Source organism: Vespa mandarinia, chromosome 1 (assembly GCF_050613455.1).
Source record: "Vespa mandarinia isolate Hongniang chromosome 1, ASM5061345v1, whole genome shotgun sequence".
NCBI classification, from domain to species: domain Eukaryota; kingdom Metazoa; phylum Arthropoda; class Insecta; order Hymenoptera; family Vespidae; genus Vespa; species Vespa mandarinia.
In genome coordinates this window covers 9,385,001-9,595,000 of record NC_140810.1, presented here as the reverse complement: position 1 = coordinate 9,595,000, position 210,000 = coordinate 9,385,001, and the positions used below count along the sequence as shown (strand labels likewise).

The window sequence follows — 210,000 nt, the reverse complement described above, 5'->3', positions numbered from 1 at the left end:
AGAAGATAAAAATAATGTTAAATGCAATGAAAATAAAATTTCTAAAACTCTTATAATACACGAAAATTGATATATTATTTATGTTTATAATACCTACATAGTATATATATAGTAATAAAGACATTTCATATATGTACAGTATAAAAATGTATATTATTCACGTCAATATAATATAGGACAACTAAATTAGAGTTTATTATATACTCAGTTTTCATATCAATAAATTTAGACACAATTTCTTCAATTAAAAAGAATCTTAATATAAATAAATAAAATAATACTTACGTCATGAAAACTTCCCAGGAAAAACATACTAAATGAAAAATAAGTGGACTGCATATGGATTTTTCCTGGAAAACATTATTAATTTTTCGAGTTTGTTATATCATTAAAAAAATTAAATTTATAGTATTTTATACCATTTTATTAATATCAAACATAATTCAATTCGAATTTGTGATGTCGAATTGTTCTCGATGAGGATTTTCGTTTTTCATCAAGTTCGACATCCTTGGTTTTTTCTTCTACATAAGATCTTTCAGAACGACTCAGTACTTTTTCATGAAAAATATTAATTATGTTTATAATCCGTCATTTTCTGTGAAACACATTACTTCATAAACTATATTAAAATAATATTATTATATAAAATTATTAAATTAAAATTATATTATTATATAAAATTAACAAAATTTTCCTTTTGATTAGAATTATAAACAATAAAATACACACATATATAAGTGTGTGTTGTGTGCAATACAAATTGTTTTTAAAAGAGAATGTAGATATAAATAATGTTTAAAAGATTAATATCAAATACAATAAAAATAACTTTTCTGATACTTCCATTTATTTAGTCAGTATTTCTATTTATCAGTTAAGTGTCTTTGAAAAAATAGTCAATGTATTAGGTGGACCGGAAAGTAATGTCGTTTCTGCGCATGTCGATATTTGATTGTGATTAAAAATAAAAATTTGTTAAAAATTTATTCCTTTGAATTTAATTTAAGAAAGCGACATTATTTTCCGGTCTCCCTAATATATGAACATTTTGGTCAGTATAAATAATTAAGCAAGACGACGTCATTTATATTATGTACTGATATTTTATTATATGCATTTATGAATTCGTTAAATGTTTAAAATTAATGAACCAATAAATTGCAGTCCTCTCATATTCTTATGATTTATAAAAACAAGCGTGTATGTATGTGTTATGTATACCTACAATATATATAATATATATATATTATTCAAAAGAATATTATTATTTAATATAAAAATACGTACATCTACTAATATAGGTATATTATTGTCATTACTGAATACATAAATAAACTATATTATATTTTAGTATATACTTAATTTGGCTTAAATAATAAGTAAAAATCAAGTTAAAGATCAACTAATGAAAAATAAATAAAAAATAAATAAAATACATACAGTACATGCAAACCTCGCAAACATTATGAAATATTTCCTAATAAATATTAAATATTTTTAGTTTCGTTTAAAATTTTATTTTATTATAAAATTAGATTTTACAATTAATATTATTTACTAATAATTAAGATATTAATTAATTATTTTAAAATAAAATAGAATAACATTAAAATGGTTATAATACGAAAAAATTATTACTTACCGATTCGATAGGATAACATAGTATGTCGTAAGCAGTACTTAACGTGTTATTTTGAAAGAACACACTTTCATCATGATTTCCGTAAGCTGAACTTGACTCTGAAGGCGGCTCTGTCTTTCATACATTCTCGCACGAAAATAAGTTTCCTGAAACATATTATCTAAACTAGAACAATAGAAAGAACATCCGTCTTATAATATGTTCTAATACCAGAATGACCTTAAAATATTTTAATAATAGACTTTATTTGCTTCACTTATTATTGTGCAAAGATAGAAAGAAAACCAACCGAATGGCATAAAAACTATGCAAACAGTTTGATGTTCAATTCGTGACTCAAATTACGAATTTTTAGATTTTTTAGAATTTTAGAATTTTTAGAAAACATAAGAAGCATATACTTCGCGGAAATAAGAGAAGAAAATTAAAGAAAAAATATAATGTAATGGCCTCCAGTGAACACAATTATGCATGAATTTTATTGTCACGCAATCATTTGAACGCAAAATTCTTTCGACTTATGAACATTATACCTTAGAAAGCGCATATTCAAATATCGATTGGTATATTGAAAGAATCTCCAATTTAAATAAAAAAATGTCATAGATACCTGTGATTATAAAAATGACGAAGCTTTGATAAAAATTATTTTAGAATATTCGAATACAAAGGCCTTGCCGACATCAGCAACGAGAGATAAACTAAAATACATTGCACAAATTTGCGTATATCTCTCACCAATAAATAAATAAATAATTACTACTGAGACAGTCAATAATTTGTTAATTGCGTCTAGAAATCGTCCCTTCCATCAACCATCCTCATCTTTCTACTTACGAAAACTGACGGCAATTGTTGATCGTACTGCCCAAAAATCCTTCTTGATTCTTGGAACTCTACATATAGACAAACAATGAAAAGAAACAAAGCATAATTTGATCGGTTGCATTGCACCGAACAAATCGAGACATAGATGTAGTATTCGTTGGATGCGTACCTAACTTCAAATAAATTTATACATCGTAATGTTATATTTCCGAATACTTTTCAATCAATCTATAGTGTATCCTCAAAATATTCGTTCTGTTACGTCAATGGGCTTAAAATTCTAAGAACTTCTTTTAAACAAGAGAATTTCATTATTGTCACAGAAGATCGATAATCATATTTAAAATAAAGAAAGTAGAAAAAAAAAGATAATTATTACGATAAAAAAAAATATGCACATATTTATAAAATATTACGATTCGTAGAGAATTTCAAATGTAATTAAAAAATTTCTATAACTAAACAACGCGTTGTCTAGTCTTATAAGACACGCAGCAGTAGTGCTTTCTGCAAGGAAACAAAACAACAAGATGGCAGTGAAAAATAAAAGGTAGACATTACATAGACCGATTCTTTCAAAGTTATTCTTTAATATTCCGTTAAATTACAAAATATTATACGAAAAATTTTGCAAGGGAGATACCGAAAGTTCGGCCAGCTTTTATCTCTCATAATCAATCTAATCGCCCAGAGATATATATGTAGATATATATGTAGATATAACACGGATGTCGCACATCTTATCGTTTGCATAAATCAACGATCTCGAAAACTTCTTCATCTTCTTCGTCTTTCTATATTACTTTCGCTTCCTTAAAATATGTTGCTCTTTTATCTTCGTCTAACATTTTTGGTTATCCTTTTCATGCACAATCTTTTCCTTTCGTGAACGAAGAAACACACGATAATGGAAGTTTCTTAAAAATGACTACCATTCATTTGATACATCTTCGAACGATTTTTTTCCTCTTGTTCTTTTATCTCTAACTCTTATTTTTGCTCGAAGATATACCAAACTTTCATTAACTATTGATTTGACCGAAGAATAAATTGTTTTTGTGCAGTTAAAAATAATAAAGAAATTATTATATTTGAACATTTTCTTTTATTTCTCGACGACGTATTACTTTGCACAAAGTTATTCTATTAACATCATTTTTGAATTCCAAAATAAATAAATATATATATGATTGTATATATATTATTATATATATAGTAAATATTGATAATATTCTTAAAATTCGTTTAATAATATTGACTACTGAATCCAAAACATTTCTACATTCTATAAAATCTCAACAATTCATATATTTTTATATTCTTCACTACATTATTTATCTTAGTAAACATAAAATACGAGCACACAAACGTTGGAGAAAAAAACATTCGTATTCCTAGATAAGACGACAAAGTCATCGACAAAGCATAAAGGAAAGTAATGGATGATAAATGAGAGACGACAAAGAGGAATAATTCAACTCAGTTTACAAAGAACAGCTGTAAGACACATATATTTCTATTCGGTTATTTAAAGATGATCTTTCAAACAATCGACCAAACCATGTTCTCTCGTAAAATTGACTCACATCTATACATTTCCCTTCGTCTCTTTTATTTTTTTTCTAATTCTCTTTAATGCCTTTTTCATCGTGATAATCGATCATGTTCAGAAAGTGAGGAAATATAAATTTTTAATGTGCTCTCCTTTCATTTTTAATTCGTTCTTTCGCTTTTATTATGATCAATAATACTGTCTGTACTTGAAATTCATGGAAATAACGTCATTGAAAAAAGTTCGAGTTTACAGCAACATATATTGTTTTCATTTCATGTATGTATGTATTTACATTTAACGTAGCATCGCATTATTGGGTATAAGATTAATTTAATTTATGTTCATTACATAAAAATAGATAGTTTCAATATTTATTAATTTGCATTTTCATTGATCTGAATTAATACTTACCATTATTACTATCACTATTACTATTGTCACGATTATTCAAACGATTTTTTATGAGATTTATCGTAAATGTTGGAAAAAATTTGCGAAAATTTATAGGACATTTTTTAATGAAGGGAAAATAGGAACAATAATATTATAATCTTTATATAGAACAGAAACATATATATATATTGGGTTGGCAACTAAGTGATTGCAGATTTTATCAATAGATGGTCTTAACACATTCTTTTGTTTGTCAATGTGTTTAAAGCACCTAACTTATATTGTTTTCTTATTGTTTGGACTTCCGCCTTTAATTTAGTCAAAAAATTGTATTGATTAGTTTGATTTTTATCCCAATTTAAAAATGGAAGAACAAGACGCGCATTTCAGACATATTTTATTGTATTATTTCCGAAAAGGCAAGAACGCATCGCAAGCACACAAGAAGTTATGTGCTGTATATGGGAATGAAGCCTTGAAAGAAAAGCAGTGTCAAAATTGGTTTGCCAAATTTCGTTCTGGTGGTTTTTCACTGAAAAATGCGCAACGATCTGGCCGTCCAGTTGAAGTTGATGAGACCCATATCAAGGCCATTATCGATTCAAATTGTCATAGCACAACAGAGTCATAGCACAAACAGTGAGATTGCAGAGAAGCTCAATGTATCGCATATATGCATTCAAAAAAAATTAAAACAACTTGGCTATGTCAAGAAACTCAATTTATGGATCATTAGCTTAAGGAAATTCATTTGATGCAACGCATTAGCATTTGCGATTTGCTTCTGAAACACAATGAAATTAATTCATTTCTGTAACGACTGATAACTGGCGACGAAAAGTAGATAGTTTATAATAACGTTAATCAGAAAAGATCATAAGTGATGCAAGATAAACCAGCCCAGATGATACCAAAAGCTGAAATTCACTAAAAAAAGATTATGCTGTCAGTTTCGTGAGATTATAAAGGAATTCTGCATTTTGAACTTTTACCAAAAAACCAAACGATTAATTCAAACGTTCAATAACTCGCCAAACTGAGCGATGCAATTCAAGAAAAGCGGCCGGAATTGACAAATCGTAAGGGTGTTGTTTTCCAGCATGATAATGCAAAACCCCACACATCTTTAAAAATTATTTTTAACACTCGCTAAAAATTATTGGAACTTGGGATGTGTTGTCACATCCATCATATAGCCCTGACCTTGCGCCTTCAAATTACCATTTATTTCGTTCCATGCAGAACTCCTTAAACGGTAAAATTTTTAATGACGCTGGTGGTGTAACATTTAATTCAGTTTATTGCTGGCAAAAATCAGAAGTTTTATGAACATGGAATTATGACACTGCCTGAAAGATGGCAAAATGTCATCACAAAAACGGACAATACATAATTGAATAAAGTTATATATTTAAGCAAAAATTTTGCATTTTCCTACTTATTTAAAGTCCGCAATCACTTAGTTGCCAATCATTAGCTATATATATATATTTTTTTTTTAGGATTCGCGATCGCTATAAATAAAAAAAAAGATTTCGAAAGCCGGTATCGTTTATCCCTTACAATACTACTTGTAAAAATACATTGAACGAGAAATTCTTATCGAATGTATTCTCAGCATTTCTCTCTCTTTCTCTCTCTCTCTCTCTTTCTGTATAAATATTAATGAAATATTATATATTATATATGTATATTGTAATTGGAAGCTTCCAAAGCTTGCTAGTCGTGTGTGTGTGTGTAAGTATAAAATAAACCGATCGACAGTTAAACGGCAGAAATTGAATTGAAGAAATGGAAGTTTATAGGATTAATTAGTTGTGTACGTGTGTGTATGAGACAAATTGGTATACTAATTTGTCTTTTGCGAAGTGAGTATATTTATGGAAAGAAAAGTGGAGCTGAGATATTGGGAGAAAGATAGTGATAAAAAGCGGCAAAGAGTGTGTGAGAATCTGAATAAAATAAGCGAGTGAGTTAGTAATTTCTTGCTAAAGAAGAGTCGTAGTATTTTCGCGTTCGAAAAGACTAATGTTCTGTATATGTATTATATTATTATTCTTTTGTTATTTTCCATAATAAATATCTATTGTTTTATTTCTTTGTTAATCTCGTCTATCAATGAATAGAAACGCTCACAATCTATGTTTTTTTCATATCGTTATAATGTTGTTAATTAATATTATATATTAGTAGAATTAATTGTACATTATCATATTATATTAATAATTAAATACATACACATATAAATTCTATTTCATTGTTTAATAAAACTATATATAGAGAATTAATTGTACATTATCATATTATATTAATAATTAAATACATACACATATAAATTCTATTTCATTGTTTAATAAAACTATATATAGATCTACCTATATATACTATAAAGTAATATATTTACAAAAGTAATGTATATACGTTATATATTTTACATACATATACTCCTACACTATATATACATTATATAATATATGTATTTATTATATGTGCATTCTTGACTTCTTCTTGACTAACGTGTGTGTGTGTGTGTGTGTATATACATAATATATTACATAATATATATTCTTGTTAATTTAACAAAAAAACTTTGTTACCGACAGAGTTTTCAAAAATAAATAAGAGAAATATCATCAAAGTTAATGATACTAGTAAAAATTTTTCCATTCAATATTGTTTATTTTTTTTTATTATCTCTTTTTTTTTGTTTTCCTTTTTATTCGTCTTATTTCACTCTCTATTAAAAATAAATTTTATCTCTTTTTTTTTTCGATTAAATTTTTGTTCAACATTTGTATACGAACGAATGATAAACGAAAGTGAATTAATCCAAGCTAACGACCGACAACTTTAAACGTCAAAAATGCTATCATTTTAGTTCTTATATAGAGATACAATTTGCCCTGAAGGAATAGGAAATAACATTCCTTTATAATAAAGTATCCCTTTTGATAAGAGAGGGAGAGAAAGACAAAGAGAAAGAGAGAGAGAGAGAGAGAGAGAGAAAGAGAGAAAGAGAAAGAGAGAGACCTAACGAGATGGAACAGGATAATTTGATTTTCCTAAAGCATTCTCTCCCTCTTTCTCTCTCTCTTTCCCTCCCTCTCTCTCCTTTTCCCCCCTCTCCTCTTCTTCCCTCTCTCTCTCCTTCCCCCTCTCTTTCTTCCCTCTTTCTCCTTCCCTCTTTCTCCTTCTCACTCTTACCTTCTCTCTTTCTCTACCGTGTGACACTGCTGCTGTTGGCAACTTTTATGGTGATCAAGACGATAAGGCAGAAATTTATAAGGACAAATAAATTTCTTGAGGATTGAGAAGCATATATGTAGGCAGTGTAAAAAAGATAAAGTCTCAGCTGTTTAGTTATATAACCTGTGGGAAAATTTTTGAGTTGTTTTTATGCAACTGCACCTTGAATTAGAAGGTACTTGAATTCAACTTGAATTCAACTTGAATTCATCAACTTGAATTAGAAGGAGCAACAAGACTTTATATTAATAATTGTTATCTTTGTGATCCCTAAAATTTTGCAATAGATTCTGCATTAGCAAACAGATTGTGATATGTTTTTCATGATTTGATCATAAATGTTATAAAAAAAGATAAACTGTGGCAAAAATTAGCATTAAAATAATTTGATAAAGTATTCCATGATGAAATATATTTTTATTTTATTAATATATATTTTAAATGATTTAATATAAGGTTAAACATATTTTTATATTCATTAAGTATACAATATTTTAACTAGCATAACATTCTTTCTAATGTTCTACCTTTGGTTTGAAAATTGTTTTATCTACAAGACTTATAACCAACGTGTTTCAAGGTCATGAAATAACTGTCGTAAATTTTTATACTCTGTTAATATTTCTTAATCAGTTTTGGGAGTATACAACTATATGTTTAAGATAATATTAAACGTTCTAAAGAATTTTTTTTAGGGTCTGCCAAATATTCTCTTGACGCAGCATTTGAATAATATTCTAAACAATCTGCAGGTGGTAATAATCTGCGGGATATTATAGATATATAGATATATAAATCACACAAATATTTCATTAGTAAACATATTGTTAATAAAATAAATTATATTATTTATAAAATAATATAAATATAAAAATATTTGTTTGATTTTTATATTACCTATATAGCCAAAACATGATTAAATAATCAAAAATAAACATACCTCTTCGAAGACATTGTTTAGTATTATTTTAAGCATAATAAGCTATAGTAATAACATTTCTTTCAATTGCAGCAATTATAGGTTCACTTGTCCAATGTACTTCTATATTGATTTTTGCTTTGAATAAATCTGCAGCCTTAAAAGATGATTTTGAATATCCAATGATAATAATTCTACCTTAAATACCTTAAATACCTTAAATACAAGTTTAATTGGCTAATCTGTTAAATGAAATTTAGCATGTTTCCAATTAATATGAAAGTTATAAATTCTTTATTTATAATTGCAAGACCAATTCGTTTACTTGTATCTATGCTATTCGTACCTATAAACATTTCTAGCTGATGTCAAGAAAGTGATGGATACTGCCTTTTTAATCTGCAATGGACAAACGCATGATACAAACTGCTACAAATATATAATCAGAATAAAAATAATCTAAAATATTCCTATAATAAGAAATGTTATACTTACTGATGTCCTTTATAATACGGTTTATAAATCATATAATTTTGTCTTTGATTAGAATTTTTATTTTCTGCGTCATGCTTATCCTCTTCGTGTCGACCTCTACTTCTTCGTGACTAATTATAACATAAAAATGAAACTATCTTTCAATTCTATTAATTACATATAAAACTATTTTTAATGAATGTTTTCCAAAATTAATAAAATATAACAATTAAAGGTTATATATGTTTCTAATTAATTTTCAACATATATATAATTTCAATAATAACACAACAATATCCAGAATCGTAAAAATCTTAATTTGATTTAACTATATATTTAATGGATCTAATACATGCATAAATACTGAATTAAAAAAAATTTTCTTACACCCTTTTTGGATCAGAATTAGGTCGAAAATTTAACAATACTACTCAAGATAAACTTCTTAACATGGATAATGCTAAATCTCTATAATTTTTTGTTATTTTCGATTTAAAAAATTGTTTTCTTCGTAACAATTATTACTCAGAGTGTATTATTCACTTTGAAAAATACACTATCAGCACTACATTTTACATGCCTAAATATATGTTTGTATATTCCTTATGGTGGAGCTACCCTCTTCATTTTGTACTGATTAGCATATATTTAATGTAAATGTATATATATGTATGCATATATTACAGGATTTCTGTGTATAATATGAAAAGAATAGATATTGTTAATAGATGCAGTATATAAGTGCAAAGTTTAATCCTAGTTGTGCACATGGAGTGTAAGACATCCCAGACCAACTTTGAGCTCAATTTAAAACAAGTAAATGTTTGTAAGTAGGATTTGTATCACCATTTATCTATAGTTGAGATATGTATCTTTATATGCTAACTGTCAGAATAATCGGCGTTTTGTCAGTTGCTGAGTTGTGATCGAGTAAAGTTGAAGTTTGTAAAATCTGGCGTGTGCCACATTCCGTGTGCACAGGAAGTTATTTTTGTATTAATTTTTGATTCTTTATTATTGAAAATTTTTAATCTATTCATGTTTTAAATAATGTGATTTTATATACAAGTATAGTAAAAATTATTTTCTAATCATATCTTGTTTATACTCAAAATCAAATGCTATCAATTAGAATGGAAAACCAATTATTATACAGTACTATAATGAAAATAAAGGAGGAGTCGTCTCTTTCGATCAGTTATATTATTTATTCACTGTTAATAGAAAAACTAATCGGTGGCCTATAAAAATTTTTTTTGGGATGTTGGATATGGCTGGTATAAATGCCAGAATATTATAGAAATTTAAAAATGCTGGATAAAAAACCGCGATCTTATCTGAAAGAACTCTATAAGTATCTTTGTAAAGAACTCTATAAGTAAGAACTATTCTAGTGCATTTCAATATATCATTCCTTCGAAATGATTTAAAATTAAGAGCATAATCAGACTTGATGCTGAGCAAGATGTAGATAAATTATCTGAAGTTATAATATATAAAAAGCAACGCCTATATATGATTTGTTTACGTTTGAAAAATAGAAAAACTAAAATTGGATTTTCCTCATATAGACGTCCAATTTATGATAAGTACCGCGTTGACTTATACGTTCAGTGTTTCGGTCATGAGTAAATATTTAGTTATATTTTTATTATATTTTGTACTTTTATAAAAAACAGAAAATAATAGAAATTGATGGAATAATTGTGTACTTTTTCCTTCACAAAATAAGCTACATCTGTACTTCAAAATAACTATACTTTTTTATCTATCATTTCAATATTTTTTTCTGAAAGAAACTCGTCTCAAGATGATTATACTACTAGATTTTTTCGAAATATTGAAAATTAAAAAAGATATTCGGTTTTTAACAAAAAAAGTCAATTTTTGCACATTGAATGATTCAATTAAAATTGGAAATGCATTTCCAAACCTACTAATTATTATTTCCAATGCATTAAATAATATATAGAATTTTTTTGGTGTAAAAATTATTCATTTTGTATAATTGACAGCTGTTCAAAAAGCCTGGGGTATAGTATATCCTAAGTGCACAATTAGAAACTATTTTGTGGTGTGTACAACTAGGGTTTAACAATAAGGTTAGAAAAAATATTTTAAAAAGTATGAAAATATAACTTGCATATAAACATACACAATATTATGCTTTTATTTAATAAAATTAAATATTTTACTTTATAGATTCTCAGAACATTTCTTTAAAATAATTTATTCTTAAATTATATATACCAATATATACCAATGACTGTATTTCTCTGAGCAAAATTTGAATCATATGCTAAAAGTGCAAGAATTAATGATGAAAAAGCAAATAGAAAAGTATATGAAACTTAGTTATAAAGAAAAACCAATCAGGCTTTAAAAAACAGTACTTGTGTGAAACGGTAATTTAAACTGTTGTTGTCGAATGGAAATTATTAGTTAGCGAGGGAAAAATAGAGGGAGTAATCTTTATGGATCTTAAACGAGCATTTGAAATAGTAGATAGAAAAAGGCTAATAGAAAAACTGTATGAATATGGAATTAGAGGGACTGTTTTAGAATGGTTTAGATCATATCTAAATATGGAATACAGCAGATTCGTTTCAACGATTAAAGGTGGTTACAATTAATTAACATTGAGTATTGGACCACAAGAATCTAAAGTACTGGATATTGGGATTCTTATTATTTATTATATACATAAATGATATAATTGAAATATGTCCCAGAGGATGCAAAATAAAAATGTTTACAGATGATACATTAATTTATGTCACTGGAGAAATTAATGCGCAATTAAAGTTTGAAATAAATAAGACATTTAATATAGTAAAAGAATGGATGAATATGAATAAATTGAAAATGAATGCAAAAAAGGCGAAAAATGTGGTAGCTAGGAGCGTAAAAAAAGAGTTAAAAAGAAACACTGTATTGAAATGCTTAAATGGAATTAAGATAGAACGTGTAAAGATAATAAAATACTTAGGAGAACTTATAGAAGATAATCTCAGATTTAAAGATCATTATAATTATATGTTAAAAAAATAGGTAAGAAAATAAATTTTGTAATTAGAATAATAAATTATATTTATAAAATATAAATTATATATCTGCTATTTTTATTATAAATTATATATATACTAGATATATTATATATACAAAGAATATAGCACTGCATTTTAAGTATTGTGCAACATTGTTACTAGATATGGGAGAGACATAGCTCGACAAGTTGCAAGTAGGGCATAATCAGGCGAGTTGTATTGCGATGCAATAGGTACACTAATGTGGAACATATACTGCAAGCATTGCTATTTATGTCTATTAGACAGAAGCTATAATATAATGTGAGTATATTTATTTTTAAAGTTATAAGGAATTTACTAACTAGACAATTAAGTAAAGGGTTTGAAATAGTAGGTAATGAAAACAGAAGATAAACATAACAAACCAGAGATATTGTAATACAATTTTGTCAAACAAGGAGTGTGTAAGAGAGATTGTTTTACTAAGGAATAAAACTGTATAACGCCTTACCACACGAAATAAGATAGTGTGAGAGGATAGACACGTTCAAAAGAATAATATGAGATTAAAAACACTGTAATTTTTAATGTAATAACTGAAATAGCTAAAGAAGTTTGATTTCTTTCACCCTCCCATTCTCGCTCACTCTCTCTCTCTCTACTGTACATAGAATTATTCATTGAGAAAATTCATAGTTAAAATCTTTAAAACTGGATCGATGAAATAATGGATCGATGATTTGATGAATCGATGGATGGATAGATGGATTGATCGATAGATCGATGGATAGAACGATACATGGATAAATGGATGAATGGATAGAAAGATAGATCTATGGATAAACGGATGGATGGATGGGACTATGGATGGTTGGATAGATAAGTGGATGATTCGATGGATTTATCATTGGATGGATCGATATATGGATAAATGGATAGAACAATGGATGGTTTGATGGATGGATGGATAGATGGAAAGATCGATAAATAGATGGGTAGATCGATAGATAGTTAGATGTTTGTACCGGTGATAGATCGACGGATGTATCGAAGAACAAATTGATCTATATATTGATGGATAGATAGATCAATGGATGGATAGATAGATGGATGGATGGATGGATGGATCGATCGATGTATCGATGGATGAAAAGTTGAATTGATGTATGGATCGATGGAGAATGGTAGGATCGGTGGATGAAATGATCAATAAATGATCAGATGAATGAATGGATGATTCAATAGATGAATAAGTAGAAGAATGTATGAATGGATACATGAAAGGATGGATTGATGAATAGATGAATGAATGGATTTATCGATGGGTGAATCGATGGATGGATAGATGGTACGATAGGATCCATCGATGGATAGACGGATGAAAGAATGTATGGATGAATGGATAAATGGATGAATAGTTTATTCGATGGGTTGATCGATCAATGAATGAAAGGATGATGGATGGATGGAACGATTGATGGAAATTGTCGGATGAAGGATAAATCGATGAGTGAATGGATCCTTCGATAGATGAATAAATAGTTGTATTTGTACTTGATTCGATGAAAAGATAAATTACCAATGGATTGATCGATGGAGATATAGATTAGCGATGGATGGGTCGATGGATAGATTGATCAATGGATCGATGGATAGATAAATCTACAGATGGATGCTTTAATGGATAGATAAATTAATAGATCGATGGATGGATGGATCGATGAATTGTAGGATCATATAATGTATAAATGGAAGGATGGATGGATTAATCGATGGATAAATGGATAAATCGGTATATGAACAGAAGAATGAATTCATGAATTAATGGATAGATCGCTGTAACGATGGATGAAAAGAAATAGGAATAAATGTATCGAAGGATGGATGGACCAATGTATAGATGGATGGATGTTGGAATGAATGAAATACTCGATGGATTGTTGGATGGTAGGATGTATGGATGGATGGATTGAGAGATGGCTGGTTGCATGGATAAATCGATAAATGGATGGATCGATAAATCTATGAAGCGATGGATGGATGGTTTTATGGTTGGATAAAAAGATGGATGAATGATTGGATGAATGCAGTGAATGATGAATGGATGTGTCGATGAATGGAAGAATAGGTGGATGGTTCGATGTATGGATCGATCGACGAATGGTTAGATCTAAGAATGGAAAGATGGTTGGATGGATGGGTAGATAGTTGAATGTATGGATGGTTAGATGGATGGATGGATGGATAGTTGGTTTAATAGATAAATCAACAAAAGGTTGGATTAATGGATGGATGGAACGATGAATGTTTTGAAAGTTGGATGATTAGATGTATATACGATTGAATGAATAGATAGTTAATTTTATGGATAGATGGATGGAGGATGAATGTATTGATGGATAGATGGATGATTGGATTGATGGAAGAATCGATAGATGGATAAAAAATGAATGGATGGAACGATTGAAGAATCGATAGATGAATGGATAACTGGAAGGATGGATGGATAATTGGAAGGATGAATGGATGGATGGATAATTGGAAGGATGAATGTATCCATGAATGCATCCATGATTAAATTAATCGATAGATTGTTTGTCGGATTGAAGAATGAATTGATGGATAGTTGTATGGTTGGACGAATGATTGTCTGTATAGATCAGATAAGTAACAATGGAAATAACTGCTTCAAAAGTTGTGCAATAGTTGTAGAAATGTTACGAATCGATAGGACGAATTCAACTAGATAAGAAACGAGTCTTGGTTGAAACAAATTTAAGGTATTTCATAAGCTTTTTTAAATTTTACGTTGATTCTCGCTTAAATGGTCGTCGTCAAAGCATGAAAAATTGAAATCTCGTCAGATTCCTCCGAAAACCGATTCTATCAACGTTACTTAATCAGATCAACAAGAATATAATATGCATGCAAAAATACTATTCGACCTGCAATAAAGAATTTGCCAAATGTCCGAGAAAATTTCGATTTTTGTCTCAAATAGATAAAAATCGAAATAACTTCATTAGAAGTTATGCTACGGTTCTGTAAATATTATCAATCGATAGGGCGAACTCAATTATAAAAGAAACAAATCATGATTGAAACGAATTTGAAGTATTTCATATACTCTCGTCAAGTTTTACGTTGATTCTCGCTTAAGCGACGCCATCAAAATATGAAAAAATCTCGTTTGATTGAACTACACGGGATTCTTTGAAAGAATTTGCGTTCTCTTATTAATTTGTGGAAATATGGCGACCGGTACTTTCCTGATAGCCTTCAACAGAATCCTAGCCTTATGCCGCCCTTATACAGTATAAACAGTGGATCTTTAACTCTAACTATTAGGAAGAGACGAGGGAAGTTTCCCCGTGCAAATCGACTATCATTGCTGGTCCGTAAGCGTATTTGGAAACGCTTTCGTAGTTGCTCACCCACAACGCAACATAATTTTAGTTCTTCGAGCCGGATTCTGGCGATACTGATCCTGTAAATAGCTTAAGAAGAAGCCAATCATCTCTTAAGGGAACAAAGCAGCCGAACCACGGTATAGCGCATCCCATACTACCCAATACATCCCCAAAATACCAGGGAATCAACGAACCGTCGGAAGTTGCAGTGACAAAGCTTACAGGCACCAGACACTGTCAATTGCGCAAAGATTAATAAAACAAGCGAAACCGCAGACGGCAACATGTGTTCAATCGGAAACAGAATCTACAACGTGAGTATCACCCATTAATTTAAACGGTAATCAAACTACTGCAGATTACACTGCCTACCTTCAGTGGTCAACACGAAGATTGGTCTTTTTTCACAAATCAATTCAAATCGTCCATTCAAGACAATCAAACTCTAGAAGACCGTAGACAATTAAACTACCTAAAATGGCATACAGGACGAAGCCGCGTTACTCACCTTATCTACAGACATTACCGCGTTCAATTATGCTCTCACTTGGTCAATGTTGGATGAGTATTACAATTTGACATACCTAATAGTAGAGAAGCATTTAAAGACGATTTGCTACTTGCCAAAAATACAGAGCTTCATACTCTGAGGTAGCTCACTTCGTAAACACTGCAAAAACGAATTCTAGATCAGGTCATTAGAATAAGCGTTTTATGATACGCTACTTATTTATCTCTTAACTTTGCGTATTGACACAAACACACATGCAAAATAGTGTGATGATGCCCGATTAATTCCACTAAGGATTAATTCTTTAAATTCTTACATGAAAAGAGAAACTCATTCCTACAGACGCACTTAAGCTCACCACCGGTTAACGTATAAAAATAGGTCACTACGGTTACAAAAAATTTTCCGACGTTCAATAAGTGTCAAAAGCATAGACTATTCCGCTCTTTGAAAAACGCACTCGAGCTATCAACATCGCAGAAATGAGCGCGAAACTCGCGCATAACCTCAACAAGCCTCCATGTCCGTAAACGTAGTTTGCACCATTTGCAGGTCAACTCATCCTGCATACCGGTGCGCCGAGTTGATCAAAATAACAATCGAGCAACATCGCGAGATCGTCGAAAAGGTAAAACTTTGCCAAAATTGCCTTTACGCGAATCACGACGCGGGTAAATATAAGTTTGGTCTTGCCAGCGATATAAGTTCCCACATCACACGTTGCTCCATGACGAAGCCGCAACTAGAATCCCTATAGCATCTTGTACGAGTCTTCCTGCGTCCGCGCATTATTATGAACTGTTATTCACGACTGTAGTACAGCTTAGGAATGGAAAGCTTACCCACAATTGTTAGGATAATCTTATTGGATACCAGATCACACTTTATGTGAGAAGATGGCCAACCAATTAAATCTTCCATGTAAACTCGTTGTCATTTCGGTCAGCAGAATTCACAATGATAATAAGGCGATTCGCGAGTCAGTAAAGATACAGCTTAAATCATTGAGAACTAGATTCTTTGAGGAGTAAAAAAGGAGTGCTTGGTGTTGTCAACGTTGCAGCAAATTGTCAATTCCACAGACCATCAAATTACAAGACGAGGCGTTACATTTTCAGCCTGCCATTCAAGAATGATAAACCATATTTAGAGAATTCATACACTCTTGCGCTCAAAAGTTTCATTTTCTTGGAACGCGCCTGTAGAAAAAACAGCTCTGCGAGAACAATACTTTCATGAAGGAATATCGCGATTTAGGACACATATCCGAAGCCTCACAAACCAATAAGGATGAGGGTTATTATCTACCATATCATGGTGTAACAAAGCAGTCCAACCTTACGACGAAACTCATGATTTGTTGCTTCAGTCCATACCGCCATAGGGAACATATCAATGATAGCCCTATGGCTATCCCGTAAGTCCGATCATTCAGAACGACCTCTTTTCTGTATTAATTCAGTTCCACATGCGCGCGTACATATTTAACCGTGGCCAAAATGTATAAACAGATCATCTTGCAACAAGATGATCGCAAGTATCATAAGATACTAGATGTAAGAATCTTTCAGCACACATTAGAACTTTCGAATTAAACACTGTAACATACGGAACCTCATCGGCGTTATTCTTGGTAATCCGAGCGTTACAACAATTGGCTGTCGACGAAAATGTAATCTGTCCCGAAGCCGCCGATATTATTAAGCGCGATTTCTATTAGGTTATCCGCAAAGTTCGTGCCGACTTTGAAGGAAAATTGAAACGCAGATTTAAATTTTAGTATACTAAATTATATATATTTAGTATATTAAATTATACAAGTGCCATTCTGTTCTACAAACTTTCTCCATCTTTCAGGCAACTTGAAAATTTCATCCTTCTAGAATCTTTCAGATTTTTCAGCGAAGAACTTTTCTACGTGATTTTTTATCTTGACCAAAGAGTTGAAGTTTTTTTCATTAAGGGAATTTTGTAATGATCGAAATAGGTAGAAATCAGAGGACGCGAGATCTGGTGAATATAGTGGACGTTTCATTGTCCTGATGAAACACGACTTCCGATTTGCTATTTCTTGACATTTTTGTTCAATTACTGTCTTTAATTCGTCTAATTGAGAACAATACTTCTCTGAATTTATCGTCTCGTTGTTTGGTAAAATCTCATAATACAAGATCCCTTTCCAATCCCACCAGACACAGAGCATGACCTTCTTTGGATGAAAACCAGCTTTTGGGATGGCTAAAAGTGGTTTATTCCGCTTTCTCCAAGATCTTTTTCACTCAACATTATTATAAATGGTCCTTTTTTCATCTCCGATCACTACTTGTTTCAAAAATGGTGTCTCCTCGTTGTGTTTATAGAGCGAATCAGAAATGGAAATGTGATCCATCAGATTTTTCTCCGTTAAATCGTGGGGAACCCAAACATCAAAACGGTTTATGTAGCCAAGCTTCACAAAATGCTCGTGGATGGAGAATTTTTACATATTTAATATTTCTACTAATTTACATTTACTATTCAGTAGACAACAATCTAAAAGAATGCGTAACAAAGTGTACCATCCTTTCACGCATCGCAAAGCTATTTGACTCGCTCGATTTTCTTGATCCAGTCATCGTTATGGCCAAGATATTAATGCAATAACTGTGGCTGAATGGTATTGAATGAAACAACTCGGGTCCTATCGAAATCTACACGACATAGATCGCGTATTGGGATTAGATATCTCTATTGAATGAGCTACGCATTCCACGGAGAACCATGGCCGACTACACGAATCTTCAGCTCCATGGATTTTGCGATGCGAGCGGAAGAGTATACGACGTGTGCATTTAAATCCGTTCTTAACGGACGGCGGACGGAGGTGTACAAATATTCCTTTTATGGGCGAAATTGCAAATATGGTATATATACCATAAGGTATACTGGTAAAACGATCTTCTGGTCGGACTCGACCACCTGTCAAACCTGGATTGACAGGTGATCTCCTCACTTGCTCAAAACTTTCGTGCCAAACCGAGTCGCAGAAATTAGAGGCATAAAAGGCTCTTTGGATCCGGCAGATTTCATATCTCGCGGATTATCCCTCTCGAAAATCAAAATCAATGCCCTATGATATAACGGAGCTGCTTGACTACATGACCCTGAATAGCCCGTATCGTGAGTAAACCAAAAAGCCTTTAATAACGCTCGGCGTATCGATCGAAAGATGTTCTATATTAAGAAAATTTTCATCAATCACGAAATTAAAGCGGACAGTGTCATACTGTTTTTGCTTTATACATTAAGAGCAAACAAAATGGCAAACCACGACTGAGCGGAGTACTAACCATCCAGGAATTAGATCAAGCAATGAGCATTGTTATGAATGACATAAAGAGAAATCTTTGCCAATCTAAGCAATTGAAGGAATATCGAAGGCCAGGAGTCGATTGGCGAACAGAGCATGTGATGGCACTTCATTCCTTCAAGATCACACTTTCGGAGTCTTTGGAAAGGCGCTGTTAAGTCATTCAAGCGGCACTTTGTACGTATGATCGGCGAAACCCTTTTGACTTACGAGGCATTCCACACATACACAAAGAAGTTGAAGCTATCCTGAATTCACGCCCTCTTGCTCCTATTTCCATTGATCTTGACGATTACTACTGCCCACTTCTTAATTAGAAGATCATTGAGAAATACATTCAAAGCGGATTGAGCACAGATACCAGTATCGTGACTTTCAGTTTGGCAGCATTTCGAAAAACTGATATACTTTCGGTACGTGTTACGTTCGTTCAGGCGAAAGAGGTCGTTAAAACATGAAAAGTTGAAAACATGAAAGGTTGAAATCTCAGCTGATTTCTCCGAAACCGGATTCTATCGACGCGACTTAGCAAGAGTAAGTAGAGTGCTTACGAAGATACTATTTACAATGCAACTGAATTACATAAGAAACATGGCTATATCGAAAAGGATTCGAAGTTTTTTATATCCTTTCGTTTAATTTTACGTCGATTCTCGCATAAGGGTCGGTTGTCAAAACATGAAAAATTGAAATCTCTTCCGATTCCTCCGAAATCAGATTCAATCGATATGGCTTTATGAGATTAACAAGATTATAAGGTGCTTGCATAGATACCATTAGAATTATGCAAAATATTGACGTAATGTCGAAGAAACGTTCGATTCTGGATTCAGATAGATAAGAATCGAAATATATCTAACAGATGTTGTGCCACAATTCTGAAGATGTCACCAATTGAATGAGCTGACTAAATTACATAAGAAGCATGTCTTGGTTGAAACAGATTCGAAATTTTTTATATCCATTCGTTTTGATTTACTTCGTTTCTCGCGTAACCGGCCGTCGATAAAACATGAAAAGTTGAAATCTCGTCCGGTTCCGGGTTCACGAGAGTAACTGGACTGAAAACGTCTTAACGAGAGTAACTGGAATGAAATCTATTTGCGAAAATACTATTTTAACTGCAACAGAGAATCGGTGTAATTTGGAAAAACGTGCAATTCAGATAAGTAAGATACGAAATAAGTCCGATAGAAGTTGTGACATGCTGCTGGTAATATTATCAATCGATTGGTAGACTGAATTATATAAAAAAGAATTTTTGGTTGAAACGGTTTATTATATTCTTTCGTTTTATTTTACGTCGATTAACGCGTAAACGACCGTCGTCAAAATATGAAAAGTCGAAATCTCATCCGATTTCTCCGAGACCGGATTCTATCGACGCGTATTAAAGAGAGTAAGATAACTAGTGATTGCGAGGATATTATTCATATTGTAAAAGAAAATTGGCGATGTATCGGAGAAACGTTTCATTTTTAACTCAAATAGGTAAGATTCGAAATAACTCCAATAGAAGTTGTGCCACAGTTCTGGAAATAGTACGAATCAATCAGAATTATATTAGAAAAATGTTTTGCATGTAAATGATTCAAGGTTTTTTTTATATCCTTCGTGTCGTTTTACGTCTATTTACACGTATGCGGCCAACATGAAAAGTTGAAATCTAGTCCAACTCCTCCAAAATTGGATTCTATCGGCACGGCATGATGTGAGTAATAAAAATATGACGTGCTTGCGAGGATATTATTCACACTGCAACGAAGAATTAATGCAATGTCCAGAAAACGTTCCATTCTGGACTCAAATAGGTAAGATTCAAAATAACTCTGACATAAATTATGTCACAGTTCTGGAAATGTTACTAATCGATTGGTAGACTGAATCACATAAAAAAAAATTTTTGGTTCAAACAGATTTAAGGTTTATTATACCCTTTCATTTCGTTTTAAATCGATTAATGCGTAAGCGGCCGTTGTCAAAACATGAAAAGTTGAAATCACGTCCTATCGCTCCGAAACCGTATTCCATCAACGCTGTTTAACAAGTGTAATAAAAATATAACGTTCTTGCGAGAATATGTATTGAATTACAACGAATAATTGGTGTAATTTCGTAGGTATGAATAATTCTGGATTTAGCACTTAAAGATCGAAATAACTCCGACAGAAATTGTGCCATAGTTAATGATATGTTAATAGTCGATTTGGCGGACAAAATTACTGAAAAAAGTCTTTGTTGAAGCAGATTTGACTTGTTAAAAATCCTTTCATTTCGATTTACGTCGATTGTAGGATTCGCGGTCGTTCGTCTAAATATGAGAAGTTAAAATCACGTCCGATTGTTCCGAAACCTGATTTAATTGATTAACAATAATAACAGGAATATAACGTTCTTGCGAGGTTATTAACTGAATTGCAACGGATACTTGGTGTCAACTAGAAGGTACGAACGATTCTGGATTCCGCAATTAGAGATAGAAATAAATACTATTGTTAGGCCACAGTTCTGTAAATGTCATCTAACGATTCGGCAAACTGAATTACTTAAGAAATAATTCTTAGTTGAAAAAAATTTGACTTGTTAAAAATCTTTTCGTTTCGATTTACGTCGTTTCTAGCGTACACGGTCCTTCTTCAAAACCACGGTTGTTTCTTCATGAAAACTTGAATATTTGATTGTTCCGAATCCGGATTCTAACGCCGCGGCATATCAAATGTAATAAGAATATAATATTCTCTCGAGGATATAAACTGAATTGTAAAGGTTTATTGACATTCGCTTAGCGTTCACGAGAGATTCTGGATTCAACAAGTAAGAATTTAAATATCTCCGACATAAGTTGTATCACAGATCTGGAAATGTCACCAATTGATTCGGCAGAAGGAATTACTTAAAAAACAAATGTTGGTTAAGGTGGAAAATATTTTCGTTATGATTTACGTCAATTCTAGGGAACGCGGTTTTTCGTCTAAACATGAAAAAAAAATTGAATCACAACCAATCACTCCGAAACCGGAATCTATCGACGCGGTTCATCGAAAATTAGAGGAACATAACGTTATGTGAGGATATTAATTGAATCGTAACGCAGAATTGACGTCAATTCACAAATATTAATAATTATGGATTTTGCAGTTAAGAATCGAAATATCGCCGACAGCAATTGTGTCACCGTTCTGGCAATGTCACCAATCGATTCGTCGAACAGGTTTACATAAGAAACATATATTGGTTGAAATAAATTCGACTTATTGAGAATTCTCATATACGTGACATTCGTCAAAACATGAAAATTAAAATCACTACTGATCTCTCCAAAACCGGACTCTATCAATGCAGCTTAACGATAGTAAAAAGAATATAACATTCTTACGAGGATATTACTTGAATTATTTCTGTGAATTGGTGTTATTTCGCAGAAGAAGCGATTCTGCATCCAGCAAAAATAGATCGAAATAACTCCGACAAAAGTTGTGTCATAGTTCTGGAAATGTTACCAATCAATTCGACAGACTGAATCTCATAACAAGTCTATGTTGAAACAGATTCAAGATATTGAAAATTCTTTCGTTTCAAATTACATCGATTCTAGCAAACGCGATAGTTGGGCAAAAGATAAAACGTTGAATTATTATTATACGATCTCTCCTAACCGGATTTTATCGATGCAACTTAACGAGAATTACAATGATATGACGTCCTTGCGAAGATATTTGAATTTCTTCGGCAAATTGGAATCAATTTAGAGGCAGGAGCGATTCTGCATTCAGAAACAAAAGGTCGAAATAAATCTGAGATAACTTGTAACAAATGTCAAAATGTTACCAATCAAGTCGGCGGACTGAATTATATAAGAAACATGTCTTGGTCGAAACGGATTCGTGATGTTGAAAACTTTTTTAAATTGATTTATGTTGATTATTACGTACGCAGTCATTGAGCAAAACATGAAACGTTAACATATTGTCCGATCCCTCCGAAAGCGGATTCTATCGATGCGGCATTACGAGAATAAAATGAATATGACGTCCTTTTAAGGATATTATTTGAAATGCTTCGGAAAATTGGCCTCATTTCGCAAACAGCAACGATTCTGGATTCAGAAATTAAGGATCAAAATAACTTCGAGAGAAGTTGCATTACAGTCCTGGATATGTCACCAATTTACTCGGCAGGTTGAATTACATAAGAAATAAATCTTGGTTAAAATGAATCCGAAGTTTTGAGAATTCTTTCATTTCACTGCATGTCGATTTTCGTGTACGCGGCCAACAGTCAAATCGTGAAAAGATAAGACCTCTTCCGATTTCTTGGCAACCGGATTTTATCGATAAGTTTTATCAAAAATAACATAAATATAACGTTATTGTGAGAATAATCTTTAAATTACTTATCTTTAAATTATTATGAAGAATTAACGTCGTTTAGCATACTTGCGCGATTTTATTGCTAAAAATAACAATTACTCCGACAAGTTGTGGAAATGTTACCAATCAATTCAGAGGACCGAATGATATAAGAAACAAGTCTTGATTGAAGTTGATTCAAGGTTTTAAGAATTCTTTCATTTGGCTCTTCGTCCATTTTCGCACATGTGGCAAATGGTCAAAATGTAAAAAATTGAAACCTCGTCCGATTCCTTCGAAATCGGATTCGACCGACGTGGTTTATCGAAGTAAAATGAACATATCATTCTTGCGAGATTAGTTTTTTAATAGCGAAGTAAAACTAATATAATTTCGCAAATCATTGCAATTTTTGATTTAGTCGCTAAAAATCGCAATGATTCGGACAAAAGTTGTGCTGCGATTCTAGAAATGTTACTAAACGATTCAGCGTCCGTATTACATAAGAAAGTAGTCTTGGTTGAAACAGATTCGAAATACTGAGAATTCTTTTACTTCTCATTAAGACGATTTTCACATACGCTGCCTTCAGTCAAAACAAGAGAAAATGAAATTTCGTCTGATTCCGTCGAAACTGGGTTCTATTGACACGATCTAATGAAAGTAAGAAGAATATAACATTGATGCAAAGATATTATTTGTATTGCGCCAAAGAATTGGCGTCAATTCGCAGACAAGAGTTATTCTGGATTCAATAGATAATGATTAAAATAACTCCTACAAAAGTCATGGTACAATTCTAGTAATTATCAATCGATTCGTAGGACCGAAATACATAAAAAACAATTTTTTGAATAAAACAAATTCAAGGTTTTGAATGTTCTTTTGTTTCGCTTTACATCGATTTTCGTGTACGCGACCGTCGATTAATAAATGGAATGTCGAAAATTTATCCGATTTCTTGGAAACTGGCTTCCTATTAACGCCGTTTAACGAAATTAATAAAACTAGAACATTCTTGCGAAGATATGTTTTGAATTATAACGAAGAATTTGCGACGTTTGCAAATCCACAAGTTACTGCATCCAGTTGCTCATAATCAGTATAATGTCGTCAGAGATAGTGCTAATCTTCTGGAAATGTTACCATTCGATTCGGTAGATCGTATAACATATGAAAAAAATCTTGGCCAGAATATATTCGAGGTTCTGCAAATTCTTTCATTTCTATTTACCAGCCTCGCGTATGCTACCGGTGATACAATATTTTAAAGTTGAAAGCTCTTCCGATTCTATTAAAACCGTTTTTTATCAATGCGGTTTGACGAAGGAATATTACTTACTTCTAAGGATATTCTATGAATTACAACAAGAAACTAGCGGCCTTTCGCAGATCCATGAAACTCTGGATATTGTCGCTAAAGATCAGAATAACCCTATCAGAGATTGTGCTACTATTCCAAAAATGTTACTAATCAATTAAGCGAGTCAAATTACATAAGTATACAGTCTTGACTGAAACAGATTCGGAGTTTTGCAGATTCTTTTGTTTCACTTTACGACTTTCGCATATACTGCCAGCGATCGACCACATTAAAAGTTGAAATCACGTCTAATTCTATTGAAAACGTTCCCTACCAAACCATTTGAACAAGTGTAACTAGAATATAACGTTGTTGTAAGCATATTTTTTCAATTTTCAATTGCAACGGGAAATTGGTGTCGTTTCGCAGACTCACTCGAATCTGGATCCAGATTCCAGATTCCTCCCTGATCTCTAGACAACGCGGAATACAAAAATCGGTTGGCGGAAAAATGAAGGACGGCATCAACCTTTTAAATGAAAGAACGGTTGTAAAGCGATAAGAAAATAATTTCTCTCTGATCTGTAAATATCGTGGAGTTCAAGAGTCTGCTGGTGGAAGAGTGAAGGGTAGTATCCACTTCTTAAAAAGAGTAATAGGAGTAAGACGATACGGCCTCTCGACGAGTTCTGCTAATTTATTTTCTATCGCAGGCTCCACTCTTAAGACGACGCGAAAAATTTTCTGTGGATTGTATAACGCTGTGATAATACGGCGGAGTTGATTTTTTCTGTCCGCGCTTCGTAACTTTGGCATAGGAATAGAAAAAAACCTTATCGTAACATTAAGTGAAAAGCATTGAATTAAAATAAAATATTGAAAGTGTCACTCGTACAGTCATTCCTCACTGAAGTGAATTTCTTTGCAACATCTCTGAAATGACCGTTGATGTGGGTGTACTTTGAACGTGCGGACAGTCCTCACTGAACAAAGTAATTACACGCATAAACATACTTAAGTACGGGCAGTCTTCATTGATGCGTATAAAATAAGCTGAATTCATAGATTTACTTATAAGTAAATAGTATTAGGATTATTGTATAACGAAGTTTTCATGAAAAAGATACTAGATTAAATAATAATATATTAGGTGTACCAGACAGTTCTGTCCGTTCCGGTTACAACAAGTTTCAACAAGTATGCGCATATTCATTTGATGCATATTTAGCTTTTTCTTTTTATTATTGAATGTATACATACTGATCTAGCAAATGAACTAAAACGAAGATGATTCATGTTAGTATTAAGTAAGACGCGATCGTGTATCCATGACTACTGATAAAATTCATTTACGTCACTGTATTTTGTACGAATTTCAACAAGGAAAAAATGCTACAGAAGCGTATAGAAATTTATTGAAAGTGTTTGGTGAAAATACAGTTTCTGATAGAACATGCAGAAGATGATTCTAAAAATTTGAAATAGGTGATTTCGACCTTTCTGATAAGCCACGCTCTGGACGACCATCTTGGATCGACGACGATACTGTCAAGATCATATTAGAGCAAAATCCTTTTTTGACAACATCGGAGATTGTGGAAAGACTTGATTCAGCTGAACAAACCATTTAGGGTCATATTCGAAAACTAATATTGGTGTGGAAATATTCGAGATGGGTGCCACATGAGTTAAGTGAGAAGAATTTAAATGATCGAGTCATCAAATGCACATCTCAGCTTGCACGAAACAAAATGGAACCCTTCTTGGACAGGTTGATAACTGGGGATGAAAAGTGGATTACCTACGAAAACATCATAAGGAAAAGGGCATATTGTGAACCCGGAAAACCTTCACCTCTAAACCGAAATTGAGCCTGAGTAAGAGAATATTGTGTATATGGTGGGACATTCGAGGACCAATACGTTTAGAGCTATTGAAACCGAACGAAAAGCTAAATTTGGAGAGGTACTGTCAACAATTGGATAATTTAAAAACAGCACTCCAAGAAAAGTGACCGGCGATATTCAATAGGAAGGACATCAGACTGCTTCATGATAATGCCAGGCTACATACTGCTTTAGGGACTCGTCAGAAACTCGCAGAGCTAGGCTGGGAAATTCTGTTGCATCCACCATACTCCTCGGACCTAGCATCCTCCATTCATCATTTATTTCTGTCCTTATAAAATTTTTTACAGGGCAAAAAATTCAAAAACGAAGCAGATATCAGACAAACACTGGTTCAATTTTTTGCCTCTGAGGATAAGGCATTTTTTAAAAATGGGATATACAAATTGCCATTACGTCGGCAAGAAGTCATAAATAATTATGACAATTATATTATTCAATAAAGTTTATTCAAGGTATGAAAAATTTATTATTTTGTTTTATTCTAAAAACGGGCAGAACTTTCCGGTACGCCAATTCTATAATAATTTCTATACAAGTGAGCTACATGAAGGTATCTTAAAATACAAAGTTAGATTTAATATTAATAATAACATATTTTAGAGAACTCAGTGCTTCTTGATTTGAGGCTATCGCGACTGAATTAAAAACTAGGCGTGTATTAGATTCGATTTGACGACTAAATTAACTGTAGTTGATAAACTGTCTATAACTGTCTATAATTGCCACTATAACTGACTGTTAGTAGGACTGTAACTATCTATAATGGCCACTGATTTGACTGATACTGCACTGTACCAGTTGTGCTGGTACTTATAAAGGACTCGTTCTTAGTCTAGTCTATGTGGAGAGATTGGTTGTAGCGTTGAATCGCCATCTACTAAGTGACGTTTGAACTCTGCGCTTTGATGATCTCACGTAGTGACATAAGTGATTCATAATATGTTATAAAGGATGGGTCTCTCGCTGAAGCGGTATCTGGATTCCAAATGTACACAAGGCCTACGTAATTTGCCGCAGAGCTTCGTAAGAGTCTGCAAATCACGTATGTCCCATGAGTACGTACTACATGTCGTAGAATGTCGTAAATTTCTACGTACAACGTACGTCTGTGGTGTGTGTTGTCGGCGTTATGGGCAGATAATCGTTTCGTCGACGCTATTTCCTCATATTATACTTATATTTTACATACAATATTGTAAAGAAAAATATATATATATATGTTCTTTTTAATTACAATAATACTTTTTTACGTACATATATAATAAAAGACAACTCCCCATATAATGGGCACGAAGTTAACGTATAATAGTATTAGTTTGTAAGAAATGACTCCGTATAGGATGGACACGGGATACATATTTTATAATATTATTTATATATTCATAATACCTCAATTTGTACTATCCAATCAATATTCTGTTCACACCAATCTCGTGCCATAACTGTGCATAACAGGTAAGGATCAAAATTGGTACAAATCGCGTAAGACGCTCCTTGTGAGATAATATGTATATATGTAGCGTTCCGTACCATGTTGGATGAACATAAATTTTATGACAACAGTAGGATACAAGAAATATCTTCAGATAAAATAATCCAATCTATAAATGATAAAAAAATGGAAACTCTAGTAATGTCAGGTGACCTACCGACACTCTATTAGAGGAATAGTCATTCACCTCATGGCCACTATATACAAGAAGTTGTCCTTTACTACATGTTAACAATGTAGAAAGATATTATTGTAATTCTACTTTAAGGCACTATACTTAGAATCTAAATTTTCTAATATTATTATTAGAAAGTAACATCGCCGACACCAAACCTCATATCACGCCACACCCATACATATACGACACTCCACGCTATACTACGAGTCACTTACGCACAAACACGTGTACCACGCCTACGCATGTAACATTCCATGTTGCATATGGACCGCTCCAGTGAGAGATCTACATACAAGTTACGAAAGTCACTACGTGATATCACACAACACAGCAGAGTCAACCTCCACATCGACGTGGAGACAACCATTGTATAAGCAGCAGCACGATTCTCTTCGAGTCAGTTACAGTGAAGAATCAACTAAGTTACAGTCACGGATGGAGACAATTACATTTGCAACACAGTTGCACAATAAGATAGTCAGTCAATCAGTCAGTTCGAATTCTAGCATTTGCAGTTAGAGTAGCAGTCACACGCATAATTTCTAATTCAATCGTGATAGTTTTAAAACAAAAACCACTGCATTCTCTTAAATTAACTATTCGCGATTCTATACCTAACTTCTGTGCAATTCAAGATACAGCACTATAACTCATACTGCAACCTTTCTAACAAACATGTATCGTAATTCTGTAATAATCCTAAAGTCAACTTAAGCAGATCTGTGAATCAAGCTATTAGATATATTTCGGTGAGGACGGACCACACAAAATGTACGATATTAGTGGTTCACAATGATTAACCGTTATGATTATCATTGCTTCGTCCGGTGAGGACCGCCTGCATAGTTGAAGTATACTCTCACCAAATGTAGTTTATTAGAAACGCTGAAAAAAATTCACTTCGGTAAGGACCATTCGCACGAATGACATTTCTCAACGATACTCTTTCAATTCATACATCTTTCATTTCCTAAATTACAATATAATACATGTATCTTGTTCATTCCATACTGTCGCACAGTTAGAAAGTATCAATTACGTCGAATTATCGCAACTTTGTACTACCCAAATAGAATTCTTCGAGACGTCTTAGAAAGGAAACCTGTGATAAAAGAAGAACTCGCAGAACAAGTTGAGAAATCGTTCAAACATCTATTCCTCCATTTAAATTGTGAATACCACCCTCTACTTTCTGCCAGCCGACTTTCGTACTCCAAGGTATCTAAAGATCAGGAAGGAGTTATTTCATCTGTTTTGGGACGCACAAATTCCTGAGTACAAAAGGAAGAAAAAAATGTTACGATAAATCAAAGGTAAAGGAGTCAAATCCGCTTTGCATTATTCAATCGATATTCTGCCCATATCAATATCGAGCTATAATCACACGTAGTAGATAAATATATATTTTTTTGAAGAACGCATCGACCGGGATGTAACAATATATGACCAACAGTAGAAAACATGATAAGTTAAAATGTCGTCCAATTACCATGAAACCAGATAATATCGATTTAACGCAAGAAATAAACATATAACTTCCTTAGAGGATCTCGTTAAATTACAACGGGAAATTGGCAGCGTTTCGCATATTTACGCTATTTTGGATTGAATCGGTAAAAATAGCAAGAACTCCTTAAGAAGTTATTCTATAGTTCTGAAAGTATTGCATGTTATCTCAAAGGGACCAAAAAATAGATAGATTAGGACCAAAAAAAAGCAATATATAAGAATCAAATTCTGATTGGCACGAATTACATATGCAACTCAAATACAGCCGAAACAGGCGTGATTTTGGAACAAGTCGATGAAGATTTCAATAACTCAACCAGAAGTTGTGGAATAGTTCTGAAAATATTATTCATCAACTCGGAGGATCATTTTATTTGACACACATTTTATTTGATACTAATCAGAGGTTTAACTCTTTAAGGCACACGATTTTAAAGAAAATAAAAACCTAAGTTGCACAGAATTTTCGAAAAAAAAGTAAATAAAATATTACACTATATGACTATGAATAACTTCAACTTTTCAAGATAGGTTAAAATATATCCCATATATGCATAAAAAGCTAAAAAAAAAATAGGACAGTTTTTAACCCACCTAACCCCAAAGAGACAAGATTCTTTCGTTTCACTTTACGACGAATACCGTGTACGCAGTCATCGATTGGCTGTACTGCTAACATGAAGACCTTCATTTCGATTGTATATAAAAATTCGGGAATGTTTTATGCGAAATATGTTTAATTAATTAATCTAATTTAATTTATTTATTCTAACTATATAGAAGGTTTAAGGTACAACTTAGGAATAAAAAACTATGACTCGTTAGTTGGATGCACTTTGCACTAAAGAGTCGATTCACATTTATATCTCCGTCTATTATTTAGTATACGGTAAATAACTTGACATATTAATCACAGTTACTGTGGAATCCAAAACTATAAGAGTCATGAGGAAAAATAAGTTTACTAGTTTTAGAGGTTTTGGATGTCAATGCACATGACTTCCTGATTGTTCAGGCGATTTGTCCACCAATCACCGTACAGGCACATCCAATAGAAAGGGACTTGGATAGGATAAGCAGCTTGAAAATGGCCGAACTGTTAAGACAGAAATTCACTTAGAATGTATATAAAAATTTGGGATTATTGCGTGCGAAACAAAGATTTAATAATTTTAATTATATAGAAACTCTCGAAATAAATTGAGACTTACGAATAGGAAATTACAAATATAAATACAACAAATATAATAAGTAAAATATTCATACACGCGCGCGCGTGTGTATGTGTGTGGCTGGTCCCTACTTTTAGGTGGGACTGGATACCATTTTCTTTTCAAATAAATTTTCTTCAGATGTCTTCTTTTCTTACTTTCGATAAAGAAAATTCCATTCAAATTCCATGATGGTTGCCCGTGAAAAAAAATATTCTGGAGGTAAAATAACCTCCAGTTCAGATCTCTCAGGATTAAGGACGGTCAATGTGATGAGAAAAAATACACTTACGATGAAAGACAGTGTAGGGACTCAGTCCGTCATCAGATGGGTGCAATCTCGTTACTTAAGGCTTTTCACCGGGTGATTTCTAGTTGCCCTTTACGATCCGAAGTGAATCCGAACAAAGTCAACCTTTCTGCTACGAGAATTACTTTAAAAAGGTGTGATAGGAAGTGCCGATACCATCTTCAAAAGCAGGGCATGCAGATATAGGAAATTCCGCGATTAATGTCAGATCTGTCACAAATATACCCGCAATAAGCAGATCCGAAAAAATTCTGGCGAGAACTCCCTCGAACTCGAAAAAGGAAATTTATAGTTATCAATCGAACTCCAAATTGATGACCTCGCAACCGCGTACTCGTGCATTCGTACGACAGAGCTCGAGGCAGGGATAATCGAACGATTATCTCTGCTGATAAAAGTCACAATACTAGTGCTGCTCGCGTAGTCTTAGTTAGGTGCGATAAGATAGTGCAAAAGTGACCGTTCTAGGCGGAACACACGATATCTAGATTAGGACCAAACAAAAGCAAAATCAAGGATAAAACCGCAAAGCAAATCGTAGTTCCGCAACAACTCTCACGAGGCCACTGCAAACAAGAAATTAGGGAAACCAAGTAAAAATAATCCTGGAAGAGAAGAAATGCGTCCGTATACCCACATTCGTTCATTCGCAAGAATTCATTGCAAAACTCGGTGGAGACAGCAGCGAGTTTCATTACAGAATCGCGGTCAAAAACTCACGAATCGGCGCAGCGAGAATCATCACAAGTCTCTCTCATTGAAGCTTATATCCCGACCTCGAAGAAAGAAACGAATTCAAAAGAGAGCTCCATCTCTGACAAGATCCTCGCGACCTCGAAAGTTACGATATTGTGGCAGGATATGGAACGTTCAGCTGTAGTAACGGGGAAGATTCGTCAGCTTGTTAACCAAAAATAAGTGGATATTCCGCTATTGCAGGAACTGTATATCTAGAAGTATTACCGTTTTAGGATTCGAAGCGAGAATTGCAGCCATCCAGGACCAAAAATCTTGGTCAGCAGTCGCGGTGACCAATCTGACGCTTCACATACTGTTTATCTCACAACAATCACCATTATATTTGTACAGAAGTTGAGACATTTAACTTCTCCTTCTACGTCGGCTCGCACTATTTTAAGTACAACGACGAAATAGAGGAGCGTCTTAAACATTTGGAATCGGTGGTTCGATCTCTAAGGGGAAGAGATTAATTATATCACTGGATGCTAACACGCTATCATCACTCTGAAGCTTTCAAAGAATAGAAGAAAGAGGCTCAAAGTTATAAGACCTCATTTACGCGTCTGACATGAATCGTACCGGCCAGCCACCCACCTTTTGAACGATAATTTCGCACATATATGTGCCAATACATCGGCGATTGGTGAGTGAGAACGGAATGGATCTCCAGAAATAACAACTCGGTTGATATTGTGTTGCGTACACCAAAAGTTGCACGAAAGGGGGTGGGTGATGGGAGGGGGAGAGGAGAACGGAGAACAGCAGATTCGAGTTAGGAGAGCCTATTGGGATCTGTTTCCGAACGAATATTTATTGTCCCTGAAGCAAATCTAAAAGGGGCAACATAGGATCAGCCCTAGAGGTAGAGAATCGGACTAAAGAACTCATAAAAGTTATTCAGTCTTTTGTATCAGTGCTTCAAAAAAAGTTATTTAAAATGTCGAAATAGTGATGAATGATCGCGCTAACTAATAAAAAAAAAGCCTATGTTAAGGCGCGCGTACCAAAAGAAGAAAGATAACCAGGCGCGCTTCCGTTTACTGCAGAAAAACCGCTCTTCTTTGCGAGTATACAGCAAGGAAGTCCGTCGAACAAACCTCGAAAGCTGGAGGAAATATATTACGTCGCATGATAATTTGGAGCACTGGAGCTTTGTCTATAAGCAGCAGTCTAATGAACATCGAGTTGAAAGAGTTATTAGCACTCCAGGCGGAGCGATACTAGCACGAGGAGTATGGAAAAAACTGCCAGTTTATTCTTTAGCACGCGAACATATCCTAGACAACGAATTGGAGAAACCCCGAAGCAACGGTTAATAAAACAGTTCGCGTACTACGCCTGAGACACTGGATGCCCATTTTTTTCATGAAGGAGGAGGTAGCATGAATAATTAATCACTCTAGAACGATAAAATATGAATCTAATAGAAGTATATTTGTTCAAAAGAGCCTTCGCCGGGTTATTTCATAGAACTATTTAATGGATGCCTTCCTGTTTATCTTGAAAGAGGGCTCCTTAAAAGTATTCCAGAAAGGACGCGAAAGATCCAAAATCGTATCGCCCAATATTAAATATAAATTCTCTTCATTATAAGGAAAGTATTCGAGGTGTTGTTGAAGTTACATCTCGCCGATACTTTGTTCGCGCTAGAAAAAATCTTAAATAAACAGTTTAGTTTCATCCCGGAACGCTCGATAAACGATGCAATAGTAGATATACGATGAATCGTTTTTACCTCTCCGAAGAAATATATCATCGCGTTATTATTTGTTATCTCGGATACCTTTAACAACGTATGGTGGCCTGTAGTTCTTAAGGCACTTAGGAAAAGAGACTGCCCGAAGAACGAGTTCGAGATAATGAAGAGTTACTTCGAAGATCAGAATATTAAGACTTCTCTGAAAGAGCAGGAAGTATCAAAGCGGGCTTGGAAAGGTTGTCCTCAAAGATTAATCTTCGGTCCTTCTTACTGGAACCTAATATCATTGATGACTCGGTAAAAGTCAATGTAGTGACGTACTTGAATGATCTATTAGTTGTAATAAATAGGGACTGACGAAACAAGTTCAAATTTAAAGGAAATCACATGGTAGAAAAGATCTCCAGCTGGTGCTCTTCAGCCAAACGTAATATCCGAGCGTAAAACGGAAACTATTATTCTAGAAACCAACAGGATTAAAAGGGAATTTATTAGTAAAAGGGAGTGATAGTATACCGATAGAAAACGCAAGAAAACCGATTTCGTCAGTAGGACACTTATCATTAGAATAGTATAAGATTTAAGGACTCGGTTAGATATCTCTAGGTGCATTTCGATAAGGGCATGGAAGTGAGAACACACTGCCAATATTTAAGAGACAAGGTAAGGTTGCTTTTCGTAAGATTAGAGAGATTAGCGCGTAGGGAGTAAGGACTTCTCTACGGCACTTTCCGAACAATTTATCGTGATATGTTCACACCGATGGTTACGTACGTGTCAACAGAGTGGTTCGATCTATGCAGAAAAGGAGATCATAGAAAACCGATTGCGTTACAACAATGAGTTCTCATATCTTTGACATCCGCATAACGCACGGCATCGACGGAGTCCCTATGTGTTGTTACCGACAAACCTCCGATCGATTTCCAACTTTACAAGCATCAGGAACTTTATAGTATCAGAAAAAATGAAACACCGAGATGGAAAAAGAAACGATATATCGCGACGTGATAGTTAGAAGAGGAAAAGCATATTAGAAAATCGAGTTAGGCAGGAAGTTATAGGGTTTTGGCAATCGAGATGGGAGGAAACTTGTAAGGGTGGAATGATGTTCGCCTCCTTCCCGGACGTTTGAGAGAAAATGAATGCCCGTTTCGTCTCTTCAGATTATTACCCTACGTAAACTTTCACGGGGGACGGACATTTCAAAGCCAAACTTATGTTATTTAAAATCGCGAAAATTTGCGTCGTTTCGTAGACTTGTACATTTCTGGAACGATTTGCAGAAGATAGCAATAATATGTTAATGTTGGAGATGTTGGACATGTTAATGACAGAAGTTGTACTACAGTTCAAAAATATAACTAATTCTTTCACCAGACCGAAATACATAAAAGTCAAGTCTTGCTTGACACAGACTCCAGACACAACTCGAACAACCAAGACACAAACCAGACCCAACCCATTTTTTTTTGTTTCGTCAGGAGGAAAAACCTTCATAGGCCCCCTGAGCCTGGTACTCAGGAGAGTGTCAAATTCAATCCACCTGAACATACTCTCAGGTTCGGATCGTCTACCGACTAAAAAATCTTTCGATGCTTAATACTAACTCGCTGAGGAGAAAGGGGATGGGCGGTATCGCGCATAAACGTAGTACATATTCGCACAGTATGCCCCCTCGGTGAGCCAGGCCGGCATTCGCATTGCTCTCATTCATTCATCCACACTCATACCACAACTATTTACAATTATGGCGCACTCGACAGGGGCCCACGAGCCCCCGGAGACGCAATTACTCCCTACATATATACATATATATATATATATATACATATACATACATATTGGACTGATCATTACCCCAAGGTGCGCTGATCAGACCCATTCACATCCGTATACACATACTGTATACACTCACACTTAATGGGAAGCGACGCGTGAGCCAGGCGCCGCCTGAGTCGTTCGGAGCCTTGCCCGAGGGGACCGCACTGGAACTACTCTCCTATGCTGCCTATCATTCACCCTTCTGTCCGCATACACACTCGTACGCTCACTCCTACGTCCTTCTTGATGGAACAGGATTATGCACATGGGATATTAATTAAACAAATCTGTATCGTTCTGTGTTTTCTCGTGTGAGACAAGAAGAAGTGTGTGTTTTGTTTTCGACAGGAATCGATACATTGAATTGATACATCGATCAAGATGGCCGAAGCTGGCCTTGACTATAAAAGGAGCGGGAACTTATTTCTGTTCAAATTAAGTTTACAGTTTCTCAACACTTCTTCTTGCGTCCGTTCCATGCGCCTCTCAACATCCCTCCTTTTCTCGCATGATCCGTCCTGCGAAGGTCTGGAAGGACGCCTATCCCCCCAGGACAGTCAGGGAGACCCTGACTATCAAGGGAAGGATTAGCTGTCCTCCCCCCATCGCACCGATCAGCTCATTCCTAGCATCCACGCCGGGCAGTCTACCAGGGTGTGTTCCGCCGTATCCTCATTCCCCTCGCAGTGGAAACAACGTGGGAAAGGAATCTTTCTTATCTTGTATAGGTACGCTGAGAAACAGTCATGGCCGGTCATCAGCTGTGTGGAGTGAAAGGTCGTTCCGATAGAGAACGGCCTCCCAATCCACTCAACTAACCATTCGGCAATAGCCGCCCTCGCACCCACCCCCGTTGCTGTTGGAGATTCTACGAGCCCAAGTTTCCACGCTTCTATTGCTCTCCTTCTGGCAAGAGCATCCAATACAGCCTTAGTACACGGGGGAACAGGTTTCTCTGTGTCCCTAACAGCCGCATACGTCTCCGCCAGCTGGGGTGCTAAATGAGCGAGAGGAGTAATCCCCGCAATCATCATAGCCGCATGGAAGGAGACCATCCTATAGGCACAACACACCCGGATCGCCACCTTCCTTTGAAGGCTCCGAACAGCCCGCCCGATCCTCATGTCCTCCACGACGGCGCGCCACCACACCGGCGCCCCATATAAGAGCACCGAGTGGATCACGCCGCCGTAGAGGCGCCGCTTCCTCTCCCCCTGTCCGTGAAGGTTCGAAAGGAGCCTTCTAAGGTACCGGAGGATATCCTCGGCTTTAGGGATTACGGCCTCAAAGTGGGGCCTGAACGACATCCTTGAGTCTATCACTATGCCCAGGTATTTAACACTGGTTCTGATCTCTACGCAAACCCCTCTAAGGCAAATCTTAGGGGGTGGGACATTCCTGCGTCTGCAAAAGCGAGGAAAATTGGCGACGTATCGCAGATCCGCGTGTTGCGATTTGCTAAAGATCGTAAAACTCCGAAATTGTATTACAGAAATTGTACTACAGAAATTGTACTACAGTTCTAAAAATATTACTAATTTTTTCAACGGACCGCAATATATAAGAATTACATTTTGATTGAGACGAAATCGAAAATTTTAAAAATTCTCTCGTATAACTTTATGACGTGAGTTGGCCATAGATCAAAATCCTGAAAATTAGAGATTCCTATAATTCTATCAAAAGTTCTAGTAATATTATCAACATCTTTTCTAGTAATATTACCAAAAGTTTCGGCGGACTAAATACGTAATAATCAAGTCTCTAAGTCCTACAGATTTGAGATTTTCAAAATTCTTTGGTTTCACTTTACTACAACTGTTGCATACGCCAAAAACGTAAAAAGTTTAAATCTCGTCAGATTCTGGAACAGGATTCTATCAACGCAATTTAAGGTTGTTCATTACCCCTGATTTTTTAAAGGTTTATGCTATCAATGAGAACAGGCATAATTCTTGATCGATTTTAATGAACAAGGTTTCATGTTAAAATATCATTTTTTAACACGATTTTTTTCAAATAAAATAAAACTTTTTCAATAATAATATACGGTATATTAAACCTTCGTTTTTAAAATGAGACGTTGTTCATCAAAACTGGTTAAGAATTACATCTGTTTCATTGATGGTATAAATGGTGTTTCCAACATTTTTCGTGAAGAAAAAGTTTTATAGTTGGTGTCTCTCGAAATTTGCGATAGAAGAGAAGTTCGTACCTGAGTTACTGATTTTCATATACATGCTTAGATGGTATATGTTTTGTTTCTATGAGATAACGATTGCCTTTTTGTTTGTGTGCTAATTCCCAGATTTTTTGAACATTTTCAAACGCAAAGAAATACGTTTCATGATGCTCGCACGAAAAAACTAAGGTAACTTACTCGGTCATTTTAGTGAGTTTTGGACAGATAATTCTATGACAAAAATAAGGAAATATTTATTAAGAAAATGATTATTGCATCTAATCGTTTATGTTAATGGATCTGAGTTTCTAAAATATTGTTCAATTTTGGGAAATGTATAGTTCTTTTCAGATTTTATAGATTAAAAGGTAGAGATTTTATAAGCAATGTGTAGCATATTGGAAAGCATTTAGATTCGTAATACAAGAAATTGCAAGTTCTCGAGGTTAAACGATTTTGGTTTTTTTTTATTGTATCGATGTAAACAAAAATAATAAACTAATTTGATCTTTTTTCCTTATTTTTGATATTTATTGATTTGATATTTATGATAATTTAGTAAGATGTTACTATCTAATATCTTATATTTATTTCCTCCACTCTTGGTTGACATGAATTTCACGATAATCTGTGCTAGATAGGACACAGCAGCAGTATAATTTTATTCGATAACATGCATATAAAGTATATACACTTGTTGATTATTTTTTCAAAATTAATAATTAGTGAATATATATATTATATATTATTTTTAATAAAGATCAGAACATGAATCCACATCATTTACGAGATTTTTTTCCCAGTGCTATTTTGTTATGGTTTCCTCTGTAGGAATTCACTTTGTATTATTATATTTACTATAATAATACGTAATGTAATAATATAATAATAAAAAAAACAGAAGAATATACTTATATTGTATACATCATGACATATATAATGATGATAATTTATGATAATAAAAGAAGGAAAAATGTATCAATTTACGTGACGTTTTATGGACGAACTCTCAACAAATCGTGTCCTTGATAATTTCGACACATGACTGCCCATCAATAGATACGTCTAAAAAAACGCGAAATATGAAGAAAAGTATGAAACGTTTCTTTTATTTTCGTCCGCTATCATTTCTTGTCTTACTATCTTATGATCGATTGCATTGTTTCCACTCATTTCACTGTTTCTTACTCATGACCAGTCGAAGCTAATTATCTTTACTATTATAATATAAAATCAACATTAAATAATATCTATATATATAATTAAATTTTATGTACATTTTTATTATTATTATTATATTATATTATATTATTATTATTATTATCAGGAGTAGTAGTAATGTTAGTAGTAGTAATAGTCAAAGTCGTATAGAGTAGACTAGTCCTACAAGGGCAACCACGTAAGAAAAAAAGCGCTAGGAGTTCTACTTCATAGGTTATGAACTCATGTTTTAATTTGGATTAAAATAATATAATATATAATTATTCACTAATTATTTTTAAGTAAATATTGGACAAATTTTTATTTTTTTCGCAAATCTATATACTAATTCTTATATATGTCAATTATATTTATTATTTTCTATGCATTTATTGTATAACAAATGCATACAGATGTTGTATCTAGCATGTATCATTGCGAGATGCACGCTACTATCAAAGAAAGACATACATATGAGAGATTAGTAAGTGTGCGCTCACAGTCATTAACATTACTTACTCTACTTAACGAAACCAATTGTTATGTACGCTTAGAGGGGAATAACCAACAAGCTTGTACGCCGATATGATAGAGGTCTGATGGGGACAGCGTACTTTTGTAGTTCTAAAAAGATAGTGAAATTTTTTTTTACATAACTTACGATCCCTGTATTACGAATCTAGATGCTTCCCGATATGTTATACATTTCTTATAGAACTTTTATCTTTTTAATGTATAAAATATAAAATTTGAGCTCAGAAAATCTGAACATCAGCTATTTACACACATAACCAAACAGGCAAGCGTGTCGAAAACAGCATTTATGCCATCAGTGAGAATAGGAGTAATTCTTCATCAATTTTTATATACAAGTTCTCATTTAAAATACAAAGGTTTATTCTAAAACCCTATTTTTTCGAACTTTTGAAAAAGTTTTTTATTTGTGCATAAACTATTCTAGAAAAAATATTTTTAACACGATTTTTTTCAAAGTAAAGGTTTTTCAAAAATTCGAAAAAGATGTATTCTAAATAAAACCTTCGTTTTTAAAATGAGATTGTTTATCAAAATCAATGAAGAATTACGCCTGTTCTTATTGATGCAGTAAATCATTGTAAAACTAGGAGTGATGAACAGCTTTATGATAAGATTCAGTTAATCTTGAAGTCTAGAAATTATGTTTTTAGATTTCCAAGATGCCAAAAGTACAGCAGTGTAATTGGCAAACAAAGTTAGATGAGGCTGGGGATACGTGAGGATAACATTTATATAAATATTGAACAAAACTGACTAAGATAAAACCTTAGCAGACACCAGCTAGAACGAAATGAGAGATTGAAAAATTTATTTTATGGAAAACATGGAAAAATCTATTTTTATAATAGGATTTAATGAAACTCTATGTTACACTAAGTTGTCTTAATTTAAAGAATAAAGCGTCGTGTCAAACTGTACCGAAAGCTTTAGACAGATTTAATAAAATCATGGCAACGATGAGTCACAAATTTATCGCGTTAAATGAAACACATCGAGCGATACGAATGATTTGATGTAAGGTCGAATAGGCCCGCATAAAGCTGATCGATAACAATTTTATTGTCGTCCAGAAAATTGAGTAACTTAATATGGATGCACATTTCAAAAACCCTGCCAAGAACTGAGACTGATGGAGTTGTAACTAGCAACCAAATATTGTTGACTTGTAAGATGGCAATTAATCTATTTTCCAAGAGTTTAGAAAATAACTAAGAGTTAAACAAGTCATAAATATATAATGTAAAAGAAAAATATTCTGAAGCATGTTCTAATATGAACAAGGATATTTTTTCATTTCCAGCAGCCCTACGATTACTCAGGCGGCGAATGATGAACGAAATGAAGGAGTGATGAAAGTCTTACTGAATTCAAATCTCATCAAAATTGAGCTGATAAATAAAACCATAATGGAATATAAATATCTAATATTTAACATAGAGATGTTAATGTCGATGTCAGCAAAATTTTTATGCAAAACATTCACTTTAGGTTAACCGAAGCTACAACGACGCTACAAATAATGCTACAATACCAATCTGGATTAAATTGTTCTAAATTTGGCCAAAAGAACGTTCCTTAAAGGACTTAAAATGCTCAGTCCCGTTTTTATTCATAAGCTCAGGTATACGAAAGCATATCTAAACAGAAATATCTCGTAATATCAAGTAATGTCTACCTTCGAACAGAAGTCAATTACATTTAAGCCTTCTATGGTAGTGAATATACTGCAGTGATTGATTATTCTTTGATAAAATTTCATGTTTTCGATGCAAAGAGATACTGGTGGTAGTGGCCCTTTTCACGCATGTATAGATAAATAAAGCAATAAAAGTGATTTGTTAATCACTTATATCACAGCTGGGAAAAAAGGTAATGATATTTATCTTCTCCATGAGAGAATGATAAATCTGTGTTTTTAATCATACTCAGAAGGTTACTGAGTAAAAAAGTAACGATATTATTGAAATAATATTTTTTCATCGTAAATCTTAAAATAACGTTAAAATAACTTTTTACACTTACAAAAATTGCAACACGCGTCTGAAGGAGTGCGCCAATCTCAGACTAGAAGCAATGACCAATCGTGAACAAACTTCCAACAAGAGTACTTTGATGACGTATATTTTCGCCATTTTGTGACGTCACACACGATGACTGTCGAAAACATGCCTGGTGATTTTTGTGTATTCTAATATATATTACTTTAATAAAATTATTAGAAAGAAGAAAAAACAAAATCAATTGAAACAAATTACGAAATTTTTCGAATCAATTAAAGATGAATGAAGAATCGTCCGATATCAACTTATCCCATTAAACGCAGGAAAAAGAATCCTTTAATTATTTTTTTGGTACTCTAAAGCTAAAGCAAAAATATTTCGATAATTTTTACATTGAAATTCAAAGCAGAATGTATCAATGATCGTTATTCAAAGGTAAAGACTATGGATCTTATTACTAAACATTGTATAATAATGTTTTATTTTCTGTTATACGTAGTTTTATTATCAAAAATCTTACTGCTTTTTTATCTAAAATCATTTTTGATCCTTAAATTAACTATATAGATCATAATATAATATAATGTTAGATTTAACTTTTAAATTATGAATAATCAATACTTAGATGATTATTACAATTTTATATATTACATAGGCCATTAGATTAGTAAAGTTAATTACTATTGATGATTAATTTATAATGTGTGATATAACAATGAATAATTTATGTCAATGTCATTTGAATTATATAAAAATTTAATCTAGTTCTAATAATTTTTAGATAGTACAAAATTATATAAAAGACGAAAGTAAGAAAATAATATCTTAAGTAATTATATTATTAAGAACTAAAGAAGGATATAATGGCTATCGCGATAGCATATTGTCCTCCAAATATCAGTTTTACTGAAATTTGGATTAACCATGGTATGTCAAAATGTTTTATGGATACAGTAAGCATAACTATAATTTTTTTGTATCTAATGATATTTGGGACAATCCAGTTATGGATGTATCGCAAGTATGGAACAGAAATTAATACAAATGTATTACCAAGAAGTAAGCTATACAATTTACAAAAATTTTTTCTTTATTTGGTTCCATTACTTAGTGTATTAAGAATAATTTTACAAGCAGCTGTTTTGAATGATAAGAAAATTTATGGATACATGGTGAGTTATAACCTATCACATTCCTACTCCATATATATATAGGCATTAGAAATATATATATTATATTACCACGCTAAACCATTGAATTTGTAGATACTAACAACAGTATTGACAGTGATTATTTATCCATATTCTGTTCATATACTAAGTATAGAAAGACACAAATTATTACCAAGTGTACCACCTCGTGGTCATGGCCTTGTTTTATTGGGATTTTGGACCTTATCATTAGTTGCTGAAAATCTTGTTTTTGTTAATATTGGAAAACTTGAATGGTGGTTTCATTTAAATTCGTAAGTATAGTAATAAAAAAACGTTTATAAGTCCTAACTCTACTAGATATTTCATATCAAATTTCTAAATTTATTTATATACCATGCTATTTCCAGACTGACAGATCAAATTGAAATGGCCCTATTTGTGTTACGATACTTTAGTAACTTAATGATCTTTGCTATAGGTCTAAGAGCACCAGGAATATCTTCTAATACAGATCCTGAATATTTTACACTTGACAATGATACAACTCCATGGTCAAGATATCACAATGTAAGTTATTCTCTTTTACATTAATATTATATACAAAGAAAGAAAGAATTACTTTTTTATTAAATAAATGAATGCATAAATAAATATGAATGTTTTCTTCTTTTTTTTAATAATTAGATTTTTTTTCATGTACATTCATAGAGAACTGAGGATAATTCTTCAGCATGGAAAAATGCATGGTATAAAATTAAAACTTTAGCTCCATTTTTATGGCCAAAAACAAGTATTTTACTTCAATTGAGAGTTATATTTTGCTTTGGATTAGTTATATTAGGACGTTTAATAAACTTATATGTACCTATTTATAATGGAAAAATTGTGGACAGCATAAAGGTTGCACCTACAGAGTTTCGGTGTGAAATATAATTATATTATAATATACACAATATAATATCTCCTTATAATCTAATATATTCATATATTTTATAGATGGGATCTGATCTTGATATATGTTGCATTTAAATTTTTACAAGGTGGTGGAACTGGTGGAATGGGATTATTAAATAATTTAAGATCATTTTTATGGATTCGTATTCAACAATTTACTACTCAAGAAATCGAGGTTGAATTATTTAAGTATATATCCCTTTTTTATTTTACATAAAAAAATAAATAAAACAACCGATCTTTAAAATAATTTATTGCTTTTAGACATTTACATGGATTAAGCTTACGTTGGCATCTTGGTAGAAAAACTGGAGAAGTATTAAGAGTCATGGATCGTGGTACTGATTCTATAAATAATCTTTTAAATTATATTTTATTTTCAATTATACCAACAATCGTTGATATTATTGTGGCTATTGTTTTTTTTATAAGTACCTTTAATAAATGGTTTGGTCTAATCGTATTTATAACAATGAGTCTCTACATAGGTAAGATCTTATAAATTTTTTGTAATATATTATAATGACAGTATAAATATTATTTTGTAATCATATAAAAAGAATTTTATTATCCATTTTAATGTTATTAGCTGCTACCATAATGGTCACTGAATGGCGTGTTAAATTTCAAAGAAGGATGAATTTAGCAGATAATGCACAAAAAGCACGCAGTGTGGATAGTTTACTAAATTTCGAAACAGTTAAATATTATAGTGCAGAATCTTATGAAGTAGATTGTTATAAAAAAGCTATTTTAGATTTCCAAATTGAAGAATGGAAGTCTATGGTCACATTAAATATCTTAAATATTTTACAAAATATAATTGTTTGTTGTGGTTTATTAACTGGTTCTTTACTTTGTCTTCATATGGTTAGTATGGTACTATTTATTTAATAGATTTATAGTCTAGCTTCTCTGTAGAGATTAATTTATTAATCATAAATAAAAAATTATTTTTGAGTTTATTTTTCTTGTAGGTTGTAACTGATACAGGATTAACAATTGGTGATTACATTTTGTTTACAAGTTATATAATACAACTTTATGTTCCACTTAATTGGTTTGGTACTTACTATAGGTAAATTATTTTTATCTATTTTTCTCAATATTAACTGAATTAGTTATTATAATATTATATATTTTCTATCTTCATTTTTTCTTATCAACAGAGCTATTCAAAAAAATTTTGTTGATATGGAAAATATGTTTGATCTTCTTAAAGAAGAACAAGAAATAATAGATCCTCCTGGTGCTGGAAAATTAGAAGTTAAACGGGGACAAGTAGAATTTTCGAATGTCTCTTTTAGCTATACTCCAGATAGAATAGTATTACGAAATATTAGTTTCATTGCACCTGCAGGAAAAACAATTGCTTTTGTTGGTCCCTCTGGTGCTGGAAAATCAACTATACTGCGATTACTCTTTCGTTTTTATGATATAGAAGAAGGCTCTATATTAATAGATGGTCAAAATGTAAAAACTGTCAAACAAAGCTCATTGAGAAATGCTATAGGTAATATCAGATTACTATATAAATGTTAATTTAGATATCTTTATAAAATATTTTCTATAATATAGGTGTTGTACCTCAAGATACAGTTCTTTTTAATAATACAATTAAATATAATATCCAGTATGGTCGCATAGATGCTCCAGAAGCAGATATAATAGAAGCAGCAAAGAATGCAGACATTCATGAAAGAATTTTAACATTTCCAAATAGCTATGAAACACAGGTTTCACATAATCTTTAATTATTATGAAAAAAGAATTATACTATTTAATAAATTACTGATATTAATCATGCATTGAATTCATTTAGGTTGGTGAACGCGGTCTTCGTCTAAGCGGAGGAGAAAAGCAACGAGTTGCTATAGCACGAACAATATTAAAGGCGCCTAAAATAATTCTTCTAGATGAAGCGACAAGTTCATTAGATACTCATACCGAGCGTAATATTCAACTAGCATTATATAGAGTTTGTACAAATCGTACCACCATCATCATAGCACATAGATTATCTACTATAATACATGCGGATGAAATTTTAGTTTTAAAAAATGGTGAAATAGTTGAAAGAGGTAGACATGAAGAATTAATATCGCATGATGGAATTTATCATGCAATGTGGCAAGAACAATTACAAAATGACACAGAGGTGAATCAAGGTGAGACTGTACCTGCTTCATCTGAAGCAGAACTGAAAGCTTCTTAGCAAATATAAAAAGAATTTACTTTTCTGTGTATAAACTTTTGTTAATTATTTATAATAGAGAATTCTTATCTTAAAAGTAAATGCATTATATTATATGAAAGATGAAGAATAAAAATGTAAACAAAAAAAGAGATGATTAAATAGTATAAATTTATAATTTTTTATTTGTTTACTATTTATCTAGTATATAATCCTGAATTTCTACAATATTATTCGTATGTTATGTAATGTAATGAATACAAATGTGTTTATTATTTTATTAAATTGATATTGTTGCAGTTGCACATATTTCTAAAATATTAATATATATTTTAAAAATTGATGATTTGATCTATTTTATTCTTCGGGTGATGGAGATTTTTCTGTCATAATTTGAGCGTAAGTTCCATCTGAAACCCAACCAGATTCATCTACATAATTTGTTGGATGTGCTGTTTCATCTCCTCTCCATACAAAATAATAACTGGCAATAAAAGCCCATGCCAATATATATCCTATCTATTAATAAGAAATATAATCAGAAAAATAATTATAAATAATATGTAATTGCTTATTATTAATATAAGATTAGTATAGTAATCCTATGAGAAAATGTTATTACTTTAATGGCTACTGTTGTATCTTCAATAACCATTTTGACAAATGTATCCAAATATTAATTATTTAGTATAGTTCATGTGTACAAGAAATATTTTTTCTGTTAATTTTATTTTATTTTCTAACCATTTTCTCTTTCTTCAATTTTGACAGATCATTTTAAGGATCATTATTCGTTTGTTACAAATTCAAAGCTGCGTTTAATAGATTAAATATAATAACAAGTGGTATAAAATAATATTATCTGTTTTATTTCATATGAACATCAATTTAATAAGTACTTTTAAAATTAAAATCTTTCAAGTATTTTTAAATAATATAAAGTATTATATAGTGTGTATATATATATATATATATATATATATATATATATATATATATATATATATAAATAATATATACATATGTATATCTCCAATATATGCAATTTTTGTATGAAACTAAATCATAAAAAGAATAGAAAACAAGAATTTCAGTAAATGTAAATTATCATTTTACTTATAATTTGTATATAAACTAAAATTTATAATCTATGTAATATATTATTTTTATATTTAACTCAAATAATCTTAGTAGTTAGATTATAATATTAGTTATTACTTATACCCGGACATTCTAATATTGTTTGAAATATTTCTATATTTATCACATTTATTCCAATGTTCAGCTTGTTTTACTTTGTTAAGAATAAATTGTGACCATCCATTTTCATTAATTGTATCCTCTGGATTTTCAGGTGGTGAAATAATATCTCTGCAAACAGCGTAAACTGCAGCAAATACCCAGATGCCAGTAAGAAATAACTATTAAAAAAGATAGTAAAATAGTTACGACTTGATCAAGATGATATATTAATAAAGAACTTACATTTACAAATAAATCGGTAGTCATGTATATAACATGTTATAATTCAAACAAAATTATAATTTTGTTTTGTAAATTAATAGAAGAAGTAATAGTATTAGGCATATTATTATTTTATATAATAATATTTCAATTTAGAAGTATTGATGCAATAGATATGTCATTTTTTTATTTAATATTTACATCACATCTTTCTTAATCAATTCGACATTTTATAAATTTGTTTTTTTTTCATTGCCAATTCGTTTAAGTTTTCTTGTCCATACTAGATATGATAGAAATATTAATAGCCTACTCGATTATTTACACTTTATGCAAACTACCAATTAATTTTATAATTTGTCACTAAATAATTGCAAATTATACATGTACGTGTGTATATATGCATACGCATAAATAAGAATCTATCAGAATTTTTCCGGAAATCATAAGCGACACCAAACGACAATCGTTAAAAGTTTAAGACGAGAATGCCTATTTGTAAGATGGATACTTTTTCTAGAAAAATCACTTCAAATTGATAGAATACGGTAATATTCTGATCATATTTTTTACTATTCAAGTAGAAAAAAATAAGAAAAATATAATCATATTTTTCTCTATACAATAAATATAACTGAAGAAAAAACCAAACGAAAAATGTAAACGAATAAAAGAATAGTTAAATAATATAAAGACTGTAAATGAATTTTCATTTGTTTTCGATCAACGTTCAATGTAATTAGAAAATATCGGAAGACAATATTTCCTTCAAAGTTGGTCGTATTAAATATTCATACATAACAATTATTTTGTGTATCCATACATAGTCCTAAGAGAAGTCTCTTAAAGGTCTTATCTTTCTAATAATAAAATACATACAGATGAAGATTTTACTATACATAAAGAAATGAAAAGTCAATATATCTTATACATATATGTACATAAAGTATGTAATAATAAAAATTGATTATTTTTATTTGGAACAATACCATCAATACTTGTAATATTTTCTACAAAAAATTGGTTTTATGTAATATTTCTATTTAGGGAACTTTTGTCAAAATGAATTTAAATAAAAAAATTCCCTTTTTTCCTTTTTTTCAAAATGTTTTTTACATGGATCCATCTTACGAAACAATTCTGACCGAAAAAAATTCCTTAAAAGTAACATTAGAAAGTGCTTCGATCAACTTAGACTTGTTTGAGTAGAAGATGCAATCTTCTATCAAAAATTTGTTAAATTTGGAAATATATAAAATACTTAAAGGAAAGAAGTATTACAATACAACTTTAGGCACACACATAATTGGCAAAATACTTGAGTTTCCTCTTTCTGCTGTATGTAGTTGGTAATTTTTATGTAATGTGCAAAATAACATGGGAATACAATTTTTGATTTTACACCTCCATCTTCTAGTTTTTTACAGTGAAATATTAAATTATTATAATATTATTCTAGGCACGTACTATAAATAATTACTTCTGAAATTTGTAAGAACAAGTTCCGTGCGCGATAGCAGTTAAAATAATAAAAGAGATGCCATCCTCTGTCCATACAATGACTTTAACAAGCACTATTGACTTATTGAACTAGCAACTAACTAGAAACAATAATCCTTATATAGCACCATTTTTATAATACAGTATTTTGAAGATAAAATTATATCTAAGGTTACCAATTGGTAGTTGAAGGAACATGTGTGCTCACCGTAAAATCTTTATACAGAGAGAAAACACAAACCTGAAAAATAAAAAAAAACGAAAACTATGAGAATTCATTGTACAATGAATGACACAATTTTGTACAATCAGACCTTATCTTTCAGACGTTGACAAAGTTGTAATGCTATGGTTAAAAGTACCAATGCATCATTTAACCATGGTACACTACATTCTGCTTGTTGAGTCTCATGTTTAACACTACCATGTGCATTTTCTAATTGATAGACTGCTAAAACCAGTTTATAGCTTTGAATGTAAAAGCTAATAGCTAAATTTTCCGGAAGATTAGGACTTAAAGACTTCTGAAAATGAAATAAATCATAATTTAGATCATATTTACTAAACACATGAATAAGCAAATATAAAAATTTGTCCAAATTTTTATTTACCATATTACGACTTTTGATGAGATCATCAATGGTTTTCTTTCTAGGAACAATTAAACTAGTTCTACTCCGTTGAAGACTACCTAATATATTACCTAGTACATGCATAACTTCGTCTGATGTTTTGAAAAGATAATGCCGATCAACATTATCAATATGTGCAATAGCTTGTTGTAAATGATTAGCGGCATCTTGTATTTGTTGTAATTTCCAGGGATGTTCATTTACTATACTTGTTCTCATGCTAACATTTGGTTGACGTTGTACTTTGAAATTAACTTCCTAAGAAAAAATATATAATTAACAACACATTTTGGAATTTGATTATTAAATCTTAGTATAAACTTGACAATATAAAATTAATATAACTTTGCTAAAATATTGCTTACTGCATTTGTGATACTATCACCAGTAAGTACTGCGACACACTTTACTTGATCATGTGGAGCTGCAAATACAAATCTGTCTGTCTTATTGAGTTGATCATTACCAAAAACGGCCAATGGAAATCGCTGTGCACATTCCTATAAAATTATATGACATATTTTATATTTTTCAACTTTTCAAAATTTTCCATACATATATTATTACATCTATAATCTTTTATACAAATTTATAATAGTAAACTGTAACAATTATCTATTATAATGCACAAACCATTAAGATATTGCGAAGTTGGAATAATGAAGAATGAACTTCTTCATGTAGGAGCCATTCAAATTCCATTTGCTAAAATGAAAATTGATTATCAATTATTATAATCGAATGAGATATAAAAATGAAAAAAAAGAAGAAGATAAAAGAAGCAAAAAACCCCAAAAATGACAAACATCGAATTGAACAACATAACCTTCGAACCGTCATTCATCGATTAGGTAAACTACGTGCAATCAGTAAACGATAGATAAGGTTGATTATCGTTGAAATGAGAGATAGCGAAGTACTTAAGTGATTAGATAAACGTTAGGCAGGCTAATAGCTTACGAGATTATGAGCCTCCTCTTTCTCACAGTCCGCCATTTTTTCACTGGTGATAGTGTCTCCCTCAGTTTTCAAATTTTCTCGCTTTTCTCTAAATTATTTCTGTGTTATATGACTCTTCGGCGAACTTAATTTTTTTATGCGTTTTCATAACGGAGCATAGCAATTTATGCTTATAGACCTCTTGCACAATTGTGTATGTACTACCAAAAATGTAAAATGTAAAATGTATTACCGAAATAAGGTTAAGCGAGATATGGTAGTAAACTTTTAATTTATTCTACACATCTTTGTATCGTTAGAAAAAAATATTATATCGAATTATGCACTTATTCTGCCTTATATCCATTTGGAAAGTGCTCCAGCTCTCTCTCTCTCTCTCTCTCTCTCTCTCTCTCTCTCTCTCTCTCTCTCTCTCTCTCTCTCTCTCTCTCTCTCTCTCTCTCTCTCTCTCTCTCTCTCCCTCTCTCTCTCTCTCTCTCTCTCTCTCTCTCTCTCTCTCTCTCTCTCTCTCTCTCTCTCTGTCTGTCTGTCTGTCTGTCTCTCTCTCTCTCTGCCTGTCTGTCTGCCTGTCTGTCTGTCTATTTGACTTTTTATTAAACAGAATGTTGTTGCATAAAATGCAAGTAGATCTATAGTACGGACTCGATTTATTTGATAACAGTATTTTTTCAATGAACATCTTTAGGAAGTCAGTTTTTTCTTGAAAGAATTAATTTCTTTAGTTTGTCTAATCTTGATAGATGTTTAGTATGATCAAAAATTCTTATAATAAGTCACAAATTTTTACGAAATAATAATTTTCCTTATTTTTATTTTGAGTAAAATAATTTCCATTATTGTAAACAACAATCAGTATATTATGATTTATTTTTACAATCATTAAAGGCACTGTAAATTATTCTAAGTCATTGGTATATTCTTTTAAGCAAAATAAAGATAATTAAGTTTAAGTATATTATTTCCGAAATCCATTTAAAAAAGTTTCAATTATAGAATATAATGATTTTAAATAGATTTTTGATTGAATAATTTATTTTATCAGATAATATATATTGACGAATATTTTTATATAATATTACAATTGTGAGTTACTTGTATAAAGAATATAAAATACCCCAACGTTGGTATTATTCATCAAAAACACACGTTAAAATTGATGAGTATTTAGAATAGCAACATTTAAATACTAGAATAAATTGTTCATTATACTTAGCAATAATAATAATAATAATATCAATAAATTAAAATTTTGAATTCATGAAAAATTTCAAATAATATAATATAATGAACATTTTTGAATCTTATTTTTTACTTCTTGTTTTTTTAAGCCTGTTCATCATCCCTGGTTTTTTAATGGTTTACGCCATTAATGAGAACAGACGTAATTCTTAACCGATTTTAACGACCAAGGTCTCATTTTAAAAATGAAGGTTTCTACAGCACCCTTTCGGAAGACTGAAAAAGCTTTATTTTCTTTAAAAAAAGTTGTATTAAAAAATGGTATTTTTCAAAAATAGCTTATGCACAAATAAAAAACTTTTTCAAAAGTCCGCTGAAAGGGCGCCGTAGATTAAACCTTCGTTTTTAAAATGAGACGTTGTTCATCAAAACTGGTTAAGAATTACATCTGTTTCATTGATGGTATAAATGGTGTTTCCAACATTTTTCGTGAAGAAAAAGTTTTATAGTTGGTGTCTCTCGAAATTTGCGATAGAAGAGAAGTTCGTACCTGAATTACTGATTTTCATATACATGCTTAGATGGTATATGTTTTGTTTCTATGAGATAACGATTGCCTTTTTGTTTGTGTGCTAATTCCCAGATTTTTTGAACATTTTCAAATGCAAAGAAATACGTTTCATGATGCTCGCACGAAAAAACTAAGGTAACTTACTCGGTCATTTTAGTGAGTTTTGGACAGATAATTCTATGACAAAAATAAGGAAATATTTATTAAGAAAATGATTATTGCATCTAATCGTTTATGTTAATGGATCTGAGTTTCTAAAATATTGTTCAATTTTGGGAAATGTATAGTTCTTTTCAGATTTTATAGATTAAAAGGTAGAGATTTTATAAGCAATGTGTAGCATATTGGAAAGCATTTAGATTCGTAATACAAGAAATTGTAAGTTCTCGAGGTTAAACGATTTTGGTTTTTTTTTATTGTATCGATGTAAACAAAAATAATAAACTAATTTGATCTTTTTTCCTTATTTTTGATATTTATTGATTTGATATTTATGATAATTTAGTAAGATGTTACTATCTAATATCTTATATTTATTTCCTCCACTCTTGGTTGACATGAATTTCACGATAATCTGTGCTAGATAGGACACAGCAGCAGTATAATTTTATTCGATAACATGCATATAAAGTATATACACTTGTTGATTATTTTTTCAAAATTAATAATTAGTGAATATATATATTATATATTATTTTTAATAAAGATCAGAACATGAATCCACATCATTTACGAGATTTTTTTCCCAGTGCTATTTTGTTATGGTTTCCTCTGTAGGAATTCACTTTGTATTATTATATTTACTATAATAATACGTAATGTAATAATATAATAATAAAAAAAACAGAAGAATATACTTATATTGTATACATCATGACATATATAATGATGATAATTTATGATAATAAAAGAAGGAAAAATGTATCAATTTACGTGACGTTTTATGGACGAACTCTCAACAAATCGTGTCCTTGATAATTTCGACACATGACTGCCCATCAATAGATACGTCTAAAAAAACGCGAAATATGAAGAAAAGTATGAAACGTTTCTTTTATTTTCGTCCGCTATCATTTCTTGTCTTACTATCTTATGATCGATTGCATTGTTTCCACTCATTTCACTGTTTCTTACTCATGACCAGTCGAAGCTAATTATCTTTACTATTATAATATAAAATCAACATTAAATAATATCTATATATATAATTAAATTTTATGTACATTTTTATTATTATTATTATATTATATTATATTATTATTATTATTATCAGGAGTAGTAGTAATGTTAGTAGTAGTAATAGTCAAAGTCGTATAGAGTAGACTAGTCCTACAAGGGCAACCACGTAAGAAAAAAAGCGCTAGGAGTTCTACTTCATAGGTTATGAACTCATGTTTTAATTTGGATTAAAATAATATAATATATAATTATTCACTAATTATTTTTAAGTAAATATTGGACAAATTTTTATTTTTTTCGCAAATCTATATACTAATTCTTATATATGTCAATTATATTTATTATTTTCTATGCATTTATTGTATAACAAATGCATACAGATGTTGTATCTAGCATGTATCATTGCGAGATGCACGCTACTATCAAAGAAAGACATACATATGAGAGATTAGTAAGTGTGCGCTCACAGTCATTAACACTACTTACTCTACTTAACGAAACCAATTGTTATGTACGCTTAGAGGGGAATAACCAACAAGCTTGTACGCCGATATGATAGAGGTCTGATGAGGACAACGGTACCCTCTTGTATTCGTAGTTCATATTTTGTCCATATCTGTTGCTGAAATCATACACACTTTGAACAAAAGGTGGTGAACAGCCTTAATTTTTTGCAGACAGGAAAGTTATATAAATCTTCAAATAGAAAAGTATAAAGTACAAATGCTGAATTGTCTTGATTTTATAGAAAACATCTGGTTAAAAAGAAATTATTTCTTATAAGCAATAAAACTAGTATAAGTCTTATTTGGAGCTTATCGACTGAAGCAATTATGTGAGTTTATAAGTAATCTATATTTTTATGTTTTTCGTTACACAACTTTTTTACATTTGTATTATTATAATTCTGTTATTTAAAATAGATATATTACAATAAATATTATATATTAAACTCTAGATTTAGTTAAATATGGTCCACATGCAGAATAGCCTCATATAAACGCTTGGTTGTAAAGAGTATAACAGGAAATTAAACCTTATTATGACAAAGCTCTCAAACTATTCAATAACATTGTAAACCATCAGAACTAGACAACCATTAAGGCATAATTAGTGTATCAATTAAAACATAAATGTTCTTGCAATTTTATATTTTCTGTAATCATGATTATTTTTATTATTATTATATAGATAATGAATACTAAATTGATTATTAATTGTAAGTAAGAAAATTTATATATAAAGATCAAGTAATATATATATATATTATTTATAATATATGTTTTATAAATAAATAAATAAATAAATATATATATATATATATTACTTATATATATTTTATAAATATATATATATATATATATATATATATATATATATATATATTTATAAAATAACATTTGATGGGTTAAATATAAATGCTTTTGCTGTTATTAATAATTGACTAGAGCATATTGATATTCGAGTATTGTTAAGCGCATTGTTTTCTGTTTTGTACTTTCAAAAAGGAATTATTTTCTCTTATATACTGTTTTTAGAAAATTGTTCAAAATACATAATATACATACAACAATATACATAAATGTGCATGTGCGAGTGTATGCGTATTTGTGTATATGCATATATGTAATATATGCAAGGATGACACGCAATAATATTTAAATTTATAGCTTCAAGCGTAATTTGAGAAACTAAAAATCCTATTTTAGAAAAACGACACCTACATAATACTATTTCTTGTATATTCAAAGATTAAAAGTAAGGTTAATTTAAACACATAAGGAAAATCAGCGTAATGATATGCATGCCCGTTTATAGATTAGCAAACATATTGACTAAAAATTACAGTACATGAGATTTACGGAAAAATATATTTAATATACAATTTATGCTACTTTTTTCAGTTTTGGCATTTTTTTTGGACACCTTTCGACATGAATACTCCAATGTCGAGTTTGGCATCTTTCGTTACAGTAAAAAGCTACCTCACATCCAAGACATTTGAACATTGATCCACCTACACCACAATTAGAACATTTAAGATTACTTAATGTATCGGGGCTCCTATTTACTTTACCGAGATGTGGCGTTTCACAGTCTCTTTCGATGCTTCTAGAAACCTTTTTTGATATTTGCGGAAAAGAAACTGTTGATATAGATGGTGAATCTTGAATATTATTACAAAGTGTAGAAGTTGTAGGAAAATTGTGTTCTGTTCTAACGAAAGGTAATTTTTCTAGAAGTAAATTCGGTATAGAGTGATATCCAGCACTATTCCATTGTGGCTCTTTCATTCCAACATCAATTGATTGTCCTTGATTAGACAAAAGATGTTCTCGAGTATGATTATTGGTAGTATTCGAAGTTAGCCGAGTAGGATCCACTTCCATGACGGCATTAATGCCTGTGCTTGCAGATTTATTATAAGAAGGTAAAGAGGCACGTTGTCTTCCGATAGAAGCTGCTGCAACTACTGCAGCAGCTGCAGCTGCAGCTACAACATCCGGTATTATTCTGCTGCGTCCATATTGATTATTGCTAGCCGAATATCCGCTAAGAGATGTACGTGGTAAAGTTTGTTGTGTCCCTGATGACAGAGATGAAGATGCCAGCAATAGCGATGAGAGACAGTTCGCTTCGCTATTATGACTGCTCGTAGATGTTCTGAGTCGATCGAAACCAAAATCATTTGGTGACTGAAATCTAGCGGCGGGAAGTGATCCGGAGTATTTTAAAATATCAGAAGTAAAATTTCTGTTTGGATTTTGCAAAGAGGATAAGTGCTTGTCAACATGTGACAATGGACGTAAAGGTGAATTAAGAGGATCTTGCATAGGTATATGGTAACTTGTCAAAGGTGTTCCTGGATGTAAACGGGAATGATATGGGTAACCATTGTAAACAGGATATAGTGCAGAATGATAACCAAACGTTGCTCCACTGTACGGATTAATCTGTAAAAGAGAATCCAATTAATTTTTTTACTATTCTTTATTGTTCTTTTTTGTTATTTATCATCACTTACATTATAATTACTTGGATAAAATTGAGTTGTTGAGAGTGGCGTGCAAATTCCTGAATTCAGAGTCGTAGTAGATGGAAGGGACAGAGGAGTTGTGCCAGTAGACATGTGTTGAAATAATTGCTGTTGCTGATGTTGTTGATGATGTTGACGATGCCATCTCTCCTTATTCCATTGTGAAGTTATATTTAACACGTTGTTACCATTGGCAGTATTTGTTTCATTCAGTGATAATTTGTGTGTATCGAACTTTGAAGTCTGATGAAATAAAATACAAATAAAAGAGGATACTATTATTTGATAAAAATTGAATATTCTATTAAGTAAAAATGGAACATTCTTCAACTTACACGCGTTGGTTCTTCCATTGAAATGGTACTAATAGTATTTTCCACAGTATGTAATTTAGATTTCTGTTTAGAAACTTGCTTCTTCGACATTTTGGCCACCCAGTTACCAAGTGTAGGAAATTGTTCGGTTATGATACGATTATCATTACTACTTTGAGTAGGAAAATGTTGATCTGTAAAAGGATATTCTACTTGGTTGAAAGTCGAAGCTATCGAGTCATAATTGGTCTTCCTTGATTGTGTCGTACTTGATGGTACCTAAGATTTTGAATTAATTAGAATAGTTGATCACAATCGAAATACTTAAACATAATTATCTACAGTGTGTACCTTCTGTATTTTTTTCGAGTCTTCCATTTTACTAGTTTCTGAAACATTTTTCTTCAAAAGCGTAGAATCATAATTCGATCCTAATTGCAAGATATTCATCATATCGATCGAAGATGACATTTGTGTTTTCGTTATAGATGGCGTTGGCAAAGTTGTGTCTATTTGATCATATCTCACGTTGTGTGGTACCTCGGAGCCTCCAGTGATGGAACTTATTATAGGATTTTTGATATTAATTTGAATTGCTCTATCGGCATCGTGTATGTCTTGTTTTCTTATCTCTTTCATTTCTTCAATAATCGAGTGATTCGATGATACAACTTCTATTGTCTTGGAAAATTCTTTCATGGTTTCCTTTTTCCCATGCATTATTTTAATTTTATCTTTTTCTACAATTTCTCCATTATTATTGAAAAATACTTCCCCATTTTTAATATTTTCAACATTTTCTGAAGAACACGGGTCGATAGAAGTTGACGAAAGAATTGGAGATGTTGTCAATCGATGACCTGCGTTGGTATTATTATTAGACTCCCATTCATGATTTGTTGTTTCTTCACAAAAGGTATCTGTCATTGACGAAATTTCTGCCGCATTATTCTCACACGTAATCCAGGTTGATTCGTTTGTCAATTGTACAGTCTGCAAAGTAGAAAATTATTATCCGAGTATTTTAACAATGTTCAAAATTATTCACGACAAACCTCTGCGTCATCCAGTATATCCAGGTTCGATGAAATATTTAAAGAAACTTTGGGCAATACAGGTGGACTACTTCGAACGCTATCCGGTGACTTATAGTGATAGCCTATTGGGGAACGTGGTGACAGTTTCGGTGGTTCTGGTGAGGAAATTGGAGAGAAGTTTGGAACGAATTCGTCGTCCCATTGATGCTCTCTCTTATTTTCATCAATATCAACAAACTTATTTGTTAGCGGATTCTCATTGTATAATTTATTAAGTAACTTTGAAACATTTTCTATTTGCTTCTCGTAGCAGTTCATCATTTGTCTAAGTCTTGTATTTCGTTGTGGACTAGAATTCATAATGTTGGGCGCGTTCGCTATTTCCTGAGATAGATTTAAGGCTTTGTCCTGTAATTCCTTGAGCTTTCGTTTCAGTCTATTGCGTCTATATTTCAATTTGTAATTGTCACTCTTGACAGAAGATCGATGGACGACATTATGAGTGGTCGAACTTGTCAATGCGACGTCGAAGTTATCATCATTATCGAAATTTTCTCTGGTCCAATATTCACAAATTGTCGGAGTAGACTGTGACTCTGGACGAGGTGTAGCACCCGTGACTATTCTATAATTGGTCTCCTTATCTCCGTTCAATGGTACTTCTGGATTGCCACGATCGCCATCTTTTCCTAAAAACAATAACGCTAATGAAACATAATGGTATAATGGAATAATAAAATAAATATTTAATGATTAAATAATTAGTTTTTGTTCTTTTTCAGTTACCTTCCTGAACGACTTTCTTTAATCGAAGCGGTGGTACAATCTTCTCTTTTCCAAAATTAATCTCTGTTGTTGATCCCACGATCGACATTGTACACTTTTTATCATTACAGAGCTCTGTCTTTCCTTCTTTATCAATGTTAGCTGTAGAATTTGTAAATAATTCGTTGAATCCACCATCTGAGTTAATGTCAGAAGATTTTCTTCTTTTCTTCAGAGAATCCTTCGTAAGATCTTTTCCACGTTCCTTAGATTTCTCATCAGTGATCTTCCGTTTAAGACGATCTACGATTTTAATGGAACAAGAGTTACGATTCGTTTGCAATACTGAGTTTGTTTTTTCTGAAGAAGTCTTTTGTTCTCGATTTCGTTCGAGAAAAAAAGTAGCGCTCTTGTCCTCCGGACAGCCGTTAGCTTCCAAAATCGTTGATTTGGCAGGTTCCACGTTGACCACGTCTAAAATCGAAGCCCTCACGAGTTTCAATACCGGAGAACGAGATTTTCGAGATTTTAGTATAGGTACAGCTCGAGTTGGAACCGGTGGTGCTGGATGTATAGGAAGGCAATGATTCGGTTGAACCGGGATCACACATGATCCGCGATCGCGTAATGCCGTAGCTATAACATTGTTGCTATTATTATCGCGATGAAACCTGCTCGAACTGTCAGCTATCATATCGTAATCTTCTGCAACAGATGAATTAATATTTCTTTCGTTATTTAGTTACGTAAACAGCAAGAATTCCCTTATGCTATATAAAATATATATATAACTCAAGCTACACTTTACGAAGAAGGTCAATGAATAATTTTGGTTCAATTTTTTTATCGGTTCGAAAATAGCATTAAATTAAAATAAAAATTTAAAAATTCTGCAAAAATATTTAAATTAATGTTAATTATATTATTATTATTATTATTATTATTATTATTATTATTATTATTATTATTATTATTATTATTTAATATCTTACAGAAAAATACTGTTTTTTTTTGTATTACAGCTATTTCATACCTGAACTACTTGCACTTGTTTCTCTTTCTTTCCGCGTTAGTTTAGCTTCATCGTTAGTCAAATCCACGACGATTGGTTGCTCGTGTACAATCTCTCCTCTCGAGCCTAATCCAGTCGAATAACAAGACGATTTCGAGAATTCACAAGAGTCACGAGGAATTTTGGAAAAACAAGACCGTTTTTTTGATATGTTCTTTCTGTATCTCCTCTCCGCGCCAGGCATTTCAAAAAATTCGCGCATTTAAGCTCACCAAGTTTCGATCGAAGAACGTCGCTCGATCTCGGTAAAAAGGAAAGTATAGAAACTAAATTCTGATAGGAACTTTTTGAATAGTTAATATCAAAAAGCGAAGAACGATAACGGACGCGTCTCTCCTCTCGTTTTCTGTCGATAGCCTGATAATAAATGCACCAATTCGATCGAAAGTAGTAATCGAATAAGGTATCACATGCAAGCCCTCTTAGTCGAATTGCAGGTAATTTTGACGAATTTCGAAAAAAAGAAGGGAAAAGAAAAGGAAATAATTCAAAGAACCGATTTCTCGCTTTTCATCACGTGCTACAAAATTTTTTATATTCTATATTTTCATTATAAACCTTGTGTAAATTTTTATTATATTATGACTATAACAGACTCCATTTATATGTTAGGAATAAAAAAAAAAAAAAAGAAAGAAAATGAAAATTATTTTTCCTTATTTAACAATGAGAACCAAATATTAGTGACAAAATCCTGGTGCGTATCCGATGATAAAGTAAAGAATCTACTAAGACTTTTTTAACTCCCACTTTTTAACGCTCCGTAATGCCAACCTGGCATATGGAACCCCTTCATATGCAACAGGCGATTTTAATTGGCCAACAGCAAACGCTCTATCGTTGGCGCAGGCGGGAATGGTGTCAACTGGAAGGGCAATGCGTGCTGGAAGGGTTATAACTTCCCTCTTCTTCATCGAATAATCAAATAATCGAATAATTAAACAATAATTGATAAATGTTCGATAAATATTTAATCTTTTTTTACTCGATTAATATATCAAATAATGATTACATTGCATCTAGTAACTAGATTAATTGTAAATTTTAAAGGATACAGGAAAAATAGTTTGCATTCGTTTTCAGTTTAAAAACGCCGTTCGGTTAGCAAACGAAAAGCAAAATGATAATCGTTTGAAAATTTCTTAAACTTTCCTATCCTTATCGAGGGCGATTGGTGAGGAGTTGTAGGTGACCTACGCAAAGGGGGAAATCGTCTTGTGAGGGACACTCCGCTTTTGACTTATTCATTCGCACGAAACAACACGAGCAATCCGGAGAGTAGACTTGGATGCAAAACGACACATAGTACGATCGTATGCATGTAAATGTATACACTTCGATGTTGTACAAGTAGAAAGTGGGAAACTGACAAGTGGTATGATAAATTATAAAGGAGAACTATCCTCTCTTTCAAAGGGCTCGCCTCTGATTAGATCACTTGCCGATATTATCCAAAGAATGCACGAGGGATATTACACAGTGCATGATATACCTACATCGATTCGAGAATAGGTATCGAGCTTTTTTTTTGATGATCCTAAAAATAGACATCGTTCTACATATATATACGTGCAATATCAACGATAAATAAGCCTTGCTATTTCTCATTATATTCTATTACGTTTAATTCCCATTACGATTCCTTTTCTGCCTCTCCTCTTTTTCGCGTATATATAAAGTGTATGCGTCTATACCGAATACGTCACCTCGACTAGTTTTCTAATATTCAAGTTCTTTGTTCCTTAGATATTAAATTATGCATTGGTTTGCCGACCAATCGCACGTTTGCACTAACTTTCCACCATTCATAAAAGTTTTCAAAATGCATGGAAAATTTCGATTTTGAAAGAGAAATCGAATTCTACTACATCATTTACAGAATACTGCAAGTAATATATTTTATAAAATAAGCTGCATATTTCAATAACTAAGATAACGACAAGTTATAAGAGCAAAGTGAAAGTCAATGAACTTATAACAATGACAATCATTTCTGTTTTTTCACTTTTAATGTTTTTCTTATTTTTTCCGTATTCTTGATAGAGTGATCATTTAAAGTAATTTTAGATTTTACATTTAGAATGCAATAATAAAATGTGCATTCTTACAACATCATTTTTACCATATTGTGTAAGATGCATTTTAAATAACAGCTAGACGGTTATCGATTGCCGCCTTCCCATCGAGCTCGTACTGTCATTAATAAATACCGAGCTAAGAGACGACAAACTACTTGTTTATCCTTTCATAGTCAATAGAACGCAATGAAAAAAAATAGTTCCTACTGTTAATGTTACAAATATATTGCTACTACAATAAGAAGGTGTAATTACCATTCGTTTTATGTACTTCCATTTGTAAGTTTGAGAAAAACTGGGAAAATGAAATAACATTACATATCCTTTTTAATAATATTTATATATACGTTTCTCGAATCAAAATACAAACTAATAGAAATTTATCAAACCGTACGTTAAGTATAACGGATAAGACTTTTAATTGTACAATGATGTTTGAAAACTTCCAACTGCGAATAGCTAGATATGTTCAGTTTATCCATGTATAGCATAAACGTAATAACACTTTCTATGACGCTGTGTAAGGGTCACCGAATTCGTTCAGTCAGATATCGAACATGAAGCGTGAAACTTCGCTATCCTATTCGTCATTAAAGTGTGATTAAAATACACGGCGTATTTTAATATATTCAATAATATGTAATCAAATTTATTCTTAATCTAGTATACTTGAGAGAATAAGAGAGAGGGGGAGAAAAAAAGAGAGACGATATAAAAAATTCAAATATAAGATAAATTTTGTCCTTTTTATATTTACTCTTATCGATATAATATTATATTGTTTCCTTTAGAAAATAATTTGTAAGAAACAAGGAGAAGAATAAAACGAAACTTCGAAGGAATACGTATTCTGATAATGTTCGTCTTCATGAAAGAATATAAAAACATCCTTTACAGTACGACAAAAAATTTGCACGCGATTTCGAACAACATTAATATCCATCAATACAAGAGATACAATGTTATCGCATTAAATATGCAATCGAATGTTGTTTTGAAAAGTTTCTTTGTACCAACTTTCAGATCCGCCCATAGACTGTTATTAATTTTTTATCGAATACGGTGCCGTCACGCCATCGCATATTAGCCGACCTTACTCATCGCTGATCTAGAAGAAACATTTCTTGCAACTCTTTTATGTTTTTTCCATTGATCTTCGATTTATCTAAAATTCAAATCTATCATCCATGTAGAAGATCGTATGATCTAATATTTTCTTTTCTCTACGATAAAGAACTTCGCTAAAAGATGTACAAATAGATCGATGATTATTATCTTTCAAATTTTTCCTACCGAAACAATTGCTACCTTATCGACCAAACGTGAATCATATTACGAATTAATAAATTCTACGCAATAATATTATCGTAATCTTCAGAAGATAATTGTCAAGTTTTTAAATTACTCACAATGATAACGATTCAAGTAGGCTCCTTGTTGCGGGGCAGTAACCACAAATATAGTTCCTCCATGGATAATTATTAAGTAAATCCTCTTAGGTTGTATGAAGCACGCGGTTTATGCGATAGGTACACGTGTTCCGCCTACCACATATCGAAAGAACACAATGTCTCTATGAATCCACTCGATCGTAGACGCTTATCTTGCTCTCTCTCTATCCCTTTCTTTCTTTCTATTTCTCTTTTTTTTTCTCTCTCTTTCTTTCTCTCTCTCTCTTTCATTTTTTTGTGTAAAAACAAATAGAAAATCGGGTGCAAATCCAAAGAAAAAAACTAACGTATTATCTAAAAATATTAAAACGGCTGAACTTGGTAGTAATACTTGACAAACAATGCAATAGAAATGGCGCGCGAAGAATGAATGTGACAAGTATGATCAACAGCGCCGCGTAATGACGTCACGTAGTAGCGCCACCAGTAATCGTTATCGATTAAGCTCATTGGTCGAGGAGCTTACATTTTTTAATCTGAATTTTCTTTTTTGATTAACGCAAAGATGTATTTTTCTTACGTATTACGAAACAATAATGTTTTTTATTTTTAACAATTTTATATTAAGAATAAATATTTTATTTCCTAACATTAAGAATTCTTGAATATATTAAAATACAGTAATACATTACTTGTCGTTTGAAAAATGTACATGTTATTTCAATGATATGGTAAAATATAATTTTTATATCTGTTAAATGCATAGTTAATGAATAGATGAGTGTTTGATCTGTTACTTTGCATTCATGAAATCTACTTGCTTTCTTTCTATCTGTTCTTTTGATTGAAGTATTTCCCATTTTCTATTGCTTATCTATATATATTCGAAATTATGATATTTTTTTGTCCTCTTAATATAGAAAAAATACGGTATAGTGTACTACAAATGTATAATATTCACCCGTAGTGACGTATATTTTTCTACACTTGTAACAAATCGTCTATACAACTAGAATCGAAGTTTAATATATCGATACTATAATTCGAAATTGAAGCATTGCATTTATGATAATAAATATTATTTGTGTTCGCGTACCAATAATCAGTTTTATAATAAAAATGTTAGATTTATACCATGATGAGAATTTATAACGTCTACCTAATAATAATTACTTCTTTTATTTGGTATTTAAATATTATATTAATTTTACAAAAATCGCTGATTAATCTTCAGGTAACACCATGTATTTATATGTAGCTATCGAACAAACGAACGTGACATTCTATGATGTAACTATTTTTCAATAGTATTTCATTTTGGATAACAGCAGCAATTCGTGCCAGATGCACATATGAATTTGGAATTATTTGTAACATTATATGAATTAAAAATTGATGAATCTCATTGACATTAAAAAAATTGAATGAAAATGTATGTTTAATGCGGGAGTGAATTGATTAATGCATAGCGCGGTAATTCAGAAGCATCTTAAATCATGTCAAAAACTTTGAACATCTTAAATGCTACAGATATTCCTTTACAAAAACAAACGTCCTCCTGCGGCAAATTAAAATATCGTGACAATGAAAAATGTACATCAGGTGTAATTTCAGCAAATTTAAAATCTAATATATTAGGAGAATGGGGGGTAAGAAACATTAAATATTTATAAATATTTTTTTCTTTTCAAGTTATCCATAAAATACAAAATTTTAAACTCTTTACAAATTTCAGACAGAGAAAACTCGAATTGAAAATGGAAAGCAAAAACATCTTACTGTTTCTATTGGATCAAAAAAACCAATTATTATTACAAAAAAAGAGTATGAGGAGTTTAAAAAGCGTGGTCACTATGTCACTAAAGAAGAGAAACAAGCAACTATTGCAACAACAGAAGAGGAAAGATATAGACTTACCAAGGACAGTATGATACGCAAAGAAGCTATTCGTAGGATGGACTTAACAAAGATACGCGAAAAAGACAAAATGTTAAATGAAGTCGAAGAAGAAGCCAAGAAAAGGACAATGCATTTACTCGAAAGAGCTTACAATTTAAAGCTCGAACAAGAAGAGGAAATTCAAAAATTTAATCGGTTTATCTTAGAAACTAAATGTAGAGCTATAAGAGATATGCAGGTATTATATCGCATTAAAGAATCAGATTTTATTTCAATATACAATAAATTAAGAAAAAGTTGGTCTTTTGTAGATAGCTGAAAAGAAATTAATCAAACAAGAATTGGCAGAAGAAGAAAAACGTTTAAATGACATGATGGAAAATGAAAGAAGATGGGCAATTGAGGAAGATTTAAAGAAAGAAGAAGAGGAAATTTCTAGAAAACAAATATTCTCAAAAATTTTAAAGGATCAAATTACAGAGAATGAAGAGCAACGAATACTTGAATTTGAAAGAAAGCAAGAGGAGAGCCAGCTAATTAATATGAATAATATAACTTGGCAGTTAGCAGAAATAGAAAAGTTACGCCACAAGGAAGCTGAAAGTGCTAAAATCCGTCGAGATCTAGCAGAAGTAAATGAACAATTGAAGCATTTTAAAGTTATGGAACAAGAGGAGAATAGAATAATAGATTTAAGGTAACATCTACAATTTGTTGTATTAAATAAATAAACCAATTAAATTCATGTAACTTTCTTAGGATAAAACAATATAAAAAATATAAAGAAGAAAGAGAAACTCAATTAGATGAAAAGCAAAGATTGGAGAATTTATATAAAGAACAGGAAAAAGAAAGATTGGCTGTACAGGCAAAGCATACACAAGATCTTCAAGTAAACATTTGTTTACTATAACAATGAAATCAAATGATACAGGAATATTATATAAACATTGAAATTTCAGGCACAAATTGATGCAATAAATGCAGACCGTATACAAGAAGAAGTAGAGAGAGAATGGAGACGGAAAGAAAAAGAAGAAGCAATGAAAAAAATTGGAACTATACAGGATCTTCGGAAAGGAAGAGAAGAACAAATAAAAAATAAAAGATTAATACAAGCAATTGAAATTAATAGAGAAAAACGTGAATTTGAAAGAATTCTACGTGTACAGAAAGAAGCATTTTGCTGCGATAAGAAGAATCGTGAAAAGAAACAACAAGAAGCTCTTGTTCATCGTAGTGAGATATTAAGACAGGTCCATCTACATGATAGTTAAAAATATTTTGGGTGTTTGTGCAATTTCTATACTTATATTATAAATTCATCCAATTTTCCCTTTTTTTTCATTAGGTAAATGAAAAGGAAAGAGAACGTATTCAAGCAAGACAAAAGATGTTTGAGGAAGGATTGGCAATTCGTACACAAGTTGCTATGCGCAAGAAGAAGTTACAGGAGGCTATGAACCAAAAATGTAAAGAAATGAGAGAGAGCAAGGTACCCGAAATATATATTAATGAAGTTAAACGCCTAATCGAAAATATTGAATAATACATATATACATCTTGTAAAAATTCTTATTTGATAATAAATACTATGTTTATGTATATTTAACCCTTTGCACTCGGTGCCTTTTCGAACGTTATTTATCAGCAACTCGACGCCACCTCCTCGCGAAAAAGTGCATCCAGGAATCGTCATATTATACAGTATAGTTTCGGAACCAAATAAGATATTGTAATGATATTTGGTTTATATGAATTTGTAGACGCTAAAGAACATATATTTGCAAAAAAATCAAAATTTATTTTTTATAATTTTCTACAGTGTGACTACATCATTGAGCCATAATCGCGTACTTTTGTACCACAAATCCTTTTTATCGCTCTTTTTAACATGTTGACTGACACGCGAGCTGCTATACCATGCGCACTTTTAAGATTAAATACTCGATGCAGGTGTGTAAACATAATGAGCCCATTGTTTCTTATCGTAGTAGAAGATAATCATGTTTAGAATGAAATGCTTAAGAATTTCCATAGAGTTGAAAATCTATATTGGAAATCGTACTGGGCCCATTGTTTCTTATCGCAGTAGAAGATTATCACACTTAGAACGAAATGTGTATATACGAATAAACGTCGTGAACGCACTTCACATGTTCTCTTCAAAATAAAACCGGCTGATATATTTTTCATATATTTTGGTAATTGTATGAAATTCTGATTTGCTATCTTGTGCCATTTCAATAAAAAACTACAGGGAAACATGCGTTTCTCTGTTGCGGTAAAATAAGTTCATTCTCCTAATCACTAATAAACTTTGATGTCCCCTCAGAGGGGACATATCCGAGTGTAAAGGGTTAACATTTTATATCTATTATAATAAAATGATTTTTTGTTTCATTATCTATTCACATTTATATTATACAAAATCTTAATACTGTATATATACAAATATACTTATATAATTTGTACAACTGAATTACTTCCATAACATAACAATATTTGGATCACGTTCAACGATTTCTTCTATTTGTGCCACACTCTGACCTGTATTACAACAAATTTCATCCAAATTATATGTTCCCGTAAAATACTTATAAATAGGATTATTCCGTGTTTCTTCATTATACGGTATACCTGGCAAAAGTATAGGGTACTGAAATATGTATATGTGAGTATGCATATGCTGTTAAACAATAACTATATAAAAGAACATTTCTCAAATGCAAGAACAGACCTTATAGACCCTTCGAATAAGACCTTCAATCAGACCAAATTGAACTAATCTTCTTTCATTAATTCTTAAATTTTGTGGATTTAAACGTTGACACAAGTCCCTCATACTACAGCTATGAGTCATGCTTGCATACATACGATATATATCTCTGAGATATGCTGGTTGTCTTGCTGCAAAAAATAATAATGATTTCTTCTTGAAAACTAGGTTATAACATACTAATGTATTAGATAGTAGTGCTTACGGGATTTAGATGCATATGTAATACATCTTTCTTGTAATTTGATATCTTCTGCTAATTGTTTTAGTTTTGGCGTTGCTGCATAGACATTACTATATTGAAATATTGGAATTAAAGTTACAATGCTATAATACCTAGAAAATGATAAAATATACTTTATAATATTTATTGATTAAATTTATTGATTAAAGAATTTCTTTAATATAAACTTACGCTAAATTTTGTACACAGCTTTTAACTAAATTGTTTTCAACATCTGCTTCTGCCGCTATGCGAGCAACATGGTTAAAGCCATCTATATATGGTAATACTTGCTGAGTTGTTAAATCCCATTGATCACTGTGAAATGCTTCCTTACCTTCTAAGAATATTGGTACTTGATGATCAAGAACTGGCTTAGGTTCTGGTGCTAGTTTTACTACTTTCAAATGTGATGTCATTGTTCCCTCTTAAAAATAAATTTATTAACACAGAAGTATGTTTATTATGATAAGATACTAAATATATACAATTTTTACCCGTTAGTGTGCACATTTTATGCAAATTTAATTCTTGCATAACATGTCCCAACATTTCAGCCAATCTAGTTTTATCATCGGAAGCAGATAAGAAACAATTCTCAATTTCTAAAGCCATCTAACGTGTACAAAATATAGAAATCTATTTAAGTATATTGTATTGTCAACTATGCTATTTTATATTATTATACCTATAAATTGATTAAGGTAAATGAGTACCAAAAAATCAGACATCTTCTTAACTACTGGCTCATAATGAACTGTGCGAGCTTCTGAATCACACACAAAACATAAATTAAAATAAAAAGCATTTCTTGCATATTTTTTATCGTCTATTTTCACGGGAAATCCTAAGATTTTATAGTCTTTCAATGTTCTAAAATAATTAATCTTGTTTATTTATTAATATTGAATATTAAATGTTAATAAATATTTTTAACTTACACAGTAATTGTACTTCTTTGTAATTGTGCCTTTGGTATAATATAAACATTGACGTTATCAAATATATCTTTCGATACAAAATTATCAGGTACCTGTAAAAAATAAAAAAATAAATGTTCTAGATTTAATAAATGAAATTTTTAATATAATCTCTTAACTTAACCTGACAAGTGATCTTTGGGCCAGCTATATGATGAAATTCGGAAAAGAATATACATCGTATTGGTCCTTCCTGAACTTTATCCTTTGCAGTTTCCAAAAGTGATATCATTTTTTTCTTTATTAAAAAATAAAGAGTAAATTACATTGATTTTATGTTCAAAGTGAGAATACGTTCCTTCTATTTATGAGTATAGTTTATATATTTATGTATTTACCAAAGAATGATACAGTTGAATTTCAAAATGTTGAAATGTTGTTTTCTGAAATTTTATTTACCTGCAATTACACAGAATCTATTCAATTTGTAAAAAAAAAAATACTATAATAGCGAATTTAAATCTAACGAAAAACGTTATCGCCAGGGGAGGGTATATATACGATAGCGACGAGAGCGACGAGAGCGACGATAGTGACAATAGTGACAATAACGACAATGACAGGTATTGTGACTTGCGAATAAGAGAATAGTTGGAAGCCATTATATAAGGCCAATAATAAGTAAGAGAGTTGTGTGAGTTGAATGAAGTAATTGCCAGTGTATTGAATTTTCGCGTATCTGTTTTATAATTTATATAAGAAATATATTTAATTAATAAATAAATAATATGGCAGCGTTTGAAGGTATGATAAGACATTTTTTTAAAATAAAATTTAACTACGTACACTTGTCAAATTTGCTACTTACGTATAATTTATTAGGTTAAACGATCATACTTTGACATTTATTAACATTAATACTTATAAAATAGAAATTAGTTAATTTTCACATTAAACTTTAATTTAATTTCTTTTTTCTTTCTTAGAAATGGGTGTACTGTCTGAAATAGCACAAGCTGTTGAAGAAATAGATTGGATGTGAGTTATATTGTTAACATTTTTTTCGTTTGTGTAGTCACGATAGAGTATATTTTCAAAAGATAATGTAGTTAAATTTGCTATAATAATTTTATCTACAATATTTTGACATTTTGATAAATTGCAGGTTACCGACAGATGTGCAGGCAGAGGCTATTCCTTTAATTTTGGGTGGAGGTGATGTATTAATGGCTGCAGAAACTGGAAGTGGAAAAACTGGAGCATTTTGTTTACCAATTTTGCAAATTGTATGGGAAACCTTAAAAGATATGGAATCTGGAAAAATTAACAACTCTACAAAAGAATTATCACATTGTATTATGCCCATTTTTATTATTTATGAAATAGAGTATAATAGACACATACAATTTTTCTCTTCCTTTTAGATCTTTTAATATTGTAACAATAAATATGTAATTATTTTTAGCTATACATTGGGGATTGAGCCTATTTGATAGAGATCATGCTCTGGCTGTGACGCCAGATAGTTTAAGATGTCAGAGTCGTGAGCCAAAGGAATGGCATGGATGCCGTGCCAATAAAGGAGTACAAGGAGATGGGAAATTTTTTTTTGAATGCGTACCCACGGATGAGGGTTTATGTCGCGTGGGGTGGTCTACGTCTCAGGTAACTAATTATATTCTATATACAATGGACAGGAAAATTGATGTTTTGGTACTTGGAATAATTTTAACAAATCATTATAATTTAAACAGGCTTCTTTAGATTTAGGAACAGATAGATTTGGCTATGGCTTTGGAGGTACTGGTAAAAAGTCCAATGCAAAGCAATTTGATAATTATGGTGAACCTTTTGGAATGCATTGTATAATTGGATGTTTACTTGATTTATCAAACGGCATAATAAGATTCACAAAAAATGGTGTAGATTTGGGTGTAGCTTTTACATTGAATCCCCAACAGAAATCGCAAATTTTTTTCCCAGCTGTTGTACTGAAAAATGCAGAAATGTCATTTAATTTTGGTGCTCAACCATTTAAGTATCCTCCACCAAATGATTATATTGCTATATCTTCAGCTCCAAAAGATTATGTGAAACTTAATCCTATTAACAGTAGCCATAGTCAAAGCATAGGAAGTAATAAACCTATAAACAATGCACCACAGGCTATAATTATTGAACCTTCTCGGGAATTAGCTGAACAAACCTATAATCAGATACAAAAAGTAAGTTTGTATTTTTGATATGACTGTTTTAATTTCTAAAGAAATATATGGTTGTATTTATACTTATTAATTTTTAGTTTAAAACACATTTAAACAATCCTACAGTTCGAGAATTATTAGTTATTGGAGGAGTAAGCGTAAAGGAACAGATTTCAATGTTAAATTCAGGTGTTGATATAGTAGTTGGCACACCAGGTCGTTTGGAAGATCTAATACAAGGAGGATACATGTCATTGACACATTGCAGGTAATTTTCTTTAAAACTGAAAAAATAATATCAAAAAGATTGGTTATTACAAGGTTATTATATTTATAATATAATATATATATACACACACACAGATTTTTTGTATTGGACGAAGCTGATGGATTATTAAAGCAAGGATATACAGAACTTATTGATCGTCTACATAGACAAATTCCTAAGATTACATCAGATGGAAAAAGATTGCAGATGATTGTATGTTCAGCAACTTTACATTCATTTGAAGTAAAAAAGATGGCTGTAAGTTTTAAATACATCATAATATTATTTAATATTGCTTTATATAATCTAATAATAGTATATTGTAACTTTTACTGGTGCATTTAGGAACGTTTAATGCATTTTCCAACGTGGGTTGATTTAAAGGGAGAAGATATAGTTCCTGAAACTGTTCATCATGTTGTAGTAATAGTAGATCCCCAGAAAGACAAATTATGGCAAAACTTAAGAAGAAATATTGAAACAGATGGAGTGCATAGTAGGGATAATATAAAACCTGGAAATAACACAGCTGGTATAATAGTTAGTTTTGTCCTCTCAATGCTGTTACCATATTGTTTGTTTAATTGTTGAAATCTGCTTACAGAAGTATTGTCAGAGGCTGTTAAAATATTAAAAGGAGAGTACTGTATCCGTGCTATAAGGGAACATAAAATGGATAGAGCATTACTTTTTTGCAGAACAAAACTTGACTGTGATAATTTGGAACGTTATTTGAAGCAAGTAGGAGGAAGTGAACTTTCATGTGTTTGTTTGCATGGTGATAGAAAACCACAGGAACGTAAAGCGAATTTAGAGAAATTCAAAAAAAAAGAAGTAAAGTTCTTAATTTGCACAGATGTAGCAGCAAGAGGTCTAGATATAACCGGTTTGCCGTTCAGTAAGTATCATATGAAAAAAAATTATTTAAAATGGAGATTAATTATTTGATTTGTCTAGTGATCAATATTACTTTGCCCGATGAAAAATCAAATTACGTGCACAGAATTGGAAGAGTCGGTAGAGCTGAACGAATGGGTTTGGCTATTTCTTTAGTTAGCAATGTACCAGAGAAAGTATGGTATCATGGTGAATGGTGTCATTCTCGCGGTAGAAATTGTCATAATACTAATCTCACTGATCAAGGTGGATGTTGTACTTGGTATAATGAACCTAGAGTAAGGTCAAAAACATTTTCTTTACATTTATAACTGCCTGGCATAGTTCAGGGTCTGATACAAATCAAGGATTGCTATAATAATTTATTTAAACTGTAAATAAGTAAAAAGCTTTATTCGTTTACAGTATCTGGCAGACATTGAAGATCATTTGAATGTAACAATTGAACAAGTTGGTTCAGATATAAAGATTCCAATAAATGAATTTGATGGGAAAGTTAGTTATGGAGAAAAAAGAGCAGCTATGGGTGAGTAATTTTATATGTTTCCGAGTATACAAGGTTTATAATTATAAAAACGTATTGTTCTTAGGAACCAATTATGAAAATCACGTACATCAAATGGCACCCATCGTTGCTGAATTGACTGCACTAGAATCAAAAGCACAACTGATATATCTAAATAGACATCTAATAGTATACTAAATTGAAAATTAAAAGTTTCTTTGATAGCTTACCTGTGCATCTAAATATTTCATTATATCTTTGAATTTAATATGTGAAAAAGTTGTATTATGAAAAATATAACAGCAAAGAACTTATTTTTGTGTGCATACTGTAAATGCTCTTTCAGTAGCCGTTCGTTTATATACGATTTGAAAGGATTGATAAAGTGTAAGTAACTATCATCGAAACAGAATTCGAAAGTTAACTAGTCGATTGCCATAAAAGCATTTGCAATTTATATAAGACATACGGTAAGTATTTATTGTATTGTTATAATTTTCCATAATCGCATCGTTACTATTTTAGTTACACAAATGTATTATACAGTGGCTTTGCAGCATTTGTTTTGTATTCTTTTCACACACATACATACACACACACACACCGTATATATCGTATATATATGTGCGCTATATACACACACATATACACCCTTAAAATTTACCAAACGATTTTTTCTGTTTAATCATTTATATACATAACTTTTATATATTTTTAAAATCAATGGTAAAAGACCTTAACTTATTATATAGTATATAAATCATACTGTTTCTCTTTTGCACTGAGATAGTGTGTCCAGACTTAATGCGTATGTGTTCGTATTTTTCAGTAGCGCATACGCAAGGCAGCCAACGTGTCCACTTGTTTTCGTGCACATGCAAACAGACAAGACAAGTGTGGTCACTAGTTTAACAGATTGCTTACGAAGTTGATATAACGACTTTTAATTAAACCTTTATTAGCTAATTTAATCGATTAATCATTAGTTTATATTTATGTAAAATTTTCTTATTTTCTTTCTTCATATTCGGACAGTCATCACAGAATGAGAATGAAATATTTTCTTTTAATCTAGAAACATGATTCCAGTTACATACATACGTACATAAATCTTTTATTTATATTTTACTACTTACATACGCACGCACACAAGTATTCATTCAACCACAATTGATTTAAATAATTGTATTTATATATTTATATAATACTTATACCGGGTATACCACTGAACTTTATCATCTAAAATATTTCTGTTATTTTCAATTTTATGAAAAAAATGTTTAGGATAAAGTCACATTTTTTCAAAAGGCACATTTAATGAAAGAAAGAATTTTTTCAGTCATTTTTTGAGATTTTAAGGTAATCAGTATTTTTTAAATCGAGACAATTTGTTTTACGTGAATTGATTTCTCGTGCCATTTTGAATAAAAAAGTATTATAGTACAATGTCAAAAAATGATTAGTTCGCAAAGTATTTTGAAAAAATGTTTGAAGATTTATACAACTGTAACAAATTGTATTTTTTTGATTGGTTAGAAAGAAATGTTAAAGGAAAAATGCATTATTCAAGGTAGATAACATATTCACGATCATATTTTTTTCGAAAGTGCAATAATGCATTTGTATTATTTACACTAGCAAATATAACAAATTATGCGGTTCCATTTAAAAAAAATATCGATGACCTTGAAATCTCATAAAAAAATAACCTCAAGAAAAAATATTTTCTATCGTTTGATGTGCTTCTTGAAATAGTATAACTTTGTTTTGAGCATTTTTTCCATAAAATCAAAAATAACGAAAATATTATAGATAATAAAGTTAGGTGATCCATCTAGTATATATAGTGTTTCGTTCAAAACAAGTTACCTAAATATCTTTTTCATCTGTGACAATATGAAAAATATTTCTTACATAATTTTAATGGTTACGAAGATGAATCAGACGAAAAAAAATTTGTTGTACAATGTTATTTTTTAATAATTCTGTCAATGTTTTTTTTTTATTATTACATATACATATATTTTTCTCTATTGTATGTTATAGTTAACATTATTGTGCATTCATCCATGTATAATAGTATGAACTTGAAATTTTTGGACTAAAATTTTAAAATAAAAATTTTAAAATTAGTATGGAACTTACTTTCAGGTTTCAACAATAACAGAAGATCGATCATCCATTAGAAATAGTAAATAAATATATTTATTATCTCTGTAAAGAACATTAAAGCGTATGATTTAGGAGGAACAACTCACAACTTCAGAAAATATGAAGGAATAAATTATTGGTGCTTTTACTAATAATAAACCTGAAAATATCGAAAATGTTGTGCAATCAGTTCACGGATTATATCACAGCAAAAGGATATCATGTTGAACATTTATTATAATAATAAATGTATTTATTTACGATTTTAAGTAAATAGCTGATCTTCTGTTATTATTAAAATCTGATATTTCGCTGAAAATAAATTCCATACTAATTTAAACATTTTAGAGTCCAAGGTATACTATTATACATGGATGAATGCACAATAATGTTAGCTATAACATACAATAGAAAAAATGTGTGTATATAAAAAAAAATGAATGATTTTAAAAGTCATTAAAAAATGACATAGGACAAATCTTCCATCAGATTCGTGTATTGAAACCATTTGAATTACGTAAGAAATATTTTTCGTATTATCATAAATGGAGGAGATATTTAGGTGATTTGTTTTAAGCGAATATCCTGTATATATATATATATACACACACACACATATCTTTATTTTTATTTATCTATTATATTTACTACATATCCACCTCACGATTCGTACTAATATGGCACCAAGTTTCGTTTCTGAATCATTTATGGAAATGCAATCCTAATGCTTCGTGTTTAATTTGTATAATAATGTTAGGTTTTTATCTTTATCTCTCTCTTTCTCTCTCTCCTTTCTTTCTCTCTCTCTCCTCTCTCTCCTCTCTCTCGTCTCTCTCTCTCTCTCTCTCTCTCTCTCTCTCTCTCTCTCTCTCTCTCTCTCTCTCTCTCTCTCTCCCCTTCCCTTTTATTACTTTTTCGTTTATGCTTCTATTGAATAGTCATTGGTTTAAGTTATTTAAAAATTATACGAATTTCTAGAAGCACGTGCTAATGAGTTTCGAAAATACGAGAATTGTAAGGTGGACAACATTAATTTGATTCCTTACATAATTTCACGAATTTAATCATTCATTCAGATCGTATCTACGTTTTGAGTGAGATTTGCTCTTTTCCTGCATAACTTCTTTTAAAATATTACTATTAATGTTTTTTCCTCTCATTTTTCCTTTCATTCTTTCTCTTTCTCTTCCTTTACGTTGTGATAATAATCCATTTTAAGTCTTTAGCTAAACATCTTCTCTAAGAGACACGTAACAATGAATTAATTAAAAGTACAGGAGAAGGAAATGATTTAAGAGATGTAGTATTGACGAGCTGGTAACTCCATTTTGGTTTCATTTCTCGCTCACATTTGACACATTATGTACACATTTACGTACGAACAATTAAGTGATTCGTTCGCCTTCGTGTTATTGCCAGAACGGAAAGTGAATCCTTTTCTTTTGCGGGATATATTTGTATAATATGTATATATTTTTTCTTTTTTTTTTTTACTTTTAAATCTTTTCTTTTTTTTTCTTTTTAAGATCTTCCATATTCATCTTGACTGTCTACTCATTAATTGTCAGATAGAACGCGAATTGTACTATGAATTTTGTAGACAGACGGATTAATCCTTATTACGAAACACACAGGTATGTAAACGGTTGAAATATTATACTCTTTTATAAATAATCACGTCGTCTTGTTCGTTTTGTCACTTTACTATCTTTGAATTTGCACATTTTACAAACTTTTATATGATTTTTTCTAAACATCGACGCTTTCTTTCTTGCATTTTACATGAACAGCAATCGGAAGATTCAAAAAGAAAATCACTTTTCGAACAGCACCGACGATTGATCACTGCACACATATATTCTCTATTAAAAATTATACCATCATATTTATCTACAATGATGCGAGACACTCGCGGTCGATTTTGATTACTTAATATATATTTTATAGGATAGAGTTGGCGCGCTCGAGGCACAAGTAGCTTTCTCTCATTCTTCTCACATTTGAATGGTCTTAGATAGCAAGAATTGCAAATAGATTAAAAGAAATAAATAAAAATTTTTCTTCTCTAAGCTTTATGAGCAAAAAATTAATTTAGAAAACGAAATGTTCAAATATATATATATATATATATGTTTATATATATATACGAATCAAATTACAGAAGAATAGAAGGAAATGATTGCAAATAATAGAGACAAAGACTCAATGATTAAGAAATTCTTAAGAACGGAAGAATCTTTGTCTCTAGAACTGTAATAATGATGATAATAATGATAATAATGATAATAATGATAATGACAATAATAATAATAATAATAATAATAATAATAATAATAATAATAATAATAATAATAATAATAATAATAATAATAATAATAATAATAATAATAATAATAATAATAATAATAATAATAATAATAATAATAATAATAATAGTAATAATAATAATAATAATAATAATAATAATAATAATAATAATAATAATAATAATAATAATAATAATAATAATAATAATAATAATAATAATAATAATAATAACAATAATAATAATAAAAATAATAATAATAATAATAATAATAATAGTAGTAGTAATACTATTAATAATAGTAATAATAATAATAAGGATAATAATGATAATTATAATAATAATAATGATAATAATGATAATAATGATAATAATGATAATAATAATAATAATAATGATAATAATAATAATAATAATAATAATATTAATAATAATAATAAAAATAATAATAATAATACTAGTAGTATAGATGTTTTGTGTGAAGTGACGTTGAAGAAAAAGCTACGATATATTGCCTGATCCCATTCTCGTGTCCGAATTATATAATTGAACACAGTTACACCTTCTATAACGACACATCACAAGACACATTAAATTGCTATATACAGCTCTCACTTCGCACTGCAATTATGTCCAATCAGCCTATATCTTTACTTTCGTTCTTCAAGGCTAATATAAATCATCAACGAGGCTTGCAAAGCAAATTGATAGCAATGCCTAAAAAACGAAGAAAAATACCTTGCGAATGATACTAAAAGTAACCGTTTTACAATTTGCCTTTGACATGACAAGCATATTCGCAAACAACAAGTTACACATTTTACCTAAGGAGATAATCGTTCCTATCACATTTTTGAGATCAAGTGGCTGATTCTCTTCATAAACACAGCCCTGACGCAAATTCATTTTGATGCTATTTCTTTTAAATATTTTTTTATATTTGTGTGACATGTGCGCATGCGTGTAGAATCGTATAGACATGTAACATGTCTTTCTCTAAGTTTTTACAAGTGTCCGAAGTATGCATTTGTTTGGTATGCCTGCGAATGATATATAAACAATCATTATCGGTACACTTCATACACGCATAGTATACAATAATCTTAGAATTACAGGAGACAGCCTTTTCTTTTTCTCCCTTACTCTGTTTGCTTCTTCGGAGCAAACGAATGTGTATGCATATGTTGTATATATTAATATTATTCGTTAGATATCTTGTACGAATCCGTGATTTGTGTATTTACAAATAAAAACTGCTTGCACCACGATAAACATATAGATACATATTCACATAACCATTTCACTGTACGTACACGACGGTAGTAGAAGAAAAGAAAAAACTTGTGCGATCGGCGTATATATAATATATATTAGTCTCGAGACCATATACCTAAATAAGCTGCTAATTTGGTATTTGTCGGATTCGCTTACGTACACATACACAACCATAATTACATTTAATAATTTTTTTCTTTTTTCTTTATTAGTTTGTAAAGCAATATCAAGTATCTTTGTGTGGCATAACATAGCGGCCGGATATTCCAGACGACTGATTAATATTCGATTACACATTGTTAAAGTTCTTCGATCCTCTCCTTTCTTTTTTTCTTTTTTTCTCTCTATACATCTGTACTAATATTCCTATGAAGGGTTATACTTAAGAAGAGAAAAAGTGTTTGTCTCCTCATTTTTCGAAGTAGGTTTGAAAAAATTTATCGTTTTTTAAACGGTATATATTTGTTTTCTTCTTCTTTAAAAAGCATCCAAGAGAGAGAGAGAGAAAGAAAAAGAGAGAAAGAGAAAGAGAGAGAGAAAAAAAGAACGAAAGAGAAACAGAAAGAGAGAAAAAAAGAACGAAAGAGAAACAGAAAGAGAGAAAGAGAAAACGAAAGAGAAAGAGAGAGAAAGAACCACGACTAAATGAAACGAACTTATACACTTCTTTTCTTACTCGCATTCAATTACTTTATATGGAGATCAGTCATCCTCTTATCTAAAAAAAACAGGGAGATTTCTTTTCAACGTCTATAAACAATGAATCAAGTAATTCTCTTGTGACGATACTACTAACGTACAATAGATATACATAAAATACAGATTCTTTTGAATTTATTTGTTATTTGAATTGATTATATATATATATATATATATATATATATATATATATATATATATATATCTCGAGGAAGTTTATGGAATATATATAGTCGCAAATCAAGCTCTTCTCTCTTTTCCTCTTTGATAACGAACTCACATATTCTTTTGCACGTTTTTATCACTATGTACCTTAACGAATATAATAAAAATAATACTTCACAGAAATATAAATAAAAGTACGGATTATGGCTTGTTTCTTAATGTAATTAGTATGATAGGTACTCATAAATATGTATGAGCGCACCCATCAATATCGATACACAAAAATACATTTAATGCGGATATATGTATATATGTATGTAAACACATATACATATATAGAGTATCCTTTTTAACGCTCTAACATTTTTTCATTTACCGACAAATTTCCTTTACTTTCCTTTCCTTCTTTTTTTAAATCTTTCTCTTCTGTATTCTATTAGTCTTGAGTCTAAAGAGAGGCTTGGAACGGTCATTCAGAGGCGAGTGAAAGTATTATGGAAAACGAAGGAATTTAAAAACGAAATAAAACTACTTAAAGTACTCGCGAGAATACGAATATTAGTCTTCATATTTAGATCCCTATTGTACACGACTGTCTGAGACGTTTATTCTTTTGTTGTTTACATTTTATTGCGTAATAAAAAAGGACTAGGACGAATTGATTAAAAACAATACTTGATACGGCATAGTGAAGGCTTTTAGGCTTTTACATTAAAAAGAAGAATATTTTATGAATATTCTAAAAGATTAAAAATGAATTATAATTATATAAGAAAAACTATTTGTATAAATATTGGACATATTACTCTTTTCTATTCTTTTGTAAAGATGTGATATTTTTGAAAACTCATTGATATAAAAAATTATAGTCAATAAAGTAAAATATAAAATACAGAATGTCGCATTGTGCCCAATCCAGAAAGAAACGGAGAAACATAAGAAGAAGAAGAAGAAGAAGAAGAAGAAGAAGAAGAAGAAGAAGAAGAAGAAGAAGAAGAAGAAGAAGAAGAAGAAGAAGAAGAAGAAGAAGAAGAAGAAGAAGAAGAAGAAGAAGAAGAAGAAGAAGAAGAAGAAGAAGAAGAAGAAGAAGAAGAAGAAGAAGAAGAAGAAGAAGAAGAAGAAGAAGAAGAAGAAGAAGAAGAAGAAGAAGAAGAAGAAGAAGAAGAAGAAGAAGAAGAAGAAGAGCAGCTAGAGAACTGTGCCAATTCGCGTTTTTAGTGTTAGCCGCCTGTCTTTAATCGTAAGAAATATCAACATTTTCGAACGTGTCAAATCACTGATTTACGTATAATGTTCTCTCATATCGTGCACGATCTTTGTAACAGCCCAGAAACCCGTTTGTCGTCTCGTTATGTAATATTTAAAGAAAAAATACATAGCCGGAATCACTGAGAAAAGTAGGATAATTTTTTTCATATACAGGGTGTCCCAAATGTCAAAAAGAAGAGCACAAATTTCGTCACATTTCATAAGAGAGGATACTTGGCTCGAACTCTCGTACTCTTTCAAAGTTAGTAGGAGGAAAAGATAAACGCATAAACAAAAGAGAAATTATCTTTAAAAAGCTACGCCGGGCGATAACGAACATATTCTCTCCTGACAATTTAATTTAGAACGAAACTTATTCTTCTCATAATTAAATTTACGTATGTTATTATCTATCAACGTATTCTCATTCTAAGTTCAAAGAGAGAACGTAATATTAGTATAACAAGAAACTTAAACGTGGTGCACTTGCTCCATTAATTTGGATACACGCGTAATAGCTATATTAGTATCGTTATGTATCTAGGTACACATTATAAAATTATCTTTTGACGGAAACCAGTAGAAAATGACATATAACGAGGAATCCTTGTCGTAGGAAATATAGATAAAAAAGATAAATTCATGGACGGTCACCCTGTACATATTCGATACATAGTTTATAGATATAATTAAAACGCTCTTCGAAATACTGTAAAATTTCATAAAATACTCTTCTCGTAAAAAGGTGCAGATGAGACTCCTATGGGGTCGGACTGATGCGATTAAAAGTTGAGATTCAGAAGTAGAAAATCAATTACCAGAAATATGGGGAGATTCTGATAAAATCGTAAGATACGACACAATGACAAATAAACAAAGAAAAAGAAAAAGAAAAAGAAAAAGAAAAAAAAAAGAAAAAGAAACAGAGATTCGAAACCGAGGGAAGATTTCGGCGGTCCTAGGGATTCGATTGTTTTTTCTTTCTAAGAAAGATATGAAAGAATATATACCTTAAAACGAGGGAGGGAGAGAAAGAGGAAAAGAGAGGAAGAAATGGCCAAAGTCCTAAAGAATATTCTTACCAGTTAAATTGAGCCGCAACGTTTAGATAAAGAGTGTATTGAAAGAAGAACATACGTTTTCCAGAGGAGGACGCATGCAATTTGTGATAAATATTAATAATCTAGGGGATATATATCACGGTCCTCGCTTATCTTCCCTTTGCTCTTATCAACGAATTGATATGTAATAAAAATAATATTAACAAGATAATAATTAGAATTGCACAAGTTATCAGCGGCCGGTGTAAAGACGACCGCTCAGCCATTCAGACTCTCCACGAATCTAAAAAAGAAGAAAAAAGAGAAAAAAACAGAAAAAAGGAAAAAAATTAGCCAAATATATCAAAGTACGTGTCAAAATATATCTATATTGCAAAAGATAGCAAGATCGGAGTTGGAGAGCAGGACGTGATACACGCGTTGTGTCAGGGCTCGTACAACGATCTCACAGAGAGAGAAAAATTCTTTCCTCCGTACTCTTCGTCAGCATAGATCCGTTATTTTTTCCCATGAATCGTGAAAATTCCATTTGGGGAAAACTAACGAAGCATAAGTTCCATAGCGGAGAAAAAAGTATTTCTTACTCGATGAGAGGGCTTACTCCTTTTTCTCTTGACGTTGTGTGTATACTTTTTCGCGTGCGACGAGGTCGTTCCGTTCGCGTTCTATCGATACGATTTGCCATATTTTGCGGCACGAGAATATATTCTTAGCGATACGAGACGTAATGGCAATACAGCTTCTCTCGTATGGCTTGAAACGGCTCGTGGTGGTGGAACAACAGGAGCATAATAGTAAGACGAATGCTCGACAGGACAATACGTCGGCGGGAATGAAGTCACAAGAGCTCGTACTGGCGTAAGTGCATTCGCTGAATGATGTCCCGACAATCGTTGAACACTCTCTTGATATTTTCTGTGTCAACGGCGCAGGTGAAGTGTGGGTAGCAATAGTGTTTACCATCTCCGCTGGCTGTGCTTATACGCTGCAAATAGTAACGTTTTATTGTTAGTCACGATCTTTGAATTAACATTAACGTGACCGGCTGTAATTCTACTCACAAAACGTTTCGCTATTATGAGATAAAGAACGACAATAAATAATAATAATAATTAAGTTATATAATAATATGTATAGATATATATTTTTATGGCGCGGGGAAGAATAAAGGAGACCTAAGAACCGAACAGTACATTCCTTTCATACTAACGAGAAATTCATCTCTGATAAAGTACTTGGCCCTTAAGACGTCAGGAGGTTCCGAGGGATCTGTGACTACACCAGGTTCGACTGGCGTTTGATAACGAGAGAACTCAGGAAAATAATCCTCCAATTTATGCTTTCCTGCCTTTATCTTCTCCGCCAAGAGATCTTGCTTATTTAGAAATAAAATCACGGAAATTGTGCGGAGCCACCTAAAAAATCAAATAGAAAGATATAAGATCGAAAGAATTTTATTCCAGATACCGAACATAACAGGTTGGCCGATCAATTTTTCCTTTATAATACATATCGTGTACGTTACCGATTGTTCCAAATACTTTTGAAGAGATCGAGACTTTCCCGGAGTCTCAATTTCGTCGGATCTTCCCTGAGTACCATATTATAACTACTACATGCTGTTACAAATATGATCGCCGTTACGTCATTGAAACATTGTATCCATTTTCTCCTTTCGTCCCGTTGTCCGCCAACATCAAACATGCTGCAATAATGAAATCATTAATAAGTCACCTTATTTCAACGTCAATTCTTATTTTAACGACCATCATTCCTTTTTATTTTTTATTTTAATCAATACAACGATATTTTCGACTTATCTAATGACGATCTTAAATCTTGAGAAAAAAGAAATCGATTCGTTTCTATTGTTTTTCTTTTGTCACTTTTCACGCGATATACATATCTAATAGCAAGTGCGCGCGCGATCATGAGGGGGCAAAACCGAGAGAAAGGGACTGAAAATCTGGAGCGTCGTAGATACAATCTGACACCGGCGAGTGAACGCAAAAAGGGAAAATATTATAGAGTTTTGAAGGCATTAGCGCGTGTAACGGATTTCGCTGTACGTTTAGCGTAACGTCGACATTGTATAAACGGCGCCGTCACTATGACGATGCCGATGCTACTTTGCGTTATATTTACCGTCAGCCGATGTTACTGTAATACTCGGCTATATATAGTTAAACAACACTGGAGTAAAGCGAGAAGGTATTGCATATAACTTACTGAAAGTTTACTTTGTCCACCTGAAACCGGGTTTCGAAGATACCGGACGTAAGGACTCGACACCTCAGGATATCCTAAAACAAGAAGAGAAAGAAAATTACTGGTATATTTTGTTAGATGAAAATTATTTCTCATATTACGTTTGATTTTAAATTATTTGAAAAAAAAAAAGAAATAAATGAATATATATATATATATATAGTGTATATATTACCTGCTCCGTTGGCGTGTAGTCCGGTTGTTTTACAATAGCTACTTTGTCTAGAAAACTGAAATAAAAAAGAGAAAATATTTTAACATTTAGCGTTGTTCACGAAGTTAAGATTTATCAGAACTCAATATTAATCTGTTTGTATGTTTTAACATATCAACAAATTCTTTGTCATCGTGAACATCACTTGCTCAGGCATATCGTGATACGCTCGACCAAAATCAAGTTGAAGTGTTATTGATCCATACTGCTTTTCCGTGATGACAATCATCGGTAATCAACCACATCGTTATCCTGAGAGGCCACTTCATACGTATATATGTGGTCAAATCACAATGCGGATCTCTATATTCTACCTAGTGAAAGTTGGTCAAACTCTGTACAAACATCATAAATACGGAAGTCTTTTATTTCCGATTTTATCGGAAAAATAAACAGAAATGAACCAATCAAAAACACAAAATCATAAATATATCTAAACCCTTCTAATTTAATCAGACATGCGTCAAATATGTGGAATAATTCGGGACTAATGACCACCCGTTAAGCAATGCCACATATTTACTTCATTTGTCTTACTGCATTCGACATCGTTGATTTAAGAAGCGAAAATGAAAAATTGAGGATCGATTCTGCTGCTATATTCAACTATATTTAAACAACGATTTGAAGACAAAAAAGAAAGAAAAAAAACAAAAAACACGTATGGCAAAAAAGGAATAGTAAAAAATGAAAGGTAGTCGTTCATTGGAAAAAGGTGGAATTTAGGAGTTTGAAGAAAAAGGAAGAGAGAACGCTCGCGCGCACAAACAATACACATGTGCGCGCGCGCGTACGCTAAATCTTTGTCTCTTTTTCCAACCTCTCACTCTTCCTCTTTCTCTCATATCTTCCGTACCGAGGGCAGAGGAAGCGCACGAAGAGGGAAAATCGATCCTCAGTGGTGTCCTACCCTAACCCCAACCCTTACCGTCGGCCTCGTCGAGCGTGCACATACGCCTCTTTGGTATCCACTTTTCAATCCAGGTCATGGGTCACTGCCATCGCTTCTCGTCATCAATCGTACATACAAACTTAGCTTCACTCTCTCCTTCCCACACACACAAACATTAACACGAAACATTTCGTCCCTGATGCTGCCTTTATAAGGATTTCTATCATTGTATGTATATATGTGCGAAAGAAAATATGGTAGAGAATTTTTCGGAGATAATACGATGTTCTACTGCTTCTGCTACTACTATCACGAAGGAATAATTTGCCAGAAATATTTCTTCTTTCGTGAAGTATCTTATGAATAATATTTTATCATAGATCAATTCCATTTGAAATAATTACAAAAGCCAATTTAATGCGATCTTAATAGTCGGTCATTATGATGGAAGATATAAAGATGAATTGTTTTGAACAAATTGTTTTTTTAATTTCCCTTCTCTCGCGCTTTCTCTCTCTCTCTCTCTCTCTCTCTCTCTCTCTCCCTCTTTCTCCCTCTTTCTCTCTCTCTCTCTCTCTCTCTCTCTCTCTCTCTCTGTCTCTCTCTCTCTCTCTCTACATCTACATCTACAATGCCATTTTCCTCTCTTTCAAACACTATACCATGAGACAAAGAGTAAGAGAGCTCTGTGATCCTCTTTATCGAAGAGGTTTCATTCTAAACGCTTTTCGGTGTCTTTTGAAGCTTTGATGTTATTTGTACCGATCGAATAACTTTGAACACTGTATACACTCGACACTGTGTATATACCTATGTGCAAGCTTCATACAGATTCACGAAACAGGTATCTTTACCACACCATATACCACAGACTTCTCTAATCGGTCCATGAATACTTTACGGAGAGACACGAGCGGTGAATCTTTCGTATACGATAACTTCATAAAGATAGCATAAGTTGAAGCATTCTTTTATTGATATCAAAAATTTATAACATTGGATATTGATAACAGAAAATCATTTTATACAAATTGTAGAATTTCAATTCTGGAATAGATTTGAAATTGAAAACAATTTCAAGGGATTCGTCCACTTCATTTATTATACAAAGTGTTATACAAGTGTTCTAATTAAAAAGCTCTACGCACTGTGCATTCTTTCTTCAAAAAAATTTCTATTATTTGTGATAATCCTTGCAATTCTAGTCGTCGTTCGTTAGACTTTAAAGGTTAATACGAAGAAAATAAGAACAAATATTCAGAAGAGGATAATTAAATGCGCGTAGAAGATTTTTTCAACTGTTTCTACTTGGAAAAGGTACAAGTATACGTAAGAAGTCTATTATGAAACATAGATCATGGTATTGACGCGTTTCGAAAGAAATAAGATCGTTAATCTTTTTTTAAGGTCGTTGATCGGTTTTTCGTATATAGTGCATGTTCCAAAGTGCCTATTTAGTAGCAGCTTCTCTTTACTTGCGAGGAATAAAGATAGGTAGAGAGAAAAGAGCAATAAACGTGGTTGCTATCATCGATTCGTATCCAGGTCGTAAAACCGAGCACGAGCTTGACACAAATGCGACCATCTTCGCATATATGTCACAGACTCTCTTTAGAGTCCTATCTTCTTGTTCCTTTACAAAGCAAGTGGTTTTGATTGAGATTCTTAATATTGAAAAGATTAAGAATGATTATTAAAATGTAAGCTCCAAATAAAAGATTCCGATAATGACTATTCTTTTGGGAGAAAAAATAAATTATTTTAAGATAATATTTATTATCTTATAAGATAATTTTATTATGTTACATGCAATCGTTGGCCGTGCAAATTATAGCATCTAGGTATATATAGATGATATATATATATATATATATATATATATATATATATATATATATATGAGAGAGAGAGCAAGAGAAAGAGAGAGAGCATATTGCATGCAGTGATGACACAATTAATGTGCTTTTTTCTTTTCTGTCCTTATTTTAACGTCATAAAATACATCATTTGTTCAACAATCAATAATAATCAGATTCGATAGATATCTTAAAATAGTGGTTATTATTTGTTTTATTGTTGGTCTTATATGTTCGTTACAATAATTGCAAGAAAGAACGAGAAGAATCTTTGGTCAACAAAATGAACTGATTTCACAAATTGGAGAATGAGGAAGATATCATTGCGCGGGTGTAATTATGGCCAATAAATATGATCGGAAGTCTGAAAGCATGCGCTCTTCCTTCATCGAGCAACATTCCTTCGAAATATTTGAAGCAGCGCTTCCTAAAAATACGATTCGCTATTTATAACGAGGCGTTCCTCGCGATATGAGGATAGAAATTGAAAAAGAAGACCACTAACAGTCACATGACTTTTTACTTTCAGATTTGTAAAATTCTTTACTGTATTTATACGCAGAGAAGACAGCGTACAACTTTGTTTCGATATGTCAAAAAGAATGATGTATAAGTCGAGACAGAATTACAGCTATCGTTATGTAAAGGTAATAATTTCAAAGAAAATGATACGTTTCCATATATACATACATATGCCTACACTTAGACGTTATATTCACTTCTCTCAATGTACGGATATCTCGAATACGATTCCAAAGACTTATAGGTAATATTATTGACATAAATTATGAACGGATCTCATGGAATTTTAGCCAAATATAGTTTGCATTCTCTAACTATGTACATCGTGTTTAATGTTTGGTTAGGCGTAAAATGAAATCACATGCGCCGATTTGCTATCAAGTCTTCATTTACATAGGAGAGCCGTATCAGTCTTCATTTACATAGGAGATTTGTGCTTTTTCCCTCGTTGTGCGTGTACAGTAGATACATGGTGCAACAACCTATCTATCTCAAAAGAACGATTCCTTAGCGATATTTAAACTCCTATTTTATCGCTTAACGAATTTTACTTACTTATTTATACTAGAATAAAACTAATATGCGACATAACTACCCTCAACATAAGCGACAAATTACCTTCGAAAAAATTCGATGTTGATTGTGAGCAGATTTGCTGAGAACCTTAGATAAGCCAGTGGCCCCTATTAAAGTGATTGTCTCGTTAAAACATTGTCTCCATTGACATTAGATCGATGTTACAAACCTATGTATATACACGTCCTACGTATTGTACGCGGTATAATATTCTTTAAATATCCTACATCCTTCCGAAAAGAATTTAAATCCAACAGGAAGAAAACAAAGAAGCGTTAAATAAAATATAGTGCTTCGAATTAAAATATATTGATTCTATAAACTGTTACATAATGATTTACATTAAAACATTTAATGTCGCTCTTTTGTAATTATTGTTTCTCGTGCGTAATATATCGCAAGCAAATATATTATTTTCTTTATAATAATGGACCGAGCGAAACGATAAGAGTTATGAATTAACTTTACTATTGAAACACCGTAAACACTTTGAGAATCATAAAAATTCAATACTTTTTAAAGAATAGTCTATATATGTGTGTGTGTGTGTATAATGGGAGTAATAATGATATGAAAATTTGCTGGTTCATCTATCTAAGCTTCTCCGCATGTGTTGCGTAAGTTATTTGTTTTGTCAAATCTCTCATGTCGTGTTTTCGAAGGACACAAAACTTGGACGTTCACTTCCGTCGGTTCTATTTTAGCGATACCTTTTCACTATCCATTCGACACATCATTGAGAATAATCTATCGAAGGATTTGTCTTCGAATTTTCCCGGAAAAAGAAGAGAGAGAGAGAAAAAGAGGGGATGAAGAAGAGTGGGATAAGAGGGGGAAGAGTGGGATAAGAGGGGGATGAGAGAGAAAGGGGGGATGAGAAAAAGCAGGAAAAGAGGGGGAGAGTGAGTGAGCGAGAAGGGGAGAGAGAGAGAGATATCTTACACAGTACTTCTATTATCAAATCGTGAACGTTATCGTTCGAGTTTCTTATCATAATCGTGATATCACCGTATAGGGTAGATTACAAAAATTGTACCCTAAGTAAAGGACGATTCCAATATGATGAAGATAAGAAATAATTTACCCTTTCTCATCTTTCACTGATTTTTCATGTAAAAAAAAAGATAGAAGAGTGAAAGAAAACGAGGAGAAAAAGAAAGAGAGAGAAAGAGAGAGAGAAAGAGAGATAGAGAGAGAGAAAGAGAGAGAGAGAGAGAGAGAGAGAGAGAGACAGAGAGAGAGAGGAAAAAGAGGAAGCACGTTAGTATCCGTATTTTCCTCGGAACATTTCTCGTCGACGAGCAAACAATCGTATTAAACGTGACTCACTATTTGGCGCAGTCGATGAGCTGGTACTCGTTACTCCTCTCGAAGCTTTGCTGAACGCCTCGATCTTTCCATAATGTTTCGACGATTTCGTAGAACTCCTGAAAAGCAGGAAATGATATAGCGTTAATAAAAGAATAAAAAATAGAGAAGTGCCAGGTGTAATACTCTCGAGAACCAGAGAAATTGGCAAGTCTACGTAGCAATGCCGTAGGAATATCTAGAAATTAGAGATCTTCATCGAACGAAATTAAATCCACATGGTCAACAACGCAAAAAATTTGGGATAAAAACAATTTGAGGTTTATTTATACTATCTTTATTACAGTCTTTTATTATAACGAGTTCTTTGAATTATTATTGCACATCCGAGTTATTGCCGAAAGGTTGTCCTATTTGTTTGTTTTTCCATCTTTCTATATCATTCTGGTATCTATCTTTGTCTCGAAAAAAAATAATAATAGAAGAACAATTCGATATCTTACCATCGAATTTTATCTTTAATAAAAAACAATCTCTTTCGGCGCAATACATTTTCTTGAAGATGCAGTGGCATTGTAAAAACAAACACGTACGATAATATGCGAGGAACTAAAAATAAATATTTATTTGTCTGAATACCGGAATGATTCATATATACCTATTTTTTACCATATGTGACTAATAATGAAAGAAAGAAAGAAAGAAAGAAAGAAAGAAAGAAAGAAAGAAAGAAAGAAAGAAAGAAAGAAAGAAAGAGAGAGAGAGAGAGAATGAGCATATACTTTGGAACTGTCCTACAACTTTCGTCATTTATCGTCGAGCCATGTAGTATCTCATGTTGCTAATAAGATATGTCGGGCTTAAAAGTTTTTAAGTAATTATTCTCTTGTATGTTTGAAGGCGGTTTTCAAGAAAAGACAGACATTGGCACGGCTTTCCGCAACAACTTGCTGCTAGTACCAAAATACACTGAGATGTGACGAAAGGTTACTTTTGTTCGTTTATTAAAAGCACATTATAACGCAAAATACCTAGAGTATCGTCTGGTCTACATTTATTAGATTTATTCATCGCTTATCATTAATTAACATCCATCAGGCATTGTTATTGAATAATCACTGGCGCAAAATACCAATAGAAAAATCGAGAAAAACAAGAAAGATAAATCATTAAGTTACGTGCGGCAGGGCACCAAAGTGTGCAACAAATTACTTTCACGCTTTTCATTCTGACTGTTCGTACGTATTTACCTACCTATTATAGGAATAAGAAGAAGAAAAAGAAGATATATGAACGATCATTTAATGACTTGACGATCTGGTTTGGATGATCTCATTTTTCTTCGCATTAGGTTATTATGATACAAATTTTAATTACGATAGGCTATTAAGATAACTCTTTGATAAGCAAGCAAACCAGTTCTACACATAAATTTTTATCTAGAAACCGGGAAAAGGAAAAATCAATTGGCGAGGGAGAAATATAAAAGTGAGAAGAAATAATTTGTTGTACTTATCTTTAGATCTAGCATTTATTTACTTCTGACGATTTGGACTTCCATACGTAATATTATTTTATGCAATGGATATGCGTTAGATATATGAAGATGCATTCGTAAGCGTTCATGTTCATAGTTTCCAAATATATGCCTGTATTGGTGTGTGTATGTGTGTCAGGATTGCATATCACCGTAGTATAAGTATGTTTTAAATCGACCTGTCATGAAAAATAGAGAGGGAGAAAGAGAGATTCGACTTGGTTACTACCTAATATAAACTTTCGTATCCTTGATAGAATCTCTTCTAATCTTTCTAGAATCTCTTCTGGAAGATCAGTCAACAGTGATAAATTAAAAAAAAAAATCATCCATGGCAAGGACGGATAAAGGGAAAGCGCTGTTACATGCATGATAAATTTAATTATTAGAATTACGAATATATCCTCGGATTGTTCCAAGTTTGCTTGTGTTTATAGCGATATATGTATAACATGTATTTAAAATATTCCGATCCAGTTTCATTTATTAAATCCTCCTTTTTCATCGGTTGACGGCAATTTAATCGCATCAAAAAAAAGACTGCAAACACAAAAGCAAGTAAGTACTACTTCTACGAGAACTATTACCGCCTGTTGCTGTTCCTAAATGTACCATTGAAAATAACGCAATTATATCTTTAACATTTGAACATAAAACATTTTATTTTTAATAACGACCAAAGAAAAGTCGGTAAACAGAGACATTTCCATTAAATAGACTTCTGCCAAGTCCAATAAGCTCACTGTCTTTTTACGACTGCTTGTGTGTATGTATACCTACTGTTTCTACCTCACATACACAAGTATACGATGTATAAAATAAGTAAGTTATATATCAACGTATAAGAGCGCATCATTTAAAATTTACCTAAAATGTGAAGAAAGACAAATACGTTATTATAGAATGTTATTTAATCCGCATGAATCGTTGGTTCAGATATTTCTTTGTTTCGCTGGTGATTTTCTAAGATGATGATATTGAAAGGTAGCAATACATTCGTTAAATTAAAAATAAACATAGGATCATCAAATATAGGATCATCATAAATACAAAATACATATGTTCGAAGAGTTTCTGAGAATATAATCGAATCGAGTATAATTCGTTTCTTTTTCACTTTTATGTAAATAATTTTTTTAAGTTTACGTAAAAAATGTTTTTCGATAAAAAAGATTGCTACCGCCACTCCGTTACTAGACGGTGTGAACTCGATAGGACATTCGAAAAATTCATTTCGCGCGAATCCTGTATCCTGATAGGCAAAGCCCTATCATCGTCGACGACGACGACGACAGCACAAAAACATGCGGGTGAACGTAAAGCACGCTATCGGTGAAAAGATTTAATTTAATTAATTTGAGTGTTTCGTTTACAATAGGGCACGGACATATACAAACATTGTACAACCATAAATAATAGTGTATGCTAATGCACATGTATATGCACTCATGTGCATACCTTTTTATGAAAACTCATGTATATATTACGTAAGGTCATATACGAAATCGGCGGCCAACCGCTCATCTACAACTTTGTATATAAGAGTATATATATGTATATTCGAATACGTACCTTACATGTATAGGTAGGTATTATAGGTATGTGTCACAACTCGTGGAGTGAATGACGCAAAATACGCGAATTATTTTGTAGCGACTTTATTTTAAGAGACATGTCGCATGGAATTCGTATTCGCTTTTGTTTTTAAATCCATAAAATCTATGCAAATTCTCTCTCTCTCTCTCTTTCTTGGACAAAAAAGAAAGAAAAAAAAATGCAAGAGATATTGATTTACCGCGAACTGGAAGTTTCCGTATCTCATGATTGAACGTTAATGCATAAAGAGAAACATAAGAATAGACTTGCATTCCAGCATTATTCTAATCAATCATCCTTTCCATAAGATCTATGTCTGCCTGCTATCGAGAGAGAGAGAGAGAGAGAGAGAGAGAGAGAGAGAGAGAGAGAGAGGGGGGGGGGGGAGAGAGAGAGAGAGGAGGCTTAACAAACACACGCATGCACACACTCACTAAACTCAAAAAACTACGAATTTTTTTCATGCTTTCGGTCAAATATCACATAAATGAAAATTGTGTACTGTGAGTCGATAGTTCACACACGTATGTTTCAGTGCATGTTTTTCCAAAGAGGTGCGAAACACTTGTCCTGAATACGAAATGACCAAATGGACTAAATAAGCGCCCTCGTTACAATGAGGGCATAATAAGTCTTGTAACACGTTTTTCGATAACAATTTAAACTAATCCCACCTACAAATTAGTTTTATTATTGTCCTAATACTTTTCTATAGATTCCTGTCTAAAGTTACGCAATTCAATGTGATAAAACCAGCGTATAAGATATTACTTTCGAAACGATTATGTGATCTTATTGTAAGTTTATGAAATAACAACAATTATAAATATTTTTGTTTAAATATCACTTTAAATAACTTTTGTGTGATACTTCTGAATATTTTCTATTTTTATTATTTATATATGTTAATTATCTTGTTAAGTGTAGAAAACATTGATACGTGACAAATTATGTTTTGAAAGTGACATTACAAATGCAACGCTAAATGAAACACATATAAAATCGTAGCTATCGAAGAATTTTCACAAGATATTTGTTGGTCTATTCAGAAACGCATAGATATATTTTACATTTAATATAAGAGAACGTAATCGACGTTAAGTATTATATGCAAATACGTGTAGAATATAGTGTAACATATCCTAATGTGGCATTCTATACAAGTCATCAACATATGTGTTGCTGTGTAAACATTGTAAACATTAATCATGCCACGTAGTAGTTCTCAACGACTGCATACGTTCATTACCACACATGCGCGCGTATATTTGTATATGGTCAAAATGTTCAAGAGAATTTATTATCAAGCTCAGACATCGTATCAAGCACGTGTTTTCTGTTTCGTTCGATGACATCGAGAAAGCCTTTTCCACTCTTTTTCATCATTAAGAATGCTAATTGTCAATTAAATTTTTCATTAACTCACTCACCGCAGGATAATTAAAGTCTGGGGAAGACGAGACGTCCAGGATATAGTCGACTCTACTCTGATTTGCAGGATCCTCCAACGTCACGGGCGGCGTTAACGTGCTCATAGCACTGGTTATCGTCTGAAAAAATAAAAAAAACGGAAACAGTCTTCTTGATTTCATTTTCTAATCCCTTCGAAGCTCACTGAAATAAGTGGAGAAAAGATGCTTGTTAATGTAGTTATAGTAAATGATTTAATTCGATTCAAATCATATAAAAAGGCAGGTTTGTTAGCTTGAATAGGGCATAAATTAATATCATCGTTTACTCCGATCACGACAAAATTTTGATGATAATTCGAGACGATGTAAGTTACTCGTATCATGAGACTCTAGATTGCCTTTCGTTATGAAAAAAAAATCGTCAGCTGAACTCACGTGTAATTAATAGAAGGCAAAAATAAAAAAGAAAATAAAGCTAAAAGACTAAAATTAAATGATCACACGCAATTTTAAGCTTTTCATCAACAGTTGAATGTAAGTAATAAAAAAAAAAAATATTTAATATATAAGTAACTGACAAAATAAAATTCTTCAAGGAAGGAAACTTCGTGGGAAGTACGCTAGATGAGGTACTTGTATTTGTCCAGCGAATTACTGCTAATATTAGCTGTGAGCAACGTGTGGTCTTTTAACTCGTCTTTGACAAATACACTTTGAAGCTGGCATGTCACCTATATGTACAATCTCGCCCACGATGAACGACACACACAACGATACATCCGTATTTAAGGACGTATATGTGATTTTTGAGCAGAAAAAACTCTTTTTTTTATAAACATTATTTATAAGATCTTTTATTTCATTATTTATAAATCTTTCTTTATATGGTAGAATGTACTTTAAATATAAAATTAAAAATGTTTTTAATCAAAAATAATAAAAAATGGCGGAGAAAGAGACATTGGTGTAAACATATGTAAAAATGCGGTATCACGAAAATTTCTATTAATATCTATGTGGGTGTGTAAAACAAAGAAACACAATTTAATCTTAAAATATAAGAAAAAAATATGAGCTTCTTTCAAACCAGATCAATTAAAATCTTATTTCTATACAAAATAGCAGACTTTTTTATGCTTTTAAGGAGAAAGTCGCTGTCATCCTTATTAAAAAAAAAAAAAAGTAAACATTTTAAAAAAAGCCAACTGGAGTGGATTCTTTAAATTTAATACAGATAATACTTTGCAAAATTCAAATCAATCAGTTTAGTAGTTTCTAGAAGAAATTGTACGAACCGATATCAAATTCACTATTTCGAGAAAAACGTATTTAAAATTGTATTTATAATTATATAAAATAATTTAGTAAATCTTGTACAATAATTATATATAATAAAATAATAATATAAAATGAATTGCATTTTATAAGGATGTAACAATTATTTTTGGATACTTATAATGAATCATTGATTTCAGAACCATATAATGAACCTTCATTTGCCAAAATGAAAGTCTCTTTTGTAACGTTCAGTGCAATTTTCATTGTCTTTATTACTCAATTGATATTTTTTGGAGCCGAAGTTCACACAAGATAATGAAAACTTTCACTAGTAGCTGTGTATTTTGATGTAAATGCACCAAGACAACAAGGCAACAAAATATCTTTACTTAGATCCTCAAAGAGTGACCTTACTTTCTCCAAGACGTTTTTAAAGCTTCATATTCGTTCTTAATATTGTTTAATTGACCTTTAGCATTCGCGCGCTACTAACTGCACCATGATTCTGGGCCATGTAAATAGTAATGATGTTCATTAAACACAATAAATCTTCATTCGTGGAACTATAACGGTAAAAAGTTAATTAACGTGGTATTATTTCATCTTCTTTTATTTTATCAGAAAATTCTTTATAATTTATTATACATGAATTTTTATGCTCTACTGTCCATTCTTCATGCCCGACAGTTATTTTCAATTTTCCAATACTCACAAATTTTATATATACATATGCACATATAATTGCTACAGTATTACAATTAAATAAAACGGTTCGAAACATTTCGAAATGGAAAAAAAAATTGGGGGATGAAATAATCTTCCGATTTGAAAGCGCTAACTATACTATTACTATTATCACTGTAACTTAGCTAATTTTTCTTTTTTTTTTAATTTGTACATGAATATTTAGTTGAATATTTTTGAAACTAGGTTCTTTCAGAAAATATAAAAAAAAGAAATTGATCTTTTTTCAGTCGAAAAGAATACACCCTTAAAGAAAGTCAAAATTTGAAAACTACGAGCACGAGATTGGTGCATTTTTTAACATTTCCATCCGATATGTACCAAATTAATTAGGAATTTGTTATCACATCAATATTTTATATAAGCTCTAACTGCATGTTTCTCTACACTATTAATACTATATCCGCGAGCATATAATGTCATTTATATATATTTGGTTGATATACGAAAGTGGAAACAAGGTTACGTTTAACTATATGCTTCTAAATACGGACACGAAAGACAAATTAATGATAAAATGTTATGTGTTCGTTCGCGGATATTGCATTACGTAACGTTAATACAGAATCAAAAGTTCCTAAGTGATTTTTAAAATCAGTTACATTTTTTCGAGATTTAGGCTAATTTTTTCAAATTGTAAAACTACAAGCCTAAGAACTTGTGCTCCATCTTGTATAAGGCATGATATTCAATAGATAAATTCGTGCTTTGCATATCTATGCTTCGAAATGTTTGATACCTATATAATGAAAAAAAATGAAAAAACAGGAAAAATCTGTTGCTCTAAATAGTTTACTAAAATGGTACTACATATATTTTGTTATTCGAAAGAATTGACATACGCAATGTTCATTAAATTAGGTATATCCCAAAACACAAAATATCATGATCCTAAAATTAAGATAAATATCACTGATTAACGTGTCAATACTTCCCGTAAAGCGACTAAACCAATCGAAAGTATAAGCTATGCGATACATGAGTACTTTTTATATGGCAAATTAATACGAATGAATATTTTTTTTTAGTGTGTAATAATAATATTTGTATATATTTTTATACCCTTTTAATTAATGTTTTTATAATATTGTAAGTTTTATAACAACTGTACGCTTTGCAGGATGCATGATCCATGTCCACTGTCGAGCTTAAAAGTAAAAAAGAAATCGGATTGTGAAAGAATAAGAGAAATGCAAAAAAAATCGAACAAACAGATTCTTACCAGTATTGCGTCCCTGATGTTCTTCTTTATGTCCTCGATTTTCTGCTGCTTCTCTCTGGAAAAAATAAAGGAAATGGATTATGAAGAAATTGATCAAAATATCAAAATATCAGAGGATAATATCAATAAAAACATAATCAAATTGAAGTAGCGAACTATCGTCATTAAGATACTCCATAGTTTTATCATGCGTGTTCTTCGATAAAGTATATACGTACGTATACGTAAGTATACGACAGTTGATTTGACACAGCAATCTACTTTGCTTCGCTTACTTATTCACTGTAAGCACATACTAACAAAATTCTAATATACATCTCTTTTTTTCTTTCTTTCTAAGTTTTTTGCAGTATAAATACAACGTAACTTTTTACCAAATTATACCAATCTTCTTTGAGTCGAAAACGTAATTCGATTTATTTCACCGTTATATTATCGCATGTTTCGTGGTGACTTCTTTTTTCACTGTACAAGATTTAATACGATACAATATTTATCGTACGTGTATACATACATGCATACATACGTATAATCTCCATCGAAGACTCTTTGAAACATGATAAACCATAGGGAAAGACGAATAACGAATAAATTTTGTCTTTGATTAATACGAAAGATAATAAAGTTATAATTCCTACGACGATCGATCGCTTAATATTGCTAAAAAAGAAAAAGAAGAAAGGAAGGAAAGCAATGAGGCGCCTTTCAGACACAACGTTATCAGTTCCCCAAGCAGACAGAATTTACGACACACACGAGGCGGACCGTTTGTTTGCACGTCGTTTTCATCCTATCTAGTTGCTCTTGATTTTTTACGTACGTACATACGTATATATGTAATAAGAACCTCATTAGCGATAACGGTATTCGTTTCTTCTTTCTTTGACCTCCATATTTATTTTTATATCGCTATTCTGAAACGGAAATTGTTTCAAAAATCTTCGCAACGGGGAATACAAAAAGTAACATTTTTTCTCCTCATTTGTTCGCTACATTAATATAAAAATGAAAGAGAGAGAGAGAGAGAGAGAGAGAGAGAGAGAAAGAGAGAGAGAGAGAGAAAGAGAGAGAGACAGATCAAGCCAACAAAGAAAATCGTCGAAAATCGAGACAAAGAGAAACGTGAAAGATTAACGATTCGAATTCGTATCGACCACGTGTTGATATTAGATTGACATTGTGGTTCAAACTGATTGCCGGAATGATTCATTTCGTATGAATGCGTATTAATGAAAAGACAAGTGAAAACAAAAAAAAAAAAGAAAATAAAAAAGAGTTAATCGAAAAAGCAACTCGTTACATTGCACATGCAAGACCACCTTGAAATAATGGTCTTTCGATCATTGGCATTAAGTCCGAGAAAACTTACGCTTCGCTGAAACCGTTGACATGCAATATCCTCATCTGTTTGACGATTGTACTTTTCCCAGATTCTCCCGCTCCTGAAAAAAAAGCAACAATAACGAGATTTATCCGAAAAAAGAAAGAGAAAAAGAGAAAGAGAAGGAGAGAAAGAGCAAGACATTTTATACAGTTCTTGCAGAATCTTTTTTGATCGATTACGAAAATAGAAATGTCGTGCATGCTTTCGAAATAAAATTATCGAACAAGAAGTAACAGCAATAAAGCTGAGTTTTCGATTACAGTGGTCTTTTTCCACCGGAATACAGTATCAACAGTAATTATATGCACGCGCTAGAAAAAACAATGGATTAACAGCTGTTGCTTTTCGGCCGCCAGCCATACACGGATACACAATTCACTCACGTCGAATTAGAGTGACAATCTACATAAGTGAAGAATAGGAGGTAACGCCGACGTGTCGGTATTCTTAAATATCGCGATCAGTAGACACATTGGAAAGTGTCCGTGCACACGTACGCCTTTATGTTTTATGCATTTATTTTTCTACACGTGCCTATGACAGATGAGTTTGAAAGAGAAAAAAAAAACAAGTGAGAAAGAGGGGGAGAGGGGGAGGGAGACAAAAAGATAGACAACAAAAAAGGTTAAGAACGATAGAGAAAGAAAATGGGATATACACGAAAGAGGTAGAAAAGTGAGTGAAACAGAAAGGAGAATGTGGAAGTTAATGAAAGCGTGAGTAAGAGAGATAGAGAAAGGTAGAAAAGTGGAGAGAGAAAGGTAGATGTAGGTAGGTAGGTAGGTAGGTAGGTAGGTAGGTAGGTAGGTGGGTGGGTGGATGAATGGGTGGGTGGGAGGGTGAGTAGTAGGTAGGTAGGTAGGTAGGTAGGTAGGTAGGTAGGTAGGTAGGTAGGTAGGTAGGTAGGTAGGTAGGTAGGTAGGTAGGTAGGTAGGTAGGTAGGTAGGTAGGTAGGTAGGTAGGTAGGTAGGTAGGTATGGGGGGAAGGGAAGTAGGGGTGGGTGGGAGGGTAAGTAGGTAGGTGTGTGGGTGGGCGAGTAGGTAGGTAGGTAGGTAGGTAGAGAACATGAAAAAGGTACGACAGAAGCAGCGGTTGGGATATTCGTGGGTGCCGGCTTGTACGATAATCGATAAAATCGAATAACGCGCCGATGAACATTACGATAATGTTCGGCCTGTCTTCAATGAACGCGCGTCTTTGTCCAAAAGCAATTGCCGACCGTTCGGATTAATATTTTAAGTTATCTCGACAAATTTTCTCACATAAAGGATTCATAGTTTTAAAAAAATGTCTTGTAATTAGCAAGTAGAAGCTTTTGTAAATCGATATTTATATCTAAGTACACTCGCCGTTGAAATAGATACCCTTTTCAAAGACGCAAGACATTTTTATTTAAATCTGATTCAATTCCGAATATCCCGCCTTTTTTACAAGCTCATAGTGGAAGTAAACTGTTTTGTAGAAACGTGTCCCAAGTACATCCTCGAAAATATTTGTTATTTATTTTATATATTTTTCGCAATTAATTTCTGTTATCGTATTCTCCACGTTGTTGAGATGATCGAAAATCGGTGTTATGTCGATAATGTACAATATTTCTTGATCATAAAAATGGCGCCATTTTTTACCACATCTTGCACAAGTTTGTTCTCTCTTACGTGCATAGCGTTCAGATGTGAATCATTCGTTAATACGTAAGCATAAATAAAATGTGCAAAAAAGCAACATATCATGAAAGACATAGACTTCGTCAAATTTATAAACGCTTTCACGAATAAATTTAATTAGGCAGATGTCACGAATATCTCGACACAAAACTTCGAGATCGAAATAGACAAAAATAAACAAAGAAAAAATAAAAAGAGAATGCTTACCGAGTAAGAGGAGCCTGTGAGTAGCTCGATAGACTTGCTTGTCCTTCTGCAGTTGCCTGGTAATGGCATCCGAGCGTCTTTTCTGGTTCTTACTATCATCCTGACTGGCCTTACTGCTTTGGCTGCCGAAGCACCCCATGACACACCACGAGAAAGACACACGTGACTCGCCCTTCTCGTTATTCCTTGCCACTTCTGCCGATCTTCCTTTTTTTCTTCTTATCGACAAGGAAAAGATCGACGCCACCCCTCCACCGAATAAAAAGAGTGCGCGCGCGCGCGTACTTCTACAGGACCGCTAGAACACACACGAGAATATGGCTACACCGGAGACGACGATACAACGGCGACCACAATGACGACCACGACGATAGCGGCGGCGGTGGCGGCGACGGCGATGGTGACAGCGACGACGACGGCGACGACGACGACGACGACGACGACGGCGACGACGACGACGGCGACGACGACGACGACGACGACGACGACGGCGACGACGACGACGACGACGACGACGGCGACGACGACGACGACGACGACGACGACGACGACGACGACGACGACGACGACGACGACGACGACGACGACGACGACGACGACGACGACGACGACGACGACGACGACGACAACGGCAACGGCAACGACATCGACGACGTGAGGATGTTCGAAAAGCGCACCCTCTCCCGCCGTTCGTTAAGGCACGTTCCTTTTCCACGAATTCCTACGTACAATTTCTCCGTTCCGTTCGTCAGTGATGGATCGCGCTTTATCGCCAATTTGCTTGTATCTCCAAATTTACACTCCGTTTCTCTTGCACTTCGTCGGATACAAGGGCTTTGCAACGATCACCGTTAGTCACACCTTTGCTCACTCACTCACTCACTCACTCACTCACTCACTCACTCACACACACTCTCTCTCTCTCTCTCTCTCTCTCTCTCTCTCTCTCTCTCTCTCTCTCTCTCTCTCTCTCTCTCTACCTCGGAAGAGTATCCTTCTGCTTTTTGTCTTTCTCTCTTTATCACCTTTCCACTTGATATATATGTGCGTACGTCGACGAATATCTCACACTATACTCACTTCATATTTTCTTTAACCACAGCTTCCACTGGTCCATAACTGAAAGCGAAAGCATAACTACCAGCATTACTATCGTCGATGAATTGATGAGTCAATGAACATTTCTGAGCAACCGCTTGGGCTAGCCGGTTGGCTGGTCAACAACAGCAACGACGACGACAACGAGAATAGTCTATTCCTCTTTCACCGACCAGTCCTTCGATCGTGAGGGGTGCCAAAAAAACAGAAACAGCACCTGGGTAGAAAGGCTGACAATGACGACGTCTCGCGCGAATCCGTTCCAGGAGAGGAAGGAAGGGACACAGCGCGTATACGCGACCTCGCCACCTCCCAGACTCTACCACCTCCACTGCCACAACCACCACCCTCTTTACTTCTCCCCCCTTGACGACGGCCGTCACGAAACACTGAGACGTTAAAATAGATCGGCTCTCGACACACTTGCTCTCGCTTCCTCGCGATTTCGAATCAAGTCGGAATAATCATTCGTCTTCGTCTACAGAAAAGGAAGTCAATGTGCTAGAAATCCAACGATGAACCTTCTCTTCTTTCTACTCTTTTTCCACCTTCCCTTTCTACACCTGCTTGTTACCAGTCCTCTCCTCGTCTTTCCATCCTTTTCTTCTAACTTTTTTTCCTTCTCTTCTCACTTTCATTCGTGACCACGAGCTATCATTTCATTTGTGCTTTGAACCACTCGAACGAGAATCCTTCCTGAATACCCGCTGTTTTGGGGGCACGTTCGAACCCCTTCTCGTCATTTAATGCCGTCTGCTTTGCCGCCGCCACCGTCACCGTCGCCTTCCTCTGCCTCCTTAAAATCCCTTTAAAATCCCACGGACACAATCACCGCCACTATATCAGCACTATTAATTGAACCCAATACCACGATCTAGTCACTTCTCAATCCACCTCGTTTTTACCGATCCTGTTTACTCTCCTCTCATTTAAAAATTTTCAAGGAAACTTGCGATCGAAACGTCCGAGACGAGATGTTCCCTACAGCCAACATGTCGTCTGCTAGGCGTACTAGCGCGCCGGCTCATCGCGCTTGCGAGCAGTTCACCTCCGTCCCGTGGTATTCCGAAACCCTTACTACGATACTTTTTTTTCGTTTTTTCTTTTATTTGCTTCCTAAAACGATCAGGCTAATCGAATAAGCACATCGATGAAAATTCACTATTTTATTTGATCTTTTTTATGTCTCTTATAAATATAAAATTTCTTTTATTTTATCAATAGTAAAGATTAATACCTCGCTTATACACTTTCCTACGTTTTTTAGGAAACCATATAAACAATCAAGAAAATATTTAATTCGTGACGAATTCGACGTATGAATTGAAATGCAATAAGATCAATGATAGAAAAAATCATTTTATAAAAAAGATAAATTGTTGATCGCGCTTTGAAATACAGTGTAGGGTACGCGAATTCAACGCGACGATATTGGCTTTCCCGAACGAAGACCGAAGATTGATCGGATCTTTTCGGTCAAGTGGATATCGAAGCATACAGGTGTCGCTAATGTTTTTCTAGCATTCATTGTAATCTTGTGTATTTAAAGATTATTTTTTTTAATGAAGTGAATCGTTCTATAAAAATGCATATATTTAGCGAAAATAAATAATGAATATAGCCTTAATAAAATAATCATTGAATGTATACATGTTTTTTATATTTACACTTGTCTTTTGAATTTACAAAAAACATATTTGTCTCCCGCCTTTCTAATAGTTATTCAACACACAGTGGCAATTGAATGGAAATTGCATATCTTCGAAATATGAATATATTTATGAATAATTTAAATAATCTCACGAACTTGTACAATTTTTTGTTAATTCGAATGATTTAATTTTTTGATTATGATGCTTTATTATTGTTTCTAAAATAATAAAAAATACATCAATTTCTATTCTTTTTATTTTTCATCATCCTACTTCAAAAAATAGATTTTCTTAAAAAACTTTTTAACACAGCATCTTTAGTATTCATAGTTTGAATACAATTAGGTCATTTTTTTTATTATTTTAAAAAAATGAACAATAAATGATATCTAATTTGTTAAATCTCTCTCTCTCTCTCTCTCTCTCTCTCTCTCTCTCTCTCTCTCTCTCTTTCTCTCTCACTATTACAAATTAGCATATGAAACATATAAGGTAAAATTTGTTATTATTGATGAGTTACATATTGATTTGTTCCATTTGCATTCTATTTTAATAAATGAAAGTGTTTACAGAACACTTCCTCAAAATTTCTGTAAATAAAAAATTATAAAAGGCATGTTCATGCCTTATTATTGGAATGTTCATTTATGTTTTATTTTATTTTATTTTTTCATGAATCTAACGATTTTACAAAATTCAAAATATAAAATCGTTAGAATTTATTCGAACGAAATAATTGGAAATACTTTTTCGTTATTCGCTCTATCTTTTCATTACACTCTTTTAAAAATTTATCCAATAATCTATTTTGTATACGAGATTTGTCTAGAAAGTATCCGACCTATGGGCACATTTTTGCATCTAAATATGCTATTACGAGTATTCGTCATTTAGGGGAAACGTTTGTAAGTGAACCTGTGTATAATTTGTATTCATACAAATACATATATAAATACAAAAATATACTCATAGATCAGATACTTTTCAGAAAAATCTCGTACATAACTTTTAAAGCACATGTTTAATCATGGCCACTATTACAATTATTATATCTTCTCCGAGAAATTGTTGAGAAAATACTTTCTCCATCAATCGAGTTTTATGTAATCAAATTTGATCTGTATATGTCGATCTTAAAATATCAACTTTGCATTCATCCTTGTTGTTATATGATGCCATTTATCGTGCTTAATTCTTCTTACATTTTAATCAACATTTATTTGATATCATTTATCTAATCTTCTTAATGATGCTGCTTAATAGTCAACATAGAAGTTGTCCAGCTCTTATAATTTTTTGAATGGACTCGAAGTTGGCATCCTTCCAAGATGTCCAACTTGGGACTTGAAGTATACGAGCTAAAGTACGTTTTGCTTCAAATTCTATCAAATCCACGTTACTTCTTTCACGTGGCAAAAAATTTGAATTAAAGCTCAGCAGTTGTTTTAGGCAATTCTAGAGGTTTTGTATCTTCTGCTAGAAGAGCATTCAGGTCTATATCTTGAAAATTCATAGAATGTTGACTGGAACCTGTAAATCATTTTGGATTATTGCAATAGGAAAATATATTTCTGATTGGCAGGCAAAAGAGTATAAGTCAAATTTTTGCCAAAACAGGAATAGTATGCTAACGTATTTTACATTGCTATTCTTTGCTTATAGTTTTAATACTACAAGTTAATTTCATTTCTTTTCCATTTTTTATGCGCGATTTTAATAATATATATCAAAAATACAGTATAATAATGGCAAAAAAGCAGTATAAGTTGAGTTATTCTATTTTATCCCTATTTTTTTAATTTACTCATATAGTACAAATACACTTATATTATTTAAACTATTAAACATTTTGTGACTTATAATATTGTGTACAGTATAACCACAAAGTTTAACTATCAAATATTCATATTTCACGTGCAAGTATATTGTTTATATGACTTTAGTCAAAAGACTGAAAATTTTGGTCGAAATAATATATCTTCATTTTCAAAAGAATATTTTAAAATTTAGTTTAATGTATATTATATAAATCCAACGGGGCAAGAAAAGTTGTATATCAATTATCACATCCAAAATCTAACATTTTACTTACATTGCATTTTAAACATTATCATATATATTTTCTGGAAAACTAATAATTTTGATTTATAATCTTTGCATCTACTAAAGACACACAACACAAACACACTAATAAATATGATAATAGACTATTTTTTGAATTATGCTTTGTAGAAAATATTTTTCAATTTGAACTGGATTCAATCTTACCAGCATGGGCAAGGAAAAGGTCCTTAAGGAAGCCTAATTCTTTTGTAAGCATTTTTATCTTTTCCTCCAATAACTCATTTTCTCTTTTAAGTTGGTTTACACGTTCCAGAGTTTGTTGTGTACGTAATTTGCTTTTTACTCTTGATCGTTTTACAGCCTACAATGATATAAATGAAATTTATATTGTAATAGTATCAAAGAGAATAATTTTACTTTGAAAATGAGAAATTACTTATTTCTATATTATAAAATATAGAAATAAGTAAAAATAATTCTACCTGATTATTTCTATCACGGCGCCTTCTATAATCTTCATCATCTTCTTCTTCAGAAACTTGTCTTTTTTTCTTGTTACCAGAGTTGTTTTCTTTATTTTTCGGCGCCATCTAAAATATATATTTGAAGATGTTATTTCTGAAATGACGACTCTTTAAGTTGATAATTAATTACATATAACCATTAAAATTATTATGATGCTTGGTATTTACGCAATTACTTTACATGGTTCGATTTGTTGGTCGATGAATAATAAATTAATCTAATTGTAATACTAATCTAATTGTAATCTAATTGTAAATACAGTTTTGAAGATGACATTTGGAAAATGATAGTAAACTTTCAAACTTTTCAAAAAACTTAGAAATTGACCCTGATTTCTTTATACGATTTGAGTTAAGGGTAAATAATATCTCAAGTCGAAATCCATAGTGACAAAGCGCTACCTAGTAGTAAATTTTTAAAGTTTTGTTATTTAGAGCAAATCCAAATAAGATACGATGTAAGAATAATAGCAGTCACATAATCTCAGTAAAATCTTAAAATTTGGAAATTATATTTTTTCGTTAGACAGACGATAGGAATCTAAGAAATATTTATGATATTTATGTTTTTGTAATATATATTTTAGTACTTTATACTATATATAGTACTTTATATTATAGTAGTTTATAGTAGTTTATATTCTTTAGTAGTATAATTATTGTAGTTTAGTATATTATAATAATTATATATATTTATTTAATATAACTATAAATTATATCAAACAAATAATATAACTATAAGTTTAGAAATTTTATTACACATATTTTAATACTTTAATTTTTTGAAATTGGCATTTTCGTTTTATACCAGATCGGTATAAACTCCTCCATATGAAAGAAAAAGTTTAAAACTATGATTTTGTACTATTTATGTACTATCTCAACAGAATACGTTGGGTATTATTGTTCCCCCTTAAATATTGCGACACAACTTTAAATGCAGTAGAGACATTATTACGATGACACGATAGTAAGATCGTGAGATTAATCGTAAACCATGTACAAAATTATACTGTTCCCAAAAATATAATATTTATATTTTATGTTGCTATATAATATATTTTATACAATTAATTATTGCAGATATATATTATTTAATACATGTAATCACGTCATTAGTTATTACATTTAACAAGATGGTATGGTTTGATCATACTACAATTATGCTTGTAGTTTTTTGTTGCATGAATTATAATCAATATTTTAAATTTAGTGTAATTAAATAAATACTGAAAATAATAAACAGATCATATTAAAAATCTTTAAATCTGTTATACGAAATATCGAAGTACATGAAATTTTATTTATTATTATAATCTTTTTATGGGTGAGCTATAATAATTTAAAACCGATACCGCTTCTACTTTTAAACCTTTTAACTCGTATGTCACGCTGGAAAAAAAGATAAGACAATACAAATTTGCTATAAAACTTGTATGTTACCTTTGAAGTGACAATAATTATCATTCGCTATAGTGACATATTTTTCAGTCGATTATTTTTATTTATTAGTTTAGTATCATTATTCCAATGCAAACAACAAATAATTATCTTTTCGTTTCTCTTTCATATGCCAAACACGCTAGTAGACATACAAAATTGAAAAAAATCGACTTCAAAGAATTAATATATACTTGAAACATATATATATATTTGTACTTTATCTTTTCCAAAGTAGACAATCAAATATATGAATATGCATAAATAAAATTCTATATGAAATCCGCACAAATATTATCCTGCGAATAATGTCATCAATCATTTTTCATATATCACATATTCTTTATTCATTTTTGTGTTGTTTATTTCGTATTTTCCACAACAACATTTTAAGATGCATTGTTTTCTTATCAGGGTCAATGTTTTTGAAACACGCAATAGATTTCAAAAATTCAATAGACAAAAACGAAAATCACACATTGTAAATATTGCTATAATTTCACTTACCTTTTTATTATTTTTTTCTATGATTTAAAAGTCCCTTATATTCAATATGATATCAACGCATATATTAAAAATTTAAACTATTAATCGCATATTGCACGTTACATTACGAGACATCCCACGATACCATTCAGTTGGATAGGTCAAAGATGACGCAATGCAAGTTGCAGGTGATCCACAAATAGAATACACTGCCCTCTGACAAGAATTATTGGAGTTACGAAAACATAAAAATAAAAACAAAATAAGAAAAAAAATAGAAAACTACCATACATCTTTACTTATTAATGAACACAATTCGATGGTCAAAAAAGTATTGTGTACGTATATATATATATTTCTTCTATGCAGGAACAATATAAATTGATCTTTATAAAAATAAAATTCTCCAATTTTTTAGATATTGTTATCCTATAAAAATTATAATTACATCGTCACTATTTTTTACATGTTTCTTTGTTAATTTATATATAAATTGCAATTTTATATATGTTAGGAAATGTGTTGAAAGTTAAACCTTCTACAAAAATATTTCATAAAATAATTTATATAAACTTTTTGATGTACTGCTATAAATATTATTCTGAAAGCATCTGAAATAGGATATTGCAAATATAAACAAAAATACTGATACAGGTGTAGAAAATAATTATACATATACATATACATACAAAAAATTATATATATATATATATATATATATATATATATATATGTATGTATATATATATACAATATTACTTAATCGTTTTCGAAACTACTTTCTGCACTATCGTTAACAGAAGAACTGCTACTTCCACTCCGAGACCTTGAACTTGAACGAGATTATAATTGTAATTTGGCAGGAGAACCAGATTTTGATCGAGATTTCAACTTAGACAAATTTCTCTATTGAATTGGTTCAAATCTTGATCTAGATCTATTGTGTGATTTAGATGGAGAGTGTGACATCGATAGAGAAGGAGAATGAAATGAAGATTTAGATACTGAATGGGAGTGTGATGTGAATTTCGACGGTATCGAAAAATGAAGATGAAATCTTATGCTGGAACCACGAGAGATTGCTCTAGATGATGTACGCGAACCATTTTCATTTTTAGAACCAGATAAAAAAGCATAATAATAATGATCAGATAAAAATTGTAAAGTTAAAAATATATATAACCTTTCTCTTTTGCTTTTTCAATTTTTTGTTACATTTCTTTTTCCTTCTCCTCTTCTTCTTCTTCTTCGTCCTGCTATACCGGTGGTTCTAATTGTTTTTTGCTGTATCTTTGCTTTTTGAATTCATTGACATTTTATGATCGATAATGCATAAATTGGGATCATTAATCGTATATTATTTGACTTTTGATCAGCTTTCTGTCTGCGTTTACTAAGTTGTATACGAGTTTCTAATTCATTATAGTACATCTGAAATTATGAATAGAGTAATTAAATAAGTACTTTAACAATTTCAACAGAAATACTTCATCTTTGATGTACCCTATCTTATTGTATAACAAGGAAATAATTTTTCTCATATACCTTAAGAACTTTGCTTTTAATATTCCAATTATATTCTGTAGCTATTTTATATTCCTCTTCATCAGCATAATTAATACAAGCAATAAAATCACTTCTCCGCTTTTCTAATGTTTCTTCTAAAAGTAATAAATATACTATAAATATACTATAAATATACTAGTAATAAATTGTCCACTACTCTCATCCATGATATTCCTATTCCTATGAAATTATATATTACAAAGATTTATTATTAATAAAATATGCACACGAGAAGTAAATTAAATTAAATAATGATAGATACAAAATCACTTACTGAATCATTGCTTGAGACATCTCTTCTATTTGAACAGTAGTTTGAATGATAGAATGTCTTGTTAGTGCAGGATCGAAATCAAATATTATTTGACTATAAGGATATTTACATATCTATGAAAAAGAAATGACATAATTATATTCCAATTTAATAAAATTTATTAAAAATCATTTTTATACTAGTAGATATATCTTAAAATCAGAATATATACATGTACAAGATATCAACAGATACAACAATTGGTTTGCTAATGTTTACTAATTGGTTTTTTATTATCCTCAAATGTTTTTTTAATTGCTTTTATTTGACTTTTTATGTCCATATATAACATTTCTTTCTGTAAATCACACAAAAAATTAACATAAAAGATTATAGATATATAAACATAAATAAACTACTTATTACATTTATATATAACCTTGAATTCTTCTTAATATTGTAACTAACTTTATTAGTTCTTTGTGGTTGAAATCTAATCTGCTCTGTAGAAATATATTCGGTACATTTAAACTAAGAAACATTTCTGGCATGACGTATAGACTTTTTTGAATCTCGTGGCTTAAAAAAATCTTCCAAAATTATTTCATCAACAGGTTCTAACTGAGCATTAACATATCTGGCATAGGTATCTTTATTTATAAGATCTATTTCAATATCTAAATTATGTTCTATCAAAATTTCATATTTGTAGTTATTATTTAATATAATCCCACATCACTGAAACAGTTGAATTAAACAGTAGAATTATAGTTGTTATATGATTGTCATAAATGCATAAAATTTATATGTGATAAACTTTGAATCAAATAAAATATCAGGAAGTGTATTACAATATTTAATTCTACATATTAATTCAGATCTATAAACAAAAATAGTGTAACTGATACTAGTATGTGATTTGAAAAATAAACATTTGTGATTAATTCCTCCACTTGACCTGGTCTTTTTTGTGTTGGTCTCGCTATTATTTATCTCTTTCAAATATATTTCTATTAATCTGAATTGTCTGTACTATATTATCGAAATAAATAATACTTAAAGAAATTCGTTTTTTTTTTTAATGTTAAATTAGAAAACGAGAAGATGTAAAGAAGTGTTGTGTTTCTGTTAAGACATTAGATAATTTGATGTTGTAACTCAATGAAATCAAGTCGTCGTTGGTTCATACTTATTAATCCAAATTCTTGTCTAAAGTGTTTGGATTTCATAAAATGTGTAATAAGTAGAGAATAGATTAATTTTTGTTTTCCTACTTTTTATTTTTTGTACTTATTCTACATTTTTTATCAGTTATTTTATTAGTTAAACTTGTCACATTTTTTAAAGTCACTTCTAATTTTAATCAAGAAGAATAACACAAACTTTTTCTTAACAAAACGATAAATATATTTGGTATCTATACAGGATTCAATAAAACAAAGTGTATAACTAAACTCATACAACTCAACAAGGAGACAAAAAAGTGTTTCCTATGTTGCTAGCAACCATAGGAACAAGAATTGCTGAAACGAGATCGTTGGACGAAATTCATCGCACGATTGGCAATTAGCTCACGTTGGTTACACGACAGTGGTTACACTCTCCGCCAATCGCATTATCTCCGGCTGGCGCATAAATTTAACAGACGTTTAGCTGGATAAGATTTTAAAGTTGTCCTTATTGCATTTGACTCTCCTCAATCCATTAAAATGACTTCTATAAAGGCCTGTCAGTGGAGATATTCACTGGCTATTTTTTGTACAAGATTCTGAAAATAGAGTTTGACTTTCTATTTAACATTTTGAATGGATCTTCATACAATTGATCAAGTGATTTCCTAAAGCAATCAAACGCATGCGAGCTTATATGCAATGTTTTATGCACAAAGTCTTCTTTCACAGTGATGAGTTGTGAATTTTGACTTGACATTTTATATATATGATTTTATAATGAGTTTCTTCATTAATGAAATATTCTGGTAATCCGAGTGTTTTTCTGAAAGTCATCTCAGCCACAAAAACTTAAATTCTCTCCTTAAAACTTTATGAAATCCAAAAATGATTGTCGGGAAGATTTCGCACCAGTTTTTATTGTTATGATATCTAATAGCAGCTTTAAAAGATCTATGCCATTTCTCAATGATGCCCTTGAATTTAGAATGATAAGCTGCTATGCGTATATTTTTACTTCTGGTATTTCGACAAGAAATTCGAAATGCTATGATTTAAATTGAGCGCCTCTATCAGTGATTAACGCCCGAGCTTCAAATTTTGCGGTTCAGGTATAAAAAATGCATGCACTATTGTGTCCGCTGATGTATCGGTGATTGGTCTTGTTAATTATGATTATTATTGTTTAATTAATTATGATTGTTTATTATGATTAAATAATATTTGTTATCTTTAGATGAATAAAATGGATCAATAACATTAATGTGTATATGTTGAAAATGGATACTTGGAATATGTCAATATGTATTAGAACTTTATGATTACATTTATTGATCTTTAGTTTCTATTTGGCCATATAAAATTGCAATTGATCATCTTCCGAGTTGCACATTCTCTGAGATGTGACAAGAAATGTATAAAGTTAAATGGAGGATGATATTTGCAGAATGTTCATGAGTTGTCGTTCATGAGTTTTTCTGAAACTTAAATTTCTGAATTGTTACAATCACGGCATATTTATTGCCTCTACTCTTGAAAGAGTATCTATTATAATATAATCGTGGTCTGCAATGTACTATATACGACTTGTAAACTGGCTGTTAAAATCAAACTGTCAGAATAACCTTGGCCATGCCTTCGAAGATTTTTGTAAAAATGCGTTCATATAACAGTCGTAGATACTGTATTTAATTTAATTAGAATTGATGAAAAAAATCATAATGATTGTCTGCTTGAAACATTAATCTGTTCGAGTGTTGCAATAATGAATACATCTAATGCATTCTTTTAAGCGGATGCAAGAAAAAGATCGCTTTTGTCAATTGCTTCTTGCAGCATTCGAAAGTTGTCTCAGCATCTGAGATCCAAATGATCGACCTATTATCGTCTTCTTGACATCCACTAAAAAAGCGTTTAACGACACTTGCGCTTAGACTGTTTTGGGAATGAAACATCTGCGAAAATTTATCATACCGAGAAATCTACGAAGTCCTTTAATAGATCTCTCAAAGTATTTAATTGTTTCAACTATGGTTTCCATAGACATGGTTTAATCCGAAATATTTTAAAAAAGCTTAATTTTCTTTGAAAAAAATCTTGTAAAAATAATATTTTCCTGACAATAGTTCATGCATAAAAATAAAGCTTTTTCAAAAATTCGCGGAAGTTATGTCGCTTATATCTTAATCTTTAAAATGAGACCTTGTTCATTAAAATCCTAACTCAACAGCCTAGATTCGCTGTTGGCATAAACGTTGTTGTCATCTTTCATGAAAAAAAATCCGTATAATAACGCCCGTTGAATTTCGCGACAAAAAAGAAGCTGTTACCATCACTACTAATTTATATATAAATGCTTGAGTAAATTCTGTTTTTCGTAAAGTAGACAAGTACTTCCTGTTTTGTGTGCATAAACTTACGCTTATATATTTTTTGATTCATTTTAAACGCAAGGGAAAGCGTTTCGATAACATGAAGCAGCTATTTTAATGAGCTTTCGATGAATTATTCTATTATTTTCTTAGGAATAATATATAATTTCTGAATAACTTAATAACTATTTAAATAATATACATATAATATATATAGAATACAATAAACTAATATTTAGACAATACATTCGCTGTAGACAGTATATTAGTATATTTTCTTTACCTAGCTCGTAACATGCGTTAAATACAAAATAATTTGACTGATTTCGATTGTTATCGAACCAGTTTCGGTTCCTCTTTCTTGGGGTAGGATAGTCGTTGCATAACAACTATGAAGACTTAAGGTAAGTATATTTTAATATCCAATATTTTTTCCATATTTTCCATAATTTCTTATAAAAATAATACTAATCATTTTATGTTTATTTTTCTGTTTCAGAATTCCACTACAATTGTGCGTGGAACGTGGAGAGATTCATTGTTCTGTACAGGTAAAATAGGAAGAACACCCATGTACCTGTCAGTGGACACAGGCGTATGTGTTCGCGGGCACTCTATTATGGATTAAGTCCTACTGTAGACTTCGTTTTAATGTTCGAAATTTCGAAAATACTACCGGCCGTAGTCGATAGAGATGACTTAAACTTCCGATGTGGGATGGTGGAGTCCATAAGTCAAGTTTCATCACCCCGTTGTTAGTCGAGAATCCTGAATCTCCAGAAGCGGCATGTTAACCCAGCTTTTAAAGTAGAGTCCGTGAATCTCCATATGCAGCAACTTCCTCAACTTCATGGTGAGATCTGGTTCAGTATTACTTGCAATATATCGAAATCTAAATCTAGATTATATAACACAAGTACTACCGGATAAATGGCTGCATATTTCAGTGCGTTTCTAAAATTTTTTCTTTCTATTTTTAACTAAACTTAAAAGTATATTTATTATACATTACTAGTTACGCTTGTGTAGATAAGTTGATTAGATAGAATTATATTAGTAAAATAATTTCTTAGGGAAACACTTAAATTTGAAACAATTTCAAATTTTTTTATTATTCTTATTTATTAATGATGATATATACATAATTATTAATAACTATTTAGATAGGTATAAGTTTTTAATAAGAGAAAACAAATTTCTTTTCTCTATTAAGAATTTAGATTTTCCTTTGATTTTGCTTTCATTTTTAAATAATAATAATAGTAATAATATATAAGAGTAGAGTCATTGTTGTTGCTATTATTTTTTATATGTTATATTTTATATATCATGTATTCTGTCGCAAATAATACAGGCTAATGTCTGTTTAAATACGCTTTAAGATTGTTCATCATACCTGGTTTTATAATGATCTACGCCATTAATAAGAACAATTGTAATTCTTGATCGATTTTGATGAACAAGGTTTCATTTTAAAAATGAAGGTTTAATCCAGGACCCTACTTTTTTGATTTTTTGAAAAAGCTTTATTTTCTTTGAAAAAAAAAAATCGTATTAAATAATGGTATTTTACCGAGAATAGTTTATGCACAAATAAAATGCTTTCTCAAAAATTCGAAGAAAACAGGAGTCTAAATTAAATCTTCGTCTTTAAAATGAGATCTTGTTCATCAAAATTGGTCAAGAATTACTCCTGTTCTCATTGATGGCGTAAATGGTGTTTTCGACATTTTTCGCGAAGAAAATGTTTTGTACTTTGGCGCTCCTCGAAATTTTTTATTTTTGTAATACATATATGTATATCCGCCATATTGGATCCGTCATTTTGTTTGTCATAATTTTAACTTTTGATTCGTAATCAACGACTTTGAAAATCTTAATATACAAAGTCTCAATTAAACTAACAAATCCTTTCATATATTGGTCAAGTTTTTGAGATTTCGTACCACTATGGAATGCTTGAGAATCTATTCTATACTTTATTCGCAATGTTATGTACGCGTATGATTCAAATATTGAAAATGCACATGTGTTTCTGACACGGTATTTTTACATATAAATATATAGTTTCGTAATTGATATACCCTCTCTGTTGTACTGATTTACTTTTATCGAGTAAAAAGAATAAATAAAAAAGATATATAACGTATATGAATTAAAAAAATTCTGTACCGTATTTGATTACAATTTTATTGAATAAAAGAATTAATAAAATTGAAGGGCAAAGTGTTTTTATTGTAAAATTTATATAATTTTCTTATTAGCACGCACACACATAAGATGTGTATTGTGATTTATAATGCGTAGGTTATAAATTTGTAAGAAAATATTTGTTATATTTTTAATACAATATAGGTTTGTAATTAATGCCTTTCCTTTTTTTCTGAAAATAAATAAAGATATTGAAACGGAAAAACAGTGCAATATTTTTCGTTTCGGTTTATCATACATTTATTACGAATTATTATAAACATTTATAGCATAACCTTACAATGTTCTGTATTATTGGTATATACACAAGCACGGAAACAGGAACGTATCGGAAGTACACTGAGATTACTAGGAAAAGTATGAAAATAGATACAGTTTCACAGAATTGTCGTATAATGAAATTAAATATTTATAATATTGGATTGTATTGTAGCATTTAATAAGCTGCACATTTAACGAACATATATAATTTGTTAAATATATAAATGTAAGTATAAATATATTATATAATAACATTCATTTGTTTGTTGTATGAATTTAATCATCGAATCAAAGCATACCAAAGTACAATAGCCAGAAAAGGAAGAACAAGTAACCAGCAAACGGAAGTAGAGCCTTCAAATTAGATGTCGCTCTCAAGTGACGGTTCATTAAACTATTTTACAAGCCTCCATAACTTTACAATATCTATGAAATTGTAAATTAGTCATTTCGCTGTAGTTAGTGTTTCATTATATAGGCAATATATTTTTAGTATTTTAAATACTAACAATAAGTAAACTTATAAAAAATATAGTGTAGTATATTAATTAAATACTAAGAATATAAACTAAAATATATAAAAAACTTTGAATTTACCACTAAAAATTGTAATTGGTTACAAGAATTCATGCGCCATGCTTTCTTGATTTTATAGTGTCAACAAATCTGTTTCACGTTCAATCTTCAATTAAGATATTTTGTACATTTATATTGTATTAAATATATTTTGAAATAAGATGTCTTATCAGTTATATAGAAACACAACGTTAGGAAATACGTTACAAGAAAGTCTTGATGAATTGATTCAGGTATGTATACGTAAGAGATTCTTTATATTTAAGGTTAGGTATAATAAAATATTTTGTTACATCTTTGATATTGTTTTTTTTTATGTATATTTTCATAATAAAAATATAAATAAAGTATAAATTAGGTTAGAAGTTAACAGCAATTGTAATAATAAAAATATTATTTTAGTATGGACAAATTACACCACAACTTGCCATAAAGGTATTATTGCAATTTGACAAAGCTATCAACCAAGCACTTGCTACTAGAGTTAAATCACGACTTACATTTAAGGTAGTAATAATTGTTGTGATAATTACTATATTTTTTATAAGTATGTAATACTATAAATAAAGAATTTTTTTATTTATATTTTAGGCAGGAAAATTAAATACTTACAGATTTTGTGATAATGTTTGGACATTTATGCTTAATGATGTTGAATTTCGAGAGGTTCAAGAGATTGCTGTAGTGGATAAAGTAAAAATAGTTGCTTGTGATGGTAAAAGTAAGTAGGTTAATAATTTAACTAATTTTTTCAAATTCTTTTTACTAAAACGTATTTCAAATTTTTTCAGCATTAGATGCAGATGCAGCAGCAAAACGATAGCGATTATTAGATTATCTCATATTTATAAGAAACGTTTGCTATTGCTTTCTAAATACTACAAATAATATATATATATATATAATTTTAAATATTTTATATATATATAAATATATATATATATAAAATTTTTACAATAGCAAATATTTGAAGAAAATACAATGCAAATGCAAAATATGCATAAACTTCTCTTACTTCCTTACCGCCAACATTATAAAAAGATTAAATTGTTACAAATTACAATAATTTATTAATAAGTAAATACACTATATTTATGCTAAGAAGTATGGTACCTATACTTGTTATTGTAAGAGTTAACGCTTCTCTAATATTTCTATTATATGGTATTATATCCGATACATAAAGAGCAAGTATATTTATAATGTACTGACCATCTGAAAAGAAACAAGGTACCACATTAATAACAGCCAATCCAGCTGAAAACATTGTGATATATTTACAAAGTAGGACTAGAGATTCAGGAATGCTAGGATTTAAAAAACTGTATTTAGGAACCCAATCTGATACATCGACTGTTCTGTAAATATCAGCTGGATGCCCAAAAAATAACACATCTTTTCCCATCTTACGTTTTATGTGTACGATCTGTAAAAGCATTGTAAAAACATTAAAGTATAGAATATTTTTTAAAAAACTTATAATAAACTAAATATTACATACCTTAGTTACATTATCTAAAGAAGGTTTTATACAATGTGTATCTTGAGAGGAACACTCATGGCTTGCTTGGCAATAGTTTTGAGACTGATTGATCATGGTTCTTGCTGGAAGACAGGAATGTGGTGGTAAATGAAGAGGTGCACCCTGTGGCCCTTCTATATATTCAAAGCATAGACTTCCAGTTGTCTCGCTATCTAAAGTACAACAATTTACTACTCCATTATTTCTTTGTATAGATGGTACTGATTCGTCATATTCCTAAATGAAATCAAAGTTATTAGTAAACAGAAATTAAATTTTTTATATTGTTGAATATTCTTGTAGTACCTGAATAAAAGATTGTTTAACACAATATCCAGGAGCAGGCTGATGAATAATATTTAATATACATTGGTACCAGTCTTCATTATGTTTAATGGGACAATTATTTACTTTATATATTATATCATGTTCTAAAAGACCTGTTTGACCTCTTACAGGTGAATTCTACAAATTAAATAATTATTTGTGTAAAAGTGTAACATTTCTATATTTATCATTTTATTTTTTTTAACTTACAGGTAAAATGTTTTTTACATAGACTCCACTATAAAGATTATAAAGAGGAGCCCAGAACCATGTTGAAAGCACAAGAATTATTGCAGCTAAAGCTGCAAGAATTATGTTGTGCCAAACTCCTGCACATGTAATTCTCAATTGATTACGTAATGGCAATGATATAAATTGTTCATTATTTATGTTGACATAAGCTATTGGTATAGTAAAAGCTAATAATATTCCTATGCCATATAACTGTACATCTTCTCTGACTGCAGCTAATGCATGACCAAGTTCATGAACTATGGTACAGATTACCAGTGTTACTGTATAATATCCAATTTCATTAAATGGCATATCAATTCCAGGCAACTGTAATTGATAAAAAAATAAAATTGCAATTATGTATAAATACAAGTAATAGTATCAAATGAAAATAAGCAATAAGTTAATTATATTTTTGTAATACCATTGGTTCCAGTAATATAGCTGTATTTTTATTATCTGTAAACGGTCCAGCAACCCATATATTAAATGTTACTCTTAAAATTGCAATCATTACAACTGGTAAAATAATAATACTTATTATGGCTCCAACATTGAACCATGTTGTCCAAAATTTGGAGCGATCCATGCCCCATTTGATTATTTTGCGATTGAATACAGTAGTAAACCATTTTATTCGCATTAACTGAACTTCTAATCCAGTATTTTTTAAAAAATATATGTATGGAAAATGTGAACAGGTCTAAACAAATATATGAATTATGTATCAATTTTGTTAAAATATTTCATAATGATATTTATACATTTTACCTTGAAAATTGTGTCGAAAAAAAATAACGAACAATGTATAAGACCAATTACGATCAATACATTTAAAATATCCATTCTTTAATTTATTAAATGTTTCGATTTTCAATATCAAAGTATAAATCTTATTTCAAGGCGCTTTAAAAGAATTACATCTTTTTACTTGCTGAAATTCATAGCGTTTTATGCAACTTTATATGAAAGGTTTACTAGCCTGATAAGTAACGTCAACACAATGTTCAGACATGTTCAGAAGTTATTGTTGTTGTTCTATGATGTGTTTTGCCTATGCCTAATTCATATAGGGAATTTTTCTTCTAAACTAATAAGTCAGGAATTTACAGAACTTGTATCATATCCTTATCTGTCATCTTTCACTTTGTTTACAACCTTAAAAAAGTAAAACAATGGCACCGAGGATTTGTTAGAATTAATAATTTTTACTTATCGTAGTTACCAATCATTGTATTTGTTATAAATATATTTAAATCGTTACCAAATAAATAAGATGTCAGAAGAACTTGACGAACAAATTCGATTATTATTTGCGGGACAAAATTTAAATAATGACACGTATATTGCACATACCGTTCAACATGAAGAGGATGGTTAGTATGCAATATTCAAAAGATTTATCAATACCAATTTAGAAATATCTAATCATTAAATAACATTATTTATTGATATTAGTTTCATTAATATACTGGTTGTATAAAAATATAAAAATAAAGTAAATTATTTTCTGTAATACATGTACTAGAGATGTTTCTATAATACATGTACTTTATTATTCTATTCAATTATAAATTTCATTAAAAGTCATGTAAACATGATTTTCTTATTATAAGTAAATTATGTTATGAATTATTGTACAAAATGTTTATTTGAATGTATATATTGTAGGTACAAAAAGTGTCTATACTACTACAGATACAAATTATATACCAATTTGTCAAAAAACTGTGACATATATTGTAGCTGCTGTAGTTATAAATGATCAAAATGAAATATTAATGATGCAAGAAGCAAAGGCTTCCTGTAGTGGCAAATGGTATTTACCTGCTGGTCGAGTTGAACGTAATGAAAATTTATTAGATGCTGTGAAAAGAGAAGTTTTAGAGGAAACTGGACTTATAATAGAACCTAAAACATTAATATTAGTGGAATGTGCAAGCGGTTCGTGGTTTCGCTTTGTCTTTATAGGTGATATATCTGGTGGTAATATAAAAACATCGGATCAAGCAAATGAAGAATCATTACAAGCACGTTGGGTACATAATATAGAAGATTTACCACTTAGATCTAATGATATTATTCCACTAATAGAAAGAGGCAAAAATTATATTCTGAATAAGCCTGACCGACAACATCCACATTTAATGCCATTATCAAAACCACTTTCCAAATTATTATTACAAATAATTATTACTGCCAAAAAAAGAGCAACGTAAGTTTATTATTATTGAATAAGTTCAACAAATTTAAAAGTTACTCATTTATAAATATATCACTGCTATGCTTTTTTTTCCATTTAGTATTCACACTTTCAGTTTAAGTAGAATCAATGGTGATAGTTTTTTTAACACGAAGAAGATATTCCAATTATGACTGTGAATGTGGACAATGGATTAATTGGATTGAACGTGATATACACATATGTATATACATCTGCACTTAGGTTAAGAATGTTTTTATCTTAATCTGCAATTACTAAATGGTACACATGATTTGCATGGCACTTTCTTACTTTTATCTATTTCATATTTATTTAAATTATTTCTATTCTACTTAAATTATTCTTTATTGCTAATGCGATGTTTTGTTTGCATGTTCTTTGTTGAATCTTCATTATTAATTTTTTAATTATATTAATCATTACATCGTCATATGCTTTTATCTATATAGAGCTTAACTTTCAGTATTAATAAATTAGTCATAAATATTTGTGCTACCTGCAAATACTAATTAAAAACTATATGATTAAACAAAACATTATTTGGAAACTATTACAATTTTATAGAAATATTCTTGTAACTAGATCTTTTACAAATGCTGAAAGACATCCTTGACACTTATAATATATGTAATTACTCTTAAAAATTGATATGTATTTAGTATTTTTCTAAAATATTGTTCAACAATTACACTATATGTTATATAAGACTAATGTCAAATATTTTGTACATTTTAAAATTAATATTATTCACAGGAACAAATTACATGTAGTTATATTGGATACAGAATTGCTTCATTTGCCTGTTTGTGAAATCAACCCTAATCGTAGTCTTCTTTCCACCTTGCACAACTTTATGACTGTAAGTACTGAATTTAAATATATATCTATAATAAATATTGTTTTAATTTGCTTTATCTGTATTAATGGAATTTTTATTATTTGTATAAACGCAATAATATATAATATAATAAAAGTACACATACACACAAACGTATCTAATTTTTCATTTACACAATAGATTTATTTCTGAAAAATCTGTGTAAATGAAAAGTGTGTGAAAAAAAAATCAGTGTATATGGAAAAATAGAAGAATAGTTCCAGATGTGAGAATCTTATACAAACAATAAATTACTTTTAAACAAAAAATATGCAAACGATAAATAAAACTCTTTAATTTTAATGAAATACTTTATTTTAATGATGACTTTTATTCTAAAGTGTTTTCTCTTCAGAAACTGAGTAACGATTATTTATCATTCTTTCTTTTGAGCTTATCCCTTTTTAACTTAAATCCTTACAGTATAACATAAAAACGGACAAAAGATTAAATCATCAAGAGAGTTCTCCAAAAATCAAATTTAAATAATTTAAATACATATGCACCGTTCTAGAAAATAATAACTATAATGGAAATATTTTATTTAACTGAATAAAAACAAAATTTTAAAAATAAACACTATTTAAAACGTCTTGAATCAGAATATACTATGTAAAAATTCTTTGTTTTCTAAACTGTGTTATTTCGAAATTATATATAAAATAGTCATGTAAAAAAAATTAGGTATATATATACTCTGCTTATATATAACAAAGAATCATTAATTATGTATGTAGGAAATCTTTGGGACAGAAGTGGCACCACATAAACCACATGGATTGTTATTGGTTGAGTTTAGTGGAAATCATGATGGAGATGGTCTTTGTTTGTCATTATTAGTGTCTTTTAAGTTACCAGTAGAAGAAGTACCCATTATTGGAAAATACTTTTGGTACCAAGCCTCAGAAAATACAGCAGAAGCTATTACAACTCGTTTACCACGAAATATGACCGTGCCATTAAATGTGGTACGTTAATTTCCACATTTTATACTACCAAATAATAACATTCATCTTCAGTAAATGCATTATAATTTATGAAAAATTGTTTATTTACATTATACCTAGTCTATACCAATGATTTTATTGACAATTTAACGTTATAGGCCAACAATTATTAAGGAAGTTATATACCATAATTTTGCTAACACAGATTACAAGTATTTTACTTTCTAATTGTATTATTTATATTCAGTACTTAATTCTTGTATTAATTTTTTAATCCTATTTAAACATCTTTAGTAAATTTGTCCAAATTGAAAATATAATTCTTAATCAAAATGATTATTTATTTCAAGAATATATCTAATGTGAAAATTGAAATCTTACATACAGATCGCATGCTATAGTATTTATTAAATTGGTTTGTTTTATAAGTGCAAACATATGAAATTACAATTCTTGTTAACTTATATACATATGTTAGGCAAAGCATTACTTATATCTTTTATAAGCAATTTTGTGAATGTTATATTTAATATAAATAAATATTTTATAAAAGAAATGCTTTATAAAAGTTTATTTTTAGACAATAAGAGATATATACTATTATATATTTGCAATTAGTAATATAAGTTAAAATTAGATAAAACAAAAATTCATAGAATAGTATGTTGAGGTTTTCATTAATTATCAATGTCATAAATATACATTTTAAAAAAGATTTCATATTACAATAGGTTTCAAATATTTATAAAAATGTATGTTTATAATAATATAAAAGATCTTTGTGTTAAAATCATATATACAAGGTGTGTCTAAAAAATAATGAGATCTCGGTTCTTCGGAATTGGCAACACTATAAATATTGCAACATTATTGTGAGATGTATGTCTTCTTTCTGTATCAGTTTCAACTTGATTTAGCTAACACGAATGATTTCGCAGAAATCGATTAAATTTTACATGTTGTGTTAAACAATACAACAGAAACGTTTATAAAATAAATTGAAATTAGCTTACAAAAATGAAGTTTTATTCAAGGCACAAGTTTTAGGTAGCACAAAGATAGTCTCGAGACTGTAAAAGATGAAGCTCGTTCTGGAAAACCTTGGACTTCAAAAATTAAGAGAAATGTTGCAAAAGTAAAGACTCTCAAAGATCTGATCATCGTTTGACAGTTAGAATGATTAATGACGAGTTAAATTTAAATTTAAATTACTGAATTGTTGACTTTTTGATTTAGAATTTGTGCATGCAAAAGATTTGTGCCAAATTGGTTCCAAAACATCTCTGCTATAAATGAGTTTTTGGCCAATAAAAATATTTCTGTGGTTCCACAACCTCCATACTTTTCTGATTTGAGTTCGTGACTTTTTTTTTTCAAGAAAATCAAAAGCCATCCCAAGGGATATCACTTTGGAACTGTGGACAACATTCAAAAGATTATAACTGACTAACTGAAAGTAGTTTTAGTAGAAGTGTTTCAGCACTATTTTCAGGAGTGGAAGCAATGCCTCTGGCATTGTATAACTTTTCAAGGGAACTATTTTGAAGGAGATAATGTACATTTTTAATTAAATGACATATAAACATTTTTACAGAACCAGTCTCATTCCTTTTTAGATACATCTCATATTGAGCTTTCTGTTATATAAATCATATATATAGACACACACACACACACACACACACACACACACACACACACACACACACACACACACACACACACACACACACACACACACTGAAAGAGAATTCTTATATATAGATATAATATTATTAAAATTTAAATTTTATACATAATATAGTTTTCTTTTTTTCTTTAAGAATTTATGTAGTCGTTGGTTTTGATATTAAAGTATTATCTGATCTAGGCTCATCAATACATTCATTTTTTACAGGAACCACATTAACTGTATGGTGTATTATTTCAATATCACTTATCTGTGAAGTCAGTGTTACATTATTTAGTGAATTTGAATGAGGAACATCATCATGATCTTTTGTATTTTGCATTTGCTTTGTACCATTATCACAAATTTCCACATTCGTATTTATGTTTACTGTATGTTTTTTCATATGAGTTGTTAAGTTTCCACTATGATAAAAATCTTTGCCACAGACTTTACATTGAAATGGTTTAATTCCAGAATGTATTCTTTCATGTATTGATAAATTCCCACTATGTCTGAATTCTTTACCACATACAGAACATTTATAAGGTTTTACCCCTGAATGAGTACGCAAGTGTGTAGATAAATTTCCACTGTGACTAAACATTTTACCACATATTTGACAACCATATGGTCTTTCGCCTGAATGAGTCCTCATATGTATCGCTAAATTTCCACTATGTGTAAAGCATTTCTCACACTGATTACATTTATATGGTCTTTCCCCATTATGAGTTCTCATATGAATAAATAAATTACTCTTGTGTCCAAATTCTTTGAAACAAATTTCACACTGACACTTTAATTTCTTTGTCACTGTAGTTTCAGAAGAACTCTTTGGAGGTCTTCCTGGACGATTATGTTTCATAGATGGAATTGGTTGTACAGTTGTTGTAGTTTGATTAACACTTTTAGACTGTTGCGAATATTGTAATCCTTGTGTTGATTGCGTTTCATCTGATAAATTCTGTTGGCTCTGATCAGAAAATTGAGTTTGTGTAGCAGCTTCCTCTTGATGTTGGTTAAGTTGAAATAATATGCCATGATGGAAGTAATCTTTCACATATGTTAAAGAACCAGTTTCCTAAAATAATATCATGTTTTTTTTTTGTAGTTTTTCTTGTAATATCAACATAACAACCAGCTGATTCAAGAATCATTGAAAAATAAATGTTGATATGTTGACATGATGTTAATGAGTTGTACTTGATGTAACATAAATTATATATCTGTTTCCAAGTCAAAGAAATTTTTTTATCTTATGATATAAGTACAGTCAAATTCTTATTTTTAGAAGAAAAAAATAGTCATTATTATATATTGCGTAATATAATAGTTATATTATAATAGGTATCCTTTACAATTATAATGATTATTTACTTGTACTTGAAGCAGATCCTGACAGTTGTAAGTTTCATCTTTTTGAGGAAGATTTACAGATGATTGTGCATAATCCCAAAATTGTGGTAACTGACGATATCTACACTCAGGATCTTGATTGATAAACAAAGGATATTTAGAATTATCTGAAGTATCAATCCTACCATTTCTACTGACATCTTCTCCTCCTACATATTCGTACTTTATTGGTATAGGACTAAACATCTGTAAATACATATTTCTAAAATATATTTTTTGACATCTGAAATTGATAGCAAATTTATCATAGCTATGCACATAAAAATTAATATTTCTGGGACTTTAAATGAAAAAGATTTAAACATCAACAACAAGGTGTTATTAAGTAAAATATAAGTCTAAAAAAAACATACATGAAAAATACTCACACTTTCACTTAATAAATGTTCCTTGAAGTTCAAAACCAATACTGCACAGTATTTCAGCACTTACTTATTCAAACATTAATAACTAATTAAATATGACAGATTCGATGGATAGAGTGAATATGGTAATAATCTTCCATTCTTAATTTTTATCATAAAATAATTGTGACTACTGTTACCAGTCACTGTAAGGTTCATCCATGGATCCATTACAAGGTATATCCAATCTCTTTGTCTGCTTTCTTAATATCAATAAGTATATATATTATAAGATTTCCAATGTACTCATTCTGGCAGCAACATGAACTTGCTATTAGATTTCAGCGACCTCTAACAATACTTGAACGATTTGAAATTTTATATGAAAACATACAAATTTTATAGGTGTATCTATATTATATTTACTTTGTGGTTAGTACTTTTAGTTATTTTCGTGTTAAATATTCGATGATCAGTGTAAATAATAAAGTAGATGACGTTAAATAATAAGTTTAAAATGGACATTTAATAAAATCCAAGTTTTGGCAAAATAGTTTAATTAAACAACACATATTGAAAAATACATAAAAATAGTAAGAAAATTCTGTTTATATTTATAGTGTTCTTAATGTTTATGTATATTTAATATATAACAATATAGATCCAATGTTTAAATAAATATAATAAGAAAGTTTAATGTTTGTGTAATTATTCTTTCAGATATAAAGTATTGGATATGTGATTTTTTGTATTATGCCTAGTGGACGTCGTAATGCTAGTGGTCGGAGTGCTCCGACTAGTAAATCACAATTTAGTCTTGCTTCACCCACTGGAAGAAGTAATAGCGGAGATAGAATATTTGGAAGTGGAGGAGATGAAAAAAAACTAGATGATAATTATGGAAAGTTATTAGCACCAAAACATGTACCTATTCCAATAGTACCAGTAGACGGACCATTAACATTTGAAGCCTTATCATTAGTTGTGTCAATTGTTGCTGCATGTTTACAATTATTAAATCTGTATAGGACTGTCTGGTGGTTATCTCATTCATATAATTCATATAGTATGGTATGCTATTTTGATTAAATATTTTTAATTCTTTCATAATGCAATGAATATATTACTCAGAATATTATAGTGTATTAATATATAATCTTATTATAGTTACAATTATGCATACTTTGTTTCAGAATTTTTATCTTATAGATCCTTATCTTCTTACATTTATTATTACTATGGTAACACGAAGATTTGTTTATACATTGTTACGACGATTTGTTGATGTTTCATCTCCAACTCGTTGGTTCCACATTGCTCAAAAATTAATGAGGTATAATAGAGTAAATTAAATTAATTTAATTTTTGTAAGGTTGAATATATAATGAATACTTTATATTTTAGGATAACTTTGTTATCTATAGTTCTGAGCATATTACTTTGGTGTTTATATCATATGGCAGAAAGGCACAATATAATGAAAATTTTTTATTTATGTTATCCGTTAGTATTTTTTGTAACTTTATTTTTAGTAACTTATTATGGCATTTTGTGTGTGTATATAATACATTATATATTATTTTATATATATATAATATATAATATATAATATATATTCTATATTATTTTATATATATATATATATAATATATAATATACACACACATGTGTGCGCGCACATACACATAATTATTTATTTTCAGAAGTGTATTTGTATATTTTTTAATGTTTGGTGTCAGTATATCACCTTTCTTCGATATGTCAGCAGCACCTCGACATGTAAAAGAAGATAAAAGAATGAAATATTTGTTGGGTATGTTATTTGATACTTTAAATTTATAATTTTCTTGATAAGATAGTAAAATTTTAAAGCTTTTATACAGATACACCTTTACATAACTGTTCATTAAGCGCATCAGCAATCAGAGCTGAAGTTTCCACCTTTAGTACAGACTTTAATCGTCGGTTGAAAAGAGCATTATTTGCGTCAAGTAGTACCGCTTATGTCTGTGGTATCGCTCCTATCATATTTGTACCACAATCTCTACATTTCAATGTGCCATGGGTAGTACAATATGTTGTGCTGTTTTGGCTTGGAAGAATAAGTGCTCACTTCGCACAAGCTTATCCAGTAAGGTATATAAAATAACAATGAATTTTTTTTTAATAGACTTGTACTAATCTTTTGATGTTACGACTGATTATAAAATCTAGGTATTGCGATGTACTACATAGAGCAGCCCTACATTTAGGGCGTTGGATAAAAATTGAGAATCATAATAACCATACATATGCGCAAGTATGGAATGATGCGGTTCTATGGCCCCATGGATCGGTTGTAAAATATAATAAAGAAATATATCGCTCGGATGGTCTTTGTACTGCTGCGGAACCAGGAAATCGAAATCATTGTAGGTTTCATGTAAGTAGCAGTTGTTTTCATTGCTTTTTATTAAGTTATTTAGAAAATATACAGAATTATTTCAAATATATTTGTAATTTACCTTTCACATAGACCTTATTTAGCAATCCTACAATACTTCTATGTTCTTTGTTGGGTCTTCAACTTCTACTCGTGGGGGCACAATTATTTATTTTAATACGCATAACAGAATGGTATCAAGTACTATCAATGACGTTGCTACTTGTAATCAATTATTACACCTTATTTAAAGTAACCAGAGATTACCTTGTTTGCTGGAAGGTGTATCGTGCTGAACAAATCATACAAGAGAAATGTCAGATGGTAATTAATTCTAATACTCAATAAACGAATGCGAAACTAATGTTTAATTTTTATTAACATTAAGAAAATTAAGAAAAGGAATTATTAATATTTGGAAAAAGAATTAAGAAAACTTGACGATTATAAATAAATTATTATTTATATAGTTTTATCGACAATAATTGTCATTAACAAAATATGTTGATGATAATTAACATTAATAATATATATATGTAAATATACAAAGGTGATCGAACTGGTTTAATGAATTTAAAAAATAACATTTTATCGGGATTTGATTTATTGATTTATTAATAAAATAAAACGTACAATACCTTTATACTTGAAACTTGAAATGGGAAATTTTTAATGCAAGAGTTAAGTGTCTCTTAAGACAAGGAATATTAGATTAGCTATCAACGGACGTTCTGATAGATCTTTCTAATTCACTAATCACTTAATCACTTATTTGCAGTACACTTAACGTATCGTTGATATTACTTACTTCGTATTTATTTTGAAAAACCATCAAGATTCGGCTTTTTAGTTTGTATCTTGTATCTTTATTTAGTTCTTCATAATACTTAATAAATAACTTTTATTATAAATATAAAAATATAAAGAATGTAAATAAATATGTTTTGTAAATTTTGAGTAATTATTCAATAAAGAAGTATTTTAATTAGTAATAGTAAACAAAAGATCAACAGGTATAAGAAAATAAAATACTGACTGTTATTGAAAGTGGATGTATTAACAAATGTTTGCTTTTTATTAATAATAATTAACATTTTCTTTTTCCTAATAAATAATTATTATTTCATAATAATAATGACCATCATTTTTCATAGAATCATATTTTTTTCATTTAATAAATAATGATATATTTGTATTACGATTATTAGTAAGTAATGGCGAAAAAAATTAATATATATACAAGGTGTTTAAGAAAAAGTATTTAATATTTATACAATACATATAACACATTATACTGAGTAAAAAAGTCTTAGTAAACACAGGTAGAAAAGTTAACCGTTTATGAGATATAAACATTTTTGTATGTTAGTATCATGATTGACTTACTACGAAGTTTTCCTTAGTATCTATACACCGTGTTCTAAATGTCCTCATTCAATTTCTAAAATTACAACGACAATTAGTCAGTTGTTAGTAACTTGATATCTTTGGACTTTTTGATGGAAAAGTTTCCTAATCGGAGAATTCCCCTTCATGTGCTGTTTCAAAATATTTACCAAAGTCTACGAATCAGGCTCATTTTAATTAAAGGTGGATTGGATGTCGTGGACCAGTTGTGTGACCCTTGATTTCCCAATTTTAATTCTTTGGGTTTCTTTTTATGGAGATATTTGAAAAACAAAATGTATTCTTCACCAATAAAGAACTTAGAAGAATTATGAAGTCGAATTTGCAATGTTTATGAAATTATCCAACAGAGATGTAAAATTTTCGAGAGAATTCACAACTCTTTGAGATGTTAAACGTGTATGGAAATGGAAGGACATGTAGAATAACTTTTGTAAATCAAAAACCCAGTAAGTCAATCATAATAATAACATATAAAAATGTTTAAATCTCAGGAAGGTTGACCTTTCGATTTATGTTTACTAAGACTTTTTCTCTATAGTATGTTCTATGCACTGTATAAATATTGAATGTTTTCTTTGAACATTTTGTATATGTATATATAATAACAATATTTAAAATTATATTTAAGAAATATAGCAATTGTAGGTGAAACGTTTCAAATTTTACAAGCTGAGTTCATCGAAATTAATGAATGTGACAACTTAAATATATTTTTACATCGAATAAGATGAAAGCACTAATATCTTTATTTATAATATATATTTTTAGATGTTATTTTCGTAAACTTTGTCTTTCCTCTCATTGACCTTCTCATTGAACAGTGTCTTATTGATATCATTGTAAGTCTGTCTGATATAAAAGAACATACTGATTACAGATTATATGGACAATTTTTGTTGATTTCGATCGATTATCGAAAATTAAGGATTGTCTAAAGAAATGTTTAGAAATGTTCAAGTTCCAATGCTATATTCGTACGTTGTTACTTGTTGATAATGCTAGTCCTCATTATCATTGACAAAAATATTTATCTCACGGAAAAGATCAATATGAAAACAATAGAAGTTTATTAAGGTAAAATGTTGCTTTAAATTACATCATTATATTTCATTTTGTCGTTACAAAGATATTAAAATAGTAAATTAAGATGGAATGAACGTGAAGATAAGGATTAAATCGAAATAAGACTTTATTTCTTATGAAGTACCATAAGTCGTCATTTTATTTAACAGTAACAAAAGATAATTAGAACATTGTTTATAATTGATCTTCGTTTATAATTGGTTTTCCTGAATCCAATCAAGGAAAGAATAGACTCTGGTGAAGACATCTGGGGATCCAACGGCGCATGGATATCCGTAAGATACAATACCAATTTGGACACCATTGGCTACAAGTGGACCACCGGAGTCACCCTGTACAGATAGATTAAATAAATGATTTTTATTTTTCATTATTTTCGAAAAAGAATAATGATGTGTGATGGAATCGAAAAGTCAATCTGAACGTTATATTTACATGGCAAGCTCCTTCACCCCGTTTGGTAAAAGTACAAATTTGGCTGTCGGTTAATCTCCAGTGTTTTAATTTGCAATTTTGTTGTTTTTCAATGGACAAAGTAATTTGTTGGAGGTTGTTAGGGATAGGTCCATTCAGCTATAATGGAGAAAAAAATTAGATCATGCCTTGATGAAATAGAAGTAAGAAATTATTATCTTATTGATTACTCACATATATTCTTCCCCAGCCGGTCAAAACAACTGGATCTCCAGCTTTAATAATATTACTGACTGGTAATTTTACTGGTTGCACTAATTGAGTGAATAAAATGTCTTTCGACACACGTATTAGACCAATATCATTGATAATTTTAAAAGAGTTGTAGTTCTTATTGACAATCAATTCCTCTGCATTGTAAACTGCTTCTTCTTTGTTCAAAAGTACGCTACCTACATGGACAGTAACTTGCTGGTTCGATTTTCTGTAAAAATAAAAGTATTAATATTGTAAATTACTGTTGACACACAGTCATCATTTATATTTCTTCTACAGATTTATGCTTTCATTACGTTATTAGATGATTCAAACAAATTGAATAAACGTACCCAACAAGACAGTGAGCCGCAGTAAGAACGTAACGTTTGCTTATGATGGAACCTCCACAGAAATGTTTGGGAGCTCTCAATGATACTTGGTATGGGTATTTACCCTGTGGTGCATCAGTACCACCGACGATACGGCCAGTTGGTACACCTTAGAGAATTATATAGAAAATTATATATAAATTACATTATAAATTAATGAGAATAATTGTTGCTTGACAAGAACGTTTTTCTCTATTTTAAAGGCATTTTGTAATTGTAAAAATTATGTAAAATGTAAAAAAGCAATAATATATATACTTATTTATTGTACTTACTGTAAGCGGCAGTTGCCAGAAAAAGAATTAACAAAGTAGTTAAAGCCTGCATGGTGATGCGGTTATTGATGATCGTCAGTGTTTTCTTCAGTATATATACACGTTTTTCAAGTAGCTATTGCTAAGAAACATAAATTTAATTAATCCATTCTGAAATCAGTTCAGATTTCTTGAGATTAATTATATCGACAAGTAGCTGTGTGACAATGGGTACAATGACGTTGGACTTGGAAAGTACGGAAGTTATCCCATCCTTGAGGGATTCCAGAGATAAAAAGTATTAAATATATCAATTGATCGACAAGTACTCATACATCAGATCGATAATTTTTATCACGTGAATAAAAATTAAGACAACAATGATATCAATCAAAAGTCTTGATTTACTTTCGCATGAAAGAGGATTTACGAATGAATTAATTAAATTCTATTTTCTAATTTATAATTTCTATGTTATAATTTTATTTTATTGGAATAAAATAAATTCGTATTTATATCTTAATTCTATGATGTTTATTGTACATCATTTTTATTTTCAATCTAGGTAGCTGTCATTCTCTTGTAACACGATTTCGATTTTGAAATATTTTATTTTTAATATCGTCTAATAAAAGAATTATAAAAAAAATTGTGAATAAAAAATTTATATTTATTTCAGGCAATGCAACCTTAACGTACATTTGCATTTGACAATTTATATTGACCTTTTAATTGGATTTGTATTTCTGGTAAACAATACTCAAAAGCTTATACGTTACGATTTATATATGTTATTCATATTGATGTCTATCTTTCACAAAGATGGATTTATTCATTCCTTGAAAAATCAAGATATTGACTTAGATATGAACTCTTTAACGCAGCAAGATAAAATTAATTAAAATCATAGCTGCTATCATTATATCTTGTCATTGAGTGTAGGCGATTTTTAACAATAAGATTATTATTTAAGTTATTAGAATTATGATTAATGAATAAAAATTTTAAAAATATTTCATTATTTTTTATCATTATTTATTTAATATTTTTCATATATTATTTGTTATTAATGTAGTTCTTATTTAAAAGACAAGATCGTGCTTTTTCTTTACGATCAATGCCTATGAATGTTTTTTAAAAAGTTAAGATCGATTTATTTTTTATCGTTAAAAATTAAAAAAAAGAAAAACAATTAGAAATTTATACGATCGTACCTACAATTGATACTGTGGTTTTTTATTTTTATCAAGATTTTATCTATAGATAATTGAGTTTTTATATCGGAATGACTTGTCGATATATAAATAAATTATTTTTTTTTTAGATAGTATGATATTTTTGTTTGATATTAATAAGATTTTTTATAAATATAAATATTGTACTTAGTATGTAAGATCAATCGATCGATATTCTTAATGGATCTCGTTGAAATTTATTAAATGAATACTTTTGATAACTTAGATCTCTATTTATCTGAACAAGTTTTTTATTTATTTCCTGTTTTTTTTTTTACTATTTGGTATTTTAATAATTAATTTTAATAAATTAATAGATATTAATATTATAGAAAATTAGTGAAAATAAGTGTATAAGTAAGTTCTCTTCTTATATAAGTATAGCAAAATGAAGTTTTCCTATCTTATTTTGTGCACTCGTTTCATCAAATTTAATTACACATAGGCTATTATATCAATATTTTAATTTCTTGAATATATATGATACGTAAAATTAAAAGTTACAGAAAGTTAAAGAAAACAACAAAATATAATTTGTTTGATTAATAATTTTTCCAATTTTGACGACTGAAATATGAAATACAAATTATTCTTCATTTTGTTGATCACTAGATGGCACAATGTTCGTTTTTCTCTCTTCATTATTTAAATTAAAAATATTTTTGGTCATACAAAAGAACAATGATCTTTATTTAAATTTAAGAAAATTTAATCTTTTAATGTATACAACGTATTGATAATAAGGAATTATGCATATTCTTTCGTTTATATTTTTATATCTTTCATTTATATAAATCTTATTTATATTAATTATTTATTGTGAAGACGAACAGGTAGTTTTTCCTTGATAAGAGTCTCCTTTATTTTCATTTTTTTCGACCTCCTTAAAGTGACTGACCTTGTTCTCGTATAACGTGCCTAGCAAAAACTTTGTTATGAATGAAACAAGTTGAGAGACGATGTTTGCAAATCATTAAGTCGACGGTAAAAGAGAAAGAAATATTAACTTTTTTCTATATCTTACAAGTGAAAAACAAACTAGGATATGTATGTATTATAAAGAATCATTTTGTTTGTCATTAGTACTCAGTTATCGATATTACCATGCGAAGTCATTAAAAGCTCATTAAAGTTATATTGCTATACTTCAAATGTATAATATAAATACTATGAAATATTAATTTCAATCTCTAAAGTATATACTTCAAAGAGCGAACATTTGTAATTAATTATTTTACGTCTCATGCGTGGCAATTTTAATTAAATGTTTCCCGTTGACATATCATATGCGTACACGAGTATAAAATAAATCGCCAATCGTTAGCCATTTTAGTGGGGAGGGGGAAGCAAAATATTCAACAAAAAAAGAAGTTCGAGATAAGAAATAATTTATTTCGTTGATTATTCCACAAATAAACGAGTTTAAATTATGGGAGCATCGCGTTTCGCTGACTATGTGAGGGATCAAGTTCCCTGAGGATCAAGAGAGGAAACAATCGCGAATAACAAGAACCCTTCGACTAGCGTAAGTCTTGATCCTGTTAACAGGATCATCCTACTCTCCGACGCATCGATGGAAGCTTTACTAACCGGTCGTGAGATAGAATCGGATGCGTTTGGATTATTCTCCGACGTGCCATGACATATTCCACTATATTCAAGCACATTCTACCGTATTCTTTCGTACCCATCTCGAATAAGAATTCATGTCGTACATTTCCATTGTTTGCTTACATGAATACGAGGCAAATATGGCAAACGATGAGGATTCTCTTAACAAAAAAAGAATACCTACATACATATATATATGTATCTATATCATTTTCAGCGTCGAATTTAAAACTTCTCATTTAATATATTGCAAAAGGTAAATATCTTGGAAATCATTGCGTTAAATCAAACGTAACGCACACGCTCGATTTATTTCAGCAACACGAACGATTTGTTATCGATAAGCGCGAATAGACATAGATAGTATATATATCTACGCAATTCGTTTAAAGCAGAAACTTTACGGTAACGTAATACGGATGAGAACACAGATAATAATTAGGTCATAACAATATCGTGAGCACGAAACGATGCGTGCGTTTCTAATTAAGTACGTGCTTTCGATAGACGCACGCGATCGCTTTGCTCGCTTTCATCGACGAAATTAAAACATTTTACTCGTGACTATGAATTACGTTGGTTTGCTATACGAATCCGTGAATGTAGTATCGTTAGATCAGTGAAACTTTTTGCTGGGAAAAATTCTCACAAACTTTCGCGATTAACTGTATTTTCTACGGATTTAAATCCGATTATGCACGGTCACCGTGTATTTACATATGCATATCATTTGTTCTATCACACTAGGGAATAGACTCTTCATCATCGGTACTATCCCACCAGACATATACTCTCTCTTTCTCTTTCTATCTTTCCTTTTGCTCTTTTTTTCTCTCTTTCCATCTCTTATTTTGCTCTTCTTTTCTCTCTCTCTTTCTGTTTCCACATACACAAATCGCATTATCTCGTGGCTAAAAATGAACCATGCTCGGAACGATTTGATATGCGCCAGGCATAACCGAATTAGAGTCTCGATACGACAGATGCTGATTCCAATGTAATAATAACAACGCTCGATCAAGTATGTCGATTTTTCTCGGATTTGAGAAATTGCCTTATGAAATTAGAGGTCGTAGGAAAGACACAAAAATTCGTTTCATGTATCGTGTGAAATCGTAAAAAAAAAAAACGTGTATATCGTGTAAATTTCAAACAGATCGAGAAAAAAAGAATATAGAATTTAAGCAGATAGAAGAAAGAATCGGGACGAAGAGAAGTCGCGAACGTGAATGTTATGATTTTTTGAAACGAAAAGAAAGAAATAGAGAGAGGGAGAGAGAGAGAGAGAAAGAGAGAGAGAGAGAGAGAGAGAGAGAGAGAGAGAGAGAAAGAGAGAGAGAGAGAAAGAGAAAGAGACGTAAAGTTTTTTTATTTATTGTGCATCAAATTTTTTTTGATAATCGTTCTTGAAAAAATTACTGAACGATTCTTTACTGAGGTCAAAAGACTCTCTTTCTCTCTTTTTCTTTCTCGAGAAATCGATGGGAATCTTCCTGGATGCCGAGTCGTGGGTGCGCCGAGCAACGGCAAAACTCAGCACGAGTTCATGCTTTGCGTCGAGTGGGCCCGATGCTTTACTTTTATGCCCCGTAATTATACATTCTTCCATTCGTTTCCTCTCGAAGTTTTAGGGTTACACTTAGAGTGTCCAAATCGGCAGCTTACGTTTTTCGAATGCGTAACTCTCCCACGACTCACAATGCGATGTCTTCGAGCATTTTTTTCAAAAGATTCTTTTTCTCGTTAACTTTTTAAGGAACAAAGAAACGCAGTTGATATCAGTGTAGATTCGAAGGAAAATTGGAGAAATCAAATTGATCAAGTGTTCGTTTTGAGAGAAAATATTGGTAAAAAAAACTATACTATTTCTATTCATGATCTTATCAAGTACGTATTATATTCTAATAAATATTTAAAGTATTGATTATCAAACATGTCTAGATTCCAAATATATTGATAAATAAAATGCATAAAATTTTATTTGCTTTCATATTTTTAATAAAACATTGTGAATTTGAAAATAGAATGATTTGCCGTCTATATTATTTTTAAATGAAAAACATATTTAAATTAACAACTCTCTTACAGTTTTATTTCAGGCTGTACAATATTTTCAGAATATCAAGACGTATTTTGTGAATCATCTAGATGGTGAATTTTCTTGAAGATACATAGATCGTGATTAATAGGATCGACATAGATTGGCGCTATGCCGACGAATCGAGGATCGCTTAGCGTGAAGTTTACCTGATGAATTGTTCTCACAATTATCATGATCTACGGGTTCTCGGAGGTATCCCGAGAAACACGAAAGTCTCGAGAGCGGTCCGTTAATTTCTCCTCTCTTTCAACGAACCCTTTACTTTGGGTAAATCTAGAGTCCACCTCCTTCCTTTCTTCCTCTCTCACTTCGTGCTCGTTTCTCGCTCTTAACGCCGACAACCACCCACAATTTCGACTTTCCGTTCTTCTTCTTTCTCCCTCCCTCTCTCTCTCTCTCTCTCTCTCTCTCTTTCTTCCTTTCTTCCTCTGTTGTTAACATAGAAAAGCACGCAGATATTCAGCACACAAAAATCTCGGAAATTCTTGCTTTGATGGAGAAACTATAATTATCTTTTGGGCTATGAGGTATGCAGCGAGAATAGGTACGCAAGAGTGATTTCGAGTTTCGCATCATCGAAAAAGAAAGAATTATTTTTTTTCCCACGTTCGTATATGAGCAGGATTTCTCGTAGATATTGAAGATCACAATGACTTTTTTCTTCGTCTCCTTTAATTTCTTGAGTTTGTTCCGAGAGCACATTCAATTACGGAAGATACTTTTTAAGAGAGTATCCACGCGAAATAATTTATGGAATGACTTTCGACCGCGATAGGAATGACTTTTCAGTGCGCTTTACGCACTGAAGGTTACAATGAGTTAATCTAATCGAAAGCGTGCTATTATGTGTTGAATTAATGAAAATCACGAGTATTATCGAGTGAGTGATGATCGGACCGCGAAGAGAAGGCATTCTTGGATGGAAACGTTGCGCGATTTCTCTCTTTTTGGGATCCTTCCAACAAAGGTTCATTTAATGATTGTGTCTTGAACCTTTGATAATGTATCAGACTTGTGATTAATAACGGCATTATATCGAAAATGATCTTTATTATCATCGAATGTATATTATTTTATTTTTTGTCGAAATACTTTTATTTTTTATTACAATTATTTTATATAAAAATTATATATTCACTTATTTTATTTTTTATTATTCGATGATTATTCTAATTACTTTTAGATTCTTTTTATCTAAACCGATGATACTCGAATATCCCTCCACGGAGCTCGAATTGATAATTGTCCCATCGTAGGGAGAGAGACACGATGGTTCACGTTCCGTTTAAAGTGCAGTGTCATGCGGATAGCCAAAATTAGGGTTATAATCCCTCGTGCCATCTGATAGACCATTCACCCCTCACATCGACGTCGCTATTTACCGATAGTATTTTAACCCTCGATTTGTCGTCAACAGCTTCTAAGCCCATTGGGAATCTCACTGCTAGGTTTTTGTCTGCCAGTTACGGGAACGACATGTGCTGATTAGCATCAAGAAGAATAATGATAGAAAGTAAAGGGAGATCGTTTCGTACCTGAGACTAGAAAGTGTCTGTCCATTAACTCTATTAGGAATTATATCGAACCGATAGAGAAGATTTTGAAGCAGAAGATGAAACAATATAATACGTTGTATTTTTCATGTAAATGTGTTTATTTTATCTAAATATATCTTTTCATATATATCTGTACATGTGTACAGATTTACAGACATAAATGTAAATATTAAGTAAACAGGTGTATTAACAAACTTTGCATATTTTTGTTTTAAGAGAGTTCTATATTAATAAAATTTAATAAAATTCGAAATAGAAGTCTACGAAAAGATCGATATAGAGGATATGCAAACAGCTATCGATCACAATGTTAGTTTAGGAAATGAACACCGAGCAGCAGAATATTTTGATAATTCCCCATTTTTATGTGCGATACTCGGGAGCGTGTAACGCGGAAGAGATCAAAGGCGTCAGTAGCACCTGTCCTCTAACCCCGCCTTGTCATCTAGCAGAATTTCGCCAGGAGGCAGGGGATTCTGGCTTTCTCTCTCTCGGTCTTTTTCCCTCTTGCTCGGTCTTTTCCTCTGTGCACAGTACGTGGGTCTGATCAGACTCTCTAGATGTGAGAGATTGTCTTCCTTCGCCTTACTTTGTACTCTCGGACCAGAGATGCTGGGATTAAATTGCAATTACCTTTATTGCGAGTACGAAACCTCTTTACGTCAGGAACATAGTAACAAAAAGAGGATTTCGGATTAAAACAATAAGAACCCAAGCGACGAGGCTTTTAGCTTCAAGCCGTGCCCGTGGAATGGGTGCTTTTGATAATGAATCATTTATTGAGCTATCTATTTGGAAAAACTCGGTTGATTAGTATTAAATGAAAAATTGACGTCATCGATTATATCTTCGATTGATTATTACTCGAATGCATCGAAAGTCGAAATAATTCTGATAAGCATACATAAGTCATCCGTCCTGGCCTGGAGGGATCCGGTCAAAGTACCCTAGAATTATCGCTAAACGTTATTGCCTAGACTCTATAGATCTTTCGTATAAAATATTAGGTTATTCTTATATATAAGTTTGTACCGCTTATATGTTGTTAGAAGTGAGGGTGGACCAGTCGAGCCTAGAATTTCGCTGAAATGTAGAGTTAAACCTCCGGCTCTTGTAGTATCCACTAGACTTAACGTCTCTTTTTGACCTTTCTTCTTCTCTCTCTCTCTCTCTCTCTCTCTCTCTTTCTTGCTTTCTGGAATTAGGACCTCCATACTCGTGCACGCACGGCACCGAAACATTCCTTTCCAGCGATATTCACGATCGTGAAACAATTCTACGTATAAAAGGCGACCTGAGTTAGCTTTTAACAAATCGTCCTACCATTGAAATGTTGCTTTCATCAACGAGACCGCTTCGTTTACAAACGCTCGTGTTCACTCGCGACAGTTTCGTCCTCTTTTTTTTAACCTTCTCCAAAGGGCTGGCCGAGGGTGAGTGCCGAGTGATATAGCCACAGACGAAGCATAGTAGTGGGTAAACGAAACTGACCGCTTTGTTGTTGTTGCACGACAGTGGTCGAGGGATATAATTCAGCGTTGTAACATACCGCAAGAGAACAGGTATAAAGCTCAAAGCCGGCTCGAACGTTTCTGCTGTCGCAACAATCGTAACAACAACGGCAGCCAACAGAGGCAGCAGCCGTTCTACCGTCATGATATTTTGAATAACATGCATGACGCGCATGTTATTCTCCGTGCCGTATGTCAATATCAGACGATGTCAGTCCCGATGATATCGGCATTGATGGGTGCTGTTCATTAAAATTGGGAGAATACGTTTTGCCGTTCTAATTGTTTACCGAGTGTTCCATTCCGTTGCTTTATTTATAATTAAAGAAAGAAAAATAAATTAATAATAATGTATAGCTACTTAATTTATATTACAAGTTCTTTAATTATTAAGTCTTCGGATTATTCACTACAGAGTTAAAAATAATATTTTTATAATTTAATCTTTGATTAGATATGAAAAAAGAGATAGATAAATAGATAAATAGATAAATAGATAGATAGATAGATAGATAGATAGATAGATAGATAGATAGAAAGAGAGAGAGAGAGAGAGAGAGAGAGAGAGAGAGAGAGACATTTTACGAGCGTGGTTTCGAAATACTTAAGTCCGAATTGTTAATCAATTATACTCTTCGGTCCCATAATCCGGCCATGAGGAGAAAAGAAAAGGGATTTCTCATAGGACGTATGAGGACTGTAAGCGAGGTGGACACCGTGACTGATTGTGGTTGCGACGATCTTGACGTCTTCTGGGAATTCTCGTTTCTACTCCATCTAGATTTGTTTAAAAGAATGGTATTATCTTCTCTGCCCTATCGAAATTATAGAATTCTAATTGATATTTTATAGAAAAGTTTTGATAAATAATTTATTTTAAATTTTCATTAAAATATTAAACCATCTATCTTTTAAGAGAGGTTTTTTTAAGATTATTACAATCATAGATGGTCTTCTTACATTTACGTACATATCTTATATATTACACACACACAAACACACACACACACGCACGCACGCATGCACGCACACACACAGATAGACAGACAGACAGACAGACAGACAAAAGCATTCTAATTCAATAACGTAATAAAGATTTCTTATCATTTCGTGAAATGATGAGTCTTTCGTGAAAGACTGTAAATAAAACTTAGGAAAGTAAGAAAGGATATTTTCTCCTTTTTTCTATCTCTTTTCTCTCTTTCTCTCTCTCTCTCTCTCTCTTTCTCTCTCTTTCTATTTCTATTTCTCTCTTAATTTATTGTTTCAATGTTTATCAAATAACCGCCTTCCGCGAAGTGGAGATTACGGCACGTAGATTTACTTTGTGGTGCACCGGACCGTGTGATTACCGAAGTTCGGAGGCCATAGTGCCTCAGACATTTCGTGGGCGCCATTCGCTTGAATGGACAAAGCTATGCGCGAACTCGAGTCGTGTAGTTGATAATGGTGCCGGTAACAGATATTTCAAACCTAAATTATGTTTTGCGCGAAAACTATTGTGATTTCGTTGGCGTTCGCGTGCAAGATATTAACCCCTCTATATATACTCATCTTTTCAATACATACGTACCTTTCCTACATGTGTAATGGAAACGATGCGAATTTGAGACGCTTTGACGATCTTCGGATTCTGATAGCCGTTTATCTTGCGCTTCAGACGTTGAAGTAACGATCTCTGTACACTACAAGTTCAATTCTTTGTTCAAGCCAAGCGGATTACCAAAACTTACTTTACAACGTTTGCGTAAGTGTTCGATGAGTTATCGGAGAAGTTAATGTTTGTATTTCTTTTTCTAATCGTATACGGAAATATTTAGAGATTTCAATACAAAATAGAATTGCGAAAAATATTATTTTATATTTTGTTTTATTTGTAGCAAACAATTGTCGATTGCGAAAGCATGTAGGAATATTTTTTAAATCTGGATAAAATTATAATATATCATTGATATATGAATCAAGAATTCGAATTTAATCATGTTAGCGCAATTTAGCATAGTGCATATATGTATTTATTCGTCCATTTGCTAGCATACTACACGATTATTTTCAAAATCTGCCGAAAATATCCGATGTATATCATTAGGCGATATATTTTTTAGTATATTCTTTCATATGTATTTTAAGATAAAAATAAGTTAATAATAAATTCTATTTGTATAATAAATTAACATTTTTATCATCTTATAAGATTTTATTTTTATAGGTGTTGCACTTTAAACATTTATTTTCATAGTAGAACAATAAAATATTTGTTGTTAATGGTTTTTACTTTTGTACGTTTGTATTTTTTTAAGATCATGAAAGAAAATATTTTCAAGATGTATGTACATGTTTAAGGTAGCACTCTATAGATGGCGAGAATCATCAACTTTCTCGCGAAGTTCAAATGACGTTATGTTTACTGTTGATCATGTTCCAGGAAATCATGTTGAAAACATCGTGACTACAAAATATTTGCGACAAAACATTGACGTCAGTACTATCGTCCTTTTCTTCATGTTTTAGGATCTTATTTTCATATGTATCGTATTAAGATGACTTACATAGTTTGATGATTTATATGTTTGTTTATCATATTTTTTTTATAAAGTTTCTATACTTTTAAATATTATTATAGATAGAAGAAATAAGTATTTTCTAGGTAGCCATAAGGTGGATCAGATCGTTTAACTGTTTGGCATTTCACATAGGCGTCATCCTGAATTTTCAGATGCTACTAAAGAAAGTGACAAAAGAATTTATACCTCTTCATATTTTCGCGGGACAGTGTTCATTAATCAGGTCATATTCGTGAAAATACAAAATTGATATTCTTGATGTTTCTTAGAGAGGATGGAAGAAAAAAGTAGCATTATGCTTTTTCTCAAATTTTTGAGACTTATTATCATTATATTATATAAATGTATTACTATTATATTGCTGGTTAGGGGCAGGAAATATTGAAAATATTACGGTATCGACAAGTTGTTTAAAAACATGTTATTTGGAGATTAATGCAATAAGAAATGTATTAATTGAATATATTTTAAAAAATTTAAGACTTTCAACTTTTGTATCCTATTATTAAAATTTATTAGATATAGTTTTTTTTTTTATATAAATATTTAAATTGTACTATCTGTGTGACTGAAAAGTATAAAAAAACAGAGAACATTTCATTACTTAATACATTTTTCCTAATAAATGACAGTAATGTCTAATCAATTTCAATTTTTCAAAGGATATGATTGTATGCCAAATGTTCGTAAATTAAACTTAAACAATGATGTATTATATATTTAATAATCAATAATTATTATAGATTATTAATAATTATTATTGACCATCGTTGTGAAATTTATTGTTATTTTTGTATTACGTTTTGTATGCATTTTATTAATAAAATGTTAATTATGTTTTATAATCTCAAAATCTTTTGTTTTATTGTTATATCTATAGTTAATGTCTGTATAATACATTCTTATGAAGAAATACAATTTTTATTTTTAATTTTATATTATGTTAATATTAGTATTTACTATTTTTATTAAATTACTTTACTATTATTACTTATTATTAACAAATTATTTCAAAGATACAGTTTTTGTATTTAATATATTTGTTGATCATAGAAAAATATTTGTGAATGAATGCAATTTATAATTTTATTTATATGTTATATTCTACAAATGTTTTTATAATTCAGTTTCATAGTTAAAGTGCTTGTACACAACTGCTTGCGCAACAAATAAAATATTGGGTCGTTCGGAAAGTCATTTCGTTTTTTTTTTTGTAAAAATGAAAGACAATTTTCGTATAATGAACAAATATTTTATTAAATTATATATTGGCCATTCTGGTCCAATACCTTTTGCCATCCTTCTGGTAATAGCATGATTCTACGCTCATAAAATTTTTGGTTTTTGCTGGCAAAAAACTGATCGAGGTGGTTTTTAACTTCCTCATTTGAAGTGAAGGTTTTACCGTCTAAAAAATTTTGTAGTGACCGGAACAAATAATAATCCGAAGGTGCCAGATCTGGTGGATGTGGCATTGTATCCCATTCAAGCTGTAAAAGCTTTTGGCGAGAGACCAAACTTGTATGAAGTCTCGCATTATCTTGGTAAAACACTACACCTTTTCTGTTGATTAATTCCGGCCTTTTCTGTTGAAGTACATCATTCAGTTTGCCCAGCTGATGACAGTAGACTTTCGAATTAATTGCTGTGTTATACGGTAAAATCTCAAAAAAAACGATTCCTTTAAAATCCCACCAAACAGACAGCATCACTTTTTTTTAATGGATATTGGCTTTGGAAATGCTTCGAGCCGGTTGATCTTTTTTGCTTCATGATCTCTTGCGTTTGACATTGTTATATACAACCCATTTTTCGTCCTCAGTAATGATGCGCTTCAAAAATGGATCATTTTCGTGACGTTTGAGAAGCGAATCACAGACGTCAACGCGACGACACAAATTTCTCTTCATGAGAACATGGGGAACCCGTATATCGAGCTTCAGTATTAATCCCAGGACTTTCAAAGGGTCATAAACAGTTGAATTTGATAAATTTAACCTCTCACCGATCTCAAGTGTTGTTATTCGCCGGTTTGTATCAACTAATACCTTTATCGTGTCTTTATCAGCTTCAACCGGCCTTCCAGAACGTGGTGCATCTTCGACATCAAAATTGCCGGATCGAAATTTTGCAAACCAGTTCTGGCACTGGCGTACTGTCAACACATCTCCTCCATACATATCGGTTAATTTCTTTCTGGCTAGAACAGCATTTTTACCTTTTCTATAGTAAAAAAGTAAAATATGACGAAAATGCTGCTTATTGCTTTCCATATTTAAAAGGACACCAACCAAAAACTACTGCGTAGAATCAATTGAATTTTTTCACACACAAGCCTTGCTATATCAGCTCTCAAAGCATATAATGATTATGCGGCTTAAGTGTGAAGTTAGGTGCAAAAAATACAATTAAATCCTCTGTCGGGAAAAAACGAAATGACTTTCCGAACGACCCAATATATTCTTCTGTCTCATTTTATTGGTGATCCTTTCACTGACGGGGATTGGCAATATAGTGGTATTATATAAATATATGTGAATTAATATTTTTCGCATAATAATCGCATTTTAACGATTCATGTTTAAATCATAATCAATCGATTTTCGTTTATAACACATACACATACACATACACACAGGTACACACATTTCTAATAGATATATACATATATACATAAATATATATAATGCAGAAATAATATATATAGGTATAATATACAGATATGTATACATATGTATATATATTCTAATGTGTTACTTTTGGGTAAAAACATCGATTGAGACTTTTTTTTAAAATAGATACGTTTCTAATGTTGTATTGTATTAATATACAGAGATAAACATAAGTCAGTTTACCGAAAATGCAAATTATTTTATTTTATCTGAAATACAAAAAAGATATAATTTACCTGTTATGAGAAGTGGAGGAAATAACAGTTATCGTTTCCGATCCACGTTAATATAATGAATACATTTATTTGATACAGATCTGTTTATAGAATTCTTGGCATAGACAGAACGAATTAAGTATTCTATGAATATTGATAACACACACACACACAAAAACAAACACACAAATAATTAATTATAGAAATTTATTTACTGTTTAGGAAATAACTAGTGCAGTCTGCTGGTTTCAATGTAGTTATTTACTATTTATAGTAGATATAGTAGTAATTTAACTATTTATTCTTTTGGTTATGTTTTTAATGGTATAATATTAAATTTTTAATGTTATATTGCTAATTGGCTACATGATAAAAGTAAATATTTATTTTTTAATAATTACAGTTAATAACACTTAATTATATAATTTCTTTCTTAAAATAGTATTAATCATTTTATAAGTAGTATTAATTATATTATAATTATGGGAATTCTTCTATCCTTGAAGATAATTTATTAATAGATATTTTTTGTTACATAGTTCTTTGCCAGTTTTTGTTTTATAGTTAGTTAATAAGTTTTAAGAAATGAAACTTGAACACATGTAAGACCTGTATCCTGGAACCGATGGCTTGTGTGAGAATTTATAAAAATTCAAGTAAGTAAATTTTTGAATATTTAAATTGAGTTTCTTTATCTTTCTGGATTACTATTATCATTGCTTAATAGATGAAGCAATTTTTATATTGCAATAAAAGAAGAATCGCATAATAGAGTCAGTGCTTGTTTGATAAATTAGATTCTTATGCATTTTGGGAATTAACTAATTTTCTTAAATATACACATTAGTTTATTGTGCGCAAAATATTCATAAAGTCAGCGTTTGCTCGCATCGTTAGCAGTTATATAGAATGTACAAATTTTGCAAAGTAAATTCAGTGTCTGCCCGAAACTAATAAATAACTATCTCGTATTTGAATCAGTCCATCAGAGAAAACAATGGAAATAAATATACTTTAAGATCATAATTTCTTTCTTGGGAGATAAGTAAATTTCCAAATTTTATATTTTATAATTTTTCAAATATCTGTTAAAAGATACACATTTTTTTTGTTTTCTTTAGATCATTATTATAGTCATCCTTTGTTCTTTTATATTTTTAACCTTTTGTACTTCGATGTTGATCGAAGCGCAGATCAAGATATTGTAGAACAAGTAGTAAGTTAAGAAAGTAAAATTTCTTCAGTATTCATCATGTAGAGGATGAAAGGTTCAAATCAGAAAGAGTTATTGGGTTGAAGTAAAATATTTTTGTATGATGTTATTATATGAATTATGTTAGAGCGAGAGAGAGAGAGAGAGAGAGAGAGATTTGTACATTTTTACAATTCTTTTAATGTCTCGCGAGATTAGTGAAAAAATTGAATAAAAGAGGGTGTAATCCTTATCATGTTTTACATTGTATTATATAATAGATCACAGATGTAAATGAGATTTATCAAGATGTATTGATACATGTATACTTACGAAATAGACAAGAAAACATACACAACAAGTAGACTCTGGATTTGAAGTGACTAAATATGATCACATTAATTAATTAGAAGTCGCTTGAAGTAAGTCCCTCGAGAATTTTTTATGTAAAAATAAATTATTAATGTTTTAAATATATATCTTATATATCTTATATCGTTTCTTTTTCTCAAAATAAAATAGTTATTTGAATATATATTTATAAAGGTAATATCGCAATATACAATATTATGAAAAAACAAAAACAAAAATTAACCCGTAAGTCTAGATTATATATTAATTTTAGCAATTAATATATGAAGGCAATGTGAAAAATTGGTTTAAGCATAAAAATACCATTTTGAGTTTTAAATCACTTTTATTTTTCAACATTATTTTTCTCAACTTCAATGCACTTCATCCAGCAATGTTCTAGTACTTTTATACTATTTAGGAAATCTATTTTTGGTGTTCTTCAAAATAGCTAATTAATGTAGATATCAATTCATCATCTGACGAAAAGCGTCGACCATTAAGAAATTTTTTCAATTTTAGGAACAAATAGAAATCAGAAGAAATCAATAAATGGGATGGAGAAGCAAATCGAACTTTAAATTAACGATTCTTATCGTAGTTACAAAGCTGCATAGGGATGCGTATTATCCTAATGAAGAATGATCTTTTTATTTTCGATAAGCCAGGCATTCTCTAGCGAATTATTTGATTTAGTCGATCTAAAAAATTAGGATAATACTCTCCAGTAATCGTATGACCTTTATGAAGATCAGCCAATTAGTAGTATTTTTTTAGTATTCCAAAAAACAGCCATAATTTTTCAGGCAGACTCAAGTGTTACTTGTATTAACGAAACTTTATTATTACGGATTTAATTTCAGGATTCTTGTTTTCAGCGACTGTCAATGTGATGCGTACAAAATCATAACGTGTAAAATCGTTCGGAATATTAAAATGAATATTTATAATAAATTACAAAAATATTCATTTGTTCATATACAAATATATTAGTATTTCCTTACATTAATTATGTAATAGTCATTAATCTTAGTAGTCGATTGCAGCAATTTGGTACGTAAGTATCTCAACTAATATAGTAATATATATATAACTTATATATATATATATAATTTAACATATATATATATATATATATATATATATATATATATATATATATGTTAAATTACTGTATTAGAGTGTTAGGATGATATTAGATATTCAGAAATAGATAGTCTTTAATATATATATATATATGTTAAATTACTCCCTGGAGTAAGTTTTTCCATCCTTGTGATACGTGTGAGAGTAATGTGTATGAGCCGATGTGGTTGTTTTGTTATTTTTTAAAAATAGGAATAATTAGGCGGATAGCATATCTTTTTTACGAATATGATTTTAATTTCAATTGGATAAGATCAAGATTTCCTTATAATTATATCTATAATTATAATTTACATTGAGTGGGAAATCTCATTTACGGTATTTGTAGAGCGGTTGCAAATTAGACAATTTTAAGCATATGTACTTTCTTATATTTTGTGAAAATTCTGTAATCTTATATCTTCTAACTAAAATCAAATTGTTTAAAACACTTAAAATTTTTTAATGAATTAAATTCTACCAAATTTGTGATGTCTTTTAAATATGTTCGTAATTTTTGTCGAATTTGTTCGAATATTGTATTAAGTAACGCTTTGAATATTCGCGATTTATGAAATATATTGTTTATTATATGTTAAACAAGAGACAAAAGTTAGACCTTTGTGAAATTTTTATCTCATATCTATTGCTTTGTTTCTTTTAAGTATTAGGTCATCTAGAAGAAAAGAAGCTACAGTGTCATTGGTCGTGGATTACTTATCGCTAAAATTAACAATAACAATGTGGTTTAAACTTAAAATTAACAATGACTGTTGTGTGTACGTGTGGAGTAGTAATGGTCGAAAAAAGAAAAAAAAGCTATGAGTAGAAAGACGTTGAAAGAAGCGCATCAGAGAAGCGTCAGAATAATGTAATCATGATGTTTAAGAAAATCTTACTGTTTTGTTACTTATGCAACCGTTTGTTTTATTAAATATAATATTTTTATATTTTTTTCATCAATGAATTATTCGTCTTAAATTCTTCTTTCTTTTTTCTACATATATGTAGATCTAATTAAAATCATAATGTTACAAAATGTATCTTTTTCTTTAATTCTAGTTTTTGAATCTCTGACTTCAACATCAATGAGTTATTTCTAGTTTTAATAGATCAATCGATTAGAATGAATATCAGCTGGAGAGTAAACATATTTTAATCGTAAATGTATTTTTACATTTAAGTAAACGTATCTGTATAAATATACACGATTAATAGATTTTTTGAGTCCCTTGATTGTTCACAGGTTAGGATAGATAATAAAATTTTTATTTTTTATTTTTATTTTCTTTATAATAATGAATAACAGAGAAAAAATATATTACAATATGCAGTTAATAATACATATGTGTCAAATCATCGTTTGAACAGTCATGCTTGTTTTTGTATATTATAATGGTCATGTCATTTGATTAGAAATAAAAATTTATATAAAAAGTTTTATTTTCCTATCAAGAGGGAGAATTTCTTACGTGAGAAAGAAAAGGGATTTTGTATTAGAGTGTTAGGATGATATTAGATATTCAGAAATAGATAGTCTTTATTATATATAATAATTAGGAAGATTGTGTTAATTACAAAATTTGAACGATAAACGTACCTCGGCGCATTAATTTGTGCATTGCATGTAAGTGAAGATTTTAGCAGTGGTTAGAGCAGGAAGCAAAGAAGTTGGTTATATTTTTAAGAATATTATAATATATTCTAATTGTCTGAGAAAATATTCATAATATTATTATTTTATATTTTATCGTGTGGTTATTTTTAAATTTATTAGTAGTATAATATATTACTATTATTATTATCAGAGGTGTATCATTTCTTCTTGTTTTGATACTTAAAAGACGTACTTGCATCATGGAAAAAATGCACATATAATCAGTTAGTTATAGAATATTTATAATTAAAAGCTTATTTTAATAGGACGTTCTTTTATTTATTTTAGAGTCCTGCATAGTATTGTTGATCTGTATAATATCTACTAATATATTAAAATGTAATTGCATTTTTACTCTTTTTATTGTGATATATTATACTTATTTTTATAGAATATAGTTTATAAAATTATTTCGAACAATTTCTTTCTTAAAATTTTGTTTAGACAATATTAGTTGCTTTACAATTTATTGATTTATTTTATAATGACAAAGTTAATTTAATTAAACGTTAATTCGTTGACAGGAAAAAAATACGAAACAGAATAAATAGAGGAATTAGATAAGTTTATGTGCTGATAAATGTCAAATGATGTATAATATTAATTTTTTCGTATATTTATATATATATATATATATATATATATATATATATATATATATACATGTAGTAATGTATAACTAATATATTTTTTTTTATGTTTTAAAGGAACATAATGGGAGTTAACATGGCAAGATAATCGATTTTCGCGTATAAAACGTTTAAATTGGATGTTACAAAAAAGTTTTATTTTCGATCATACATATTATACGAGCTGTTTATTTCAAAAATTATTTTTATAAAATCATGTTAACGTTTATAATAGTCATAGTCTTACGTAATATTTTCATTTTTAAACACTTTACAATTAAAAAAATAGACTTAAGTCACTTTAAAAATAAACGGCTGGTACGTACTTTTAAAGTCAGCTTCACTGTCTACATTCAATTGGATTTCGAATGACAAATAGCAAATTCGTTAGATTTAATTTTCATTGTACAATAATTTTTTATATAATTTAAAAATGCGCGGGGAAATGAAAAAGTCATATACTTAATATTCTTATACTTTTACTTTAAAATAACAATTTAATTATTATTAAATATTCATTTATTATTTAATTACATTGAATTCAACTATTAATTAGAGAGACAAATTCAATATTTATTCGTATTAAAAAGTTAATTTATTTCTTAAAATATTGGATTTGTTACTATGGTGATATTTATGCGGTGAATATTTATTCATTGATATTATACTGTTACGGATTATGATGGTATCAATTTTTGTATGAATTTGGTTTATTTTATGTTTCCCATGTTAATAGGCATAAAACAAAATTATATTTTTTTCGCAGAAATGCAATTTTATTCAGTATGTTTTTACAATTTATTTTATATAAACTGTTTTTAATTTTTCAAAAGTTTTGTAATATAAATATGTACATGTTCATGTGAAATAACATTCATAACATAAAATATAAAATCTGAACATTTACAAAATAATGAAAAGATTTATAATCAATTAGGAAAATATAAATATTATTATTAAAATTAGTAAAATATATCAGTAAATATTCCGATGTTTATAATTAATTAATTGTATTGACCATTATTTAATCATTCGAAGAACATCTTACTTTATAACGCCTGTCAGGGATTAAGCTTTCTGGAATTCTTTGTTTGTTATTGCAATATGCTTATTTTAAGCTTGTTATTAAGACTTAAGGTTTTGCATGATTTGAAGATCAATTATTTATCTGTCTTAGTGTAAAACATATCAATACATTTTTTACACGTTTTCAATGGATTAATTCATTAATAAATATCATTTTATTGTAATAAACTTTTTAATTGTACACTTATTTATGAATTAATCCGATAGTAGAAAATATATCAATTGTTATATTAGATATAAAGGAATAGTGATATATTATATATAAAAAATATTTTGTAAAATTTGCAAATTATATTTTACAAGTATATGAAGAAATTATTTGAAAATAAAAATTACATTTTAAAAGAGATGTTTCAGGATGTTTATTAAAAAAGATATTAAAGTCCACACTTTTTCTTACGCGTAGGATACAGCTTTGTCAAGGATGATGTATTATTCGTTCAATTTTAATCAGGTTGAAAGATTGTTCAATATACGCTGTGGATCTTTACATGCAGCAATCTTCAAGTGGTAAAACCTGGGAAATTGATATTACTTACGATATATTTAATCTTAGCGCAAATATTACATTTGGACATAGTTTAGGACACATTTGGGACAACAATTATTATTCTGCTAATTATATCCTAATATTATATGCTGTATATTTTTAATAAACATGTCAAACATTTAATTATTGATATTTGACAAGTTTCGGAAAACTTGTATGGCTAATTCGGACGATAGTTAGTTCTTGTTATATCGATTGCTTTTTCGAAATAAAATATGTTTTGAATTATTCTAAAGGTTATAATTTGTTATTTTCGATACTTCATCTTAGGAATCATTTTAGGAATAGCTATTGGATATTAAGGATTATAACATATTTGATTTTGAGAAAAAAATCAGTAATTTTATTGTGAAAAAATGGTTGTTTTCATATGAATTAACGTTACAGGTAATGTCTACCTATCCAGATCGCGATTTACTTACCGAGAAAAGAAAAGTAAAATGTAAAATATCAGGATTTTCGACAGATGGCTGGAATCTCAGACCTCAGGCCGCGACTGCGTCATGGCAACGGGGACTGAAGGGATGCTTCGACCTCACGATTTTACATCCTCCGGCTAACTGCCGATGGAAAAGTTGCGCTGTGAGTGCTCCACTTTGTTTTTTTTTTCTCCTCGATGGTCTCTCTGAGACATCGTAGACGACGGCGACTCGAAATTTCTCTAACATTTTTGCTAACGTTTCTTTTTTCACGTCGTTGAAAGATTGTCTTCGATGTTGAAACCTTTCTTGAGTATTTTCCATTCGAACAATTCGACGGTGCAAATACATTGTACTACTGATCAACAAACTCGTATATACATCTTCAAAAAGCATTCGTAAAATACTTTATGAGTGGGAAGTTTGAAAAATCTTTCCGTTTCACGTTAATGCAATAGGAAGAAAAATTTACAATTCTATAATACGTACTTCTGCAAAATTTTCGTTCAATTAACGTACAAAGGGATGTCTCAATTACCAGCAAACTTTTACAGATTCAACCTGCTGCGGGAGACAAAAGACGGCGGTCTCTACTGTATTTACCCGGCATTAAAAGAAAAGCATTTTTCTTACGCTCCCACAGTTTAAAACTTTTTCCCTTTAAAACCGCCCGTCTCTCTGTCTTTCTCTTTCTTGCTTTTTCTGCCTTAGTTCCTCTCGTTTTCTCTCTTCTTTCGGTCTTCTTTCCTTAGTCCGAGAAATAAAAGTCCGCATCTCGAGAAAAATACTGGTTATTCAAGCTTCGAAAAAAGTTTACAATCCAAACAACGGAGGGTAATCTCTTTATGTTCTAATTGGAAGAATTCAATTTCGCAATGTGTAACAGGTTACACAGGAGATGGAAAATTGGAATGACTGAAGAGTTATGAAAAACATTCGAAAAAGAAATAATCACATAAAAATAGACTCGAAAACGTACTTTCCTCGAATAATAGAGTCGTATTTATTTATATTGAGTGAATAGGAAAAATCATGAAAAATCTCGAATAAGGTGAATCCAAAATCGCATTTAAACGATCCACCATCCCTCTTTAGAAAGGGGATCACGATGATTGTAACGAAAATTGTAACGAAAATTGGCACGATTGTGAACCACAGCGCAAGATGAAGCATGTGGTAAACCGTGGCATCAATTTCAATCGATGACTTAGCAAGCTGTCGTGTGCCTTCGGCGATGCAGGAACTCTATGGTGTAAAAAAAATTAAGAGATCATTTTTTCTTTTGATCTGAGAAGGAAATATGTCATGGAAACATCTCATTTTTTAATGTTATGAAATTTTCTCCTTCTTATCAAGTCGCTGTTTTCATTTTTTTTTTGTACTCATTGATCACTCCTCTTCACCGCACGATGGAATAAGTTGCCAGAATCGTTTGCCCTTAATCGCGTATCAGTACGTGGAAGAGAAGAAGGAAGGAGGGAGGGGAGGGATGACGAAGAGAAAAAGAGAGAACGAGAGAGAGAGAGAAAAAGAGAAAAAGAAAGAGAGAGAGAGAGGGTGAGAGTGAGAGAGAGAGAGCGAGAGAGAGAGAGAGAGAGTGTATACTCGTTCGCCTCGAGTTGCACGAGGATATCCACATAGTAGAAGGAGTGAGAAGCATAAACAATGCAAGTATCTACACCGACGAGAAAGGGGGTTGAGCACTTGGCACGTAGGGCTCCCTGCGAGAGAACGTCCAATTACCAACTGGGCGCGTATCTTCATGGGGGGTCCTACACGCAATTGTTGTATTTCCCTATTGTTTCGCGGCGTGATTGAGTCCATTGTTTTTTCTTGTTGTAATTATCAAGAAGGAAGAGAGATAAAAAGAGAGAAAAAGAGAAAGAGAGAGAGGGAAAAAAGAGACTCTATAACGAGCAGTCTGAAATGCGTAGTTCGTCCTCGAGAAGCTCGATATATCATCCCTAGCCACTGACTTTTGCAATTTCGAAGAATCGGATTACGAAGGATCCGATGAATTAAGGTACGACACTCCTTTTTTCTTTCTATTTCATTTTCTAGTCCTTTTTTTTCTCCTGCGGAACGTCGGACTTGCTGTGATATAAAATAAAGATGTCGGTACTACACCTTCGCATCGACTAACGAATTTAGCTACACTCGCCGCGGGCGAAGAGAACGTTTCGTTGCGTTCCTTAGAGAATTTCAAGGAACATCTCGAACCACGTGCACGTGCTAACTCTGAGGGAAAGAGAAAGAGGGGGAGAGAAAGAGAAAGAGAGAGAGAGAGAGAGAGAGAGAGAGAGAGAGAGAAAGAAGGAAAGATAGAGACACGATCGAAGGGAGAATAGTAGAAAAGGGCACAAATTGCTCTGTACGTATTTGTTTTTACGCTTCTCTGAGGCAGATTTTTAACAGAATAACATGCGTTAAACAAGTTATCTACCTACGTTATTTTTCAAAGATATGAACAAAAAAAAACAATAAAAAGAAAAAAAAGAATAAAAAACACGGGTTACCCTCGGCAAGCTGCCTATTTGATTTATTTCCTTCTTTTCCTCTCTCTCTCTCTTTTTTTATTTCCATATTTTTTCGATTATTTAGTTACGTTTTGTAAACACGGGAAGCACTGTAGGCATCGCCGAGCGTATTGTAACAAATGCAGCAAATGTATCTCGTTCGAAACGAGTTCAACTTTTTTATGTGTACTACTATTCGACGCTACAATGCATGCCTCCTCCATCCCCACTCTCTATATATACTCTATATAGATGTGTGACTGTGTTTCTGTGTGTATATATATATTATATATATATTTTGAACTCTATACACGTCAGTCTGGAGATACGTTTTTTTCAGTCGCATGTTCTCGCCTGTGATTTTACTGATTGGAAGTATATTTTTAGTCAATGTAGAACGTTAAAAATTTTTGAAAATATGTCGTGGCGAAACGTAAAATGTAAAACGAGGCTCTGTCATTTAGTTCCACATAAGTTGTCCATCTCTTGACACTCAACGCTTCAATATTCATTTCTAAAATTTAAATGATATGTAATACAGTGATTTGAACAGGTTTAAGAGATCGATGATATACATTTTAAAAAGAATTGAATCGATAAGTGGTAATTAATATTATTGATACGTTAAATCATAACGTGAAATAAAGATAGAGTAGAAGAGAGAGAGAGAGAAAGAGAGAGAGAGAGAGAAAGAGAGAGAGAGAGAGAGAGAGAGAGAGAGAGAGAAATTATTCTTTCTATTCTCTTCTTCAGAAAATCTCATCGTCAAGTGCATCTTTTTCTCAATGACAAATCGCGTCTATATCATTGCCGTTTCGATCGATAGCCAGGAATGAGACAACGCCTTCTCGACACAATCGTTCGTAACCGAAATTTCTGTGGCGTGTGTAGCTTCGATCTTCCTCTATTCTCTTTTTCTTTTTATTTCTGTCTTTGTCTCTCTCTCTCTTTTAGTCTCATTTCGTATCGTGTTTCCCTTACGTTTGCCGGAGGCACAATGGCGTATTATACGTCCACGTAGAATAAAGATCCTTTGACAAAATTCTCCCGAGGGAGTCCGCTTTAGGGCCGACTATATGGCTACCAGGAAATGACTGAACCGCGTTAGGATATTAGATTATGTTAAAGGTCTTCTCCTGGTAAGAACGATGGCTAGTGGGATAGCTTTCCAGTCAAAGATCTCGAACTCGAATCGTTCTATCATTTTATTTTTCGATTTCTCAATATATTGTGATCGCGAGGATGAGTACTTTTGGAGGTTAAATTACGATTAAATTCGAATGATAGGAAATAACAATAAACGGAAGGAGAAAAATGAAGGAGGTAGAGACGGATAGAGTGTAGGCATTAACGAGAAATAATCAATGATAAATCGAGGAATAGCTGGAACGTACACTCGACGGAGACCGGTCGTTGGCTGTAACCGATGAAGACATAAACCCATGTCCACGCGTAATTTAGAGTTCTTAACTCCCAGTAGGTGGTTGGCCACCACCCGGGGCTCGAGACACCTTATCGCGCCTACTTTTCTCCCCACTACGATCCTAACCCCTCCCCCATCCCTTTCGAAAACAGGCCCTGGTCCTCTTTCCTTTTTTCCTTTTTCCTTCAGCGGCTTACTGATCTCACGGAACTATTCTCGCACAAGCAGAAACTGCAATCGTTGTTTTACAAATTGGTTTCGTGTCACGAAACAACCATGAACTTCCATCCTCGAATTATTATATCATGATTGCTACTTAACCTTTTATACGAAATGTACTTTGTTGAGTTGTATGTTCTTTATTTTTCTTCAATTTAGTTTGTTCAAAGGAGATCGTCGAATAGAGCAAAGCAAACTACCGTCGTTCTTTTTTTTTCGATAGCCTCTAAGCTTCATCATGGAAAAGAAAGGTCATGTAATATTTACTATTCCCTTAATCTATAAACGAAACATCCTCTCTCGACTCGCGTCGAAATGCATATGTTTGCTTGAAGGGATAGCTGTACTTTCACGTCTGCATATTTTCAAGCGGTCGATCTGTAAGAAGAGATCGAGTTCACCAAGAACCATCGTCGTCGTGGAGAAAAGAAAAAGGGAGAAAAATCTTTGAAAAGGATACGCGTGCGTGCGTGCGCGAGTCGCGCGATGGGAGTCAACGGGTCAGGACGGTTGGCCACGCTGCGAGTGGTCGTCGCGGATACGCCGACATTCGACCTGACACGTATGCCCGCGTGCAGCTATTACTTTCAATTTATGTTCCTCTCGATCCTTAAATCGGCAAACTTTCGGAGACCGCCTGCGGCGTTCTCGAGCGCCGCTATGATATATCTATTTGTGTGCGTGCATTTGTAAATCGACTCTCTTAAGACGCGAAAAAGAGGAAGAGAGATCGTGCGAGATATACGCAAGAGTATCGCGTGATACTCACCAACGAGTTCGATGTCTACCGTCATTTTTCCTTACCCGTTCGTTCTACTTTTCTTTTTTTTTTTTTGTTAAAAGAAATGATCAACGCAGGGCAAATAGCGAGAGAAAAAGAGAAATAATTTTTAATAAAGTGCAATATTACAGTCACGTTAAGTTTATAGTCTGCATTCGAAAACGTAGAAATCGTATCGATGGAATTTAAAAAATTGCAGTTAATTCAGCATTTCCGTTCTTTCTTATAACTATTAAATGAATCTTACATATATGCCGAATATATACTTTAAATATTATTTTTATTTTTAAGAAAGAGATAGAAAATTCGAAGTATAAAATTGTAGTATATAATATAACAAATACTTTCATACGTGTGACCTTGACCGAATAGAAATTTCAATCAATTAATCATTAAAAGATATTTAAAATACGAATTTTTGATAACATGTTTCGTACCTAAAGGGTTAACTCGTAGCGTTCAAGCACATTGGTCGTTCAGTTGTTCGCGGATATCGAGCCAACGAGCTAACGACAATCCAATATTGACGTTTAACAGCAGCGGCAAACAAAGTTCGTGACTGTTTCGCTCGGTATTGACCCAACCTTGACCGTCGATGACGCGTTTAATATGACCATCCTTCGAAAAAAGACTAGGTAGAATCTCGCACGAATATCGATCTCTCTATACGAAATTTCCAATAGCCGCAAGAGCTACGTTCTATGGAACCAACGATGCTTTTAATCATGAAGTAAAGACTACGTTCTCCGCATGAAATAACATAAGCAGGGAGGGGGGGCAATTAGTGAGTTCGAATATCTTTCTCTCTTACTCTCTTTATCTCGTGATGCCATATTTTTTTAGCCAATCGATATGATCGAAGAATTGAGAGTCTCATTAGAGATGGTCATTTACATGTGTATTCTAATAACAACACGATGATCAATACGATAAAAAACGTTAGCAATATGTAGGAATTGTAAAGTTTTTCAAACCATTACGATTATTTATTGTAATGATAAAATTGATTACATGATAGGTGCAGTGAAAAAAGATTTCTAGCGTTTAATTACAACATGTTGCCTTCCTACAACATGTAATAATTTTTGTATAAATAACGCTATTACGAGTTATATAATAATTATCTTGCGAATGCGTAGAAAGCAGAAGATTCATATGATATTTATGAATGACATCGACGTTGCGTATGCGATCCTCACGCAATGTGCAACGTATGTAAATCATTCGTTCGATGTTTCGCGGAATCCAAAGTACTCTCGTATTTCTTTCAGTTTCAGATAGCAACCACTTTCGAATTCATATCTACGTGGCCAACTTAAATCGTTTCAACCGATATGAAGCATGATTTTTTCAACGAAATATCATCGAAAATATGAATTGAAAGATTCGCGAGCTGTTACCGGATACTATCAATGAAACTAAAGTAAGTTCGTGTTGCACACAATGGAGTTGTGGTTGCACGAAAGGGGTTAAACTGGGGCACGCGGGAGTTTCGGGATAGATATAATGAGAGTTCACTTTGCTAAGTTCTCGCGGAAACTTTTAATTGGACTCGCATGCCACGGCGAGAGAGTTATCAAGGATATAGGATTTGTTTCGATAAAACTTTCTAGCAGAAGGAAGATCGATTGTTTAGAAAATGTGGAAAGAAATAATGTAAAAATCGAAAATATAAATGATAACGCATCGAACTACATATGCAAATTCAACTTTGGTAAAGTACTCTGGTACATAATATGTTACAGTAGTATGTATTATGAACATAGTTCGTAGGTATCTATGTGTAAGTAACATACACTTTCTCATTATTCATAACGTCGCCGTTGGGTCGTAAGACAAGCTTTCATCGTTCTAAATCATTACGCTTAAATGCAAAGGCAACATAGAGAAGTAACATTTCTTAGATGCGTTCTTTCCTCTGTTAATGACGCAAGGCATCGTCGTAACTCGTTATGTCGGACCAAGAATACGAAAGGGACAATAGAAAAGAGATGAAAAAAAGAGGATGAAGAGAGAAGTTTGATGTGTTCGTAGTCTCCGAATTTTCCATCGATGAGGTCAAAGAAGATAGATAATAGATGTGTTATGAGTAAGTAAAAAATTTTTAATTAGTTCGGAAAAAAGATAAGAATACCTTATTCGGCTAAGCTCCAAAGTTATTTCTTCTTCTTCTTCTCTCTTTCCGCATAAGAACGGGACAATGTTAAAATCAATTTCACACTCCTCTTCGATGTCATTTCGATGTGAAATAGGAGGGCGTTGCTTTCTGACAAATAAGTGCTCGGTAGACGCGTGATCCGTGTCTATGCGGAAGAAAGAAGATAGACTGAGTAAAAAGAGGAAGAAGAGAGGGGAAAAAAGAAGAAAGTATAAAAAAGATAGCAGGGAGAAGAAGAGAAGCAAGACTCGTCTCTCTCAATGCGATCCCTTCCAACCTGGTGGATCGAAGTGAGTTTTGAAAATGTATGCGCACACGGCCAGATTCACAAGAAGGGCTGTAAACCTCGCCTTAGGCGAAGGCAGGAGCTCGGAAGGACCCCTTATTCCCTACTAAATTTCACCCTATATACCCCACGCGAGCGCGGAGAAACGAAGCGCCGACCACTACCACCAACACCATCACCATTACCATCACTATCACCATCATCACCACCACCAGTACCGCCATCATCCCTTGGTTCTTTTCAACTCTCTCTTACTCTCTCACTCTCTCTTTCTCTCTTCCTTTTTCTAATAGATCGACTATATGTGTACGAGTTTCGTGCCAAGGCAGTGACCCACGAAGCAACATATTGGCGTTGTTTGAAGAACGAGAATTGCTCGACGCCGTTGGGGTCCCCGCGATTCGTAGAGTAGAGAAAACGATCGATCGGTCGACAATCGCGATCGTGCCGCGCGGTGCGGTGTAAATACCGCAGGCCTCCTTTTGATCGTCACGTAGAACCATAATGACGAGTGCGCTCTTTTTTTTCGAAGCAACAAATGGGGGTGGTCTTTGTTAAAGAGAGTTCCATGAGACATTGCGGTTTTCATTTGCTCATATCTTAATAAACGAATATAAGCCATTTGAATAACGAATCGAAAGTTTTCATTTTTTATTAATTTTTTTTTGACATCACAGATTTGTCCATTTGTATATGTTTTTTTTTTGCATTTGATCACATTGTTGTTCATTACAAAGATTTTCGAAAGAAAGAGAAAGAAACAGACAATCAGAAGAATGTTTATATTTCACGGTATTAAAGCAATGGTTAGCGCTTCTAACCATGAGTTTAACGAATGATCGGCTTCGAATTTTTTGATAATTGAGATTTATTTGGATGTCGAGATTAAGAAAAAAAAATCATGCGATCTTCTTTCTCACTCATCTTCCCCTCAAGAATCGAACCACTTTGGATTTCCATATTATGCAGTGTTTCCCTTTCTCTCTTTTTTTCTTTTTCGTCTCGCGTGCTGCCAATTGGAATGTTATAGCATGAACATCGCCCACGCTGCAACACGCACGTATGCGTATAGAAACGTATACATAGAGAAATGCATAAGTGCAAGAGGATGAAAAAACGATGAAGAAGAAGAGGACGACAACGTCGACGTCGATGACGAGCGGCAGCGGCGGCGGCGGCGGCGCTGCTCGAACGAAAGAGTTCGCACATATACGCGCCCTTCGCTCTGCAGAGATTAAACTCACGCACAGTCCGGCCCGAGGGCGGCGTGCCAACCAACTAATGAGAGAGGCGAGCGACCGCGATGATAAAGTCTCCACGCCGAGCAAGCTCGTTCCATATACTCGACGTGTCCGAATCCCTTTTTTGATTCAACGATATCTTGCTATAACAACGAGCATCGTTCTTAGATTCGTTTACGAGATAGAACTTATTTTATTTCTTATAATATAGTGCCAATTAAATGTTAAGTAAGTACGTTTTCGTAGTACGTATTAAAGTGATTTTAATCGACTTGTGATTCATGCTTGATAATTTTAGTTCTCTTAGCCATTGATCATTCTTCGCCTATTTGCAGATATAAGCCAAATTGATTTTTATTCTTTATTATAAAATAAAAATCTTCGATAGAGTTTTTTATTTGATAGTTGTAGATATTTGATCAATAGTAGATACATATCTAATTCTATAATAAAATGGAAAAATAATTATAACGGTTTGTCTTATTCATGTAACGTCATTTTTGTTTGCATGTATTTACGTGCACGCATTATTCTATCATTGAGCATTTTTTGCGTATACGTGTATCGTACTATATCTCAAATTTCGACTTGTTTGATTTTCTAAGAAAGGAATTCCGAGCGAAGCAATAAATCATGCATAAGAACGGGAAAAGGAAAAAAGGATTAGGACGTGCCTTCTTCGGGACACTCTTTCAGCAGCGAAATAACAGTCTGAAGATATGTTTCGAACATGTTCGTACTATAGGTGCTCAATTGAGAACTAAATAAAATGTTTTATCGCAAATTAAGAGCCATTGCAAGCGGTACGGAAACTGATTATTTCGTTCGTGTCTGAAATTCATACGAACCGATACCGCACCAACGTAGCTACCATTTTCAAACGCTACTTGATCACGCTATCCCGTCGGCTATGCGCTCTGTAAATATAGATATGAGTCTACGACACAATATCGAAGCTAAAAAATCCATCGTACGATCCTCGGATGGTACTCGAAATTAAATCGAAATCGACGACGCCGTTTGTTATTCAGTTCATCGAAATCCTTTTACAAATTAAAACCTATGATCATTCGGGATCGAGCTAGGTCTTTTCAAATGTTAGGGTTTCGAACATTGCTAACGGCAATTTAATGCGTTCTCGGTGTAATATAGCTTATACTGGAACGAATAGCTCAGCATACTGTTATTACTCTTATTAGAATCAAAACCTAAGAAGGAGCATCTGAAATTAATTGAAGGCTCTATGAAAGTCAACGAGAGCAATTAGCGTTTTCTTCCCGAAAGAAAAAAACTTGCCGATGTAAGGAATAACATGATAAAAAATAACTTTTTGCGTTAAGTTTCAACTTATGATTGGAGAATTTTTTAATTATCGATAATCGACAAATTATTTTCTAAATATTTTATTCGAAGGTTTTATAATATAGCATACAATTTAATGATAAGAAATAAATCAAAATACTAGTCGATTTTCAGTTTTTACCGAGGGATTCTGACCCTCTTATAAAAATATCGTTGAACTTCAAAGGCCGAGAAACCCCGTTTGGATTCAAAGTAGCAAGAAATCACATTTCGAAAAGAACCCACGAAGTCCAGACGTTAGGTAAGCCGACAATTTGCATGCTATTACCGCAAGGCGTTTGTGCTTCATGGGGAGAAGCATTTTACCGCAGCAACCGGGACTTGTTTATTGTAATTACGAAAGTTTGGCTTCCACTTCTTATTTCGTTCCTTTGTCTACTATCATGGCCTCGGCCAAGGTGCTTCTAAAAAGAGACAAAAGAATGAATTTCTTGATTCCACGATCTCTATTATCTCGATAAATCGAATTAACGAAAATTTCTTTCTTTCGTGTTATTTATTGAACAATAATAACTCTTAAATTATTAATAGTTTAATCTCTTGATTGTGTGACATATACATATATATATATTACACATATATATGTATATATAGGTCTGGATTTTATTTACTCAAAGACAAACACGGTATTTTGACTATGAAAGACTACGAAAAAAATAGTCATGGTATGAAGTATTTATATTGAGTATGTATTTTTGTGGATTTGATAATTTAAAAAGAATCGAATTTTATCTTCGTTAGGAACAATAGAGGGAGGAAAGAAAAGATGATGGAAAATTGTATCGAGACACTTGGTCTAAGGGAACCACATAACAAAAAGAAATGCTTGAAGTGGGTGCAGTATTCTTTCTAAGTTTAGGATAAAAAAAAGATGTTTGGGAGGGTCGCATTTGCCACGCGCTTAAGTCAACAAGATTTTCGTTTCTCGAATCGAGCGAACGTGAATAAAAAAGAGAGTAGTATTCGATGGGCTTTCAAATTTGAGCACGAATGTTTTGAGAAAAATCAACTCTCGATACTGACGTTTTTTCATTAAACGAAAGTGAGAGAGAGAGAGAGAGAGAGAGAAAGAGAGAGAGAGAGAGAGAGAGAGAGAGAGAGAAAGGTCGTAGCATCACCTGACAGCCTCGAGCGTTCGAAATGTGAAAGGATATTTGGTGGAGGACGCACCGTGTTTGCAGTCCTACAGATCAATAGGGGATCGGTATCGATCTTACGAGAATCCATTTACCGATGCGCAAAAGGATGATCGAAGGATTTCGTCAATAGAACCATTCATTGTATTTTAAGTAAGAGCTTTCATGTAAACGGAGTAAGTATTTTGTGGGTGGAAACCTTTTGTGGGGGAAAATACTTACAATATAAATAACGGAAAGCTATTTGTAGGGTGCTTTATATATAAAAATATTTTTTGGTTTAATGGTAAAGGAAAAGGATCCCTCTGTTCACGAATATTTCTCAAAGCCATTCTTCAATACCTCTATTGCTAGCGATAGAAAAGAATTATGTTAGCATAGTCATCAAGGACAAATAATTTGATTCAAGCAAATTCCAATTTTCACTGCGTGAAGATATCTCAATCTCGTCGAGAGAGTTATAGATACATCGATCTACATCGTCGCTACGTAAAGACCACTTAGACAAGGCCGAAGTTAGGTCATCGCTTCAGATTATTAGGTAATTAGGGTAAGATGGTCCTTGTGACCATCTCGATGATGGAGGAGCCAGGTTATATGCGCGTGACTACCTACCGATAGACAAACACATGAGCAGATTACATAGCGCTCTCGGCTCTTGCATAGATATATGCAATTTAACTGGTAATTTCGAACTTACATCAGCTTAACTTCGGGAAGGTAATGATGTAGTAGTTAAATTGCATCACACAGGCGAGTTACGACGTTATAACGTGATGTGCCCTGAAACAAAGTGGATTACGATGGATTTCTTGCCGAACAACTTCTCCGTTAACCGAATAAAGCTTAGCTTACGAAGCAAGTAATAATATTTTTGCACAAGATCGACGGTCTATAAGGGAAGCAACAGAGATGGTCCTTGCTGGGGTCGCATCTTATCGGCAAAAATATATCAATTACGATCGATTGAATAATTTATATAAATCGATCGATGATAAAAGAAGATTACGAAGTTTATGAGATAAATATATTTTCCTCAACGAATAACAGTTTTAAAGTTTCAGTTTCTAAATGATCAATACGCTTTGATAGTCGGTAATAATCAGGATGACGTAGAAGAAAGTAGTATTCTAATAATTTCAAATTTTAATAAATGACAAGGAAACGAATCGCTTCCTATATCATATTCGATCGTTTATTTAAGATACTTCTCTTTTACTCGCGAGATCAGGACATAAGCAGGTGTTGTTGAGTGTCGAATACTGGAATACGTCGAGGAAGAGAGCAAAAGAGAAAGAGAGGGGAAGAAGTATTATCCCTACTTTTGCTCTCAGAATAGTTTTGCAAGGAAGAGAAGGGTAACAGCGGAGCGAGCGTCTATCCGTTTTCGTTGCAATTGCAGTCAGGATATTGGATATTCTTGTTAGATCGTATAGCATGAAGTACTACTCTCCTATTCTGTTCTTTCTCAACCCTAAGTCGATTCTAAGCATATCGTCCGCCTTGTTAATTGTGCAATGCGAGTTCGTCGTTTGTCGATCTTGCCATTCTCGCTCTTTCTTACTCCTTCGTTTTCTCTTCTCGTTTTGATCAATGATACACGAAGCAACATGGATACCCCGAAGGATCGCGTTGGCTTTTTCTCGGGCATTAATATAACACCGGCGCTTCCTGCTTCTCGATTGAGTCACGATTTAGCATAGGCGTGGTACGATGCATTCCCTGGTAAGAAGATGGACGGTTCGATCTTTCTCTCTCTCTCTCTCTCTTTCTCTCTCTCTCTCTCTCTCTCTCTCTCTTTCTCTTTCTCTTTCTCTTTCTCTCTTTATTTCCTCGCCTTACCTTGGTACCTCTGATCGAAGAGGATATTCCAAGCGCGATGGCTGCCACTATCCAATGTCGGCTATGAAACTTTCTTCATACAACGATCGAATTGATCTTCAGCCAAAAGGTTGCAGTTTCTTCACTGAGAATGATTAAAGTGAAAGACTGGTTTCTTGATAAATAGATCGGTAAAGCTTCAATTTGCTAATTGATGTAGGTATATATGTGTATCAAAATTAGTTATTAAAAAGAGTTCTCTTAAGCTCTTTCGAAAAAAGATCCTTCTTTAGAATTTTTTTATCAGTAATTTCGATAAGATAGATAAAAAAAATTTTGATCTTTAGTATCATTGTAAAATTCATCAATTCGAAGAGAAGTGATAATACAAATAAAATTCCATAAATGACGACAAAGATTCTTCAGAATAGAAAAGAAAACAGGATATATTTCGGAAGGATGAAGTAAATAAAAGAGTTCGAAGAGAAGGAGAAGGAAGAAAGAGAAGAAGAATAACGAAGATAAAACGACGGGTAAAAGCTGGCGCGAAAAGCAAGTGAAATGAGCGGGTGGAAAACAGAAGCACTCGTTCTTAACGGATGCTAGGCTCCACCCTCGACTTCTTCTTCGTTTTCATCTTCATCTTCCCTAGTGAAACTGGAGAGGGAAAGAAGGTGAAGGGATGGTGGTACAACAACGACGACGACGACGATAACGACGGGTGCTGGTAGTTGCCGTGGTGGCGTTTTACTCGACGTCCTCTCCTCCGTTACCCCTTCCTATGTTTCGACTGGATCGGTTGAGGAGAGAAGAGAGAGGGGAACATCGATTGGTCATGCGCAGAGGATGTTCGCGTGCGAGTTGCCGTTTCTGTAGGGGGCTAAAGAAGGGGAGCCATTCGTTCGCGTGGCTTTTTCATATCTATACGTATACATATGGGTATATACGGTGTATATATATATATATATATATATATATATATATATATATAAATTTCTATCTATGTATGTGCACCTGTGTATATATATGAGTGTGTTTATATATATATATATATATATATATATATATATATATATTAGTAAATATACATCTGGGGTATGTACTTATGTACACATACTTGCGCGCACATGTGTGTGTGTGTGTGTATTTATGTGCTTGCTTGTGTATATATAGCTATATATATATATGTATTCGCTGCGGCATGCTCGCATTAGGTTGGGTTTTGTCTCTCCCTTTCTCTGCGTTCGTAGCGCTATTCCTCTTGGTGGCAGGCTTGGCAGGGTAAGCAGAAGGGCATGCAGAACGACGGACGCGCAGGGTCGGTCGCGCTGCCGACTGGAGGCGGAGGCACCACACCCCCGAGGGAGGCAGGGGCGCGCATAGCGGCGCAGATGAGCCGGTAGTGGTGGTGATGGTCGCGGCGATGACGACGTCGACGACGACGACGACGACTAGGTAGAAGAGAAGGAGGTATAGAAGGATGAGAGGGAAGGGCGTCGCGGCGCCTCTCTTGCCTCGAGCGCAGTGCGACGTCGCGACGCGCCACGTGCGGTGCAACATACACCGGGGGAGAGATACGACCTATGAAACTCGCTTCCTTCCTCTTCCTCTTCTTCTTCCTTCTCCTCCTCTCGTTCTTCTTCTTCATCTTCATTTTTGTCTTCGTCATCTTTCGTTTGCACTCTCCCTCTTAATCCTCTTTTAATCCTCTTTTCGTCTCTCATCGTGTCTGAGCTTCGCAAGAAATTTCACGATAGTGAAAGGACGTTCTTTTATCGAAAACGATTTCTCACGTCGCCGTCACCGTCGCTGTTATCGTTGTCGGAATCAACGAGGGAAAGAGGAACTTAAGAAGAAAAATAAGTGCTTTAAGCGGTACAAAAAGATGGAAAGCTAATAAAAAAATAAAGAAAAAGTTGAGGAATCGCGACGGTGGGGTGAGCAGTGATTAGATCTACTCTATGAAAGGAGAGAGGGTTAAAAAGAGATTCGTAAAAGAAAGATCGAGAGAGAGAGAGAGAGAGAGGGAGAGAGAGAGAAGGAGAGAGAGAGAGAGAAGGAGAGAGAGAGAGAGAAGTAGAGAGAAGAAGAGAGAGAAAAAGAAACAGACAGACAGAGAGATAGACAAAAAAAATAACACGAAACATATTTTGAATCAGAACTAATTCAGTTAAGGATTGGGCTAAGTGGATACGCGTTTATGTGATTCTCTCTCGCGAAAACGAGGACGAGTGCGCGCGCGCGCGCCCGTGCACGCCTCCACCACAGAACAGTCACCGCGCTTCGTGAATGTGCGAGCGAACGAGTGAAACACATTGGTTTCCTCTTTTTTTCTGCCACTGACGGCCAAGGGGAATCCGGGAGAGAGAAAGAGAGAGAAAGAGAGAAAGAACGTTCCTCATCTTTGCTTTGTTCTTTTTTCCTCGGAGAATAGCACTAATTTCAACTAATGTCGACACACATTCGGTGGCCGTAAACGCGACGCGTCTCGACGCGACCCGACGCAACACATCCTCTGACTTATTCGTCTTCGTCGTACATGAACGATCTTCTTATGCTGGTGAATGTACACATACGCATTGACTTCTTGTATTTCTCTCATGTGGAATTTTTCCACGAGAGAAGAAGGCACACGTTCGACGAGGTGAGTCGTTTTTTCGCGTACTTACGAATTCTATTTAAACTGAGAAAATGTTGCGTGATTCGTGCGTTCGCCACGTAATATCAAGTCAATTTTTATATTAATCTAATTTAAAGTGATTAGAAAGTGTGTGAGATCAGTGAATCAAGATCCTCAGTTAATATCTCATTTCCATAGTGATCTTATAAAGAATAGGTAAAGGAGTATTATGAAATCCTTTTTTTTCACACAATATTTTCACGTACATCACGTGTTATTTGGTTTATTTTAATTGTCATCTATTTGGAGTAGTTATATGTTTATCATTGTCGGAACGATTGATTTAATGCCCACGTAAATTTCGCAGTGTGTCAAATTACATAGACTTTAACTGTCAATAATTCACGATATCAACGTAATGTATACCGCAACATAAACCATACAAAAAAATCTAAATTTTATTAATTAGAGTAATGATTGATGCATTTTACAGTATTTAATTTACTCCATTATATTAAGTTTGCAATATATCGTCGTTATTAAAACGCGTATAATAAACAAAATCTAATTAACTTCTTTTTCATTTGTTCTATTTAACAATACAAAGCGTTGAGAAAGAAAGAAAAAGAGAGTGAAAGAGAGAGAGAGAGAGAGAGAGAGAGAGAGAGAGAGAGAGAGAGAGAGAGAGAGAGAGAGAGAGAGAGAGAGGGAAAGAAGAGTTCCAGTATTTTTCCTAATAATTAAAAAAACGGTATCTAACAATGAAAGTCATGGCTTTTAATTTAATTGTCTTTTCTCTTCGTGTATGTCGTGATGAATCACAGAAATCTGTGGTTTTCACGATGTTGCGTGCAAAGTTACACCTTAGTTAAAGCGTCGCCATGTTGTCGAATAATCTGGTTGTACAGTTCTGTCTTTGCCTTACGAACAATGCAGAACCAAAAGCTGGTTGGTAGACGATAGACAAAAGATAAAACTGGAGATACGTTTCAACGACGAGTGATGCTCGTAAATCGCAAATATGTTATTTATGCTTTCCTCCCGCATAAAGTAGAAATGGTGTGCGATAAAATTCAACAGAACGAAAGTTTGGAAATTTAATAAATTTTACAAATTTTCGTTTTGAAAGAGACCAATAATTGCATCTCGAGAAAGTAAAAATATAAGAAAATAACTGGAATCAGTACGAAAAAGAGATAAATATAAAAAGAGTAGGAGGAGGTATAATAAGCGTGGCGTGCAGTCAGGCTCCTTTCGTGAGTATCTTTTCGTTTTGTGAAAGTGTTTGGAATTAAAGAACGGCCGTGGCACCTCTGGGAGCCGTATTTAACTTTGCTTAACTAAGTTCTGGATCCGTTGACGCGACGCCCGGGGGACTCGGGATGACGACGACGTCGACGAAGATTTTGCGTTTTTTTCGACCTTCCGTCTTCTCCTTCTTTCGCGTCCTCGTCATTCATCAACGCTGCCATCTCTTTCTCTCTCTCTCTCTTTCTCTCTCTCTCTCTCTCTCTTTCTCTTTTTCTTTTTCTTTCGTTTTTCTTTCGGACGTCTTATCTCTATCTAGTACGGTTTTTCTTCATTTTTGCCGGTTTCGTCATTCTCCGCGCGCATCTGTCGTCTCGTTGTCCTTTTCATAGTAACGTTTCCGGATTCCATATTTCCTCTCTAGTTCGTCTTAAATTAAGTTATATTTCATATGATTGTCTTGACTAGCCATTTGTTTTCACATACATCTCCGTTTCTTTTGTTTTAAAAGTTTACGTATGAAATTTGTGGCACGTTGTTTATTATTTGTAGTTTAGGAAAACATGTTACTTATTCCTTTACTATTCTATGATCGAAAAACATGCTTTTCTTGTCAATGATTTAATGTCAAAATTCAATCTCCCTTTATATTACCTACTTGAATTTATCTTCATTGATAATATATCTTTTCTTTTTGAAAACAGAAATTTATTGTTTTTTAAGTTAGGAGAGGTCGTCAACGATCTAATTATGTTTCAGGATCGTCAACGACTCGTCAAGGGTACCGATGGAAAATGTCGCTCGTCGATCGTCTTAGGACGTGAGTGAGAAGTAGAGTATTAATATAAAGTACCAGTAAGCAGCTGATCCCGAAAAACTCAACAATTATTAGCAATACGGAGGATTCCAACAATATGTCTTATCTTGCTCTGGACTCTAACGCGTGGCAGGTAAGTTTTTATATTTGAGCACGATCATCTTTCTGAATTAGACAATAAATTTAATTCGAAGTACATTAAAAATTGTTATTGTTCTATATCGAGCTTTAATCGAATCGTCCGCAATATCTTCAATCGAACTATAATCGTTCCCTATTCGAGAGTATAGCCTCGAGTCTTTCGCATCGGACTATAACTTATTTCTTGGCTCAAGGATGGCAAGGTGAATCTCTTGGGTTAGCATTATTACACGGTTTTCACCGAGAAGATATTGAAGAACCGACGCCACACTAAACGTATTATCTCCCGTGAATACATCCAGAACATACAGATTCGCTTCTGTCGGATGTCGCATGAATATTTATACGATGAATATTGAGAATTACCACGACTCGTGAGAATTTCATTTTCCTTTGCACGTCAGTTGCAATTCATCCATTATGAGTATTCAAATATTTGACTTTATACGTTTCCGACATAGCGCGCAGAATTGACGATAGAGATGGCGTTTGATATCGACGGTCGAAGATCGTTTTATGAACGGTTACCAGGTACTGTTTGTGATTTTTTCACAAGATAAGATGAAAAAATATCAGAATTAACGAATTTTAATCATGTCACAGGAAATAGTAAATTATATTTATTATATAAGTTATGTGATTTACCTATATTATAGAAAGTGTTCATATATCTATAAGACAGCATCCGACGTTTCTATAAACCGTTTCTTTTTGAAACTTGTAAGAGCACTCGGGGCAAAACGCGCGATACCGTTAGACACAGAAATGTTTTAACTAAGAATTTTCTCTCTTTTTTGCAAATATAGATATCTATCTGCGTGTCCTTATTCGATTTAACGTAAAGACGAAAGCGATAAAAGCGAGCCTTCGATACGTTTTATCAAACTATTTTTCCTTTTTATGAGGATCATCACTTTAACTATCTTCTTCCGCGATCGAAGGACGAACGAGGAGACTTCTCCGCCTTCATAAGACGAGCGACCAACCGCTTGTCCGATACGGATCAGCCTTCTCTCCTCCCATCTCCCTCTTTTTCTTCTTTTTTTAGCTAATACGCCGCAGCAAGGTTGCAGTCATTATCGGGGTAAATTAGTGACGGTCAATCCGCGTTCCAGCGTTCCGCATGCGAGATACGAAGGAACGAGTTTATGTGATTACGCGTGCGTAACATTGAAAAAGAGCCGACGGAAGGTTAGGTAATCCACGCACGCGATCACGAATGCTCACTGGCGTTCTATTGGCTTACCTATGTCTTTGTTCTTATTTACATAGTTAAGAGATAATGTTACTTCGGGTATCTTGAAGTACAAGCAACGTTTTATCAACTTTCTGTAATCGAGATGGGTAAGAATCCATAATGCTTATTGATTAATAGCTATTGAATTTTTAAACCTTTTGTTTAAATAAATTTGTCAAAATATATTCGCTGTCGAAGACGAAGATACGTTTTCTCGAGGTAAACGACGACAAGAGAAATACTAGAAAGCAATTTCTCCACGTACCGTTCGATCAATTACGTCGTCTCAATGCGTAGCGAAGCGAATAGGAAAAACATTCCTCCATCAGCGGAACAAATTAACCGTGAGTTTCATGGAGGGTCCGTTATTTGTTGGAGAAACTACTTTCTCGTGGTTGGTAAAAAAAGAGAAGAAAAAAAAAGGAAAGAAAAGTTAAAATGGGGCAAGTAATTGACGGAAGCGTTCGACACAGTATGCCATAGTATCGAGATTCTACTCTCCCCCATTTTTGGTGGTGCTTAGTCCCGGAAATCACATAGACACGACAGGAAATGTAAGAGATCGACCACGACAACGGAGAGCGGAAACGAGTTTAGGTAGGCTCCTATTGGATTATGTCTGTTATCGAGTTCTCTAGTTTTACCTACGCGCAGTTATATGCTGCGAAAGGAGTACGTTAATGGTCTTTACATCGCAGTGCTCTCGCACGAGCAAGTTCGCCACGACGGATACTGATTTAATTTAACTCGCTTCGTGACCACATTGTCTTTAGCAAGTGCAACACATGTCAGAGATTTTTCTCGACTTGCGTACTACGATCACGATGATATCGTTTTATTATTTTTAGATCTGTTCTCATAAAAGTACCTACTTTATTTTCATATTCATCGAAACGTCTGACCAATGTCCAACTCTGCAATCTTTATCTTTCTTCTCTTTCGATTCAGTGTTTTTGATTCATCAACAATTCACAGCGAATATTTTCATATTATTCTACATCGTTTTTGTATTCATTCCGATGAGAGAAAGATACCGGCCACAAAACTATAGCTTTAGCTGCGTGAAATCGAGTAGGATGAAGAGGGAACATGAAATGGAAAGGGAGGAAACGATCGGTGGGTGAGGAGGAAAAAGCAAGTATTTGCACATTTTTCAATAAAGTATGATCTAGTCGCGTGGCAAAGCCGAGTGGCAGGCCGTGTCTTCTTGTTGAAATAACAAGGGTCCGAGTATGCTCGAGAATTAATACTTTGCTTCCACGTGCCCAGGATTCGACGAGATCCTCTTCGTGTCACCGCGAATATACAGAGTGACGAGAAAAACATAAGGGCCAGGGGATGTACGAAAAACGGGTTGGCTATATTTCATCGCTTGTGCGGGCGCGTGTACCCACACTTGACGCCGCTTATGTATCCATCGTTTATTTGTTTTGTTCGAGATGCTCTCAACTTTCTCTTTCTCTTTCTCTCTCCCTCCCTCTCATTTAGTCTTATATATCGAAGACATCTTTAAATGTATAATCTGATTGGCGTCCCGATAAGCTTCGAATTTCGAGTGTCTCTATAAAAATTTAATTTGTTTCGATCAGCAATGCGTTTTAAACGAAAGAGACTACAAATTTAATTAATTTTATTTTTTCTGAAAGTAGTTCTTTCTATCATAGAATACAAGGAAGTATAATTTTTTCGTAAGTTTATCGAACGTATGCAAGTTCGATTTTGCATGGACACTTTCTTTCTTCATATAAAAAACGTACTCGTTTTTATGTATACAATTTTCATCCTCGAGCGATAATAAATTTTCTATAAATACGTAGACCAAGAGAATTTATTTTACACTTGTCATTAAACGATACTCACAACGAGATCGTTCGAACAAATGAAAGATTCACATTCATTATTAAATACTTTTTCTTTTTTTAATTCAGTTGAATTCGTACTAATTTCGCAACGCAAATAATCGCAGAGTTAACAAAATCACGTATACAAACGCAGGTTAAATGGAAAGTACTTGCCATTTTTTGTTGAGGTGATTAGTGAAATTCGAGGGAAAATATTTGCAAGGTTATAACTTTCTCGTCTCTTATTTTCGATAGAATGTTCTCGCCAATTGTGTCATCATCATTTTACAATGTGCTTAATGCGTGATTCACTGTTTTGCATGGGCAGGAACAGTTGGTGGCTACATCAAAAAGCCCTGGTGTACTTCAAAGTCGCGGACTTGATCTCTCCGTTCGATCGAGAGCGACGGATTCGTTTGCGCAGCGTAAGAGTAATGGGGAGGAAGAAGAAAGAAGAAAGAGAGAGAGAGAGAGAGAGAGAGAGAGAGAGAGAGAGAGAAATGAAAAAGAGAGGAAGGGTGAACGAAAAATAAATGATACCCGAATTAGCGTAATCGCGTGATGGTTTGCAAGGGAGATGTTACGATTACTAAGCCACGCCAAGAGGAGTACGTGAAGCAATAAGTAACGAAAGGAGAAGGAGAAAAGAGGGTAAGCAAAGGGTAGTAGTCGTCGCATCGCCAGGGACGACAAATTGCATTTCAATTTCATTTTGGTCGGAAATGTTCGTGAGCCGGGATCAAGGAGTCTTCGAAGTGTTGCAAACTCGGGACATTTCAAGCGTGTAATCGAACTTTTGGTCTTTTTGTTTCTTTCGAACTTTTGTTTCAAATACATATACCTAATACCTTTATGCATAGAGAATTGTTTTTTTGTTTGTAAACAATTGACGTAACATTTTTTTTTTAATTTATCATATTACTAATGCTCACGTATTATATTTATTCTAAAAGATTATATTATATTTACATATACTACATATACAGAGTATCCCAACGAAACTGTCTACCAGAATTATTATGAAATTTAATGAATTTTTTGAAAAACATTGAGATAGATCAATTTTATTTTCGAAAAAGACAGATTCTTGTCATAAATTCATCAACATCGGATTAAGTTATTCCCTGAAGTTGGTGACAGCATTTTAAATGATAACCATCTTAAATGGCATATTATTATTATTAAAGGTTTCTTAATTCTTTTTACAATGATGCTATTTTTTTTTAATTTGAGTTAATAGTTTACGAGAAAATATACGTTTCGAAGTTTCAGGTACAATAAAATTCAATTTTGAGAATTACATTTATTCATTATTCATTTATTCATCATAGAAATCGTCGAAAATAACAAGAATATGGTAGAATAAGTGTTTTTTCACAAATATGGAGCTTCTTTACATTATACAGCTTTTAAATCAGCATTTGCCCTATTATTGAATTGGTAGAAAAGATTTTATAGAGTGATCATCCAGGTTGCTTCATCTCACACTCTTGGATGTTTTTCTATAGAGATATTTAAAATCCATAATATATGTCATCCAATCGGATAATTTCGGCAACGCATAGTCGAAAAAAGCTGTCAGATTATTGCAAATGTATTGCAGAATTTTCGACGTAACATTGAGCAAAGACTTTACTACTTCATGAAAATCAACGGTACACATTTTGAAGATTTAATAAAATAAAAGTTTTTTTCCAAACTAAATTTGCATTTTATTGTACCTGAAGTCACGAAATGCATTTTTTGGAAACTATTAACTGAAATTAAAAAAAATTATAAAATAGCACCATTGTAAAGAGAATTAAAAGACCATTAATAATGATATGTCATTTCATTCCTGTTGTCATTCAAGATTTTTTAGGAGGGTTGTTATCTCTCTTTAGGGGGTTCCTAAACTGAGTAAATTTAAGACAAGTATCTGTTCTTTTTGAAAAGAATGTTGACCTATCTCACCATTTTTCGGAAAAATCGTTAGGTGTCATAGTAATTCCGATCGACATTTTTCATTTAGACTCTGTATATATTAGAATTTTTTTAAACTAACTGAAGCAAATTGATAATGATATTATATAATACCTATGTAAATTAGGAAAAAATTAATGCCTATTACAAAAAATTAGTAAATGAGATAAAAAGACGAACTTCGCGCTTTTGAAAACTGTGATTCCAGACTCGCGTGACTGGTGGTCCTTTCCTTGCGTAAAGTCGACGCGCGTGTTTGAGTAATTTGTGATATTCAGATTGGTTACATCGTGAATGTGCAAGTGGTGGTTACGAGAAAGGCTTTAAATAAAGTATAGATCGTTGATGTTTGGCCGAGGACGAGGATAGCAAGTCTTTTACGATACACTCTGAAAACGTTGGTTAACCCAATGACAATGAGCGAAGAGAGGGAGTACGAGCAAGTTCTATTGTCACGCCCCGTCGGATACAAAGGGTGCCGAGTACTTTGTCCATACGAGCCTAGGTACCAACCGTATCAAGCGACACATTCTTGCATAATGTAGAAGATAAATTTGAGTGGTAGTACGATCATGTTATCATTCTCGATACTTTAGTTGCATTCACACTTCAACCATTATTTTTTGACCAGAGAAATCATTTCTCTTCTCATAATTAATCCTAATTATTAAAGAAACAATTGATTCTTTCATTAAATCGAGGCAATTAAATAGGCAAGATATGATTATTTGAAATGATATTAATTTTTTATCAGAATGACTATAAGGGAATTGTAAAAATTCGAAGATATCGATAAATCTTTATGATATCTCTTCGTTCCAGTATTTGCAATGAAAAACTTCTGTGATAAAAATGAAAAACTTCTGTAATAATAAATAGACCATTTTCATTTGGCACGGCCGTCAAACGAGATGCTCTATGATCAGTCAAGCAACGTTTTGTTTGTCTTTAACCCGTTCTGTTTCCAGTAATTAAGACTGGAGCATAAAAAAGGAGAAGGATAGCATGGCAATGGAGGCAACATAGAAGGAAGAAAAGAAGGAGGAGAATAAGGAGGGATGCAAACGGGTGGGATGGAGAAACGTTAGGGGGTGGGCTAGAAGAAGGGTAAGGGGTTGGATTATACGATGACACGCTCCTTTGTTCTGCCCTTTTGCGGAAGACATCGTAGCGAGTAGCATTTGCGAGCACAAAGAGAAATAATGACTAGTCCAGTGTTCAACTAATATTTGCCTCATACTTTTTCAGGAGATTTTTTTCCCGGAGAATGTTTCCTTTTGTTAGTGAGAGAGCCAACGCAGACACGACGTTGACGACGATGGCCCGGTTCGGTTTGTCAGGAAAGTGCTTCGTCGCTGTTTCATGCTGCTTGCCGCTTCGCAACTCCTTCGACTCGGCTCTCTCTCTCTCTCTCTCTCTTTCTCTCTATTTCTTTTTCTTTCTTTTTCTCTTTGAAAGGCCAAGTCTAAAATTGCTGCCGTTGTTTTCTCATGTGTGTACTGACTCGAATAAAGGAACAAGCCATTTTGCGACCATGCACTTCATGTCTGCACTGTCGCTTTTCATTTGCTTAAACCATCTTCTTTGTTCTCTTCGAAGTTTGTCTTTTCTGTTTTCGCCTAATAGTTGGAAAACAGAAAAACGGTCAGGTTTGAAGATTGCAAAACTTCGTAGACGGTTTCCCTTCTACGAGAAAAATTCGTGAACCGTGCGTGGTAGAAAATAGGAGGGTGGTCATCGAGTTTACCCTATCTAACTTGATGCTCCGGTTTTTTAAAGAGTGGTAGTGCCCAAGCTCGATTGCCATGGTTGTGGTGGTGGTAGTTGATCGTAACAGGGACGATGGTGATGGTGAAATCGAGTTAGTTAAATTAACCATGAAATAGACTACCTCCGCCCTAGTGTCTGTCTATCTTATCCGTCGCTAGTGTCGTTCGCATCGTTCCGTGACCGCTAACCAAAGCTAACTAGTCCCGTAGGGCCGTTTAGTTTGCTCGTTCGTAGGGTGAAGGGTAAGGAAACATTACAAAAAAAAAAAATAAATAAAAAACAAAAATACGAATTACTTATTTCTGTTTGAAAATGTTATACTTTAATTTCATTGTTTAATTATAACATAAAAATGATATTAATTAATATATAAATATAGTGTATATAATAGCAGAATTTCAACAATACGTAAAATTGTTAGAAAGCAAAGAAAGTAGAATTTCTACACGTTTCTATGAGCGCTATGAGCCTCTCCTGCCCGTGATTCATGGGTACGATGATCCCATTGACAAATAAGAAGGACGTAGGCCAGCCTTTTTCTCATTAGCGGCACTTTGAACTAAACCGCCCACGTTATGACAAACTAGATTAATTTTCTGTCCAAAAGGTACCGCCCTTCTCGATCGTTTATTATGAAATTTCAACTGTCAGAGACTGCTTTATCGTGTTCCCGTGCTCTCTGTTACCCGAAGATTGCCATTTTATTCGACCGCCGTAAAAAACTAAGCTGCATAATCAGCGAACATAATCTCATTTACGAATTTTTTTATCGCACTTTCGACGTCCCGTTGAAATTAACTCGCGCGATCCTGTGCATTTCTCTTTCGAGTTTTTCTTTTGTTAGAGAGAAAAAAGATCTGACGATCTGAGCCATTATCGCTGCCGTAAATTCACATGTGTCAAAATAAATTAATAAAGTTTCAACTGCTCGAAAGTATTCGTAGTATGGAACTTCGTTCTGAAAGTTGCTCAAAAAATTATTTACTTCGAGACATTTGCTTAATATGAAAAGACGGATTTCTATATTAATGTTACGTTGAAAGTCACCTGGCACAAATAGATCGCGTTTTTATAGTAAAAATCGAGATCGGGTTAAAAATATTCAAAGATGGGAGCGTTGGCCGTAGAGGAGTTTATAACTCACGTCAGGCAGGTAATTAGCCGCTTTTGCCCAACTGTAATGGACCCGCTAAGGCACTAAGCGAGACCCTTAACTTATTTAAATGAACTGGTAACCCATGTCCATGTCCAACGCGAGCCAGACGCGAGGCAATATAGAAAAACCATTTATAAGGGCACTATTCCGGATGCCTAAACAACCTTCTCTCTTCGTTTTGTTATACTTTGGACTCTGCACGACCGTCAGGCGAACTATTTTTTCGTACCAACGCGCGGATACAGATGAGTCTAAGCTGAGCTGCTTGTTTTCATTGCTCCTTGAAATTTTTTATGACTTTAAGATGAGATAAGCAATAGCGTCGAGATTTATCTGATAAATAGTGACACTTCAAAGCAGTGATACAACGTACAACGCCTACTATTTTTTTTTGTTTTCCTTCTTTCATTCTTTAATAATCTTAATGATTAAGTTTCTTTTTATTTATTTATTTTTTATTTAATCATTTTTTATTTATTCATTCTTTCCGACAACTTCAGCGTAAATTCGTGGTCGCGAATTGTCTGTAATAATACCGGTTTTAAATCCGTGAATCATATTGATTTGATTTCGATGGAATTTAGGGACGCGTCTGGAGAGCGAATATTGATTTTATGCCCGGCTGTAAAAGTGTGATTTGAATTTTGATTGCGGCCTGGAAGAGATCGCGTAACAGGATAGTGCACGCTTTGCCAGACGCACAAGGGTTCTTCAAGCGATGCTTACTCGACTGGAAAATCGAAGGAATATATGTTTTAAAGTGCCGAAACGGGAGAGACCTCCTGACCGATTATGAATCGAAGAAAAAATAGATTCAATGAGAAGATTAATTTTTTTATTTGTTATTTCTGAACTTTCTCAAATTTTTCTCACATTTTTCTGCCTACAGCTGTACTTTTTTTGGAACAGAAGGAAAAAGAAGAAAAAGTTACGAAATCATGGGCGTGCACATAGACGAATCGTTCTAGCTCGATTAGAATCTTAAAAGGAGCATAATTCGATAATGATATGAGGGCAGTCGAGATTTCATCGTAGAAGCATGCTAATGCCGCTTTTGTCGTAAGCTCCAGATGACTATAATTTGCGAACACTTAAAAATAGGTATTAAAATATTATCATAGATCGTTTCCACGTAATATTCTAACACAAAAGTCCGTTTGCTTTTGTCAGCTCGCACTTTGCAATAATATTCTGCATTCAGTGTTCCACTTTTGAGAATTCATGTTTTTTCTTACTATTATTTTCTATTAAATAATATACGAAAGAAAAAAGATTTATAATCTATCAATACAAATTAATAAAAAAGGCACATATACCGAATTATCACGAATTGATGATTAGAGATGTAATTAAGCGTGGGTTGTTATATTGTCGGGAATAAGATTATGTTAGTGTACGGAACTTAAACAAATAAATAGATGGTTGATAGGGAAAAAAAGAAGGGGAAAGATAGAGATAGTCTATTTCCGTGCATAAGTACATCGACGCATCAATGCAATATCGTTAAACAAACGAACGACTGATGGATGAAGCGGTCATTAATGTGGATATTCGCTAGTCGCCGTACGCATCCTCTTCTCTATTTCTTGCTTTATTTTTTGAGAAAGGTCCACCAAGAACACCTATTTCTCTCTCTCTCTTTCTCTCTCTCTCTCTCTCTCTTTCTTTCCTTCTTTCGCTCTCTTAACATCTCGTGGCTCCAATTAGTTCTGAACGTCGGTCCGTCCGTCTATCCGTCCTCTACGTTCGTGTCCGTCTGTCCGTTGCTGCTTCGTTCCTTCGTTCGTCGAGCCGTCCACACGATACTATTTGCACCGTTCTTTCGTTCGTTCGTTGCCTCGGCTCGTTCGTATCCCTCAGCTTCATTAAGAAACGGTAATGCGTTTTGTTTCTCTTCTACATGGGCTCTCCCTCTTTTCAAACGTAGGGGGAGAGAACGAACCAGAGACTCTTTTAATAATCCCGCAGCACGTTCAGAGATTTATTATTTTCGGACTACGTTGCCCGGATAAGTCCATATGGCTGACGCTCTTTTCTCTCTCTCTCTCTCTCTCTCTTTCTCTCTTTCTCTCTTTTTCTCTCTTCTCTTCCACGACTCAACGAAGATCTCTTCCTTTTTCTACTTCCTCCAACTTCTAACGTCGTCTCCTTCGAGCTTCCACTCGTTCCGCAAACTTCTGTACAGGGTGACCTAATAAAGTACAAAACTCGAATGTGTAACATCCACTAAAGTTCCGAACATTCCCGGAGGTGTATTCTTCATCTCGTTCAAAAAAAGATTTATTGACGTTCAAGATAGAAAGCGACAGAAAAAACTGAGTGAGTTTTAATGTGTTTTACAATTTATCTCGAACATAATGACATAATAGAATATACGAACTTCTGAATGAAAAAGCCCAGAACGTTATCAAAATTATCTGATGCGCTTTTAAATATATAAGTCTAAAAGAATTAAATTTCTCTTTGCTACGATTCGTGCGTTTGTTATAACAGAAAATGGAAATAGTGGTAACTCCATCGACGGATCGTCGTTGGTCTAGCAGTGCCGGTGGTTTCGATCAGGGAGAAAAGAGAGATAGCATCCTTTCTTTCCCTCTCTCTCTCTTCTCTCGTTTGGTTATAATTCTTAGTGGGACGTGTAGCTATAAGCATATTCCAATCCTTTGATTTAACGAGGTATGGTGTCGGTTATACTATAAATGTTACATCGGGCCCCTATAAACCAAACGGGCGAGTCGGTAAATTAGGAACCGAAAGCTCTCGCAGGAAGCCCCCTAAAAATACAATTAACGAGTCGTTTAACGGATATACCTGTGTAGCGCACTATTTCGTAGGATGGCATCTGTGCAAAACAAAATAAGAAGTATTCGCGAGATGGGCGAATACTTTCTGTTGACTGTTAGTTGCATTCTCGTGAAAAGCGAGAATTCATTTATTAGGCATGAATTTCTATCGGTTTCTTAACGATATTTCTATATAGATAAGTATATAATCCAGTGTTGTCGGAAGACCAATTTTAATTCGATTTCGTTCGATGAGCATCTCTGACGACGAAGAAAATGTAACGCACCGAAAACATCACGTGACTTATCGAGAGTTATTTATCAGAATTTTTGAGCATCGAGTTTACAGTAAAAGCGTTTGATATACGAAAAGATGTGACAGTGTATGTGTGTGTATATATATGTGTAAATGCGGCTGTATGTGTATTGATGCTCTTACGCGGGCATCGATATAACACGGTCATGCGTCAATGTTCAAGGTACTGCTACATCGGTGCCTTTTCACCGAGAAAAACATTTATTAAAACAGCTATAAAATATTGTTGTATAGCAACCTGTGGTGATATATAACCGACCCAGCGATACTTACCACGTTGGTAACGGGGATTTATTGTCGCTTGATGGAACGTAAAGTTGTGTATCTCCTATATATTTTTTCGTGAACGCGTTTTATTATTGGAAATGTCCTGGAATCATTAAGAAGGAAATCATATTGATGATAATGTAATATCTATTTTTCTTATTTCTACGTGTAAGCCGATGCAGACAGAGTAGAATTTCTTGAGCCACGATTGTTTTTCCAACGCACGACATCGAGACCTTTCTAATAAATTATATCTCACTCTGCTTAATATTGTGTCTACAGTGCAGGTAGTTGATACGATAATCCATGATAAATCATCTGGTGAATCTTTAGCTTAATGAGTTTTTAGTGGCGAATTTCAGCAACGTGATTCATTTCGTTTTTTAATTAATTCATTAACGCCCTGCGTATCGTACCTTTCCATTTTATACGCTACTACGGTCAAACCAGTTACTGATATTCGCCTTACTTATGTTTCTATTTAGATATCTCCATAAAAAAATAATTCGAACAATACATCCTCTCAGAAGGAACATCCCACATCGGTTTCTTCGTCATTTTTGAATTAAAAAATCACGTTGAAAGATCGAACACAGGTATCGTTAGAATTTGTTTCAGCTTCGCTGTCATAGCAATCAATTATATAAAATAAACGTATTCACATTCTTGAACACGAAGTAGGCATCGTATGTATATATTTGTGATTAGAAAGCAACTCCATTGAGTGAGCACATTCGTCTTGCGTTTATAGGAAAAAAAGAGGGAGAGAGAGAGGGAGAGAGAGAGAGAGAGAGAGAGAGAGAGAGAGAGAGAGAGTAGTAGAAAATAAGAGAGAGAACGATAAAAAGGGGCAAAGGTGTCGGTGTTGAAGCCCTGCGGGATACGACCCCCGTGGCGAACACACGACTCCTGAAAGAGCCTCCGTTTGGGAATTGCGCTTCCTCCTTCACTGAAATCAACCTGTCGGCCATTAATTCGTGAAGGCTAGCGAAATTGATGAGGAACGGGTCATATTAAATAGATACGTACGTTCGCCATTCAATTCGCTTCTTGAAACTTAAGAAGAGTGAAAAATCTTAGAAGAAAAGCATGTCGTTCTATCAAAAATTCGTGTATTTTACATATATTTTGTTAGATACAAATTTTTATATAATAAATCTTTATAACATTGTATCTTCTGTAAACAATAAATAAATGTAAATTTTTATTCAGAAAGTTCGACTATGCGATTAAAGTACGAAGAAAAGGCGTGAACTCGACGAAACACGGATCTATTAAAATTCCAGGTTATGTTTGGCCGTGCGTTGGGCTGTATGCTGTGCTACGGTGCCGGCATTAGACCTGTAATTAACCGGTAGCTCTTTTACTCACGAGAGCGTAACTCCAACCATTTAACGGTTTGTTTTTATTGGCCGTTTATTGGTTATTTTTAAGGCCATGGAACCCTTCAGGCGAACGACGCCTTGAGCTCCTTTCTGTTCGAGAATATGTATCCGAAAATCGGAAGTAGAGCTTCGAAATCTTGGGTTAACGTGAATCATTCTCCCTAGTTACATTACTCGGCAATAATCATCGGTAGTATAAAGTCTCTTCGTTTGATCGGGCTGACCGATAATTAAGAGCAATGATTAAACGATGTACGAGCTCACGTAGCTCGAATTAAACCAATCCGACGTTGTTTGTCGTCGAGTTAGTGCGAAAATGCAATAGTTTTGCTCTTTGTTTAATTTTCGGCTTGAATTTAAACCGATGAGGAGAGGCGGATGTCGCATCAGCGCACCCATCGCTTCCCAGGATAAATGCAATTAAATGTATGTACGTGTTCTGGTGTGAGAGCGTTGAAATATAATAATGCATTTTATGACATAATGTAACAATTATTTTATTAATAACGCGGTACGAAGAGAAAAGGGAAATACGGCATTTCGCGAAAATTTGCAAATATTTTGAACGGTTTTGAAATACTATCGCATCGTTTCCTACATAGATACATCATTTACCTCCGTCTCAACTTCCGTCAATATTGAGATATCATTAATGAAATTCCTGAGAACATGTGCGTCATATCAAATGAAATGTAAAATGGGATCGTTTCGAAAAATACGACGCACTGGTTTCGTTATGACATTAACGCTTTTTAACTGGAATCTCCTCAAGCACTTACTTCTTCGCGTAATAAAAGTGGGGCTTACAGTATCATGATTTTAGCTTTGCACGTGCGCAAGGAGTATGTTTTGTTTGTTAAGCAGGCGAAGGGTGGCGTTGTTTATCGAAAGGTATTATTAAGCGCGCTTCACTACTCGTTCGAACTCGAGTGCAGCTTGTAGAATGCTCCTCGTTGAATCGAGAGTAGAAGTAGTCTCGATTACGTATCGTTTCTTTTTGCGAGTACGAGTGATTTTGATTAATTAATCGAGCAATTATTCAAATAACACGACGACACACGTCTAGTCTTTTTTATGTTTAGCATTTATATTACTGATCAGATCTTTTGTCTATTTATTTATTGACTTATTTTAATTGAACATAATTCTATTTCTTTATATTTTTATTTTATTCATATTTTACTATCTTATATTTTGTTATTTGTTATTACAACATACTTTTCATCTTTGCCATATTTTCTCACGGTAACTTTTCTCTGTTGGCAAATATCATTCTACCTTCACGAACACTAACTAGAATACTAAATCGAATACCGTCGTTAGAATCGCTTCATTTCCTTCGCTTTCGTTATTCGAGTCCCTTCGAGCGGTTCATCCGAGAATACTTTTAGTAGTCGCGTTCGGAGAAAATAAAAAGAGAAGGAAAAGAACAAGGAGGAGCTGGATCAGCTGGAAGCGTTAAAATCGGACTTTTAAAGAGCGAAAAGTATATCGCACGAGCGCCAACCGCATCGATGCACTATAGCTTTCGGGGTTTAAGATTATACGCAATTAGCACTCTAACTACCGCCCAGCCCAAATTGGATTATTTTTTTCAGGGAACATTTCAATCAAGCCGTCAACGTCCCCCTGAGCGATATCGAAAGATTCGACCCTGCAATTACTTTGCTAATTAAATCAAGATCGCCTCTGAGCCAGCTGTCCTGTCGTCTACATAGGCGATGTGTATCGAGAAGCTTGTTTACGAGCTCAAAAAAGGGACATCTAACTAGCTGATAATTCGCGTTTCACTTTCGTGAAAGTCAGACAACGTTCATCTCTCTTATTCTTCGAATATCCTTTCGAAATTCTTTTCGAAGGAGTTATTCAAACTTCCTAGCTCGGATGAACCGTTTTATTCGTCGTAAAAGCCATCGTTAATACTATTTTTTTATTTTCATAGGGAAAGAGTGTGTCCGACCTTCACCATATAAACATGCCGTTTGGTATCCCTGATTCTTGTTTTCCATATTGTACGCGAGGTCTATCTCAAGACGGTGGCTCATATTTCTCTCTTTTATGCAAACCAACCGATTTATGAAATGTATTCCGCCTTTTTCTAGGCTCTTCGTGTCCCTCATGAGCCACTCTATACTGTTGACGTGTCCCGATCCATTCGAGCTCGCTCACACGTCGGAGTGTGGAGAATTCCTTCTCCGAAGAAACCCAAAACTGATGGTTAATTATATTCGACCAGCAACTGAACTTGGTCTGGAAAGAGCACGAAGGGTCTTTTTTAGTTTGCGGCACGCGCTGCCACGTGGCATTGTTGCGGACCACGTGAAAAGGAAACGAGCAACCAGCGGCTCGTATTGAATCAGTGTGTTACCGATATGCATATACATTCTCCTCTCTTGTTCACTCTCTCTCTCTCTCTTTCTCTCTCTCTCTCTCTCTCTCTCTCTCTCTTTTGCTCTTTCTGTGTCCAACAGCACATATACATACACATATATAAACCATATAGTCGGTGTTATGTGCACAATCCTTTTATGGATGCAGAAGGCAACTATTATCGTCACCCAAGAGATTGAATAATAAAATTGTTACATCTCCATTTTATAGAGAAGCCTTTTCTCTCTCTCTTTCTCTCTCTCTCTCTCCCTCTCTCTCACTCCCTCTCTCTCTTTCCCTCTCTCTCTCCCTCTCTCTCTCTCCCTCTCTCTCTCCCTCTCCCTCTACTTTTGCCAAACGAACGAGTCCTTTTCGTTTGAAATATGAGCGCAGTTTCTTTGACCTGGATCCAACGTGCGAAACATTTCTACAAATGCAAAATGCAATCAAAACGCGTGGGATTTGGAACAGGTGCACGCATGCTGAGGACAATTAACATGAATTATGGTAAATGCTCGTGGTCCGTTCGCAAAAGGATTCACAGGAGCGTATGTCACGTGAGTGTATGTACGAAGGCACTAGATTGCCTCACGGCACGAATATTTCGGTCTGTGTTTTTGCTCATGATCTGATGCCCGCAGGTGCAACTCTGCCGGCGAGATATTCGATCGACTCGTAAATTTCATTTCAACTTTGTATCTCTTGATAGCTGTTTCATTTTGGAGACATTTTCATGTACTTCTTTTGTTACTGATCATTGTTAATTCCTTGAAAGAAGTATTTTCTGATCGGTCATAGATATTTGTAATTTTCGAAATTGCTTAAAAGACAATATTACAGTGCTTAACATTTTGTATATAACGTTTAATTAATTGGTTCATTGTTGAAGGTTTAGATTATCATCGGAAAAACGATTCAATAAATACGCATACGTTAAATTACGAGAAATCAGTCACAAGACAAGAATAGTCGGAGTAATTTACTTTCTGAATAACGCATTTTCGAACTTGATTGGCTGCAGGTGTCAAGAGCAATCGCTTCGAGGAAATACTACTGTATCTCTTCCGATCTGATATACCAGCGCTGTCATTCTCTTAGTATTCATGCTACGACTTCTCCATAGCTGAAACGATAATTAAAGTTCATAGTCATTGCCCTTCAACCGTTGACATTGTTGCATAGCTCGACAGTTTCAAGAATATGGTTTGCGTTACACACGACACGAGAAGCAGGTGTTTCTTATTTCTTTTTTCTCTAAATAGCAATAAGATAGTAATAATCCGGAAAAAATTAAAGAAAATTGAAATTTGTATACAAATGAGTCGACGAAGACGTTGTATTATACAATTGCCAAACGCACGAACATTACGTCATGGAATCAATCATCCTATTATCTTAATCAAATCAACGTCATTTCCTAGCATAAAAAGAGACAGTTCGTATAACGAAAAATGAAACGTAAAAGCTGAATGAGGAAAAGACGAAGAATAACTCGTTTCCTCGTTTAAAATTCTAACGTTACGCTTGTCCGAACATAGGAAACGCAACGTAGTATGTGTCCTATGTGTGGTCGATAAATTTAATTTGAAATGGTACCGTAGAATACACTCTTTTTATTTCATCCTGCCAACCGCACGAAATAAACCAATATCAAAGCACGCGAAGAGCGAAGTTTCGTCAAACGAGGAATCAATGTTTCAAGCCTTTGAGGGACAGAACGTTTGACGGATGAGAAATCAGTCGGAACGTTCACCTGTCGAAGTTCCGGCATCGAATTGGCAAAATGCAGCTGACAAAATAATTAGTTTCCTGGATTCACTCTGACCGAAAGAGGATTCGTTTGACCAAATCGCGTGTCGCGGAATTATGAAACAAAATTGGAGCCGGTTTTAGACGAGAGAGAAATGGAATGGTCGTTCTCTCGAAGACGTTAGAGAAAATTATATCTCCCGTCATGATTTCGACCGGATTGCTCCAAACGGTTGATAATTTTTCTAAAATTTAACACGATGCATGTTAGTTTATGGAACAGTTTCTATCGACGAACAAAATAGAATCACACCGTAAGATACAATGATATGTATGGCATGCAATGACAATTCGTGCCGCGTTTTTAATGTCGTATCTTTCAAACTCTTGACATACTTCTGACAGCATATCCGATTTTAAAGATCCATGCTGTAACGTGCGCGTGCTAGGCCCGCAGGCGATTTAAAAATCGAAAGAACTTCTCTTTGTAAGCCAGTATATATGTATGTATATGGGATAAAAAAAATTTTAACTGATGATTCATTTTATATTGATAAGTCAAATATCGCTTTTATAATATACACAGTGCGAAGAATTCAATGTCAGACGATAAAGGTATAAAAATCCAACACAGACATTAATAAATATCGAAGTACAACTCATCCTTTTCCCTTATATGAAAGGTATTATGTATACATTCGAGAAATTCTCCGAATCTTATCAGGTCGATCACTTATGACCATAAAAAGATAGAAAATGCTGCTTACGTCGTTGACTCGAGGGTGGTTTCGAGCTTGGATACAGAGCTGATAGCTCCGGGCTGATAGATGTTGGCTAATTATGTGCCCGAGAAGTCCTGCCTTCGTTTGTTGGAGGAAAAGGAACCCTCACGAGTTCTTCTCGTTCGGTTTGGTTCTATCGTGGTCGACCACCCATTGACAATACAATTTCTTCGTGATCCAAGTAGACATTGTCATTGATTATTAACTTTCTTCGATCCGATTCGTAATAATGTTAATACAACAATTAATGCTACTTCCTTGCGTTCTCTTCTATCGTTAACTATGGGTTGTGTTTTTCTTATAATTTCACGCGATAATTTATTAATTTTTAAAAATTCCATAATCGTTTATCGGAATAGAATATAATATTAGTTATATAGTACAATGAATTTTACGAGTCTTCTATACAAATTTTAAACTTTAAAAGCTTCGATGAAGATGTACATATCTCTATTCGTTCGTTCGTTCGTTCGTTCGTTCGTTCGTTCGTTCGTTCGTTCGTTCGTTCGTTCGTTCGTTCGTTCGTTCGTTCGTTCGTTCGTTCGTTCGTTCGTTCGTTCGTTCGTTCGTTCGTTCGTTCGTTCGTTCGTTCGTTCGTTCGTTCGTTCGTTCGTTCGTTCGTTCGTTCGTTCGTTCGTTCGTTCGTTCGTTCGTTCGTTCGTTCGTTCGTTCGTTCGTTCGTTCGTTCGTTCGTTCGTTCGTTCGTTCGTTCGTTCGTTCGTTCGTTCGTTCGTTCGTTCGTTCGTTCGTTCGTTCGTTCGTTCGTTCGTTCGTTCGTTCGTTCGTTCGTTCGTTCGTTCGTTCGTTCGTTCGTTCGTTCGTTCGTTCGTTCGTTCGTTCGTTCGTTCGTTCGTTCGTTCGTTCGTTCGTTCGTTCGTTCGTTCGTTCGTTCGTTCGTTCGTTCGTTCGTTCGTTCGTTCGTTCGTTCGTTCGTTCGTTCGTTCGTTCGTTCGTTCGTTCGTTCGTTCGTTCGTTCGTTCGTTCGTTCGTTCGTTCGTTCGTTCGTTCGTTCGTTCGTTCGTTCGTTCGTTCGTTCGTTCGTTCGTTCGTTCGTTCGTTCGTTCGTTCGTTCGTTCGTTCGTTCGTTCGTTCGTTCGTTCGTTCGTTCGTTCGTTCGTTCGTTCGTTCGTTCGTTCGTTCGTTCGTTCGTTCGTTCGTTCGTTCGTTCGTTCGTTCGTTCGTTCGTTCGTTCGTTCGTTCGTTCGTTCGTTCGTTCGTTCGTTCGTTCGTTCGTTCGTTCGTTCGTTCGTTCGTTCGTTCGTTCGTTCGTTCGTTCGTTCGTTCGTTCGTTCGTTCGTTCGTTCGTTCGTTCGTTCGTTCGTTCGTTCGTTCGTTCGTTCGTTCGTTCGTTCGTTCGTTCGTTCGTTCGTTCGTTCGTTCGTTCGTTCGTTCGTTCGTTCGTTCGTTCGTTCGTTCGTTCGTTCGTTCGTTCGTTCGTTCGTTCGTTCGTTCGTTCGTTCGTTCGTTCGTTCGTTCGTTCGTTCGTTCGTTCGTTCGTTCGTTCGTTCGTTCGTTCGTTCGTTCGTTCGTTCGTTCGTTCGTTCGTTCGTTCGTTCGTTCGTTCGTTCGTTCGTTCGTTCGTTCGTTCGTTCGTTCGTTCGTTCGTTCGTTCGTTCGTTCGTTCGTTCGTTCGTTCGTTCGTTCGTTCGTTCGTTCGTTCGTTCGTTCGTTCGTTCGTTCGTTCGTTCGTTCGTTCGTTCGTTCGTTCGTTCGTTCGTTCGTTCGTTCGTTCGTTCGTTCGTTCGTTCGTTCGTTCGTTCGTTCGTTCGTTCGTTCGTTCGTTCGTTCGTTCGTTCGTTCGTTCGTTCGTTCGTTCGTTCGTTCGTTCGTTCGTTCGTTCGTTCGTTCGTTCGTTCGTTCGTTCGTTCGTTCGTTCGTTCGTTCGTTCGTTCGTTCGTTCGTTCGTTCGTTCGTTCGTTCGTTCGTTCGTTCGTTCGTTCGTTCGTTCGTTCGTTCGTTCGTTCGTTCGTTCGTTCGTTCGTTCGTTCGTTCGTTCGTTCGTTCGTTCGTTCGTTCGTTCGTTCGTTCGTTCGTTCGTTCGTTCGTTCGTTCGTTCGTTCGTTCTGGCCCTGTAATTGGGCCCAAACTCTTAGCTCCGCTCGACCGGCCAAAGATTATACACCCGCATGTCCCGAGGGCCCGGAGGCAAACGTTCTTGTGTGATATATTATGCTGCAGATACCTGTATCTGATTCAGGAGGTGAAGCCGGCGTAAACGGAGTAACTTTTTCGATCGCACACTTAAAAGTGTGTTTCACGCGATTTGTTGGATTCGTATGGATCCATCCTAGATCGATAGAAAAATAACGATGGTCTAACGCAAAGATTAGTTATACTTTAAATATAGAATTTTTTTCGTAAATTGTTTATACCCAAGCATTCAGAACTGAGTTCCGTTTTCTTTGTCCCTTTGGAGCACCAAAATTCAAGGATGAAGGTATTTCGTGCTGCGCGCAGCCGACTATCGGCAATCGAAAGTTGCTATCGCTTCGACTTCATCAAAAAGAGAGAAAGAGGGAAAAAAAAGATCGCAACACCGTCCCCACGCACGGTCGAACGTCCGCTAAGAGCGATTCGTGACTCCGACATCTGCGCGCACGGACCCCAATTACGTTCCTGGATCTTTTGTATTCGCGTTAACCCGACGCAATTATAAATTCCTTTGTTCTTGTATAAAGTATTCTCCTCGCATCGTGTCTCTCGAGAAGTATAAAGAAAGGCCACTGTCGGCACCTACCGTTTAACTCTGCGATGACACCCTTTGTGCATTATAAAACGCGCAAGTTCCCATAATTAATATGATCTCACTTTTTTCTATGTGAACGATATTTTTAACGAGACGAGAGTATATATCGTGGTGTCTTGAGCAGTTTCAATGGAGCTTTATCGAATGGTTATCGATGATTATACATACGTATGTATTATTCGCCATTTAAAAATGTAGATACTCTGTCTCTTCGTGTCTGACATATCGGCTTGTAAAATAGCCTTAAATTTGCATTCAGTCGATCAAAGAGTATATCTCTCGTGTTTATTTCCACTATAGAATACAAATGTACAGGGAGTTACATGGAAAGTTTGTTAGATATATTCGAACTATTTAATATAGCAATACTATGAATAGACTATACGATCTTACAACAGCAGTATTTTTGGAACGTAAATTCTCGCCTTAAATTTAATATCATTTTACAAGAAGTAAAGATCATATCAAAGGATTTCTTATATTTTTAGTCAAATCATTAAATCAATATAAGGGTTCATTCAATGCATTTTGGTTACAAGTATCCAAAAAATAGCTGAGCGTGTGGAAACAAGCACATTTCTAGATATCAGTCCATTCGGTAAACGTTCTCCATTGTCTTGCATGACCCTGTCATTAGGAGCACGGGTTCATGAAAAAAGCGGTATACGTATCTGGCTGGAAGGTGTGTTCGCATAGGCACAATGTCGGTCTTTCATTACGTTCGGGTCTCTCAATGCCAGGGTGTTATATATCTGTTGCAAGCTGCTATATCTATGGTCCAGAGAGAGAGAGAGAGAGAGAGAGAGAGAGAGAGAGAGAGAGAGAGAGAGACTAAGGCACACCATCTCTCGTGTCGGCACGAAACGTGCTCGCCAGAGAAAAATATCGCGCGCGGGGAAGCTTTGCTCTCGCGCGCGCAATCGTTGTAGCCACGCCCGTGGCGGATTCCTCATACGTAACTCGTGCGGTGGCTCGACCTACCAGGCCCCGTTCTCCTTCTCCTACGTTTCGCTGTCTAAGATTACGGGCACGATGCTTTTATTGCAATTGAATCCCTACCCCTCCTTCTCCTTCTCCTCTCTACCCTTTCTTTCTCTCGATCTTTTCCGCCTCTCTTCTCCTTCTTCTCATCTCCTCCTCCTCCTCCTCCTCTTCTTCTTCTTCTTCTTCTCCACTTCCTCCCTCGTCTCATTCTCTTTCTCTTTCTATTTTGTATCTCTTTTCGCTCATCCTCCTACACCACCTCCATTTCTTTTTCTCTCTTCTTCCTTCCATCTCATCCTTCTTCACTACCACTGTCCCCGTTCTCTCCTTATGAAATATTTTACTCGACCATACCTTTTTTGCTTCTGCGCCCCTGGTTGACTATATGCTTTTATATTACAAGTTTTGCTCTTACACACTTTTCTCTCCCTTGCACTCTCACTTCCTCTCTCTCTCTCTCCCTCTCTCTCTCTCTCTCCCTCTCTCTCTCTCTCTTTCTCGTAGACTCTCATCTTATTGCTTGTGAGCGAGTGGGATCTGCGGCTCATTAAAGCGATGCTTTCTTGATCCCCTAATTACAAGATGGCGGTTGCGGCTACATGGCGTCCGAATATTTTACGCAGTTTCTCTAGAGGCTCTTGCGTATGTATTCGTTTCTCTTCGACCAATTTCAGCTCTCACTAAACTCACTATCATTGTTTTGTTTTTCTTTACTAGTATCGGGCGTGCAATGCTGTATCGACGAGTACCTACCTAGTCATTATTTCTCGCGAGAGACGGATAGAATAGTCGAGCCGATGCAATAGCGTTCAAATCGTTGCTTCGAAACGCGTCCGCGAACGCTTTTCGAGAAATCCTACTATTTACCGAGTTTTATGGCGTGTAAAGAAATGCCACGATTTTCCCGTAATTTGATATCTTCTTTTACTAAGATGAACATTTACGTAGTTTTCGAACTTTCAACCATCTTTGAGGCTACGTTTTCTTTTCTTTCACTTTAGCTTATTCCCAAGTATCTTTGATACTCATCTACAATGGCGTCTTAAAGAAACGAATGAATTATACTTTTTCATTACATACAATTATTTTATTTTTATTCGGAGCAATTGATGGATTCTTATCTCGGAATAAAGTTCGAGAATTGTAATTGTGTGTAAGAAATTTGTTGAAACTAATTGAATAAGAAAGCTTCGAAATTAATGGTCAAGTAGTAAGATCTAAATGTTATTCTTTTTTGCCTGACATTTGAACTTTTGTCATGCTATCCAGTAACAGTATACAACCGACACAGTTTTCTAAGATTAGAAACGTTATAGCTTTTCCTCGCTCAATAAATTTACATCCATAAATTCTTTCTAATTTTTCATGATATCCTTTGAAGTGAGACAAAGTCTTTTGTCTATAGAAAAATGGAATCTATATAAAGATTAGATCAGCGTATCAACAGATATCTTGTCTAGTTTCGACGGTGTCGATGTCGATATCGTTGCTCTCGATATAAAAGCAAAAAGGGCGATATTGTTGAAGGTGTTCCGTGTTTGGGTATGCAGGCTATCGTGTTTTCCTAGCGGAAGAGTGGAATGAATAATGATGAGACAATAGTGCTCTAATATGTATACGCTCACATACATATGTATGAATGCATGAATGTATATTTAACGGATTTTCGGCCACATAACGAGACCGAATTATACTACGTTGCTCTATAGATATGTTGAGTATGTTATATGTTGAGTAATTTATATAAAAACAATATATCAGTGGGAACGGACTAAGTTGGAATTGATCGAGTATAGTTAACTCGAATAAAATCATCGTGACAAAGTGATCATGTCATCGGATCGATAAGACCAAAGTTATAGTACATAGAAAAACTGTGGATAATGCAAGAATATTTCCCAAAAAGAAAAAAAGTGCCTGATAATTCTTGTAATAAAACGTCGGAGTTAAACTACGTTTACGTCGCGACGTTGTGTTTGTTTTTAACTCGACCCTTGACCCTCCACCCTCTCACGAGTCTCCTTTTCGGACAATGGTAAAAGAGGTGGCCCCGTTAAGGGAGAGGAGGCGGTCCATGTCCGCAGGTTGTGAGCATTGTTTCCAAGAAAGTTCGCCCGAAGGGCGCGGGCTTCTTCAGGTTGCTGGCGTCCTACCGAGCGGCCCACGCCGACTGCCGCTCATCGACGTTCCGACAGCCCCAGGACTCAGAACTCCTCTCCACGATCCTCTCTACGATCCTCCCCATGGCTCTTCTTCCTCCTTCTTTTCCTTCTCTCTCTTCTTCTTCTTCTTCGCGAATCCTCCCTCTACTTCTTCGTCTCACCTTCATCTCCGGAGAGGTCCAACATCCCTCTGGCAGATCGACGAGAAAAGTCGGCTTCACCGATCTCCCTTCTTTTCGTGCTCCCTTCTTTTCGTTTGCGTGGCGTGGGTGTGCGTGCCTTCACTTTGCTTGGTAATCGTATGTAAATCGTATAGCAGATCTCTCCCGTCGTAGTCGCGCGACCGCCTGGATGAAGAAGGAGACTCTCTCTCTCTCTATATATATATATATATATATATATATAGAATCTGCCGCGAAATGGACCGTGCAGCTCCTTACCCCGCGGCGGATACGGAGGATAGCCGCGTGCGTTGCTCATAAACAAATTATCCGGACCCAAGGGTCGAAGGTCTATTGAACTGAGGCGATCCGTTCTCCGTTCTCATTTACATAGTTAGCCCCGAAGCTGCAGATGCCCTCTCCTCTTCATCCTCCTCCACCTTCTTCTCCTCTTCCTTCTTATATTCCTATGGCTCTTCTTATTCCTCTTGGAATCTTCGAGCCATCTGAAGATAGCAACTCTTTCAACTTCGTAGAGCTACCTCTCGTATCATCCTTCGATCTAACCAACCGTCCATCTCGATAAAATTTCTCCTTCGACCGTACACAGAATTTATTCTAGCGCAATGCTACTCATCGACAAAAAGGGTTTCTCTCTTCTTGAGAGATCACTACGAAAGAGTAAGTACGGAGACGAAGTTCATGTTTTGTTTTATCGGCTTGGTCCGCATAATCACAGTGCCCCATAGCGCTACTCCCGAGTCGAAAAAGATCGTAGTAAAGCAGTCGCGAGAGGGTTGCTTCGAGAGAGGAGTAGGGTCTATTTTTTCTCCAAACAGTGAGGGAAAGAGAGAGAGAAAGAGAGAGAGACAGACAGACAGACAGACAGACATAGGGAGAGAGAAAGACAGAGCAAAAGAGAGAAAGAGAGAAGAGAGATGAAGAAGAGGCGTTGGCTGGCAGGTTGAATCGTTGAGAGAGGCGGCTGGAGGGACTTCGACGAAGGCGAGGAAGACGAGTGGGGGTACGGAAGCGGCGGTGGGGCTGTCAAGACATCGCGTCGGTGGAAAAGGGGGAGAGGAAAGGGAACTTGGAGTCCCCTCTCGCAAGCCGCCCCCGCCACCCGCCGCATGATTGCTTCCCCGAGGCAGGCATCGCGTGTCAGGCCCCTCTTACACACCACTCTCTCCGCTCCCGCTTCTTCTCCGCTGCTTACCTGCTTGCCTGCTTGCCTGCCTGCCTAACGTTTGTTCGCTTACTTCGACGCCCAACCCCTCTACTTGTTCATGACTCGACAGGCCCAGCACGTATCACCGCCCGCACAGTTCAAGTCCCGTCGACACAGCCGACTGCCCGCCTAAGACTTCGTCGATGCACCTTTTGCCATCGTTTCGCTTCGCCGAAGAATCGAGTACGAGCTGGGGAAAAAAGGAGGGCCTTCTTTGGTGAACATAATTTAAACGATATTTCATTCGTTTTTGAAATATTTCACTATTTCAATATTTCAATACTTTACTATATTAATATTTGTATCCACGTCTTCGATATCAATGATTTATATAGATTTTATATATATACATAGTACAATCAAAAAGTGATAATTGTTAAGAATACTATTTGATTCCTAAGGCAATGCATACCGCTGCCGTGTAGGTAATCATAGCGAAGGTATATCTATGTATATATATAGATCTGAGAAAGATAGAGCAAATGATGAACTTTTCGGAATTAGACACGCAGATAGTTGAGATATATTATCGGATTATGTATGGAAGATTTTTAATAATTGGGAGTGAAACGATAAAATGAACTAGTATAAATATTGCGATAGATAATATCATTTATTCCTTGAAGGTTAGTTACGTCGGCAAGTGTCTTTAAGTATTCGGTTTAAATCTTAAAGCTTCCCTTGGAATTGGCGAATCGGACAACGACGAGGCATCGTATATTGGGTCGTAGGAACTTAATAGTCTACAGACATATAATTGGCCTAGACGAACCCACCTGTTACCGTGAGTTAGTCACGGCATTGAAATCGTGGCGTATCTTTCGTAGCTTCGGTGCTATTACGAAACATCCCAGACGTCGTCCAAGGAAATAATTTTCCACTCTGCTCGCGTTGCCTGTAATTTTCCAATTTCGCTTTTGTCGATAATACTCTAATAGTCCACCCTCATCTTCCATCGTTAACCTGGCACTGACGATAACGTCGTAAAACTCTTCATTACCGTCAACTTGTTGTCATCGTCTAAACTTTGCGGAATACGATAGACTCGTGAATGAATTCTGGATGGTGTCAATCTTTGTGACAAAAAATTGTCGGAGATATCTTCATATACATGCTTGCAAAGAGCAGAACGACTTTTCTAAATTCAAAATATCTATTTCCTGTGGCAAGAAATATTTCAACCGATTTCGGAATAACCGGTTGTAACGATATCATATGTCATTTGAGGTTGGACCTCATAAACGAGTCTTTATTTGATAATAATTGCGACGTAAGGACCATAAACAGTAATTTTCAAAATTTCGAACCTAATGTCAGGTATTTCGGTATCCTTTTCTCGTTTTGTTATTTCTGATTTTCCTTTGATATCACTCGTTTAGAATCCACTACTCGTTCCTAAATCCACTACTTTCGACAAATATGAAGCTGTTTCAAATCAGACTCGAAACTCTAGTTTATAAAGCTACTTGCTAACGCATTTGATTTCGATAAAACAATGAAAGAATAAAACAATCGGCTTTTTATCTCGCAAATCGGTAGGATTATTGTCATAAATTCGTTGTGATATGGTCAGGCAGCAGATTTCACACGAATATAAAACACTTGAACACTATGGAAGAAGTTTATGGAAAATATAATTAACAGGTTATATAAAGCGCTTCAGTGCGGCTCCAACAACTTACGTACATATATCGCTGTTGGAAAAAAAAGATGGTCCTTTTGTTCTCACAGGTTTCTCGGTAGTAACGACTCTTCATAGTTCGGACTCGTCTCGTAGGGTGGTAAGAGCTCCGCCCGCGACCTCTCTCTTTTTTTTCATCTCTTTTCCTCTTCATTCTTCTTTTCTCTTTATCCGTCCTTTATCCTCTCTTCCACTGGTACATCCTGCGCTTCATCTTCCCTTTCTTTTTCTCTTCAGAACTCGATACGACGAAAAGAGAGGAAGAGTCGAAACCACAAATCTATAATTTGCCCCTTGCGATGCGTATAATCATCGAATACCAGAAACTATACTATTCATTATTTCATTCGGCGCATTTGCTACCACCAGCGCGCCCTTTTCGCGAAGGCGCGCGATATAAATCCCCCGGTCATTATGCTAATCCGGCAAATGATATAGTCTCCACCCCTATGAGAGAAAGAAAGAAACGGATTCAAATATCCGAAATATGAGGCCCATACGAACTTACGGATGGGGTCATTTCATTATAGGCCTTTTTTACGGTTCGCTGCCATTTCGTAATTCTAATCGTAAGAAATATTTGTACTTATATTATCTTTGATAGTACGATATTTTATAATATCGTACAAATCTGTACAAAATCTCGGTTAAAAGAAAACAAAATAGGAATGCAAAAATTTAAGTAAAATAGCAAACTTTGTGTAGATTCATCTGGTATACATTCCTGATCGATCACTCTAACAAAATAATTAGTACTTGCGGAAGAAATTAACTGGCAAATATTTACGAATAGACATACGGAAATGCGATGCTCGTTTCTAACGTTACAAATTAGATTGATCGTATTGATGTAAATCTGTCATGGTCCCTCAAGCGATCTTTTCTAATCGATACATTTGCATATAGCTCCGATCCAAAGGTCGGTTAGAGAAGCGCATTGAAGTTGGGACTCTACGTGCATGAAGAACTTCTTGTTTCATCGTTTGGACACAGGTTAACCACCCACGCGTCAGCCTGGCTGAGTTACGGCCAAATGTGCGCGCACCTGATCCACGATAATCGCCTCTAATCTTCCACTTTGCCCTTTTGTTGGGTATTACCTCTTCTTTCCTTCCTTTATCCTCTGCTTTGACTGCCATATAAATCATCTGCGATGGTAAATCACTCAAGCAAAAGCGTGGAAAGTTATCTCGCGAAAAGAAGCCTTTGAAACTGAGATACATCGAAACCTCTTATTCGATATTTCCGCCAAACTTAACTCCGGCACTTGTCTTTGTATTATGCATTTTGTTCATAATTGAACAACTCGTACACGTATGTAATCTCTCGGACTCGTTCAATTCGCGAATTTGAAACATAAGGAACATATACAAATTAATAGATAATATCTTTCATTCGGATTATTATATTTATTGTTTGTCTATACATTAATATGTAAAATTTAGTAATCGTTTAATAATATGATCAAACGATAAGGAAAAAGACAATTTATATTAACATCGATATCACCGATCTAATAAACGAGAACGAAGGAAAGGAAATTTTAACAAAGGATGATGTATCAAGTTGAATTACGATGGAAGGTACTACTTTTGTAATACTGCAGATACTTTGGCACAAAGGAACGTGCAACATGCTAATCCGCAAAAGGTTTATTCTCGTCTGAGTGCTCCTTCTTCGCCGCACGTCGGAGTTTCGTGCTGAAACTGGCGTAAAACGGAGTTCCACCCACGCACGCACATTCCATCGTCTGTCCGTCTGTTCGTTCCTTCCTTCGTTCCATCCGTCTATCTATCCGTTCGTCGGATCTTCGGCGCTACTTTCTTTTGCGAAAACCAAGAACGTGTACGTCCTAAGGGCAAGAAAGATAAAGGATCCGACGGTGTATGCTGATAGACTGGATACTTGTCCGTGAAAACGATACAATGAAGAACCGGTAAATGGCACCGGTCGGTGGATCTACACATAAGTAAAATCAATTCGAAAGAACACATTATTTTTCAGTGTGACTTTATTTGTATATGATAAGTATGAGTGGTTCTCATAGAAAACAAATTTAAATAATACGAAACAATGACAAGATAGAAAAGAAATAGAATTTAGTTGTATTACCTTCGAGCTAACTTCGTATAATCCTTTACCTGTTTACGTTTTTATCTCATTCAATTAATTGCAGTTCGTCAAGTAGGAAGTATTCTTATGCTTTAATAACGCAAAAATAAAAATTTATATCATGAGTGGACTTCTTAAAACTTTATTCTTTTTTTTTGTAGCATATTTTACGTAATCTTGTCAAGCTTTTCAATTAGATCGTAAAACGACACTTTATTATTATCGTGGTTTGCAAGGTGACAGTCGATAATCGTCAATCGAACGATGTAAATGATACTTAATGACACATATTACCTAGTCGTCACACTATTCGTATTGTAAAAATGACACGATTGAAATACAATCAGAGGACCGATAATTACCATATGCTTAACCACTGATGAGAATAGACACGAAAGGGAAATGACATCAACAACGAGATTACGATAGCAGCAAATTAATGGGTTTGCTCAATCTCTAACGGGTTTCATAAACATATCGAGTTGTTTTCAAAATTGAATGATGGTTGATTCGGGATTCGACTTTGAAGGATAAAATATCAGATATAGAGGAAGATCAAGAAAGAGAAGGAGGGAGGGAGAGAAAGAGAGAGAAAGAGAAAGAGAGAGAGAGAGAGAGAGAGAGAAGAGAAAAAAGGGTTGATGCGTAGGCGGAGACCAGATAGGATCGAGGTAAAGGAACGTATAGATCAAAGAACGATGCTCGTCCATTTGTTGCGGATGATAATTATCGTTCGCGTGTCTCCAAACGGGCAAGCGGTTAGTTCCATGGCGCCAACAAATTATTAGGCTTATCTTCGGCACGCTTGGTAATTATACAGTCCTTCTCGCTGCTTCACCATGGATCCTGCAGGCTTTACATAAAGTTTCGTAAGGTTATAGAGAATCCTTTCTTTATGGTGTTCGTATCAATGCGCTTTGGAACTTTCGTAGTCCACAGCTGAGCGGACTCAAATGCGAAGTTAGCTAATGAAAAGGTTAGTTAACCCCACCAAAACGCTCTAGCGCCTCCTTCTCTTCTTCTTCTTTTTTTCTTTGAAGCTAGAAGATCCTTTTCTTCATTTCTTTCTGTTCCGCAACGTTTCCGAGAGAAACAGAAGAAAAATTTCAGACTCTTGAAGCGAGGGTTACGAGATTTGGTTCGTAAGAAATACTTGTACGGTGCCTTCAGTTTCCTCCAACTGATTTTCGTGAAATTCTTCTTTTTCTCGATCAAGGAAATGACGATTCCCCGGACATCTCCCAAGTAGATCCTCACGAAATTTCTAGTTCTAGTCCAAGTTTCGCCGGAACCAATAAACCAAGGAAGATTCGAACTCGAAGAACGATGGGACGTCGGAGAAGTACATATATTCTATATATTGTCTTGGCTTCTTTTTGTTTTATTCGAGGGGAAGTTCTTTGTTCACGGGAATGATTCTTTTTTCAAAGTTTCATCGAAGGTGAAAGATTTCTAATGTCTAAACAATGATTTTTATAAATAATTGACCCTTGTCATTCAAGATTATCCCGTCTTTATAGCAGGTATCGCTAAGTATCATAGTATTCAATTCTCTTTGAATCTCTTTTGATCCAAAAAATGAGAATCATTATGATCTTGTAGTAATTATCTTTGTAAACTTTACTTTTACTTTTTCGTAATAAAATTAAAGTACTTGTTATTAAGAAATAACATTAGGAAGTGTTCGAGAGATTTGAACAGTTCCAGTAAAGATTTTGGCTGGTCGCGAAAAGATCAGTAAATGGGATTCCAGAAAGCGGGAACTACAAGGATTACTCACGAACACGACACATAGTACTCCGAACGATTACATGAAATCCCTAATGGAAATTACAGTGGTCTCTAAGTGGCGTGAGGATATACTTACCTTGCCTCGTGAACTCTGTTAGAGCTTTTTAGTCGAGTTTGACTTGTTCCGACTGTTTGAGACTGTGTGGGAAGCATTTCGGTAATCAATGGTTCTGGCAGGTAGGCGCCCTTTTAGTGGCTCTTCAAGAGTATAACCACAGTTTTTGGTTCTCCGTCTAGGCAACCGTTCCCTCTTCCGTGCCGTATTTCCCTCCCTCGCTTTCTCGGGTAGCGATTCTCTTGGAAATCTATGTTGGTATATTCTTGTCTGCAATAGAGCGACGTTAGATGATCCTGACCATGGTGGAACAAGTTCAGACAAGAGGGTGAAAAAGAAAGGCAGAACAAAACGGATTTTATTGAAGAAACTTTATGTGTATTCGTCGTATCGGACGAATTTTTTTATTCTTTTTCTTTTTTAAATTCGTCCCTTTTTCTTTCCTTTTTTTTATCTTTATCTCTGCGTCTGTTGAACCCCTTAAAGCTGAGAAGGATAAGATCGATGCCGACAAGAACGGACTAAAGTAAACAAACGCGACAAAGCCTCCTCTCGATATTGAACCTCACCAGTTTCGTCGCGCGATTATATTTGCTTGCTTACGCTACAAACGTGTGGGTTTCCTATATCTACGTAAAGAGAACTTGAGAAGCAAAGTTTCCAAAAGTAGCTCGTAGACTGTATCGTACCGATCCTAAGTCTCTATCTCTATACTATCTCTATTTCTATCTCTATACTCATTGCATGTGCGAAAGCAACATCATAGAGATCCAATTCGCATATGCGCCAAACCATCCCGGAGTAAAAATCATTCCTGGATTTCTTCTCTGAAATAAACTAACTGAAGGATCGTTTTATTTGAAAGTATCTTACAAAAAAATTCGAAGAAAGATATACTACGATCTCGAAAAAAAGATAAGTAAAAAAAAGAAACAATACAATTTGAAGTTATCGACACGTTGTAAATATAAAGATCTCGTTTGCTACTTTTATCCTTAATTTTGAGAAAAAGGAAGAAGAAACTTCTTTTACGAGTATTAACCGAACAATAAGGCCCACGCGAGTCGACCTCTTTCTTTTCAACCGCCTGCATTCTACCTCGGTTTCGTCCGATCGACCTTCGACCCTTCAAACCCTTCCTTCTATTTCTCTCTTTCTGCTCTTGGAAGCGAGGCAAAAAGGTAAAAGAAGAGTTCAGAGAGGGCGTACTATGCGCCACGTCGTAAACATATTTTTATTAAATAATTAGAGATTAGGGCTCCCCTTAATGGCTGGTTAGCTCACTCGTGCCCTCCATTCCGCGCATTCCACCAAGGCGTACGTGAAATTCCCACACCGTCTATATTTCTTTAACTTCACGAAGGTGCATCTTCTCGATCTGTACATTTCTTTCTTCCCCTCTCTTTTTCTCTCTCTCTCTTTTTTTCTTTCATCTTTAGCTTCCACTTGGGATATATAAAAACGTAACTTCCTTTCTTTCTTCCAACGATAAAAATTTTCTTAAATATAAATGATGAAAAAAGATTCCGTGCCGAGTCGTTTCGTCATCAAGCGACTGATTGATCTCTTCAACGTGGGGAAAGAAAAAAATGAGGTTGCTCGTTAAAAAGAGACGCGGAGACGACGAAACGAACCGTACAAGACACTTGGTCATGCGTCAGCGTATATCAAAGTTTTTAAAGCTACCTAAAAATAGAATCGCTTCTAAGATTGTAGGTCACGAGGTGCATCAAAGAAGCTGTCTTTCGCAGAGAGAAAGACGTGGAACACACGGGAGCGTGCGCGCAAACCCACGTGAGGAAAACCAAACTCGTAAAATGTAGAAAACCTTCACAGATAGCGAAATGACCCTTTTTATTTTTCGTCCTACCACCAACGAATTGAAAAGTTTCTATTCAATTCGGCTTCTTCTATGATTACCACCAACTCCATCAGATATAAGTTTACGTTTTACAGAATATATTCTCTTTGCTAGGAACTTCGTTTTGTGCCCGTGATACATACGTAAGCGTTACAATTTAAAGTACAGTAAGACTCCTCGTAATGAAAATCGAGCTACGGTCGATAAAACGAAAGACGTAGATAAAATAAAAATGATTACTTTGTCTTATAGTAAGTAAAAGTAAAGGTACAATTGACCACCAAATGAAAAATAATGTTAATAAAACACTTTATGTTAGGTGTTTAAAATTCTTTACTAAATTAGTCTTAACATTGTAACTATGTGTATTTGTACTAGATCTTAAAGTGATTATATCATCAGATCCAAGTTCATTATTTTTACTTTCAAGTTCTAAAGTATCTCGTATATTTTGTGACACAATTTAAAAAAACCCTATATTCTGTATGTAGAAAATATACGTTTCATATTCGAGATTCGAAGTATCGATGCGTGCTGCTCTAAGACCATAATCACTGAACCGTGCAAGCCTAATAAGGGACGCTTACTCGAAACATAGGTTTTGGCTATCTCTCAATCTCAAGCGCCGACAAGAGTACTAATAGTAATACACAACCGTGATTACCGACATTATTCTTTAACACTGTTTAAAGGACTTTGTCTTTTGTACTATATTCGATGGACATACCGAAACATTGTGATTTCGCGCACGAAACCGTCCTAATGAGTAGATATCATCGAGTGAAAGATAAAAAAAGAATAAAGCACGTCTCAAAGAAAAAAGCATATATGAACGTACGATATCAAATACACTAGCACGTTCAAGGTTGATCGTCTACTCGCTTGTTTTCTTATCTTTCTCTTTTTTAGTTCGTCGTTCATTCCACCAGGTGTTCGCTGGTAATTAATCGAAGGTTTAGGGTTCGAGGTCCTAGGCCGCGTCCCCGCGAGCAGCAAAATTAAGAGCGAGGACAGCGGCAGTGTCGGCGGTCACTCTGAGCGAGGCCCGACACACAGCTACGAGCTACTCATTCAATTATGTTGCTGACACCGGCAACATCAATCTTGTTGCTGGTACGGCGCTAAAAGACACGTATATTTCGATGGATGCATCGCCGTGCCGCCGCAGTTTCTGCTTCCGCGGCCGAAGCTTCGGAACGTAGTGAAGCCAGAGACTGAGAACTACTTTTCGCCACATGGCTTGTAATATACATGCACATTGCATTCTAGAAACGAGCAATTTGCTTGGAAAGTGTGTTTGCTTATCGTTTTTAACGGATAATTTCATCGTACGATCCTACTAGAGCACACGCCACATTCCACTCAACCTTTTACCGACCGTCGACGAAGCTTTTTATGGTTTAAACGATTTGCACGTCGTTGTTACATTTCCATGTGTGTTCTTTTTGTTTAGTTAGCTTTGTAAAAAGCAGAGTCGAGAGGTCGCCTCGGAAATGCAATCAACTTCGCGTTTCGTCGACTTTGATGATGCAAAAATTACATATATATTGACGCAGCTAAAATGTTGTTAGATTTTCAAATAGTGTTACAAAAAAAAATGAAGCATCATTTATCGCAACGTTTCCTGATTGTATAATATTTTCGGTAATGAGTTACATCTCGATATACATGTCGATTGGAAAATATCATAACATGAGCCGATCGTTTATAAAGTATCGAGTAAATTGAATAAACACTTTTATTCGTAATGTCAGTTTTAATGAAGGGCAAAGCATATATAACGATTACAAGATTATGAAAGGCAGAAAACGCGAGAGAATCATCGATGCGTTTCAACATTTCGATTAAATGTTTCACCAGCAAATACGATTAATCCAAGCAAATTTGTTAACATACACGATTCATTAGCAAAATTATCCTCGAATTAAAAAAAAAACGTTAAAGCTTTGATCGTTGCGTAGCATGAACTTACCGTCAATTGGTACATTTACATACCAATATCTACGTACGTAAGTGCGTACACATGTAGTACTTATTACCGTATAATTCTCAATAGCAATGGAACACTTTGTCATTTGCTTTATGATCGTTTGATTATAATTATTTTCGACTTTCCAAATTATCAATACGATTCGTAAACAGGAATCCGATATTGAAACGTTTCTTTCTTCCTATCATCGAACAGAACTCATTCAGTTTTCATTTATTTCAAATAAACGATCGTCCTAAAGGAAAAGAGATCACGAGAATTTTTACTAAAAGATTCTCTCTCTTCTATTAAACTCGAATAAACTTAATCAAAGTAAAAGGCAGAACATTTTTCACTTTCGACGTGCAAGTAGGCATTTATTCACATTAAAAACAAACAGTGCCGTAACTTGGACGAGCTTTTTTTCTGTCTTTCACCAAGTTCGACTTTACGATATGAATCACCAGAAATACGTTCTCTTTTTTCACGATAGGAATCTCCAGTAAATACGAACGATAAAGAAAAGAAACTAAACCAACAGTATCAATAGCAACATTAGTATCACTAATAGTACTAGTATTAGTAGTAGCTGCGTAACGGTGAGTAAAAAAGAGTGAGAGAGGGAGGGAGGGAAAAAGAAAGAGAAAATGTAGCGATCGGTGGTGGCGGACAGACACGAGCGAGAATTTCAATAACCCGCGGGACACAAAGCGGAATGTAGTCACATCTGGCCCGGCTCTCATGCGGCGGCAGTTCTCGGTTTATGTTGGGCGTCCACGCGGGGACGGAAAATCACGATTGCTGGGCGGTGCGGGAGGGTGAGTTGGAGGACCGTATGTGTATGTGTGAGAGAGGAAGAGAGAGAAGGAAGGAGGTAGGAGGAATATTTGTGTACGTGAATGTGTATGTCCAGCGTGCACGCGAAAGAGATCGCGAGAAGCACTAGGTACTCTCGATGAAGAGGGAAGTAGGAGAGAAGAGGTTGATACGTAGAAAAGGAGAGGGAATAGATAATGATCCAAGCAGTAGTGTTGCTAGTACTATCCTCGTAGAGCACGCGTACGACAAATATGACGGAGAGAAAAGGAGAGAGAGAGAAAGAGAGAAAGAAAGAGAGAGAGAGAGAGAGAAAAAGAAGGAGAGAGGGAGAAAGAAAGAGAGAGGGAGAGAGGGAGAGGGAGAGAGAAAGAGTGGGAGAGGGAGAGAGAATGAGTGGGAGAGGAAGAGAGAAAGAGAGGGAGAGGAAGAGAAAAAGAGAGGGATTCGGTAAGAGAAAGAGAGAAGAGGATAACAGAGAAAAGGAAAGAGAAGGAGAGGGAGAAAGAAAGAGAGGGATTCGGTAAGAGAAAGAAAGAGGATAACAGAGAAAAGGAAAGAGTGAGTACAAAATAGAGAAAGAGAATATGTATACATATGTGAGAGTGTATATATACATATACACACATACATAGTAGGAAAGAAAAGAGAGCATACAAATAGAAAATAGATACGTACACATACAAATAGAGAAAGAGAGAAATAGGCAGGTAGATAGATAGATAGATAGATAGATAGATAGATAGATAGATAGATAGATAGATAGATAGATAGAGAGAGAGAGAGAGAGAGAATATACTAGTGGATGCTGTGGGCAGAGAATGAAAGGGTGAGAGAACGGCGTACCGCATGCATATTGAAGCGTCATTTCATGGTCACCGCAGACTGAAACTTCGTGCTGTACACCCCCGGTTACAACGGAAACGCTGCTCGATCGACGCCAATTGCACCGACGAGCTCGTTGCATCTCATGGATATTTATACGTCGTGCAAATAACTCGGTGCAGGTGCATAATATGCGAACGGTAAATACATTCAACGTGTCCCTCCCTCCCCCTCTCTAACTTGCTGCAAGGTTTCTCTTTTGTCTCTTGCTCCCTTTTGATCACTTTCAGGTAAAAGGGATTGTTTCTGAAAGAATCGATAAAGTTCTTGCATGGGAATTGCGTTGTATGATGATTTCATAACTACCACCTGAATAGGATAAAATTACTTTATCTTTATGTTTGCTGTTTTCTCAACTATTTTTACAACAATCGAATATAGGGATTGAAAGAATGTACAATATGAAGTTGGGATTCGATCGAATTTTAATCATTTCAATACTTGTATTCTATTAAGAAATCCAAAACTAAAATAGACCTGCATTCTAGATCTTTGTTATGTAACTATATTTTGTTTTGAAACTATCATGTAACGCTATTATTTGCAACACGATTCTATCCCTTTCTTATTGGATTGTGTATTGGAATCATTCTAAAACTTTTGCTATCCATCCATCCACAGGTCCTGTTATCCATTAGGATTTTTTCATGTCGACTTTTACTATTTGAAAAATGCATTCGACCATTCCGGCTGATGGATTAACCATGTGAACCATTACGTTCATGTTTCTTGTTCTCATCGAGAGTATTACGAATACATAGTAACGGATGTCCATCTGTGTACCATCACTTTCATGACATTGCAAATGCAGTCATACGTGCGTGTATATGCGAAATAGACATATTTGTTCGTGTAGAAAGCTTGATATGCATGAAGCGATTATCGCTCACGGGATTAAACTCTCGTACTAAGCGTTTCGAGTACACGCTGCCCGATACCTGCCATTTTCGATAAAAGAATTATTCTGTCCTTCCAACGTAGATACATGTTTCGTTTCGTGTGTTGAATAATAACGCCATTGCTCCGATCGCTATATTGAAGTTCCATTTCTATCACTGTCAAAGATTCTCGAATTCTCATGAACGAAAAGCAGTAGATACGTGGGGACCATGAATTGTGAAAGAATACAGCATTGATGTAAATTTTTTAAATCGTTTATTTTCGTAATTGTTAATAACTTTGCTTTTTGTTTTATTGATATACGAGATGGATAAAAAAAGGACTCATGAGAAATAAATAAAAAGAAAAAAAATTATGAAGATCATAAAATTCTAATAAATAAAATTAGAAAATGTTCATTTTTTAAAACCAATAAATTTACAAAATTATAATTGATATATACATATATATACACACACATACACACACACACACACACACTTATATATATATTTTTTTATACTGACCATTCCTGCATCATACCATCTCTTGACAAAACTCTTAAATTAATAAGAAATGACCACAATATCTCATCTGATAGGCGGCTGTGCATGCTAGTAGGTTAATACGTTACATTAATGTTATATGTATTTAGTAAGTACTTGATTTGATTCAATTTTTTTCAGCATTGCGCTCGTACATTTTTCCTTCTTTTATTAGGAATATTGTACACGATATAATCGAATTTATGTCTTCAGTATTAGATATAATACGGAAGAAGCATTATTTAGAAATTGTTCGAATTCTATGATGATCAGATTATAATCGAGCGTCATGATTTTGCACTTATAACTCATGTTCATTACCGTATACAGTGCAATATTTAAGTCCAATTATCTTCTTCGATATATAATGGTACCCGTGACTTTATGATAAGTCGCTCGAGAACGAGGCGTACCTGATGCACGATATTATCGATCATTTTATTTTAATCGACGACCGTGTTTATAGCATTTGTTGCTGTCTATAGCCTCAAGGCCCAACACCAACGATCATACCGCGGCGCCGCTAAGAGCAAAACGTTCCTCCTACTTGAATAGCTTTCCAGTCATTACAGCAATTTGCCTGGTGCGAGAAAAGTTCATCTTCGTTCGATCTAATGCGCGACGATTGCGCCTATGTCTACAGATTTGATATCACGGAAATAACAAAGTTCTCATAAAAATCGATATGTTGAAATAACATTGAGATTTAATGATCGAGATAAACGCGTTTGCTCTCAGTGATAGAAGAAACTCGAATGGTAGGACCACATCGACCGTGGTAGACGAGGTAAATAATGAAAATCACATAACAGCTACGTCTCATTCTTGTCTCCTAGCTAGCAAGGTAGATTTTACATTGAGAGTTCGTCGTTCGAAAACAAATTCATTCCGGTTGGCGAAGGTAGCAACCTTATTAACTGGCACTATCCGATAAAGCGTTACGTAGGCGGTATCGGATTAAGATTCACTTTAGGCAGCCAGTTTATCTTTAGGGGTTGCACCTTCCAGCTCGGTTGATAATTCAATTCCTTCCGCTCTGGCAACTCTCCTTCGTTCGGCATCCATCGAAGCGCTGGCAGGCGGGAAAGCAGCAGCCACCAGTCGGTTGAGACTCTCATGTAGCGAGCTAACACGAGAAAGCGTAGCGAAGCTGCTCTCTCGGTGGTTTCTCTAAGGTGCATCGATTTTCTCATACCCTACCCTCGTGACGGCAGCCGCCCATATTCGCATATACCTCAGACAAAGAGACCTAGATAGACGGAAGCCTACCCCGTACGAATAGCAAGGAAGGAATGGAACGCCGGCGGCCATTTTGTAAGCTCTTCCCGGAGGAATCAATGTGACGTCGCCCGAGGGGCGCTTGCGCTGCGGGCAACCCTCCGTTCGTCCCTCCAATCCTTCCTCCTCCGATCAATTCCAACTTCGGTATCTCTGTGGCTCTTTTCCGCTTCTTCTCTCTCTCTCCCCCTCTCTCCCCCTCTCTCCCCCTCTCTCCCCTCCATCTCTCCCCTCCCTCTCTCTCTCTCTTTGAATGTCTCTCTCCGTCTATTTTTCGTCCTGTCATCCTCACCTTTTCCTCTCTTTCTCTCGTTCTCCGAACTCAGTTCTTCTTTAAATTCTCTCTACTATCTTTTCCACCGTCCAACTGTGAAAAAGACTCCGACGTTCCAACGCTCGCACAGTAGGTAGCTATCTGGCTATATTTCCAGTAGTTTCACGAGGAATCTTTCCTCATTGTTGCGTTCTATAAGAACTGCATCGTTGAAAACGAATATATTTTTTGTTGAAACGACTCGTTAAATTGACGCGTAATGCTTTTAAAACTAAATAATTCCTTACATGCACTCATAAAAGGAAAATAGAAAGAGAGAAAGAGAGAAAGAGAGAGAGAGAGAGAGAGAGAGAGAGAGAGAGTGAAAGAGAGAAAATATGAAGGCAGAAACCTCTATATCGTACAATAATACATAGTACATTATGACCTTTCTCTCTATCAGAAACACGTATTGAACGAATTTAGTATAATTTTACTGACGAAGACAGCAGCAGTAGCATTATGTAATTAATGTATCAATATAACAACATACAGACCAGGCACAGATGATATTTTAAAAGAAAATCGAGGAGAAGTGAAGGTATCGGAGGTAATGGAGAAGAGGCGAATATCGGTAGAGGCACGAAAACTCGTGCTTTTAGTTCATTCTCCTAACTCTTTTTTTTTCTTCCACGAAAAC

At 33.1% G+C, this 210,000-nt stretch overlaps 16 protein-coding genes and 2 pseudogenes across 51 annotated transcripts in view; 8 read left to right on the top strand and 10 right to left on the bottom strand.

The window, feature by feature from the left end:
- Nucleotides 1–8,161: 8,161 nt before the first annotated feature.
- LOC146873291 (large ribosomal subunit protein uL15m-like) lies at nucleotides 8,162–11,455 on the bottom strand (annotated as a pseudogene).
- A 30,475-nt stretch (nucleotides 11,456–41,930) lies between these two features.
- On the top strand, nucleotides 41,931–46,351 carry Hmt-1 (ABC transporter ATP-binding protein/permease Hmt-1). Its single transcript, XM_035886606.2, has 12 exons — nucleotides 41,931–42,239; nucleotides 42,586–42,976; nucleotides 43,070–43,269; nucleotides 43,366–43,525; nucleotides 43,667–43,878; nucleotides 43,955–44,101; nucleotides 44,177–44,400; nucleotides 44,502–44,782; nucleotides 44,890–44,990; nucleotides 45,082–45,425; nucleotides 45,491–45,648; nucleotides 45,735–46,351. Exons 2-12 carry the CDS (start codon nucleotides 42,668–42,670, stop codon nucleotides 46,125–46,127), a joined length of 2,529 nt encoding a protein of 842 aa, XP_035742499.2. The 5' UTR covers nucleotides 41,931–42,239; nucleotides 42,586–42,667; the 3' UTR covers nucleotides 46,128–46,351.
- Nucleotides 46,352–46,377: 26 nt separating this feature from the next.
- rogdi (rogdi atypical leucine zipper) lies at nucleotides 46,378–51,042 on the bottom strand. 17 transcript variants are annotated; one of them, XM_085655661.1, is made up of 8 exons: nucleotides 50,493–50,568; nucleotides 50,336–50,407; nucleotides 50,068–50,202; nucleotides 49,682–49,960; nucleotides 49,385–49,594; nucleotides 49,279–49,335; nucleotides 47,331–47,527; nucleotides 46,378–46,516 (listed from the first exon to the last, which is right to left on the bottom strand). In XM_085655661.1, exons 1-8 carry the CDS (start codon nucleotides 50,544–50,546, stop codon nucleotides 46,459–46,461), a joined length of 1,062 nt encoding a protein of 353 aa, XP_085511787.1. In that variant the 5' UTR covers nucleotides 50,547–50,568; the 3' UTR covers nucleotides 46,378–46,458. The 17 variants fall into 17 exon arrangements, 12 of the variants coding, with proteins under 12 accessions (XP_085511787.1, XP_085511798.1, XP_085511796.1 ...); XM_085655672.1 differs by having other exon boundaries at nucleotides 46,379–46,516; nucleotides 50,537–50,561; XM_085655670.1 differs by having other exon boundaries at nucleotides 46,380–46,516; nucleotides 50,529–50,649.
- A 4,406-nt stretch (nucleotides 51,043–55,448) lies between these two features.
- On the bottom strand, nucleotides 55,449–63,729 carry LOC118450751 (uncharacterized). 7 transcript variants are annotated; one of them, XM_085662178.1, is made up of 9 exons: nucleotides 63,304–63,729; nucleotides 62,150–63,135; nucleotides 59,778–59,882; nucleotides 58,766–59,449; nucleotides 57,998–58,683; nucleotides 57,294–57,935; nucleotides 56,964–57,221; nucleotides 56,617–56,871; nucleotides 55,449–56,545 (listed from the first exon to the last, which is right to left on the bottom strand). In XM_085662178.1, exons 2-9 carry the CDS (start codon nucleotides 62,169–62,171, stop codon nucleotides 55,478–55,480), a joined length of 3,720 nt encoding a protein of 1,239 aa, XP_085518304.1. In that variant the 5' UTR covers nucleotides 62,172–63,135; nucleotides 63,304–63,729; the 3' UTR covers nucleotides 55,449–55,477. The 7 variants fall into 7 exon arrangements, with proteins under 7 accessions (XP_085518304.1, XP_085518307.1, XP_085518316.1 ...); XM_085662181.1 differs by having other exon boundaries at nucleotides 62,150–63,002; XM_085662190.1 differs by lacking the exon at nucleotides 62,150–63,135 and having other exon boundaries at nucleotides 63,304–63,728.
- A 334-nt stretch (nucleotides 63,730–64,063) lies between these two features.
- On the top strand, nucleotides 64,064–67,398 carry LOC118450754 (cilia- and flagella-associated protein 45). Its single transcript, XM_085662205.1, has 6 exons — nucleotides 64,064–64,934; nucleotides 65,021–65,422; nucleotides 65,496–65,881; nucleotides 65,944–66,076; nucleotides 66,147–66,440; nucleotides 66,536–67,398. Exons 1-6 carry the CDS (start codon nucleotides 64,782–64,784, stop codon nucleotides 66,731–66,733), a joined length of 1,566 nt encoding a protein of 521 aa, XP_085518331.1. The 5' UTR covers nucleotides 64,064–64,781; the 3' UTR covers nucleotides 66,734–67,398.
- A 129-nt stretch (nucleotides 67,399–67,527) lies between these two features.
- Nucleotides 67,528–69,714, bottom strand: Nprl2 (Nitrogen permease regulator-like 2). 5 transcript variants are annotated; one of them, XM_035886615.2, is made up of 10 exons: nucleotides 69,505–69,714; nucleotides 69,291–69,404; nucleotides 69,128–69,219; nucleotides 68,903–69,059; nucleotides 68,684–68,801; nucleotides 68,524–68,613; nucleotides 68,379–68,460; nucleotides 68,169–68,299; nucleotides 67,925–68,094; nucleotides 67,528–67,843 (listed from the first exon to the last, which is right to left on the bottom strand). In XM_035886615.2, the coding sequence occupies exons 2-10, from the start codon at nucleotides 69,396–69,398 to the stop codon at nucleotides 67,667–67,669; spliced, it is 1,125 nt and encodes a 374-aa protein (XP_035742508.1). In that variant the 5' UTR covers nucleotides 69,399–69,404; nucleotides 69,505–69,714; the 3' UTR covers nucleotides 67,528–67,666. The 5 variants fall into 5 exon arrangements, with proteins under 5 accessions (XP_035742508.1, XP_035742504.1, XP_035742507.1 ...); XM_035886611.2 differs by having other exon boundaries at nucleotides 68,379–68,613; XM_035886614.2 differs by having other exon boundaries at nucleotides 68,379–68,613; nucleotides 69,566–69,706.
- A 34-nt stretch (nucleotides 69,715–69,748) lies between these two features.
- Nucleotides 69,749–73,294, top strand: Ddx1 (ATP-dependent RNA helicase Ddx1). The gene is made up of 12 exons (XM_035886608.2): nucleotides 69,749–69,910; nucleotides 70,093–70,144; nucleotides 70,272–70,459; nucleotides 70,572–70,771; nucleotides 70,861–71,331; nucleotides 71,409–71,578; nucleotides 71,674–71,836; nucleotides 71,924–72,110; nucleotides 72,183–72,476; nucleotides 72,536–72,753; nucleotides 72,881–73,001; nucleotides 73,066–73,294. Exons 1-12 carry the CDS (start codon nucleotides 69,895–69,897, stop codon nucleotides 73,176–73,178), a joined length of 2,193 nt encoding a protein of 730 aa, XP_035742501.1. The 5' UTR covers nucleotides 69,749–69,894; the 3' UTR covers nucleotides 73,179–73,294.
- A 7,388-nt stretch (nucleotides 73,295–80,682) lies between these two features.
- Galphas (G protein alpha s subunit) lies at nucleotides 80,683–101,785 on the bottom strand. 4 transcript variants are annotated; one of them, XR_004840864.2, is made up of 11 exons: nucleotides 100,569–100,707; nucleotides 98,679–98,751; nucleotides 97,310–97,364; nucleotides 94,084–94,203; nucleotides 89,542–89,639; nucleotides 84,328–84,382; nucleotides 84,114–84,187; nucleotides 83,410–83,589; nucleotides 83,095–83,299; nucleotides 82,469–82,869; nucleotides 80,684–82,167 (listed from the first exon to the last, which is right to left on the bottom strand). XR_004840864.2 is itself a non-coding variant. In XM_035886627.2 (10 exons), exons 1-10 carry the CDS (start codon nucleotides 100,705–100,707, stop codon nucleotides 82,723–82,725), a joined length of 1,146 nt encoding a protein of 381 aa, XP_035742520.2. In that variant the 3' UTR covers nucleotides 80,684–82,722. The 4 variants fall into 4 exon arrangements, 3 of the variants coding, with proteins under 3 accessions (XP_085518674.1, XP_035742520.2, XP_085518668.1); XM_035886627.2 differs by having other exon boundaries at nucleotides 80,684–82,869; XM_085662542.1 differs by lacking the exon at nucleotides 80,684–82,167 and having other exon boundaries at nucleotides 82,727–82,869; nucleotides 83,120–83,299.
- On the bottom strand, nucleotides 100,635–108,025 carry Irbp18 (Inverted repeat binding protein 18 kDa). 3 transcript variants are annotated; one of them, XM_035886630.2, is made up of 4 exons: nucleotides 107,854–108,025; nucleotides 105,865–105,972; nucleotides 105,587–105,743; nucleotides 100,635–104,848 (listed from the first exon to the last, which is right to left on the bottom strand). In XM_035886630.2, exons 2-4 carry the CDS (start codon nucleotides 105,970–105,972, stop codon nucleotides 104,745–104,747), a joined length of 369 nt encoding a protein of 122 aa, XP_035742523.1. In that variant the 5' UTR covers nucleotides 107,854–108,025; the 3' UTR covers nucleotides 100,635–104,744. The 3 variants fall into 3 exon arrangements, with proteins under 3 accessions (XP_035742523.1, XP_085518686.1, XP_085518682.1); XM_085662560.1 differs by lacking the exon at nucleotides 107,854–108,025 and adding an exon at nucleotides 106,083–106,249; XM_085662556.1 differs by lacking the exon at nucleotides 107,854–108,025 and adding an exon at nucleotides 106,088–106,249.
- Nucleotides 100,924–102,883, top strand: LOC146873290 (uncharacterized). 2 transcript variants are annotated; one of them, XR_014983268.1, is made up of 2 exons: nucleotides 100,924–101,418; nucleotides 101,671–102,883. XR_014983268.1 is itself a non-coding variant. In XM_085662566.1 (2 exons), exon 1 carries the CDS (start codon nucleotides 100,924–100,926, stop codon nucleotides 101,224–101,226), a length of 303 nt encoding a protein of 100 aa, XP_085518692.1. In that variant the 3' UTR covers nucleotides 101,227–101,266; nucleotides 101,671–102,883. The 2 variants fall into 2 exon arrangements, 1 of the variants encoding a protein (XP_085518692.1); XM_085662566.1 differs by having other exon boundaries at nucleotides 100,924–101,266.
- Nucleotides 108,026–109,018: 993 nt separating the features above from the next.
- Nucleotides 109,019–112,454, bottom strand: LOC118450759 (RNA polymerase II-associated factor 1 homolog; annotated as a pseudogene). Its single transcript, XR_014983540.1, has 6 exons — nucleotides 112,446–112,454; nucleotides 110,078–110,683; nucleotides 109,884–110,009; nucleotides 109,673–109,785; nucleotides 109,378–109,578; nucleotides 109,019–109,263 (listed from the first exon to the last, which is right to left on the bottom strand). The product of XR_014983540.1 is annotated as an RNA polymerase II-associated factor 1 homolog (transcript).
- A 3,661-nt stretch (nucleotides 112,455–116,115) lies between these two features.
- On the top strand, nucleotides 116,116–117,210 carry TfIIA-S (general transcription factor IIA subunit 2). The gene is made up of 4 exons (XM_035886597.2): nucleotides 116,116–116,473; nucleotides 116,643–116,747; nucleotides 116,832–116,961; nucleotides 117,032–117,210. The coding sequence occupies exons 1-4, from the start codon at nucleotides 116,402–116,404 to the stop codon at nucleotides 117,061–117,063; spliced, it is 339 nt and encodes a 112-aa protein (XP_035742490.1). The 5' UTR covers nucleotides 116,116–116,401; the 3' UTR covers nucleotides 117,064–117,210.
- An 87-nt stretch (nucleotides 117,211–117,297) lies between these two features.
- Nucleotides 117,298–119,354, bottom strand: S2P (membrane-bound transcription factor site-2 protease). Its single transcript, XM_035886594.2, has 6 exons — nucleotides 119,095–119,354; nucleotides 118,748–119,026; nucleotides 118,300–118,650; nucleotides 118,069–118,227; nucleotides 117,742–117,999; nucleotides 117,298–117,666 (listed from the first exon to the last, which is right to left on the bottom strand). The coding sequence occupies exons 1-6, from the start codon at nucleotides 119,167–119,169 to the stop codon at nucleotides 117,298–117,300; spliced, it is 1,491 nt and encodes a 496-aa protein (XP_035742487.1). The 5' UTR covers nucleotides 119,170–119,354.
- Nucleotides 119,323–122,780, top strand: LOC118450747 (8-oxo-dGDP phosphatase NUDT18). Its single transcript, XM_035886596.2, has 4 exons — nucleotides 119,323–119,699; nucleotides 119,995–120,538; nucleotides 121,301–121,406; nucleotides 122,162–122,780. The coding sequence occupies exons 1-4, from the start codon at nucleotides 119,600–119,602 to the stop codon at nucleotides 122,399–122,401; spliced, it is 990 nt and encodes a 329-aa protein (XP_035742489.2). The 5' UTR covers nucleotides 119,323–119,599; the 3' UTR covers nucleotides 122,402–122,780.
- Nucleotides 122,781–123,029: 249 nt separating this feature from the next.
- On the bottom strand, nucleotides 123,030–126,096 carry LOC118450744 (uncharacterized). The gene is made up of 3 exons (XM_035886591.2): nucleotides 125,828–126,096; nucleotides 125,421–125,645; nucleotides 123,030–125,124 (listed from the first exon to the last, which is right to left on the bottom strand). Exons 2-3 carry the CDS (start codon nucleotides 125,643–125,645, stop codon nucleotides 124,198–124,200), a joined length of 1,152 nt encoding a protein of 383 aa, XP_035742484.1. The 5' UTR covers nucleotides 125,828–126,096; the 3' UTR covers nucleotides 123,030–124,197.
- A 134-nt stretch (nucleotides 126,097–126,230) lies between these two features.
- On the top strand, nucleotides 126,231–130,800 carry LOC118450743 (transmembrane protein 39A). 3 transcript variants are annotated; one of them, XM_035886587.2, is made up of 9 exons: nucleotides 126,231–126,396; nucleotides 126,524–126,874; nucleotides 126,997–127,136; nucleotides 127,208–127,306; nucleotides 127,507–127,616; nucleotides 127,687–127,939; nucleotides 128,018–128,225; nucleotides 128,319–128,549; nucleotides 130,513–130,800. In XM_035886587.2, exons 2-9 carry the CDS (start codon nucleotides 126,557–126,559, stop codon nucleotides 130,651–130,653), a joined length of 1,500 nt encoding a protein of 499 aa, XP_035742480.1. In that variant the 5' UTR covers nucleotides 126,231–126,396; nucleotides 126,524–126,556; the 3' UTR covers nucleotides 130,654–130,800. The 3 variants fall into 3 exon arrangements, with proteins under 3 accessions (XP_035742480.1, XP_085513103.1, XP_035742482.2); XM_085656977.1 differs by lacking the exon at nucleotides 127,208–127,306; XM_035886589.2 differs by lacking the exon at nucleotides 130,513–130,800 and having other exon boundaries at nucleotides 128,319–128,589.
- Nucleotides 130,801–130,827: 27 nt separating this feature from the next.
- On the bottom strand, nucleotides 130,828–132,194 carry LOC118450745 (chymotrypsin-2). The gene is made up of 5 exons (XM_035886592.2): nucleotides 132,055–132,194; nucleotides 131,741–131,888; nucleotides 131,367–131,616; nucleotides 131,154–131,291; nucleotides 130,828–131,050 (listed from the first exon to the last, which is right to left on the bottom strand). The coding sequence occupies exons 1-5, from the start codon at nucleotides 132,104–132,106 to the stop codon at nucleotides 130,910–130,912; spliced, it is 729 nt and encodes a 242-aa protein (XP_035742485.2). The 5' UTR covers nucleotides 132,107–132,194; the 3' UTR covers nucleotides 130,828–130,909.
- A 37,900-nt stretch (nucleotides 132,195–170,094) lies between these two features.
- Nucleotides 170,095–210,000, top strand: part of TfAP-2 (transcription factor AP-2) — a 134,420-nt gene continuing 94,514 nt past the window's right edge. The window contains exon 1 of the mRNA XM_085658859.1: nucleotides 170,095–170,268. Coding sequence (XP_085514985.1) covers nucleotides 170,233–170,268 — 36 coding nt within the window. The 5' untranslated portion in view covers nucleotides 170,095–170,232. The remainder of the gene's footprint in view (nucleotides 170,269–210,000) is intronic.

Bases quoted from the DNA above. Each gene is read 5' to 3' on its own strand.
- Hmt-1 (XM_035886606.2), top strand. From the start codon at position 42,668: ATGGCTATCGCGATAGCATATTGTCCTCCAAATATCAGTTTTACTGAA. The intron at 44,783-44,889 runs GTTAGTATGGTA...TTTTTCTTGTAG, and splicing joins CTTTACTTTGTCTTCATATG to GTTGTAACTGATACAGGATT. The intron at 45,649-45,734 runs GTTTCACATAAT...GAATTCATTTAG, and splicing joins CAAATAGCTATGAAACACAG to GTTGGTGAACGCGGTCTTCG.
- rogdi (XM_085655661.1), bottom strand. From the start codon at position 50,546: ATGAATGACGGTTCGAAGGTTATGTTGTTCAATTCGATGTTTGTCATT. The intron at 50,203-50,335 runs GTTTGTGCATTA...ATAATTTTATAG, and splicing joins AACTTCGCAATATCTTAATG to GAATGTGCACAGCGATTTCC. The intron at 49,336-49,384 runs GTCTGATTGTAC...GAATTCTCATAG, and splicing joins GTCAACGTCTGAAAGATAAG to TTTTCGTTTTTTTTTATTTT.
- LOC118450751 (XM_085662173.1), bottom strand. From the start codon at position 60,018: ATGCGCGAATTTTTTGAAATGCCTGGCGCGGAGAGGAGATACAGAAAG. The intron at 59,450-59,777 runs GTATGAAATAGC...CATCTGTTGCAG, and splicing joins AACAAGTGCAAGTAGTTCAG to AAGATTACGATATGATAGCT. The intron at 57,222-57,293 runs GTACACACTGTA...TCAAAATCTTAG, and splicing joins ACTCGAAAAAAATACAGAAG to GTACCATCAAGTACGACACA.
- LOC118450754 (XM_085662205.1), top strand. From the start codon at position 64,782: ATGTCAAAAACTTTGAACATCTTAAATGCTACAGATATTCCTTTACAA. The intron at 65,423-65,495 runs GTATTATATCGC...GGTCTTTTGTAG, and splicing joins GAGCTATAAGAGATATGCAG to ATAGCTGAAAAGAAATTAAT. The intron at 66,077-66,146 runs GTAAACATTTGT...TTGAAATTTCAG, and splicing joins AGCATACACAAGATCTTCAA to GCACAAATTGATGCAATAAA.
- Nprl2 (XM_035886611.2), bottom strand. From the start codon at position 69,398: ATGATATCACTTTTGGAAACTGCAAAGGATAAAGTTCAGGAAGGACCA. The intron at 68,614-68,683 runs GTAAAAATTGTA...TTTATTTTTAAG, and splicing joins TAAAATGTGCACACTAACGG to AGGGAACAATGACATCACAT. The intron at 68,095-68,168 runs GTAAGCACTACT...TATTTTTTGCAG, and splicing joins TACATATGCATCTAAATCCC to CAAGACAACCAGCATATCTC.
- Ddx1 (XM_035886608.2), top strand. The intron at 70,145-70,271 runs GTGAGTTATATT...GATAAATTGCAG, and splicing joins GTTGAAGAAATAGATTGGAT to GTTACCGACAGATGTGCAGG. The intron at 72,111-72,182 runs GTATAATAGTTA...ATCTGCTTACAG, and splicing joins ACCTGGAAATAACACAGCTG to AAGTATTGTCAGAGGCTGTT.
- Galphas (XM_035886627.2), bottom strand. From the start codon at position 100,707: ATGGGGTGCTTCGGCAGCCAAAGCAGTAAGGCCAGTCAGGATGATAGT. The intron at 94,204-97,309 runs GTAAGAATCTGT...TTATTTTTTCAG, and splicing joins ACATCAGGGACGCAATACTG to ACGATAACCAGTGCTATGAG. The intron at 82,870-83,094 runs GTTAGTATGAAA...TACTATTTGCAG, and splicing joins TTATCAGAGATGAATTTCTC to CGTATAAGCACAGCCAGCGG.
- LOC146873290 (XM_085662566.1), top strand. From the start codon at position 100,924: ATGACGACCACGACGATAGCGGCGGCGGTGGCGGCGACGGCGATGGTG.
- Irbp18 (XM_035886630.2), bottom strand. From the start codon at position 105,972: ATGGCGCCGAAAAATAAAGAAAACAACTCTGGTAACAAGAAAAAAAGA. The intron at 105,744-105,864 runs GTAGAATTATTT...ATATCATTGTAG, and splicing joins GCCGTGATAGAAATAATCAG to GCTGTAAAACGATCAAGAGT. The intron at 104,849-105,586 runs GTAAGATTGAAT...AATGATTTACAG, and splicing joins CCTTTTCCTTGCCCATGCTG to GTTCCAGTCAACATTCTATG.
- TfIIA-S (XM_035886597.2), top strand. From the start codon at position 116,402: ATGTCTTATCAGTTATATAGAAACACAACGTTAGGAAATACGTTACAA. The intron at 116,474-116,642 runs GTATGTATACGT...ATATTATTTTAG, and splicing joins GTCTTGATGAATTGATTCAG to TATGGACAAATTACACCACA. The intron at 116,748-116,831 runs GTAGTAATAATT...TTTATATTTTAG, and splicing joins AATCACGACTTACATTTAAG to GCAGGAAAATTAAATACTTA.
- S2P (XM_035886594.2), bottom strand. From the start codon at position 119,169: ATGGATATTTTAAATGTATTGATCGTAATTGGTCTTATACATTGTTCG. The intron at 119,027-119,094 runs GTAAAATGTATA...ATATTTGTTTAG, and splicing joins TTTTCGACACAATTTTCAAG to ACCTGTTCACATTTTCCATA. The intron at 117,667-117,741 runs GTATGTAATATT...ATGCTTTTACAG, and splicing joins CTTTAGATAATGTAACTAAG to ATCGTACACATAAAACGTAA.
- LOC118450747 (XM_035886596.2), top strand. From the start codon at position 119,600: ATGTCAGAAGAACTTGACGAACAAATTCGATTATTATTTGCGGGACAA. The intron at 119,700-119,994 runs GTTAGTATGCAA...TATATATTGTAG, and splicing joins CGTTCAACATGAAGAGGATG to GTACAAAAAGTGTCTATACT. The intron at 120,539-121,300 runs GTAAGTTTATTA...TATTATTCACAG, and splicing joins ACTGCCAAAAAAAGAGCAAC to GAACAAATTACATGTAGTTA.
- LOC118450744 (XM_035886591.2), bottom strand. From the start codon at position 125,645: ATGTTTAGTCCTATACCAATAAAGTACGAATATGTAGGAGGAGAAGAT. The intron at 125,125-125,420 runs GTAAATAATCAT...ATATTATTTTAG, and splicing joins AGGATCTGCTTCAAGTACAA to GAAACTGGTTCTTTAACATA.
- LOC118450743 (XM_035886587.2), top strand. From the start codon at position 126,557: ATGCCTAGTGGACGTCGTAATGCTAGTGGTCGGAGTGCTCCGACTAGT. The intron at 127,137-127,207 runs GTATAATAGAGT...TTTATATTTTAG, and splicing joins ATTGCTCAAAAATTAATGAG to GATAACTTTGTTATCTATAG. The intron at 127,617-127,686 runs GTATGTTATTTG...GCTTTTATACAG, and splicing joins AAGAATGAAATATTTGTTGG to ATACACCTTTACATAACTGT.
- LOC118450745 (XM_035886592.2), bottom strand. From the start codon at position 132,106: ATGCAGGCTTTAACTACTTTGTTAATTCTTTTTCTGGCAACTGCCGCT. The intron at 131,889-132,054 runs GTAAGTACAATA...TAATTCTCTAAG, and splicing joins TCTGGCAACTGCCGCTTACA to GTGTACCAACTGGCCGTATC. The intron at 131,292-131,366 runs GTGAGTAATCAA...TCTCCATTATAG, and splicing joins CCGGCTGGGGAAGAATATAT to CTGAATGGACCTATCCCTAA.